Below are 287,872 nucleotides of genomic sequence, written 5' to 3' on the forward strand. Positions count from 1 at the left end.
TTATTAGAATGACTAAAGTAAAAAAGAAGTTGGAGTAATTATCATATACACAATATAAACTTCCACTTTGCAATGGCATACCCACATGTGCATTTTCCTTAATGCTGATAAAATTGTATTTTACTTTATTCAAAACATTACAGAGTTCTCCAACACTGTAGCTTACAGAGGATACGTATTTTCCATGTATGTTTAGCAACACCTATCTGGATACACACAGTAATAGCAGAATAATGAAATCCTTTTGGAGAGATAGAAGATACATAAATATCAGTGATTTAGACAAACAAGCTTCCAGCTTTTAGAAGAATTTGTCCAGTAGGCCTTTAACTAGTGAAGTATTTATCTGTGGATGCAACTCTAAGCACATGGTAACTCTCTTTCAAATTGACAGAATTATTGATAAGATTTAATTTTATTAATGTACTATAACATTTTGCTAATTTAGGATGTGAAAAATATTCCATCCCAAACAATTAAGTGGCTAGTATAGGTGATGACGAGTAAAGCAAAACACATCTTTATATTCAGTTACGAATTTGTTTTCTCACTGAACTTATGTTACCTGAAGGGGTAAAAAACAAAGATTTAGAATCAGTCAAGTCCTGATGCCAGACTTATCACTGGTGAAATCCACAATGGTTTCAATTAAATATATCTTGATTTTATAGATCAAGCTTGGAAGAACTAGAAATGTCACAGAAGTAAAATGCTCAGCTCAACAGAAAACAAGAATTCCATACCACTTTATACTGACTTACTTTTAGGATAAGAAAGAACTGAAACTAGTTTTCCTTTATCATAACGGGATAAACCAGTGCAAATTGAAATGGTAGGGCATGTGGCAACAAAATGGGAAAAAAGGAGAGGTAGAGCTAGAAGAAGAGCTTGATAAATCAGCAAGAGAAAAATGCTCCAAACAGAAAAAAATTGTGGAGAAGAAAAACCTATCAGGGAACATCTGGTTTGAAAAGAAACAGCTAGTTCCTTTAGCTCACACTGAGCCAAATAATTTAAATTAGCATTTGAGTAAATATAATCTCACTGATAACATACAGCCTAATATTTCAGCTTTTCTACATGTCAATGTTTTTAATCAGTCCATTCTACCAAGGATTATTATCAAGATGAAAGGATGAATACCCTAAGTGAATTGAAGTGGGTAATACTGGATCCACCATTATTTTTTTTGCTAGTGCTTATTATTATTAGGGAAACATCTGCAAGAGAGCCCTGAAAGTGTGTTGATAATCTTTTTCCCACCAAAAGCATGCATATAGAAGCACACAGTCTGCTTTATGCATAATTCATTTCTGAGGTTTAGCAATACCAGACTCACTGATGAGCTATTGTGATGTATTACCTTTATTCTCCTTGGACACCTGAATGTAATAGCAGTAACTAAGTACACACCTCCACATAAAAATCTAGAAATTCATCAAGTAATTTACAAAACAAATCATTCTGTATATAATAAGGTCATGACTGACATTTAGTGTTTCCTGCATGTGACCAGCTGAATCAAAGCTGAAATCATGTAATTAGTAATTTGATCACAAACATAATACACTAGAGAATAGAGAAGTCACCATTATCATTTCATTTTGCAGCCTGTTAAGGGTGTAGCAATGCTGATGCTTAAGAACTCCTTAATAAAGTGGGATTACATGACTATAATGCAGAACTGGTTCTATTGGTAACCTGGAACTCCTGATCCATATTGAGCTGACTAATGCCAGTTCTTATTTTCATCATTAATATCCTTTTGCATATCACAACATGAGCACTAGTCAACTCTTAGCACAATGAACGTCATGGCTGAAATGAGCCAGTGAAATAACATCTCACACAGAAGATTTTTAAACACAGGTTTTAGATTGAAAAGCATTTGCAATTGCTCAGCTAGGTATCTTTTGCTAGCACTAGATTTACAATTTATTGTTCTCCTATTGTCTGGCACAGTACAGTGGAGCCTTCTCCAGTAATAATTCAGTTTGCTAGGAACAGATCTTTTGATTTGTCAGTACTCCTGTGATTTTGGGAGTTTTTATGGCAGCAGTTATCATGAATGTGAAGTATTTCACACGTTATGGTGAATGTTATGAAAATATTTTATTAATTACTGCAACAAGAAGGGCAGCAACTAAACATTACACTCAGACTTTACATGAAGTATAAAACGTGAAGGTACAATCTTTTTAGTTTAGGTGTTTCCATATTACATGCTGTTAAGGTGGTGCCTATTCCATAGATACAAATCTCATAGAGTAATGAAAGCTTCAAATACTGGGAAAACACGCATTCAGGAACATATGCGTCTCCAAAAGGTAATGAACAGGTTCCAACATAAATAGGTTTAATTTGACTTGTAAAAAAGAGGCGATAAAATGACAAAAACCACGAATCCCCTTTCTCCCTCCTCCATTGCATTAGTTTCTATAGTAAGCCATTCAACAGGGAAAATTGGTATTTAGCAGAATGTTTATCAGTATTCCCATGCATAAACTCTACTCTAGTCTTAATCAGTATGGAACACAGAAAGAGACGGAAAATTATTTCTCCTCACTTTTTGTACAACATTTTTCCACTATGAAAATTGTAGCTAGCAGTTATTCAGATTTTCATTGAAGAAATATTTAATAAAAGAACCTGTGTAATTACAAGAACCAGAATTTTCAAGCGTAGTTTACATGACATTTTAAAAAAACACCGCACAATTTTCTCCTACCATGACAACTACAGAGTTTTCCACTTTATTAATGTATTTAAGCATCACTTTTGCTACAAGTTTTTTTAAAAAAAAGTAATTTCCAGAGCAAATTAAACCATGGAAAAATTCCTTCCATTAAATCATTATGACAGTTAAATTCTTTAGTTGTCTGGTTTTTAATTTTTAAAACCAGCATTTAAGATTCTGTAAATTTTGCCTTAGGGAATTAGTTTCCAGCATCTTAACTCTCATTCAAAAATTATCAACTCAAAAGGTCTTGATGTTATAACACTGATCCTGGTAGTAAATACATTTCTGTGAGTTTCCTCCACAGTTCCTAGCCTCAAGAATAATACTTTCCTAGAAATACTGGAAAGCAAGAAACAAGTTGGAGATAAGCCAAAAATAATCATTGCTGCTATATAAATAAGAATGCCAGGTTCCAAAAGAATGTATCATCTAATGTGCTATCTCCAAATTACTCAATTGCTTAATTTAACGTCAACAGTCTTAAGCATCTAAGCAGGCTTATTCACATAAAAAACGGGGATAAACGCTTGCAAGACTACAACATGTCTAGATTACATTCAGAAATAAAAGACATGAGAAAAGCAGGTTTTAATGTTATATATTTATTTCCTCACTTTGTTTCTTCATTTACTTGTTAGTTTTTGCTTAGTGGTTGGATGTACATATTCTGCTTTTAGGGTTCTGGCTTGCCTGCTGTCCTTACCAGCATTTACTGTTTCAATTTTTCACTTTTTTTTTTTTTTTTTTTTTTTTAAAATCATTAAACCAATATTCAGGATGAGATATAGTTTTAATCAGTCAACTTAGCTAGAGTGAAGGGACACTAAGCAACACAGGCATAGATAAAAACAGAGCATATCGGAATATATGTTTTTACAGTGTACAGGAACAATGCAATGTGTTCAAAGGTCAGGTAACTACAATGACAACCACCTGCATGACTATATATGGAAATTAGTCTTCAAGTAATCATACAATCAGGTGTTATTACACCAACCATGCAAACGATAAACCATAAGCACACCTTGATATTACATGAAATTACTTAGTACAGTTCAGAGGACCTCCCCACAAAATCTTGGCTGCATTTCCTCCGACCACCAGATCAGTCTGTATAATGTTCATATTTCACAGTTCATGACGGCATCAAGGAATACACACGTGCATTTAAATGTCTTAGTATAATCACTTGTGTCTACCTGCAAGAGACAGCTGAGGTTTCATTCGAGTCACACTAACCACACAGGGGAACATCTCACATATATCCACAGAGCAGATGAGCCTTAAGAAGAACAGTAATTCTACCTCAGAATTAAGAAACAACAAAGAGAATAAAAGCACAGTCAACATGCTCTTGTGCCCCAGGACCTGCTGGTCCAAGGCAAAGTTACTCAGTGTCTTAAAACAATTACGTTAACCTGCAGAGGTGTGTGGTAAAGAAGCAATGAAGGCCAAAGAAGATAGTCCAGGGTGTGGAAGATAATGCAAGAGGACTGCCCAAACAGGGAAAAGAAAAAAAAGAAAAAAGGTGACATCAGCTTCAGCAGAAATCTTGGTAGTGCCACATACACTGGATTTGATAATTAGCTCTACCTGTCTACATGAACCTTCCCCTGAGCTCTACAAGCTATGAACATTTAAGATTTATTTCACCAATACGAATGCTGGATTGGAGGAGAAAATACAGAACAGTCTCAAGGCACAATATTTTCATTAGTAATTAGTCACTCTCTGCAGCTAGATAATACACCTGCTCCTCCTCCTGATGGTCAAGAGACATAGAAGTGTAAAATAATGGGATAAAGAAGAAATAAGAATATGAATTAAGAGTTTATTGAGCTGCTTATCATGTGTTCGTGAACAGCAAGAAACAAAGTCAGGTGTTTCACTTGGCGTTTCTTTAAAGGGTTTGGGGACTGCTAGGTTTTGTAAGTGGCCATAAAAATGTTTTTATGGGGAGCATCTAGAAGACTTCTTACATCCTTGCAGCACAGTGAAGTTGTTATTATGGACAGTCTTATGTAGAGTCTTATAAGATCACGTTAGTAAGAAGAACTTGATGTGGTCAGATAGCAGTAGACGTGGCTTTGCAACCAGGAAGGGAAAAAAGTCTCCTAACTTCACTTCCAGTGAAGAATGGGGAGCAGCAGATGTCTCTTTAGTGAATTGCTACAATTACTTAAAAAAAAAAGAAAAAGTCTGAATTACATGCTTGGGAAATGCTTAAAGAGAAAGCACCACAGATTTATACAGCATTCTACCTATGACAAATAAAAGCACTTCTACAATACATCTATAAATATGATCACACTGTTGACTCAGGAGACTTCGAGGCAAAAGCACTTTCTTTCATTAAGCACATTGTGTGCCCCACTTATGCTTTCCCATCAAAGAATCACCCTGTGATTCAATGAACTTATATTTCTTAGAACTGAAAGCTACAGAACAATACAACTGGCTCAAACTCTCCTAAAATCTCAACAGGTATCTTGATATTCTTAAGTTTCAGGGATGACACAGGAATTTTAACTCTGCATCAAATTAGCAAGTAATGCAATTTACACCTTTCTTGGTGTGACTGTTGGCCCAGGCTTGCAAGTTTACACTCAGAATGTTGTTTTCACAATAAATAGTTTTTTAAAAATTTAAATTGTGTACAAAACTGTGTTCAAAACCACCACTGATAACAAAACCCAGATGTAATTGGTCTTCCTGGACCATTAAAATTCTACTTAACAAAACATGCAAAGCTATACGGTTTCTGCTTTCTCTCTTGGAACGACTTTTTATAAAGTCAGCTTTCAAAAAACATTGCAATGTGTTGAAAAGCAAACTAAGATAAAACCCAGTTATGTTCTGTAGAGTTTCTGAAAGTATTTCAGGTCCTTCCCATATTACCAATCTTTGAAAGGTCAACAGCATTTTTAATAAAATTGCATACATATATTTTGTGGGACAAAAATAACCATCTATGAATGAAAAATTAGTAGCAGGTTCCCCAAAAGCATCCATCTGAAGCGAATCAGTAATTACAATACGCATATGCACACACTGTTTTACATGCAATAGACAGAGCCCTAGCACAGTGGAAACAAGCAACAGAATTAGAAGCCTCAGAGAGGATTTTATTTCAGCCCAGAAACAACGCAAAGTTCACAAGCATAAGGAAAGAGCTGCGCCTCCTAATCCGCAACACCAAGCTCAAACTTCAATTCCCCTCACATACTCTCCCTTCCACTCCTACATAAACATAATCCCCCTTACTTTATCCTTTTACACTCTGAAGTCCTGCGGACTTGCTACATGAGCAGGGCCCACGCGTGGGTCGCCGCGCACCGCTAACACACACACACACCACCCCCCCGCCCGCGTAACGCGGCACCGAACTCTCCACACAGAGTACGGTGCCTAAATAGCCTGTCGGGGTTTTTTCCCCTCAAAACCTTTCGTACTTTATGCATTTAAACACGCTCACTCCCTCAAAAGAACACAGAAAGCAACATACAATAAAGTAAGTAAGTAAATAAATAAATAACAGCAATGTTTTAGGAGCTGTTTAAGTAACCCCCTCACCGCTACCAGCAGCGCGGAGCGTTAAGCCAGTGGTCACCAAACTCCCCCACCCCTGCCAGCACACGCCCTCCCACCAGCGGAGCGAGTGGCACTCGCCCCCGCCGTCCCGGGTCGGGAAGAACCGAGCCCCGCCGCTCCGCCCGCCCGGTACTTGCCCGCCCGCCGCGGCTGCCGCCTCCCGCAGTGCCGCGCCACCCACCGGGGCCCGCCGCCACCTGCCGCCGGCGGGGCGGGGCGAGCGGATGGGCAGCGCCAGCGGCCAATGGCAGGGCGGCCACTGGAAGGGGCGGGCAGAGACGGGGGCCGGTCTCTGCGGTCTCACAGCGGGCGGAGGCGGCGGCTGCAGCGTGTCTGAGGGCTGGTGGGCCCCCGAGGAGGGCCGCTATCGCTGGCCCGGTGGGTGGACAGCGTTCTGCCACGGATTTCTCGGCTAGCATTCAAGTTTCCTTCTCGCCACCCCTCAGACCTTGGCCGCTCCACCCTCATTTTAAACCATTCTCAAGCCTTGTGCACCTTCCACCCCCACTGTGCGCCGCGGTCCCTGCTCCACCGAGGCGCCCGTGGTGGCCGGGCTCCGGCTGGCCTTGCCGGCAACCCCTCCGCGCCCGTCCCGGGAAACGGCCGCGGCTTGGCAGGTTGCGCTCGGTCTGTGCGGTGCACCTCGGTGAAAAGCCTCTGGCTGGGGCAGCGCGGGCCTCCTGGGAGGCCATTCGGAACCGACCCCAGAGCCGCCGTGCCCGCACTCTCCTCTGGTGACGAGGCAGGAAGCGTCAGCGGCGCCACCGGGGAGCGCAGTCGCCGTTCGACAACGGAGCAGTTTTGGCTCCTGCCGGGCGCCGTCGCGCCGTTCCCGCCCCGGCGGTGCGCGGCCTGTTTCAAAGCGGGAGCCATGGCCGAGCAGGGCCTGGAGATGGCCTCCATGATACCGGCGCTGCGGGAGCTGGCCAGGTAGGACGGACCCAGCCTCCGCCTCGGAGGGCGGCGACTGAGCTGCGCCGCGGGAAGCGCTCCCGGCCTAGCTGTGTGGCGGGGGGGGGTGTGGAAAATGAGAGTCCTTCCCCGCTGCTGTGTGAGCTTTCCTGGGGCCGGCCCTGCGCTCCCCCCTCATCCTGGCCGCCTTCTCCTCCCGCCACCAGCCTGAACTGTCTCCCCTCACGGGTGGTCCTGGTAGAATTTAATGGGGGAGTTCTCTTGGTCTGCATAGCACCCAGTGTCCCGGGGGCTTCCGTTGTGTTTCTAGTGTGGTTTCACTAAGACTAAAACGACATTGAAAATATTTGTCTAATGGCAACATCAAGACTGCAGCTTTGTTTTGTGGTAGGTAGGTAGCTGGCGTGGAGGTACAATTGTATGTAGAAGATTTAACTTTACAAAGAGCTACCTGCCCTCCTAGTCACCTCAGCAGTTGCTATTGATACCTTTTACTCAGAGTAATCAGATCAATAATTTTGGTTAATTCCAAAAGTGAAACGAGTTCTTTATTTTTTTTTTTTTCCCTGCACCAAAGGCGGCTTGTTGCTTGGTAGTAGCATGTGAATAAATCCCTTAGTCTGCCAGATGTGGACTTAATATATATCAAACGTAACTGTGGAACAAAATTAAGTGATCTTTAACAATTCATGAAACTTAGTACTTCTGAAGAATAAGAAGAAAGAGGAAGAGACGATGCACTGGTCACTAAAATGAGAAATCAATCTGTGTTTCTTTTTGCAGTCTTCTAGAAGAAAAAAAGTCAGTGATTAACATTGTGTTGTTGACTGTTGTAGTTTAAACCTAGTTGACAACCAAATGCCACACAGCCGCTGTCTCAGTCTCCCATTTCCCCAGGGAATGGGGGAGACAGTTGGAGGGGTAAGAAGACTTGTGGGTTGGGATAAAAACAATTTAATAATTGAAATAAAATTAAAATAATAATAATGATTATAGTAATAGTAGAAAATACAAATGGGTAATGCACAATGTGATTGCTCACCATCTGCTGACCAATGCCCAGCCCATTCCCAGCTAGTGATCACAAAGGAGAGCAAATCCTGAAACCACCATCCCAAAAACCCGAGTGGAGCTTCTTGATCAGCCCTTATATACTGAGCATGATGTTCTATGATACAGAATATTCCATTGGCCAATTGGAGTCCATTGTTTTGTCAGTGCTTCCCCCCCCCCCCCCCCCCCCCCCCCCCCCCCCCCCCCCCCCCCCCCCCCCCCCCCCCCCCCCCCCCCCCCCCCCCCCCCCCCCCCCCCCCCCCCCCCCCCCCCCCCCCCCCCCCCCCCCCCAGCTGCTTGTTTGCCTGTGCACTAGCAGGACAGGAGAAGTTGAAAGGTCCTTGGTTTGCTAGCAACAACTAAAACCATAAGTAGATCATCAACATTCTTCTTGTATCAAATCCTGTACTGAATGTAAACCACAGCACTGTTCTAGCTACTAAGAAGGAAGGAAGAAACCAAACTATTAGCGCTATCCCAGCTGATACAGACATTGAGATGGACATCAAATAATTATTTTGTATTTTAAAATGGATGTCAACATAATGTTTTACTTTTAATTTTAGTGCTAGTCCAGAAGAATACAATACAGTTGTACAGAAACCAAGACAAATACTCTGCCAGTTTATTGACAGAATTCTTACAGATGTAGATGTTGGTAAGTATTACATCCTTATATTCTAAAATTATTTCTGCTTTATACCTTAAGTAATTCCTGCTAAAAAAAAAGTATTACAACTCATTTCAACAAAGATTTAGTAGTTGAAGGCAGTACCATTTCTGCTGTATTATTTAATAACTCCATGATGAAGTATTTGCTATTATGTTGTGAAGTAAGTTAAAAAGGGAGGGGGAGAGGGGGGAATGCAGTGCAGGGTTGTATGAATATAATGCTTACAACACGGATAATCAGGAGTATCATGTAACGTGATTTTTCATTGAGTAATATAGCTTGCAAGTCTTAGTACTCAGAGTCTTTCAGAATTTAAATACTTGGATGTAAACAACTTTAATTTTAGAATTTTAACAAAGCCCTATTTTAGTATACCTTAAGGTTCCAATTATTACAGTACTTCAACAACACTTTGGTAATTATGAAATACATGTACTACAAAATTACCATTTGTAGCTATCTGTACATTTGCATCAAGGAAAATCACAGTAAGGGTAACTTACTGTTTCCGAGGTATATTTTCATGTAGCTGTCTTGGTAAGACTGATATTTTGTCTAGTGAATTGATCAACTCAAGTATCATACCTGTTACTCTGTAGATGATGTGTATGTTAATTCTCTTACAGTCCTAAGAGGGAAGGGTATAAAAATAAAAGCAAAAAGCTGATCTGCTTTAGATACTGCTTTTGAATACTTAAGTGTTGTATTTTATCATTACCATGTAACTTCTCTGGTCAATTGCTATCTGAATCTGAGATAGTTTCCTTCTTGTGCTAACTAAACGTGTGGTATTTGGATAAATCTGATGTGATTGATACCTGTTTCAATGGATCTATACAGCAGCATTAGGTATGTTTAGTATTTTGCTAAACTTTCTGGTTCAGTAAGATACCATAAAAATTTCTATTTCTTGGAGATTTAAACAATTCTTAGAGTTTTTTTTCTACCAAGATCACAAACCTAGCAAAAATTGTGTGATTAAAAATTTAAATGGTAACTATTTGCTGTTCTTTACTCATCATACAGTTGGATATAATACTAAGTAAATCTTAATGCATGTAGTGTTAGTGAATAATTTTTAAGAGGAGTAATTTATATTTTCTTCATACAGTTTGGTGTCACATAGAGGGTTTACGTTATGCACAGAATCATCTTCATGGATTAATAAAACACACTCCCAATTGATAATTATACAGGTCTAATACCATGTCACAGTATTTTATATAAAAAAAAATATTCTTTCTCATTAAGTGTTAACAAAATTTGTGATTGCAATGCTAACTCAGAAATGTGTCTTTTTTTTATTTTTAAGTTGCTTTGGAACTGATTAAGAAATCGGATTCACAACCAAGTTCTGTGATGTTGCTTGATTTTATTCAACATATCATGAAATCTTCCCCACTTATGTTTGTAAATTTAGATGGAAATCAGGAGGAAACCAAACGCAGTTGCATTGGTGAGTTGTTTGAAAATGTTTATGCTGAAGCCTGATATTTTCAGAATTTAAATTTTCTGACATTGAGATCATACAAAAGAATAAAAATGGGGAAAAGGCAGATTTGTAAGGTTGGCATTACATATTTATAAGTAAGTGAATATTATGATAGACTTGTAATATTTTGAATTTATGTGAACTTTTGATAATGGAAATTTATCAGGACAGTTTGACCTTATTCTTTACCATTGCTCAGTGATATTACCTGGTTCATGTTGATGAGGTACCCTATACGCCTATTCATTGCCTGAAGGTTCTTTTGACAGAGGAAAATGTCTGACTTACCCACCACCCTGCCGCCCCCCACATGCACACAGACCCCCATTTTTCTCTTTTTCAATAAGATCAGCTGGAAAAAATGTCTCAGTGAAGGCTCTCTATTCAGTAAGCCTACATGCATTTATCTCAAGGAATTTTCTTTTCTTTACTGATGAGCAAACTGCTTTCAAGGAGGTGCTCAAAATAGATGGTTTGGGTTTTTATCTTAATAATTTTATATTCGCTGTTTCTTTTTTATTGTCCTAGAATTTAGTAACTGGATCATAACAAGGCTTCTCCGAATTGCTGCAACTCCAAACTGCAACACGTTGCACAAGAATATTTGTGATGTCATTTGCTCTTTACTTTTTCTGTTTAAAATGAAGAGTTGTTCCATTTTTGAAGTACTAACAAAAGACTTGCTGCAGCTTTTCCAAGACTTAATCTTTCTACGTGAAAGAGATGCACAGAAGCATCTCTGTGGAGATGAACTGTTCTGGCCAGTGACTGTAAAGAGGTTTTCAAGCAATACTAGTGACACTGTGGGATATTTAAGATTAGCACCGTTACAGCTGATGAGTATGCCCAATGTAGAATGTTTGGAAGTTATATTAATGTCTATTCTGACAGATATTGTTGCAGATGTATTTTATGTAAGACAAGATATTATTCTCTGGGGGATAGGCTGTTCCCTGTTGGAGTATGGCAGTCCAAAAGTTAAAGCTTTGGCAGTGAAGTTTTTAGTAAAACTAATTCATTTAGGAGGACCTCCAGGTCAGCTGGCCAGTGTTTTCTTCACAGTTTTTTGGAATTCTACAGTCAGCACTTGAAATGGATACTGAAGAGTCAGAACTCTTTGGAGAACCACTCTTACTGTTGGTGAGGACATTGTTGCCTTTTGAAGCAGATTCGTACAAAAATATTGAACCTGTCTACTTAAATATGCTGCTAGAGAAGCTCTGCGCACTGTTTGAAGGTGATGTGTTTAGGTGTCTTCAGTCTGAAAAGCTGAAAGCTGCTTTATGCCATATACTGCAATATTTTCTGGAGTTTGTTCCAACTGGCTATGAATCTGCCTTACAAGTAAGAAAAGTCCATATCAGTAGCATATGTGGAATTTTTGTCAATGTGCTTGGAACTCAGGAAGAACAAGAGGTAGGTTCATTTTAAAAACTGTGTTTATTGTGTGAATCATCATGTACAAAAACCTACTTCTGGGCAAAGAGGAAAATCTAGGAAATGCTATTTTTAGTTGTGTAATTAGATTGATACTCTTTGTTTCTCAATTGTTTTATGTATTTCTGCAGGTCAGAGTTTTTTAGTTACACATGGCTGGCCCCTGTGTTTTTCAGATGTGTTAATCTATTGAGAACCTATGCAGGCACAAGGGTCTGTCTGTAATCATAGTATAAAATGGGGGTGAGGGACAGAGTACTCTCATATAAGGGCAGCTTCACAACTAATTTCCCTTCATCTGAGCTGGTCTTACTTTCTAACTGTATGCTTTTAGTCATATTTGTTGGGGACAAATTAAAATAGAATCATAGAATAGTTTGGGTTGGAAGAGACCTTTAAAGGTCATCTAGTCCACTCCTCCTGCAGTGAGCTGCGACATCTTCAGCTAGATGAGGTTTCTCACAGCCACATCCAAATTGACCTTGAATGTTTGCAGGGATGGGGCATCCACCATCTCTCTGGAGAACCTGTTCCAGTGTGTGTCACCAACCTCATCTAAATCTGCCTTCTTTTATTTTAAAACCATAATGAGGTGTTGCTAATGCTAAGTGTTCCCACTGCTCAACACACCCACATGCTTATTGTATCTATTGTCTCTTAAATTTACTGTGTCTCTCTTGATGGCGTTGGGAGAGCAAGGTATTATGGCAAGAACTGGGAAACAGATGTACAAGCTAAATTTTCTCTGTTAGGAACATGGGAAACTTCACTGCTTATGAGAGTTTTCATCTTGTAACTAAAATTTTTGAAATATTTTAAGAACTTGTTACTGTAATATTTTGAAACGTTATTTTTTAAGTCAGAAACAATAATATCATGTCTTTGAGAAGTAAGGCATAGCATATATCATGGTATCTCTGTTGTTTGTCCATCCCAGTATCTGGTGAGTCCACTTTATACAACATTAAAAACACAAACAGAAGAAATCTTTCAGGAGCTTCATCAGAACCAGCTAGATAATTCTGATACTGATGGGTGGAGCAGCAGCAGTGATGAAGTTCCAGAGAAAAGACGACGACTAAACCTACCAACAAAGCATCCAAAGAAATCACCTACACCAGTAATGTACGACAAGTACTCAATAACTACTTCTATAGTAATTTGGCTAGTAAAAAATAACAAATGACAACTTTTTTGAGGTGGTTTCTTCATAACAGTCACATGGAAAGGTCTAAATGATGTTTTGAAGGATCAGAATCCTTCCTGAATCCAGATTGAAGGATCAGATTATTTTTAATCCAAACTTTAGTTAAAGACACTGTATTTTTAGTATGTTCAATGCAAATGATTTTAAATTTTACATACTGAAAACAGCGAAGCTGAGAGAACGTGTACGGAATGACAGAATCATGTATGTGGCTAGGCTGTTGCACTGGACATGTGTAAAGCAGGTCTAGTTAAGTCGAGTTGTTCTCAGATGAACAAAGCCAGTTCTTTCAGCCTCTGCTTGTGCTTGTGCTTCAGCTCTGTGATTATCTTGGACTTGTTCCAGCATGTTGGTCTTTCTTGTATTTGAGCACTCAGGGCTGGCTCCAGCATGCTGTACTCCATTTGTGGGCTTATAATCAGCCTTCACTCTTGATAATACAGCCGAGTATGTAGTTGACCTTCTTTGCAACAAGGTCACACTGCTCTTATATTCAAGTTTTCTACAAGTCCATCAGGTCATTTTCTCCAGAGCTACTTGCTAACCAGTCAGCCCTCAGCCTGTTCTGTTGCACAGGGTTTTTTTGTGACAGTTGCGGGACTTTTCATATGTCGCTATTGACCTTCATGACATTCTTATCAGCCTAGTTTTCCAGCCAGTTGAGGTCCTCTGAGTAAGCGGCTCTCCTTTTATCCACAGACCTACCTGTCTCATTGTATAAAGGAGTCAGGTTAGTCTTGCATGATTTACCCTTGGTGCTGGCTGTTCCCCAACACTTTCTTGTCCTTTATGTGGCTGGAAATGAGTTCAAAGAACACTTTTTTTTTCCATAACCTTGTCGGGAACCAAGGTTAGGCTTGCTGGCCTGTAGTTCCTTGGATCCTCTTTTTTTTCCTTTCTTGAAGATAGGTGTAACGTTTGCCTTGTTATAATCATCAGCAACCACCCTGGTCACCATGACCTTACAAGGATTGCAGTGTTATACCTTTATAGCCTTTCAGATAAGTCTGATTTTCATTATACTTAATTTCAGAGTTAGTATCTTGTTCTCCCAAAGGGCATGTTTAAGCTAAAGCTTCATTTCATATTTTCCTAATCCTGTATCCAAAGCGGATTAGCTCTGGTTTTGCTATGATGATGTATTTATTTCTGGAAAAAAAAACCAAAAAAACAAAAAAACAAAAAACATGTTAGAAAGTAATTCATATGGTCAAATTACAGACTTAGTCCTGTAAACATGAAATTGAAAAGCACTCTCTGGAATGCCATCACAAAGAAAGCTGCATCCTTAATATTTATCCTTGAGAAAGAAATTGTGACGGCGGACATTCTTCAGACTGTAGAAGGGATTGCTGTAATTCTGCGACTAGCTGCTTTGTGCATAGTTCATTGTTCTCCCCCGCAAAATTCTACCAGGTAAGGTACCAAGGTGAAACTGTGAGATCAGTAGTTTCTTGTAACTGTTATTATGATTTGTGTAGATTACTTTAATGCTTGTCCATGTATTAGGACAAGTATTGGGTAAGTCCTCTGTGTTTTGAAGTAGGACGTTTTTATAGTAACTTTGCTTACAATCAATACAATATTAAATGACTATAAAATTATAGTCTGTTGTGTTGATCATATGATTTCTGTTTTAACAGTATAGATCATAAAGTACCTCATCCGTGTAGTTCTGATCCATGTAAGAATACTCCAAGCTCCTCAGATTCAGTGGTGAATATGCAGTTCACATGGATTTCCTCTGATTTTATCACAAGAGTAGTGAAAGTCTGCAGAAATCTGTTAGAGGCTGCTACGCAGATTGTTAACCTAGAACAACTAATTGACAGAATAGTGAAAATCTTTGATGCTTTGCTGTATGCACAAGGTGAGAAATCCTTTAAACTGTCATGTTTTTTACTGGATTTGTAAATCAGGAATGCATCTGACTGAATTGCTCTGTTGTGGTAGAGGTACTGAAATTATAGATCTTGTTAGAACTCTACTTCTTGTACAAAAAAGGTGAAAGAGTGGTGTGCTCTGTTCAGAGCGCTACATTTGCATTCCTTCTTTAACATGATTTACTAGTGTTTGTACTTCTATTGATTTTTATCTGAACAAGAGACTGTATTGGGATAGTGAATAGGTGTAGGAAAGAAACTAATTTTTAGCAGTTTTCTTTTTCAAAAACATAGAGTCAGCTTGCCTTACTATTTGTTTCATTCAGATTTCAAAGCTTCTGACCAGCTTCAGCAAATGTGGCATGCAGGAAGTGTACCAAAAATATTAAGTACTTGTGTGATTTTTTTTAAAAGTAGCTGGTAAGATGGAGGACAGACTCTACGACTGAAGTGTTTTATGAGTTCAGCTTCCTAGCCATCCCAAAGTCCACCTGAGAGGCTTCATACAAATCCAGAAATACCAAAGTTGTATTCATTCTGCTGCTCATGTATTACATGTTGTCAACTGTTTGATGAATTTTTTAGATTATCTTGGTATAGCACTAGATAATTTATTATTATATGTCTAAAATGTAAAATAGCAACATGTGGGAATAGTGATACTAATTTTTGTTGATAGAAAAAATAACACTTTGTAACAAATTAAGAACATAAAGTGTGCATCTATTTTACAGCTCTATATAGTTCACAAAAGTATGAAATTTTTTGTTGTTTTGTTTTGCTTCTTCTCCTCCCTAGTGAAAATTTCACTGAGTGATCAAATTCTTGATAGCTTATGTGCATTGCTGTCTCTGCCCTGGATTTACAGCCATCCTGATGATTCTTTTTTTAAGCCATCTGCTTTTGGGTTTGATCCTCTAGTTTTGAGTCAAAAAACTGCACAGAGTTTCTGTAAGTATGTTAAAGTATATAAAACTTGATATCCCTCTAGAATTATTGTTCTAAAGTAAAATTATTTTCTTTGCCCTCTTATGATGATTGATGATGTTAAAAGTTTAAATCAAGTAATGATCTGCCGCATTTTGTTTTTTCTCTTTAGCACCCCAAACTCAGTCACGCTGTGTGTTCCTTCTGTCTCTCTTCCCAAGAAACATTTGTCTGGATTGGAGAAAATGCATTTATCATTGGGCACTACAAAGTCCCCATGAATCAATTCGGGCTGCTTGTGTTAAAGGATTCTCTCTTCTGCTTCATCCACCAAGTGTGCAGTCCTGCAATATGATTCCCAAAGCTCTTCTGTATGTATTAATGCTGCTTTTCTGTTTTCATGCAAGAAAAACTGACAGATAAGAAACATAGTATAGGCACAAAAATAAATATTTATTTCTATTTCATCCAAAATTTGTTAGATCTCAATTTCAGAAGTCATAAGATATCAACAGGTTAGGTGTAAGTGATGATGTCTGCATGATAGTGTACACTTACCATGTTAGTATACAAGTTACTTCCCTAGTTGAAACCCCATTTCTAATTAACAAATTTAAACGGAGGAGGGGAAAGGAGATACCTTCGTCAGTTAAATATATGTGATATTTGTCTATATGCCTCTTAGAATGTTTTCATTTTCTCTGCCTTTTGTATATATGTCTTGGTGTCTTCTTTCCTATTGTATATCGTCTTCAGTTTCTTTATAACATGCCAGACTCAACCATGCCCAGTGCTACTTCAACACTTTTCAGATTACCCTCAAGTTCTATTAAATGAAAAAGAGAATTGGTGAGACAGATCCTTAAATTGTCCTAATAGTACTTTCAGTGTAGTTAGAGAATTCAGACAGTGTAGAAATACAAATTTTTAGGTAAATAATCTATTAAAATGGTTTCATTTTTGTTTCTATTTCAGAAATCAAATCAAAGATGAGTCTGAGCTAGTCAAGGAGGCTTGTGCTGCTATAGTTGGGAAATTATCTTGCTGTCTTTCTGGTACATTCAGCATACAACCTTCCTTAGCAGACTCTGCTATTAAGCGTGTTACTTACGATATATTATGTAGCAGCCTTACTGTGACTTCTGCTCACGGAAAAACTTGTTCTGTGCAAGCCTGTCTTTTCAAGCCATTTCTTGTTCTACTCGAGAACAAAGTATCCAGTTCAGTAAAGCTAGGTAAGTGACTTTGCTTTTATTAACATTTTCTACTTCTGTATGAGGTACTAAGTCACTATTTCTGTGCCTTTCTCTATTTGTTTTTTTCTATTTTTTTTTTTTTAATAGCTATAATGAGGCTTGAAATGCGTGTTTCAGTTGATACTATTGCTAATGTTTGATGCTGTCATTGACACTCTTTTTAAACTACCATGGCTTAATTTTGGTCTATGGCTATATCTAGAAATGCAATACTTGATAAAATCTGAATTTTAATTAGCTTGTCTGATTTGACAATATTTACTCTTTTGATAAAAAAATGTAGTGTGCTTTATGGCTTACTTGGATTGTTGTTCTGTGTACTTCAATAGATTATTTTTTTAAACAAGCATTAATAATATATTTTTCTTTCCTCCTCCAACCATGCCACCCAGCATTTATAGAAAATATACCTCATCTTTGCAAACATCTGGATTTTAACACTGATGAGTCCAGTGTGAAGATTCTTGTTGGGTCTTTATTAAATCTAATGGAAGATCCAGACAAAGATGTGAGAGTGGCTTTCAGTGACTGCATAAAGAACATTCTAGAAACCTTAGACTCTGAAGAAGGATTCATAAAAGAGGTGAATTAATATTTAATTTTGGTTGTTTTTTGTAACTTACTATGGTTTTTGTTCTATTAATGTTGCTCAAAAATTATTTTTTTGTTTTGTTCTCATGTGTTCCAGCTGTTTGTTTCAAGAATGAAAGAAGCCTATACAAATGCCAAAATATCAAGAAATAATGACCTTAAAGATACCTTGATCCTTACAACAGGAGATATTGGAAGGTACTTTTGATAGTATCTTGAAAATCACAAAGTAGTGTCAGTTTGTGATGCTAAGTAACTCTTTTGTTCAATTGTAAATGTAAGATTAAATTATTTATTTCAAGATCAGCCTTTGTTCAGAGTCTTTTGCAACTGTACTAAGCTGTTGATTCATACAGAATATTTCTCATTTTCTTCTGCCCTATCATAGGAAATACAGATAAGCTATGCAAATACAATGACGAGTCATTTTGCATTATAATAACTGTATATTCTTAAGTAATTTTATTAATACAACGATTCTTTTTTCCTTTTTAATTGTTTTTCTTCTGCTTACTTTGTAAGGGCATCAAAAGGAGAATTGGTACCATTTGCCCTCTTACATTTATTACACTGTTTGTTGTCCAAGTCAGCCTCTGTGGCTGGAGCAGCATACACAGAAATTCGATCTCTAGCAGCAGCAAAGTCTGTAAAACTCCAAGCTTTCTTCAGTCAGTACAAGAAACCTATCTGTCAGGTAAAAAGAAAATAACTGGTGGTTTGGAAAGGCATATGTTTAGGTTCTTTTTGTGTATTTTGAAAACAGTATAAAACATAAGAATTACAGTATTTTACAAGGTGAAATCTTGTAGGACAAGAAAGAAATTATTTAAAAAACAAAATAAAACCTCCACAAACATTCAGGATGGAATGAGAAACCTTTGGCTTTGTCATGATCTTTTTCCCTCAACAGTATTGCTTTTTTATTCCCTACGTGCTGTCATCCTGAAATAGAGGAACTATATCGTTTCTTGCATTGTGTGGTACCGTTGATACAAGAAGCTATGTTTCAAAATTGGAATTGAAGTCAGTGTTTTACATGCATAATACTAATGTGGTTGATTTGTTCTTTTGTTGTATCCATTACCTAAAGACAGAAGTTGTGTTTAAAAGAAAATTATCAAAACCAGACTTTTCTAATTTTGAATATTTTTTTAATAATGCAGTGTCTGAATCTCGGGGTTGAAAAATTAAATGCAGTTATTAAGTAGATGATAACCCAGTTCTGTAGCAAAGTATCGTAGATCTATGAGCAGTAAATGAGAAAGAAAAACAGATTCATAGAAAGAGGAGTGCAACTCCTTTGTTTTTAGGGAGCGAAGAAAGGGAAAATAATACTAAATAGGCATTTCTTCATCGTTAGTTTCTAGTGGAATCCCTGCACTCCAGCCAAATGGCAGTATTGAGTGCTCCATGCCAGGGTAATGAACTACGGAAACAAACAGCTGCTCACCAGAGAGAAATGGCTCTGGACATGTTATCAGAGATCGCCAATGTATTTGATTTTCCAGATCTAAATCGCTTTCTCTCAGTAAGTTGATCAGTCCGTTTTACTTTCGATTGGTTGGTTGAGATTTTGTGTGTGTGTATGTGTGTACGTGCGCTTGTGGATTTCTATTTTAGTCCACAATTTTTCTGTGAATGTCACAGATTTTAATTATTTTTATTCTCTAGTTGCTTTTGTTTGTTATCATATAGAATACTTTGGGATTGCGGCAAATGGAAGCTCAAATACAGGGGAACAGTTTTATCAAGGAGTTACAGTGATGGTTACAGAACTAATTCAAGTATAACAGATAATGAACTAAGGTCTAGAGTAATCATTGAGTATATCTGTATTAATGATTTAGTGCACGTGGAAGGTTTCTTTGTAAGGCATGATTTTTGCATGGTGTCTGCTGTCTTGTTTCAACTGAAGAACGCTATTGTTCTGTGGATAAACCTTTTGATCTGGTTGGATATCTGTCCTAAAGCCTAGGTAGCTTCATACTCATATTTTACTTGTTGGTAGATGGGAAATGCACAACCATGATGTAAGTAGTGTTCTAGATGGCTGGTAGGTTGGGTGGTTGTTGCTGTGTGAGGATATGGTATTTTTCCTGGGCTTTTTGGTGATTTTTTTTAAGATTTCCTTTTCTGAAGAATCTGGATGGACACAAAAAATAATAGCTCACTTTTTGTTTGCGTGTTTCTCAGTATTGATTAGATGAAGCACCTCCTGAAGTAATTATTTTAATTTTATCTGCATTTTTATTAGATAATTCTGTCTTACCAAAGTTCTTTATTCATATCTGTGGTCATACATATGACCAGAGATGAGTGGTGTTGTACTGACACAAATGGAACAAAGCTGAACCCTGCATTTTTGGAGGAGGTGTTGTTTGTTTGTTTGTTTTTCTCCATTATGTGTTGTTCTTAATTTACCAGCGGACCCTACAAGTTTTGCTTCCTGACCTTGCAGCCAAGGCTAGTCCTGCAGCCTCTACACTTATTCGAACCATAGCAAAACAGTTGAATGTAAGCCGAAGAGAGATTTTAATCAATAACTTCAAATACATCTTCTCTCACTTGGTCTGTTCCTGCTCCAAGGATGAGCTTGAGCGGGCACTTCATTACCTCAAGGTAAATTGACATTCGCTCTATTATACATGTGGATTAGGAGCAACAGTTGATGAATAGTGAGCTTTCTGCTTTATTTAAGTTAGGGTATTGTAAAACACAGGTGGGGAATCTGTATATGCAGAAATTTTGTTGTTCATGTTACAATTTGTTCCGTTGGCAGTGAGGAACTATTGTAAGATATTTGATTTCTATGGTAAATCAACCAGAGTCCAATGCCTCCTGTCTCTCAGCATGCTAGTTCCATTGTGATGAAATGAAGACTTGGCTTCTGCTTGCTATTTGATTATAGAATGAGACCGAGATAGAACTGGGCAGCTTGCTGAGACAGGACTACCAGGGACTGCACAATGAATTATTGCTGCGTATGGGAGAACACTATCAACAAGTCTTCAATGGTTTGTCAATATTGGCTTCATTCGCATCTCATGATGATCCCTATCAGGGACCTAGAGAAATAACATCACCTGAGAAAATGGTAAGGACGTCAAAACATTCATATTCAGTTTTGTTGAATAATTTTTTTTCTTCAGTCTGAGAGTGAGGACAATTTCACATTCTCTGAACCATTCCTTATTTGAGGCAAGTAGAGGAAAGGCTAGCATTTCATATGAAGTGTTTCTATAACATGGAGATACATACCAAGTATGCATGAAAAAAAAAAAAAAACCCAAAAAACAAGCAAGCAAATGACACCCCCTCACACACACACCCCCACACAAACCCCTAAATCGTACCAAAACAAAAAAAACACAGTCTAATGGGGTTGTCTTTCATTAGCACTGATATTTCTTGAGGAGTAGTGCATGTATCTGATATTCTTCTAATTTTTCTTTTAGAGTTAGCATTTCATACTTGCTTTTTAATTTCTTAAGCTTAGGAATGTGTTAATAGTGAGATTATTTGTAGGGGTCTTGTTGTGTCTTTTCTTTTCCCTCCACAGGCTGATTATCTGCAACCTAAATTGCTTGGCATCCTGGCTTTTTTAACATGCAGTTACTGAGTTCCAGTGTTGGCATTGAGGATAAAAAAATGGTGCGTAAACTTAGTTTTGAATATTAAAACAAGGATAAGCAAGAGCTGTTTCAGTATTCCAGACTGACTCGTGATCATGCAACTGTCATTGAAGTCTCAAAGATACTAAGGTTCCGACATGATTGTTGAAAACTGGTGGTCTCATTGTGGGTAGGACTTATGTGTAAGCTCAAAATTTTTTGTTCTGTAATTATAGAGGAGGAATCCAAATGTGTGTTTTATATGTGTGAAAGTGGAGAGTGAGGGAGTATGGGTGACAACTGGAGTTACTGCAGAGAACAGGGTTGTAAGGGCACCAAAGGACAAAGCTAAAGAAAATAAGATACAAATCCAAGAGAAACTGGGCTTTATTGGTTTTGCTTCTCACAGAACAGCTCCTTTCAGATATACCGTAGAGAGCATTTAAAGGAATTAGAGCTCGTAACTTGAGACAAAGTCTGAAAATTATGCCCTGCGGAGGCAGTACTTCTAACCACAAGACAGGCCTTTTAGCCACTTCACAGAGGTAGTGGAGATGATTTCTGTAAGGAATTTTTCAGTGCTAGAATGTATGTAATGTTTACATTGATGTACTGCATTTTCTCTGGTGTTCTTTCAAACTTCTTGCTTCTCAGATATTCTCGAGATGCTCTCATTTTCATAGCCCCATGTCTTCATGCTTTCTGAATTTCTTCATTTGTATAGCATTTCTTCTGTTGCATCTGCTGTTGTTTCTACCTTTTCTTGTTCTGTTTTTTGTTCTTGGTGACTCTCCCCTTCCATGACCTTTCCTCAAGCTCAGATTTCTTCCTGTGTTACTGATCTGTCATACTGGACGTTGTACTACCTTGTTTGGTACAGTGTTACTGTGACTGAAGTATCTCCTGCTTTTTCTGAACCTCATTATTTCTCTTCTGTCTTTTGTCAGTCACTTCTAAAACTTTGGATATATAGTCAACCATTTCTTATAGCAGACTCTTAGAACCATTAACTCCTTTGGTGTCCACAGTTCTTCCCTCATCAATCTGTCAACAGTGTAAATAATGACATTTTTGTTACAATACTGTCATTAGAGATTCCCTTTCATTCTCTTTTCCTCTAACCCTCAAATCCTTTATTGAAACATGAAACTGAATTTAATGTCTTACAGAGTATGATTTCTTAAGCCAGAGTAGCCTGATTTTATTCGAAAATATGGCTTGTATATGTTTTACTGAGGATCTAATACACTAAAATGACTTTTCTCTATGTCTAGGCTTTAAACAGTCTTATGTCTTTAATGAAGCTTATGGGTCCCAAACACATCAGTTCGGTAAGAGTAAAGATGATGACTACACTGAGAACAGCTCTAAGATACAAGGATGACTTTCCAGAATTGTGTTGCAGGTGAATTGATAGTGTACCCCAAACAGCAACATACCTACTATTTCTGCCCTTGAATACACTGTTTTGTTTTTTTCTAGACAATAATATAAACCACAGAGCTGAAATAACTTAAAATGCTTCTCATGATTTGCCTAAAATGTCCTTATGCAGAGAAGAATCATTGATTACTATTGTTTTGTTGTCTTTTCTTGTTTAGAGCCTGGGATTGTTTTGTTCGAAGTCTGGACCATTCATACCTTGGTTCCTTGCTTAGTCATGTGATAGTAGCGTTATTACCCCTTATACATATCCAGCCAAAGGAAACTACAGCAGTATTTTTCTTTCTCATAGTTGAGAACAGGTACTGTACAAAATATTTTGAGTTATATGGATCAAACTCTGTAATAGGAATGAGGATAACCCTAAATTAAAGTTGTCCAGCACTGAAATGAGACAACTTGTTTTTCTGCAAAACAGTATGTTGTTCTATAGAATTCCCACTTTCCTAAATTGCAATGAGATTTTTGAAATTTGACAAGTGATAGACTCATCTGGAGAGGTATTTTTATATTTTCCTTATAAAAATATGTGATAAAACTGTGGCCAAGTTACACCCCATTCAAACACTTACCCTAGCCAGATTTTCTAATTCTCTGTTTTTTCTGCTGGTATGGAAAATTACTTTCCTCTACAGGTCACACAGGTGTAATAACTGATTGCTAACATTTGGTCTAAGCTAGGGAGAAGTGTAAGGAGTTGGAAACAAGGAGGAAATTAAGTCTTCATTTGTTTCCTTAAATAATTAGAGCTGTAATTATGAAGTACACAGAAATTAATGTTGAGTAAGATGTCATGCATCCTCTTCACAAGTACCACATCAACTGAAAATAAAATCAAACTCTGATAGAGTGAATAGGTAAAGTCATGACTACCTTTTTGAAGACAATGTTGAGTCTTTATTATTTTTCATTTTAGATTCTGTAGCTTAATATTATGACTTTTTTTTTTTTTTTTACGGTGATAGTTGATATCTTGATTACTTTTGTTCGGTTTTCATTTTTCTTGCACTGTACCATACCAACAGTATTCAAAACAATAGGTGACAGGAATAATAAGGATCTTGTAGAAGCCCATAGTAGCAAAATTGAAAGAGATTCCTTCGAGTTAGGAACACAGAATTCTTTTTTTGATTGTGTGGGGTTATTTCTTATGTGGAAAACTGGAACTGGATTCACACCAAGTGGGATTATTCTTACTCTTTGTCCAGTGTCCAAAATAAGGAGAGCCAATCCTGGTAGAGAGAAATGGCAACTTTGAAAGCTTTGAAAATAATTGTTTTTAAAAGAGAAAGTAATTTAAAGCATAGAGGAGAAATACCTGTGGTTTAGCTGAGTAACAAGAGAAACAAATTGTATAATATTTATACTTAATTAGATGAAAAAAGTAAATTTTTGTGTGTGTGTGCGCTTTTCAGGCTTTTGTTCTTCTAGTTATTACATTTCATTGCTTTCTTTTGATGGGTTTTTAAGTTTTTTCTGATCCAACTAATGTTTGCTATGTTCTTTGCAATATTTTCTTTGTAACTACTAGGGATGCAGTACGAGATTTTTTACATGAAATATATTTTCTGCCTGATCTTCCAGAACTCAAAGAAATTCAGGTTGTCCTTCAGGAATACAGAAAGGTACGATTTCTTTTACTTTTTGATTTATTTTTAGTGCATCAAATGACTTCGCGACAAGGGAGGAAAACATGTCAAGATCATTGTTAAGGGGAAATGGTATTTATTTGCCTCCACAATAAAACAGAACTTGTGTATCGCAAGAATGCTTTGAAGCAGGTTCTGATTCTTCTTTAGGAGTAAATAAAATATGCTCATGTTTAACATGCTCGTTTCTGTAGCATCTCCTGAACACAGGCAATTCATCTTTTTGAGACTGAAGAGACTTATAAGGTTAGAAGTCCGCAGTATTAGCTATGGCAATGATTATGTTACAAGAGAAGCTACTTGTAATTTGATCCCTCTTCCGTATTCTCTTTAAAGGTAACAAAGCTTGTCTACTGTTAGGAGTACTCTGTGGTTCATTTCTTTTGCTTGCCCTCAGAATGGTTAGGCTGCCCCCAGATGGGAAGTAGCAATTATTTAGTGGGAATTAGGTAACAAAAGTAAAAATTAGTTTTATTTTAGGTAATGAGGTGCCCAAAGCAAAGCATTTTCTTCTGATTTAATCATTGTTATTTACACTGTTACAGAAGTGTCAGTATAGCAACTTTTTGAGGAAAACACTTGAAAAAATAAACAGGAAGACTAGTATATGGATATAGGTGAGAATGTAGGCAGAAAGTTAGTTTTTAGTAGGTGTTCTCAGTTGTGTTCCTTGAGATGCTGCTTGACTGTGTTCCTGTTACACTTGAACTTCTTACGTCATTTCTTGTTCAGGAATCCTCCAAAAGCACTGACTTGCAGACAACACTTCAGCTGTCTATGAGAGCTATTCAGCATGAGAATGTGGATGTTCGTATTCATGCACTTACCAGCCTGAAAGAAACATTATATAGAAATCAGGTATAGAAAACTTCCTTCAACAGAATTGAAAATAAATCAAAGTAGCACCTGGATCAACAATTGGAAAATCCTTACTGTTACTGGGCGTTCGTATGAACAGTGGTATTTTCCTCAATTTATTAAGCTAGCTGGTTCTTAATATAGTGGGGAGTAGGGATTGTTTTTCATCGTGTCTCCTAGGAAGAAGACCTTAAAATTCTCCAAATCTGTGTGATGCTGATTCAGCAAGGCTAGTGGTACATTTCTTACCTTTTTTTCAACTCTGAGGAAAGATGTATCTAAGATGTCTGTTTCAGCAATCTGTTGTGTGGGCTTGTTCTCTGTTAGAACGTGTATGGCTTTTGCATCAGGAGGCTAATACATGGAAGCCAGCGATTTTTGTGTGCAAGTGTAATATCTGAAAGAATTAACATGTGTGTGACTACCTCACATCTTTTAGTGGTTTTTTTTTCTCTTCTTTCTTTGCCTTCCACCCTCAAAAATTTGAATCCATTGATAATATTCAAATAAATTTCATAAGTTTGTTTAAGTTGAGGATGCTGCTTTACAAATCTGTGTGGTTATTAGTCAAGGGCAGTGTATGTGGCCTATTTTAAAAAAAGAAGAAAATCTGTCACCTTAGTAGCTATAAGATTCTGGGACACTCTTCAATCAGAAATAAAAAAAATATCCTAGCTAAAACAACAAACAATCATTGCATACATTCCTGCTCAAGCATTAATTCTTGCACATCAGGTTGGGAAAATCCTGCCATGTCTTGCTTAGTTAGAAGTATAGCAAAACAACTGAGGGAAATCGAACTTAATTAGTTCTACAGCTTGTGGAACTATTGGCTCTCTTACGTTGGCTGTGGTTTCAGTTTTCATTAAACATAACAATGGCAAACATTTTCACATTATTAAAACAATTTTTTTTTTTTCCTGTGTTTGGACTAAATGTGGAACTGGGGAATAAAAGCTGGGCTGAAATGAAGGCGAAAGGTCATCTGATTAAAATGATAGGCATTGAATGAAAGATTTGAAACCCTGGGCTTTGTAGGACTGAGAGTGAAGAAATAGCCAACAAATGGGAAATCATAAGGATACATATGTCAGTGAAACCAGAAGGTATGACAACAGCTGCATGAAAGAAATTGAGAGGAAGTACTAGAATGCATGAAGAGAGAAAACAGGTGAAAAAGATAATGTAGAAAAGAAGAGAGGTTCTTGATCAGACAACATGAAGTTAGTAGAGAGGTGTATGATAATGAAATACGATATTGGCCATGACAGTATTATTAATTAAACTATCATTTATTTAGTCCTTCTTGGGGTAACAAGCAATTTAGGGCAATTGGGCTATAGTTAAAAAATAACGATATTTGAATCAGTAACCTGAAGTAATGGGTAAATGAAATACAAACTAAGAGTGAGTTACAGATGGAAAATCTCTAAGATGATTTACCATAAACATGGTTGTAGAATAATTCATCTTTATTTTTCAACTTCCTAGGAAAAGTTGATAAAGTACGTAACAGACAGTGAAACTGTGGAGCCAGTCATCTCCCAGTTGGTAACTGTACTTCTAATCGGCTGCCAAGATGCAAATTCTCAAGCCCGACTACTCTGTGGAGAATGTTTAGGTGAACTGGGAGCCATAGATCCTGGAAGGCTTGATTTTTCAACAAGTGAAACTCAAGGGAAGCATTTTACATTTGTGGTAAGAAGTGCTGCTGTAGTGTTTTGTTTAACATTAAGGGTTTTTTAAAAGTACTTGGGAGTATGGAACCTCTCATCTTTAGACCCTTTGAAAATCTATATTTGCTTTCTCATCTGAAATGATTTAGAGTCAGGCTTCAAAGTGATTATTCAGAGATTAAAGATACAGCTATTACTCCATTTTAATAAAACTGGCATTATGTTTGTGATTGAGGCTGGTGTGGAGGATCCAAATTTTGCCTATGGATTATTAATGGAACTGACCAGAGCATTCCTTGCTTATGCTGATAATGTCCGTGCTCAGGATTCTGCAGCATATGCGATTCAGGTAAGATACGTGGTTAGATCCTATTTTTACTTCACAGATTATTTCCTATCACACTGAACTTAAAATTATGCAATATAAATGTACATTGTGAAGTACATATTTACGTATATGAAACTTCATCCTATATATCTTTAAATTACAAGGTTATTCAGGGTAGTGATTTTTTATTTTTTGAACTCCTCAGTGCTCGCTTAGAATTCTGGGGACTTGTCAAGGTTGTTGTTTCCTTCTGTGTCATGATATTTTAGGAGACGTCTGATGTTTCAGAGGTAACTAACAATTCATACATAGGGATTCAAGGAATAATCCTGAGACTGATTTAGAAATGGTGCAGGTTCCATAGGCAGAAGTAAAAAGCAGTGAGTATTCCAAAGAGTTTAACACTTACACTTTTAAGAAGCAGCTGAAAGGGAGCCTACCCTTATTTTCAGACTCTGTTCTTCTGGGCTACTTTGCCAACTCCAAGCTGATTTGGTGGTTGGGGTCTTTTTCTGTTTTGGTTTGCTTGGGATTTTTATTTTTTTGTTGTTGTTTAATATCTTTGTGAGAACTTCAGGACAGTTCTTTGCTCCAGGAGAAAATAAGTTGCCCCGTGTAGTTAGTGGAATGCGAAGATTGCATTAGTTTATGCACAAGGAGGAATCAGACTAACAGTCCTGGTTTATTGACTGATACAAGATAATGTGGTCCAAACACCAACTGGAGAATCTGGGCAATCAATACTTCCTTGAAATCAAAACTGCATAGTAATAGGGGATTAACAATATTGGATGAAAATGTTGCAGTTAAAATTTTGGAATTAAGCATGCTGTAACTTCTATCTCATTACTTATGTATATACACCAGTTTTTGTTACTACTGTGGTCATGAAATATTTTCAGTGCTAACTTGGTGATGTGAACCATGCCTTTTTAGGAGTTACTGTCTATCTATGACTGTAGAGAGACAAACACTGACTGCCCAGGCTCCAGGCTTTGGAGGAGGTTTCCTGAGCATGTGCAGGAGATCTTGGAACCTCACTTAAATACACGGTATATGACAACTTAAGCTATTTATCTTCTTAACAGCTTTAAAAACTTTGTTTTTTTCCAGGCAGGCAATAACTTCATTTGGTTTTGTGATTATTGCTCTCCTGTGAAGAGTGATACGTGTATATGCAAAATTTAGATAAGGTCTTTATATGTAAAGCTGAATTTCCACTTCTTTAATATAATCCGCTGTAAATCGAACAAGTAAAATTCTAAGCTCATACTTGAAAATTTACTTGAGTACAAACTCAAACCCATTGATATCCCTTTACTGCTATGCTTTACAGAAGTAGGAGGAGCTTACTGGATTTTAATTGGACTTTTCATTATGTTGAATTAATGATTAAAAATAATGTGAAGAAAACTTCAAATTATGTATGCACCTTAATTGGAAATAATCAACATTTTCCTTTCCATCTCCTCATGAAGACACTCATGGTCATCTCTGATAAGTTTTACCTTCTTAGAAAAAAAAAAATTTTGGATTTTCTTGGCTTTCATATATGTGCGGGGTTTTGTCTGTCAAAAACATAGTACTCAAATATTTATCCAACTGCATTTCTTACAACTGATTTGAACACCACTTTGAAGTATTGAAAAATTCTGGTAACATGTTAGGTTGTTTGTATTTCATGTTTCATTTTAAGAAGCTCTAGGAAAAAGATGTTGGGCATTGAAATACTTTCTTAATTCTTTTTTAAAATATTCAGAGGATGAAACCTAATATAACTCCAGGTAGGGAACTTCATAATTAATGATGTGCTATTGTTTTAGACTATATTAAATAAAAAAGTTAATTTCATTAAATGGATGTTTTTAAATTACAGGTACAAGAGTTATCAAAAGGCTGTAAATTGGTCTAAAGTGAAGAAGCCAATTTACTTAAGCAAATTAGGCGATAACTTTGCAGAATGGTCGGCAACTTGGGCAGGTTATCTTATAACAAAGGTAGGAGAGTAAGTCTGCTCTCTATATTGGTATGCACAAGACAGTTCTTGAACCACATTTTGGTTTCTGAAAGTCAGGGCTGGATGGGGCAGTATGTCTATTCACTGTAGGCCTGTTGAAGCACATACTTCTTGCATCATCAAGGTAACCATGCACCTTCCCTTGCCCAGCATTGTTGATTCTTAGCCAGGCTTCACAGGTAGCATGAAAGCCAAAAGTCTAAGAAGTTTGCCCTTATCCAAAGACTCTTGTATAGCTAGCTGAAGGCATTGACAAGTGCTACTGAAAAGTATCTGAAATGCTTCTGGGAAGCCTCAAATTTACTTTCTCGGTTTCTGAAAGATTTCTTTCATTTCCCCATAGCTCCACAGTCCTAGCACAGAAAAAGTACTTGCCTCTTTCTTCCTTTCTTTTCCCCTTTCCAACATGTAAGTGACCCACTGAAAATTTTACATCTAAATCAACCACTTCAAGAAGTTAATTTAATCACAGTAGCTCAGTAGCTACACTGTCCTCTTCCTATTTCAGATAGAGAAGAATTTCAAGTCTTCATAATTTCCTACATTTTACAGGCTTTTAAGAGCAGAAGAGAGGCTGAGTGCAGTAGTAGACTCTTGGACTTAAGGTTGTTTTTATTTTTATGGCCAGTGCAAATTCACAATGGTGTAGAAAACATGGAAAATTGGAACATGTAAGAAATAATTCCCTGCGTTTTTGTGGTATCAGCACAAAATATATCATTGCTTTGTGTATCAGATATTGATACATGTAATAGCAGCTGCCATTTGGCATCCCTGTTGCAGGTTTAAGTCTGATGAACCTTCTGTAGTAGACAGGTATCTTACAAATTCTATTCCATCACATAATTTTATTTGTTAACAAAAAGGAAACCTATTAGTTGTTAAGGCATTTGCACTTCTGTAATGATGCTTTTCCTGGAAATAGGTACGACATGATCTTGCCAGAAAAGTTTTCGATTGCTGTAGTATTATGATGAAGAATGACTATAAAGTGACAATTTATCTGCTTCCACACATCCTTGTCTATGTTTTGTTGGGATGCAGTCAAGAGGATCAACAAGAGGTGAGATGTGTAAGATGTTATGTTCTCTACTAGGAATGTTCAGGAGCTGTTCTTCGTAAGAGCTGTTCAGCTCTGCAGAGTTACTGTAGATTTACACGAACAAATTCTATAGGTGTTAAACTCCTCCTCCTTTTCCTATATTAATAATATGTATTTTCTTTTAGGGTTTTGGATATACTCATACAGGTTTGTAGAACTTCTTTTCCATGGATTTCCATCTATTTCTTCAGTAGGGCCTAGGATGAGATATTGTGCAGTTAATTATGACTGCAGTAACATCAAGAGCTGGAGTGGTACAAAGAGGAAGAGAGTGCAACACAAACAGGGAATAAATTAAACTTGTATACTTCCAAGAATTCAAACACATAATTTTTTCTCTCCCTTTCATACACTTACAATTTAAGTGGAAAAACTATTTAGCTACCAGGTTCATGCAGAGCAGGATTCATAGATGTCTTGTAGCAAAGCAGGGATAGGAGCAAAAAGATTATCTAGTCTGCTTTCCTTCAGTTTGCTTTAGCAGAAGTTGAAGAGACTCAAAATATAACTTACTTTATATTAAATTGAAATACGACAGCTAAGATATCTGTATTTTAAAATTGTGGGGGTGTAGAGGTGTGTGATGATTTTCCGTGTGTGAACAAGTACATCCACAATAAGCATTTGTTATGTATGTTAACTCATATTCTATTGACTAAAACAAACAGGAAACAGGTCTTTCAGCATGGTATTTTAGTAAATACAAGCAAAAGTAGATCTGTGATCTGATAGCCAGTAGATAACTTGACTTTTATCAAACCCTGAAGTATTGTATTTGCAGCCTAAGTGTAGTAGCATTCACTGTGTCTTGAAACCTAAAATTCCAGTAATTGTGATAGTTATTCTGAATCCAAGGGTTTGCTTTTCAAAAACTTTCTCCCTGTATGGGATCTCCTGACAACAACTGCTACTTTGCCATTTCTTCCTCTCAAGATTGTAAGCCTAGAATTATTAACATATACAATTAAAATATCTAGTCTTTTAGTTCGATTTTTGTGTTAATTGCCATTTCCTACTGTTTTGATGCCTGTTTGGCACTTCTGACTTTTATCATATTAATGTTTGTGTAGGTTTATATGGAGATTATGGCTGTTCTGAAACACGATGACCAGTCTACCAGGAGACTTGAAGACAGTGCATCTGATCTATGTCAGCTGAGCACACAGACAGTGTTCTCCATGCTTGATCATCTCACTCAGTGGGCTAGACATAAGTTTCAAATACTCATTGCTGAGAAAAGTACTGGCAAGTCTAGCAAAGACAGAGGTGATCTAAAACGTGAGTGATGCTCATTTTATTTAAAGTAGCATTTACATTCAAATAAGTATTTAAGTTTGTCACTTCACATTATGACCATTTAAAAATGCAATATTACTCTAATGTTAGTCTGCTTTATGATTTTGTACAATTGTATTGGGATTTACACCCCCTTCCACCCTAAAGCAATTGTTTTGAATGCCAGTAGTAAGAAATGTAGATTCAAAATTAATGAATGAAATGTTAATTTCTTGGTGTTTTTTAAAGATTCTAAAGGTATGGAATAACATATTCCATGCTGTCTTGCAAGATGTATGTTCACCAGGGTTGTTTTACATAAATTTTTGTTGATAGAAGAGAAAAATGAGTCCTTAAATTAATCACATTATCTCACTGCATTGTGAAATGAATTAACTGAGTTTTGATGCTTAAGGTAGTTCTTATAAATAAAACCTCAGTGGACAGATTTCTTAAAATGTCTTTTTTCTATAGCATCAAGTGAGGACCATGGAGAATATCAAAATGTGACACGTTTTCTCGACCTCATACCTCAGGATACACTAGCTGTGGCTTCGTTTCGCTCTAAGGCTTACACAAGGGCTGTGATGCATTTTGAGTCATTCATCACAGAGAAGAAACAAAATATTCAGGAGCATCTTGGATTTCTTCAGGTTCTGAAGTTCTTTTTGGTTTTTACTTGTTTTAAAATGAAAATAGACATATGAATAAAGCTTTGTCAATTTTTCTTTGAAATGGAAAAAAAAAAAGATATAGTCAGGCTCTTGCTGTTGGATATGAGTGTTCAGTAACTTGTATTTAGCAAATACAAGTTTAATCTGTCTTTCAGCAAGATTTAGTACTTCCCCTTGCTTGGCATGCTCCTTATATGAAAAGGAAGGAGTTGCTTTCTAGTGTCTAATAAAAGATTGTAGAATCCTGAAAATAGTTAAACATATCTTTGTTGTAAGTATAGCATTTATTGCTTTTAGTTAACTCCATGCCTTTTGTCAGAGATAACACAGCCAACTATAACGACAACAACAAAAAAGCCAAAACACATTTGAAGGAAAGCTAAGTGGCTTATTCAAAAGTAGAAAAATTGCTAATGCTCAAGGTGTTGAAAATTATTTACATTCTTTCCAATAAGTATTTTGAACTGTAGAATAAGCCTGTTTGTAGTTCCTTATGGTATATATTCCCCAGTGATGTTTCAAATTTTAATAACCTAGTAAGTTGCTTTTCCACTTCCTGTAATCTACAGCTTTATTTTATACAATTTTATCCTATAATAATAGGATATATATTATGCTCTTCATACAGATTGTTTCAGGTAACTTGATGTGTTATTCTTTCTTTCTATAGCATATCATGAGTATGCTAAGCAAAAGTAGGGCTTAACTTTGGAAGTAGCCCAGCAAAACTGACGTCTTCCATGAAAGTTTAATGACAATAAGTCCTACAGAGTAGTTTGCTCTCCATTTTCAAGAAGATGCATGACTCTGAGCATGTTATATATGAAATATCTTCTTTTGTTGTCTTAGAGTTGGTTTTAATGTCTATTTCCAATTCTGTTTGAATAAAGAAATTGTATGCAGCTATGCATGAGCCAGATGGAGTGGCTGGAGTGAGTGCAATTCGGAAAGCAGAACCATCCCTCAAAGAACAAATCCTTGAACATGAAAGTATTGGCTTGTTAAGAGATGCGACAGCCTGTTACGATAGGGCTATTCAACTGGAACCTGATCAGGTAAATACAAGACAAAGTCTTTATTTTTTTTGAAAAAATATGTATATGTTTATATAATTATTTTTTTTAAAATTTTTTAACTGGCACAAGATTAAGCCAAAATTACCTCTTCAGAACATTTATGTAAAATGAGAATGTAAGAGTTTACTGTGGCAGTTGCTGAATAATGGTTGTTATCGGAAGTGCCTTATGAACTGAAATGAATCTCTTACTGGGTTTTTACAGTAATTTGCAGGCTTGGGTTCGTATGAGGATTCTTATGCCCAGGGTTTTGTTAGAACACTTTACCAACTAAAGTTCAGTTTTTTATTGAGAAGGCCTGAAACTGGATTGCTTCAGTATCAATCAGTACTGGTACATGCCAGGAAAACTCTTAAAGCAAGTTACTACGGGTTTTATTCAAAATAGTTCTGATTTACAATTTTTCATTATTGACAGCCAGGGAAAATGTTCATAATGTAAGAGCAAATGGAAATAGATTAAAGAAAACCTACAATTATTTGTCTTCCATTCCCCTTCCCTTCCTTTATTTGGAACATAAAAGTATAAGGTACTGTAAAGCGGAGCAGTACTGGAAAACCATCATTCTTTTCATATGCCCAAGTGAATATCCAGAGATGTGATGATAAATGCAAAAAGGAAGTTGAAGACTTGTATTACCGTTTCTATATTTGAAATACTCTTCTAATGGAAATTGGTAAAAAGTTTCCTAGGCTAAGGTATCCCTGTGGTTTCTTGCACTTCCCTATGAAGCAGAGCTTGATTAGCACAGCTAATAACAGGTATAGTAAATAGAGAGTTTTGATGTTTCATTACCAGAGTATGGAAAACGTTTTTAGGAAGAGTGAAATTGCTTTGGGTTTTGGGGATATTTCATTCCCGTGACATTTTTCTTGTTGTTGTTCATTCCTTTAAATCAAATTTTATTCACAACTCTGATGTGGGTATTAGTAAATGAACATCAAACTATATTCGAGGTGAAGTGCTTTTCAAAAATTGCAAATGGTGATTTAAGTTATTTGGTAATTATACATGGTTTTGAATTTTGAATGTTTATTTAGCTTATGGTGCAATTGGTTATGTCATTTCATATTATAAAAAACATGCAAATGGATGCATTTCTTCCTTCAGACTGCCATGAATTTCATTCCTGTATGTGTGTGGTTTTTTTCATTTGCTTGTTGGTTTGTTTGTTTTTTTTCCCCTATTTCTAGATTATTCATTACCATGGTGTAGTGAAATCCATGTTAGGCCTTGGTCAGTTATCTACTGTAATCACTCAGGTCAATGGAGTTCTTGCAAACAGGTATTGTAAGCATCTAATACAATCTTTATTTGAGTGATATGAAGCTCTTGTTTTATACGTGTGCCTCAGTAGCTATTTTTGTGCATTATTGAGCATTTGAGGCTTATCAAGCATATCCAATTAGCAATGCAAAGCTAGAAAACTGTAAGTGCTTTGTCTATAAATTATTTATTTCAAGACTTCCAGAAATGTTAGTGCTTCTTGTCTGCACTGTGTGCAGTGTTGATATGTGCTTTAATTTGTTAGACGGAATCTTTCATTGTCTTGCATGTTCCCAGTTCCATAGCTATTCTGTAGCCTAATAGGATACATGGATTGGAAGATGTAATTTCTAAGATGTACTATAGAACTTAAGTACACTACTTGGAAATTGAATTTGTGGGATTGTGTTGTATAGCTATTATTTTTTCATCATTGTATATCCTTTGGTTTTATTGACTTTTGTTAGAAGCAAGCTTAATTTCTTTACATGAAACTTCTCTTACTTGAAAAGAATATTTGCTAATATGATGTAGAACTAACATACTGATGGGGGAAAGGAAAAAATAATTAGTTCAGCACCAGCTTTTATTGTCTTCATTTTCTTTTAATAGGTCTGAATGGATCTCTGAGTTGAACACTTACAGAGTGGAAGCAGCCTGGAAACTGTCACAATGGGATTTACTGGAAAATTATTTGGCTTCAGGTAAGTTATCATGATGACAAAATATGAATACATCCTTGCATTTCTGAACGAGTGTATGTTTTAGTCTAATCATCTTGAATCAATGGGCAGCTACTGTAATTTTTTGGTCTTGGGTTTTACTGGGAGGAGGGTTGGTTCTGACAGCCTTCCAGATTTTGTAAATGTATTTGACTGTAAACTGTGTAGTCTTTAGTTAGAAATTTCAAGTGAGCATAAGGCCAAATTTCTGGGTTTGATTGGAGGGGTGGACTGTCAGGTGGAAATACACAGTATTTCTAAAATTCAGTTAATTAGTTCTGAGAAGAACTTATTTTTCCAGTAGTATGTTAAGACAGCTTAGCATGTTCAGACTACATGTTCAGAAACAGAGTTTGAGAGGCTTTTTTTTTCTCCCCAAAGATGTGAAGTCCACTACTTGGAGTGTCAGACTAGGACATTTATTATTATCAGCCAAGAAGAAAAATGAAGCAGCTTTTTATGAAACACTCAAGGTTGTTCGAGCAGAACAGATTGTACCCCTTTCAGCAGCAAGTTTTGAAAGAGGATCTTATCAGCGAGGATATGAACACATTATCAGGTTTTGGATTTCTATGTCAGTATTTTCAAATTCAGAAATCACATGGTCAAGTATGCAGCAGCAAGAATTTTTCATTTTCATGATAAACAGTAGTGATGTGCCTCTTCTGTCACCTCTTTTTTTTTTTCTTCTTTTTTCTTTTATACTCAGCCAACTGGAAACCTTTGATTAGTTGGGAGCTTATACTTATCCCCCATGAAAAGTATTCACAATAAAATTGTTAAGTATAGTCTTTCAAAATCAGCAAGCAAGTTTATGTAAATATCAGGTAATAAAAAATCAACAATTTAAATCCATGCTTAAAGTAGTACATATAGGCCAGTAACTCCATTAACCTAACTCCACTAACTAAAGAGAATTGCTTTTAATCTATATGGTGGTCTAAAAGCACCCCTTTATTTATCAACAAAGAGCGGTAAGAATTGAAACCCCATCCCTTTCAGTAGTTTTACTTTTTAAATAAAATTTGAAGTTCGCTGTAGTAGACTAACAAGTGAGTAGCCTATTTATAATGAAAAAGGCTTAATACTTCCTCTGCACTGTGAACGCATCCTTATGGCAAGATATTGCATGAAATGACCCAGTGGAGGTATGTATTTCTTAATAACTTCTTAATTCTATTTTGTGCTGGTAATTTTTGCAGTGTTATTTTATTTAGGAAATAGAGTTTGAGTATTGAGACAGAAATGTTTCAAAATAGTTTTAGCTGCTGATCTGGGCTACTTGGAAGCCTTCAAATAGTCACTGTTTCTCTGACAAATATACCCACTACACCTAAACTCTGCCAGTGGGAACTTAGGCGTTTACAAGCTCTCAACTTTGCAACTTTCCAAGGATAGCTAATAATAATATTTTTAAATGAATGGAATAACTTCATTGTAAAGGAGGTGTTTAAGTCACAGGTAGTATATTGCCTCTAAAATGGTATTTGTTCAAAATATCAGACTTTCTGAAGAATTATTGCTAAAAGTAATGGACAGAAATACTCTTTCTAAAGATTGACTTCCTCTCCAAGTGCTCTTCATTGTCTCTGTGTTCAGCAGCTTGACAAAGGAATCACCTTTGACTAATCACCTTACAAATCCTTGATTCTGTGCGTGGTTTTGCTGCAGTTTTGCTTTTAAAAGAAGCCCTATTTGAAAGTGTTTACATGGCAAGCTTTTAGGAAGAAAATGGCAAAAGCTTTGTAAACCTGTCATATATCTCAAACAGCAAGCAATTTTCAACAATTTTTTGCCTTTCTTCTGCTAACACAGGTTGCATATGCTGTGTGAGTTGGAACATAGTATTGGACCAGTATTTCAGCAGCCAGATGGTGACCATCGTAGAGATTCCCTGAATTGGTGTGCTCGTATTGAAATGACCCAGAACTCTTACAGAGCAAAAGAACCCATCTTAGCACTGAGGAGGGCTTTGCTTAGTCTCAGTAAAAGGTGAGAACATGGCAATTTGTCTGTTTATGTTGTATTCTCTGTAATATTCTGGTTTTCCAAATGTGTGTTAGAAGATAAAAATTGGAAATTTATGTTGTAGACAAAAGCAGTCCTCTCCAATATTATGTACCTTCAAAACAGAAGAGAGAAGTGGAGTCTATAGGGAGAAAGAGGGGGAAGGAGTATTTGTTTCTAGGCCTAAATGTGAAAAAGCTTAAACGGATGTATTAGCAATCATTTAAAATGATTTGTATGTAGTATATACCTTACTGAGAAATTTTGTGTTTCAACACGTTGTGGTATTTACTTCAAATTGTAACGTACCATTCATGACTGAAATGTTTCATTTGCTGTGAAAATATCTCTGCAGCCAGGATGACAGTGAGTTCGTTGGTCAGTGTTGGCTCCAGAGTGCTAGAGTTGCGAGAAAAGCTGGTCATCACCAGACTGCGTATAATGCTCTTCTGAATGCTGGGGAATCTACACTCTCAGAACTTTATGTAGAAAGAGCAAAGTGGCTCTGGTCCAAGGTAAAGAAAATAAAAATCAAACTTACATTTTTACGTGCAAGAAAATAATCTTTAGTTTTCTTCAGGGAAAAAAGGCACACAATCAGTACATGTAAAACAGAATGGGTCAGCTGGGACTCGCATCTCGTTCTGATTGCATTTGAGCCACTGGAAGTTTCTACCTCCAACTGCTAAGTCAGCCCTTTTCTTATCCATTGACCGTTCTGGGAGCTAGGTCTACAACGAGTGGATTACCTGCCTCTGTAGAGGCAGCCCAGGCAAATTAAAATTATTTTTATAGTAAACCTTTCCTTAATTTGTTTTGTTTTAACTAATAGAGGTAGATAGCAAACATGGGAGCAATTATTGTGGTAAACCTAAAGGGACAACAAAGCTGAGATAACAACCGAATAGAAGAAGGATTTGAAGTTGGTAATAGTCAGTTACCACAGCCAGAAGGGTCTAGAACACACTCAGGGACATAGCTTTATAACCTAATAACTGTAAGATGGGAGGTTTATATCTGTATTACTTAAAGTAAATGAAATGTTTTCCTCTTTCCCTTAGGGTGAGGTTCATCAAGCACTCATTGTACTCCAGAAGGGGGTTGAGTTATGTTTCCCTGAAAATAAAGCACCGTGCAGTAGCAAAAATCAGCTCATCCATGGTCGGGCAATGCTGCTAGTGGGCAGATTTATGGAAGAAACTGCTAACTTTGAAAGCAATGCAGTTATGAAAAAGTATAAGGTAATTTGATATACTAGTGTTAACAAGACAGTAGTTTTGAATAATAGTAATACAAGCAAGCTACTGTTACGCTCCTGATGATGTCAACTGAGGATAACCAAGTGGGATTAAAAGGTGTATCAGTGTGTAGGAGGGAAGTAATTGTTCTAAAAGATTTAACTATCTGAATTAGCTCCCACTGTTGGGCACTGTAGCTAAGAATACCTAATATAACTCTTTTAAAGTAAAAAAAAAATTACAGGAGCACGACTTCTTTCTTATGCATGCACAAACTAGAATTCCTTGTGAAAATGTGGGCTACTCTAGATAGTGAAGTAACTTAATGGCACATCGCATTACTCCTCAGTGTTACTTCTCTCTGGTAGTGACTTGCAACATGCTTTAAATAAGCTTTCAATCTCTAAATGACTAGGAAAAGGGGCCACTGGTATCTTTTTCTTCAACAGCACAGCACTGTACTGCTTCATCTTTCTATGCCAGGGAAATACTCTTTTGGCATCGATTAGTATTGCCTACTAAACCAATAGTAGATACAGATTTTTATGCTTCCTTAAAAGCAGTATGTCTCCTATTCAAGTTTTGGCATTAATGCTGTCTTATTAATTAAAGTACGTCTGTAACAGTCATTTTAGAGAAAAATCAAACAGATGTATTAAATCAAAAGTAGATTGGAATCATGGAAACTAATGAAATTTCTGTGGATTATATTAAAACACTAATATTTAGAATTTCCTACTGTCTAAATATTGGTACAGGAAAAAAGCCAGAGTTACTAGCGAACAGATTGGCCACTTGCTAAGTTACTTACTTTCTCATATATATCACACAATTTTTTTTGTTCTTTTTTTTTTTTTTTTCTGAAATACTATTATTTAGAAGGAAAACAGAAATGTAGAAAACATAGAATCACAAAATCATTTAGGTTGGAAAGGACCTTTAAGGTCATGAAGTCCAACCGTTAACATCCTGCTGTTTCACTTTTCAAAAAAATGAAAAGAAACTCAATATTGAGCTTATCAGGAACTCGATTTATAATATTTTTAATTAAACTATAATCTTTTCTAGTTGAAGAATCCTATATCATCCTGTCTTGAATTGTCTTGCTGTCTCCAAACCCAAAAGATATTTTAAAAACAGACTTCTAATTTGTACACACATTTATCTTGGAGCAAAATTACAATTTTTTGGAGTTACAAAGTTACAATTGATACTTTTTTGCATGTACTTTGCCCAAAGGTAATTAATACAAGATTCTTGTTTCTTAAGAATCTTTTTTTTAATTATCGCTTTATTTTTTTATTTTAAATCTAGCATCTTCTCAGAAGTATTCATCTCTCTTTGGTTTTGTTGCAGGATGTTACGGTTTTCTTGCCAGAGTGGGAAGATGGACATTTTTATCTGGCTAAATACTATGATAAGTTAATGCCGATGGTAACTGACAACAAGATGGAAAAACAAGGAGATCTGATTAGATACATAGTTCATCATTTTGGGAGGTTAGACCCTCGGGGAACTTTGCTTAGTTTCTGTAGAAGGATGGCTATTATACTAAAAAAACATTTTATAGGAATATATTGCCTTTCAATAATTCAGACTGACTGAAATTTTTGTGCAGTATTGTAAAACAAAATACTGCATGCTTCATTTCTGTTTTCATACCCAATTAATTTTAATTCTGCTTTCTGACTAAGCAACTGTCTTGTATAAGACAGTTAATTATTTAATCTGCAGTTTTTATTAATAAAAAAGAAAACCTTTGTATATAAGTAAACTTTCAGTTGTTGCAAACACATTAAAATACTGAACATAAATTTCTAAAGTCCAGAATGGAATGTGAAACAATTAATGATATAAAATTTGTAATGTTTCTAATATGTATCACTGACATGCTGTGATTTAAACCTGTAATCACAGATCTCTACAGTATGGAAACCAATTCATCTATCAGTCAATGCCAAGAATGCTATCTTTATGGCTGGACTTCGGAGCAAAAGCATATGAATGTGATAAAGGTAGAACGTTTTTTCTCAATATATACTTCCTGTGTCATACTTCTGAATATATGATTGAAAGGGCAGTATACTTACAGTTGCTTGTTTAGACTTTTTGCCTGAGATTAAATGGAAACAAGAAGGTACTATTAGTCTTTTAAATTACATGATGTTAATATGCAGGGGAGTATTCATTATTCTAATTAAACTCTCCAGAACTTTTTTAAAATATATAATGAGATAGGATTGTTCCTCAGGTAACTTAACTTGATAAACGGATTTATGGAGAATCCTGGCATGTCACCTGTCACTTCTAAGTTGCCTAATGAGTTATGAGTATTGGGTTTGTATACACTTGCTACAGTCAAGTGCTAGGCTTTGAGGATTTTTTTCCAACTTGTCTTGTATTCAGTTGTTGGAATTTTACTGAAATTTAAATGGGGGGAACAGGGCGCAGGGTTGAAACCTGTTGGCAGCATCAAGGCATGTGAAACTACTACTGTAGATGTGTTTTGGGTGGAATATTTTTGTACAGATGAAAAATGCAAACGTTGCCTGCAGGGTTGGAGTGAAGCAGAGAGCTGTGGATCCTTGATCTTGACCTGGTTCTATACACTTAGGTCGGCTGAGCTTGGCTGCAGGCACAGCAGATGCTGCTTTGAGTTGTTGATGTGCTACTCAGCATGAGTCCTCAGGGGCATGGGTGGAGATATGAGCAGATGTGCTAATTTCATCTCTTGTAAAGACTCTTCATTTCCTCTCCACTGAAAAGCATTGGAATCCTTTTACTGGAGAAATACATGGAGATTTTTTGGTTTGTTCTATGCCATTGCATCAACTGAGAGGAGTAATAGATATTTTATTTTAAGAGTGCAAGTAGAGCTTTTCTGATACGGTTTGTTTCATGTTCCTGTTGTCTGTGCTTGTTTCTTTCCTGTTCTGGTTAGTTCAATAGCATATGTATTAAGCCATTGTATGCTATATTATAAAGACCTTTACACTATGAGCTTTTAATTTTCCTTGAGATTTTTTGGCTTATGAAAATTACCAACAGAATATGTTTCTGTAAGCTTGTTTTAAAGGACTTTACATTTCCTATGAGAAAAAAAGAAACATAATCTTGTCCTCTTGTGTTTTTCAGCTAGTCGTTCAGAACGTGTTCAAATGAAAAATGATTTAGCTAAAATAAATAAGGTGATTACAGAGCACACAAATCACCTGGCACCTTACCAGTTTCTGACAGCTTTTTCTCAGTTAATCTCCCGAATCTGCCATTCTCATGATGAAGTCTTTGCAGTTCTGATGGTGATTGTTGCTAAAGTGTTTTTAGCCTATCCACAGCAAGCAATGTGGATGATGACTGCTGTGTCCAAGGTACCTTGATAAGTATGGCTACACCTTTATTAAGTTTGTAAAACTCTTTTCATCAGAAAGAAATGTGAATATAACCTATTTTACTTTAAGATGATAAGAAGGAATTGAGTTTCAGTTGCTGTGATAGTGTTGTAGAACATGGTATCAATGCTATCACTGCAAAAGATTTTATTGCAGTCTACCGTTCAGATATCACAGTTTAAGAATGCTAACGTGCATGCTGATTTGTATGATGTATTAGGAAAGGAAATTTGAATAACAAAGAACTGATTAATTGGGTAGTTATGAACAACTGATTTCATTGGTTTTAGTAATTGTGATATTACTTCCAGTTTTATAATCAAATAATCAACTCTGTGCCTTGATTAAAATGAGATTAAGATACCACTTAGTCTTAATACTTACAGGGTAGTAAGAGTGTTCCAAAGCAAATTGGAAAGCATGATGCATGCTATTTCTGTAAGTCTGGTGAAATAACGGTCAGGATACACTGGCATTTTCTTGAATGTTAGCCTTTATGTAGTGGGACTCCCAAGAATGGTTTCAGAAAGTAATAACCACACACACCCCCACACCCCCCCCCCGCAGACGTACCACTTCAGTAGTCGTTCAGGTACCAAATCTCAGTTGGAAAACATCCTTCTCTAGATATGAAATATAACAAACAATAAGTAGAGAAAAGAGTATATTAATTACTGTGGGGTTTTTTTTTTAGGATTCTTTAATTGATTTGCCTGTTGTCTAATAAATTTTAACTTTTCTCTTTTTACAGTCCTCTTACCCTATGCGCGTCAATAGATGTAAGGAAATTCTAAACAAAGCTATTCACATGAAGGAATCTTTAGGAAAATTTATTGGAGATGCAACACGCCTTACGGATAAGCTATTAGAACTATGCAACAAACCGGTACTTAAAAAAATAAACAAATTAATGCATGAAATAGGATTATTCAAAAATGTTATATAAAAGCTTCTGACAGCTTTCATCAGCCAATTCATTACATTACTGCAATGTAACAGAAACTACACTAATTTATAAAAGGCTTTTTTTTACCTTTTCTTAATAAAAATATTGTTTAAAAGTAGAAAATAGCTTTGCATTGAGCACACTGTAAAATATTTCAGCACATAATGGTATATTTCACAGCACATGGGCTTTACATTGTTTTGTGCTTTCATGTGTGACTTTTGCCCAGTAACTTTCACATAGTTTTACTACAAAAATAGGCTTGTTGTGTTTTCATTAACAAATTAACCTGATAATAAAGGTAAAACTAAATTAATTGTTTCATTATTTTTTATTTACAAAATTGTGAAAAATACTTGTGCCATAAGGGCCAGATATATTTGACCGATCCCATTTAATTTTATATGTAATTTGCCATTTTTCTTGTTACCACAATAATTTATTATTTTGTTTATTAGTTAATGTGAAATAGCAGTGATGTTTTAAGTGTTTATTGTTAACTTTTGAACAACTTTTTTTCAAGGTTGATGGAAACAGCTCAACATTAAACATGAATATTCATTTCAGAACGCTTAAGAGATTAGTAGAAGAGCAGACATTTAGTGAAATTCTCATTCCCTTACAATCTGTAATGATACCAACTCTTCCTTCAATTCCTGGTACACATGCTAACCATGACCCTTTTCCTGGATGCTGGGCCTACATTGCAGGCTTTGATGATACGGTAAGCCTCTAGTTGGCACCTCATTTTAAACTTCATGTTAAACAAATGTATCCTAGTATCTTAGTTCCCTAGAAATGGAGGAGTGACTAGGGAACTTAATAATTTTGTGGAAACTGAGTGCCTTCTGTCATAAGAACCTGAGACAGATACAGCTTCTTGCTACTTAGATAAAGTTTTGGCTTGAGGTTGATATGCTGTAGCACCACGGAAGTGCTAACATGATTGGTTGCAGTGGTTTATAACAATTGGAGACTTTATTTTGTATGATCTGATAAAGATGATAATAAAATAATACAATTTTTTCCTTAGGTGGAAATTCTTGCCTCACTTCAAAAGCCAAAAAAGATCACCTTAAAAGGTTCAGATGGGAAATCTTACATTATGATGTGTAAGCCAAAAGATGATCTAAGAAAAGACTGTCGGCTCATGGAGTTCAACTCCCTTATTAATAAGGTTTGATGAGTTAGATAATCAGATGCATTGTACTTATTGACCAGAACAAAATGCTGAACTATCTAACAAAAAAACAATTTACTTTGAGATAAAGCTTATCAGAAGAAAAGTAAGCTGTTGCAAAATAGCTAATTTCAGCAAAAATCAATAGCAATTAATACTGTGTAACTTCTTATGGACCTGTGAAAATGGTTATAAAATATAACATTTTGCAAAAATAATTGCTTATTCCAGAAAAAATATACAGGAAAGGTTATTTACAGTAAATAAATAACATCAAACTTCCTGCTGTCATGCTTCATATTTCTTACTTCAGATTTTCTAATATTTTTGATGAGAAATAAGTAAATTCATCTTTTCATACTAAAAGTGTTGCTATACTTCTTTAGTTATACTTCGCTTCTCAGTGATATGCTTGAGGTTTTCAGTGAGGTTAACACAAATGATAGCTTCTCAGGAACATTAAAACAGTTATTTCAAATTCTGCTTTTAAGGGATTTAAGCCATGTACAAGTTAGGTAGTTTGATTATTTTGTAGTGAAGTTCTCTTTTTTTAATTGACTTTGGAGAACAGATGAGTATTTTTCTTGCATTTGGACTGCTGCAGACAGTGAAGCTTAGAATTTAAACTTATAGATCATGTGATTGGAAAATAGAATGCTTAATGTTATTGGTACATTTTGATCCTATCTGTTAATCTCATTTTTCTTTTGTGAATAGTGCTTAAGAAAAGATGCAGAGTCACGCAGGCGAGAACTCCATATTCGAACCTATGCAGTTATTCCATTAAATGATGAATGTGGCATAATTGAATGGGTGAACAATACTGCTGGTTTAAGAAATATCCTTATAAAACTTTATAAGGAGAAAGGTAAATAAATATATTAGACTATAGCGATATTTTATTTTTTTTACGGACTCATATCTTAATTAGTAAATGAGACAACAGGTATCACTAAATTCTAGGAAGATGCAATCATGTATTTTTAACTCCCTGCAATATATTGTTATTGACATGTGCGGTAGACTTTTACTCTTAAATGGAAGAGAACTGGTGCTTGCAATAAACAAGCTCCCTACAAGAACTGATAACACAATCATCTTAATACATTCTTTTATACAATGATGTAAATAATTTCAGCACCAGTGCCAGCAGCATGGGAATGTATGTGCAGCACTGAAGAATAGCAAAGGCTGTGGACATTTTCTTTAGATTTGATCTATTTTTAATTTCTGTTACATTTGTGTGAGATCATTAAAATAATTTATAACTGAGTCAAGGTTGAGGGTCCAGCAACTGTCCAGGGAAAATATCAGATTTCTTTTTAACAAAGCAACTTTCCGGTCAGTGCAGTAAAATTTGTGGGGAATATTTCACACATTGTAGGTATGCACACATCTGGGAGTTTGGAACTCCAAACATCTCAGTTGAATATAACGAATGGCTTTGTGAGGGTCGTGGGTTTTTTGTGTGTGTGTTTCCCCCCCTCCCTGCACCCCATTGTAATTGGTAAAATTGGTGACTTGTTTGCCAGGTCTTCTCTTTCAGTTAACACTGTGAGTTTTTTATTTATTTTCCAGTATACCTTCCCTTTCCACAACACCTCACTCCCCCCCCGATATTCTATGGTTTGTTTTCCATTTGTTCATACTCCATAAACAGTATTTTTGTTTTATGGAGATGTTTATCTTCTCTAAAATACCACACTGTAATACAGTAATAGTATATATAAGGCGTTATATTTGGAGATTTCTTTTGTCTAATGGAGGAGGTCTATTACAGGCATCTACATGACTGGAAAAGAATTGCGACAGCATATGCTTCCAAAGTCAGCACCTTTGGCTGAAAAGCTGAAAATGTTCAAAGAAGTCCTTCTGCCTCGTCACCCTCCTCTCTTTCATGAATGGTTTCTTAGAACTTTTCCTGATCCTACTTCATGGTGAGTGACTGGCATTGGGCTAGCTCAAGAATATCTACTTTGTGTGTCTCACTAAACATTAATGATACTACTGAATAAAGACAGGTAACCCAGGGAAGTGACTTAGACATATCTGTTTCTTATTTCTGCAGGTACAATAGTAGGTCAGCCTATTGTCGTTCTGTTGCAGTTATGTCAATGGTGGGTTACATACTTGGTCTAGGAGACCGTCATGGTGAAAACATCCTCTTTGATTCTTTGACTGGTGAATGTGTGCATGTAGATTTCAACTGCCTTTTCAATAAGGTGAGAAATATCACTTGCTGAACTTGCTTTTTATTTTACATGCATGTAAGTTATAAACATCTGCTGTCTTGGTTTTTTTCCACATTTTCTTACTTTAACATTACTGTTGTGTTATCTCTCTCACTTTGTGTTGTATTTATACCCAACAGTCTGGGATATGTAAGGAGTATGATTGTTCTCTATACTGCATTAATGCAAGCCAGCTTTTTGATTTGGCTGATATCAGATGAACAGGTGTGGATACACTGAAATAGCCCAAATTTTGAGTGTTTGTATTTTGTGGCTCTCCTCTCTCCACTATCACTCTCCAAATAAATCCGTAATTGCTACATTCAGAATTCTGCTGCTGTGAAGTTTCTTTGCTTTTCGCACACAAATTCAGCACAAAAACTCTAGTGGCTCTGTAAAAATAAACAGCAAAAACTATCACCAGAGTGAGATTTGTGTTTTTAGTGTTTCTGTAGAAAGATGCTTTTGGTGTGGGACATGTGCCCTTTTTAAATAAGATAAAGAGGTAGAGATATCGTTAGTTTATTTCTCCTACTTCCTTTTTTAGTAAATCTAAATTGTCCTGCATAGCTGTTGATTTAAAAAAAAAATGTTTTTGAGCTAACTTGCATATGATAAGAGTTTTGCATGAGACTACAGAGCAGTGATATATATTTAGAACAAAATGTTATATACCCTGTACTAGTCTATTAAAACAGCGAAAAGGAGAATATTTGTACATTGGTATCATTTATTCACCCACATTTTCCTTTAACTGCTGAGAAGGACCGTGATCTGAGCAAATCTTGTCAGGTAGGAAACTCTCACTGACAAAGATGGGGGAAAAAACCTTCAAACCAATGCAAATGTTATGCTTTATTTTAATAATGCTTAAAATGCTTAAGGCATACTCTTTTTTTTATCAATGTAAAGGGAGAAACTTTTGAAGTTCCGGAAATTGTTCCTTTTCGTCTCACTCACAACATGGTTAATGGAATGGGTCCAATGGGAACGGAAGGTCTCTTCCGAAGAGCTTGTGAAGTCACAATGAGGCTTATGCGTGATCAAAGGGAGCCTCTAATGAGGTATGGCAACTGTTTTGCTACAAACTCTGAAAAAGCCATAGTCTAAACATCTGAAACAGTAACTGCTATCATGCACCTTGGTCTTACTAAGACATGCAGTTAAATATAAAACAATATAAATATTCGGTGCTAACTTTAGACTCCTGTGAGTGTTCTTGTTTTGATAATTAAATGTATTATACATGTCCTTTTTTATTTTTAATGTATTTAGTGTCTTAAAGACTTTTCTCCATGATCCTCTGGTGGAATGGAGCAAGCCTGTTAAAGGGAATACAAAAGCCCAGGTGAACGAAACTGGAGAAGTTGTCAATGAAAAGGTTAGTTTAAAACAAGCGTAGCATAATGTATTAAAATGTCTAAAGTCCATTATGGTTGCAAGTTACATTTTCTAATTGAAACCTTAACTGTCTTGTTTTTTCTTTCACTTAAAAATTCCTCTGGTTGTTTCTTCTTGATAATCTCTGTGTTCATAATTTTTATCCATAGAGAGACTGTTTTTATTGATAGAACATATAATTTTTCTACTAAAGAGCCAAACAAAATAGAGCCGCTCATTCTCTTACTAGTGTTACTAACTCAAGGACAACATCAGCAGAAGCAACAGGATAGGTGAGGCTCTTGCTACCCGTCACTCTGACTGTTGCACAGTCCCCCACATTTACAGTGATGGTAATATTTGGAGTCCTTTCCATGCATATTTTTGTGCTTTTCATGAGTGGATGTTTATTATTGAATAAATATGTGCCTTGTTACATGTCAAGCAATACTTGGTTACATTTAGGATTTCATGTGTACTGTTTCTTTTGTAGCTGCTGCTAAGTACTATATTGTTCATCCAAAATATAGCTTGCACAACCTGTAATATTTATTCTCTTTCCCTTTTGCAAAAATTCTGATTTGTCTTTTTTTTTGCTTTAAAAGGAACGTGTAGTGAAAGTAAATGTGTAATAGCAAATAAAACTTAGGGACCACTGATACACACAGCAACTAAGATAAGGACAAACTGCAATACTGAAGGTATATTACAACAAAGAACTAAACTGAGCTATTTGAGCACAGAAAATCAGCTGGTTTTCAAACAATTACTAACAAGGCTGTGTCTACATAATCTTTTTTAGTCACATAACCACACATATAGTTGTATATTTTATTTTTTTTCTGGATAGGTGCCAATGTTGTGCTTGAGCTTTAAAAGAAAATGTGTGACTATAATTGGTATGAACTAGCTACTTTAGTGGGCCTCAGAACAGCTCATTTTGAGTTGCTCAGCACAACTAGACTTCTTCATTTTCAATTGCTTGTAATTTTGGCCTAAATTTTCCAGACTAGATAACTTACTTAATTTCATCCAGAATTCCAGGAAAAAGGCTGTGAAATTTTTGCATTTGTTTCAAAGCAATTGCATGAAATAAAGCATTCTCACATTTTCAAATACATCTGCATAGCTTTTTCTGTCTTCTCTGGTAAATTTTATCTGTAAAAATGCAAGGCAGAAGTTATAACTTGACCAATAACCTATCCATTTTAAAGAATGATTTTGAAAAGTGAGTATCCTTTATTTTCAAAGTTAACTGGTGTAGACATCTGAGTTTTGTATTACATTAGCATACTGATTTCAAACGTATCCTAATAAATACTTTTTTATTTTAAGAAGTGGATGTTCATGGATAGTAGCAAGATTTTTTTTCCTTTGTTTCCAGGCCAAAACCCACGTCCTTGATATAGAACAACGCCTGCAAGGTGTCATCAAGACTAGAAACAGAATAAAAGGATTACCCTTATCTATTGAAGGGCATGTTCATTACCTTATTCAAGAAGCAAGTGATGACAACCTGCTCTGTCAGATGTATATGGGCTGGGCTCCATATATGTGAAATTTGCTCACTTTGGAAAGATCCCATTCGCAAGTGATATAGCTCTAATATTCTTGAGAAGGTATTAAATCAGTGATAACTGGTTAACTCTGTTACTGTTCTGCTGCTTACAATCAGAAATCATTATAATCAATCTGAAATCTATGTAAAATATACAATACACTTGCAAATATGTTATGAACACACTTGCACATGTATAAGGTGGTATATTTTGTATACCTATAAAGGCAGTACATAGGAACTGCTTAAAAATGAGACTGTAAGTCTGCAGGTTTCTTTGTATGAAAAATTTTCACAATGTTGAAAGAATGTATTGTTTTATAAAGTACTGTATAATTTTGTAAAGACTTTTCTCGTTCAGCTTACTTGTAGATTAGAAAATATGACATTAAAGTTTTATACTGATATGGTGTAAAGCAGTTCTTTCAATCTTTTCTAATCACAGTGCAGAAGGGCTTTCTAAAAATAATTAGTATTTCTTTTCAGCATTAGGCCTTGAATTTTGGTTTCCTTTAATTTTCTTCCATAGGGCCTGGCTATATCTAGAAAAGCATTTGGGATCTTAAATTTTATCATGAGGAAACTGATAAAGTGTTCCAATGTTCTGAAACTGTTTCTTTAGCCCTTGCCTGCTGTGCTAAGCAACCCTTGTGAGAGAAGTAACACGAAGCTGTGCACTAGAGGACACTGGCACTATGGCTGTGCCAGCAGTGCCGCAGGTGCGGTGTGCTGTGACTTCAACATCCTTACAGGCTCCTGAGAGTTTTGGACAGACCCTCTCTTCCTTGTAAAAAGCATGGCTGCAGTGAGTGCTTTTCAGACTCCGTCTGACATGGACAAGAGTAGACTAACTAAATAGGTTCACAAGCCACATACTAAGTTACAGTGACGCTTCTCTAGGCATCTGAACTGTAGAGAAATGAAGAGGTAGACAAGTAAAAATTATAGTCGCTTTACCTTACAGCAAGGTATCGTTAGAATTGTTGTACAGTATTTTTGTTTCTGCTGAGTGATGAACAATGCCATTGGCTTTTGTTCACAACGATACCACGTTCTGAGACGGAGTTTTGGTGCAGCTGAACTCCAGCCACCTTGGAGACGGAATTTGAATAACAGGTTTACAAGGGGTTTTGGTTCTCTGGGAAAGTAGTGTGTTATGTTCAGAAGGTGTTGTTACTGGCCCGTAGCTCTGCAGATTTTTCCAAGTAAGATCTTTGGCACTTAATACGACCTTTTCCCTTGGGGGGGGTGGGTGAGCGCTGGCGTTACGTTGCTCTTCCCGGACTACGGTCACAGCACCGCGGGAGGCGGGAGGGCCGCGGCCCTCAGTGCGGTAGGCGGCGGCTCCGCCAGGGGGCGCTGCTGCCGGGAGGGAGCCAGGCCCCGCCCCACCCCGCTCTCTATGGCCGGCGCGCGGCGCTCGGTGTCGCGGGCGGCCCGGCTGTCAGCACGGCGCGCCGGAAGGGAGGCGGAGCGCAGCCCGCGGCTGGTGGGGTCCGGCGGGGCTGTGCGGGCGGCGGGGGGCTGTGGCCATGGGGGTCCCTAAGTTCTACCGGTGGATCTCGGAGCGGTACCCTTGCCTCAGCCAGGTGCTGAAGGAGCATCAGGTAAGCCGGGACCGGAGCGTCGCCGCCTGCCACGGGCCCGTCCCCGCGCCGGGACGGAGCAGGGGGGTCCTGACTGGCCCCTCGGCGGGGCGAGGGAGCGGGCCCGGTCCCCGGCCGAGCTTGCCTGGGCTGGGCCTGCGGGGCCGGGTCGCTGAGAGGCGATCGGGCGGCTGCTCCCGCGGCCGCGCCTCGGCGGGACTCGCGGCTCGAAGCGGCCAAAAGTCGGAGGCTGGCGGCTGCGCCGGCGCTGGGACGCGGGCGAGGCTTTTCGGGGGCCCCCCGAAACCCTGAATGTCCAGTCGGAGGTCGCCGTTAGCCTACAGCAGTGCGGTCAGCCCGGTACCGCCAGCGCCGCAGACACTCGCACTCCTCCTCCCGTGCGAGTGCTGTTTGCAGAAGCAGCCGGCCCGAAGCCGCGCAGTTTCTCGAGGAGGTGCGCGGCCCGGAGCGGGCCCCCGCAGCGCGGCGGTGTCCCGCTCCCTGCGGCCGGGCTCCCGCCTTTCGCTTTTGTTTCCCCGCGGCTGGGGTCCCCCCCGCGCCCGTCCGAGGCGCCGCCGAGCTCCCCGGCACCGGCACCGGGCGGGCCCGCGGCGTTCGCTCCTCACGGGGCTCAGGGCCGAGGCTGCTGCTGGCGGCCGGGGGCACGGCAGCGACGAGGGACAGGTTCTGCAGCTTTGCCGCCATTCCTTGTTGTCACACGCGTCGGATAGTTGGTGTTAGTAGCAAAACCGAAAAGTATGTTAAAGCCTGAAAAAAAGCAAGCCGCAAATAATGCTTTTACAGTCAGGCAACAAAGTCTTGTTTTCACAGAAGTCGTGTTTGGTACCTGTTAGACCCAAGCTCTTAACTTTTCATTATCGTTTTCAACTGGCGTTACGGATGTGGTTTTATAGTCTGAATACAGATGTTCTGAGATGAGTTGGGTGATTGAGAGCATGTTTGAGTGTTAATACGTTTTTCTTAAACAGAGTTTTAAAAGATTAAATAGTTATCAATGTATCTGAGATGCCCTGCTCAAGTGATTCTAAGCCTGGATGTCTGACTCTTCCTTCTGGTTTCAAAGCAGTCTTCAAAGCTTTGATCTTTGCTTATGATTTGTTGATTTTCACTATAGTGTCTTATAGTGCCCGGGTAGCAAGGCAGCAGCAGCGTATGCTGGCTTCTCAGCTGTTTTGTTAAAAGCCTGGGCTACTCACTGAACTTGGTGGCAGCTTTACACTTCTGCTGAAGAACTGTGAACTCTGGTAAACTGAGAGGTCAGCATGTGTCTGCTCTAACCATGGGGATAGCAGCAGCGGGTAGTACTCATGAGACTTTCTGAAAGAGGCTGTTAGAGCTCTTAAGATAAAGACAAAGCACAACCCTTAAGTATGCTAATGTTATTCTCTAGTTAGTCTTTCTAAAGACTAGATAATGGTGTTATGTGGAATATTTGCTTTGTGTAAAAGAGAAAAGAAACTGTCTAGATTGCTATTTGTGATATTAAGCTTCAACAGTAACATGTATTCCCATTTTTCCTTTTCTTTGCCATACCGCTTGAATGTACAGACTGACACTTACTAGCATCTAGATTCAGATTTTTGTTTGTTACTACAGAAAACAACCTACCCAGAATAAAAGTCCATTCCTGTGTAAAACACATCATTATTTTTAAATCCTATTATAGCTGTGCTTCTTCAAAGGTCATCTGTTTTCCATATATACATTGCTTCCATAGAAAAGCTTTAGTTTTCATCTCTTTAGAATGCTGCCTGTGCGAGGCCCCACTCCCATCTGAAAGTGGTGCCTGTGTGGATGATGTGGTGTTTGAGCATCTTGAGAGCACTTTGATTACCAAATTTAACTGTACTGAAGTTACATTACTTCTGTTGTTATGCACAACAGAAGACTAGGTATTTCAGGTGGCTGGAGATCCTTCCCAATCGTGCCTCTTGTTTCTTCTCTTCATCATTCTTCTTTCTGAAACAGAGTTATGTTTCTCTTGCATCTGGATGATAAATACAAGTCCAACAACATCCCTTTCAAAATTATGCAAAGATATGTCAGCAGTAATACTACAGAAAATCACAAAAAGTTAGCAGTGCCTTTTTCCAATTGTAATGACAGGAAGATTTTTATGAACAATTATATTGGTGGATTAAAGAATTAGGTTTTTTATTGCAAATTGCTCTTGTGAATGTTTGGTGTGTTTAAGTAACAAAAAGGTAGATAATGTTCCCTTTGCTTCATATGTTTAACAGTGTTTGTGCTCTATATGTTGCTTGTGTACATTTGGAGGAGAGCTTTTTCCTTTAAAAGAAAGTTGGACTGCTACAGATAAGGCTGGTAGAAGAACAGGGAACTACACAGAAGAAAAAAAAAAAAAAACAAACAAAACCACACAACATGTTTGGAAAGCATGGGAAAGAAATTGAAGTTGTCAATAACTTTGCTGCTTTTGGTGGGAATTGTCAGTCTACTAACAGGTGGCTCTTTGCGCAGCTAAAGAGGAGCATGCAGCGGTCATGGGAGGAACTAGTTAACAGCAGGAGAGCCCTAAAGCTGCTCAAAATGGCTTTGCTTTTGAATTATTGTTGGAAACTGCATAGTCAGTTTTGTAGGTTTTATTGTTTATAGTGCATCTATGCTAGATTGAATCAGTGAAATGTGTGGGGCTATTAAAAAAAAAAAAAGTAATCACTTCCTGAAAAGTGTGATTTTTTTTTTTTTTTAATTTTTTTTTTTTTTTTTTTTAATTTGTTTTTCCCTTACACAATGTAGAAGATTGGCCGAGCACACGTGACAGAAGTCCTGAGGTAACAGAAACAGTCAGGATAGGATAGGAATCTGTTCAGCTGACTTCACTGGGAAAATCATAATAATGGATTGCAAGTGCAGACAAACCTGGAACCAGTGTTTTGCCAATTGACGGGGTTAACACAAAGGACACAGACACCAAGCTAAAGAAATAGGCTTATTTTACTTTAGTTTAAAGCAGCAGAAAGAATAAGCAAGGTAATGCACCTAATCATTACTACCTAAAGCTAGCTATAGTGGTTAAGAAAGATACATCACCAGTTGCCCTCATACTTTACCATCACCCCAACCCGTGCATCAGCTGGGGAGCCCCGTCACAGCGAAGGGTCGGAGAGCCTGTCCCGGCAGCTGGGAAGTCCCACGCAGGGCGTCCGCTCGTAGGTGAGGTCTCCGTCTGTGCTGTGAGAGGGTCTGGCTTTTATACCGTTTAACAAACAAATCTATACAAAATGCACGGGAGATAGCTGGTAGATTGACATGCCTCACTCAGGCGTGTCTGGATCTGGCCAGGATCCAGGCACGTCTGAGGAGTTTTCTGTTTTTCTTTACATTTGGGATTTATAGTTACTTCCTGTTGTTTACTTACAATTTTCAGGGATGGTTCCCATGGTTGCATTTCATGCTGGTAAGATGCTGGTTGCTTCTGGTTGCTCGTCGGGGAATTCACTCAGAAGTCAACTTTGGTTTGAGGCCTATTGTTTGGGCCTTTTTTGTTTCAAACGGGTCAAGATATTCTTTGCCCATTGGTGTGCAGTAGGTTCCAGGGAGGTCTTCCCACTTCAGCTCCTTTCCAGAGTTACTCTAGGGCAGTGGTTGCATTGCTTCAGCTGTCCCCAGATGGGTACTAATTGTGGGTTTTCTAGATTCCAGAATTTGACAACTTATACCTGGACATGAATGGCATTATACATCAATGTTCACATCCAAATGACGATGATGTTCACTTCAGAATCTCAGAAGATAAGATTTTTGCTGATATTTTTCACTATTTAGAAGTACTGTTTCGCATTATTAAACCAAGGAAGGTTTTCTTCATGGCAGTTGATGGAGTAGCTCCAAGAGCAAAAATGAATCAGCAGCGTGGGAGACGTTTTAGGTGAGAATATTTGTTCTTTCTCTGTCTTTAAGATAGCAAACACTTTAAAAAAAAAAAAAATTACTTAAATGTGTACCATGAAGAGTAAAATATGAGCGGTTGTGCCCTTGACAGTAGCTTTAATTTTTAGTTAAATGAGGGTAACTGCATGTAAAATGTTAATACTGAAAATCAGGATTCCAAAAAGGAAAGTTCACTTGTTGCTTAGGGTTTTTTCTGTGTATGCAGGACCTGGGGGTGGAGGGAACTTTTTTTCCTGTGAAATTTTCTGTGAAATAACTGCAGTGGAGCTTTTACAGATGTCTCCAATGGCTTCACAACCTGTAAGAATCTTTGGTATTTGTGAATGCTAATTCTAGATATGCTGTTTTGGTAACTATAACGGAATGTTCTTTGACAGTCATAGAGGAAATTAAGTTTCTCATGAAACTGATTTTGTGTTGATAGCAGTTAGCAACCTAGCTCAAATACAGAGCTGCAAGTAGATTTCACGATGTTAAGAATTATATTAATGTTTTGGGAGATGTGGAAACATCTTTGGCGATTGCTGTAAGGAAAGAAAGCCAGTGGTCACACACTGCAGGGGTGGTGAGTGAAATGTGGTAGAAATGAACTGGGAGACAGGGACAAGAGGAAAAGTTACTGGATTTTTTTTGTGGTTTTGGGTTTTGGGTGTTTTTTTTGTTATGATTTTTTTTTTTTTTTAAAGGAAAAAATGAGGTTGAGAGGAAGAAGAGATTAAGAAAGAGTTCTAAATAGAAAATTGGAGTGGAATTGAGAGAAGGACAAAAATCTAAGATGGTGGCTTCTCTTTTTCTGTTTCAAAAGTGTTTTTGAAATCCTTGGCCAAGAAAGGCTAAGATTGTATTTGTTTGTTTGTTTCTCCATTACTAGTGATGATAAATGGTTAATTCACCCCTCCTACCTCAGTGGTATTCTGAACTTGCTTCTTTCTTTAACTACATTACCATTATTGGTCTGGGAGAGCATTTTCAGATTAGATCCTGAGTATTCCTACTGTTTCAGTTGTGATTCATTGTGATCAGCCATTGAATGATCATCTTGGTAATCTAAATACTAACAGTATCTGAGTAATGACACATCATCATCACTAGGGGAAAAAAAAAAACCACACTTTTTTTAAGCCTTCCAGTTGTATCAGAAACAAGTTCAAACTCAATTCAGGAGTTAAATTTCTCTTCTCCCTGGTTTTGTTTTGTTTTGTTTTTTTGTGGTTTTTTTTGAACGCTTTTTAAAAACCAACTATATGTGTTTTGTCAGTAAAGCTGTACTTAGGATATTAACATTTGAATATGATGATTCCTTCTCTACTCACTCTGTCTTCAACCTTGTTTTGTTTTAGGTCAGCAAAAGAGGCAGAGGACAAAATAAAAAAGGCATTAGAAAAGGGAGAAACTCTCCCTACAGAAGCCAGATTTGACTCCAATTGTATTACACCAGGTAAGATAATTTGTTGATTACTTAAGTGTTTAGATTTATGTTTTTGCATCTATATTTTGGTAGTATTTTCCTGTCCTAAGGCTTTTCTTTTTTTTTTTTTTAATTAGAGGACAGAATCAATAAAGGCTCGGTTAAGTTGGTAACACAAGATTTAATAACTTTTACGAGGGTTGGAATGGAATACTATCTGATTCTAAAAATTTTTTTAGATTACTATGGAAAAAATTAAACCTCTTGCGGAAAAAAAACAGCTGTCCTCTTTGTCTCTTGCAAAATTTTCACTTGTTGCTTTTTTCATTAATAGTTTTAATATGTGTTTGCAATTTTGAATGACTAATGAAAAGCTTTGTGTTTAACTTAGATTTCTGTTTTCAGGAACTGAATTCATGGCCAGACTGCATGAGCATCTTAAATATTTTGTAAATATGAAGATTTCCACAGACAAATCCTGGCAAGGAGTAACAGTCTACTTATCAGGCCATGAGGTCATTGTATTTTGTTGATATTTTAAGTAGATTTATATTTTATAGAAAAATACTTACTGATGAATTTGGGGTGTTTTTGTTCAGACTCCGGGGGAAGGTGAGCATAAAATTATGGAGTTCATCAGATCAGAAAAAGCAAAGCCCCATCATGATCCAAACACAAGACATTGTCTCTATGGCTTAGATGCTGACTTGGTAAGTGCAATTAAAATAATACAAACAGCAGAAGTTTATAAAGTGTGTATGTCTTTGATGCCTTACTAAGCGTATTAGCTTCTAAACTGTTATTAAACAAGCATGTTGTTTTGTATTCTTGCAAACTTTTGAGTTTGTAATGAAACAGAACTGCAAAATTTCTGTGTACTGCTTGAATCTTGAATAACAGATTTTAAAAATGAAGTAAGACATATCTAATATCTCTTTGTAATAGATTATGCTGGGATTAACAAGTCATGAGGCGCACTTTGCGCTCTTAAGAGAAGAAGTCAGATTTGGTGGTAAAAAATCTCAAAGGTGAGCTTATTTAACTTTACTGTTATTTTATATAAGATTACATTAAATCCAAAATACACTGGGTCACTAAAACAGGGGGGTTAAAGTGGCTGACTGGATGCTCTTATTCCAGATTTGCCCATTTGAATTAATTTGTGGGCTGTAATCAGTCAGAAAAAGGTGGTCTGTTCCAGAACTGCGCATGTACATGAAGCTGTTCTGATGTAATATAAAAAGTAATTTTATAACTGTTACTGTGGCTAGGTTTCTTCTTTGAAGGACCTTAAGCATATGTTTGGTGGATATAGGGAAAAGGTCAGAGAGACAAATACTTTTTTGATACAGAAAGGATTTTGGATAATACAGTGATGAGCCATATAAATGTTTAGATAAATGAGTTGGTTTTGCTAATAAATATTTATATTACCAAGAATAATATGATAAACATCAGAAATAAGTATTCTTTTCATAGTCTTAATCAGTTAAATTTTCACTAATACTCATTCTGTTGATAGTGTTGGCATATAATATTGTAATGTTTTTAAAAGACCTTAAGTCTAATCAAAGAAAAATGTCTGTTTTGCCTTTTTTTTTTAATAGAATAATATGAAAGTGTGATGACCTTTTGAGGGATTAATTAAATAAAGTATAAAATCAAAAGGCAAGGGGCCATTATATTTTTATTCCCTCAAGCATTGTTCCATATTTAGTTCCTGTTGTAATTTCTGGATAATATTGTTCATTACAGGAATTTACTTCTGGAAGTTACAGGAATTGCATTCTGTCAATATTGTCACTTTTATGAGTATTTACAGTTGGAAATTTGAAAATATAAAGAAAATTACTATCTGTAAGCCATTTCTTGATTGAGATAAATTTGTTTTATCAGGATTTTTAAGTCTAGTGTAATGAAGAATAAGGGAGAAAATGTTTCTAGAATCTAGAAGCATCAACCTGGATTTTCCAATATGAAAGTTAAATTTAAGAAGTGACAGAATTGGGTATGAAATTCTGTGCAGCCAAATGTAGCTTAGAGCTTGTTTTAGTAGTCTTCACGTAAGCTAGTGTATCACACCCATCTTCCTCAGAGGATTTTGGCCAAAATCTAATGTGTATGTGTGAATACCCAGGTGTTTATGTTGGTTTGTCGTGGAAGGTGGTCCCAGCTAGTTACAGTATCTACAAGGTGAAATAGTCCTTTATGAATTTAAAATATATCAGTCTTCAGCTTGTTAATCTTTTGATGTAGTTAGGCCAAAATTAGTTAACAACATCAGTTTAGGTATTAAGTAATTTTAGTGAAGAGAGGAAAGGAAGGCAGAATATATGTTGACTAATTTATGCCATAAACAAACAGTAGGTTTGTCTTTTTTTTTGGTACTGTGTTGAAGCCACTAGATAATATGGAGCATATTTTCAAGCTGAGCATATTATTTTCTTACAAGAAGCATTTTAAATGACTGAAAATGTAACCCAGACAGTTTAGACATGAAGCTGTGTACTCTGTAGGTACTCAGACTAGTTCTAAAATACTTTTAAATTTATTGGGTTTGGTGCAAAGTTAGGTTAGATTGTCCCTTTTTTGGACAGTGGGTTAATTACTTGGGAAATAGTTAATGCAATATGGAACTCTACAAAGCTGCCCTTCTTTCTCTAAGCTCACTGTTTTCCGTACATCTGCTGTTTAGAAGATTCTACTGCAAAATTTTATAGACTCAATCTAGATGAATCCTAAACCGGATCCAAATAAATGTTAATACATTATTTCTTCTGCAAAGATACAAACTTTGTAAGATTTACTTGGTTTTAGGTAACTTTAGACTTAGTCACGTTGGAAGTGTGTTTATAAATAATTGTTTTGAAAAATTTACAGAGCATGTGCACCAGAGGAAACCACATTTCATTTACTGCACTTATCACTGATGAGAGAATATATTGATTATGAATTTTCACCAGTAAAAGTAAGTTCCAATGGAGTTATGATTGAAAAAATATGAGGTCTTTTTTATGCAAACACGATAATAAAAATTATACTCCTGTGGTTTTTTGCTTTTTTTCCTTTTTTTTTTTTTTTCCCCTTCCCCCGCAGGACAAGATTTCCTTTGAGTATGATATTGAAAGGATAATAGATGATTGGATCTTAATGGGTTTCCTTGTTGGAAATGATTTTATTCCTCATCTACCTCATTTACACATTAATCATGATGCACTGCCACTACTTTATAGAACATACATGGCTATCTTGCCAGAACTGGGAGGTAAGAACACTGAGTTCAGTTGTGTGAAGTAGAAACATTAAGATTCCTGCATTAATATTGATTCACTTTTTTTAGCCGTATTAGAATGTTTAGCCAGCAAGCTTTAGACAACCAGCAAGACTGCATTCTATTATCTGTTGGGCATTTAAATTTAAATTTTTAAGTTTTTAAATTGTAAATTTAAAAAACATACTTTATTTTCCCAATAGGTTACATAAATGAGAATGGACATCTGAATTTAAAACGCTTTGAGAAATATCTCACAAGATTGTCAGATGTAAGTAACTTCAAAATTGCACTGCATGGAATTGCACTGCATAGAATGGTGCAGTCTGACCATAACCATAATACAGTGCCCTAAAATATACCATGATGTAGGTTTAATGAACTATTAAATGACTGTTGTACAAGTGGTTCAATCAGCTGTTTTATCATTTAACTGTTGGGTTCCAATCAGTTGTTGTTTAATCTTATCAGAACATAAGAGGAAAAGGGTTGAATCATTCGATCTATGCCTTAGCCACCATGTTTTAGTACTGCAAGTCAAATGAGGATTCATCAGTAGAATTATGGTCCTTGATTCTCAATGAATAATGAGTGGCAGTACTGGGCCAAGTGTGCTGCAGGCAGCGATATACTTTGCTTCCCTTACTGGTCAGTTTCTTGTAGGGTAAGTTATGTCTGAAAATCTAGGAGAGCAATATTTTATGCAAATTTTTCATGAAGATGACTGGTAAAGAGCATTGAAGCACTAATATCTCTGAGGCAGGCATCAACATTCTTCATGAACTAACTGGCATACAGGATGCAGTCCTGTTAAGTTCCATTGCAGTAATCCGTCCGAGAGATGAGAAAAGGTATAGGCCATATAGAAGTGGAGAGGTCTCAGCCTTCTGCTGAACTTGGAAGGAGGAAGTTCATCTGCTGTCCCTGCTTCAGCCCTGTCTTCTGATTTTTGGGTGGAGCTATGAAAGTGTTGGTTGTGTGGCACATATTACCCAGACCCTATATACGTCTACTACTTCAGAGGTGATAGTGAAGTGTGAAAGTTATTTAACTGTTTTTGTTACCTGTTGCTTCCTTACTGAAAGAAAACAAAATATGGCTTAGTTATATGTTACATACTGCTAAGAAAAAAGTTTTTTTTAATATTGATCTATTAGTTTAGTTGTAGCTCTAGGGCAAAATGTTTATGTAGGAATGATTCTAGATATAATGCGCATACTAAAAAGACATTGTTAATTTACCACTCTAAATTTGGCATCCCTCAAATATTTCTAAACTTACTTTATTCTCTCTGCACAGTTTGATCGTGAACACTTCAGTGAGGTCTTTGTAGACCTAAAATGGTTTGAAAGTAAAGTAGGCAATAAATACCTCAATGAGGCAGCTGGTATTGCAGCAGAAGAAGCCAGAAAAAATAAACAAAAGAAACAGAAGGTTAGTTTTTTACATGCATAATTTTGGAAATAAGAATGTTAATTCTTGCAAGTCAGTAATTTGATCTTAGACAAATTAAATGGCATAAGCATCTGTTTTGAGGTTTTTTTGAGATCAGAAAAGATAGTAAAATGTACATTTGAGGAACTGCCTGCATGTATTGCTGGTTGTAAGTGATGAAATGGTTAAGTCAGGGTCAGGTTCTCATGATTTTTGAAATCTTGTAAATCTGTAACATAATGCTTTATGTGAGGTTATCTGTTCCTCAGCAGCAGCAAAACTTCTGGGTGAGTTATGGTCAAACTTACCATGCTTTATAATTTTACTATTCAGTACATAGCCTGCTGGAAGTTTTATACATTTCAGATATACTGATAGATCATCCAGGCATGTCTTGATATTGGTCAACTATTTGACAATGAATAGATAAATAGTAATTTAATCGGTGTGAGCTATCTCAGATTGGTTATTACTCTAGATATAACTAACAAGGAATAGCACCTTTCTCTGTGTCTTGACTCTGCCACACTGTCATGTTCCCCACCACCACCTCTATTGGCTATACTTCAATATAAGCCTTCAGCAGTGTATAGAGTAGTGGCAGGAAATTCCTTTAAATTTAATCTATCGCTCTATATCGTTACCTTGTTCTTCCTGCAGTTTGTGGTTTGTAAGATCAAGATGTTGGCTCTTGCTTTAATAAAGTATGCTTTATTTGTGGTTGTTTTCATATATGCCACAGAAGTTTGGGGCAGCTGTATAGTATTAGCTGCCCATCTTGACTGATCGTTGGAATGGGAATGGCAGAGTCAGTCAGGAGCTTGCATATCTCAGATACAGAGGAAGAGGGCCAACTTAATGATACTGATTAATGAAAGCTACTCAGTGCTTTACACAAAAGACAGTGTGTAGTGTGAGAATGAAGTGACTATATGGCTTGTTTGAAGTGACTATATGTCTGTAAGGTCTCTGAAACACAATTTCTTGTATCCTTACCACAAAAGTGATTTAAATTCTTAAAAATTTACTGATGAAAAATTTGACTGCATACTGGTGCCGTAGCACAATGCATGATGTAGGTAAAAATGCTTAAATGTGTACTGCACAGTTTTGGAAATAGTGGTAATTTGGAAAACAAGTATTCATATATTTTTTTAAAGGCAGCTGATATTTTATTTGAGACTGCTCCTTTCTCTGATTTATATGGATAAAATAATTTTCCCTAGGCAATTACAAGAGAAGGAAATGTAGTGGGTTTTGTACTAAATAATAATAATATTTATACATCTTGTTATAGCAGTTTGAGTTGCAGATTATATGGTTGTGAAAGAGGTATGTGCATATTATTCTGTATTTTCACTTTATCTCAAATATTAATTTAATAGGCTCAGGAAAATTCTATATGTTTGGCTGCTTTAGAAAAAAATGAAGGTGAAGTGACCCCTAAAAGTAAGTGCAAATAATTTTTCCATGTAACAAAAATCTTGTTAATTTCTGTGTACATTTGGAAGATCTGTAAGGTCAACTCTGACATGAAATTCTTAATCTAAATGAAAAGTTTATGTAGTCAGCTATTGGAACTGCACAGCACGGGCTTATGGTAAGAGGGAGTGGGGCTAAAGCTTTTGAACAGCTTATTACTTGACCAGTATTTCTGTGATGAATTCATGAAATGAGTGAGCAAATCTTCAACAACATGTTTTTGATAATTGTATGCCTCAGTATTTTGTTATATAGGTGGGGACAAATTAACAGATTTTTGTATGGCTTTGGGGTTTTTGGTTGTGTTGATTATGTTTTTAAACTCATTCCATTTGTAGAAAATGTATTTTGCTTGTTTTGAAATTTAATGTCAAAAATGTATAAATATTATTCTATGATATAAGATTCTGCTGCTGAAAAAAGATTACATTTTAAAATTTATTTTAATATTTTCTTAGATTATTTTCTGATTATTTATATTCTCTCTTCTTGTAGATTGGGTTGTCTGTCTTTAAAAGAAAAAAATGGGCTCTAGATTTTCTCTGGGTAAAGATTTTGTTTGTTTCATGTCACTTTCAGTGAAAGGAAGATATGAACACCTATAACCCTGAGTTGGGGAGTAAAATTAAGGCATTAAGTCAAAACTGGATGTCTTCAAAGCTTGTAGTAGAGAAGTGAATGTTGAATCCTTTTTTTAATTTTCTTTTTTCATGACTGCTTTTTCAGCTGTGTTGGAAGATGAACCAGAAGATGACGATCTGTTTGAAACGGAGTTCAGGCAATACAAAAGAACTTACTACATGACAAAAATGGGTGTAGAAGTAGTTTCTGAGTAAGCCTATGCTATTTTCTTTTAGGTTTTAGTTTTATTTTAAACACCAAAGATAAGTCTTTGCATATGTCTAATACAAGACAGAGTATGCATCCATGTCAAAAGCAGAGAATACATGGCAGTGTACTGCAGCAGTGATGCTTTTGGCTAATGCAGGAAGAGCTGCAAGTTGAGTTTTCTGTAACAAGTATTTGAGGGCCAGAGAGAAAAAATGCATTTGTATTAAATGAATCTAGAAAACCATTCTTTCATTAGGTTCCCAAAATGCTCAATCTTCAGTCCTATGTACAAAGTACTAAGTAATTTTTATATACCACTGAAAATGAGAATAACTAATAAGTATATTTCCTTTTCTTTTAAGTGACTTCTTGGCTGATCAAGCTGAATGTTATGTCCAGGCAATACAATGGATTTTGCATTATTATTACCATGGAGTTCAATCATGGAGCTGGTAAGAAAAAATTGTCACGTGATAAATTGTTTCAAGATCGAGCAATATTTCACCTTGTATGCTGGGAACATTTAATGTAGTTCTGTTTGTTTTTGATCTGTGAATGCTGCTGTGCTATAATTAGGTCAAATAATTTAAGAGGTTTTTTTCCCTGCAGGTATTATCCTTATCATTATGCACCTTATCTGTCAGATATTCGGAACATCAGCGAACTCAAAATCAAATTTGAACTGGGAAAACCTTTCATGCCATTTGAACAGCTTCTTGCTGTTCTTCCAGCAGCAAGCAAAGATCTGCTACCTAAATGCTATCAGGTAGGATTTAGCATTAAATTGTATTTATCTATCGTTTGCTGGTTGTCTGCTTTATTTTTAAGTAACTCTTCTCTTGATATTTTTGCATGTCCTCTTAGTTATATTCTACCTCTAAATTTCAGTGTATCATTAAATACTTCTTACTATTCTTAGTGTATTGTAAAGTTAGTAATAAATACAAAGTTTAGCATTTGCTAAGTTTCAGAGTAGGACAGTTAAATGGTAAATGTTGAATTCCTCTTCAGCCTTGAAGTGATTTTAATACCCGCCTTCCTTTGTATCTTCATATAATTAGTGCTAAATTGTCTCTTGGTATTGTTTTCCTAGCATTTGATGACTAGTCAAGACTCTCCAATTATAGAATATTATCCACTGGATTTTAAAACTGACCTAAATGGAAAACAGCAAGAATGGGAAGCTGTAGTATTAATTCCGTTTATTGATGAGGTAAGTTCGTTCAGCATCTGCTGTATATAAAAGCTTCATAACAAATCTGCTAAACTCCTTAATTAATCAACAATTAGACATGCAAGTAAATGGAAGTTTAAAAGACCACAGAAATATATAAATGTTTGCTCCCTGAAGAGTAAGGGTAGATTAAGTTACCACAAGCAAAGTCAGCTTCAAGTGGCAGAAGTCTTAATTAAGGCATGTGGACTTCTGGGGTTTTATAGAAAATTAACACATTAACCAGGAAAGTGCAGGTATCCACTTTCCCAATGTAGATGTTTCCACGCTAACGTTTGTTGTCAGTTTCACATATGGTAATTTCTCTAAAAATCAGAAACGACTGCTGCAGGCCATGGAATCCTGTAATAAGTGCCTAAAAGAAGAAGAGAAAGGAAGAAATACTCACAGTGCTTGCTTAATGTACTGGTATGACAAAGATGCAGAGTTCCAGTACCTGTCACCGTGGCCAGAGAAATTCCCTGCAATAGAAAGGTGTCATACAAGGTAACACTGGCATAACTATTTTAGACTAGACTAAGAGTATTTAGAATACTTTTACTGTTGTTTTAACCAAAGCTTGTATATGCCAATATATACACTCAAAAACGTAAAATGTTGAATTCAGTGTTACTTGCTGTGGATGGCATGGTGAAAGTAATAGTCCCTTTTCTTCAAATGTTACTTTGCAAAACACTTGAATCGATGCTAAGTCAGCAAGAACACTCTAGAGAATTACTAAACTGTGTGGCACAGAGGATGAAAGACTGGTACAACTATCTGATAATAGTGATAGTTTATCAGCACACTAATTCCAGATCATTTGTAAAAAAATGTAAGCATTTGTATCCTGTGCAGAGTTGAACACAAGTGTGTTTTTCACTTTCCTCTGACTGAAAGTAGCCAGATTTATTTCACACAGGCTGAGGTTTCAAGGTTAAATGGGAACATAACCTTAATAGCAGTGAAACTTAAAGTAAAATAGAGGAGGAATGCCTGTTGCAGGACTACACTTGGACAAGAATGAATACTGAATACTTGTGAAGATGAATGATACCATGTGGAACAATTTCTAGTTTAGAATTTTACAGTAGCAATTAATTAAAATAGTGAGATTGGGATATACGGTGGCTTGAAGTTTTGTCTTTTTCTTAATGAGTAGTTTCTTTGCAGGCATAGCATGGGGTTTTATAGTCCTTTGTCTAGATTCCAAGTGGCTTCAGTTAATTGCCACCTTCTAGGGAAGTCAAAGGGTTTGTCAATTAAAGAGTGCTTGAATGAGTGTTTGAATGAGTAATAAGTTTCTAGAGCCGAAGGTCAATCTGTACAAGCAAACATTGTGCAACTTGTTTTTTAGGTATAAAACAATACCTTTGGATGCATGGCACGTAGAAATAACCCACAATAAGATAACTAAAATTAACAAGAGTGCACTATATTTTTGTGGATTTCCTACTTTAAAGCACATTAAACATAAGGTAAAAGAGTTCTCCCTTCTGACATTTTCAATTGTATTGAATATTGGACCTATGTAAGGGTTCAAGTACGTTTTATGTGCTGTTTTGTTTTTACTCAGTTCTATCTTAGAAAAAGTGGTGTACAGGTGTTTCAGCAAAGCAGCCATGGAGAGAACATGATGTTAGAAATCACAGCTGATGAGAGCTCAAAAGAACAGGTAAGCATTCAGCTCCTAACAAAACAAAAAAGAACAAAAAACTAGACAAAAAAGCTTGTCATAAAAAGACTGAATTTGTTAAATGGTCAGATGTGAAATGTTGGTTATATCTTATCAGTAGTGTATTACAGGAGAGAAATATTTATAGAGTAGTACTGTAAAAGTTAAAAAAAAAAAATTAAAACCCAAGCATTTGTTAAAAAATAGTTAAATATAATTAATAGTTAATTTAAAAGAATATATTTAGATTGTTTTAAAACTTTATTTAACTAGTAATGCTTGTTTCTAAAATGAGCTTTATGTATAAATTGTTAGGATTGAGTTAATAGGAAGGTGAAATCTGCCTGCATGCTCAAGGCCATAGAATTAATTGCTGTAGTAAGAACTCTGAAGTTCTTAGTTCCCAGCCCAAAGTTCAGACCATTAAGTGGTAGAATTCTCAGTATGTATTTTGAAAACATCAGCTGAATCTGTTCACTGAAAACATCGACAGTATTAGTTCACACTAAAAGCATTTGTTAACTACTGAAGGTAATCGTTAAAAAAATAAAGTTTGTTAGGATTAAAATGCTAAATTTGTGTGAGGAACAGTCGAGAATTTTGGGAATCTGCTGAAAGATCTAAATTTGTCCTGACTTCAGAATATTAAATGTCAGTCTCCTTAGTAGAGTTTCTGGCATTTCTGTAGTAGCCATCTGATGTTCTCAGGTAAGGAGTTGGTGAGACTCACTCCTGACTAATTAATAGCTGGAAATGGCATAAATGCAAGGAAGCAGAGTCTTCAGACCAGTGCTTCTTGTCTTTTGTGTAGCTGAGTATATAGACGTTTTTTCTTTTTTGATCAGTCCCCTTTCATCAACAAATCAGAGTTACACCTTTCACTTAAATGACACTGTTTGATAGAGGAAATAGAGGAAGGAGCAAAATATTTTTTCTAAATAGTTTAAAAGCCAACTCTGTTTTGTAATCAAAAATATTAGGTAGCATAAGACAAATGCAGGGAAGAAAAAAGTTTCAGAGTTAAATAAATAAATAAAACCAGGAAAGGAGGGATGAGGAAAACAAGATAGGATTTTGTATTAGAGATAGGCAGAGTGAATATCCAAGATGTGTGGCAAAGAGAATTAAATAAGCCAAAACAATACTTTAGCTAAATAGCAGAAACTCATTGGAAAAAGAGAACATAATGTGAGACTAAAATTACAGATGTTACCTAAGTCCTGGACATAAGTGCTGTTTATTTCCGTGAGATATAAAAATAAAATCCATGGTACAAAATATTTCACTAATCTCAAAATGTCCGTCTGATTATTGTGTCCCAGAGACAAATAGTTCTAAGTGATTTAACAAAAAAATATATAGCCTATACCAGCAATGTAAATCAACTCAGGTCTTACAGCTAACATATGCTACATTTAATGAGCTGCACTTGAAATATGATACTTCGTCCTAAAAAATGAAATATGATTCTCTATTTCTAATCAGAGATTAGCTAATATGTATCAAAATTTAATTTAATACGCTAAAATGAGCTGTTAATTCTGCAAGAAAACCTGTTCTTTAACTAGAGTTATAGAAAACAATTGAAAACATTTCAACAAAAATCTTTTAATACCTTAAACCGTTAGTAACGTCTGTGTTTTTTTTCAGATAGTAGAAAATGTTGCCAGTTTGGTACTTGGAAAGCGTGTTTTTGTTAACTGGCCACACCTTGAAGAAGCCAGAGTTGTTGCTGTGTCAGATGGAGAAACTAAGTAAGAGGCATTTCATATGCAGTTGTTTGTCATCTTTATTGTTTTGTTCAAAATCAGTTCCTTAAGCTGTACAAAAGTTTTGTTTTTATTGTAATACTTTCTAACAGCAAATTAGTCCAGATTTATCAAAGGCTGCTTGGTGGAAGAACCTTTGTTTCACATTGTTGTGAGGTTTGATTAGCTCTGTAGAAGTCTAGTCCTTCAGTATTTTGCTGTAGGTGTAGAAGTTTGGGAGAGCTCATTCTTAACTTTGAGGGAAAAACATGTGCACAGAAATCCACACAGAATAATGTAAAAGAGAACATTTCTGTACAATCTTATTTTAAGCACATATACTGGTATTTTTTATAAAAAATATGCTGTATGGCCTGTTGTGTAAGGAGTAGAGAAAAAGATACTGCAAGTTTTCCATGTCCTTAACAAGCAATTTCTAACTACTTCAAGTTTTGCTCACAATTGGTTATGTCTAGATTAATCGGTTAAATTTGTACCTGTTATGGTATTCTCAAGGTTTTATTTGGAAGAACCACATGGCACACAGAAGCTTTACATGGGAAATGCAGTGCCCCCAACTAAAGTGGCGTACGTTGGAGATAAGGAGCAAACCATATGGTTAAAAGAAGTTCAAGGCATTTCAGAACAGTAAGTAACTTTGAAAATTAAAGTGTATCAGCATTTTATAGCTTAGCTATGTTTTGATGCTGTGATACAGACTTGGTTAGCAGAGAAGAGCTGCTGCATACTTAATAAAAGTTAATGAGTCTGATGGAATTAAAAAAAACAACGTAAAAAAGCTTATGGTGAAATTTCAGAGGATAAGGAGTTAATCCCTAGGTATTTAAAGTTAGATGCTGTTACAAAAGAATTTTCAAATGAGTGAGTTTCGGTATTTGCTCTCCTACTCAATTTTCTGTTCTGGTTTTAGTAATCCTCATTTGTAGGAAATATACAGAATAGTCATACAGTATCAAGTTACAACGTCAGTAGTTTAGCATTAGTAAATTTGAATACAGCTCATGTTCTTCTAGATTACAGGTGCCCAGTGGAACACAACTGAGTTACAGTAGCTTGCCATTTTATTACCTGTCATTTAAGTTAACTGACTTAATTACTCCTAACCCTTCACACCGTAAAGGTAAAATGTGTTTGGACTGACACACTTAGCTACGTAGTGATGTCTGTGCAACAATGGGTAAGCATTTCATTAAGCTGTTTATTCTGGGTATTTTTTATAAGACAGGAAGCAGACCATTAGAATCCTTTTGTTAAGAACTTTTTGTTATTTTGTTTTGGTTTTTTTCAATAAATTAATTCCACTCTCTTGGTTCAGTTCTGTTTATTGTAATCAAACTAAATGTTCTGCTTTGATTTCAGCTACCAGAGAAGAAAAGGAATAATTATCCATGACACATTAATAGTTGTATATGCTCAGTTACTCACTGGTAATAGATATCAACTAAACCAAAATGGGGAAGTTTATTTGGAGAAGCAGTGGTCAAAACAAGTTCTTCCTTTCGTTTACCAAACTGTTGTCAAGGTAAATATACAAGTTTAGTATCTTCTTGCACATAGTTTCTTACTCCGTTGGGGTGGGGGTGCATGCAAAGGAGTGTGTGCTCCTTTAAAGCAAAAGAATTAATAAAAATAAGCATCATAAATTAATGTAATTTACCGCACAAATAAATATAATGTGCTTAGGCAAGTATTTTGTCCCAAAATTTGGGACCCTCTTGCACAGTTAAGAGATCTTACTGGAAAAATGTGCTTTTGTCATCTTTTTACTGATGATATTTTGAATGAGGTACAGTAGTGGTGCTCTATGAGGTAGCATAGTTGCTTGTGTAACAGCATTTATAACATAGCATTAATGTCTTTGTTTTTGATTAATTATTTCAGACTGAGATAGTTTTTTAGAATAAATATCTATTTATATGAACTTTTAAATTATTCTACCGGAACTGAATGATATTTAATATTATCAATTTTGTCTTTTCATGTAGGATATCAAAGCCTTTGACTCTCGTTTTTCAAACATCAAGACATTGGATGACTTGTTTCCTCCTGGAAGTACAGCCTTTATGCTGGGATCTCCTTACTATGGCTGCATGGGAGAAGTTAGTTCCAATAGTTTAATATTTTTTTCTCCTAGATTTCTTTATTTGCAAGCCTAAAATAATCTAAGATGTTGTGTGGCAGTAGTGGTCATCTGCTAGCTAAAATTTTAAATCAAAGATTCCCCGATTGTTTTGTCAGAGGAGGGAGGTGGTTCTGCTTTCCCTATCACTGTTGCTGGCTTAGCTGGAAAAAGGTAGCACACCTTGAATGCATGATTATTTTTATTAATTATTGGGGGTAATTTGCAATACATGGAGTTACAATTTTGGACCGTTTTTAGTCATGGATTCCTTTGATTTAATGCTGTTTGCCTCTATGAGGAAGCAGTGTACGGATCAAGGCAAGATGATGAATCCTAAAACATCTCTGGCTACTGCAGCACAATTGTTGGTAGACTATGAGATCTAGTATCCAAAGACTGCTGGTTTTTAATAACATTTTTAATATGCTGTGTTTTTTTCCAAGGTTCAAGATTCACGTGATGTGATCACAGAAGGTAGAATTCGTGTAGTTTTCAATATTCCATGTGAACCCCAGCTTGATCCTTTAATACAGAACCAGCATGTAAGTGCTTCTGGTTTTCTAGTAAAAGCTTAAACAATGTGTCAGATGTATTTTGCAATGTTAAATGTCTTTAAGGGATTTTTCCATATTATCCATTTGCCCTTTATATAAAAATCCTTATAATTTGGGAATTGCCAATATTTTTTGTTTGTTTGTTTTAAAGAAATATTCTGTGAAATACAATCCTGCATATATTTTGGCCAGCCGTCTTGGAGTAAGTGGATATCTTGTCTCCAGATTTACAGGGAGTATCTTTATTGGAAGAGGATCAAAGAAAAAGTAAGTTCTCTCTGTGAATTCTGACTGTAGTGAAGCTTCCAGATTCTAATAGAACTCTACAGAAATTCTGCTATGTTTAAGTGCTGTTCTTATAACTGTTTTGTGACTTGAAGCTTTTTTGAAAGGATATTTGCTGTAAACTAAATTCAAATACAGTGTTTTTCTCTCCATGAAACAGAAATTAAAAAGTTTGTGGTAGTAGAATTGTTCTGTTGGTTTTACTGTTGTAGAAATACATAAATTGACTTTCCTGGTTAGCTATTTGCACAACTGAAGCAGGAGTTCGAACTGGTTTTGCCACACTGAGAATAACAAGTGAATTGTGATCTAATCTCGCTGTTTTTATCATTACTGCTAGTATAAAGGGATAATAATTGTACCTATAATTTTTTTTTGAGAACTAGTTAAGACTAAAACTGCTTAAAATATGTAAGGGAGATAATCCCTATAGTTCTCTAAATGTCAGAATTGTGATTTCTTAGGACGGTTCACTAAAGTGGTTGATGCACGAGCATCTTCTTGTGATTTAACATGTACATTTGTTCACAAATGATTGTTCATGGACATCCTGCTACATCTTGCTAAATGCCAGGTGTATTGTGGTTGATTAGATCTCAATTAAGGAAGAAGGGTCAAATATTCCTTACACTCCTTTGCAGTAAGGTGTGGACATGCATGTGGACAGCTACTGTAGCGCAACTTATGTCCTGTAACATTTACATGTGTCATGATGCTAACAGGTAAACGGTGCAATTAATTTAATTTTTCTGTGATTTACGGCTGGGGGTGTATGTTTATGTGGGTTTTAATGTATGTACACACATACATTATTGCAAGTTAAACTGTTTTTCATTTCCAGTCCTCATGGAGATCACAAAGCAAACGTGGGGCTAAACCTGAAGTTCAATAAGAAAAATGAAGAAGTTCCTGGCTACACTAAGAAGGTTGGAAATGAATGGATGTATTCTTCTGCAGTAGAACAACTACTGGCTGAGTATTTAGAAAGGTAAATATATTGGCTACAAATTTCATCCAAATTATCAGCCTTCATATCAGTCTTTGGATTTTGTCATCTGAACACAGATCTTGTAAGAACTGAAGAGTTTACTTTTGGGGTTTACTTGATGGAATTTCTTTTATTCTAATATTCTCTTCTTCCAACTATCTCTCCTTCCAAGGAGAAGCGTGTTTTGGGATAGAGTAGTTTTATCAGCATCTTACCCTTGACAAATTAACAATATGACACTAAATTAAGTGAAAAATAATCTCTCTGGGCTCCAGAAATCTTGAAGCCTGTAAAAGCTTGTTTTGATGAGGCTATTTCTGTAGTTTGTGCTGATGTGGATCTAAGTTTGTCTTCCATTTATTTATTTTGTAGGGTCCCTGAACTATTTAATTATATAGCCAAGAACAGCCAGGAAGATATCTTCTATGAAGATGACATTTGGCCTGGAGAGGATGAGAATGGGTAAGCCATCTTTTTCCTTTTTTTTTTCTACCCTGTCACAGTTGGACATGGTTGGTCGGATGCAAGCATAATTTACTGAATACATTTACATAATTCCTTTTTTTTTTTTTTTTTTGAGACAAAACCTCAGGTTGTAGTTTTGAAACAGTATGGCATGATTAAGTTAGATTTTTTTAACCCCTATTGTAAACTCATACAGAACACTTCAATTCTGTTACTTTGTTAATGTATACAAGCATTGTACCTATATTATAATACTTGACTGATTAAATCAGCAGACGTGGTGAAATGCTTAGTTTATGTAGTTAAAAGTTTTAATTCATGTTGGTTTTTATTTAGTGCTGAGAAAGTTCAAGAAATTGTTGTCTGGTTAAAGGCACATCCGGTGTCTGCTTTGTCTCGCTCATCTTGTGACTTGCAAATTCTGGATGCAGCCATTGTTGAGAAAATTGAAGAAGAAATAGAGAAATGCAAGGTATGCAGCTTGGTATCATTGTGAGCAGGGGTGACCCAAAAAGCAGCTGCTCATTATTGTCCAAGTTCTTTAATTAGAATAAGATGATTGAAAATTACTTGTCATTCCAAAGAAAAATAATACAGAATGTAATTTAAGATCTGAATTTGTAATGTGAATTGTCCCAGAAATTCAGAAGAGCTCATTATTTATCTTTTTAATTGACTCACTCTTTTTGAAGCAGTACAGCAGCATTAGGCCATACTCTGAAGTCTGCCTTTTGGTGAGTTTATAAAGGAGCAAGTGTTGTCACTATGTATTCTGAACTACTGAAATGCTGTTTCTAAGTGCACTCACAGCTGTTCTTCCCTTGCAGTTTCTCTTTGGTCTGAGGAAAACTAGAAAGTTGCTTTCTGAAGGCCACAGATTAAAAAAGGGGCCAAGGAAATTACTAAAGCAAAAGCTAAAGTCAAAGCCACATGAAATAATGGGTTGATTTCTTTGAAATTACTTGCAAGGACATGTTAATAAAATTGATGTGGATTCTCGAATTAGTCAAACAATGCAAAAGCTTTGGTAAGGAATCAGCCATGTTTTAAAAATTGGACTTAATCATCCTGAAGACTCCATGAAAGCTGTAAACCTTTATCTAAAAGAAACAAAACAATCCTACGTTGTCTTTTAAATTGTTTTGTTGTACATGAAATCCAGTGTTGGCATCCTACACTAGTTTGTAGTAACTTTCTGTTCCTTTCCTTTAGCAGAGAAAGAGCAACAAGAAGGTGCGAGTAACTGTGAAACCCCATTTGCTGTACAGAGTAAGTGATGTGGAAAGGTTTTTTTGAAGTTAGGTTCTTGAGATAATATTTATTTAACCTAAGCTCACCAATTTTCAGAATGGAATTTTATGACTGTATTGATGGAAGAAAAAGTTTTATGATGCCTTCTAGAAAATCAATTTGAGAACAGTAGTCTGTCTCTAAAAGGAGAAAATTTCTACTAACTACAAAGTCCATCATGTGTTATACTGACTTTCAGTTCTTTTCTACCTTTTGTCCTTCATGCTCCTACAGTTCTTATTGGCCGTATAATTAAGGAAAAATAAAATCTACTTCCCATTTGTCTCTTCTTACCAGTCTTGCTTTTTGTTCAGTTCTTGAAATAGGGCCAGCTGCTCATCTTGCCTGATATTTCACAGATACCCATGATACTGACAGTCAGGTTACACTCGATGGTTTTATTTTGTCTAAACTGATCCCCTTGATCTGCCTTGGATCATGTACAACAGGGCTGTTTCTCAGGCAGAAGCAGTGAGAGATTTTCAAGAAAAAAGATCAAAGTTTGCGTTGTGTCTGCGGAAGGAAGATTCTGTGTTCTAAAACAATTATTTTTTTCAAAAAGTTTGCTTTATAGTATGTTTTAGATACTATCATAAATGCATTTTGATTGTAATCCCTATTTTTTTACAAACATTAACACAGTCTTTTGGTTGTTCTCAGCCATTAGAACAACAGAATGGGGTCGTTCCAGATCGAGATGCAGAGTACAGGCTGTTTGACCGTGTTGTCAATGTGAGAGAGAACTTTTCTGTTCCAGTTGGTCTCCGAGGTACCATTATAGGAATTAAAGGAGGTAATATTTTCTTCATAATTGTAGCATTATAGCTATATCACAGCTCAGCTAGTGATACGAAAGCAGGCTTCTGAAAAGTGTTTTGTTGTATAATGATGATTGTTAATGCACAGAAATTTCTCACCTGTGAAGCATATGCAACTTGAAGCCACTAATAACATAGTTACTGTTTTGAATTAAACCTACAGGTATTCTATTTTAATTTCATGTGTTATGCAGCTGTACTTTGAGTAAGAATTTACTTACCTTTTGTTCGTTCCTAATATGAAGAAGGCAGAGAGATTAAAGAGAGAGAATACCAGCTGCAAAAAAGGAACAAAATGAAGTTACGGGAAGATATGGGCAAAGTTAAGAGAAGCAGAGATAAAAACAAGCCTTAATACTTACATTGAACATAAAATTTTACCAGATATGGTTTGTTTTAAACTGTTGTATTTGGAATTTGGTTTGTACTCTGTGATACTCGATTTCTGTTAAATGGTATGTGATACTCGATTTCTGTTAAATGGTATGGATTTGCACCTTCTTTGAGAAGATTATCCATAAATCTGTTTCAGGTAAACAGAAGTTTACTGAATCCCATTGGGTGTAGCAGTTTGAGATCTAGTAATAGAGATTGTTTTCTTACCTGGCATTTAGGTAGTTGCTTTCTCATTCACTTTGCATCCAACAGATTCTTAAATAGACTAGACTTGAGTGCAGCTTTGCGAAAGAGGTATTCTTTTCTCCGTAATGATTATATACTCTTATAACTTTAAAGGAGTGTTAGTCTATCATTATGCAAGAAGGTAATGTTAAAGCTTGTGGTTTCTGACTGCCTGCATGGAAAGATGGCTTGCATCTCCTCTGGCAGTTTCTGACTTCTGTAACATACTGCTATAAATTGCAGTTCTATTAATATAGGTTGACAGGTTGTTACGTGTGGTACATTTATTTTGAAAGTATATCTAAAAGGGCAGACATATATGACTGAGAAGCATTTTTGAGTTGCTGTTAATGAAATTACTCATTTAAGGAATAAGCATTTTTTTGTTGCTGATTACTTCTTGGTCTTTTCATTATTTATTGCGTAACTAGTATAGATATTTACATAATTTAGATTAAAACAGCTACTATTACATATATAGGATGACATTTTACTTTATTTTCTATAGCCAGCAGAGAAACAGATGTGCTCTTCGAAGTTTTGTTTGATGAAGAATTCCTTGGAGGCCTAACTATAAGGTTTGTGCAGGGGCTTTCATAGTCATTTCATGCTGTTGGTACTGCTGTCATGGATTTGTTGCCTTTGGTTTGGTTGAGTATTTTTAATGCCTCTTTTTAAAACTTTGTTTCTCAACAGTGTTGGTTGTCTCTTATTATTTTTGTGTTTCTTCTTTCTCTTTGAGTAAGGATAATTTTTATGAAGCATATTATATTTTGGAAATGCTCTTTAGGCTTTTTTGCATATTTAGAAGCTTCTGATTTGTAGAAAGCAACTACAAACCAGAACATTAAAGTACTAGATCCAGTTGTCTATCTAAAACAAATACGTAGAATAACAGGTCACAGGTTACAGTATGTCTGTAACATATGGATTAAAAAATAGTCACTAATCATCTGTTCCTCTGGAGGAGGGACTCTGAACTATCAGCAACTGATACTTAGACAAGAAATTCTAACCACCATTAAAAACCTAAACTGGTTTTCAGGAGGTGGAGGCATGGTTAATGCTTTCGTTTTAAAAAGTACCGTAATTCTTCAGTATTTAAGTAAGCAGGTAAACCTCTAAGTGCACTAATTTGCCTAGCATCCTTAATTTTACTGTTTTTCGTAGATAAATTAAGTTTTTTATGAAAGAAATTAGAGGAGAATCTTACCTGTTCCCTGTGTGCAGCAAGCATAACACAATTCTCTCTCTTGCAAGAGCATGTCCTGTAAAACAGATAATCTTCAGTGTTCAGAATCATTAAAAAAAATATCAAACTGGCTAAATACTACTTCATTTTATAATTCTTCTACTGGCTTCAGTTTTCATCTTGGAAAAATAAAATATTGTTTCTGATCGATAATTTTTTACAGAAATATTTACTATAGAACTATGCTATAACAATTCACTCGTCTTTAAAATTTCTTTGAGCTCAGCACTGAAAGGTACAATATAAACTCAGAGTAGTAGTAATTACTGTTGTTTTATTGTTTTGATAGCTAGAGACTAAAGGGGAGCACAATGGGATTAACATAGTGTGTAATGGTTCTAGATTTCGGTGTTGGATACAGTTTTCAGCCTCTGCTGTTTAAACTTGAGTCATTATCTTTTGGCAAAGAGGCAACAGTGTTGTTAAATCAGATATATTGAAATGTCAACAACTAAACTACATGTAATTTGCATTTCTTAAGGTGCTCACCTGCCAGAGGTTATCGTCTGCCATCAAGTGCCTTAATTAACCTGTCTCATGGTAGTCGGTCAGAAATGGGAAATCAAAAACTGACAGCCATAGTTAAACCTCAGCCAGCTGTGAATCACTACAATTCATATACATGTGATCTGTCATCTGTATGCTCTCAAAAAGTTCACCTGGGAGGCCTCAACCATTCTCCTCGCTCCCTCTTTGTTCCTACTCAAGTAAGACTTCTCTTTCATTTGTACAAAAATATTTTTCCCTAGAAGCTGAATTATGACTATAGTTGATATCTTCATTGGTACAAACAAAATTTAATTTTTATGTCAGTACATTAGAAGTACGATATTATTTTTCTTGGAGAAATTAGTTAATCCAGTAATAAAAGGGACCAGAAGGTCCTTATTGACAGTTGTTTTGCTTTGAGTAGCTCCAGTTGTTTCCAGGAGACAGGTATTTAGTTCAGAGCAGTGACAGCACGTTTGGTGTCAATAAATAGTTTGTTGAGGCAGAGATGTAAATATTTCTTTAAAGCTCTGTTCCAAGTAATGCTTCCTGTAGGTCAAGTGTGTCCATGCTCAGAAACAGAAGACATGATTTCTTGTCAATTTTGCTTCTTGGCTCTGATTTACTTTGAAAATACAGTAACGGAGGAAAAATAACAAATGAATTGGGGTTCTCATTGGTTTAATTAAACTTTATTTTTTCAGTAAGTGACTTCTTTAAAGAAAATTATCTGAATGGGTACCTTCATATTGCTATGGGTGTGTTTCAGAAGAATTGTCTCATGTTTTCTAAGTCTATATGAGGAAAAACTACTTTCCAAAAGAAAATCGAAGGCAATGAAACACTTCTGATTTTTTTTCTTCTCCCCCCCTCAATGATTTAGCAACTGAATGGAAGACAGCATTACAATCTCAGGGCTGAAAATCAGGGCAACTCCAACTCACCCCAGAAAGGATCGTTTCTGAGTGGCAATCAGAAAAATAAAGTGAGTGTTCAGATTAATTTAGTATCAAACACAAAAGTCTCAGTATTTATTTTGGCCCCCTATTTAGAGTGGGTATTGTTTTCTGATTATTAACAGATAGCTTTCTTTTAGTACATCAGATGTTTTAGTCTGGATCTAGACTGGGGCTGAACTTGTCGCAGTTCTTAAATATCCTGTGTTATCCTTCTTTAGATTCTGGATTTTCAAAAGTGTTTTTTACATAGCTGGGCTTCAGGTCTGTGGTAACATACCTGTAATGTTATGAAACAATTGAGCCTGATTGATAAGGTCTTACAAAATAAAGCATTAATAATAAAATTTAAAAATACTACCACTATGAGAGCATGCTTTTGAAACCATTTTGAATTACTATCTGAGTTTAATTCTACTCGGTGATCTTTCCTATGTTCATAACTTCAGTTAATAACAAAACAAAAACAATCTCAAAACAAATTAAGATCATTTCAGTTTAACAGTGATTCTTAGGAAAAGTTGTTGTATAAATACAACTCACCACACTAAATACCTGCAAGTTTTTCTAGCGTCAATATGAAAGTTTCTGTTGTCTGACCACTGTTAAACTTGGACCTTGCAGTTTTCAGTATGTCTTGGTAGATGAATAGCTGTTCAGAAGTAGAGTTTATAGCTGCTGAGTTACTTGGGGGGGTTGCTTCTTATTTTGTCAGGCACAGAGTAAGCAAGATGATGAATTCTGCAGCATATGGCAATCATTGCAGAGTTCTGGGAAGTCTCACCACAATCAGCAAAACATGCCTGAGAAGGTTAGTATATAAACTTTAATCAGATCCCTGGGTTCAAAATATGAAGGTACTTAATTTTATATGTCAGTTCATTACATCTGAATACTTTCCAGTTAATGGTATAAATAAATCCTCTGGGTGAAAGTATTGTTACATAGGGTGTGCATGGCTGTGGAAAGAGGTAATCATACGGGACTGCTATGTAGATGATAGATACATGGTTTTCTGGTTAAGGTTTGGTGTTTGAAATCCTAGGGTGCAGTTCTACCTCAGGAGATCAAGCTGGCAACTGGTAATCAGTTCTATAAGCCAGGATTCAATGACAGCAGCTTTAAAGGTCAGCAAAGAAAACAGGACCCCTATAAAAAATGTAAGTACTACAATTACTTTGTTTAGGAAAACCACTTGCTTTATCTGATCTTCATTGAAATGCCTATTGAGTTTTTTGTAATCATCAATAGAAAATAGTTTATTATAGTTATATAAACACTGTGTTGCACTTCTTACTGTCAATTAGTGTCCCTGGTGTGCATATTATGTTATTCCACACTTAATCCTGAACCTTTTAATCACACTGTTCTGCATTATGTTGACTTTTCACCTGTCTGATATAAAGAGAAAAAAGCCCCACAACTTGTTTTTGAAACTTTGCTTGTGATCATATTTGTAGAATATAAAATTAGATATGTTATTGCATATACTTAATTTTATTCTACAAAAAAAGCATACAGCAAACAACCTATAAAGTATAAATTAAACATTTGATGCAACCATTCAAATTAATGCAACTATGTGTACTCATATGGAGTTACTATTTTTTTGAGTCTTGATTATTATTACAGTTTTTAAGAGCATTTCAAAAGAGTGCATTCTTTTGTAGTTAAAGAAGATTCCAAAGTTACAAGAGGTGAAAGTCAGCCACACAATAAAATATCAAACAAACAGGTAATTTCTTCTGTGCTGAGTAAAGGTATTGTTGTCTTTTTGTTTTACTCTCATCTGATTCATCATTTTACGTATTTCTTTTAACTGGCATCTTAGTAGATTCTTTTACAAGGTAAATTTTGTTTTGGGGATTTTGTTTTCCTCTAAAGACTTTATAGGCAGAAAATGAAAGAAAGTGTGCAAGATGTATAATGGCGATACCAAATGATTTTCCTATTCCACTCAGACTCTAAAAGCTATGCTGTAAGGGGAAAACAAATGCTAGGTTTTCAGTAAGATGAAATCCTCTAAGAGTATTAGCCTGTGCAAACTATTTGCAGATGCATTTCTAATATGATTGTGTTATAATGAGTAAGGGAGTATTAGTAGTCAATAATAAATGCTGCAGTTTATTTCAGAATTTTGCAGGTGTGAATAAGTACAATGTCAAACTTTTGAAGAGGAATGAAAGTCCCAACATGCCTGTAAATCAGAAGGCTGCAGTTGATGGTCCTTGTACAGGTGGAAAGGTAGGATCTAGATGATTGTCTTGTACTCTTTGAATAACTTCAGTTTCCAGTCCATTTTACTCCAATTATTCCCGGTCACTTGTGTGCGACATCATGTTTATAACAGATACAAGACAAACCTGTATAACTTCGATTGTTCCTTAAATCAAATCTCTGTGGGTGAATACTTTCATCTTTTTAGTATGCAAAACTTGACCTAGTCTCTGGATATCTGTTCATGATCTGAGCAGATATGACTGTCATCTGCCCAAGCTAAGAGAAAAAAATCCTGAATGAGCATAAAATTAATCTCAAACTAATACACCCTTCTTCTTGCATGTGCGTGTTATATACTAAGTTGATGTACCTTTTTTCTTTTGTTTTAAGAAGGACAATGAACTTGAAAGTCTCCTAGCTTCTTTGAAAATTCCCAAGGAAAATGAAGTACAGACTTATTCCAAGGAAGGAAGAGCTACGAATGAAGAACATCTGTCACCACAATCATTTGCTATGGTCTGTATACTGCAGGAATCATTACATTGCAATTTAGCGTCTGCTATCTTAGCATCAATGCTTCTATTTAAAGAAACTCCATGAAACCTCATACTGCCTTTTTAAACACATTGATGAGCTTTTAATTAGCTATTATCAAAGAAAATTAACAAACATATTTGTTCATGCTAAGGAGCTGTTATCTGTGCTTTGATAAAATATAACTGATAGGAAAACAAAAATTCAGATTTTGTTACCTGTTATGATATAGAGTTAAGTAAGAAGGTAGTGTTATCTGAATGCTATCATGTCCCTGAATGGTTTATTTTATTTTTAAAGAAAGGAACACAGATGCTCAAAGAGATTTTGAAGATAGATGGCTCTGACCTGGAAACAAGGAATGAAGTGAAATCCCAAGTTAATGACATTCCTGCTCCTGCTAGTAGACAAGATTGCCATGGACCTGCCTTGCAATATAGACAAACAAAAAAAATTGGTATGTTTAGACATCAGCTCATAGTTCAGAGCTTCACCTTGTAGTGACATTTTAGAACATAGCTAACAGTATAGTACTGATTTCAAAATACAGTAATAAAATGTCCATCTTTTTCAGTTCTACTTTATTATTCTGATCTAAAAATCTCTTTATATATAGCCACCCGTTTTTCGCTAATCAGATATGAAAATACCAGGAAAAAAAATGCTTTTTTTTTTCTGCTAATAATAAAGATGCTATCATTTCAGTGCATGAAGTGTTTGTGATAAAACTTTATCTTTTTTTTTTTTTTTTTTTCTTTTGTCAGCTGCTTATATGAACAAGCCTCATAGCACTGGAGGCCCTCAGAACACACCAGCACTGGAAACTGGAGGTCACCCTTTTGCTTGTCCACAGCCTTCACTGTCTACTGTTTCTGAACTTTCTCGTATTTGTTCACTTGTTGGAATGCCACAACCAGATTTCTCTTTCCTAAAAACACCACAGGTAAAAAGCTTTTTCTGCAAAAATTGATGTTCTCAACTTTGTTTCAACAGTCCTGTATTTTTAAACATTTGGACTGAGCTCTGAAATCCATCTAAAAATAGACTTTAGCTCTTTTTGTTGCCTTTTTTCAAATCAAACAAATCCTCTGTTTCTATCTCACATTTTATTAGCAATACAGATTTCCTCAAAAATCTTATCTTATTTTTCTAGACCATGACAGTTTGTCACATAAAATTATCAAATGGTTTGTTGGTTCATGGACCACAGTGTCATTCTGAAGCTGAAGCAAAGGAGAAAGCTGCACTTTTTGCTTTACAGCGTTTGGTGAGGATGCAAAGAATCTTTTAAAATCTTTGTCTCGATTGCATTGCATCTGTTTGTAATCCTCCATTTCCTTCTTCATAGAGTTCTATCGGAGTAAACTTCCCTTTGCCTCCACCTCCGCCTCCACCAGTGTTTCCAAATTATCAACCACTAGGAGTTCCTGTACCACATGGATCTATTTCTCCAGTATTTGCACAACCCCCTGGCAAGTATTTGACTAGTACACATTTCAAATATTGTCATGTTGTCCTGTAATTGTAACAGTTCTTTATATGAAAATGAATGTCTTCCAGAAAGCACCATTTTTGGTCTTTGTGTACATAGTTGTATGTCTGAACTGCTTTGACAACAGTTCATGAAACTCTTCTCATCAATTTGCAAATTAATTCAATACAAAGAATTGCATCTCTCCCAATTACTTCTTTTCCTCAAGGATGTATTTGTCCATTCAGTCCAACTTGTCGTTTTGTTTTGTTTTTTCCTTCATTGTAATAGTAATTAGTTTGAAGCTGATAGCCCCAGTTCAGAATTCATAAGAAATCTTTTCCTTGATTTTTCTACATGTTTTTTTTTTTACCCCCCAGAATTAGTGTTTTTATTTGTTTATAACCAACTTTCACTCAAGTGCTGCATTATAATTCTGTTGTACACTGCCGAACATTAGCATGGTAAGTAACCCCCAAAAAATTGCTAAAAATCCTGGTGCTGTTTCTGGGTCCCATCTATTTTGTATTCTACTAAAGCTCACATTCACAGCTCATAATAAGTCAGCACTATTGTAGCATCCTAGCAACCCATACAGCAGCTGCTACCTGTCTTTTTCTCCAGGGTTTCTAATTGTTGATTTGTTTCAAAAGGATGGCCTAAACTTGCAGCCTTCTACTAATACAGTTCACTCAGCTAAGGATGCAAAGATCCTAAGTTATGTGCACTCTGAATGGCAGATGCTGTGACTCAGTGCTCTTAACTGTGCTGTCATCCAGGTGTAGTTCTGTAAAAGCAGAACTGTTTGCTTGGGACTTTTTTGATAACAAATAAATACTTACCTATTTTCAAGTAAATACGAAGAATATGAGGCTTTATTGGAAGGAGAAATGACATGCAGAAAAATGCAGTTGGAGTACTTTTGGGGTCTTGGGGAGATAGTATCCTCTTTTTGATAAGAGTGCTAAAAGTTACTTATTTTCACAGCTAATATAATGCCTCCATCATCTCACATTTTTGGTCCAGTGCCCTGGGGAGCTCCAGTGCCTAAGCATTATTATCCTGGCTCCTATCCAGGAAATGTGTCTCTTGCAGGATCTATACCAGTTGGTTCTCACAACCAGTTTATACCTCTGCAGGTAAGATTGACAGGTTTGTCTTAATATTCTAGTTTTGTAAAAAAATGTGCCTACATGATGAATGCAACACCCCTACTGTGAAGCACTATTTAGTATTAGAAAATTATTGTAAAAATTATATGCATGTTTTCTGAAAGTGGAATATTTGCAGTTTTTTGAGAATGCATTCTTTTAAATAATATTTATTTAATTTAAAGGTAACTAAAAAAAGGGCTGCTAGCAAGAAAAACTTTGAGTTCAAGGAGTTTCAGAGTTCCCCTCAAGCTGCACCACTAAAGAATGAACAGCCAGTGTCTTCTGACCACATTCAGCAAGATAGTTCTTCAGCTCCTTTAAAATCTCCTCAAGCTGCTCAATCCACTGTTTCATTTCAAGACAATATGGCTACTCCAAGCGTTCCTCATAACAAATCAACGCCAAACACTTCCAGCAAGCGAAAGCCAAGAAAGCTGGCTGTCAATTTTGGCGCACCAAAATCTTCAGAATAAATATGGTAGCTAGGTGTATTTTACCTTTAACTCTTCCCCCACTGTTATGTTCTATCATTTAAAAAAATCAGAAAGCTCTATTAAAAAGACCAGCCACTTTAAGTATAATACAGAATGAATTACATTTTATCTGCTATGATTTTTCAGGTTGTTACAAAAACTATAAAAATTATGTTAAAACATAATTATTTTTACTTAAATTAGCAAAAGCCAGGAAATGCTGAGTTAAGGTTACCATGCCATCTATTGTGCCTATGTTTTTAAACAGTGGCTTACAGACTATATCGGGTAAGCAGCAATAACAGTGGCAACCTTAATTCAGAATTGCCATGCTTTTGGGAAGGGATATGGAGCGGTAATAAGTTGGGCATCTAACACTGCTTAGTATGACATTTTGTATTCTAGCTTATTTTTAAATAGTGTTATAAGACAGAAAGGAAAAATTATTTAAATGCAGCTTTTATATTGGCTCTCCAGGTCCTTCTGAGTTGAATCAGTGTGACTAAAATCTAACTCCAATGGAACTGCCAACTTTGCTTTAACTGTGAACTAGGTTTTATACCAGAGGGCAACAACTTTACAACTTTCAAAATGTAGGTATTATTGTATCTATAGTATTAGAGTGGCAGAAAGTGTTTGCTGATGCAGAATCTGTTGCAGGAGATTAATTTATAGAATGTATTGAATAAAAAAATTTGCTAAGTAGAGACCTCTTTGATAAAGTCCATTTATTTTTTTTTAAATCTAGCAGCATTATTAATTTTATTGTTCATGATAAAATAACATAGATAGCTACTTCGGATCTGCATAGCCTCCTAAAATGCTAGTGACAACCTGATTTTTTCTAAATTGTAAAAGTGGCCAGAGTTTAAAGATGTCCATTTGTGTAGTATGGCTGTCAAAGTTATGTTTATGTAGAGTCCATTTCTACTTCTAATAGTCTGTGCTCTGAAACCTCTATGTTAGGTTATTTTTTGTTGCTATTGACTTCTAATATTTATTTTTTAGTTTTGTGATAGAGGTTCTGTGTAGCAAAATTAAATTATCAGAAATGGTTACTGTTGGTTCCATAGGAATATTCACACAAGAAGCTGGCTTGTATTTTTGGAGTGAGCTATGTTGCAGAAGAAGTAACTCCATCATTCTGAGTTCATATAGGTAGTAACAAAGAAGGCTCAGAGGTCCCTGCGGGATTTTTAACCCACATGTATCATTCTTAGTGATAGTAATAAGAAATCTTCAGTCTGGGAGAAAGTTTGAAGCCTCAGCTGGTACTGTTTACTGATGTTGATTAATGTTCATTTTTCTTCTGTATTCTAATCTGTTCCAGAAAAAGATATTTTTCCTCTAAGGCCTGGAAAGCTTAGAAGTAAAACATGCTTTAGCAATTAATTTTGTTGCCTCTAGACAGGTTTTGTGTTGGATCTGCAAGTCTGTAGACTTTCTTTCAGTTCACCTACCTTGTTCTTTGCCTCCATTTGGTGGTGTAGTACCAAGTTTCACATTGCTCCTATGTTATAGGATTTTTTTATATTGATTTCTCCAAAACAGTTGTTGCCTCATCAGTATTTGTAGAATAGCAGCAAGCCCTATAAAAAAGGATCACAGAGGTACAAACAAGGTTAAGAAATTTATTACATCTTACTCAGTATCACAAAGCTTGTAGAATAGTCTGTATACAGTCTTAAAATACATCAGTTTTATTGTTCTCCTTATAGCCATCTAGTCTCGAGAGGGTTTGAAGTAATTCTGTGAAGGGAAAGTTGTATGTTTTGGTGATTTATTGTCATTAGCAACACAACACTGACACACCAATATTTTAGAAGTGTTACATGAAATTTAGTTATGAGACACAGATGTTAGTCCCCCGTATCCAATATGAATTATCTGATGATCAGAGAAAAGATCTGTGTAGAAATTCCTGTGATAAAGATGAGACTATGTTAGATTCTTGCATCACAGAGTTTTGATAGATCTGGATAGACAATTACACAGATTTTTTAGAAACAAAGTTATGAAGGACACTATGTTCTTAGCACCGGTAAACACAGCAATTTTTATTATTCATTAGTTCAGGCTAAGACCCTCTCCCTCTTCAAGTAGAATTGCTATATTTAGTATATATAGCTGGTTAAACACTTCATTCTGTAGCTGCTGCATATTGTATTAATCCCTGGTTTTTAGTTTATATATTCTATGATACTGACTGCCTGGTGCCCAGTTAATTACAGTTTTACATGTCCTAGTAGATGTGACATATGCATTGACCTATGCCATGTCCCCTATGATTTCAGTTTTATAATTTAACAAGGTGATTATGTTTCATTCATACAGATATAAATTTAAGCATTTGTTTTTCTCATAGATATAAAGTATTTTGTAAGCACTGGAGTTTTTCATTAGATCTTATACAGAGCAGTATTTTACTAAAAATCCAAAAGGGAAGACTTTTATGTGCGCATTTTTGTAGTTTCTGGTTTTTTTAAAATAACTTTTCATTGTTTACCTGCCAAGTGAAATGTTTTAAATTTGCATATGAATGGATACAGAATGTATTTTTTGTGCTGTTTAGTGTTAAGTGTGCATTTGCAGATTTTTAGCATGTATTTGCACAAAGGACTGTGCAAAGATATTTTAAAATATGAATATATGATACACTGAAAGAAAAACATTCATAAAAGTTAAATGCTATATAAAACTTTAATGCAATAGAATAATTTTATAAATTGTGTCTGTGTCTGCTTGGATTAAATATTGAAACAAGAAACTTTACTTATTTTCACTGTTTTATTTCCAAATACTATATGGGATCTTCTGTATGCTCCAAACCAAAATTTTAAGATATAAATTACATCTCATGAAGCCCAATTTCTGTGATTCTCAGAAGCAGCAACTGCCCACCTCTGAGTAGTTTTTGATGGCTTTCAACTACTACAGTTAAAGATACGAAGTTTTTTAAAAAGGCTCTTTGTCGCTTTGCAATTAAAAGCATTTAATTAGATACTGATCTTCCAAAAATTTTCTTTGGCCTCTGTCACACATTAGATTTACTTTAAAAATAAAAAAAGCTGCAGAAAAGGCAGTAAGATTAGTTTCCAGCAAGTTCTGTCCTAGTGGTTCTTAACAAGGTGCAAAATCAGCTGATGGCTGAAAAACAGGAGCCATGGGTACCTTGGACACCCTTTTTCTGTACCTGGAGCAAAACACTGTGCTGAGATTTTTGCTAGAGTAGAGTAAGAATAGTTACCTCATTTGTAAAAAGGCTTCTAAATGAAGCTACACTAAAACCAGTGTAATGTGTTTGAATTTCTTTAAGAAAAAAATGACCAGTTATATACTTAGATTTCCTCATCCTGAATAATAGCAGGTTTTTTTAAATTCAGAATTGCCAAAATAACATTACTAGATTTTACACTTACCACAGAGAGAGTAAATAAGCTTCCTCACCTTTGTATTGTGTATATATACCATGTGCTGAGTTTTGTTCTCTTTGACCAATTATCTCTATAATTATGTTCAAACTCTACTTGTTGTTCACTTTAAAAGCATAATGAACACTGTAGTCATGCCAGTTAATTCTTAGTATCTTTGGTTGTGAGTTACGAACTTTGTTGGGATCTGTCTTTTGCCAACTGCTGCACCGGCTTTTCATGGAGAGAGATGTTATTTTCCTTTTCATAGATTATTGTGTCAATTAGTTTGTTTAAAGAAACTAGCATAAAGAATTGAGTACACTCTTAACATGACCAGCTGCTGCAACTTTGTGTAACGATATTCTGTATAGAACAACAGTCTGGGTATATACATTCAGGTCATATTACTCAACATGAAGATACCAAGATACAATCTTGCATTTTTTTAAGCTGTCTTGAAATCATTAGTCTGTGGACTTTTAAGTACTGTAGTTATCCTGCATAGCAAGTTCTGCCTTGTTACTTTTCCCATGTCAATATATAGCACTAAAGGAAATTAAACCAAATTGATTAAAGGGATAACTTTAAAATATATCAGTTTGCACATAATAAATCTTGCATCGACACTCCCATTCAAAAAAATAAGTGACTTTTTTTCAATTTAGTTAATCTGAAATACTATATAGATAACCCCGGGCAGTGAGTAATCTCAAAGAAGGAATGGTTAATTAAAGTAGGGGTTTTCTGAATTCTTTTATTTGAGATGTGATCTCCGTATGTATTCCATAATCAGCCTTCCTTACTACTGAGAGACAGTTATGTTCTTCTCTTTCTGTCTCTGGAAAGGGGACACAGTGACACCAAGGGCATAAGGGCAGTCTGAATACACACTCTTGGCCAAAAGAACCCAAATTCAGGTGCGTGAGGACCCATGAATATTGAGACTGTAACTGATATATGTTTCGAAGAATCTGATACCATGAGGTAAGTAGCTGTTGTTTATTAACAAAAGAATCCACAGTTCCAACAACAGTTCCTTATTGCTGTCAATATTTGACAGGGCATTTATTCTTATTTTTCTGTAATTTACAAATTTCCCGTTTCGTTTCTGCTTTGAAAAACAATATGAATCAAAGAGAGCAGAAGGGGCTGCAGTGCCATCAAATGCAAACAGTAAACTTGATTCCTGTTATTTGAAAAAACAGAGAAAGCATTTTTCATTAAAACATATTATTTTTTTTTGGTAAAACTTGGTCAATAAGTGTTACTGCATCAGCATTGTTTTATGAAAGTTGATAATCACCCTTAGTCCCGCATTTTGTGTAATTGCAAGACAGACAAAGGCTGGCAATCAAAAGCCAAAATGTAATTTCTGCGCAAATAACAGTAGCAATAAAATTCTAAGTTGGCAACTTTTAGCATGTTGAGGGTATGAGGTGAACTGTGATTCTAGTGCAGTAAGTGATTTATTTTGGAGTAACCTATGCATGCTTTAGATTTAGCACTAATTTAGGATAGAATATGAAATTTACTATTAGCTCCTGATGTTTTTTCCAGTACATATTTATTTGAAACACATTAAATGCTTTGTCAGTCATTGAAACCTAACTCAGCAGGATAAATGGAAAGCAGTGTACACTGCTGGAACCTTTTGAGTTTACTGAGCCTGTATTGAAATGGTGTGTTCTAGATTTTTCTGTATTTATTTTTTTTTTCCTTTTCCTCCCCCTTGCTTTCTTTTTTAATTACTTTTTTTTTTTTAAGTGGCTACGTGTTATTGAAACAACAGTACTTCAGTGCTTTTTCATCCCTTTAGCGTCTAGTATAGTATATCCATTCTCTTGTTCTTCTACTTAAGCTTTGCTGATGGCCATTTTCCTCTCTCTATTTTTAGATTTTTTCCCTGTGAATTTCCAGACTTTGAAATCAATGTTCTTTTAAAGAGGTGTTCATCCCTGGATTCTGTAGGTACAAATGACCATTCATCAAATGCATATACACAGGCATATATATATATCTATATACACGCACACAGATATGGGACTCAATCTCTTATTTTATCAAAGCTGTTCCTAGTTCTATCATTTTTAGTCCACATCATAATTCCTTAAGAGACATCTAGAGGATGATGGACATATATATATACATTGCACATCTCCAAATGTAGATATTACTTAGGATGGGTTAAAAGCATGGGCAAATAATGAAATACTAACAGAATCAGTATACTAGTTTTCACTGCATTTGCTTTGGTACATAAATTCTTGGCTTAAAACTTGATTGTCCTAAAGTCCACCTTATTCTCTGTCAAAGATTACTTCTGTTGCAGAGCCGGCATACAGGAAGGACTGCTTGTGCCTCAGGCACAATGCAGAACCTCACGTGTATGGGCACAGTTTTGATGTGCAATTCTCCAGTGAAAATTCTGGTTTAACCAGTCTCTTACTTGTTCCCACTGGATTGTGCCAAACTGTTTGTATCACCACATTATGAACCATATCAAGGAATTAATCTGATTGAAACTCTTTCCCCCATGTTATTTTTCAGCCTGATAGTTCGCCGCGGAGCCCCAAGAACAGCTGTGTTGGTACAACAGTTCGCACTGTGAGGGCAGGATGATTTAGCAAGAGTGGAACTGCTTAAGAAACATCCCATCGCTGCCTAAAACTCACATCACCCATGAAGCTAACATGCTAGATTAACTGATGTCTTGTATGTGGTTCTGTCTCTTGACTTCAAGGAAAGTGGTAAATTCTGACAGGAGTATGGGAGGAACTGCTGAAAATGGTCATACGGTGAATTACTGCAGCAAAAGTTGCCAAAATGTCATCGCTTTCATTTTGGGCCTTCTGTTCCCAGGCAAGACTTAAGTGATGTGTGTGGGCTGCACCAACCAATGGAGCAGCAGGAATTAGTGGGCTCTTTCTTATTTAAAGGCAAACTGACTAAGGACTGTGATGTCAAAGCTTTCATAATGTTAAAACTTGTTAAAAGGGTAGAGCTAGAGAAGCGGGTAAAATGGTAAATAAGAGTTGGATGAGGCAGCAGAAAGGTAGATGTGTCTTGACAAAATACAGCTAAGGAAGGGAAGTTAAAAAAACATGCATTACAAGGTTTGGGTTTTGTTCACCTAGATTCTAGTAGCTGGAATTCTTTTAGCCCTGCCAGTGGCAAGTTTGATTCATACTAGAAACCTGGGATGAGCAGAGTCTCCTGTGCATTAGTCACACAACCGAAATGCACCTGAGAATACCTTTATTTACAAGAAAACATAAGTTCGCTATTCCAAATACAGTTTATTTAATAATTTGGAAATTTTAGTTAATAAACTGGTCCTAGAAAATGTCAATATCATGTTTTTTTTCTAGTAATTAGGTCTACTGGATCTGTAGCACTCCTATCTCTCAAGGCCTATTTTAACCTGGATAACCGGGGCAAACCCCTCTTGCTTGGCATCCTCTAAAGCATACCTGTTGCTGACTGAAACATGCTGAGCATATTGACAGTGATTACAAATGTTCAATATAAACTACTCATGGTGGGGGTTTTGCCATTGCTGCCAGCAATGGAGGATCTTCTTGTCCCTGATGTTCTGCCTTTTGGTTGGTTTCACTTAATAACTCTTTCCTTTGCTACAGCACTGGACAGTCCCTGGAGTGCTGCCACTCCTTCATTTGGTTTCATATTCCAGTAAAAGATAACACCAGTCACGCTTCCCAGAGACCAGAGAAGCTGAGGATTTCAGCTGAGAAGATGCAGATGTATGGGACACAGCTGCTGCGGTAATTGGTCTGTGACCCCAGGTGTGTGAATTCTCTGCTTTCTGAACAGGGCAAGTGGCACCTGCATGCTCTCGCTCGCCCAGGAAGACCAGGGTGGTAGTTGAAGTTATGCAGGCTTGTTTTCAGCGCTGCAGTGCAGTGTAAGAGGAAGGTGTCTGTACATCTTCACTTCAAATTGAATGCTAAGATGAACTTGGGGCTTATACCCCTGTTAGCAGTAAGATTTTTCTCCGAGGGCGACAGAGATTTTGGATAGACAAAGAGTGCCTGTGTGGGAGTTGTATTATTTGTGACAAAATAACGTAAGCTGATGCTGTATAAGTAATGTATGGACAAGCTATGCATGTCTGAAAATTCATTGCCTCCTTTATTGCATTGTTTTTATCACATTGCAAGCAGAACAGTAATACAAAATCTGTATTTCATAAGCCTTTCATAAATTGAGCAATTCTAATACATGCTACACAACTGAGATTATGTACAAACTGCAACTGTACAAGTTGGTTCATGTTATCTTTTTCCAGCATATATATGGTGTTTTTTTTCCAAGATACATCTAAATTCTTATTAACATACTAAACAGTTCAAGATTTGCATGAAGAAATAAGCTTATGGTCACTTCTATGCAATACAGTGCATCGCAGGGGGTATGTATTTGTTACATTAAGAGCTTGCAAAAGAAAAAAGTAACCTGCATCTTCATTTTCTTTTTGATGTTTTGTTTCATCTTGCAGTGAGGCAGGCCTCACTTGGTATTGTAAAAACATGAAGGATGCCTAAATGTTTTCTCCCAGTTTTTCTTAGTTTTTTGAATGTTTGGAGAGGATTTAACCTTTTATACCAGTGGCACATGTTGAATTTTATTTAGGGAGATTTCTTCAGGAGTTCTAAATATTTACCAAAACTAACAGAATAATTTAAATAGTTTGAAGAAAAAGTCTTGATCAGATGTGAAGTACTTTGATACCTTTTCTCTGACATACAGCTATGTATGTCAAGAGATTATAATTTGTCAAGGTATAGCCAAAGAGAATGTAAAAGCCAGAAATGACTTTTTAATGAGTCCTTCCTTAAGGAGGAGAGGTAAAGCAGCCATTTCTTAGCTTTCCCTTTCACATGCCCTCAGTTCCCCATGATCCAAACCTTCGTCCTGGTGACCCCTGTAGCTGCCCGGGTGAGGTGGAGTGCCACTTCCTGTGTGGCTTTCACTGTCCTTAGTATTCCTGCCCTAAAGATCTAATAACATCAGACTGTTATCCCACATAATATCCTTCTCTTGTTCATAGTGCTACTTTTTGTAAGAAGGGCCAAACCGAAGTGCAGGGGGAAAATGTTTTCTATGTGTTTCTTGCTTTTGATTGTCCTGCTCTAATTAAATGAGTTAAAACTGATTGACTAATTACTCTAAGCGAAATTGGAGTTAAAACTACATTCTTCTGACAGTATCTTGGGGTTGAGCAGCCCGAATTTGCATAACTATTTCTGGTTGCTGCTGTTTAAAAACCACCGCCCCATCTAAGGGCAGTACAGGAACCTGTCGCTCAGTTCCAACAGTAATTTTACACGTGGTTCCTTCTGCGAAGGGAAGTGATGGCACAAGAGAACTGGTGCAGGTGAAGACTTTGTATAATTGCATGTCCTTTGTCCACTGATGCTCACTACCTTCAGTGGCAAAGCCCCGGAGTGACTGTAACCGCGTTGTTTACCGAACCACTTGTGCTACGGCTGTGAGGGGGGCTCAGTCATTCTGTTCAGCATTAGCACCGGGAGGAAATATTCCCGGGGCGCTTGCTGAACTCTGTCCCTTAGAAACCCTTTATTATTTGGTGTTTAATTAAAAACCTTCTACGTGCGTTTGGTAAACTTGTAGAGAAGTGTGGGGTTGTTTCTGCGGGCGTGTGGGGTGCCGCTGCCGAGGGCTTGGCCACGCTGAGAAGGCGCCCTCGTTGACGTGAAACCAACCGTCCCGTCCCCCCTCCGCTCCGCCCCGTGAGGGAACGGGCGCGCAGGTGCCCTCGTTCCCCCCCGCCCCGGCAGCAGGGCCCTGCCTCCCCGCCGCCAGGGCCCAGCGCTGGTCTGTGCTCCGGGGCCGCGGCCTGCGCGGGCCGTGCTCGCACCGCCTCCCGCCGCGCTCCCCGCGCCCATAGGCCGGCCGGGTGTCCGCCCCGCCCCGCCCCGCGGTTTTCTGTCCGGCGGGCCGTCCGCCGCGCTCCCTGCGCGCCTTGCTCCGCGCTCTCTGCGCGCCGGGCCATGCTGTGCGGGCAGCAGGAGAGCGGCGGCGACGGCGCCGCCCCCGCGCGGTACGTGTTGGGGGTGGACGTGGGCAGCACGGTGGTGAAGTGCCACGTCTATGACCGGGCGGCCGCGGTCAGAGGCTCCAGCTGCAGGAAGGTGAATTCGGGGGTGGCGGGGCGGGGGGGAGCTGCGGGGCGGTGCCCTCACCTCACCACCGCGGCGAGAGCGGCCCGAGGCGGCGTTACCCTCAGCAGCTGCCGCCGGTGGTTTTGACCCGCGGGTCTCCGCCAGGTGCCGGGGCTCGCCCAGCTCGGTGCGCGGGCAGCCCCCGGGCCGCCGCGGGTGGGGACGGCTTCCCCAGGGCCCTTAAACCACCCGCCTGGGTGGAAGGAAACAAACGCCCAGCCTGGCTGGCAGCCCCACGGGGACACCGCCATTGCGCGCTCCTCGTTACTTCTCGGCGTTTGCTCCCGCCCACCTTCCCGTTACTTTTGCTTTAGTGGCTTATCGACCTAACCCTGCTCCGAACAAAACGACTTTTGCTAGTAGGACATAGCGTTTATACATTTCCCATTATGTAACAACGCTGTGTAAAAGAAGTGTTAACTTTGAAACAGAAATTGCAGGCTGCTGTTGGCTTGTATGGCTCGTGATTTGGGGATCAAGACGATCTCCAGAATTAACCTTTTTATTGTTAGCTATTGCAATTGAAAGATTGCAGCATGGAGAAGTGTAAGAAATCTGGTGGACTTTGAGAGCTAGAAGGGGATGTTCTCAGTGGAGCTGACCCTCCCTCTTGCTGGAAGCCCATTTGGGGGGTGATCCCTGGCCCACTGCATTGCTAGTGAGCTGCTCAGCAGCATCAACATCCAAGTTCAGCAGTGGAGCCAAAAGGCTCTCTGAGAAACCTGGTTTCCAATTTGGAGCCCTGAAAGCAGTTTACAGGCTCCCCAGTTCTGGGGGGTTTGGGCTCCTTTATCTCTTCTGAGCAGAGGAGGTCTTTGAGAGGTTACAGACCCATTTTTAACCATATTTTAAAAGTGACAAACACTGTTGTTTCGTTTCTTGTAATAGATTCAGAAAGCTAAGAACAAAAAGAAAAAACAAATGTATTTGCACAAACTTTCTCAAGAATGATGGTTTCTGTGAACTAGGGATCGTAACAAACCTGTGTGTCTTCCATGAACAGGCAGAATCACTTTATCCTCATCCTGGCTGGGTTGAATTAGATCCTGAAGTGCTATGGAGTCACTTTGTTGGTGTAATAAAAGAGGCTGTACAAGGTAATGGCTTATAAAGTTTGACATGTTAATTATTTATCAAAATTGGTAAAGTTAGTTAATTTGATAATAAGTTTCTCTTTATTCTTTACAAGTACTGAAAATTCATCACTGAGCACAGGTCAGTAGCATGCTTTAAGGCCTATTCAATCATTATGTAAAATAGGATGCTTCAATTATCTTTTTTTCTTTCAGTGGGGCCCAATTAGGATTGAAGTAGAACCAGAGCAGCACGCATACTCGATTTACATGTCAGTTTGTTGCTCCAGCTTTTTGTCTATGTATACTTCCTGGTGTCTGTTTTCCTTCCTCCAGATGCCTCTGTGTACAAACAGAGTAGGCTTGTTTCCCCTTCTGACTCCCTGTTATTCTGCTGCCACTTTGTGTGTGCAAATGTCAGTGTATGAGAGAATGAAAGCAGAGTGCTGCGTAATTCTTGCTTGATTACAACCCAATATTCCTGCGTTTCCCATTCAAACTGCAAACAGTTTGTACCATCGATTTCTATATTATTGTTATTTTCTGTTTGTACTTGAGCCTAAAATTTCCTAGTACTCCATGTGCTAAACACACACAACTCCCTTTTTTGCCAAACTTCGGATATTTTTTTTTCTCCCTTTTCTGGATACTGGTCTAAACGTGCGTTCACTCCCTACAACTCCCACAGCTTTCCCACTATACCAGCTCTGGTATTTGGTGATCCTGTGCCATGCTGATGCTGTGTGCCTGTCAGCTGCACTCCAGCTCGCTTTCTCACCGGGCCTCAGCCTCCTTGTCATGTGTGTGTGCATCATACTCTTCCATTCAGTGCCTAAAGTTCCTTCTTGCAATTTGGTCTCCAAGTGTTGCTCTGCTTCCAAGCCTGCCTCAAGACAAAACTGCTCGTCTCTTCCTTTGGAAGGCAGCGTAGGGAACAGGGGAAGTAACCATTACTAGGTGTAAGCTGCAGCTGATTATTTTGGGCTCTTGGTCTGTTTTCTCAGCACTTGCAACTGTTCCATCACAAGAACAACAGTGCCACCTCTGACCCTTAAGACCTTTCTAGCTTCCTCCACTCCCATTCTGTGGGGCAAATCAGGAAGCAAGACTTTTCAGCTAGTGTTGAAAGTGGAAGCTTTTCTTGTGGCCAAGCTGTGCACACTGTTGGCAAGTCATTTTTAAGTGGTTGTGTAATGTAAGTGATCGTAAGTCCACACTGCTATCAAAAGCAGCAGTCCCACCCTCCTTTTTACAGTGGTGTTTCAAGTCCAGAGCAGTTCCCTGAGTCAGATCACTGTGCAGTTGTTTATGCCAACAGAGCTTCACCACTGTTTGTGCTGGTGCAAGAGAGGGTGTGGTAGCAGGGGCCTGTCTGGAAGCAGAAAGAAGGCGTAGGAGCACTTCAGTTTACAGGGCATGATGAGCTAAAACATGTGGTTCCATATGCAGGTGGATGAGCTGATGTAATTCAGTACTACCTAAAGGTGGAAACTACTGGCTGCAGGGTCTCATCCCTCTCTCTCACTCTGGTACTGATTCAACCCTTCCAGGAGACAGCTTAGCTGAAAAATGTCTGTGTGTGTCTTCTGTTTTGTTTTTCTCTTCAATGGAAGTTAGCCCTGCTCATGTAGGGGTCTAGATAGCATGCTAGTTGACATGGAAAGTAGTGGGAGCATGCAAGTTGTGGAGATGGGGAGGAGTAACACATGCCACTAAACCGTAGCATGCTGCGGTAGTATTGGTATGCCTTTGCCTTCAGTTTAGACCCAGCTGCTACTGAAAAAGAAATAGTGCTCTTCTCAAGCCACCCCTTCCCAGCTGCTTCCCCCGTACGCTCCTGCTACCCACAGCACTTGTGCAGGCAGTTGGAGCAGGTAGCCTTGTGCCAGCACTGATTTAATTTTCAGCTTATCGAGGGCTTTGATACCACTGCCTGCATGAACGCAAGGATGGGTATAAGGGAAGGTGCAGAAGCACACGTAGAGGTTGGCAGAGCAAGACGTGCCCTTTCTCTATGAAACCCTCTCTGTAATTGTCACTCATGCTTACACAAATGAGTGATTTTGCACATGAAAGTTAATATAAGAACATATATGAGCAGGACATACTTAACCTCCGATTTGTTCAAGTAGCAGCATTGAGAGCCCTTCAGTGTAACAGTACTTTGGATGAAATAGTCTGTCATTTAAGTGGAACTTCTTAATGTATATTTTGTTCACATAATTTTGCTTTTGGAAGTATGCATGGAGGGGCTTGGGAAGCTGACCAGAGCTGCTTTGAAAATAGCTGTGGATAAATTCAGTTATTTACAGTTACGTATATTAGAAAAAAATGTTCTGTAACAGTTATTTGGAGATAAGGTGTAACATCAAAATTGGTGTATACCCAAATGTACATTTTTATAGTTCTGAATTTGAACTATACAGTGTTGCATTCAGTGATGCATGGTTTAAGCAAATGTCTTACAAATTTTGAAAGATTGCTTAAGGAGAGAAATGTCATCATCAAAGTAATGCAAAAAATCATGGCATGTTGACATTAATCTCTTTCCTGCCAACAGAATCAAATCAATCAAGTTTTGTTTCTTTATGGAATTTATTTCCATAAGTTTGTAAAGGTGGTACTTCTGTTTGTGCCTTCATTGACATTCATCCACGTGAAATTCACATTTTAATTATTATATGGACATATGTAAACTGTCTGCTTGTCTCTGGGATTATTCAAGTAAAGTATCAACATGTCTTTCAGAAGGTGGAAAGGGTCAGTGTGCCACAACTGCTTCTGGAAAATACATAGATTTATCTACCTGCTTTGGAATCAGTTGTCTGACTCAGGATTTCTCTAATATTTCACTGTTTGACCTAATTGGGCAGTGTATAGAGATTTATATTCTCTGAAATTACTAATTTCTTAAGTATTCCATTGATTTTATAGTTATATTGGAAAAGTTGTATTTTTGTTTGTTTCTTCAAATAAATGTGGGGGGTTTTGGTGTGGTTTGTTTTTGTTTTTTTTAGCTGCGGGACTTCACATGAGGCAAATTGCTGGTCTTGGCATCTCAACACAGAGAGGAACTTTCATTACATGGCACAAGTATGTATATTGTGTGTTGTTTAAAATGAATTTGTTTTCATTGATATACAGAGGCTGGATGGAAGCAGACTGTAGAAATGTTGAACTTGGTCAAGTCACAACCTGAAAGCAACAAATGTTAGTTATTCATGTTCCCTTGTGTTTGCACAGCCACACCCTAGAGCAGTTCAGAATATAAGTGTACGTCCTTTTTGTTTTGTTCTTAGTACTTCAGAGGAGATGAATACATATGAATTTAGTTTTGGTGAGAAGTCTCACTCTCAGAATGCCTGCATGCCTATTACTAATTCCTCAAATCCACCAGGAGGAGATGCACTTATTTGAGGAGTTGACCTGGTGTTAAGTGTCCTGACTGGAAATGGTGAATGATGTTGAATTTTTGGGGTGGTTTGTGTACTGTAGCTTTAAATGGGAATGTTCAAATACTGTTTTTCAGGAGGACAGGGAAACCTTTTCACAATTTCATAAGTTGGCAAGACTTAAGAAGTGCTGAACTTGTGAATTCCTGGAATAAGTCCCTTCTGCTGAAGGTAAAACTTTGCTAAGCTAAATACTGCTTGGACATATTAGAGCTGTTATTTTTATGAAGAGTAAGGGCAATACAGGAAATACTGCAATTGTCCTGTTAACATGTTAATACAATGTGCTGTGGGCTAAAAACATTTAACTGAGCAAGATTTGCATGAAAAATAGAATCAAGAAAATATGCAGTACTGATAGCCTGAAGGTAATTAATGATGGGAAAAGATGTCTGTAGGTCTAGCATTAATTCTGTTACTTTTTAGTCTCTTTGTTATATTAAAATGTTGCATATTAACACTATTACAGCATAATTTTTGGCTGTATGTCGTTCTTGATTGGCAGTGTTTTGGACTTCTTTTGTTTCTTTTTTAATGTACTCTTTGCTCACATTATCTATAGAAGGTACATTTTATTCTGCTCATGGCTTTTGCTTCATACCATTAGAAGAGAAGGATTTGCTGTAAGTGGAAACACTGAAGTTACTTTTCCTGTAAGTGGAAACTAACTGGCACACTCAGGACAAGAAGTTACATGTTTGGTTTTGACACTGATTTCTTTTGTGAATTAAAACTTGGTGAATGCTTAAATTTTGGTTAATCTATTAAAACATGATTGAGCCTGTCTACTGTAGGAGAATTTTCACTGGGATAACAGTATGTAGCGCTGTCAACCACGTCATGCATTGTACTCTTAGAGGTGGCCTGTCTTCATAACGCAGAGCCATCTCTATCAGCGTGCCACGGAAGCCAGTAAAACAGATGTGCTTAGTACAGCTGATTTTTCCTCTCGTATTTGTTGTGGGAAGGCTATCTGTTGAAATCCTATGTAAGGATTCTCTAACAGGATATTAGCTTTCTGAGTCTAATCTCCTGTCAGCAGCTTTCATCTGTGTTGTCATCCTTTAAAGATAGTTGATCAGAAACCTTTAAATGGAGAGATTAAAAATTAAGTAACTTTTCTTTTGAAACAGGTAATCCATGTTATTTTTACAGTGCTTCATTTCTTGACTGGGAATGATCGATATTTGGCACCAAGTTTTCTTACTTTTTCAACACAACAGACTTCTATGAAGTTGTCGTGGGTTTTTAAAAACATACATGAGGTAAGCTGGAAAGGGAAAAATAATAGCTTTCTTAAGTTATAATAATGGCTAGTGACTTTAGGTTGATTGTAACTTCTTCAGTTTTGTCTTGCTTGTTCTTTTTCTCAGAAGAACCAGAATTAAATACTTTTATCTGTGTTAATTTTCAAAGCTTGTCTACCTAAATGTCTACTCATGTTGATACAACTTTTTCCTCTGATTACAGAAATGTGTAGTAGCAAAAAGTTTTTGTGATGCATAAGAAACATGATCAAATCACCTGATTTCACTTGATATAGTTAAACGATTAGTAATAGTACTTTGGTTTAAGTTGTTTACACTCTAGTTTTGCATTATAATTGTATTTGTTTTCAGCTGTTACTCTTACCTTTCCACTCTGCATTATTCCAGTGTTCACAGTTTCACAAACAATATCATACTGGACAACCAAATACTGCAATTTATTTTGCATTTTGTCCTTCTGTAAATTGGAAAATACACATAAAATAAGTTGTGCTGGAATAATCTAATGAACTAATGAGCACTGAGCTATTTGTTGCTGTATTCTTTGCTCTAATCCTTACCGTTTTCCTTGTTTCTTCCTACTGTATTTATAACTTTAGTCATCTTCTTTTCTATGTTAATTTTCAAGTTATTTTTGAAGAAAATGTTAATCATCAATTTTCTACCCTTTGTAAAGAAACCCTGGAATTTTTTGAGTTTTGTCTGGTATTCTCGGTCACGAAACTAACTATGGAGAGGGTCAAGTATAATTTTTTACTGTCATGTTTTTGGTTGGACCTGTTGAAACTGTGAGGTGTGAATTTGGAGGATTATAGAATTGAAGGTTATACAGCTGCTGACTTTTCAGTTTGAGATGAATGTTCTCCCATATTTTGTCAAGTATCAGTGGATACTTAAAATATGTAACTATCAAACCAAGAAGCTCAAAAATTCCTGGCTCTTAATTACAGAGAATCATGTATTCAGTCACGTTTTGAGCGGATTAGTTTGTATGTTCTGTTCATGAATTCTGTAGTTGTACACGTCAGTTAGTAGAAATTAGATGAAACCTAAATTTCCTATTTTAAAGGGGAAAAAAATCCCAAGGAAAATAACATTTTGCAAACTCTTTACAGACATCATAAACCAGAAAACAGTGGCTCTGTCTTTGTTGTTGTCAAGCACATACTTTAAAACACACTTATTTATTCTGTTTCTGTTAATTTTTTAAGTGCTGGACCTTGTTTTCTTTATTCACCGCTCCTTCACCACTGTTAGAATTGTGACTATAAAGTTTCCCTTCTTAAGGCTCTGATGCCACTACAGTGGAAGATTAATTGCATTTCATAAGAGCACTTGTAAGAAACTGTGCTTATTCTCTGTTAGGAACACAAACTGTAGGATAGTACTACTTCCATAACCATCTTGCCCTTTTTAGAAGAAAAATTGGCATTCAGACACTTATTTTCTAGGGACAATATCATTAACCACAAAGAAAATGAGAAAAGGAATGAGGAAACATTTTCCTCTATTGTATCCAGTTGTAAAATTTTTTCTTTTTTTTTTTGTATATGTATTTGTTCCCAGGCTGAAGAAGCTGCCAAAAAAAATAACTGCTGCTTTGGAACTGTTGACACATGGTTACTGTATAGATTGACTAAAGGTGAATGTTACAGTTCCTCTTAAATATTAATAAAATGTACTGGATTGTAAGTAATAATGTTCATGACTGTCACTGATATATCCTAGAAATCAAATACTTTTTTGTCAACTTACGCTTTTTTTTAAAATAATTGATGAATATTGTAATAGATGTAGTTTTTTTAAAAAATAGATTCTGTATTAGTTATTCCTTGGGCCTGCCAGGAAGGGTAGTCAGAAAGGGAGATAATTATTCAGTGTAATCAATCTTTTAAGCATTTAAGATTTAAAGAGGACTACCAGAACTGATTGGCCTTACTTGAAGAAAGCTACCTGTGAAAGCAGAAGAACAAAGAATTGTTACAGATGCGGAAGAATTACAAGTTTCTGTCCTGAGGGCTAATGCCTGAGCAGTTGGACAGATTATGATAGACAGTGATGCAGTCAGTGTGATACATGTTAAAAGTACTGGCTCTCTTCTTGCCAGTTTCATGAGGGTAAAATAAGGTAATTATTATGTTCATATTATAGTGAATGGCAGGTGAAGTTTGTGTGTTCATTGTGTCATTATCTAGGTATAAGCCTTTGCCTAGAGACACTCAGTTTATATTTCATGGGAGCCACTGAGATGTTTAAAGAAAAGGTATGTTTAAAACAACCTTTAAATATTTGGATGTCTAAAATCTTACTTTGTTCTTATTTTTTTTTTTTTTTACGGTAGGTTCTGTGTATGCTACAGATTACTCAAATGCCAGTGCTACAGGCATTTTTGAACCCTTTACGGTATGTGCTGTTCAGAAAAAAATGTTGTTATTTATTTTGCTTTTGAGAGTTCCTGATGTTTTTCCTTTCTCTGTATTATTTCAGAAATGTTGGAATCCCACTTTGTCTAATTTACTTTCTATTCCAATGTCTATTTATCCACCAGTGAAAGACACAAGGTAACTATGAAGGCATATTCAAAAGAACGTGAAAGAATATTTTAAATTAATTGCCTTTAGAAAAATACTATATAATCTGCACAGGTGAAGTAATATATAGCTAAAAAAAATATATATATACTTTATATGCAGATGCACTTTTCCAGTACTACAGCCAAAACTTTACTACCAGTATTTCTTAGAGTGATAGTTTTAATCCTTTCTTTAAAATTAATTGGTAGCCTTACCCTTCATATGTAATGCAAACCCAGGTCTTATATATATATATATATATAGATTTCATTTTAACAAAAGCATCCATTTAGTGTAGTGATGTTTTTCCATAACATTTGTTTTAAGCTTCAACTTCGGGTCAGCTGACTCTGAAATATTTGGGGTACCTATTCCAATAATGGCAATGGTGAGTGAAAATGTTTTCTTACTTAAATCTGTATATTTGTACCTGTATTATTTTTATCTAACTTTGATTTAATACTTGTTTAGTAAGTATTCCCTATTCCTTCTCTGTGACTTAACTGCAGCAGAATTGGTTGTTTAAATTTTCTCCAAGAATGCAGTTTATGACCTTAGGGGAAAAGGAGGAGAGAGGAATGGGAAGGGATTTCTAGAGGTTGAGGTTCATTAAGGTTAGATTAGGCACCAAATGTAGGACTTAACAGATCTGGGTTCTGCTCTAAACTCTGGTAATGTGTCTCTGGCTGAAAATCAGTTGTTGTATGTAAAGTTGTGCTATGGGATCCATTGTGGCTTGACTTCAGTAAGACTCCACAAATATATTTGTTAATAGATTCACTTGTGGTACCTTTTATTTATTTTTTTCACTAAAAATAAGTGGTGAATAACATGTTCTTGCTTCAGTAATTAGGATTTGGATAAGGAAAATCCATTGGTTTTTGTAAAGTGATGACTTACAGAAAAATCTGCTTGAATTGAGCTAAATGGAAAAAATGTCACCTAGCTAACGTGAATTTCTCCTGCTATTTCTAAAGAACTGTAGACTCAATTTATCTGCAAATTTACTATTTCACCAAGGCACAAACATAAGCAAATACATTTAATAACCATCGTTGTTGAAAAATTGAGCATGGAATAATTTGGTACAGGGAGGATAGCAGGGAAAAAGGAAGGTGAGACCTCAAAACTTCAAGCTACTCCATTTTGTTCCCTGGGATTGCAAATACCCCATTATCCTTGTCAAATACTAAAACATAAAATATTTGTTTTCTTGCCATAACATATTTTTCATTGTTACAAGCAATACTACAGGCATTCACATTGTGTCCAGACCTGGTATTTGATTCTAGTGATAAATCTGACTGTTGAAATGGCCTACAAATACTTAAGAAATTCTGTATGAGTCCTCTCTTAATGCTCAGTTTCTTTCTGAATGGGTATTTGTATTCAGAACTCTGAATTGTTTGCAATGAAGCTTTAAAATCCAGCAGCATTGTAAGTTGGTAGCTAACTTCTTGTAATGTTTTTGTTCGGACTGCAGGTAGCTGATCAGCAGTCAGCTATGTTTGGAGAATGCTGCTTTCACCCAGGAGATGTTAAACTGACAATGGGAACAGGTGGTTTCTGGAACGTGAATACGGGAGAACATCTCTTTGCATCATGGAGAGGTAAGATAGTGAAATTTTGGATTTAGAGTATTTCATTTTACTTCACAGCTGTTAATGGTGAGGGTATGAAAAGGGATAAAACAGCTATGCTTTTCCTTCTGTCTTTCACTGTAGAAAAGCAGCTTGAAAGTGTGTTAAGAACAGAAGACTGTGGAAATTTGTAATTAGAAATTTAGGTCTTGGTTATCTTGAAATGCTTCTCAAGAAGAGAATTTAAGTAACATCACTAGTAATTACGTCTGCTACTTGCATCCTTCCATATTTTTTTTTTTTTTTTCCTCATCGTCGCTTGTTCTCCTTGATAGCACTGTTACACAGTACAGGAATAGAGAAAAAGGAGATTGGTCCTCTGGCATCTCACATCAGAATGTTCCAGTGGATCGCTCTAAGTTCCTCCTGTTGAGCCCTTATGCTTTGTGAAGTACCTGCAGTGAGGTAATGCAGGATTAGCAATTACTAATTTTCTTTTAAAATGCTGGAAATGGGCTCCCCAGTGTGTTTCTAGTGTTTACAACTTTGTTTTCTGAACAGTTGTGGTCTGTCAAGCATGTTAATTTGTTGTAGGTGGCTGTTTGTCAGGAGAGTAGCAGACAATACCGAAGTAAATTTGCCTGCACAGTCTCTGTCTGTCATATTTTTAGAGTTACTAATTTTGGGAAGCCTAGGATTTGAAATGGGAGGGGTGCAGCTAGGGAGGACAGCAGCATGCTGAGGAGACTTTTACCAGCTAAAGTCTGTAACGCCCTTGGCTAATACATGAGATGTGTCAGAACTGAATAGCATAGACAGTGAATTACCTATTGAATGCAAATGCTTTTTAAGCTAAATAACGATGTCATTATGATGATACTTTTATTTAGGAAATCATATGTATGTAGTCTGTGAAAATGTAATAGCAGAAACAGGCTGTAAGGTTTTTCCATTTTGTTTTCTTTTAACAAAATATTTAGCTATTGTGATGTGATAGGAGTTGACATCTTTAAGGCAGTGCTATGAAACTTCTACTGCTGTAGGCTGCTATTTGCGTTAAAATTATTTTCTCTGTGTTCTTTGGCTGTTGTGTGGTATGGTTAATAGGACAAGTTAAGTACCTGGCTTTCTCAGGGCCTTGGACATGAAACGTAATATGTTCAGTCTTTAAAGTTGACATGTATTTAAGACTGCAAGATTAATCCCTACAGCATCCTTGTGCAAGCTATTCATTAGCTGCTGTTCTAATTTCTGGTCTACACTTAGTTGCTGTATATGACAGTTTTAAAAAAAAAAAATAAAATAGTTCCTTCAAGAATAGCACTTCTCACAATTAAGTAATGTAAACCTGCTGTATAGATTTAAAATACCTCTTTGGCAGTCTGATAGTTCTTAGTAACTCTGGTGCTGCCAAGTGTTGTATTAATCTATTCCCTAGGGGTAGATTATTTTACACTAATGGAGACTGATGTGAACATCTTTAGGAGGGCCACGCAGCGGGCTTCTCTGTCCCTAATTAGCTGTCCTCCTCTAGGGCTTTTGCCTCAGTGAATTGTTTGGTCCTGCTTCTTTGCAGCTTTACCTTTGGTAGAAAACAAAGATTGTAAAGGAGACCTGCACCAGCGATCTGAAGATATGTATATCACTTTGTTTTCCTTCCAAAAGACAAATACAGGCTTTAATCTAAATAGGTGCTGCTGGTTGTTTTCCATTGTAAGCACCAGAGTGCCTCCAGCACTAACCAAGTTTCTGCAATTGCACTAGTACTACCATACTGTGGTTTTGGACGCAGGCAGGCAAACTGGAAATGATTTTATGAGGCACACTTGTATATCAGCAAAGTCACCTTGAGAAAGCAGAGGAAATCCTTAGATCCTTCTGCTGCTTTTCTGGTCCTTTAGTTATTGAGACTCATTTACTTTTGTTGCATTACCCATGATCTGAGTCCTGAGCAGGGTCCCATAAAATCTGAGTTCTTTCTTCACTCTGACAGTTACCATACTTGGGTTGGGTGAAGTTTTTATTGTAGTGGCCACTGAATGCTTCGGTTCTTATTAAGTGACCTGAAAAACAGTTTGTCCAGCTGCAGTGCTGGAGAACATGTACTGTTCACCTAGATAACAAAGTATTTTTGCTCTAGCATTAAAAGCAGAACTCTGCAGAACTTCTGTGCTATGTTCTTGCTAATGCAGATATCAAACAAGAAGGTCTTTGTGCTCGCACTGTCTGTTTTAAGTAGTATGTCTCTCTTGTCTTTGTTAAGGTTTCAACATAATTGTGGGGGAGCAAAGGCAAGAACAAATAGTCAGTTTAACTCCATTATTGGCTGCTTATTTCTAATGTAATAGTACCTTCAAGCAGACAGCTCTTTGAAAGATACTGTACTGTGTTTTCAAATAAACTAACAGTGTTTGCCTTATGTATTTCTGTCTGTTTTCTGAGAGAAAAGGAAGAAAAAAATTTAAGTAATTGGATTTTTTTTTGAGTCATTGCAAAACTATTTGGTGGAAATCAAAACTTCCTGCAAATCCCATCATGTGAACCACAGAAATGCTTATCTTTTGTATTTATAGACAAAATATGTCACCAAACATTTTTAGTGAGTTTGGCTCTTTGGTTGTTTACATTAGTCAAACATACAGGTAACATGCTATAGTTAACTGGCAGTAACCTTTGTTGGGGACAACGATGGGCAAATTGTGAAACTTCCTTTCTTTTTTGCTTTCTGTGTGAGGAAACATTGCATATTGAAAAAAGGAATTTTCGTCCTTTTCTATGACTTAAGATCTAGGTTCTAAGTTTGTGTTGCCTTTTTTTGTGTATGTCTGGTTTAGGGTTTGTACTTCCAATCTGAAAGCCCAGCTTTCATGTTTTATGTTGTGGGGAAGTAAATTCTGACTTTTTAGAAACTACTGGGGAAAATCAAATGGATTTAAAACAAATAAGAAAACATTGATAAATTTGTAAGTATATACAATCTCCAATCATTAAAAAAAAAAAGTGCAAATAGCTCTTCTGTTTAGCTTAAAGAGGGTTTTGTCTTGAAATTTCATGGTGACTTTATTTTTTTAAAGTTAACTTCAGTTTAAGAAACTGTTGTTTGAGTTGCTCATAATTCCATCACTAAAGTTATAAACACTACATTTAACCTCTATCAGTGATGTTTTTTTTTTAGCTTGAATTCTGCAAAGGAATTGGATACACTTTTTTTTTTTTTTTTTAGTTGGGTTTATTGTGGGGGGTGCTTGTTTATGGTTTTCTGGAAACATTTAATTTAACTCAGTGTTTTGTTTTATGGAAAATAATTAAGGTCTGTATCCACTGATTGGTTGGAAGATTGGGGAAGAAGTTGTTTACTTAACTGAAGGCTGTATGTCCGACATTGGCACTGCAATAAAATGGGCTCAGGATATAAGTAAGTAGTTCTTTAATTTTATAGAGGGTAAAATATATGACTACTTAAACTGTTTTATGTGGGGTTATAGTTATGTTACTGAGCTTGGTTTTATTATCCATAATTGAAGAAACTAGCCTACATGTTTTGGACAGTGGAAGATGCACGGTCTCAGTAGTAGGTTCTCTGCTGAGTGTGTTTACTACAGGGAGTTTGCTTTGCACAGTCGTCGTCTCTTCAGACTGCCTCTCGGACCCTCTGACCTACGTAGGCTTTTATTTTCCTGCAACATTTTACTCCTTATTTGCTTTCTCTTGATCTTGACAAACTTCCTGATGCCTTCTTTTGTTTTTTTAACCTGGTATCCAGACTTGAATAGAAATGGTGTAAAGGAGGCCAGTCTAAAGTTAGATGTGTGCTGTTTTAAGGTATTCGGACTTGAATTCTTAGCTGGGGAGAAGCACAGAAATTGACTACTGATTACATCTAGGTAGCATGATTGTAAATGCAGTGTTCTACAAACATTTGCTGTAATGTTTTCTAGAGATCTCTAGTTGTACATCTAAGAATTAATAATGGGTTTGAATTACGTGAAAATAACATGAACGACTTTATTTTTTAAAGTAATGGTGTTGTGTAGATTGCTTCACATGGAGGTACTGTGCCTTTTTTGCTGTGACTGTTATGTAATGAAAAGATTTGCATTCCAGTTCAATAAAAGACTAAGGAGAATACTAGCTCTGTAGTAGTTGATGTTCAAAACCTCTGTTTATAGGACAACCGTTCTGAGTGTTTTAATAAACAGAATGTGGGTTTTATGGGTGACTTCAACTACCCAGACATTTGTTGGAAGAACAATAGAGCAGCTTACATGTCATCCATCAAGTTCCTTGAACGTGTAAAGGACTGCTGTCTCATACAAATGATAGATATGCCAACCAGGAATGAGACACTGTTGGACTTGCTACACAAACCAAGAAAGCCTGCTTTATAGTGTCTTGGTTTGTGATAGCCTTGGCTACAGTGATCACAATATTGTGGAGTTTGGGATCCTGCTGAGCACACTGACAATTAGTACTAAGATAAAAGGTTTATATTTTAGAAGAGAAAACTTGAGCTAACTCAGAGCTCAACTGAGAAGGATTCAGTGAGAAGCTTCCATGGATAAAGGAACTAGCAAGTGCTGGGAGTTTTTCAAGAACGCTCTCCTGGAAGCTCAAAAACAGTTGAAGTGCAACCACTTTCTTGATTTATGAGTAGCAAGTCCAACAGTGCCTCATTCCTGGTTGGCATATCTATCATTTGTATGAGGAAGCGGAAAGAAGGAAGTTCTTGAAGTGCAGCAAGGACAAATGTAAGACCTTTCATTTGGGAAAACATAATCCAGGAGTACAGCCCAGCCTGGGATCTGCTCCGGTGGGAAGCAGCTCTGTGGAAAGGAACCTGGGGGTCCTGGTGAACAACAAGCTCAATAGAAGTGATGAGTGTGCTGCAGCAGCAAAGCAAGCCAGCAAGATGCTGGGTTGCATCAACAAGGATATCACCAGTAGAGATTAAGTCATTACCCCACTCTGCTCAGCGCTTGTCAGGCCACACCTGCAATACTGTGTTTAATTTTGGTTCCCACTATGCAAAAATGGTGTGGGCAGGTTGGAGAAGGGTCCAGAGGAGGGCCACAAGGATAATCAAAGGACTGGGAAGCCTGTCATAGGAGGAAAAGCTGAGAGAATTGGGTTTGTTCAGCCTTGAGAAGGCTTAAGGGAGACCTTATCGCCATGTTCCAGTATTTAAAGAGTGGCTATGAAGAAGATGGAGACTCCCTTTTTACAAGGAGTCACATGGAAAAGACCAGGAGTAATGGGTACAAGTTACTCCTGGGGAGATTGTGACTGGGCACAAGAGGCAAATTTTTCACAATGAGAACAATCAGCCGTTGGAATAATCTCTCCAGGGAAGTGGTGGATTCCCCAACATTGGACACTTTTCAGATTCAGCTGGACAAGGTGCTGGTCCAGCTTGTTTAGATTGTGCTTTTGCTAAGAAAGGTTGGAGCCAGTGATCCTTGAGGTCCCTTTCAACTTGTTATTCTATGACAAACTATTTACTTGATTTACTTTGAAATTTAGTACATCTTTACTAGGATGCAAAAAAGGAGTTAGTGTCTCAAACTTTGGGTTATCTGGGAAAGGTTTTCATGAAGTGTAACTTACCACAAAATTCCACATTTCTTCAAGTTGTCAACTTCTGGTGCATGTGTGCATATACATGCCCAGGTATGTGCCCCTGAGGATTAAGTATGACTCAGATTGGTCCTCAGGCCTTCATCGTTCAGCATTTGACTAAGCCTAGAGAATAATGACTAGTCTTTTGAGGAAATTACTCAATTCAGTACAGTTCAGTGCTGCAGACACAAGTATCAGTGGTACATATATAAGGTTGCTGCTTCAGATTCCATACTTACAGTGGGTACTTACCCATGTGCAACTTATCCATACTTAAAATTGATATTATTGGTATACGTAGAGCAAGACTACAAAGGATTTCTTGTTAGCCAGTAGTGAAATGGACATGACCTATAGGTGCTACCTGTGGTAGCAAAAACTGGGGAAGCTTTAGAGGGAGATTAAAGAATAGGCATGCTGCTTTAAACTCTCTAACAAGTAAGACCTTTATTTCCTGGAAATATGATTGCAGAGAAGCAGAATTCAGAAACTTTTATCACCTTTATGAATAAAGAGAAGGGTGTAAGTTTTGCTCTACAGAAGGAATTGAGCCAAAACACAAGTTAAGCTAATGGCCTCGGTAAGGATGGTAAGGCTCAACAGGGATGAAGATGAGACATATAATAGTAGTAAAGGTTTGGAAATAGGAATTTATGCAGAAAGACAAATCTAGTTTAATGGTCTTTTAGTGGAATCAGATCACTTCTAAGAATTTTGAAAAAGTAGTATGTGGAATTTCAAGGTAAAGTCAATCTTCATTAATTTCTTAATTTTCTGTCCTGACATAGAGGTACTATACATAGTTCAGTAATGGTAAATACGACAAGAAGATGATATGGTTTAGGCTTATTGTCTGGGCACAGTAGAATCCAAAGCTTTCAAACAAGTTTATGAAAGTTACAAAGATAAATTGAAACTCTTGGTAAGTTACCAGGATGGGTTTTTCAAAGATAAATTGAGCTACTTTAACCTAATTTAACCTAATTTATATTTGATAGGAGAATTTACTTTTTAGACAAGAAAAAACAATAGCTCTTTTACAGGAGACCTCTAGTCTTCTGTAAAAACATGTTATGTGGCCACATAAAAACATTATATCAGATTGAGCAATCTGATTTAGTGAAAGGTGTCACTGTCCATGAAGTTGGGTTGGAACTAGATGATCTTTAAGGTCCTTCCCATCCCAAACCATTCTATGATTATTAGGTAAAACCACAGAAGATGGGTGATAGTACAAGAATTGCATGTGGGTGAAGAACAAGCTGAAGAGGGATGTGTATAGAGTTGTGAAAGGAGACATCTGGCTAGACAGAGAACAAAAGTAGTGTCTATCAAAGAGGTGATGTTAGGACCTACCTTATTTATATGTCAGTCACTTGTAAGAGTATTAAGGGTGCTGATAAAATATAGGTATTAAGACTTTCTCTGTAGTCATTTGGTGCTTGGGCTGATAATAACATCTTTGGGGGGAAAAACATGGTTTAGGTTTTGCAAATCCAGATTTTTAGCATAGTTGGGTGCCTAACTATGTTAGCATTCTCAATTCCCATTTATGTCTGTTGGAAAGCTAATGACCTCTTACAGGATGTGAAGATTAAAAGGCTGTAGCATAAGAAATATGAGAGGATCATTTTGAGTTTGGTCTTCAACTGAATAAGTTGGGGTCTTTTTTAATGTGACTGATAGACCTGGAACACAAGAGAAGTGATCGTTTCTGGTAAAAGGTGCAGTTCCAGAATATTAGAGAAGGAAATAGTCTAACTCTAGATTTTTGTCTCTTAGTAATATATGAAGAAATTGAAGTAAATAATAAAAGCATATGACTTATGTGTCTTTACAGATCTTTTCACCAATGTAGATGAAACAGCAAAAATGGCACGGAGTATTGTTGATTCTCAAGGTGTTTGTTTTGTTCCAGGCTTTCAGGTAAAATTAATATTATTAATATAATTGAGATTATATTTTTAATAACCCAGTTAAAATTTTAACTTTTACATGTTTAAATGTAGTAATTTACATCTTGTCACAGTATTTATTCTGTACTACTCAGGTTCTTATTTTCTGTCCTTCACCACAACGTATGAAGGTTGTTGTCACACCAGAATGCTTAAACACCACCTCCCCATAAGAAAAACCCTATGAAATAGGAAAATTACTTCCATTTTGCAGGTGGAGACTTGAGGGACAGATACACTAAATGACTTGCCCATAGGAAGTCAGGCAGTGCTTGCAGAGACAGAAACCAATCCCATAGCTTTTCTGCCTCCTGCAGTGCCTTCACTAAGACAGTACTCCTAAGCAGCATTCAGTGCTTCTTTTCAAGATGTAGGTTGCAATTCATCAGAATATTTAAACATACTTGAATATGAGCAAGATTGCAAGTCCTGGTGTTACAAAAAGCAAAAGTAATGTTTAGACACTTCTCCTGGGAATGACCAAACCGAATATGGTAGACTTTTCTCTTAGAAGTCTTAGTAATTCTTTGGTTTGAATGTATACCAGCACACCTGTGTGTTTCTGAACGTTCTTTTTGTTTGGTTGTTTTTTTGGGGGTTGTTTTTTTTTTTTTTGTTAATCTTCATTGGTCTACCATACTCAGTTTGGTCATTCCCGGGATGAGTGTTTTTTCCTAAAGAAACTTAACATCTTTAACCTTACCTTTGTGCGAGTCCTGTATGTTAATGGAACAAGACAAAGAAAAATTTCTTCTACAGGTATCCCAGTTACATTCTCTCAAACAGCTGTCCTAGTTATTAGATTTATTTTTAGGGGTACAGAGCTCGATTGTGCTAAGATGCTTCCGTTTAGCATTTACCATGAGTAATTGTGCTGTGAATAAGCAAGTGTTGAGCCATGCCAAATTCCAATATTTGCAGGCAGGAATCCTGAAGCAGACAAATGTTAGTCTGAAACTTTAATTCTATTAATACTCAAGTTCTAGAGATGTTGGTAGGACTTATTTTTTGTTTATTTGGCTTTTGATTTGCTTTGCGGGTTTTTTCCCCCTTGCTTTCTTGACACTGTCTCCCAGAAGGAAGCCCAGCTAGCTTCTTGGTAAACATTGATTCAGTCCCTTTTTCCCTAATTCTAATATTCCCAGTCCCAATTTAGAAGCTGTACTTAGAAAACTGAATGGATTTCTCTTTGACTGTGACATCTAGTAACCACTAATAGTATCCACCAATGTGGATTTTAAAAGCCCTGCTTATTCCCGCAGACCATGTTTAGCTAGTAGACTCACAGTAACAGAATCTGTATCAGTTTAGAAACTGAGCTGATTAAATGGTATGAAAAGGGACATAAACAGAGCTGAACAATTCTGGGACTATAATGTGTCTGTTTAGCTTCACTGGCTAGATGCTAACACAGATTGGTTCAGTTATACTGCTTCACAGACCTCAGAATGATAGCAGTTAGGGAGGGTTCTTACGAAGCTTGTATGTTCATTTCCTACACAAAGTAAAATGTTTCTCTGTTCTTCCATATTAAGGCAGTAAGAACTGCATTCTACTGCTGTGGTGCAGCATGCTGAGAGGAGCATCATTGTGAAAGTGCGTTTGAAATGGAGTGAATATGTGTATTAGTCATTTTTCCTTTTAATCATTCTGCTAGAAACTGGGGTTTCCGGGCTTAATTTGCTGGGGTTAATAGTAATAGCAAAAACTTAGGAGTCCTCACTGGAGTGTATGCATATATATGCACTACTACTTTCTTCTTTTTTTTAATGATTGATTCTTTCAAGATATTCACCTTTATGTAGAATACAAGTCTGTGCTTTTTAGTTTATTATCTTGTATGTGAACATCTGTAAACTTGGAAGCCATGACTCCTTATGCTAGTGGGCTGAACAAGTGATTCCATTTTTAGAATGGGAAGGGTACTTGTATATGAAAAAAAAAAAAAAAAGAGTATTTTCTTTGACTTCAATAAAGAAGTTTCTTCTATTTAGGAACTTCTGCGGAAATGCCGGTTTTCCTTTTGTTTTGTGTATGTATCCATACAGGGGTTTTTTGGTGTTTTGTTTTTGTTTGGGTTTTTGTTTGGTTTTTGTTTGTTTGTGTTTTGATTGTTTGTTTGTTTGGGGTTTTTGTTTTGGGGGGTTTTTTTGTTTGTTTGGTTTAAAAATATGATAGCATTTTCTTAACTTACTTTATAGATACATGTGTATGTATTTTATAAGCATAAAATTCAAACTTCTGGTAAATCTTGTCATAATATTTAACACAATACTACTGGAAAGGATTGTTTCAATTTAAAAATTGCTGTCTACAGTGAAAATAAGATTTATCATTATCACAAATCAGGTATGAACCGGCAAACTAGTATTTTGTGATAAAGAGCATCAGCTTAGTAGAGAGGTGGAGAGGAGATTCATCAATTGATCCTCTAGTTCTCCTGAAAAAAAAAAAAAGACAACTTTAGTGACCATTAGAATTTTAGTTGGGCTATGTTTATCAATGTCACTGAAAACAGGCTGTAGTATAAACTAACAAAAAGTATTACCTTTCTATTCAGTGTTACTTTTAAAAATCAGTTCATCTTGTGTTAAAAAAGGTGTGTGTGAAATCTTGCTAGAGAACATCAATATCAGTGTGCCTTGTCCTGGACACTTACAGTGTACACTGTATGTATTTTAAAGAGAAGTCATACAGATTAGTATTATTTAGTATATAAAATTTGGAAGAAGTCACTTGAACCTGTTGTTGTTGAAAGAAGCTGTTTAAACTGTTCACAGAGTTAGCTAAAATAACAGTATATACCTCTTACATATTGTTTTCAATTTTCTTCTTTCACTATGCTGCCTGTAATTGTCGTAAGTTATTTTTTTTCTTATTATTTGACTGCTTCCTCAAAAGCCTGCAAAAGCCCACTGAAGTCATGGTGAAATCTTTTCTGTAGGTTTCTGTGAATGATCCGTATTTATGTGCCTCTTTCATGGGGCTGAAACCTTCCACTACCAGAAACCATCTTGTACGAGCTATATTGGAATCTGTAGCTTTCAGGTAGTGTTTGCTTAATTATCTGTCTTATATTTCCTTATGTTTGCTTTTGCTTTGATCAGCACTATTAAATGGATACATGAGTTCTGCAGTTTGTAAAAATATAAATGGTAGTCTATTGCTGTTACACTGAAAGGAGTTTTAGCAGATTACCTTCTTTTTCATTAACACTTTACAATTAAACTCATGTATATTTATTAGTTGAGAGTTTTTGTTATTAAGTAACCATATAGAGATTCTTGAACTATATTGTTTTCTACATGTTCTAAGAATCTTTTCTGCTTAAAGTTTGTCCTTGCTCTCCTGACAGTGTTTTGACAAAAGCTGTAGCCCGCCCTGGCTGGGTTTAAAGTATCCCTGAAGCTGGAGGTTTTATATTAGCTCTTCAGCTAAAGTTTGAAATCTTGGTGCTCCTGTACTGTAGGCAATTAGGGACCACTGACATGATTCCTTCCATCTAGTTACCAGCTCTGCTTTGAGCATAATAACCTCCTGCAAAGAGGCAAAAATGATGTCTGGAGGAAGGTAACATTATGAATACTGGCAGCTGTTTCTAATGCATTTTGTTTTCATGCACTGTAAGAGGAACATGAGATGCAATAATTCCTGAACTATGGTTCTCTTGAAAAAAGGGATGTTGAAGAATCTCATCTCATTCAAATACTTAACTAGAAAAGGGTGGAGATCCTTTGTGTTTAGAATTTCTCTTATTAAATGAAATGGTTTCAGAACAAGTCATACTTGCAGTCTTCAGATGCTCCCTTTAAAGGACAGCTGGATAAACTCCAATTAACACTGTCAGCCTGCTTTCCTCACTCTAAACCACTTGTTACATCTTGTCTGTAGAAACCTATCAGCAATTTCAGGTGGAAAAAATGTACCTGCTACAGTGACTTGCTATAGAATGGGCCATGATTTAGTCATACTTGTGCCTTCATAATAATGTATAACAAAGACCAGTTTCAGCCTTGGTTTTTTTTTTTATTTCCTTCTTTTTTTCTATTTATACATTCTGGAAACTTGTTAGCTATTGCAGCAGTTCTGACCCAACTGAGGCATTTTTGCCTTGTATTTTATTTTCTGACTATGTAGATACTGGAAACACTTTATGGAATATATAATGCTTAATTCAACTAAATATTTTTTTAAAGAAACAAACAGCTTTATGATATCATTGTGAAGAAGGTACGCATTCCTCTTCAAACAATTCGGTAAGTTCTGTGTAAGTTTTAGATTTGATGTATGGAAGTTTGATTTTAAATAGCTGTGAAGGTTAGTATGCAATTTTATCTTACTGTAAAACTTCTGCTGCTGAGAAATACATTATTACCAAGTCAAGTCTTAATGTAACTTAAGTGACAGTAGAGTTTACCCACAGAAGAGATGGTTCAATTAAACTACTGTCATTGGGGATTGTCGGTAGATGAGCAATAAACTGCTCTAATTATTTAAAAAACAAAACAAAACAAATTCATCTTTTCAGGTAGTACTAGAGTACCTATAGCAATGCCAACCACAAAGGTCATTCTACTCTTTATTATCATTCTTTCATACTGAAAGTTTTTGTGCTGGGCTGCTTACAGACTGAATGTTTCTTGAAGATGTTCCTAAAACTGGATCTATTTGTGAGGGAAAGAGGGAGAATATTTGTACAATTCAATTAAGACACTGGTTTTGCTTCAGTCTTTGAAGAAGCAAATCAAATTTAGTGAGGTAACTGTGATCCCTAGTATATGCTTTTCACAATGTCTTGGAAAAATTTAGCTGAATTATATATTGCTGGAGAACTACGCTGCAGGCTTCGGTAGGTACTTGCTTTGAACGCGCTAGTTGTCTCAGAGCCTCAAGCCCTCTCAGGCTGAGAAAGCTTTCTAAAATTTCTCCTTCTAGCAGCCAGGGGTCATCGTAATACCACATTCAAGAAGAGAGTGGAAACAGTTCCTGTCCCTTTTGTGGCTTTTTTTCCTGGTACCTATGCAAAGGAAGAAATAGATTGGCAGGCATGTAGATAGTTGAGAAATCGGACTTCCGAGTAGTGGAAGAAAAGTGAAAGTACAAAGTAGGAGGAGGTAAAAGTTTCTGTCTTCCATCACATACTGGGACAGAATAGGCAAAGATGAAGGAACAACCAGGCTTGGGGTTTTAATGGAGAGGAAAATATGACAAGTGTTGGAATTTTTTTATTCCTTAGGATGCTTTTTTACACTGAAAGGAGTAAAAAATATTGCATCCAGAAAATTGCATCCAGAATTTGAGAACTTGTATTAAGACTGAACTGAAAAATGGGAACTGTGGAAGTACTGACTAGGGAACATTAGAATTCTGATCTCATTTACACTTTAATGTGAAGTTTCAATTGTATGATCATGTTCTATTTTATTCATTAATATAAAATTACTGTTTCATATAGCGACTGTAATAGTTAACTACAATCAGTAAGAATTCAGTTTGTGGATTAAGCATTAGAAGATAATGAGATACACTTAACGGGTTTTTCAGGAGGCTTGTAAACCGCTCTCCCATCCTTTTGTCCACATATCTTTAGGATCTATCCATTACATTTGTTTTTCAGTTGTTGTTGGTTTTATCCCATAAATATGTTACTTCCCTTTTTAGCTATTGTCCTGTATCCCTCATTCTTTCCCAGTCTCTGGCTCCTACAAGCTCCTACAAAGTCATTGTTTTCATTAGTCCTCTATGTTCCTGTTACGTCTCTCTGCTTCTGTCAACACCATCAAGGAAAGCACAGAGAAGGAACCCTCAGTTTTTGTCCTCATGTCTCGTGTTGTAGTGGTCTGTGGCAGCCTTTACAAGAATGATCCTGGTAGTCCCTCCTGGAGTCCTGGAATGTCACGCATTTACTGTTCTGTGAAATAGCACATCCCCAGTCAAATGGCATGTAGGAACTTTGAGCCAGAAGATACACTGTACAGATTGATTCTTCTAAGTATCTAGCAGCAAAATGTAGCTAAATGTAAAGCTGAGTATTTGGAAATACGTTTTTTTTTTTCCCCCTTGTAATTTGACTCAAATGGATGTCTTTTGCAGAAGAAGGAAGATGCATGTTACTGGCATTAAGAAAGTGATTGCCAGTTAAAGGTTTTTATGCCATAGTGTAGTGGTGATAACCCTGCTTAACTGTACGTACAGACAAGCAAAACCCTGAGCATCACCAATCAGGCAGTGTCTCCTGATTTTACTTCCAGAAACAGCCAAAACATTTGTGCAAAAGTTTTCTGAGACATCACATAGTATATAGAAGATTTCAGCTGGTATATTTGAATCGAAGATTTCTAAGCAACTGTTAAGTTTTTATTATCCAACACTTTCTATAAAAATAAACAGCAGATGTCTTTACTGCACCACATTTGATAGAACAGCTCCATACCTGGCTGGTATTGGAGTCCGACAGCATAAGGAGCCAGTCTATGACAATTCAAAGATTGCTTTTTGTTATTGTTACTTCTTGTATGCAAGAGTGATTACTTTGCACCGCTAGTAATCAGTCTCAGGTGACTAAAGATCAGCATTTATAAATTCTAGTTTACTTCATTAAAAGGGTCTCTGACATGCTGCATTAAGGAAAATAGCTAGATGGAAGCCTCATTCTCATCTTCCTCATAAAAAGAATCACCTATGAAGGCCTTTAAGCTAACTAGTACAAAGATTTGGTAGTAATGAAAAATGTACTCTTCCAGATCTGCGAACACTTGAAAGTGTTTGTTTAATGTAATGGTTTTGACTGTTGTTATGTTGTGGTGATAACTGTGTAAAGGTTCTGTTACAAACCCTAACATTTCAACCAGGATGATGTATAGTCTTAGAAACAGAGCTTTCAGAGCTTTTGATAATGTGTCCCTGTCTGTTTACCATTCCACCTTCAGTTCACAGGCATTCTTTAATAGGCACCTTGTGCTGGTCTCTAAATTTGCCTGTAAAATAGAAATGCATTTTTTGCATGAGTGACAGAAAGATTTATGCATAGATGTGAAACCCCAGACAATGTTTTCTGAAATGTTGACAATAAGCATTTAAACTAAAGCATTTTTTTTTACCTTCTTCTTCCCCTTTCCCTATAGAGCTGATGGAGGTGTCAGTAATAATAGTTTTGTTATGCAGATGACTTCAGATTTAATTAATAAGAAAATAGAAAAGCCTGCAAATGCAGACATGTCTAGTCTTGGTGCAGCTTTTCTAGCAGGCCTTGCTTCAGGTATGTATACATTTGAAGGGGCTTTGTTTTTCCCTTAATGCATGTTTGTAAATACGGAGGAAAAAAACTCTGGAAAAACAAAGGGCATAACTTCCAAGTAATTTTAAAAACTACCCAAAGGATTACTTCAGCCATTTTTGTGGGAGTCCAAGGTAAGTAGTGCTTATATTTCTCTGTGTAGTGCTTTGTACCCATGTCCTTGTATTAGATGGACCAAAGAAACAGATGAGAATGTCATTAGGTCATAAACCAAATCATGGACCTTATTTGTGTCTCTAAGACAGTGTCCCAGTTTGCTGAGCAGCTGTATGCTTGTTTAGTTTTACATAAATGAATAGTGACAGTGAGTTTAATGTGAAAGATACCTGCGTATATGTTTGTAAGATTCATTTACGTTTAGAAGTATATACTACTGGAGAAGAAAGAGGTGAACCCTGTCTTTGCTGCCCCCCTCTTTCTGGACCCGGGCTCTCCGCATCCCTCCCCACACTGGTGGAGTCTGGCGCGGGGCGCGGTGGGGATGGATCACGTGGCGAGGAAGCTGCCACACTTACGTGCAGCTGTGTCAGCCCTGCTGGAGCTGTGTCCTGTCATCTGTGAACTGAGTCTTTATTCTTTAAGGTTTTCACAGAAATAAGCGCAGTGGAAGTACAAAATAAATTATTAACAGGGAGGAAAAAACCAAAACAAAACAAACAGCTCTCTTTACACGGAATTGTTGTATATAATTAACCAGACTTAAAACTACACACTATCAATGCTTTTGCTTAATATCCACCTACAAAATCATTTCCATTAACTTCATTAAATTGCTTTGATATGTAAATAACACAACTGGAAGATAAAAACTATATGTTCAGGTAAGACTTATTTAGCAACTAAAACTGTAAGAAAGCTGCAACCCTTGGCAGACAAGAATGGCTCAATAACATAAATTCATCTGAATACATAACACCAGCTGTTCTCTGCCATTTATGCAATTTTGAAGACAGTAGGAAAGCAACTAGTGCTAAGTCTCTGTTTCTGTGGCCCTTCTTCATTGAGAGGGACCTGCAGCTGAAAGCACAGCGTGGATGAAACCTAAGGGAACTTCAGTGTACCAGAGCTGTTCCTTGGAAACTGTCCCAGTTAAGCAGATGTGCTGTTGTCAGGATTCCAAACAAGTGGATGCTCTTGGAAAGGATTTTCACAATGTTAAAAATATGCTTCCCTCTGAGAAAGTTGTTGATTGAGTAAAGAAAAGCTGGCATGATTTCTTACTGTGTTTCTGCTTTGGATCTCTTGAAAATAAATTGGAACAACTCAAAAATAACATATTTACAGTTGAGCTTGAGAATGAACTTTCTGTTTATAGGATTTTGGACTGACAAAGAACAACTAAAGAAACTAAGGCAAATAGAAGCCGTTTTTGAGCCCCGGAAGGACTCAGAGGAATACAGACCTGCTATGGATACCTGGCTGCAAGCAATGAAACACTCCCTGCACTGGTAGAAATTGGCATTTTAATGAAGGAAGAATTAAAATGTTTTCATTCATATTTATAAAATCTTGACATTAACAGGACACTAAAAACATAACTGAAATTTGTGATGGTATATATATAAAGTTATACAGTCCTTCAGTACCCCCTTCTGCTAGATTACTTGCCATAATGAACCTTCATGTCATCCCTGTAGCAGCTGTAGTCCAGCTGCAGTATTTGTGTCCCTTCAGTGACCTCCTTCGGGTGGCCCAGCTGCTTGAATCTTACTGTGTACTAGAGATGGGGAGTTTTTTCCTATGATGGGTTTTCTACTGAGGAACTCGCCTCCCTTTGTATCTGTAAAATCTTTGGTATGTTAATCATCAAGGAGGGGTGAAAGGCACATACACTTCCCTAGGCATTTCTAAGAAATGTAAAATGATTGTTGGGGGGTGGGTTGGAATGAACTTGATTGTGTACAAAGATATTTTCTTATTAGTAGCCTGTTACCAGCTTTTCGTTGACTTTCTATGGAAGCATTTGACCCAACTATCTGATGACATTTTTATGCACTAAATTAAGATTAAATACAGGGGCAAATAGGCTTTCAGTACTCCATTTAAAAAAAAAAAAATCTCCAGGATTTTTGTAGCTGATGGATCCTATCTAGCTTTTAGCTAATTTAAAAAAAAAAAATATTGGCTAATACAAATACATTAAAAGTAGTTACAGGTATGCTAACTTGGAAAAATCTGTAACATTAGTATTTTCAATCACATTGTTAAATCCTATTATTACTAGCTGAAAGAGTGTCAAAAGTCTATTTTTGAAGCTCTGAATGGCTTCTATATTTTTTTAAAGAAGTTATAATTACATGCATAGTTATTATGTATTTGTTTATCACTAATCTTAAATTACAATTTTCTCAGGAGTATATGTAAATCAGTTTCAAAAATGTAAATTGATTAAACATTTTCATTATAGAATAATACCAGATTCAAGCTGTGGGTGATTGTGTTCCACAGACACTGGAGACAATAAATGTTTATAGATTTAACATTATTGAAGAGGGCCAAAGGACTATCATTGAATTCTTCTCATGCTTAACCACAGAAGGTCAAATCATACACCATTCCCTCGGTTTCTTTCAGTCACCTACCATGAGTTGGAGTATCTACTGCAGCTGTTCTTCAAGCTAGATCTTATTTGCCTGTCACGCTTAGCTTAACATACTATTTTTCTTACTCTTCTGTCCTTCAACCTGTGCTACATGTTGGCACTTTTTTTTTCCTGTGGGTATCCTTGAAGTTGCAGAGATACCAATCTCTCCTGAACCAATTTTAATGGGAATCCTGAACTGAAGTCCAGAAACAGCTCTGTTTGCTGATTTCTAGTAATATGGCAAAGTACATGATCTATATGATTGATAACTGTATAGATACTTCATTAGGTTTTTTGACCATAACATATGGCTTTCCAGGTGCCAAGACTAATATAAAGGGAACCTCATAAATGGTAAGAACCTGTAGTTAAAGGATATGTGGAACATTTGCTTTGGTTTAGCACCCATATTTAGCTTGTGTTTTTCCTCTGTCATCTCAACCTTACTGCTAAAGAAAATACTCCTTGGCAAGAAGGTTCTACTAAGCCAAACAGAACGGCTTTCAGTCTGGCATTTTGAGCAGAAGTTTGTACCTCAGTCGCTGGTATTCTACATCTTGTTCTCACTGAAGGAGTTCAGTTTCATCAAAGTCTGCCTAGGGATAATGTCCACCTATTATCCTCTTGCTGAAGGCTACTTGACTTACACTCACATAATAGCTTTGTGGTTTTGCTGGACTTGACTAGGGTTCCCGCAGTGTTCCCAGATGGAAGTCTCATGGGACCTGAATCGAGTTCTGTTCCGATCCCTTCACTAAAGGTAGCTCAGCTAGCTGTGTGCCTTACACTGCACTTTTACACAGTGGTGGCTTTCATCCTGGCCATAGTACAGCTGGAAAGGTAGAAGATAGTCAAGACATTACGTAATCATCTCGCTCTAGATAGTGTCTAGAGAACCTATTCTGGATAACTCTTTATCAGTGTCACTGTTTAATTTGAAGCAGGAAATTTAACCTGTTTTGCTTTCACTGGCCTCAAGTTTACAAGAGAGAAACTTCACTGCAAATTAAGGATACAAAAAGGGCTTAACTATATTCACCACCTGAGCCTTACAGATGATCTGCATAGTTGGGTGTTCAGTTACAGAGAGATTCAAACTAGTGAGTAAGTCTGACACAAACAGGGTGTCTTTAAGTCTACCAAGATGGAGCAGCCTTTGGAGGTTAGAGCATCTACCAGAGCTTGTGATGCATAGTTTCCCAAAGACTGAACAGGGTAATAGACATCTTCAAGAAATTCAGTTACCGATCGCTAAGCCTCTTTTGCTTATTTGTTACAAGAAAAAATCATTTTATCTTTCCAGGAAATTTTTAATGTATTGGAATCTTAAAAGTGGTACCTGTTAATTGATAATTATTTTGAAATGAGCTTTAGGCAATTCAGTACACTTTTACAGGCACTTCTGCTACACAGAAGGGCATTAAGACCACTGTAGATCCTCACTCATACTAACATTTATTTAAAATATAACAACTTTTACTGCTGTTCTTTTTACTTATTTTGAGATTTTTACCTCGGGGGTGGCTTTCACCAGTTTGGAAAAGCATACACAATTTTACATTTCTTGTCAGCTGAGTTTCGTAGTAGAGGTAACAATACAAAAAGTATAAATAGTAACTAGTTTGTAGTTTTAAGGGATACAGCATGTTGAGACTGTGAATGATTTATTTGGGATTGCGTAGTAAGGTACCTCATCAGGCATGTGAAGATTGGGAAATTCAGTTCAGAGATGTGTTAATGATCTCTGGGCATCCTGCCTTCATGGATACACATGGTGCTGATGGTAGATAATTTCATCCTAGTTTGGCGGTTTAATCATTCATAATGACATACAGTCCTATTATATAGGTTGGAACTACATGGCATGAAAAATCTCTCTAATGTTGGAGGGATCTCGCTACTGTTGGATTAATTATTACATGTCAAGAGGAAGAGCAGATAAAGTAGTCTTAAGATAGTTGAAAATACTGAGCAGACATTGTATGAGTTTTCTTACATAACTAAGAATTGTCAGCTATGTTTAAAATCTCACTGTAATGAACCTTGCAAAGATTTTTGAGTACTGTTTTCTTTTAAGCAGTGTTTTCTTCTCTCCTGTAACAGCTAATTTTATGTAAAATTAATTCAGTTGCTCTCATCTATTTTTGACAAGAGCATTTATACTTGCTCTCCTGTCAGGAGAAAGTGAAAAAGGAAAACACTGAGTTGCTCTTTGAGCCTGCTAGCATCTTTTTGGTATAATCTCTGTAGCAAGATTCTTCAACTAGTCTCACTATTGCTAGGATCAGGACTCAGCACAGAGGCTCAGCAGTTGAACAGCAGCCTTATGGAAAGAGGTAACAACCATTTCTTGCCAGTCAGTGGGCCATAGAACAGAGGTGGGGTTGTGCTCTTAATGGTCCAAGCCAAAAACTACAGACAAAGTTGTGGTTCCTTCTTCAAAAAAACGGGTATGTCAGTACTGCAGGTTGAGTCAGGAAATAGGGTAGTGCTCTAACCCAGAAGTTGGGCAGCATTTTAGTTTTAAGGTTTTACAGGGAGTGGGGGTAAATTTATCAGGAGAGAGGAGGTGTCTGGGGGGCTGTTTTGGGTTATGATTGGTTTATTGTACAGGCTATCACAGGAAGGGTTGTGGGATGGCAACAGTGAAACTAGCAAATGTTGAAAAGTAGTGTGTTGTGAGAGGGGTAGGTGCGGGATCTGACCAGCCAGAGGGAGCAAGATGCTGTTCTAAGGCTGGGAGACCACTGACCGTTTCTGAAGGGAGATGTGGGAACTACCCCCTGGCCAGGCTTTAAGTAGCTGCTAACCCTATGCCTTAGCATGATGAAAAAAAAAACACTTTCAAGACGTTTTTCAGTGCAGCCCTCATTCCAGGATAAAGTTTGGCATTTGTGTAAGTTCTGAAAGACTAAGTATTGGTTTAGAATGCTACAGCAGTAGCATACTTATCCTCATGAAAACTGATCATTGTTTCAACAGCTTCAGACTCAATAGTCATCTCATTCTGCAGTTTGCTGTTGAAAGCAAATGCAGACTACAGCAGTGACCTTTCTTCTGTTTCTCTACTTTCCTTAATAGTTAAAATGCCTATTTTTCATGTTCCTACTCAGTTCATCGGTGTTCTTGCAGAAAAGCCGATAAACCATTGAACTAAAAAGAGAGATTTGAAGCAGAAGTGTCTTAATTGAGGCTGGGTTTTGAGTTCAAGTATTTGTTTAGCTCAGGCAACTTACTGAATAGTGGAGTGAGCAAGCCAACCTGGTTTGCTTCTGTTTTGCTTCCTTTTCTAAAGCAGTGCATGCCTCCTGTGCTTCTGTCGGGGGCATGTTTCAGTTGCCTTTGTTAGCTGTTGTGATTGTTGTACCTGTTAGAGGTGTCTCCAAGTGAATACACAATAGTTTGCAATTTTTTTTAATGTTTTCATGAAGTTGTCTTGCACAACACTGCAAATATTGATGCAAGTCTTGTTGCATATGATGAAAGTATTTCATAGAGGATGAAGAGAAACTAAAACCACAAAGTCAGCAAATTCCTGGGCACACGCTAGATTTTCAGTTGTGAACTATCCCACTGAAGTAAACATAGGGTTCTTGCTTGCTAATGTTTTCCTTTGTCCTTCCTTTAAGAACTATATTTTATTGGCTGAACATCTGTTTTTTGATGCTTCCCGTTTTAGTAAAGGGGATAAGATCAAGTAGTCTTTCTAGAGCATTTAATGTCTGTAAAGGAAGGAAAACATGTTTGGTCTACTCTGTGTGTGGTCTAGAGTTTTCCAAAACAGTGTTTGTGCATCCACCTAAACCTTGTGCTCAGCTTGCTCAGTGCCATTAAGGTGAGTTTGTGTTATAGAAATTTGAAAAATGGGTTACTGCATGCCTTGGATGCGTGCCTAGCTGCACAAGGGAAAGACTTCAGCAAACATTGCATCGTTACTTTGAATTGAATGAGTGCCGACTTCGGTTTTTTTATTCCCAGTAGTGTTTCCTATTCGTATTCCCTGTAAGACTACTTAATCCTACTTTGTTGAAATCAATCTTTTAAGAAGGTTGAAAGCAAACACTTAAAGCTTTAACAGCGGCCCCTACACCTCCAGGCAGGCATCGGTGTGGCGGGGCTGCGCCCTGTGCCCCGCGGGGCTGCCGGAGCGAAGCGCGCCCTGCGCCCTCGCTGCTCATCGGGAACACCAGCCCTTTGTTTGCCGGGAGATCCTTTGTTTCACAGGAAGGAAATTACGGCGCTGTCGCAGGGCACGTTCAAAGGAAGAAACCGTGGCCCAGAGGTGCCGCAGGCGGCGCCGGTGCCCCTCGGCTCGCCCCCGGGGCCGGTTGCGCGCTCACCGGGGGCGCCCAAACCAGCGGCCGGGCTGAACATCGCATCCGCAGCGCCCGCCCGCGCCTCTTCCACGGGCGGGATGGAGCGCGGCGCCGTGCTGCGTCTGTCAACACAAGCGAAGGCGCTTCCTCGGGACCGGCAGCGCCTCGCCGCAGGCCCGCGGCGGCCCTGAGGGCGGGCCGGGTCGGGCCGGGCCGGCGGAGCTGCCTGCCGCGGCCCCGGGGAGCGGCGGCCGCGGGTCTCCGCTGGCCCCGCCCTTCCGCCCCGCCCCTCCTCTCCGTCGCGCCGTGGATTGGCGGGCGGCGTGTGTACACACACGGGACGGAGCCAATGGCGGGAGGGAAGGTGACTGACCTCACGCGGCGCGGCGGCCAATGGGTGCACCCGGTTGCCAGACGCCGCCAAGCTTGTGCGGGGGAGAAGGAGCCGGGGCAGCGCGCGGCGACGGCGGCGGCGGCGCGAGGCGGCGAGTGGGGCCGCGCGCGGGGCCGCGCGCGGGGAGGGGCGGGCGGCGGCGGCCGCCGAGCTGGAGGCGCTGCGAGCGCTCGCGCCGCCACGCGCCGGGGGCTCGCGGACTGGCCCTGGTGGGCTCCCGTCTCCGGGGCCTCCTCGCGAGCGGCGGGCGCGCGGCGGCGGCCCGGCCGAGAGGCGGCGGCGGCGCGCGGGGCGGGCGGCGCGGCTGGCTCCCTGCCGCGGCGGCGGCTCAGCCACCCTCGCCGTCTCGCCGCCCTCAGCGCCGCTGTCTAGGCCCGGCCCGCGCTGCCGCCTTCCCTCCCCCTCTTCCCTCGCCGCTGCTGGGACTGCGGGTGAGCGGGGACCGGGGCGGGGGGGGTGAGGGGTGGGGGGGGGGAACGCCTTTCTTCCCGGCGGGCCGGGGCGCCGCTTCCCGCTCCCCGCGGCGTTTAACGGCCGCCGCTCTCTCCCGCCCCGCGCCGTCTGGCAGCTCGGTCCCGTCGCTTTCCCTCCCTTCCGCTCTCGGCAGGGCGGGCGCCGCGCCGGTGCCTGACACCTGCGGGCGGCCGCGGGGCGGCGGCGGGTGACAGCCCCGCGCGGGGCCGGGCCGGCCTCGCCTCCATTGCGGGGCGGCCCCGGCCGGCGGCCGCACCGGCCCCCGCCTGCCTCAGCCCCTGGTCTGAGGGGGACCGGCGAAGCCTGCGGCCGCGCCGAGCACAGCCTGAACTTCATAGCGTGTCGGGTCTGACTCATGGGGAGGGGTAGTCCGACAACAACAACAACAAAACTTAATTGACCCCTTCTTCCTGCGCCCTTTGAGTTACAGGCCTTTCCCTGGCTTGCAGCCGTGAAGGGCTTGACTGCAGAGGTGAATCCAAATAGAAATACTCTTTCGGGATCGAGAATACAAACAATAGAGAAAAATACGGAATAAGCAAACTTCCTCAAAACGTGGAAGAAAACGTTATCTGAAAGCATGCTTCCGCGCTGAGTGAGGGGATGATGCTGAGCTCTGTAGCAGAGCTTGTCTTGTTTTCCTCTTTAGAAAGGACTTTGGGTTTCATTTGCTCTGTAAATTTTTGAATTGACAGAGAAAGTAAATAGTTTAAATTGATGTGATTTAACATAGAGTGTGAAAATGACAAAAAAATATTACTTGGTCAGTTACAATAATTTGGAAATCAGTTAAATTATTTTCATGACTTCATTAATACATGATAGACTTATTTTTTTTTCCAACTACTATCACTGACATAGCTTAATTTTGCTGACAAAGCAGCAAAACACTGGAGGTTGTGTGATGTTGTAACTAATTGCACCTTGATCTGATCTTTGATTAAAAAATAATTTTATGCTGGTATAAATTGATGCTATTAGAAGAGAAATTAATAAACTTTTCTCCATTTCTTTACCCTTCCCAAATTAACTTCAGTTCATTTGATTATATCATGTCTTATACAGGAAATGTATGATTTGTATACATGGGGTAAAGACTCGTGACAGATGACCAGTGTTACAGAACAAATGTGGAACTGTATTTCGCAGCCCATATTTGTGCCAATGCTATGTGTACTCAGAGATGTTTTGTACACAGTGAAGTGCTGAATTTCAGGAACTTCTGTTCAGAATAGTGTATGGGGTGCTAACTACAGCACTTTGAAGAAACATGGAAGAGTAAAGAGAAGTTTACGTTACAGCAAAGACTTGACATGAGAGGTTGTCTAAGTGGAAAAAAAGGACTGTTTCTTTGAAAACTTTTTGTGAAGTGAGTCTACTGCCTCTAAAAGAGGAAGGAGTAGTAGGTCAAATGATTTAGTTCTATACTAAGGAAAAAAACTGAGAATTATTAAATATTAGCGAGATTGTCTCATGGGTGAGTTTTAGTGATCTTATTTCACTGCCAAATTATTGGACTTTGTTTTAACTACTTCCTGTTTCTACAGAAATCACTATTGTAACACAGTAAAAAGAAACCATTTGACTTGTACTGTATCGATGTAATTAACTTTACAGAAAACATACAGCACTGATAGGAATGCTCTTTGCTGCAGAGGGTTCTGACTGGCAACCTCACTTTACAAAGTGGTAAGGTACAATTTTCAATAGAGCATCTTGACAGCAGCTATCCCGTGTAAAGGGGATAGGCCAAACAATTCAGCTGGGCAAAAGCACAGTGCTGTTTTGTAAGGGATGCCCATATTACGGGAGAATTCTTTTTGTCGGCTCTTGTGTATGTTGGACACTACTGTAGGGGCCTCCTGTGCATCTGGATATACTTCCTGGACATTTGTGAACACCCTCACAGTGAAGATATTTCAGCGCATTTGGCTAAAAGTCTTGTTATGGGTTTAGCAAAAAAATAGGAATCAAAATTCCAACTTTCCATCCCCTTCAAGAATTTATGTTATTCATTTTTTGGTGTAATGATTAAGAATTCCTCCTTTACCTTTCCGATTACATTTGCAGGACGACTCCTAATGAATCAACAGTGAATCTTAAAATAGGGAAAATAAACTGTCTAGGCCAGTGCAAGGAAATACACGTGTGGAGTTCTTGTTTGCAAAGGCAAGAAGCCACTGAAATCAGACAGATTTATCATAAAATTTAAGGCATTCAGCAGAAAACAATCCGCATGTCTCAGTGTGGTGATAGCACATATACTGCATCAAAGCTGACAGTATAAATGCCCATTGTGGGATCTGAACAACTAGGTATATGCTAGGAAATACCGTAAGAAAGTGCAGGTGTGGTAGGGAGTGACAGTTTTGTAAGAGCTTCCTGGTTTGATTCTTCATGTGGTTTTTGTAACATCCAGTATTAGAATGAAACTAATTATTTTTTTTCTTCCCACTGCTTGATTTGTAGACTACAGCTCTTTTGCAAGAAGGTGAGGCAGTAGTAAATAATCTTATAGTTTCATTAAAGGGACAGTTTTGCTACCTTGTTGGATTTCCTCCGTGCAATGGTAATTTCCAATAAAGGTCTTCACAGACTGTTCGAGTTTACTATTGTACTTTGCAATATTAATTCAGTATAAGCAGATCAAACTGTATACCTATGATAGTTGAGTTTGCAAGACTACTATATACTAATACGTATACTAATATATCATAATAGATGCATTAGTAGAATCTGCAACAAAAGCACAGCTTTCTAGAATATCATATTTCTAGTGAAATATCGAATAGTAATTAAATGAAAAGGAATGATATTTAAAAATAACTTCTGGTTCTGGTTGCTCAGCACTGTTGAAGAAACTTTGTCTTTCAGAACAGAGTTTGCAAAATCTGAAGCCTGCTGAAGCCACTTTTGAGAATATTTGTCATTACTGAAACCTATAGAATTTTTTAGTTTTTTTGCAGCACTAACTTGATGATAAAATAATGCTTCATCCACCTCACATTTAGTACTGACTGTCACAATAGAGGCTGAAACTAAGCTGGAAAAAGATCAGCGTTTGTTTTTGTTAGTATACTTGGTTGTGAACTGCAGCAATTCAGGTGCTGACACGGTTATAGTCTTTCTGACTTGATGATAATGTTTAAGAGACAGGTAGAGGGCAACTTGATACTGTTAACTTCCCAAATCACTTAAACATGAATTGCAGAGGGGCATCCTTTAGACCTATCTTTGAAGGCACTTTCCAGAATCCTCATGGCACTGTGATCTTCCTGGTTTACAGTCCTTAGGATATTTGATAGACACAAACAGCCAAGTTTTGTGAAAAACTTCTAACTATTGGTTCACATAGATTTTAGAAATAATTCCATTTATAAAGGTGATGTTCCTTGGTTTTACATTATTTCAATCAGTGAGGCATGCCCTGACCATCAGGTTTTACACAAACAGTGGTAAGAGGAAGCAGTGATGGTAGTTGAGATTATGCTTCTCCTATTCCTAGATAGCTGATTCTTTCAGTGAATGCAGTGCCTGTGTCCTGAAAGTGAAATTTTTGTTAACTTTTACAGATTGAAGTCCATTTGTGAATGCAGTTCTGGTCATGCAGCTTAATTTATTTTTTTTTCCTGTGGAAGTTAGGGCACGCTCCTGTTTGGCAAGTCAGGTTTCTCCTGTTTCATCAGATTGCTGTTGCTGCCAGGTTTGTCTCGGTTTGGGTGGGAATAGCAAATCATTCAGTTCTGTTTTACAACCTCTTTAGTTCTGTTCAACGGAGTCCCTTACTAATTTCTGTGAGGTGACTGTATCATCTGGCAGGGTGCATGGAAAGGTTGCTTTGATAGGAACTCATAATCCATTTTCCCATGGTAGGAGTTAGCAGGTGTGTTCTGCGTGAATGAGAGACCATTTAAATTCACTTTTTGTCATTGGGAATTTCAGCACAAGATATAAGTGGAAGAAATCATGAAAAATAACATCATATACTCAGAATGAAATTGGCAGGTTGCTGCAGCTACACACTCTCTTTAAGGCTATGAACTTTTAGTGAAGGTACATAGGTGAATTCTTCAAGTTGGTAGCAGCTACTATAATAATGTTTGCAGCAATTAAAGTCTTAAAGCAAATATATCAGTATTTGCTCATTAAGGCTTGTGAATGCCAGTGCATTAACATATTAAAAGTCACTTGTGAACTGTAATGGTCATCCAAGTATTAAACCTTTCCCATATGAACAATAGTTGTAATTACCAGAATAACTGTAATTGACCTGTAATAGACATTATGGTGGTAACATGACCAATAATTATGAATTAGATTAGGAACTGCAAGTGAAAGTGAGTTTTTGTCCCCAGAGTGAAATCGAAAACCTTTGAGGGCATGGGCTCTCCATTTATTGTAAGGAAAGAGTTAGGTAATTTTTCCCATCGGTATAAACTTGACCTGAGACTTGAAAAACTTGAGAAATATATTTCTGTTCTCTTATATGTGCAATACAATTGTTGTAAGCTTCAGTTTAATTAAAATTCAACTTATAATTGCAAATACATTTAAACATTTTTTTAAAATCAATAACTTCATACATACAACTGATAAAATTTCAAGCTGTGTATTGATTCTGTAAAACAGCAGGCTTACGCTGTCTGTCAAAAGCAAATTGTTCATCCTGCTTCTTGCTATATAAGGAATTGGGAAAACTATGATCTGAAGACAAAACATCCCACTTCTTCTTACTGGATTTTTGAAGGTTGCACACACTCCAGCGAACTCTTCAAAAGCATGGAGTAGTCTTCATACAAACAAACCATATCGAGCCTTTTGTTACATTTCAACCCATAGGTAAATTTTCAGGAGATCATAAAAGTGCCTTTATTTATTTTTTTTTTCATCCCCAGAGACAGAGTCGTGAGGTTGTTCTGCAAACCAGACTGAACTGATCAAACACCTTGCTAAATCTGAAAGGTTAGTCCTGTCCTGTACACAGGCCTAGATGGTCATCTGAGCTGTCAGTGGGTTGTAGCATATGGACAACTTTCTTCTTTCCCTTTTGGCCCCATTGTTGCTATTCAGGCAGTATTAGAACTATATTGTCTCACTGAGGCGGTCAGGTAGAAACGGGAGTTGTTGAGAGCATGTAGCATGGGAAAGGAATGGAAAGTGAAAGAAAGAGGGAAATGTGGAAGATCCCTTTGAGCAACGATAGCAGGGGTAGGATCTTATATCAGTGCAACTTGTTTCATGGAATTGTACCCTTTAGGTAATTTTGTGTGCTGTAATCAGTATTAGAGAGCTTGTGCACCACTAGAAAAATTCCTTTTTACCTTTGTACTGAACTATAACTAAAAAAGTATGAATTTTTTTGTAACCTTTACCCTTCAGAGAATACTGCCATAATCTTCAATCCATGCAGTTAATAATGGCTTTAAATTAGAATAGAGTTTCTAGCGAATTATAAGGAAAATGTAAGAAATAGTTACGAAGTCTCCCTCCATCATCAAGTTCTTTATCCCTATATAACTTGGTGATCTTTTAGTAATGCAAATGTAAAATTATCTTCAGTTCATTGGATGTTAAGATCCATTCAGCTGTGGTGTGTAGACAAAAGTATATCTTAACAGGATGGTTAAACTGTTCCATGTATTTGTCAATGTTCTGATAACTCTGGAGATTTTAAAATCTTAAAATTAAAACTCATTACAAGACCAGATTAATATCTAGAGCATTCTCTGATGTATCATACAGTATATGAGCTGGTGGTAGCAAGAAGCTTGTTTGAAGTCACGGCAGTCAAAAGATGCTTTTTTCAGCTGAGCTTAATTGAAAGAGGAGCTAATGTATTATTGGCAATGCACAAAGACTGTTTTACCAAGGTATTTTACAGTCATTCATATAGATCTCTAAACTTTTTTCAAATGTCAATCCATTGCTAAAATTAAATTTCTTAAGGCAAAAATATGTTTATGAAAATACAGTGTGCTCTTTACTCTGAAATGTAGTTGTACCTGCCCCTTTCCACTGAAGCAGTAGACTCCCAAATGTTGTGCTCTGTATAGTAGTCAGTTATGGAAAAAACCTTGGGCTAGAAACCTAGTTAGAGAACAAAAGATGAATTTATAGAATAGATTATCTATTTAAAAGAACTCCAGCTAAATTTCTGTTAATCCCAAATGTATCTGTGCATATCTGTGCTGATAAAAGTTGTCTGTAAAACTTCAAAATAAATTTTAGAACATCTTACTTTTTTAAGTGCTGCATGAATGTTATCAACTGGTCAGTTGTCAAGCCCTACATACTTTATCTGGAATGACAATAAGCTGGTTTGGGGAATTAAAAGAGCCTTCAAGGGTTCAAGTACTTGGGAATTATTCCACATGTTCAGTGTAACATTATACTTATTTGAGCAATAAGGGACATGCTTCACTTCATTGGTTTTGAAATACGTCATGAGTGCTGCTCCTGTTCTTAGACATACAGTTAGTTCACCACTAGTACTTGCATGTCATTGGGCATGTCTAAGAGCATGCATAAGAAACTGAATCCCTTGAAGGAAGCAAAATCTAGTTCCAGGTTGACAGGATTTGGGTCTCGGCGCTGTCAGGACTGGACAAGCAGCACAACTTGGGGCTCAGCAGTGCAGTTAAGTGCATGGAGACTTTGGGCACTTTCATCTAGGGGAAAGTTTGATTGCAGTTTAGGATTTTATTCCTGTGTTGTATGTTTTTGTCACTTGTACATCCACTCAGACCTGTTTTCATCAGCCCCCATCAACAGTGCTTCTGCTAGTCATGTTGTAGTATGTACAACAGTGAGAGTAAATATAGCAAGCAGTGGAAGTAATGGGGATCTAGGGTTTGGAATCAAGTTGGAGAGTCGTTGCCTCAATATATGCTACATTAGTTTCTTAAAGGGACATTTCCCCTGATGTGCTTTCAGCAAACCACACCAAATGTTCGTTGGTTGTTATATACCTTAAGTGCTACAGTTAATACTCATTGAAATTTCATGTAGGCCTTGTCTGGTTTTGCAGGTTCTTTGTACTGTGTAAACTTGAGACATGATTACTGCTATTATAAGGAGGTGTCCGTTAATTTGTTCTGATGATATGTTGGCATTTTGCTCAATCATAGCAATTTAGGAGAACCTGGTCAATTGTAGGTAGTTTTTTGGCTTTGTTTCTTCTGATTTCTTGTGTGTCTCCTGGTTCCCCCAAACTACAAGATGAAATCTTCACTTTCAGATTAGGTTCAGATAGTTACGTCTTCTGTTTGCATTTTGGTTTAAAGCAGTCGTGCTCATTTCGGTTTTGTGTCATATAGTAGTGAAAAATTCTGTTTGGATTCATAGGTTGCTGTCTTTTAAGTCACATAAAAATTATTAAACTGTGAAGCTTTTAAACTTGCTACTCTTCTCCAGTTATTATATTTTGTTAAAAATTCCTAATACCATTTAGCAGTCAAGTCAGAATTCCTTTGTTCAGTCTCTAATCACCTTGTCTGTTATCTACTAGGGCTTTTTTGAAGGCATACAGTTGCTCACAGTAAAAGCTGGAAAAATCAGTTGTACCTGCAAAACCATCATGTACATCATGGTGGAAGTTCCTTTCACATGCTTTCTAAGAGCTACTTTCTACTATCATTTTAAAAATAAAAATCACTGTGTGATAACTAAAGGTGCTGACTTATTTCCCACTCTGTGTGTGCAACTTGTTGAATACACCCTTTGGTTGGCTTTTCAAAGTTCTTAATGAAGTGACAAGCTGGATATTATATGGACATGGGTATTGCTGCCTTTTGCAGTTTATAGGCCAAGTTTATTTCTTGTGTACATAAATAAAGGATAAAACTGGGACTAAGTCATTGGAAGAGGTCTCAGGGGGGAAAAAGAGTTGACAAATAAAGGGAATCTTCTTAAAGTTGATAAAAAACTTGTATTTCTGTTTCTTGAAATACCAAGAAATTCATGTGACTACTACATACAGATATTTTCACTAAAATTGGTCCTTTTTTATCTCAGTTGCTTCAGAAAGGAGTTGCATATTGAAATGTTTTTTTAGGAACAAAACAGGGAAACACCTCCTGGGAGCAGGTGAATTTCTGATAAGTACTTCATAATTTTGAAATGTTACTGGTCCAAAACCAGGCACAATGAAGCAACATATGTGTAACAGGTGGTCTAATCCATGTAAATGCTGCGCATATATTAGTGGTTTAAAACTGAGCTTGTACTGATTAATAAGGAATCTTTTTGTTACTGCTGTCTTCTGAAATAAGCTTTGTAGGACTGTAGCTTGAAAATTAGTACTATGGAGAGGGGTGTGAAGAATATAAACTAATTTCTAGTGGAAAGGCTGGCATTATACAAGTTCCTTTTTCTTGACACTGATGACACTTTCTTTCCTCTTAGCTGACCCAGTCACTTGAAATAATTTTCACTTTGCAATACTCCTGATCAAGTAAATGAAAAAGCACTCCTTGGTGATGGTATCATTCTAGTATACTAAAATACCTCTACAATTTTTTCTGTGTTCCTTTAAGACTTTTCATAGTAACAATTTAGGTAACTGTCCAATAGTTGTCTTAATTTGCATATGTTTAATACTGATGTAATACTTACATAAATGGCACTTCCTGTTGTGAAGTGGAAGTGACTTCTGGGACTAGGGAGAATCTTTGTGTGGTGCTGGTCTACCTGAAGGTGTGATGTGTGAAGTACTGACAAGAATTTGAGAAAGCTAAAGAAAACCAGGGTAAGTTTGGTAAAGCTTTATTTTCAGGGTCAGAAAATACACTGTTATAGTAATGTGCTTTATTCTTTTCTGATATTAATTTTTATCCAGTATGCATATCTTAAAGGGATAATTTAAAAATAAGACTTTGGACCATAGAAAATAAACCTATAAAGGAACAGAATATTTTTCTGCAGATAACTATTTTCTGTTTTGTATTGTTCCTTGTACTGGGATTCAGCTTTAGTATAACCGAAACTTCATAATAGATTTGGCTTTTAACGTGTAATGAGAATAGGTACTGATAAACTCTTGTACTGTTTTGTTGAAACTAGAGCTTGATTATCTGGGCTATTGTAAATTTAATGCCCAAACTGGCTTTTAAATGTCATTGGCATAAGTGATTAGGTGACATATGTTCTAGAAGAAACAACAACTCAAAGTTTACAAAGTCGGAAATTTAATTTGGCTCACTCTACTGTACGTTATTTGACCAAAAGGCAAAGTGATGGGAGTGGATTATAAACCAAGGGTTAAATTATGGAGGAACAACCTTAGTTCAAATAAAGAAATCTTTGTGTCTCGTGCTTTGGGCTCTAAACCTGTCTTTATGCAGCTTCATTTCAGTAGAAACCAGCTAAAGAACAAAAAGGTTGAGTTTTATGTTTCTCTATCTGTGTGGTGCAAGCTGTCAAACAGCAACTGGGAATGAAGAGAATCTCCATTTTGAGGCCATCTGTGTAGGTTCTTTTGTCTGAACCTGACAAGAGGTCATGGCAGATGGTGGGGTCACAAAGTCTGGCTTCCCGAGCTTGACAAAATGTGTTCATAAAGCTGGAAGAATACCAACTGTTCTTACTGGCTGAAGAGCATTGTGGCAAAGGACTGTAATAGTTTATGGACAATACCTTCTGGATCACTAAGCTTGACAGCAAATAACTTGTCAGAGATGAAACTAGTTTGCTTAGCTGTAGATGGGTTAAAATTGCTTAGCAAATGTGTTCTTAACTACATTTTATTTGCGTAAATGACTTGTAGAGCCTCTTAAAACAAGTGAGGGAGGTCAAGCTGCATTGTGAATTTTGGCCGGAGCTCCAGGTGATGTATTTGGAGAGTTTGTGTGGAAGGAGGAAGGTGGAAAAAAGAAATGCACATGGATTCTCATTTTTAGATGCTATGCAAAGATTCAGTTATGTGCTCTTTGCCATGACCACTATACCTTTATGGCTTTTCTGTGGTTCTTCTTCACACAGATCCAGTAGCCCCTTTCCCCAGGGTGTGAACAGGTATCTCTCTGTAGTGTCTTCACTGAAGGCAGAGAAAAATGCCTTTTATTTTCTTGGATGTCTTGCCGTGAAACTAAAACTTACAAGTTTTCATGGGAGAACGTCTTAGTGGACATAATTGTGTGGTGTTCACATACTGGAGTAACTTCTTAATTATGGCTGCAATAAATCAAGGCACTAAGGAAGATAAATACAACTTGTTCAACAGGAAATGGAGGACACCTCTAAGTTGAATAAAATGTTTTTCCACTAACTCTAGTAACAATTTAATTGGTAAGATATCTGAATAAACCAGAAAATAAATATATAGAAACACCCTAGAATTTACAGTTCTTCTGGATTGTCCAAAGCCACTAATGCAGTGGTGGCAGAGTTCCCCCTTAGCTATGCACGCTACTGAAACAATGTTTGGCACTTTTCTAGAGGGGAAGTGAAGACACTGGCCATTCTCAAACTTTGCGCAGGTTAAAATACAGAGGAAATAGCATGAATTGCACCTTGCTTTTGTAGCTGGTGAATTTGGCTGTAAAGGGTAGTGACTCATGTTTGGTAAATAGTTTAGACATCTTCCAAAAGATTTTGCTGAATTGATTCCATACTTGAAAGGGTGAAAAGTTCTCCCTCTCTTACATGTTGCAGTACAATTCAGGTGTCTTTTATAGTCCATTTTTTAACAACAAGTAATACTTAGGAATTATTTTTTAAGTACTTAAACACTTTGTCAGGTTAATTCTATCTTTAAAATGGCTTGTGCTGCCAGCATGGATTTGTAACTTGTTTTCTTCTGTTTTCTGTAAGACTTCTGGAAGCTTTGATTTTAAAAAATAAGTCACTTTCAGTATTTTTAATATAACAAAATCTTTGTCTTTTCCTGGAATTCTAATATTAATTCTAATTACACAGAGTTAATAAAAAAGCCTGAAAATATTAAAAATATTATTTTGAACTGGAATGTTTTTTCTTGGGTGTTTCCTAAAAATACTTAATGTTTGCTGTGTATGTACGTTTCATAGTATTTCCTACTTTCTATCAAGACCTTTGGATGTCTGCAGTGATGGAATTAGAAACTCTCTGTTGTTGGAGGCTAAAGACATGATGGAGAGAATTAATTCACTTCCAGTTTTTAGAGTCAGTGTGCATTAGATGCAAATGATTGTATGGTTGTAATTACAGGACTTTAGTAATGGTATGACATGCTTTGCTAGCGCATTAATATTAGTTAGGCCTCTCTGTAAATTGGGCCTTTATATATAAAATTACATCTCTGCCTATTCCCAGCAATGTAGGTTTCTAGTATCTGTGCAGAACCTGACTATTGTGGTGAATGATTTTATCAAAAAGTAAAAAAAAAAAAAAAAAAAAAAAAATCCTCTGGAGATGCAGGGTTTCAGCTAGAGAGGTAACTCAAAATATATGTTAACTAGGATATTTTATTAACTTTCTTACAGGATGCTCATTTTAAGGATTCGGTGAAGATGAAAAGGGATATCTTATGGTTTTACGGAATATAAAGCAATATTGTCTGACATGACGGCAAAAAATGTAAGTATAATTCTACAGCGTATTACTTTTTATATTGGCATGCTGCCAGTCACTTCTGGCCTTCAGAATTTGAAGGTTTTTGTGTTTGATTTCTTGTATTTGTCCATACAAACACTTCTACAAAAAAATCTTCTACAATTTTTGTATAACACAAATGTGTACCCCATCATTTTCTGCAGTATTTTCATAAATTTAAATTGGTTAGAAGCTCTTGAAAGATGTGGAGTTTACTCAACTATAGTCAGGTTGATAACTGGTGTAATGCTTTCTGCTGTTTCCTTAATGATTGTTATGGATCCCTTCCATCCTGAGATATTCTCTAATTCCTCTAACATTGCTCAAAACTTACCAGAGAGCTTCCCATTTTTTTCAAGCATCTCACCTTTGCACCAGAGTAAAACCTTTCTACTGAGTCTGAGTCTCAAAACTCAGGAAAGGACAGAAAGGCGGCTTATTTCTTTACTAATGTTGGTACACTCTTAGTTTCTAGAAGACTAAGGGTCTTCCTGTTTCTTTGTGTGCCCAGCAGAGTGGTGTCACGAGGCTCTATATTCGACTCCCCTATCCTGAGTTCGGAGGAAGCTTATGAAATGTCTAATCCTGACTTTAATTTTTTGTCTAATTAGCTATGCTTCCTGAGGTACACAATTTGTATAGAGAACAGTTTTGATTAAGCTTGGTGGTCACTGAGTTGAGTATGACTTTGGGCCCTCAAAAATTTATGGGTTGGCTGCCTTTGATAGGGCATCCTGCTGCCTAATTAAATCTGAACAAGTTTAGGAACCAACATGACTAAAGTAATACAGTAAAACTGCAGGTAACCCTAGGATGGCTCTCTGTTCAGTAACTGCAAAACCCTTTGTGCATATTTGATTAGATTGATGCCAAGGGCATAGTTTGGTTAAATTAATTCTCAAGTCTCAGAAATTTCTTTTCTTTTGCCTTTATTAAAAGTTTCATTTGGTATGTAGTTCCAGATAAGGCTTTCAAATGTCTTATGTCTGACTGATTGAAGCTGGCCAAGCCAGAAAATAAATCGATGTGTATATGCAAAACACTTTGACTTACTTATTTCATAGGCCATATTCAACTGTAGTATACATAGGTAATTCTACTGTTGTGTGTGGAACAGCTGCACAAATCCAAATCATTTGTGGTTTTGACCTTTTGTTCAATGCAGTCAAAGGATAAATACCAATGCCACTAAAATCCATGGAGTGTTCTGTGATAGCATCATAGTGACATAGATTGTAAGGGATCTTAGGAGGCCATCTACTCTGGTGCTTTGTGTAAAGCTCTTTGACACTTGAATTCAGAAGCCAGTTGCTTGGTACTTTGTTCACGGCCGCTCAGGGCTTCAGGTTTTGAAAACCTCTGAGGACAGACATACGACATTCAGTCTGGGCAACCTACTCATGTGCTAAATATAGAAATACGAGTTTATTGTTTACTTTAACAGAATGCTATAGTTATTTTATAGAATAAATATTTTATTGGTACGAATGCTTTTAGATTTTGTATATTAAACTATGCAAACCTAGTTATTTAGCTAATGTTTATGGGCTTATTTTAAAAAAATCAGTTACTGTGCTGCAGATAAAAGTAGAACTCAGTTTTCATGTTTGTTAAGTATACCTGTTCAACAGATTTGCAAAAGAAATAACAGTGGAAAAACAAGGGTGGTCATAGGCTTTCTGTCCTTATTTGTAGCACTAATTTCCCAACGTTAGTTACTTGGAATTGCACACTCAGAGCAATAGTGTCAGCCCTAGTGTTTTCTATTGCTGTTAGAAGGCCCAAGAGTACTTCTGAATTTGTAGAGTTACATGGTTTAACATATGTCTGTGGGTTTCTGTAGTCCAAAACCTATTTCAAATGTAAGGTTAGTGTTTGTTATACTGTCTGAAATATTTTGATGATTTGAGTTGAGGGAGAGAGTTTCTCTGCAGAATTCTTTCCATCTTTTGTTTTCTTTCTGTTGAAGCATCAAGGAAAGGCAACCACAAAGTATGGGAATTTGGACAGCTTCTGGGAAGCTCTTAAAGGACACATACCTTTCACCAAACATGTACATATCAGGAAGCTGTCACCTCTATGTTCAAAATCACTACCCCTCAACTGGGACACAGCTGTCTAGGGATGTTTGTGCTCCTAATTGAGCTGAGGCTAAAATGTCTGCATCTCACGTGCATAAGCTGTATTGAGCAACCTTGTCTCCAAAGAAACTTGTGCTTCAAGCACATGGAAAAATGTTTCCATAGATTGAATGTGTATGTAAGATGAATGACATTCCCCATCACTGGTTTTCCTTGCTATGACAGAAGAATTGTCAAGACTGGGCTCCCTGCTCACTTTCTTTAAGTGCAGGACACTTTCTAGTATCTGCTTATGGAACATTGCTTATGGGTAATTTGACCTTCCTTAGAAAACAAATCCAACCAAAACAGCTATGGATATTAAAATGTTGAATAAATGTTACAGATTCTCTTGGAGATGAGATGCTTATGTGCTTACTATACACATTGTACCACCTAGATGTAATTTAGGTCGACTTGTCATAATGGGTTCATTAATTGCCTATATCATAAAATGCATTTTTCTTGCCTGTTTTGTACTTCCATTCCCATCTGTCTTTCAGGTAAGAAGGCACTAAAAAGGTATTGAGAAATGGGGAAAAAAATGAGCAAATACTCATGGTAAACGACAAAATAAATAATATGACTCAAGCAGATTATTTGACTAAGACTGTTAGTTTTGATTGTCTGATCTGATTTTCTGTCCATGTGCTTGTAAAGTTATTTGTCACTGCTTCTCAAGGGGTGGTTGTCTTGTCATAGGTGAGGTCAGTTAAATGGCTGTAATAGTTCTCTTTTCACATGTCAATATGAAAGAAAGCAAGTTAGTTTAACTGCTGAAGTTGGTCAAGAGGGCCTTGGACAAGCCTTAACACTTGTCTTATGCAGGAGTGTAAAGGACACTAGTTGTTCTGCATTGATAGTCCATACAGGTTTCTTTTAGTTTATAGTGAGAGTGCCCTTCTTAGGTCCTGCCTGAGTTGTTTCTGTAAGTGATACTACTACAGTATGTCTACTGATGAGTCTGTTGGGGCTTACAGGTGTAAGAAAACAGCCAGTTAATGGATTCCCAAGTCCTTTACAACTTCTACATGCTATAATCTGGATTAGTTCTAGGCCAGAGAGGACAAAAACTTTTAAGGTTAATGGGAAAGTTAATTTCTGTAAGGAAAGTGAAGGATTGCAGGCAGAGACTTGCTACCTGAACTGTATGTCAATCAGTGGAGAAGGCTGATACGCTACAAGGGCAGCTCATGACAGTTTGTTCCATCCAAGACTCTGGTTGTGATTCCTTTTTTCTTTCCTCTCACTCCATTTGGAAACTTCTTAGTCACCTACTAGGAAAGGGGAAAAAAACTTGAATAAATTATTTAATAGGATACAAAGGCCTGCCAAGTGCTTAAATCATCTTACTTCATGGCTGGATTCATCTTGCTGCAGATGGACAGAAGCAGGAGTCCAGCTCCTGCCATACCCAGTAATCCAGACACTCTGGCACAGTGTTATACAGAAGAAATGTCACGCAAGCTATACAAAAAATAATAAATGATACCTATGTAAGCATTGGATTGTTTGCTGGTTTCAGTTTAGGTATGGTTAAATGACAAGATTCCCAGAAGCAGTGGGTGGTACAGTCTCTGGATAACAACATGGCCTGAGACCTCTCTGACATCAAAATGGAATACTATAAAGTTCTCATTCTGCTGCAGTATTGTAATATGGCATCACACTTTGCTTTTTTCTGAGGGCTTAGTTGTAATAATTCTTCTGTAAGAGAAACACATTTTAGATCTGCCACACTTCTCATTTAAGTTCTCATGAAATTCAAGTTTGTTTTCAAGCTCTTCTAAACTTAGATACAATGATTATAAAATTGAGTAGTGTTCCTGTTCATTGGATGCTCTTTATAAATGTGTTACTAGGACCATCATCATGAAAATACATATTCCTATGCAAACCAAAATTCTGCTGTAATTTTGTGTCATTTGGATCACTGAAGTACAAAATACACTGAAAAAAAAGACTCAAGTAATTTGTTTTATTTCCTTAAATACCGAATTAGTTAAATAATCTAAATCTTTCAGAGAATTAAATGTAAATGTTTGAATTGTCCTAACGGCTGGAGGGTCATCATGGGCTGACAGTGCATATGTATATCTTCAGTGTTTAATTGAAGCACCAGTATGAATCAATAGGGAAATATACAGTTGTAAATCTAGAGCTGAAGGTTCATTCAATTTTGAACAAATCGCAGTGCTGTCTTTGAAGATGTTCATGGGAATCGTAATTCTTTTCCTTTCTCTTGGAATGAGTTGAGGCCCTTATATCTAACACTTGATATTTATCCCTGTGGCTCCTGTTTCTTTTCTGAATTAAAATTTTCTCCTATTTGTGCTTTTATACTTCTTTCAGAGGAAGGGGTCCTAGGGAGAAGCTGATACTGTTATTTATTGTGCAAAGGCAGCAGTAGTATGATCCAAGAGTGCTGGCTCTTCATCTTGCCTTTGCAGTTGTAATGCCCTTTCAATGCTATCTCCTCAAGAATACATTTTCAGTGTAAGGAATCACGGTGACCTCTTACCCCATGAGCTTTCCTTGCCGCCCAAGCACCCGAGGGGAAGAATACTAGAATGCTTCTGTTTTCCATATGGACCTGCTACCAAAATGTTTTGCGTTTGTTTTTCTGTCTCCCTACTCTTTCCCTGCTCAAACCCAGGCGTTCCTGTTCACATCCTCCCCAGCCCTGCTGCATTGCCTCAGCACCGCTGCCACCTGGTGGGAGACAGAAGGGAAAACGGAGAGGAAAAAAACGAGACGGACTTGTTCTGTTTCAAAACCAATTTCTGGTGATACCATAGTCTGCAACAACCAAAGCACCTGGTTGCCCACTGGAAATAGTATATGACTGTTTAGTTGGGTGGGACAGGAAAGAGCAAGTCTGATACAGACAACGTTTGAGATAAATTGATAAACAATATTAAGCATCTCTAAAGGCTTGTTTACAGAAGCACATAACTTAGCTCATTTAGGCAGTATTTTATGATCAGGGTAGTGCAGCACCAGTTAATGTTTATGTGTTGCTCCTGATGGTGAAAAAATCTTAATAGAAGTAGTTTCAGAAGAGTATGTCACAGTGCTGTGTTTGCAGATTTTCCCCTTCGAAACTTACTTACCGAATACAAATTATCTAGAGGAACTGAGTGACTGAATGCTTGTAGTAGTTTTTTTTTGTTCTTGTGTAGTTTATTTTAGTGTTGTGTTACTACTGTTTAATTTGTCTTCAATTAAATGATTCTCTATTTTGACATTATTAAAATTCTACAAGCAGCCTTAGCATATGTTCCATTATTATTACATACATCCATAATATAAAGCAAATATTTGACCCTTGATTGTATGATTGGTTTGTCTTAACTTAGATACTGGAACCTTTTGTCCCAATTATCTACAAAAGTATTCATACTTTATATTTTAAAAAGAGATGTTGTAGTATTCAGTTTAATTGCCTGCTGCTCCAACAGAGCTCAATCCCTCAGTGTTTATCACAGCTTCTGTCTTGGAAGCAAACCAGATTGTTTTGTTGAACAGAGGTTACTAAGGTGGTGCAAGCATACTGCTCTGAAACTGCAGAATGCCTTACCATGACTTGCTGTTGCTGGGCCCATCCCTTGTTAGCTGGGATCAGAGGGACTTTTCATCTCTTCCCTCTGTTATCCAGGAACAGTGATCTTGCATTTTTCTATACAAACTCCACCTTTCTGTGTTTTGTGTACATGCCAAATCTGAGATGCACCATTCTGTATATAATTTCTCCATGTGTCTGGTAATTTATTCTCAAGGTAAATCATTTTATATCTGAAGACTAAGGAATGTATTTAAAATGCATTCATAGTCACATCTCCTCAGACCTGTAGAGCATGCAGCTTAGTACTGAGAATACTGGACAGCAGGCAGATTTCTGCTGTTATTGGTGGCAGCTGCTCTGTTTGACTTTGAGGGGACAGTGACTTATACTATAATAGCCAGGATGTGCTGCTTGGGTCATGTATAGTACAGTATCTGAATATTTAGGGGTTTTCTTAGGTAACAACTTAGTTAAAATCAGAGTTTGTCTTTATATATATACAATAAAAGTCTTGGATCCTTTGCTTTGAATCTCATGCCCTTGTTAGACTACTATCCATAGGGTTATGATGTTTCAGAAATGCAGAGCAGATTGCTTTCATAATACTGTTAGTTGCATATTAGAAAACAGGGAAAGGTTTATAATATTTAAAGACTTCAAAAATGTTTTGTTCAGGTTGGTGTGACTTCCACAAATGGAGACTTGAAAGGATTTATAGATCAGAACCAGAGTCCAACAAAAGGTAAGAGAATTCTATTTGTATACGTAGAAAAGAAGCATACATTAAGACTTATTTCTCTCTTACGTTTACTAAATTAGTAATATTGCTGATTTCACTGCATATGGTTGGTTCGGTTTTGAGAGACTCAGAATTTAAATGTTCAAAATGTATTTCATGCATCCATGCGGGTAAATGTTTTATTACTGACATGCAAGTGCCAGTAGCAGATTTGGAAGATCTTCAGGTTTTCAGAGGGGGAAAGACAGTGCAGTAAAAATAATTGGAGGATAAAATAAGCCCTTTTTTTTTGTTTCCTTGATGGTGAGTAATGTGCTAAATTTCCTGGTTTCCACCCTACCCTTTAAGTTCCCAGACTCTGTTGTAGTCCAAATGGGAGAGAAGGTTAATAACTTCAGCGATATCTTGTTGTACTTCTATAAGTGTTCTGGACAATTTACAATAATATTTTGTCCTATCCTGTTTCATTTTACCATTGCTAGATTAATCACTTTTAATCTAAACCAGTGTGTTGGCAGTCAGAACAGCTATAGGATTCCAGTAAAATAAAACTGCAACCCCTTATCAATATTAGAAAACTTGAGGATTTACAGTTCAGGAAACGCTTCAGTCAACCTTTCTGAGTAAATACTGGTTTGCTGTTATTCACTGCAATAAACAAATGCATGTACTAGCTGGAAGAAAGGTTTTTGGCTCATCACAACAGCTTAGGTGCATCAGACTTTGGAGTCTGAAAGAATGAGTCTAAACAGAAAATGTCTAGAGCTACAGTATCTTCCTAGTTTCCTAAACTATGCAGAACATTACAGACTGCGTTTAGGCCTTTGAGAATTAAATTATTGCACACTGGTGGGATAGTTGCCCTTCGCATTTCGTTATTTTGTGATTATTGTGTCATGATACTAGGGAAGAAGACTAAAATAAGTCCAACATTTTCAAATAATTTATGTGAGACAAGCAATTGATTTGTTCAGAAAATAACTGAACTGAATAACTTTATAAAGTGTAGGACATTACTGTTAGTAGTACCAATTCAGTGATCCTTATCCCAGTCTTTATTAAATTTTTTTTTCAGGATGATAGATGTATTATTTACCTCCATTCTTCTCTATTTTCTAAAATTTTATACTTTAATGATTTTTTTTTTTTTTAACCTTGAGGTATAATTAAAAATCAATGACATTTCTGTAGAAATACAGCATCTTGCTCATGCTGGCTTATTCTTCTTGGAGAATCAAATATTCCATAAAAGCTAGAAAAAATTTCATGCCAGTATTTAAGCTGTCTCTTACTTTCAGTCTGAAGTATCCTTTACTTCTTCTGGCATGTCCACTGTCGAAATTAAGGAGGGGGGAAGGAACTCCAAACAGGCATTCAGATCCACTGTCTCTTAATAGGGCTTTGTGAACTTTCTGATGAATACAGTTTTTATTGGTTTATCCATTAGTTAACTTATTTGCTATAGTAAAAAGAAAGGCAATTTATTGCTACGTATCTGGGCCTGTTCATAATGTGCCTTCACAGTGTTCTCAGACTGAAGCATGATGGATTTATGATATCTTCAAGAGCAAATGAGAGAGGCTCAAATAAGGATCTTGAAAGCATCAGATTTCAAGTGCTAGAAATTTTTCTTTACAAAAGTTGTATTTATTTTTTTTTTCTTTCCAAAAAGATAATTATTTGTGGTGTGTGTTTATTTGTTGTTTGCCTCTAGCACAAACATACTAACTTAGTACGAATACTGCATTAAAGGAACACTTCAGATTCCAGTGCTGAGCCATTAGCACATAGAAAATTCCTTGCAAATTTTGTCTTCCTTTTTTTTATGAACTCTGATATTTTATCGTACTATGAAATCTATTTTGTAATCCTGGTTTTACTGGGTTTAATTTTGAAAAATGCTGGACTGTTGTAAGCAAACCTACTGCTCTACCACTTTGCCTAGTAACAGTAGACTGCATCCTGACTCTTTGAGGATGCTGTTTCAATCTACAGGAGAATGTCTTGAAAGACTTACCAAATCAGCTGTTGTTCTTTCTGTACTCGTATAGCTGCAGTCTCATTCTGTAGCACTGGCACCACTAGATACAGTTATGATGGGGAAATTTTCTGGCTTTTTCTCACTAAAAATGCATAATCAAAATAGCTAATCACTTGACCCTTGTGCTCTAAAATTACTTTCTCTGCTTTTTTTCCATTCACAGGCTTAACTTTCAAAATCTCTTTTCTCCCTGAGTTTTTCCCCTGAACCATCTGAAGCAGTTACTCTGTTGCTGCTGTTCCAGTGTGTTTGATCAGGCTTCATTTATCTTTCCCACCATGACCTGTAGTGTCCATGCACAACTTCTGGCTATTTCCCAGGTTTATTTTGCTAGAGGAGATGTTAATGCTTACAGACTGCTTAGGTTTTGCAATCTAATCTGTAAGTCTTAAAGTACTGCTGTGTCACTTCTACTGATTTTCAAATCTGAATTGCTGTTCCTAAACAGGTTGACAGGTTGTTGGTTTATTTGGGGGTTCAGTTTTCTTATTGCTTGCTTGCTTCCTGTGCTTGTTAGTAAATACTGAGGTCTTGCTGTAGTTTTTTTGATTCAAGCTTTTTAGGATACTTTCATTATTTTTTTATTCATTGTATAGAAGATGTCTGGAAAAAAGAAGCAGTTCTACTACTTAAATGTAATATGGTATCTAAATGTATTACAGTTTTACTAAGGAATTTGATGTTTTAAATGTGATAAATGCAGACTCAAAGCACATACATCCCAATTTGTAATCCATAAAAAGACTTACTGCTTAATTCTGAAGAGAACTAGATTTTTCTTTCTAGGTGTTGCCTAGAAGAAATATCACAGTGCTCAGCAGAGCATTAACTTGCAATGTTGTTCACTTTGTTTAGTGAACAATTCCTGTTCAACAAACAATTTACTTTCCTCCATTTGCTGCCATTAACTCATAGGCAACAAACTTTTTTGGCTAAAGGATCTCCACTTGCAGCTTGTTTTTTCCTCTGCTTGAAATGAACACTCTTTGGATCTGAGAGGGAATGCCACAAACAGATGGGTCTTCACTAATGGCCAGGGTACTCTCCTAATGCCAGGGGCCGCTCATTGCAGGGACCATCATTGGATAAAATACTCTATGTATCACAGTCTGGATATCTCCTTTCCAAAAGCCATTTTCACTCAGTCTTTGATATAGTAGATTCTTACTGTTACACTCAAAATTGTTCAGCTATCACAAGCTGGGCTGACTATGCTTAATTTCCTCATCTGAAAGAACCTGGCAGACTAGTGAATAAAATTATCCCTGTCAGAGACGTTCATTTTAATTCTCCCAGGCAGGAAAAATTGGCCCTGGTTCTCATTCTTCAGTGAATGAATACTTGTGGGTTACTGAATGCCAAAGCGATGCTTCCTCTCACATTCTGGAGAAGAGAGATGATTGTTGCTGTTTTTAGCCTTGGGGACACATCTGTACTTATGCGTTAGGTATTCTTCTGGTGTTTTTGTCATGGATTGCACCCCTTGGGAGAAATTCCTGGTACACTCCATGTGAACAAGGCTGACACACTCCTGAGTGTAGGCAGAATTTTGGTGCCCAGTGAAGCTAATTGACAACAACTAAGGCGCTCCATCATTTGGGGAAATCCTGGTTTAAATGGCAAGATGGCTTTCTGGAGTTGGCCCATTCTGTTAAAATTATTAAGTATAATAGTTCAAGTTAGTTCTTAAACAGGTATAATGAGGTTTGTGAATGAGTTAGATAGTGACAGTTTCATTTTGGGGAGATTGTTTCAAGCTGTGGATTAGTTAAATCAGGCATACTGTAGAGTTCACGTTGAAAAGTTGCATGTGTAACCAGGAGAATTTAAAATTTCATCTGTTTGGGAGACATTCCAAGTCAGTAAGTTAAACACTTCCAGTTCTGTAATCCTGTTCATATATATTATAAAAATGGAAAATTGAATCTTTTCCCACCAATTCCAAACAGAGGGCACGTCTGTACCACCACTTGGTTGCTTGTCCCATAAAGCCGCCTCGCCTGCCCTCTGTGCATCCACGTTGATGTCCCTGGCTTTTAGGGCTCTGTTCTAGTTTAAACAGTAGTCCCAAGGCTACCTGATCTGCTGAGTAATCATTAGAGTTGTGTAGGTACGAAGCCCTGTAATAAAATCAAGGTTTGCAATCAGCTATTACTTGCAAAATCATTTTAGTAGTCAATGAAGCTGCTGCTTCTCAGCTGTAGATTCAGTGAGATGTGGTGCCATCAGGTGAGTGCTCTTCATTCAACACACCTGGAATGAGTTAATTTGTTACCTTCTGCAGTGACAGGTGTCCTGAAGATTCCTTTAAACAAAACAAGATATGCAGAGAACTCCAAAATTGAAAGCAACTCCAGATTTAAAAGATTTCTGCTTGGTCTGTGCAGCTCTGCAGAACCAGCTGAGGTGAGGTGGGCTGGGGCAGAGGCTGCCCACCAAGGAGGGCAGAACGGGACCCGTTGCCACAGCTCCTGCTCTGGCAAAGCGCCCCGTCCATGTCACAAACCACCGTTGGCTGCTGTGGGTTTTGTGTCTTTGCTTCGCTCCTACGAGATACCGGCGTGCCCTGCCTCGAGATGCTGGAGCCTCAGCAAAAACATTTTCAACGCCTTCTCTTTCCCGGCGCTGCTACCGTGGCCGTGCTGCTGCGCGGGACTGGCTGGATTAACACTGTTTTGTTTAAATTGCGGGATATCCGCGGGAGTGGCGGTGCTGGCGCGGCACACGCGGGACAGGCTCGGCTCCGCGGGTGGGGGGGGGCGGTGGAGGGGCGGCGAGGCCGGGCCGCCGCCGCGTGCTGCGCCGCGGCTGGCTCGGCGCGCGATTGCTCCTGCCTGGCCCCGCCGCACCGCGCCCCCGGGGAACAAAGGCGGGCGGGGGCCGCCATCGCCCTCAGCCCGCCCGGGCCCACCCGGGGACCCCCCAGCTCTGCCTTGCCTGGTTATAACTGCGGGCGGCGGCCCTTGGCGGGGCGGGAGCGGCGGTGTGAGCGCTCTGAAGCGTCGCGGAGGGACGAGCGGAGGGCGAGCTCCTGCCAGACCCCGGGTAGCGGGAGCGGAGAGCTCCGCCAGCGCTCTGGGGAACGAGCGCTTGAAATGCCCCGAGTGTGCGTGGTGGGGCGGAGGGGTGCGCTGCCGTTCCAGGGGAACCCCGGCAGGCTGGAGAAATTAATCACGGCGGGGGAACGGCCCCTGCACCAGTACGGGCTCTGCAGGAAGGGACTCGGGGTGCCCGTGGGGAGCAGTGGGCCCTTGCCGCGAGGAAGGGTGAGGGTATCCTGGGCTGCGTGGGGAGGAGTGTTGGCAGCAGGGCGAGGGAGGTGACCCATCCCCTCCACTCAGCACTGGCGAGGCCGCTGTTGGGGTCTTGGGACCAGTTGCAGGGTTCCCCAGTGAGAGATACAGACACAGCAGGGAGAGTCCAGGCAAGTCCGTTCAGATCATGAAGAGTGTGGACCGTCTCTCACATAAAGAAAGGCTGAGAGAGCTGGGACTGTAGTCTGGAGAAGAGAAGGCTCAGGGGAGAACTTACTAATGTATATAAATACCTGAAGGGAGGGTGCATGGAGGATGGAGCCAGAGTCTTCTCAGTGGTGCCCAGTGACGGGACCAGAGGCGTGGGCACAGACACAGGAGGTTTTCTGTGAGCATCAGGATCCACTTTTTTTACTGTGAGGGTGACCGAGCACTGACGCAGGTTGCCCAGAGAGGCTGTGGAGCCTCCATCCTTGGAGATATTCAGAAGCCGTCTGGACGTGGTCCTGGGCAGCCTGCTCTGGCTGACCCAGTTTGAGCGGGAGGGCTGAACAAGATGACCTCCAGAGGTCCCTCCCAACTGCTCTGTGATTCTGTCTTCAGGTTCTTGTAACTTTGCTTGTTAAGTACATATTTTAGCAAGAATAGTTAGTTTATGTTTGGGGGAGATATAGATCTGAGTTAATGTTTTCATAAGAAGTTGGGGGGGTTGATCAAACTATTACAGTTAAAAACAGCAACATCAGTAGAAAGGATCAGGAATGCTTGTTTTGAGGAAAAAAAAAATCTTACTGGGCTTTGAGCTAGGAAACTCCCAATGAGAATTCATTTCTAAAAAAATCAAGATGTCTCCTGTAACAAGGTTTTTTCATTCAGAGCTCACAGCTGCTGGTAGGAATGAAGAGGTAATACATCTGATATAAATGGAAAAAAGTCTAGTAAGGATTAACTTGTATTTGATAGTTGCATTTTTAATTATACTGTTTTCAAGGTCATGTTTTGGCATACTTTTAGTTTATTTTAAAAATATGTGACATACATGACCTGCAAGTAAGGGATATTCTGAAAAGTAAATCACGTCACTTAAATACACAGAGAAGTCACCTAGGGCACAAGCTTAATTTTCAATAGATAATGACCTGAAAATTTAAAGAGCTCTAGATTTGTAAATGCCTGTAAAAAAAAAAGCCATAAAAGTCACTGAAACCATATTTTATCCTTCATGGGGAAATCCTCTTCCAAATAAAAAATGAGTTTATTTCATAGGGTAACCATTCTGTTTGCCTCCTAAACAAAATCTGTTGGCTGACTCAGTGTGTATGTATCCAAATGAAGACACTGGGTACTGATCCATTTTTGTCTACAGTGAGTTGGTAGCCATTAGTTAATCAGGTGTGGAAGAAAGAAGCGACTATTTTCAGCTGGTTGACTGTGAGTGATATATTTGATTCTTATCTTAAAATGTATAAGGTAGACTAACAGTAGTTTTAGTGAATCATACTGTCCTTAGTTAATGTTTTTTTATTACTATATTCTTAAATTCTATGAATTTACATGGTGTTCTCTGTTTATTGCTGTGGAGGGAAAAGGAAGAGTCCAGCTCTAGACCACCAGTCTTGCAACAGGCTCCATGAGGGAGGATCCCTTAATCAGATCAAATTGCAATCCAGATTGCTTTAGGTGGGAATCTTCACTTATAATACAACTTCACAATGAACTGTGTTTCAATATGTCTTCTTTTTATGAAGTACCTAATTTTTACTAAATCCTGATAGGGCTGGTGTTTTAGAAACTTCTCAGTGCACAGGAGTGTCATATGTCTATGCTACTGTAGAGTAAGCAGTGAGGCAGGTGTCTCTTTTTTTCCTTTTTTTTTTTTTTTTTGTATTTAATATGTTTACTATTTTCTGCCTCTCCTTGTGATGTAATCTTTTGTTTGCTTTGATAGACATCTTCTCTGGCAAGAGTGCCAGTTAAGTTGGCTCTGGTTGCCTCACAGCTGCTTTTAAACATTTTCCTTTTGCTTAGTGCCAGCATAGCTGTGCAGGTGGCTGAGCAGTTCACTGGACCTGGGAACAGATTCAGCTGAAAAATAACCATTGTTCCCCCTTGCCAAAGGAAAAGAAGGCAAGTTCACTGCATAGCCATAGCTGTGGCTGCTCTGGCTTGCGGGCAGGAATGAGCATTGGTGATGAGGCCTGAATAAATGAATTTTAGTGGCAGCGTGCTGAATATCTGACCAGGGCTTTAGGGGGTTCCAACTCAAGACCTGAAGAGTGCTGGGAGTTCATTGTGTGCTTAAAGAGATGTGCTAAAATGATAAAGATGGCAGATTTGGTTCTTTGGTGCTTTGAGATTCATACAATTGTTAACTCCTACAAATTTGTCTTCAGTTGAACAGTAAAAGACTGAAAATGCACTGGTCAGTGTAAGCCTGAAGTAGACTGAAATATTGTCTGCCCCGTTTTGTTTTTTTCTTTTCTACAGATCTCTGATTTGATGTATTTCTAGATATGTATGTGCTTCTACAGACTATGGAATTTTTAAAGTTAGGTTTATAGCCTAGTAAGTTTGTGCAATAAACAAATGAAGAAATGTACCAAGAAAATACATGCATACTCATATCATTTTAATATTTTTTTTCTATATGCTTTTATAATACTGTGTCGTGGTCTTGGAGTTAATCTACGTTTTAGTGCAATAGAGGACCCTGAGGACACATCACATGTTATTGCAAAATATCCTGATGGACTTCCAGTGTTTCACAACTGAACTGGTTTTTTTTGCCATTACTGTCAAGTCATAGGCTGTATTATTTAAAATGGCTGTTCACTGATACACTTTAAGAGATGTGGACGTTTGTTTCAGACCTCTGAATATGAAATCCAGACTACCAATACTTCCCTGGCATTTTGTCTAAAAATTCAAAGACTTTTTTTGTTGGTGTACGCATTGTGTGTGAACCAGCTGGTTGGTCTGTGCTTCCCATCAGCTATGGTTTCCTTCAAACTGGCTGTGACAGATTCTATAGATTATCAGGTTGACATTGTTTCTGATTATCTTTGCAACTAAGCTGCAGACCTGACAGATTTAGTTATATGGGGGAAAAAAATCACTGAAACCTCTTTAGCTTCATATTTGTACAGGAGTCCGTGTGGTTTGTATGAAGTTAAGATGTTTAGGATACCACATAACAATTTAAAGTTCATCTTGTGGGATGGTTAGTTAGTGTGTGCATGTGAGTATACATGTACATATAAACATGAATAACTTTGTTGTGTGATTGCTTGAAGCCAAAGATCATTTAAATTGAATTTTTCTTTGTGCGTGCAAGTAAAAATATTTATCAAATGCCAGGAAGAATAATAGTTACTTAGTGATAATGTGTTTCTAAATATGAAAGAATAATAACACTGTTTTTTCTCTGTGAGAAACAACCATAGTGGTGGCCGAGGGATGGAAGGATAATTTATATAGAAGCTAAATGCTTTTTTTTCTGAGAACCATATGTCCACTGACAGATTGTTATTTTGAATGTGCATTGGTGACGAACATGCTCAGTTTGTGGTAGTTTATATATATTGCAGTTAAAACCTCTCTATGAGAGTTTTAAGTGGGTTTCTTTCCCATGTGCTCAGTTTTCCATAGGTAAAATGGGACTAATGACAGTGACCTCCTTTGTGCTTTGAAAGTACTGCCAAGAAACATTATATAAGAATTGAGTAGTATTATACAAGTCATTCTAGTTTGATCCATCTCTGCTGACCTCTTTCATCCACGCAGAAAGATTAGCGTGACTAGGAGGCTAATGGGTCTCATTGTGTTCAGCTTATCACTGTACGCAGTGCTGTTTTTCAGTGGAACATAAATCAATGTAATCTTTTTTTGCCCCCAAATGATGGCTGCTATTAAGAGCTGGTATTAATTTGGAATTCTATTGTGTTTAAAGCCTTTGCAGTTGCTGTGTGATCAAGTATATATAATAGGTTTGATGATATTTCTGCTTTAAGTTGAATACAGAAATCTGTTGAATAATTTTTAGGTGATCTACAGTGTGACAACTACTTCCTCTTTCTACTTTTTCAATGCTGTTTTATAAATAAGACTTGAAGGGATTATTCCTGTTGATGCTTCCTGTTTTGTGATACTACCCTACCTTCAAAACTTCAGAAATTAACAACTCTTCAGCAAACAGAGGTGCACTAACCTCAAAAATTTGGTGTAAAATACAGCTAGTCATCTTAGCAAGCTCCTGCTCTTTGAGCTGGTTATACTTGTTTTGGCAGTTTCCAGCTTGTGGTGATGTTCTTGTTGTGCTGGGACTGGTCCTGGTCAGCTCCAGGTCTTTCAGTGGCAGCTGTGTCCCTTGGGCCTGGGCTGCCGCTGCGTGAGGGCAGGATGGGATGCTCTTGGAAATCAGATTTCTCTTTGTTTAGAGAATAGTAGTGGCGCTGGTGATGCTGACTGCAAAATCTGTCTCTTCAGGTTGGGGTGCTGATGTGATCTGTTTGGAAACGCATTAACTTTTTGCAGCAGCTGAACCAACTGTCATGTTTGCTGTGGAGAGAGATGGGAAGGTGGTGCTTCCACCATTAAATATTCAGAGCACTTGAGGTCACATGAGTATCTGTACTATGACACTATTTGGGGGGAAAAAAAAAAACAAAAAAAAAACCAAAAAACAAATCAGGAGGGAGGGAATATTTTAGTTGTAAGTGATAAAACTTTTTGTTTACTGCTTTTTAAACTGCTGACAAACACACAGAATTACCTCTTTTTGTGAAGAATTTGGTTGCCCTTTCCTTCTGTCCATGGTGGATGAGAGAGCCTTCACTCATAAAAAGAAACTGGTCCCTTTCCATCCTATCTGCGTTTAAAGTCTACACATTCATGTATTTATATTTACTTATAAAGAAATTTTAAAAGAAGGACAAGGTCAGGGAAACATTTATTCAAAAACTTGATCAACTCTCAAGATCATTTTGGTACTGCTACTGCCAAACGGGGATTTTGAATTAAAAGGTAAAGCTCTTTCTTACTGACAGTAACTCTAGCCAAAAAGACTTTTAAACATATGGCATATGTAAGTGACTGTCTTTTTTAAATCAAGATCAAGTAATTTGAACAACCCGTGTATTTGCTAAAGTTGCCCTAATGGTCACATTATACGTTTATCTAAGTAGCCTTGTAAATGAAGGCACGGTGCAGCAGTAGCTCTTAATTAGTGATTTTTCCAGGGCTGCTACAGTAAATCTGGTGGTTGTGTGTGGCTTTGGCCACGGGTATTGTATTTTTAAGCTACAGTGTTCAGAGAGTCTGCATGTGTGTGCGAGGGGAGGTATATACAGACATATGTTAAAAACTATTGCCAGTGCAAACAGATTACAATCTACGTGCCGAATGCTGAGAAAGAAACAAATCGTGTGCAGCAGTTGATGTGGGGCAGTGGGTAGGTGTGTGGATGTGACTGCACACCAGCAGTGCTAATTGTGCAGTACAGCAAGTCTGACATGGCTCAATCTTACACTGTGAAACATGATGTAATGGTGCCTCTTGCAGGCTGGGAAGTGTTGCTGGAGATGACTGTGGTGTAGGCCTGTTGTAAGAGAACTGTAAGCCAAAGCTGACATTTCAGAATTTTACTGTACTTTGCCATGTGACATTATGTTGTGGGCACCAGAGGAGGTAATTTGTTTCTTTTCCCTGGTAAGAAAAGGGACAAGTAGAAGTAGCATGAGAGCTGACATGGGAGAAAAAGGGGTCAAAAGTTTCAGCTGCAGCAGAAAAGAGGAAAATTTCTGCAGTGGTCCTGGGAAGTGACAGGCACGTCACTGATGAAAAAACTGCCTGCAGCGAGGGGGGAGACGAGGTTTTAATGAGAATATGTTAGCACAGCTCAGGAAATCCTGGGCAAAATCCTGTAGCAAAGGTGAAATTGACAACCAGCCAGTTTAGAAAACTATTTTGAGCTCAAAATGGGAATGCAGTGTATGTAAACCATGAATTACTGTTGTCTTGTGTACTCTGATACTACCTCACAAATGGTGTTTCATAATAGAGCAAGGATTTACTGTGGGGCTGGGTTTGTGAGTATGTGGGTTTTATAAGTTGGGGGGTTTTAGGTGACTGAATAAATTGTTGATTTATTGAATAGAAAAGCAGCAAGCTGCTTCTGAAGATTTTCTCTGATACAGATCTGCCTTTTGGAAAATCAATATTTAGTAGTAGTGTTACTCCAGATGTCAAAGGAATTTACACAGAATATTAGGACATCATTGTCTCAAATTGTAAATATTTCTTATACCTCTGCTCATTTTTTATAAAGGTGATACTTTGTGTATGTCTACATCTTTCCTACTTCTGTGCTGTAGCTACAGAAAGTCCTTTTTTAAGCATTCTTTTTCTCTCAATTGTGTTGCTTCTGCTTCATATTACAGAGAAGTTACACTGTTGAATTTATGATTTTTCCAGACACCTCATGGCAGAACACAGGTCTACTAAAATAAATAAAATAAAATTTAAAAAAAAGACCATGGTTCAGGACTAAGAGAGAAGAGACAAGTGGGCAGTGGAGAAGAGCAGGTTGTATGAGAAAAGACCAGGGAACAGAGATGTCAAACAGCACTGAGTTGGCTTGGGACCATCTGGGCTAAGCTGAATGTTGACCAGCTCCTGTGGAAGGGGCGCAGGGCAGGGCAGGGGTGAGGGCTGGTGTCTGCGCTATCCCGAAGGAACGTGTTGCCTCGGGTCTGTCAGCCCCTGTCTGACAAACACCCGAGGGCGTAAGTAGCTCTTCGGGGGCCAGTCCTTGTCCTTATGGCTCATGAACCCTGGTAGACCCAAGCTGAGTCTGGATGACGAGGCACTGGCAGCTCTTCCTTGTGTTTGATTTTTGCCTCCAGACCCACCACTGGCATTCCCCATTTTGAATAGGCTGTGTGTAAGAGTGGGGGGAGGTATGTGATTGATCCATTCCCAGCTCTCTTGCTTTGAAACTGTCATAGGGACAGGAGCTACTGCTGCCACTATGCCAATGGATAAATAAGTGTGTTCACTGCTTTGAGTGCCTTGTGTACAACAGTTTGAACACTCATGAGCTAATGGTAGTGCTGCATGACAGTTTTGATTAAGACATTAAGTCTGAATAATCAAGATTGTAAGATATGATTTGGAATAGAGGAGGAGCAGCAGCATCTGTGAGGCTCTCGGCATAGAGCTGTGCTTCTGTGTGTGAGGGCAGGATGAGTTAGATCCCTAAATAGTCCGGGATCACAAAAATGATAAATGTCTTGGGATGAGAACACACAGGGTTAGAGATGGCATGCTTGGCTGGACACCCAGCTGCCTGCTCCGTTACCGTAGGTAGGTTGTAAAGGCATCATTTACTACAGCGATAGGCTGTGACAGGCTTACTGATCTTTATAGAATACGTTAGTATAGTCAGATGAGCAATGGTTAAGGCTATGAAGATACACGGATACATATTTTGTATGCTGACTTACTAATTTTAACTTCTAATGCTGAGGTATGGCAGGCCGTGTGCTCTTTGTCTTAAACAATGAGAAATTGTTTCTGGAAATAAAATACTAAAATGTAATTTTAAAGGCAAAATAGTGAAGGTGTAGTTTTATGAGGTGTCCTTGTGATATCTGCTAAAAGGTCCGGAGGCTGTTGTTTGAGGGTGTGTTTGCAGTTTATGAGACAAAAAAGCTAACCTGATTCCAAAACGTTAAAATTATGTGAGGATTTGCCAAAGTATTATTCAGAGGTTAATAAGGAAGTAATTTAAAACTCTCTTTTCACTGCTCTTTTTAGGTAATATTTCAATAATCACATTACCAGTTCCCAGCACCAATTCCCCAACTAAGATTTTGCCAAAAACCTTAGGACCAATCAATGTGAATGTTGGACCCCAAATGGTAAGTTTTGCAACTCCGGTAATGCTAACTTGTGTAACTAGCTGCGTGACTTCCTGCCGGTGTAATATGGAAACATAAAAACCAAAGATGTGAACAGTGCTAGGAACTTGCTGCTTCCTGCCTCAGCTGCAAAGGCAGAAGTGCCCCACCTGGGTGGAAAGGGGATGCTGTGAGGGTGAACGAGCCTGGCATGCCAGAACTGCCACTCCCAACAGTGATCTTGTACCTGATCTTAGGGGATACCCACCTTCATGGCTTTGAACAGACATTGAAACACCTTCACCAGTTGGCATTTTAACTATTACTCAAAAATGTATTAAAAAGAGTTATATATATTAAGAATGTTACTGATACTCTTTGAATATTTTGAGTCATGTTCTTACCAGTAAATCTTCGTCATTGTCAAAGACTAAATGTCTCAGATGTGTCACTAGAGATTTAACTTGTTGAAACTATTTTCTTAAAACTGTCTTTTTCTGCCAATGATAACTGTATATAAGTGTATATTGCTGTTTCAGGGATTTTGGATCTGGTTTTGAGAAAAACTTCTTTTTCTGGTGGCCAAATAACTAAATGGACAATACAGTGAACTGTTTCTAGTAGCCTGATGCCTGCTTGCCAAGCACTTAGCCTGAGTACAAGAACTATTTGATGTGTTTTATAAATAATTGTGGTGGTTTTTTTCACATCAGCAGTTATTACCATTCTTCAGTACTGGCATTACAGCCAGTGCCCCGGGCTGCATCCCCGCTGTGCAGAGCTCTCTGTCGGAGGTACTGGCCACCGACTGTCTGCCAGTGAGCAGTGTTCCTCAGTGCCTGGGTACTGATGCAAGTATCACTGGACCATGTAGCATTTCTACTACAAAAAACGCGTTTTGTGAGTGCGATAAATAATAGCCAAAAACAGGGGAGAGCAGTCAGTTAATGCAGTTTCCTACTCTTACAAGTGACTTCTCAAGGCCCTGCTTTTGGTTTAAGTGAACCCTAGTTACAGTTTAGGTTCTGTAGCAGGTGGAGGTTGCAAAAGCTACTGCCATGGTGTGACACACATCATGTCTTCTTTTAATTTAATTTTTTTTAATTATTATTTTATTCTGCTGCTTTGCAAGCATAGATCTATATTCAGAAAAATTAACACAGGCCTCCTAAGACAACCAGTGTACAGCGGTGTTGTGTCCCAGACCACTTACAAGAGAATGTCGGGTTCTTAACAGTGGGAAGGTTGGCACTCCTTTGGCATCTCACCCATGTTAGGAACATCCTGCTGCCACGAGGGGTTTTTGGCTTTATTTAATCACTGTAGGTTACAGCCCTTGCGGCTGCTCCAGGTCCCTCAAACCAGCAGGCACCCGCAGGATCAGCGGAGTGGGCTGCTGGCTGAATGGTGACTCTTGGCCCGAGTCCCTTAGGGTACAGCTGTGCAAACAAAGGAATCGGCACAATCTGCAGGCTGGATTCTTGTGCATGGGTGTTTGTTACATTTCCTTGAGATTCAGTCTGTAGGTGTAAATTTAACAGCAGAAGTATTATTGACAAAATGTTAGTGCTTAATTTCAGGGATTTAAAACACCCTACAGATGCTCTCTTTGCTAAATCAAGGTAAGGTTTTCTTTTTCTGTTTTATGGTTGTGCAGTGAATTTATGTGATTACTTGAGGCACGCTGGAAAAATGTTTGCTGTTAAGAGAAGATGGAATTAGTCCTCTGAAAATATTCAGTGTAGTGTTTTTGTGAAAGCAAACAATCAATAGTAAATTTAGAAGGGACACTGACATAACACTGATTTGCATACCTGTGACGTCTGTGTCCAAGAACTTGCAGTTTTAGCCCTGAGCTGCAGCCAGGAGGGTTCCGGTGCCAGTGCTGGGCAGGGCGGCCTGGCCGTGGGCAGGGGCTCCGGGGCGCCGGGCGGCCCCTCCCCCGGCTGGCACCAAGGGACGGAGACGAGACATGGCACCGGTCGGGCCTGGAAACGCCCCAGAGAGATTTTGCCACCTCAGTTTAGTATAGCGGGTGTCACAAGAAAATGATAAGGAGAGTGGACAGCAAATGCTCCTTTATGACACATTTGAGCTGTGATTTACACGGCATCAGGAGAGCCGTGTGAAATCTCAGCGAGGGCGGAATGCAGTGAAATGCATTTCAGTATACAAAATAGTTCACATCTTTTCTCCCTGGCATATGTCAGCTGTATGCTGGCAGAACCATATGCTTACTGCAAATAAACGTTATTTATAGTGTTGCAAGAAATTGATATAAAAAGTTACTGAATTGGATTGGCGTTTAATTGAAATACTGCATTACTGATTCTCACTTTAGCACTGGTGTAACACCAGTGCTAAACTTAAGCAAGCTTTTAAATCTTAATCATTCTATCACAAAATGTTTCTGACTTTAAGCCAATGTAGCAGTAAGTTGGTACCGCTCCTGTACCTGCAGGCAGCGTGTAAAGCCACCAGCCAGGGATCTTTTCTTCTCCAGGGTCAACCAGTAAATATCTAACTTCCACCTGTGTTTTGGTTTTCCTAAATTTCTGTTTTCACTTATTTTTGTCAAGCTATCCACTTGCAAAAATAAGTTAAGTTTATGTCTTTAAGATAAAAAAAATACATACATGTCATCATGGTGTTGTCTCAGGAGGGATGTGATGTAATGCTCAGTGAGCTGAGGAAATGGGAAATTCTTCAGATACCATTTTCTTCTACTTGTTTAAACAATATCGTTGGATATCAAACAAAGCATCCTATGTGGGTGTTGGGTAAGCTAGGTAGTAAAGGAAACTACAAAGTTTAATACAGTAGGTACTCAAAATGTCATTAACAAATGGAATAAAGTAAACTTTATGGAAGCAATATAAGATATATGAATAAAAAGCACTGTCCAAGAAGCTATGGCATGAATCTTAACGTACTGAAATAAAAATTTAACATGTTTTATTTTAAAGACTAATTAATACTGTTTCATTTTTAAATACTATCTAAATTCTTATGGTGACCTGCATTAAAGAATGAACTTAGATGTGATTTAAAAATGAGACCAGCTGTCTTAGTGGTAACAACCACTGTACAGGCAATTTCACCAGGTTTGAATAAATGTAAATTCTATTTATACTGTGCAGATTCTACATTTAATTCCACAGGTAGTGTTGTGCTATTAGCTCGGTGGATGCTATGATGTGCTATGGTGCTGTGATGTTGTGAACGCTAGCAACTGCAGGGAATACTTTGCCTGCAGCTCAGATTGTCTTTGGTTCTACCAAAGACAGAGAATTGCAAGAGACAAATCCATTGGGAAGGAGGCTTTATTGGTTACAGTGATCAAGAAGTTGCCTAGATGTAATCTCAAAGAAACAACTAGTTGTATTTAAGTACAGATCCTATCTGCCATACTTAGAACTTATTTCTATTTGTCTAGATCTTGCCCTTATGAATACAGTAATATGGTACAATTAGTAGATGACTAGATCAGTAGATGAGTAGATTAGTACTTTTATGTGTGAAGATCTTCTGATGACATCTCTTTGTATATTTTGACTGCAGCTTGCATCTGGTACAGAATTGCTATTTTTTTCTTAGTACAATGCTTCGTATGAATTTTGGGTAGTAACCTCTGTTTTCTTATTTGTGGTAATCTCTGTTTTCTTAAGACATCTGGTTTTTATTTCTAAATTTCATAGATCATAAGCACATCGCAAAGACTGACCAATTCAGGGAGTGTTCTGATTGGGGGTCCATACAACCCAGCTCCAACAATGGTCACACAGACACACATAACGGAAGCTTCTGGCTGGGTCCCAGGGTAAGATCTTTGTTTTATTTAAAGGTGTTTGAGGATCTGTTCTGATTTTTTTCCTTTATTCATACTGTTGCATCTACATGTTGGCTTACAGCTTCTAGTTCTTGCATAACTAGAAGGAGTATGCACTTCAACCTATTATGCACTTTTGATGTCTGGAGCATGTGAATATGGAAGTACAAGCACTGTGCACTTCACTGTTTTGGTTTGTGGCAGTGTCTGTTTTTTGTGAAAATGGTGAGTCACAAATTCCTGAGTCCTGTTAAAAGAAGTCTTGACTTTTTTTGTAAGTTCATGGTATATCCAAGTAGCTTTGCTGTTGAGCTTACCAGCAGGTGCCAGCAGTGGGAGAGAGGCATTTAACAATAAAGCTCTAATGGAAAATTTCTAGTGTAATCAATGTTGTATTTTTATTACTATTTTACAGTAGCAACAAGTTTTCATGGGGCTCTGAGGTAGTCCGGAGTAACATGATTATCTATTCTAAGGAAATATGGACTTTATAGTATTTAATGATTTTTTTTTTTTTTTTTTTTTTTTTTTTTAGTACCAGTACTGCTGATCTTATTTGTCTCAAGACAGATGTAGTGCTTTGCGTCTGAAAATTAAGAAGTAATTTATCTCTGTATCTGGGTTAATTTGTGTAAACAGGTGATGAATGTCTGTAGTATCTTTCCAGCTTTAGAGGTGGGAAAATTGAGCATCTAGGAAACAGCAGGAATGAGAGTATAATGTTTGTATCTTGACTTTCTTCATTCTGTGCTGTACGCAAGGACTGTCACAGGCTTGTACTTCCCTGTTGCCATATTCCCACCATAGAGTCAATAAACCGCATGCCTGGCTGAGCAGTTTTTAAGCTTGATCCTTTTTTGCTGTGTATGTGTGTATCTCCTCAAATACCTTTTGAATCCACTTTGGTTTTCATTTTTATTTGAAAAAGAAGTTATCAAAGATTACTTTGTTTCTGCGAATTTTGTGAAATGTGGCAGTCAGGCAGAAGTTTTTTCAGTACCCATGGGAGGGATAAGCTACAGTGTCTGTTCACAGCTTGCTAAACCAGAGAATCAACACCCGGTAGCTGTCTGAAGCTTTATCCAAACCGGGTGATGGAGATTCCCAGAGAGAAACCTAATTGCAGTGCATCAACCACCACCACCAAGGAGAAGCACCATCCTTCTCTTGGTATACTGCCAATATCTAGACACAGGATTTCTAATGATCCTAACTATTGTTTTGCCAATAAAAAGGAGCAAGATGTTTTTCAGACTGGCCGATCAGTGTTGATCCCTGCAAAAGTCCATACAATAGGTCATATTTTTGTCTGAAGAACAGAGGTGAGGAAGGCTCTGTGGTATTGCCGACTTATGCGATGAGCCCTTCTTGAAGGCAGTTCCAAAATATTGCAAGTCCAGACTCCTTGCTTTACCCGTTGTTTATTCCTCTTTGCAGATTGCAAATTGTTTCCAAAATCAAATGAGACAAGAGCATATCCGTTCTCAGGGCTCCACACAGCCTCTGGCAGCCTGGCGTACAGACCAGGGCACAGCTCTCCTTCCACTGCCGCTCCGGGTCGCGGTGCCCAAGGGCGAGCAGCAGCCCCGGCCTCCTTCCGCCCTGCTCAGGCGCGGTGTGAACGGTTAAGCACCATGGACAGGGGCTGCCAAGGCCGGGAGGGGATGGGGCCTGGATCACCCAACCGAACGCATGCAGGCCTCGTGGCACAGATCTTCAAAGTCATTATATTTGTCAGCTCCCTTCATAACATTGATAGGTTTTTAGCTGTCTGAGTATCTGCTGTGAGCCCTGGTTTTGAAACGGCAGGGTAACAACATGAAGTAATTTATCGATAGTTCTCAAGCAATGTGCATTATATCAGTTGCAAGAATAAAAGACAAGTTTGGAATACAACTTCTGAAGTCTGCTTGCCACAGCTAATAAACTGAGCGATGATGAAAGATGACTGCTACTCCTATGCAAAATTCATCTCGGCTGCTTCTTCAGAGTATCTCTCTTCAGCTCTGTATGCATCTGCTCTAATATGCATATGTTCAGTGGTTTATCTTGTTTTTTCTTTAAAGATACCAAAACATCCAATGTCCTGAAAATATAGAATATATCTTATGTGATGTTTAAAGGCCTTTTTCTTCCCCATGGAGGAATTTTAAATGGGAATTTTCAAAGGACCCCAGCTTCTCCTTTTTGATGGGATTTGGTTATCTAGCTCACATCAGTACTTCCTATAGCTCCAGATGAAGGGGCTTCCCTGAAATCCTATGGGCAGTGCACACTGAAACTGGGAATAGAACTCGTCTGGCAGTGAGCTCAGACAACCACCAAAGTCCTAACCTCCTTATCTCAAATTTTGTCGAGCTTTGTGTGTGCTGTTTTCCCTTTTCAGTAAACATGTAACAGCGAACAGTAGTACCTAGCTAGGTCCCAAATACATTGATTTTGTTGGTCTAAATATATAATGTTATTTTCATTAAGTTTGAATTGTCATTTCTTAGGGACAGAAAACGGACTCGAGAATTTATAGAATCAGATTTTTCAGAAAGGTGAGTATTATTGCACATGCATTTTATGTATACAGTCATGCCTGTTTTACTTCATCAGATCTGCCCTTCAGAGAGATGGGTGTCCAGCTCCCACTTACAGTGGTTATCACTCCTCAGTGTAAAAGCTATGTTGTATGCTTTTCCTTGTAGTTATAATTCATTACTCTTTGCTTTATCACTCCTGATAAATATATTTGCTGTTACAGGTGATACTGGGAGTTGTGAAAAACAAACACACCGCATCTTCAGAAACAGGATTGTTCTAGTTTTCAGTGTGACAAATACTTGTAAACAGATGATCTTCTTTGCTTCTGAAACTTCTTTGAGTGCATTCAAAGTAGTTTTATTCGTTTAGCTATCAGGGGCTACTTGAGTTCTCAAATTGAGTAACAGCATAAGGATTAGGAGCGTTGGTTTTTTAAAATCTTCTGGTGCTCCTTTCCACTCTTCTTTTTCTTCTGTATTTCTTTCCAGTGGTCTGTTTACTTAAATACATTCAAAATTTTGAAAAGCGTTCTTGTATTTTAATGTTTTCCTTGGCTTGTTACTGTTTACAGAACTAGGCCTTTTTCTGTAAAATAACAGATCTTCCAGAAACATATCATCAAACTAACTTGTAAAACTGTAATTAAAAAACAAAACAAAACAAAAAAAAACACAAACAAACAAAAAAACCCCACAGCTGAGCTTTTTAAAGGTTTCTGTTGAAATATTCATCCAAATCTAGCTTGTGTGATAAAACCAATTGCTCCTGTTTTTGTCAGTATCTAAGTTCTTGTGTTTCTGGAGGAAGGAAGTGAATAGAAAATAACCCTAACAGTTGCCAGTTACTGATTTGGCACCATAAAACCCAGTGAATATGTACTTAATCTCCACAAAAGAGATTTTTGTATCTTGGTCTTAACTGATGGCATGGATATTAAAGATGGTCATTAGAAGAATAAGGTGTCTTCTGCTGTATGGTAAATAGGGATGTCTAAGCCTTTCTATTTTAAGCACAAACACGAGTATTCCTTGTAAATCTGGCTTCCAGGCACATAAACACCCTGTGAGGTTTTCCACCTTCTTTTGGATGTTCTTTTGTGAAGCTACCTGGAGATGAATTACAAATCCAGTTTTTTAAACATCTGCCCAGCACCATGTTTTCAAATACTATCAATGTAGAAATCACTGAGAAGGGGAAGGGGCTCCCAGTGTACTTTTTTGCCAACTTGTAAGAAACAAGAAACTGATTCAAAAAAGCAGAACAGTTTTATTTTTCATTTAGGTAGTACATAATGTCAGGAGTCCTGATTTCCTGTTGCAACAGGTAGAGCTTTTGCTGTGTAACAAAGTATCTTATTAACATTCTATGAATAAAAATAACTATTTTTCTCTTCCAGTAAGAGAAGCAGAAAAGGAGATAAAAATGGGAAGGGTCTGAGGCATTTTTCAATGAAAGTATGTGAAAAAGTTCAACGTAAAGGAACAACTTCATACAATGAAGTTGCTGATGAGCTGGTATCAGAATTCACAAATTCTAACAGCCACCTAGCTACAGATTCGGTAAGCAAATACGTCTTGAAATTTATTACAAATTTTGTCTGGTTTATCATGGAATTCTGTTCCTTCTGTTTCTGCACTGTCCTGCCACACTCTATACTTTCCTTTGCCTAACCATTTCCCAAATATAAAGACTTACCCTCTGAAATTTAAAAATACAGAAATAAAATGAAGAACTGAACTCCCTCTAAATTATAAACAAAATAGGGAAGTCCACCAAAAGTATTACCCTTTAAAAAAGGCTACTGTTGTACCCACCATGTGTGGTGGTGTCAGGCTTTTCAACTGTAACAGACTTGCCATGATGGGAATTTGCTGCATAGAGGCTTCAAGCAGGTGTGAAGCTTCCATTTGTAACCAAAAGTGCTCATGAGGTATCCAGGTAGTAGCACAGGTGAAGGCATCGTATTTTAATACCACTCTGGTGTGAACTGCCATTTTGGCTTTTTATCTTCTCTACCTATCTATGAAGGATGAGTTTAATTTTTTTTTTTCCCTTGTGGAATTCTTTTGTTGTAATAAATGCTGCATTGTTTTCTTAGCAGGCTTATGATCAGAAAAATATTAGACGGAGAGTTTATGATGCCCTTAATGTCCTGATGGCAATGAATATAATTTCAAAGGAGAAGAAGGAAATCAGATGGATCGGCCTTCCTACAAATTCAGCTCAGGAATGTCAGAATCTAGAGGTAAAGTGAGGTAGATGGGAAGTTCTGTACAGGTCACAAGTTGTGATAATGGAGCTCCTCTACTTTAGAAGAGGGGTTTTTTTTCAGTTTGAACCTGACTGGTTTTGATACTTCCATGCTATGAAAATACAACTTCTGATATTTGAATAAACTGAAAAGCTGTGTTTATGTATGCTTAGTTCAGGTTTATTTAGTATACATTGTATAAAGTTAAAAAAAAATAAAACAAAACAAACACATCTTTACCTTACAAAAGTGGACATTGATAAATCAGGGATTACTTTTAAGATTGAAGTCTGTAGTAGTTTGAATTACCAGAAGAAAGTCAAAAGAATTTATGGGTTAGTTATACTTACAAAATGGTATACATTTGAAAGGAGACGAGTTTTCTATTAATGCCTGTACTTAGGAATGCCATTCAGAGGAAATTACATGGGAAAGTAATTGCTGCTAAGATGTCAAATACTAGTTTTGAACTGGCAGGGGGGAAAAAAAAAAGTTTACTTATTTATTATTTCCATTATTTTTTCAGCAGGCTGAGAGTTACCATGTTTTTGCAGGGATGCCAGAATTTATATGCACAAATGTTGCTTGTCCTTCAGGACTAATGCTCCAGAAATAAAAAGCACAAGTTGCTGTATTTACTGCAGAGTGCTGTAATGACTGTCTGTAAATACATCTTAATATGTATTGTATTTGTGATACCTGTGATGTTAAATATCTTAAAGGTGGGTGGGGTGCCTCTCTAGTACAGAACAACTTTTTTTTTTGTGCAGATTCATTTGCATCAATTGACTTTCTAAATGGGATAAGAAAAAAGCTTTTACTATACTTGTCCATTACAGCAACTTGGAAGATACGCCCACCCCAGGAGTATGCACATGCTCAATCATTATACTCCAGGATTCTTTTTTTTTTAAGTTATGGATAAATCTACATTTTACATGCATTCATGTGAATGCATTCTCTTCAGTATAAGTTATTGTTACAAAGATAGAACTTCAATTTCATTGTGTTATCTACAGTGATCATATGCTATTTGCTGTTTCAGGCTCTAATTACATATGCACAAAATGGAAGCTAGGCATATTTTCTTAAAAGGTTGCTTCCTATGACATAATAGAAAACAATAGAAAATAAAACTGCATTTTTATGGTGTGAAAATCAGAATTAATTTTGCTTTTAAAGCTGTATAAAGTGCCAACTCTTCTTAGAGTGTAATTTCATAAGAAGATTACCAGCACAAAAGTGAGAAATTGGTACAAAAAAGCATGTTATGTAGAAACCGTATCTACATGAGATCTGTACTGTTTATGGGACTTAAGGGTTATAGATTTGTCCCAGCAAAGAAAGTAATCTACCCTGCTCTGAAGGAAGCCTTTTAAAAGCTAGGGTGTGTGTAAACCACCACAAAGGAACATTGTAAATAAACTAGGGTGGTTTAGGGCAGCTGAGTTTTAAAAGACTGCATCATTTAATTTCAGTGGTTGAATGAAAAGGTAACGTATGAGTTTCATATTTTTGGGAGCAGTGGTACAGTGCTGGCACCAACAGGATGATGAGGAGAAATACCTTGTAAACATGATGACTCCTGTTCAATTTTTCAGTGTTGCCCCAGGGCACTATTTAAAATGCCGTCCCTTGTACCTGCAGTGTCAGTAGGCATCCAGTCCTGCTGACCCAAGCCCTCCATGCTTGGGCTGAAGATTGCTCTGCCCAGTGAACTGGCACTAACAAAACTGTTGCAAGAAATGGATCCTGTGCTCATGTAAAAAATGTTACCTCTACTCCCTTTTTGTTGTTGAAACCTTGTTAGTTTAACCATCTCAAATGAGTAGTCTAAACAAAAAGTGGAGGTCACTGGAACGGTGCAGGTGATGATCCTGAGCCCAGGCTCCACACGTTTATGTCTAGTAGCTTGCAGCTAGGAGAACATTGGAAGGGAAGTGCACGCTTCTGGGAGTGGAAGGCAGGAAGGAAAAAACCACAACCTGAAGCACCTCCTCAAGCAAGTGTTTAGTTTGGTGCTAATTGGCACTTGGTGCACAACACAAAAGAGGAGGACTGGGTGGGGAAATAATATACAGTCTCTTGTAATAATTCTTCACTGCAGTTAAAATTGTTGACAAAGAAATTAGTTTGTCAGACATGTTCTATGGAGAAACCCATGTGACTATGCAATTATTCTGTTTGAAAAAGAAAATATATGGCAAATGGGTAGGGCCAAAAAGACTTGTGTGATTTACCACATTATGGAATTCATCACCATTTACAAAGAAAGTATGGATTTTTGTAATGGTGCTAGCTCTGAGGTGCGCTAGCTCTAAAGCCTGTTCTGTCTGGCACAATGGAACAGACAAGGTAACTAAGTAATTATCTTGATGTGTTTATATTTTAAGATAGAAAAGCAGAAGCGAATTGAAAGGATAAAACAGAAGCGAGCCCAACTACAAGAACTGCTGCTGCAGGTATACTTAACTTTTTTTCTATAAATGAAATTATCAAGTGCAAATCCAGCATGTTAGAACTTCCTAAGTTCTTTCTATATTTATGTAGCAGTTATGATATAGTAGGGAGAAAAGTTTCATGCTTGTGACCTTTCTGGATTGTAGTAGGGGGACCTCTTAGTCCCGCTTTCTGGTTTATTTTTACCTGTTGTAAAACAGTGTGCTGCATCCATGTGCCACAAGCTTCCGTAAGTGTTCTGCTGAGACTTTCTTTGTCGATGTTGGCAGGAATGGGAGCAACTCACAAGTCCCCTTTGACTCCAAGGCCCCCCAGAGTTACCCTCGCTGAGTAATTCTTACTGGAAAATTCCTCTTCGATTCTAAGCAATTAAATTAAAGCTAAACTTGTGTAAATGTGTACAGAGTTGTTGGGGGGGAGACAGATGTTTCTGGATCCTAAGAGTGGAAGGCTGGCAAATCCGGCTTTCTTACATTCTGACACGCACCTTTGGGACAACTTGAATTTTGGCTTTGCTGAAATGCAGTTCAAATGTATCTCTGCTTATAAAGTAACATTTTATAAGTACAGTTATGAGGATTCTTAAGTGTGTTGGTCTGTGTAGACTTTCAGTAATTTTAACACAAACAAACTCTTTTTATGAGGTTACAGGCAATAAGGCTGCATTTTTTTTCCTGGTGCAACTATATTGATACAATTTTAGTGTAATTAGATATACACTGAAACTTTTAAATATCTGATGCTTATCCTTTTTTCATCACCAAAAAATGCTTCTCTACTTAGGGCACAATTCTGATTCTATCTGTCTGACCTAATAAATTAGCAGCTTCTCTAAGAGTAACATGAAATTATCATGGTGAAAATAAGACAACTCAGGCCCTCTTAAAATTAGAGTTGTACTCCCTTACTATCTACAACTGGCATTATTTCCTTGATTATGTTCATTGTCAAGTGCTTTACCAGTCCTCTGGGCTTCTGTCTATCCATCTTCCCCTTAAGTGGAATAACAAATGCCTCAGAATGGGTAAGTACACTGGCTTCCAATCCCTCAAATAACATTTCCTAAAAACACATTTTCATACATACGCAGTCAGATACAAGAATTCAGTAGAGAGCGAGTGGTGTGACAAACATCACCTGTTTAAAAGCTTTCAGAGAATTTCAGAACTCGTCAGAGAGAAAAGAGGATGATGGATGAGAAAGAGGATATGGATCATGGGAAGTGGGGGAATGCTGTTATTCCTGTTAACTGTTGTTTCAGTGTAACTAGTTCCTAGTCTGAGGTGTAATTATGCATGTAACAGAGAAGACCTCTGACTCCAGTGCCTATTCAAAAGGAATGGGGGAACCGTACTTCATCAAGCTTTATTGCTCCTTTCCTGCTGCTTCTTCAGGGATTGTGAGGGGGGCATAACCATCAGGATATGTGTGAAAAATTTGTCTTTAAATTCTGTTCCTGGTGGAAACACTGATCTTTCTTTTATTGTCAGTGATTTTTTCTTTTCTTTCTTTCTACAGCAAATAGCATTCAAAAACTTGGTGCAAAGAAATCAGCAAAACGAACAACAAAATCAAGGCCCCCCAGCTTTGAACTCAACGATACAGCTGCCTTTCCTAATAGTCAACACTAGCAAAAGAACTGTTATAGACTGCAGCATATCAAGTGATAAGTAAGTGTTAATGGAATCAATTTTTAGAATTTTATTTTCTTTGTGGACTGGAATTTTTCTCTGAACAAATGAGAGGAATTTTTCTAGTTTACTAAAAGCAATTATGTATTTAAATTTGCTACTGTCACTTCAGGGGATGTTATGGTTTGGGGTGGTTTTTTTTTTGTTTGTTTGTTTTTTTTTGTTTTGTTTTTTTTTGTTTAATGCAATCACAGTAGTAATAGGAATAAGTTTATCAACATTGCTTTACAACCAGAATGTAAAACAGGCTGACTTTCACTGTTGTAAAAGGCACTTCAGATTGACATTTCAAAGAGTGTTCACTGCACAAGAAAAATAACTGAATGAAATTATATATTACGATAGCACTAGCTTTTAATGAAGCCATGTGGCAGTGCTTCTGAATTCTTCATTCCTAATATGCCATAAATGTATTTAGTCAGAAACACAAGGTGATCCATGTAACACAAAAGTAACATCCTAGAGGTGGTAACCACAACTTTGAAAATTTCTTTTAATAGCAAAAAGGTTGCACCTAGCTCTCTGAAGGAAGAAAAGGAAGGAAATTATATAGAAATTTGAAATAGTGTCTTTGTAAGCAAAGGACTGTAGTTGCACTCTTACATTAATCTGAAAAATCTTCCACTTAAATACTTCTGGGTACTTATGCTTTTCATCCTGTGAAAATATGGCTGAAAGTATGAGGTGCTGTTATGTTAACTATTAATCAGATCAAAACTAGTTTGTTAGCTGAAAATAGCAGGCTTTGCTTTAATACTGTAGATCACAGATTGCTCTCTGTGGTATAGAAATCCTGTACGGAATTTCAAGTCAATTAGCGTACAGCAAAGACAGTTTCTAGTAACCTAAGCACCAGCATGCAAAAAAGCAATACTATTGAAAGTTGAATTTTTGTAGAAAATTGGACTGCAGTCAGATACATTCTGTGACAAAACTTTTGGAACACTCCCATCTGCACAGCAGTTCATCAAGTTGGGAATTTTAGGATCAATGTTGATTTAGCTTAACTATACCCTTATTTTATAGGCATGCTATACAGTTACTGCACTTTTAAGCAGTGCTCTATATTTAGGTTTGAAGTCATTGAAAAGTTGAGTGATTTCATACTGAAACTTCAGAACTGCTGCTTTGAAGTTGCTGGAGATTAAGCTGGCATTTGGGATCTAGAGAAGTATACCACGCTTCTACAATCTCAAACTGTAAGAAAACAGTACTAAAAATGAGCACACAAAAATTAAGTTGTTGATATCTCAGTTTATATAACCCAGCTTCAATATTACTGTCATCTGGAAATCATTAAGTGTACAACCCAAATTAAACAAGCTTTCCACTGTGGGTTTTATTTATGCAACTGATTAGTGGCAGCAGCAGTATGTAGATAAACAGTGCCAGAAACTTCTAGTGTTTAAACCACTATTACATCGATCTGCTAAATAAGGCAGTTGGCAAAAGTGGTCACTCAGTTTGGAGAATTCAAATTCTGTACTTTATTGGAGAGTATTTGTGCTGCCTAGCCACATTACTGGACAGCTTGAGTGCTTGCCCTTCGACTGGTTTCAGCCTCAGTTAATAACCCACTGTTGTAATGGGCTTCCATTTGCCTTTCTGCTCCCAAGTAACATTTTTATAAAGCACTGGTTGGTCGTTATTTATGATGCAACAGCAGGTGATGTTAGAAAGTCCAGTGAACAGATAAGCTCACAGCACTAGCTACTCAAAATTGTATTTACAGAGGATCTTAGAAAAGAAAGTAACTGCATGGGCAAATGGTACATATTAGGGGGATTTAGCATCATGAGGAACGTAGGCTTGTGTCTTGTCAAGTTTTTTCCTACGCAAGAACAGGCTTTATCTAGCCAAACCAGAATGAAATGTCTCACGTGTAAAACAAAGAGGGTATTGGGCAAGTTTTGTTTAGTTTGAGAAGGCAGTTGGGTGCCAAGCAGCATACTGGGAATGATGTTTCCAACGTTGGAGTAAAGAAACGTAGAGTCTTCAGATAAAAAGGAAGTTGTTAAAAATTATGTTGAAAAGATGAGGCACCTGAACAGGAAAAATGTATTTAGTATATACAGTGTTTTATATAAATGCTGTAGGTATTACAAGAAAGGGAAAAGAAAGGAACCAGAATACCTAGTTTTAATCAAGCATTCAGACACAATAGCTGTGTCAGAAACTTGGAAAACTAGAACATCTTTATTCTGATAGGAAATGCAGATGATTTTGCCATTGGAGATACAATGCTATACATTAGAGAAAACGTGTAGGAAGTAGGCTTTTGTACCCTTAGAGAAATAATTGCTGGCAAAAGCAGAAAATCCAGATTAAATTCATCGTTGATCAAATTTGCACTTATGGGAAAGGGACAGGAGCCGTACCCAAACTTTGCATACACAGAATTGGCCCCTGGACCTGGCTTTTAGCACTGAATAATCAGATAGCAGCCCAGCAGATCATTCTGTGAGAACACAAGTTTCTCAATAATGGCCAAAATAATGCTGGGAATTATTAGGAAAACCAGTACGAAATACAGTGTAAAACTAGGTACATACAGTGCTTTTATATCTGGAATACTATATGCTGTCTTGTTCTTGGGAAGAGTATAGCATAACCAGGAGAGATGCAGGAGGGCATCAAAACTGCCCAAAGCTATGGAGAGGCTTTCACAGAAGGAACAGATGGACTCTTTGGCCTAGAAGAGAGAGGACAGTGAATCCACAGGTGTCTATAAAATCATGGGTGACATGAGGAGTGTGCATAGAGAACAGATGAACACAGTTGCTTATTAAAGTTGAGACATTAAGGGAAGACATGAGGTGACAGGTTTCAGACAAAAAGAATGCAAGTGGTTTTGTAACAGTCAGTCTATGCATATCATGGCGTTTGATGTTGTTCATGCCAAAAATTTACGTAAGTTCAAAAAGAGTTCATGTCAAGTCCCTGGATGAAAATCTTTTCCTCAAATAGCTCTTGCCAACTAAGGTAAAAGTGTAAGGACTTCATATATCAGAGGCTGCAGGTTGCTAGAAACTATACTGCCGAAGCATTACTTAAGTTTCTTTGTTTGGAAATTTGGAGGGGGGGAAAAAGGAGTTATGCTCCTTTCTAGCATCCAGTATTTTACCACAACATATGGGAGGAGAAATGTAGAGTTAGCAATAAATACAGCCTTGAATCTGGTGCCGTAAAAGCTGAATTCGGTTATTGCTTAGTTAACTACCCAGCTTGTGAGTAGCAACTTGGTATGACACGGGTCTCCCACCCCCTGCTTGTGTAAACATAGTTATGTGACTTCAGCTGCGCCACTAGGTAGCAGGGATGAACTGTACCAATTCAAGCTGTGGTGACAGCACTTATTATCCCTTTTAATGTGGTTACACTTAAAAAAAATATAGCTGCATAAAGAATAGGTTTTACAAGTAATATCATATGAGTCACAAAAGAAATGATTCCTGTAACTGGCAATTACACTTAGTACAAAGCATGTAGATGTCTAGGTGAAAATTTTGTGTATAGGCACAAAAAGATGTAACTCTTCCAAACTTACTGGATCAGGTATAAGAAAATGAGCATTAAAAAAACCTATTAAGAAAATCCATGTGACGAGCTTGGAGAGCTAATGGAAGACCTACCAGTGAGTTGTATTTTTAAAGATAATATGTCATGGACAGGTTGCTTTGCCAGTCATAAGGGGTTCCTCAGCAGAAAATGAGGTACTGGGAACTAGCCTTACATTGTGATCCCTGGCCCAGTGCTGTCTGGGGTTTTAATAGCCTGTGATCATAGCATAAGGTCAGTCTAGATGCCTCTGCTTTTCTTAAACCTCTTATTAACTTTATATCACTATTTCCACTTCTATATGCAATGAAAAACATTTTGAGAGTCCTGCAGCAGAAATACTGGGTTGTGAACATACACAGGACTCCGAACAGACTGCTTTGCTAGCTGCATCCAAATGCATCCAAAAAAGCAAAGTTATACCAAGGTAAATAGGTCGGTTCACAGGAGGAGTGTTGCACATTAGAACAGAAAGTGAAATATAGAAGAAGCAAAAAGAAAATAGTTATTTTGGTGACAGGGCTGCAGGTGACCTTTAAAAGTACTGGATTTACTACAGGTGAAGGTTCATGTTTAGTACGGCCTCCCTCTTCCCCTTTGAGTCTGTTTAATGAGGTAGAAAATTTAGACTCTCTTCCTGCAGTGGGGAAGTTCCTTTAGTTGCGAAAGGGCCTTTTAAAACCCTGTAGGCATGCCAGTCACAGAAGCAGAAGAGAAAAAGCATTTGCTGCATTTTTTTTTCCCCTTAAGAACCCTTTACAGATAATGAAGAATCCAGACACTTACCTCAGTGCATACCAACGAAAAAGGAAAAATAGGCAAAAAGGCATAACTGTGCTCTTTTCAAAACCATCTCACTTTGACTTTTTACATGCAGATTCGAGTATCTCTTTAATTTCGATAACACTTTTGAGATTCATGACGACAGTGAGGTGCTGAAGAGAATGGGAATGTCCTTTGGGCTTGAGGCAGGCAAATGCTCTGCTGAGGACCTAAGAACTGCAAAATCCCTGGTGCCAAAAGCTTTAGAAGGCTACATCACAGGTAAGTTAGATAAAACGTCTAAATATTGTTCCTGATCAAAATCATAACTGAAGCAAATTGAATGACATTAACCTACATAGGTATGTAACATCTGAAATTGTGTGGGAGCTCATGTAGGGTCAGTACATAAATGAGGTTTTTTACAGTTAATTTTGCAAGGTTTATCATAGTTGTCCTGTAAACTTAATTCACACTGATTTATAACAACCACCTTCTGAGTGAGCTGCCTTATGAAGAAATTATTTCTGAAGTAACAAAATTGACACCAAAGAGAGTTTTTCACGGGTTAATATTAATTTTGAATAACTGGATGTGTGGAGGAACAAACTGGAAGGCAGCTCTTCCCAAGTTGAGGAGGAAAAGGAAAGAGAAAGAGCATCTTCAGCTGGTGGAGCGTAATCTGTATGTGACCTGGCTGCATTTGCACTTTACTTTGCCCAAGGCAGGTGAGCTCTGCTGGGAATTCTCTGTATGTGTCTGTGTGAATGTGCTCAGTGTACTCAGTACATGAATGGTAGGCTCTCCCATGTCCAGTCATTTGCACACTTCCTTAACATAGAAATTAGCAATCCTTGGATAAAACGTGTGGCCAGCAAGTGCCATCTGAGAACTGAGCTTCTCTAAATAAAGCAAGAAGCTCCAAAGAGTTCCAGGGCGAGTGTCCCGTGGAACAGGAACAGACTGTTTGAACAGGTCACACTTAAATAGCCTCAAACATAGGTCTGCAGTGCTGCATCTGGACTAGCGCTGCTAAGGTCAGTAATCACTTCCTTTAGTTAGTCAGACTACATTCCTCTTGATCCACCTAAAGCTTAAATTTAGCCCAACATTTTTTCGAGTTTCTACAGACCTTCCTTTTTGAGGAAAGGGGGAACAGAACTATTGCCCAGGCTTCTCTACTAACTAGGCTTTGGTCTTGTTTAAATTACAGTAGTGTGAAACTGTGTCTTTCACACAGGGAGGTTGGAAACTTCAAACATTTGACTTTTAATTTTTGTACAACTTTACTAAAGTTGATTCCCTTGTGTTGGCAACATTTAATCTTCATGTCAGAATCTTTTAAATGCAGGCTTTATAGTAAAAATGCTATTCTGTTTTGTTAAGAAAAATACAGTTAAGTAGTCAGGAAGCTCAATACGTGTTTTTGTATTCTTGATTTTACCATGTGAGAAAATTAAGAATTAAACAGTTTCTTAAAATTTGTAATGTCAAAACTGCTGGATATAGATTAGAATTCAGTTACATTCACTAAAATTAGTACATTTTAAATGAGTTAATGTTTCAAACTACATCAAATGTACTTACGTTTATCAACACTTGGTTGTGTTTTCATGCTCCTCTTGCCCTGTGGCTTTTAAAACAAAGATTTCATATTTTAATTTCGGTCAATTTTGAAATTACACACTAAGTCTCGGTAAGGCTGCACTGGTGCCAAAAAGAGAATTTGAAAAAAATCTTGGTTTGCTCCTTGCAGGTTCATTCAACTAAAAATTACCCACCATGTGATTTACCACCAAGATAAAAAGGGGGAAAGGAGCAGAACCCACATCTTTTATTAGTCTTGCAGTCTTCAACTTAACTGCTCCCATGTATTGAGGAGCAAACTAGAATTTCTATTTAATTTTAAACCCGCATTATCTTCAGAGAGTAGGGGTTCTTTACATTTGGAAAAAACCCTGTGTCATTACACTATTTACTGAGTAAAACCAGCTTTTAAAGATTAAGCAATAAAACTACATGTCTAAACTAGTGATTAGCAGTTCATTTTAGTTTCTTTTGAAAAAATTTCAGTCACACCAATGTACTGCTGGTGGGGTTTTTTATTGAAAGCATTAAAGGCAAAACAACCGTGATGTTCCTGTGCAAGTGAGAAACAAGTAATACTCTGTTTCAGTGAAACTAAACAGAAAAAAACAGATCCTAAGATTGAATATTCTTGAAGAATGTTGTGCTTAGGGTTTTTTCCCTACTAGCAGACCAGCAGCCAGAAACCTATCTCGAATTTTAATCACAAGAAATATATTGATTTTACTTTTTATTCAGAATAATAATACCCTCTTCAAATGTGGGTTACATTCAGCTGTTTCAGCCTCTGAAAAAATTAGTCCAGAAGTGTTGTTACTAGAGTATGTACAATTATTTTAAAGGTTTCTTCTATCTGTTGCTTGCTACTTACTTACACAACACAGATCTACAATTAAGGAGGTTTCTAATGGCAGTAACTGACAAATAAGGGAAACTGATTTAAACGTTTTGCACAATACTTGAAAAGCCAGCATTTACCCAATTACATATTTTCGGTTAAGCTTAACCTTCCATTTTAACCCTGGCAGTCTTTAGATGCTGCTTCTTACAGTACAACAGTATTGAAAAGGAAGGCTCATCACTAGTTTTTAGAATTCATAGTTACTTCCATAGCTGTCATGATGGTACTTAGAAGTACACTGGCCTCAGTGACTGCTATACAAAAAAAACAAATCAAGGTTTCTTATTTATTCACTGACTAAATTCATTACAATCAAGATTAAACTTCTCCCATACTAGCCAACCCCATGAGCTCAACTGCTGTAGAAACCAGTCCTGTTCTAGTATGTCGAAGTAGTGAAGTCATTGCCCATACAATGTTAGTTTGACCTTAGCCAGATCATCTGGTTTTTTTTCCAGGAAAAGTATGACTCCAAACACTATCAATAGTTTGTACTGTAATGCTTGCTAATAGGAATGGAGAAAGAAGTCTAAACTGGTTCAATTAAATTTAAAATTGACAAAAAAACTTGGACCATCTCAGCTTTAAAAAAAAGTAACTTCTAGTTGCATTAAACACGTCAAATAATTTGCTTGGAAGTGCTGAACTGATTCCATTCAGCAACTGATAGCCATTCTTCAAGTGCCCTAATTTGATAAACACAGTGTTTTCCAGGTTTCCTGATGTTTTAGCAAAAAGATGAGGGGTTTTTAATACATATTGGAAGTACTTACATATTGGAGGTACTTACATTGGTATGATCTTGAAGTGTCTGACTCCCATTGAAATCAGCAGAGGCTAAGGCATATCCACACCATAAAGAAAAATATTATGTGTATCTTCAATGATGTTTGTAACACATTTTTCTGCCGCTTGCTTGTCATAACTAATGCAGATTTCTAAAACTGGCGTGATTTGACCTTACATTTGCTTGTTTCCCAAGAGGGAGCGAGAGTAGACGATACAGCAGCTTAACCATAATTTACAGTAACAGTTAGCATTGAAGTGTTACTTTAGCAGAGTCGATAATCCAGAAAAAGGGATGGACAGACACCAGACTGCACGACAAGCGCAGTACCTGCCAGCTGCTTATTGTGGAAGGAGCAATGTTATTTCTAACACGGCAGCCCAGGGCCACAATCCTAGTTACACATTGCTGTCCATTTCTTCATTTTGACACAATTACTTTCCTCTGCCCTCTTCATGAGCTGGTTCAGGGTACTAAACTGCAGGGTTTTTATCTGGTAGAGGAGTTTCTGACAATTCAGCATGTGGAACTGTCTAGCTAAGGGTTCAAACCAGAACAGTTGAAGTGTAAAGGAGGGAATGAGATTGCTGGATGAACAGAAATATGCCAGTGACTGAGCCAAGCATAAATTCTTGTAGAACCATATGCAGAGTGCCATCCTGTGCCCTTTAAACCATGTGTATACTACAGGCAGGAAATGCAAACCCAAGTGTCCTTTGACAGTTGAGTCTTCACTCCTAGAATGGAGACTACAGATAAAACAAGCAGGAAATAAAGATTCTGAGGCACTAATAGTTGTAACACTATCCCACTTGTATGTATCCCACTAAAGTGGCGGGCAGAGAAAGTGGTGCAGTTTAGGACCTCTAGATTACAACACTTCTTTATTCTTCCCTGCATGACATGCTCTCTGATCTACCTGCATACCAAGCCTTGACTGGAAAACAGGCTGGAGCTGAAGAGAGAGGAGTACCCATTGAATGACCAAGCTTGTTCAGCTATCAACAGTAATCCTGTGCAGCACTTTCACTTTTGCAGTAACCACTAAGGGCTATGGAGGGTTCTCCTTTAGAGCCTTCTCAGGGAAAGTACACAGTTCTACCAAGTCTACCTCCTCCCAGATATGCCTAGTTCATAATAAGCATGCCACTCTTAGATTGGACAATACCATCTTGGGAAGTTTTCTCCAAGCTACTTTCCCTGGTTCATAAGTGTCACTATTAGTAATTTATCTACTCTGCTACAAGTGCTAAGTCTTCTCACTGCAGGCAGACTTATGTTTTGACACTCCTTTCCAGACAGAAAATGGCTTCTTAAACTTCTAATTTTTCACAAACTTCCTCTTTTTCTTGGCACCCCAGAGCCCACTGGGAAATAGAATTTAGAAATATAAGGCAATGAAAGTACAAGACAGGTATACGCGTCTATGAACCTTTTTTCTGCCTTATGTGTAAAATCCATACTTTACCTTGTTCTTTAAAAAGAAAAGCTAACTAGCTATTATACCAAATTGTTAATAAGAAGCAAGATTACTAGCAGTGACTTGTTATTCTTCTGGAATATTAAGCATGTACACACAGGTATATCTCCTCCAAAGACCAGGAAACAACACTGATGCATCACTAATCCACTCCAATAATCTAAATACAATGCAGTCATTCCACATGGTTCAGCCTCCTCCTGCAAAGACAGGAGGAGACTGTCAGAACATGTTCTCTATAAAATCAAAGCTGCATTTAGGGCAATCTTAATGAAAGCCACCCAGCTATGGCCATACTCAACTATTCTCATCTATTCTGTCTTCATAGGTCACCCTAAAGCTGCCACTTAATGTTTTCTGTCATGTTCCAAAGACTGCTGGCAGAAACATCAACTGTGCTAGCCTTGCTTTGTAACATGTCATGTCAATACTGTGCTGCTAACGAGTCTCCACAGCACAAAACAAGGTAGGCTGTGGATCCCAGTGGATGGTGAGCCAAGTTATGTGGCTGGGACAACCTGCTTAAAACAGTCCCTGGGGTAGGCAGTGCAGCGTCAAACCTCAGCGAGGCAAAGCTTAACAGGAAGACAGAAGGAGACGTGAGAAAGTGTATGTAACACACACAGTTAGTTATTCCTCTTATCTGCTATTATAGACCAATTCTAGGTTAAGATATGAATAATACAATCCCATTTTACTGCCATTGTGCTGTACAAAACAGAGGTTTGGTTAGGCACAAAAAACAGTAAGGCCTGTAACTCCTGGTTTAACGCACCCAGCTGGAACCATATGCAAGCACCATGAAAAAGAACTAGACAGTCCTGATAACTTGATTTTCACTTTGTGTTGAGATAGAATTTGGGTAGGTCAATAGAAACACCTTATCTGAGAAACAAATTTAAACCACCCATAAATGTAATTGGGTCAATTGACTTGTTTTGCTGATTTTCTTGGCAGAAATGCACATAACTGGAAACAAGTGACAGGCATTACTTGTTAGGAAATTGGAAAACAAGTACTATGAGGGTTTTAAGTAACGCATTCACATCTCTCAGAGGGCTTTTAACAAATTACCTCAAGGAATTCAGCATTATTGAAAGACTATTTAAATCCTAAAATCTCCTATCCCTAGGGAGGAGACTTACACATCACACATGCAGCATACAACAGGCTCTCTCTTGCGTACTCTTGGTGCAAGCCCTTTGACACGGTCTGTCCGTGCCCACAGCTGACTGCCATCTCTGTGCAGTGTCAGAATGGATTAGGAGGCTCAACCTGTAGCAGTAAGTTTCCATGAAGGACTCCAATACTCTTATTTCAGGTACTTGTGACTGCATACGGCTACTAGCCGAGGTCATCTATGGTGTGAATTCTCTTCAGACAGAGGGAAAAGCTTCATAGAAATAACAACAGTTCCGAGTGTGAGGGACTGCACAGCTGGAGTGCATCCACAAACACTGGGGTATATATATATATAATTTCATCTTGATTAAGCAGGACACATCTACAATATAGAATCAACTCAAGCTACTGCTACCTTCTCTTCTAAACTAAGGAATCCTAACTGCAAAGAGAATGCAAAGCTTAAAACTGTAAAAGGAAGAAAAAAATTATGTAACTAGCATAATAATTATGCCTTCTTCTAGATATGTCTGCAGGATTTTCATGGATAAACCAAGGGTTACTTTCAAGTTCAGCACAAGCAGTTTCACATTTAGAGGTAGCAGGAGGCACTTCTGATGCTAAATCAAGGTAAATAAAATCATTTTTTATTCTGGGATAGTAACACGTTTGTGGTACTTTCAGTAACCGCCCTATTTCATACCTTTTATATGCAGGAAACTAGATGTTTTCTATCATGGTTGATTTATTGATTGTGAAAAAGTCTCTTACTCTGTCTTCCTTGATAATCATATTTGAAAGGTCAACTCAACATATTTTGAACATACTAGCAATTTTGCATTTATGTTTCAAAAGAACAGAATAATTTCCAAACCCTTATAATAAGGACAGAGATTTCCTGATTAACCTTAAATTCCTGCCTGGGCATGGACTACAAATAGGTAATTACATGTAGAGAAAAGCCTAATAATACTTCTGAAGAATACAAAAGAATGTTTTCTGTCTAAATGCACGGCTGCTTAAGCTCTCATGAAAGAAGTTTAGTCCACACAGTCTAATCATAATTTTAAATTAAAAAACAAATAAAAACAAAAAACAAAACCAACAAAAACCCAATCCAAACAACATCTCAACAACCATACTTTACCTGGAGGTTACCTGTACTTTAAAAAATGGAAGGAGGGATTATTCTGGAACAGATTCTTCCTCAGGGCATTTATTAGCTTAATTTCATATTGCAAACATTTCTATATATTGACAAAACTGTGATGGATTTATTCTTCTTTAAGCTTTCTTCAGCTTGAGCAATTTTACTAATTGGTTATGGAAAAAGAAGCCACGCAATATTTTTTTTTTATGCAACTTTCCAGTATTTTAGCAGTTTTCATAACTATTAGCTGTGTTAAATTTAAAGATTTTGGATTTTTCCTTGTTGGTAGCATTTCTTTAACTAAAGGAAAGCAGAGACCAAAAAGAAAGCTTCAAACTTCATGAGAAATTCTCTGAACTTCACCATTTCTGTTGTTTTGATAGTGAGAAGCCAGGGTTGTGTTTGGATGCTGAAGTGGCCTTAGCAACCGGGCAGTTTCTTGCCCCTAGCAGTCAACAGTCCAGCAGTGCAACATCGCGCTACTCCGAATCACGGGGAGAAACTCCATGCTCATTCAATGATGAAGATGAAGAGGATGAAGATGACGACTCTTCCTCCCCAGAATAAGGACAGTAGAAAATGGAATATATGAAATGCTGCTCATAAATATTCTTAATTGGGAGCTCCTGTTTGGATTTTACTTAACTTTCTTGCCTTGGTTTGCACTGTGTTCAGTGAAGCAAAATGGAAGCTTCAAAACAAATTCATCCACAGCTGAAATTGAAAACTTTTTGTAACTGAGCAGAGTGACATGCAGACACAAAGCGAAGTGGTTTTTATCAACTATAACCAAGGAAAAGAACAAAGTCCCTGGAGATTTAGCAAAATAAACATCAAGTTCATATTTTCCATTTTGAGACATTCTGTCACAAGTCTGTCTTCCCCTTATCTTTACCAGATGGAGAAGAAAACAGTCAGTCAACAAATGCCAATTCTTGCATTGCCTCTTGGCTGTGCTACCTTTAGAAAAAGGGGGAGAGAGAGCACGCGCAAACGCGCTAAAATAGCTATTTAAAACTATCTTATATGAAAATTGTTCTAGGGAAAAGGGGCTGTTAGAATGTTTGCTTTTTTCTGTTCAACTTGCTGTATAGAAGATTCTTAAAGTAATATAAATTGCAAGTGATTAAATGAATCTTGAAATAGTTTAAATCCATTTTAGATACTCCAAAAGTAACAATGTCTCTTTTGAAGGTTCATATGTTCATTTATACTGCAGACCTAATTTATTATAAATAAGTGATTATTCTTAGACATTATTAAACAGTCAGCAGTATTCTCTGCACCAACTGTTTTCAAGGAAAAAGAAGTTTTAAAATTGTATTTCTAGATTATAGTGTATCAAGTATAGCTTCTCTTTTACTGTTCTAACTTTATAATCCCTTTAATTTTATAGCATGTGTTGGTTTGGGTTTTGTTTTGTTTTGTTTTGTTTTTTCCAAAAAGGCCTCTATGTTAAGGCAGCATGTTTTCAAATTCAGGGTGGGCAGGTCACATAACTTTTAAAGTCAGAGGTTGAAGTTCTTAGGGAAAAAAAAAAAAAAAAAAAAACACACAACACATTTCAACAATACATCATTTAATGTTTTACCTTCTAGTCAGCCTGGACTTTCTTAGAGTGAAATTCTGTTGCACTCACCTTGATGCGCCTTTGAAAAAGAGCGGTATAGAGCCACTTCTTAAGATAATTTGTGGCTAAAATTACACAACATGACTCCCCTTTTAACTATTAGACTTGCAACAGGAGGCTCTGTGTTCTATAGTTAACATCACACCCAATCACAAAGACCTTTTTAAAAAAAAAAAAAAAAACTCAAATAACAGTGCGAAATACACTGTAGATGTACTTTTCCCACGGTGTTGTAACATCCAGTATTTTAATTAGTCTCAAAGTTAACTTTTTAATTAGGTAAATCAAATTTAAAACAGTGTCACTTCTTTTTTGTTTTTATACTGTATGTAAATAGTTGAGCTGTTTCTAAGTACCAGTGTTACTAGCTGTCTGAGCCTAATGATGTTGGCTCTGTTATTTGGTTACGAGATCCAGCAGCTTGTGAGTCCGTTCTTTGCTGGCGCAGCAGCAGCAGGCTGCATCCCTTGGCTGCCATGGCCACTGCCCTACCACCCGGGGGGGTATCTCCACATGATCTTTTACAGACAAACCTACACCCAAGCCAGCAAGATCCAAAAGCACCAAGGCTGAGCTAGTGAGATAAACTGAGGCTCCAGCTAAAAAAGCTCCTTGGCTGTTGGGCAGAAGTCAACACACAACTGGCTACATACAGGACAGGTAAAACTGCCAGGAGTATTACAAGCACACCTGCATGTTTGCATTACAAATTTAGAAACTTTTCACAGATAGTCAAAACTCCTGCATCTGAAGTACAGTTAGGGCAGCACCATTACTTAAGTGTAGCTCTTGACTGAGTAAGTAGAGATACCTAGCTTACACAAATGAGTTGCAAGTGCACAAATTAAAAGAATTCTTATATGTCTACCATGTCACTCATGCTCTGGGCAAGACTGTTAAGACTGTCCTGTGCTCATGGCTCACAGGCAACAGCAGACTGAGGGATTCACACCACCTCACTTCAACCAAATCTGTACCACTACCTCTGTATGAAGAAAAGCTTTACAAATACAAAATAATATCCTTGCTGAGGGAGTCAGTGCACTTGATTCAAGTGGCTCACTTTTGAAATAAGAGAAGGTAACAGATACTCCAAGCATATTACTATGGAATTGCCAGCTTCATGAATGACATTTAATTTAAACAGTTGCTTTTATTATTAAAAGAACATTGTTTTTTGTGGCTTTTTAAAAAGCAAAACCAAAACTGTCCTGTCAGTCAGCTGTCATTGGAGAGGGCTGACCAAAGATACCCAATATATGTAGGATCCTAAGGAACTCCTAAAGAGGCGAACATTTTCTAAAGTTATTATTCATTATTCCCCCATCCCTAATACATTAGGGGCACATTTAACTTTACACTTTCTTCACATTTCCCACTCAAGATCTGTGTAAAAAGAAAAAACAGCAAAACACTAAAACAACTGCTAAAGAGGAGCACTTTGAACTATAAGAACCTGGCAAAAAAAGGCTCTGTACCCAGAAATGGAATGCATTTTATTAGCAGTCAGCATGCTTTCTGCTTTAGAGGAGGAAGATCTTCACTGATACCTTCCTTCCATTGATGTCTATGTCCTTCAAAGCAGCAGACTGCGCAACTACTTGCTTTCTGGCAAACTTCAAGCTATCAACTTTTTTAAAAAAATATAAAAATCTAGGAGCAGATAACATTTGTTTAGACAGTTGAACCTAATAGTTATTTTTCCTGAATTAGTTGAATACAAGAGACAAAACAAGTTAGAACATCTAGAAGAGACTTCAGAAGAAAATTCTTTCCTTGGGATTCTTTGTGCCAAGTTCCAGTTGAGGATGAAGTTCAACTAAAGCACTGTGGTCTTGTGGTTACACTGAAGTCTGGGAACTAGGAGAATTTTGGGCCTTATCCAGCCATAGTCACTCCTGTCTGATCTCAGGCAAGCCTTCTAATCATTCTTGTTGATCTTAGCTGACTTTAAAAACCACAAAAAAAAAAACAAAATCAGGTAAATGCAGGACCTCACAAAATGCCACGGTTGCATCTGAATTGAGCTCTGAGCAATTATGAGAAACAAGGGAGACTGAGAATATTAAGCAACCACACAGCTCCCACTACGGTAATGGCCATAGCTGTGCTCAGTCACTTCAACATGCAGGCCTTCCCTCCCTCCCAAAGCCAGCAGCAGACACCTTCCAGAACAAAATGGTCATTTGCAAGATTGGTTTTCCCATTTTCTGTTCAGTTAACATCATCCTCTCCTGTCTCGTGCAATACTCTTGACATTTATTGGTATGAAACAAGTCTGGTACTAGATGCTATTTCTTATAAAACAAAGTTAACATGTAAATTTTCATGTGTGACATGTTTCTGTGTCTTGGAACACTATTTGTTGGTGATACACCCAGAGGCACTTGGCTGCAAGCAACGTAATTCTGTGTGTAAATCATTTTTTAATATATTGCAGTAAACAGCTTTATTTCTACACTTACTTTATGGTGCTTGAAAAAAAAAAAAATCCAAATTTGACTAAGAAAAACTTGTCAGCACCACAAATTAGATGAGTAGAAGACAGCTTTTTTCTATTATGGAGAAAGCTGACATAATGTTTGTGGAGTCTTCCTTTTAAATCAGATTAAGGTGTGCCAGTCTTCTCGTTTCAACACTGGAATTACCAGCAACAAGCCACCTAATCTAAGTGTGTATATTTGCGTAAAGACTAAAGCAAATGATACCAGTTTAACTGAAGGTATGAGTTTAACTAACTTCATTAAACCTAGTACAAGCCACACTGTAGATATTTCCATTTTGGTTAAAGGTTTTGTTTAGTTTTTTTTTTTTATATATATACTATAGCTTGCAAATACTCCTAATCCTTTTGAGCTGCTGGAAGTTGCTAATTACACAGAATACCCACAGAAGGACCTGTGCTGATCAACTAAGTAATATTATATAAACAGACTTAACCAAATTTTAATCCTTTTTTTTTTTTCTTATAAGAAAAACAGAACCTTCAAATTCATGCATAACAATGATGCCTGAATTTAAAATTCCACAGTTAAGGTTTTAAATGTCAAGTGCTCTTTCTTCTGACCATATCCACCATTTTAATTCAAGAGCAATGCTGAAACTTAATCACATCTGAACACTGGGCAATACTAATTTTTATAATTAAATGGCTCTTGTCAGCTGAAAATAATCCAAGCAGTTTATCAAGACGACTTTCTTTTTAGTGATCTTAAGATGTTTGGGGTTTGGATTAATTTAAAAACAAAGCTAGTAGCCACAGGGTGTAGTATATAGTAAACAAACCAAAACAAGTTATCTTCCAGCTGGCCCAGCTCACTTATAGCTTTTCATTACAAGAGTCTCTCAGGAACAAGTATTTTAAATAACCAGATATAATGAAGCTGGGAAAAGACTATATGAGCTTTTTAAATTTTTGATGTAAAAAATTCTAGTAATAGTCATGCTTTGAGGTTACATCCTTCTGCCTACTACAAGCTCAATTAATTTTAAAGACAGAAATGCTGCAGCTGAGTTGCTCTAAGGCCTGGTATATTTTACAGCTGAAGGTGTCTCAACCTTCAGCACTGGGAAATGGTGCCTCTTACAGCATTACTGATGAACAAAGAAGCAGTTAAGGACTGTCAGCCTGTTCACTGAGTTTTCAGGTTTTAAAATACGCCATTTCTCCAATTCTGACCTGTGTCTAGAAGTACTATGCCAATAAATCATTCGTAATGTCTGATTATCACACGCCTATCCTTGCAAGCATATTAATGGCTCTAAATACTTAATTTTCTGCTGGAAGGTGTTCACATAACCAAATCCTGATACCATGAAACTTCCTGACACTCTCATTCCTTAGACTTAACCAAGTTCCCAAAGAGGATTCTCTCCTATTTAGCTGTTAGAATTCAGTCTGGTGAGTGTTTTTAAGAGGCTCTGAGCAACTGTTCTCCCTGCACCAAGGTATACTACCAGAAAATCCCCACAACCAACATTACTCCCAGTTGTTCATTCCCTCTGCTAAATACTACCATCAAGTCACTGCCAGGCCGCTCATACCAGTCCTTCCTCGCTTGTTCCATCTCATTACCTGAGCTCGCATCCACGGATCGCTGACCCCACTGGTGCTGGCAGCTGGGTGAGGGACTGCACATAAAAGCAATCCGACAGTAACAACTGAAGGGGCTGTTTAGTGCAGCTGTTTAGAGAGTGCATATTCATTCTACATCTTTAATACTCCTACCTTGCTTGGCCTACCCCAAAGATCAGCCAAAACAAAAATGTTTTCTTGCTGCTTACATCTCTTTGACAGTACCCAAGAATCCAACATTTAGGATAGTCGCCTAACCTGCAGGACACCAAAAATCCTTGCTCAAAATTGGGCAAAAGAAACATCTGAGATCTAACCATCCAAATCCAGGAGAAAGCCTCCTGCTTTGGAACAACATGCAACAAGTGAATTGCTTAATTTTTCCTTTCTCTAGTAAGAAAAGCAGGCTGACCAGGGTCAGATCAGTGACTAGAAGGGCCGTGGTAATTCCAAGCAGATACAGGAACCTCCCAGTTGCCCAGACTTGCATCTCTTCTTGGTATTGGCTAGAGTAAGTGGCAACCACTTAATCTTGACTTCTCTAAATGCTGTTTTTAAATACTTAACACTCTCCAGGCATAGGCACTTTAGATATATTAACACCATGGGATAGAAGGATACAGCTATATAAAATTTAAATCCAGTTGTAGATGTCAATCAAACTCGTCTATCTATGCAGTATATAGGAAACTTTCTCCAAGACAAAATGAATCTTTAACAGTGACTTGTATTTAGTCTATTCTTATCCAGGCTGAGTGAAACAGAGAAATTAATCTCTGTCACTGTCTGGTTCTTGTGCCTTCAACAAAGCAGGAATGGCACATCCATCAGACCAAAGCAGTCAAAGAGGAAAAAAACCAAACACATATCCATAGTGCTTCCCACTGACAATTATACTGAACAGCCACAAAAGTTAAAACATTGACCGGAGAAGGTTAAGTCCACAAAATCAGTCTCCTGCTTTTTTGGCGGGTTTGTTAAATCTCTAATGTAACTTTAACAATTAGTAGATTTGGTTGCACTAGTGCAGGGATTAAGTGGGCCTCCCAGAATTTCCCTAGGAAAACACCAGCTGAATCACAACCCATCATACAAGTTTCTCACACATTCCCTCATCTCTGAAGCCAGGCTGTATATATGAAAAGTACTTCAGAGAAGTACATGCAAATGTTATGACACTGTATCTCACAAGTACCTACTGTGAAAGAATTTCTCCTACTTTGAACGAACCTGTAAGATCTAGGATCCGAATTCATCCTCATTCCTCAGGTCCTGACTAAATAATGCCCTGGGACCAAGGCCCCAACCTTTGTATCTGCACAGCCTACACTGCGTCAGGAGTAACTAGACAGCAAGTACAGGCACAGTTTTTACAACGGTACGTGTCTGGGGGCACTTTTGAGATGATCTGGCAACAGATCAATCCCTTGTCAGTGAGTTAATGCTGACATACACACCGACACGTGTTACGGAGCCGCTGCAACATGCAGGAAGAGGTAAAAGAGGCAGGGCCATCCGACCCCCCCATTACAGTAGCACTTTTTAACATCTACTATATTCTGCATGGAAGCAAGTTGTAGAGACACTTCCTTTTTATGTGTAAAATGCAGAAACCACTTGAAAGTCCATTAACTTTTAAATTAAGACTTTTTTTTTTCTTGTTTTTCTTCTTTTTAAGAACAAAGCTGTTTTATGACTTCTTTCAATGCTGAACTCAAAGAAGGGTTTGTAAACATGGTGGGTGGGAAAAAAAAAACACTGACAAATCCAGTTTATAAGGATGCTAACTATATGGGATTTTAAGTTTTAATTAAATTTTTAATCCACTTGTCTTATTCTCTCCCTCCCCCAACATATGTACCGGCATAAAGTGTCACACAAACACTTTGGCAGAAATTTTTCTCCCTTTTCTTGTGCTAAACTCCTGTGTCTTCATGAAAGTCCAAATTGCCCATTCATCTTTTAAATAATTTGCTGCATATTTTTGAATTATCCCTATATTTCCTCCTTTCCAAGTAACTTTAAATTATAATCTAAATTTTTATTTTTGCAGGAAGACTGCTATTAAGCTATGTTGATTTTTTTGTCCTTATCAAATAGTGTTAATTTCTACTACCACATTGTACATGGCTAGAAGTAGTGTAAAAAATAATGTGGTAGTATTATATGTCCTTTAAACACTGACAAAGATATAAAGAAAAATGCATATACAAAGTTTTACTTTCCTAATAGGAACACTGGCATTAGCAAATAGTATATTTCAACCAATAGGAAATATTACTTTGTAGTAGCAAATACTTTGTAAATAAAGACTTGTTATTTTTTTAATGGAAATTTTATAGAAGAAGCTATTTCTCTATACTCGATCCCATGTTTACTGAAATTGCTGCAAGTGGGAACTGTACATTGCAAAATGGGGGTGGGGAGCAGACAAGTCTGACTGAAGGGAGAACTACGTTCACTTTGGAGAAAAACATCCAGTTGTCTGTGAACTAGATCATAAAGCTTAACTGTAGAAGAACCGAATAAAAGAATTTCATGGCAACAGGATTAGGCTTGTTTTTGAGAAAAAACATTGTGGAAAAAACGTTGCTCAAGGTTGGCAGTATATGTACCTCATTTTAATTAAAAAACAAAACTATTTTACAATGCAGTGTCCAAGAAAAATTGTATCCTTTGGTGTTTTGAAAATAAATATAAAATTAGCAATTGTGGCCTCATTCATTAGTTCACCATTCAGAGGAATTTAATATGTCATTACCCAGGAAAAGATGCCGGACTTCTGAAACTATCACATTTTGACACAGTAACTCACAAAATGTTTAGGAATATTATTGTTCCTATCTAATCAAGACACCCACCCAATCTGTACCTAAGAGGCAGCCCTGGAAACAGCTAAACAATTTCCACATCAAATTGAATGCACGTTTCACACAGACTTTTTCACTCCATTTTCTTAAAAGTATTTGGTCTTTCTACTTAACAGTCAAGTCTGCTAGGAAGGAATTCACAGTGTTCTCATCAGCACTCTGTATGCCAGTACTCTGTGTGCTACCCTTGTGTTTTATGCTAAATCCTCTATTCTGTGGACACCCTCCAAACATTTATAGGCTCTGAACATACATCCTTACCCCGATTTTGGTAGCAAGAATACAAAAGGTAGGAATTTAGGGATCATTAAATACAGTCCCTCTTCATAATCTGTGTTGGTTTTCCAACTCCACCAAGTAATTTCACAGCGCCTGTTCTACCCCATGTGCACACAAGACCCATGCCTCACTCTTTTTTAATCTCAAACCTGTTGAAAGTAAAAGTTAAAAGACAATAGGAAAAGACTTGCAAAACTGTAAATTCATTATTGTGTAATAAACAGAAACTCTAGCACAGACCCCTTTCATTTAAAATACTTTGACATATGTGGGAAGGCATTTTCATGAATAGATTTGGCAGATTCCAGTTAGCCCCAAATAACTAGCTAAAAACTCTTGGTTTTGTGTTTTTTATGGTCAGAAATAGCAACTGAAAAAAAATAGAAGGTAGAGTCTTTATCTCAGTAATAAAGATATTGCTTATTAAGAAAAAAAAAAATGTTAAAATCTGTACCTCCTTTTGTGTCAGTGCTACATAAATTGCTACCAGAAAGATTCTGGAACATTAAACTAATAGTGACGCTGGTTGGAATAAATACTCTCCTCTAAGGAATCTAAAAGGACAAGGTTTTGTTGTAAGCTACTTTATTTCTTTGTGCCATATTTTCACCTGGGGATCTCCCTCCCAAGAAACCCAACATAAGAGACAGAAAATCTTGAAGCATAAAAGCCCTTTGATTCCTCTAAGAAAGAAATACTCAGCATGGTTCTCTAAGAATGGAGAAGTCTGCAAATAGCTCTCTGAAATTACAAATGCTTTTGGTTACAATTTCTTTGACTGTCCAGTAAGACAGCATCATACAAACTGATTTATATTTTTCTTTTAAAAGAGGAATCAAGCAGTAACTGCTGCAGCATTAAGGTGGTCTGTGCTAACACTAACAACAGAAACATTAAGACAACAAATCTTTTCCTTGGTGTAAAAAAAAAAAAAAAGTCTTTAAAATTGTGTTTTGCTGAATTACACACATTCTGTGAGAAAACAAAAAGATCTCAAAACATTCAGGAAAATCAGAAAAAGAAAACCACCAAATCTGTGTAGGTTTATTATTCGTTAAACTTTGTCTCAACCCTAAGTGTAGGATAGGAGATAACCCTGAACAATACTTCATTGTGGAAGTCCACTGTCACGAGTAATGTCCCTGACTTCGTGTGATTCGTGTAGGTTGCTCCTGAACAGGGCTCAGCTTTACTGCAGTGCGCCCGTCCTTCGCCTGCCTGAATAACGACGTGTCTTTGCTTTTGGGGTCCTACTTAATACCAATTCCTATTCCATTGCTCCTACTGTAGATCATTTAAGAGGTTCAAAAACCTAGTGTCACTGGGAATGTCCCTCTGCTGAAACCACTGCTCAAGGGTAACAAAACACAAGAAACCATTCCTTTGCATTTCACAAGATAAACAGTACTACTCATCTGTCACAATGGTTAAAACAAGCCTATCATACTGAAAAAAAACACTAGTTGTTGAAGGGTTTGCATTCCTGTCTATTGGTTATTACAGCTGCCACCCAGACAACCAATTGTGGGCTTTATTTTGTTACATTTCAAGAATCCCTCAACAGCCATCCAGAGAACTCACAGATCCACAAACTGTAACTGCAGACCGTTGTCCCAGGCACTGCTGAGCAGGAAGTGACATACAGGCCTGCAACAATGAGATGACATCAAGAGAAATATGTACTGGCAAACAGAAGGGTTTGTGTTCTTCCAGCATAAGGCAGCAAACAATTACAAAGCAGCAAAATTACCTAAGCACCCTTGTTTTACAATCCATGAAACCCTGAAACCAACACTCTCCTTTGGTTCAAATGACCTGTGCTAACCCAGGTTTTCATCATCTTGACATTAAAGTCCAGGTTATGCAGCAATGACAATATACAAACATTACAATCTATCACCAATAACTGAACATTATTTTTCAAATATTACATAACAAAAATCCTGTTTAATACCGTATTATGTGAAAAGCAGCAGACTACATTTTTACAGCAGCTGCTGGCATAAACAAGACAGTTTTAATAAATAAGCACCACGAGGACATAAATTTCTTGGCACATTTTGGAGTCAAAAACCATTTAAAATGAGTAAACCACACAGACGATGGGAAAATATCCTAGCATTTACCTCTGCACAATTTAAGCCTTCAGAATGAAACTAAACAGCATTCAGAGCTCTCAGCAACAGGACTAGGTTGAGGGCATGGACAAGAACAAGTTACTGCAAGGTAAGGAAGGGTCTGAACTCACCACAGATAGCTCACACACTGTAATTGCCCATGTTGCAGCCACAGAAAACTTCTCTGTGGTAAAGGTAAGATTTTTTTTAAAGAAAAAAAAAAAAAAAAAAAGTAGAGCTTCCACAGTTGCCAACATATTTTAAGGCCACACCTTTGTTGAACATCAGGAACAGAGGTTCGCATGGTCACGTCTTTGAAGAGACAGTTCTTGTGCTTTACTGTTGCACAACAGCAACTTATGACCAAACCAGCAATATTATTCTCCTTTTCAAAAAACTATATCCCTCTCTTTGGGCTATACCCTGTATCTGCCAAGTTCCCCCGTTTGCCTCTGTCAGTTTGGCTGCTGTTTCAGTGATACTGGAACACACGCTCAGCAGCTCGGCCTGCTGTTGCACAAGCGGATGCCGAGCTGCGGCACCGGCGGGCGGGCAGCTCTGCCCCGGCACAGCGCGCTGCCAGCGCGGCCGGGGCAGACGGACCGTGGCCCTAAGGAAACACAAAGGCCTGACCAGCTGTTCACCTGAAGGCAGGACAGCCGCATCCTGCGCCGAGCACGCAGTGCAACGCCACGCCGCCTGACACTGCCTCAGCGCTTCCCGTGTTGTTTTTGCACGCGTTTCCCAGAAGGGCAAAGTTGCGTGCTGAGTTTTCACGCCCGCAGGATCACCTAGCTATCCTTATTTTGCACATCCCCCTCCCACACCTGCAGAGAAGGAGGTGGAAACGCCCCGCACCGCCTGGAACGCTGCCTCCCCTCTGCAGCTCCACCAGACACACAGGCTCGGGCCCGCTCGCCCCGACCGCGGCGGCCTGCAGCCCTCCCTCCCGCCCGCCCGGTCTGAGGCGCCGGCCCGGCCCGGGCAGCTGCTCCGTCGCCTCCCCCACCGCCCTCCCCCGTTACCGGCGCTTTCCCCGGCCGGCCGGCCGGCCGGCCGGCCGGCAGCGGCGGCCCCTCAGAGGCCCCCCGCCCCTCCCCCAGCGGCTAACGGCCGCCGCGCGCGCCCGTGCCGCCCTCCAACCGCCCAGGCGGCTGGGGCACGCGACGGTCTCTTTAATACGTATATATGTATACACACATATATATGTATTATTTTTTTTCCCCCCCACATGTTTTGAAGTGCAATTTAATTTCTGTTAAAAATCAACACAAACGAGGAAGTGGAGGCGGCCACAGCAGGTCTCTTGCCTCCCCCCCGTCCCGGTGAGGCCGGCTGGGGCAGCACCTGCGCTGCCACTGCCCTGCACAACGTTGAGTTTTGCAGTAAAAGAAAAAAAGTCTTACTTGCACGGAACTGTCCTTGCATAGGATTCTGACTCAGATGCAGACGGCAAACAAAAGCTAAATCAACCTTTTTATAAACACTCTTGATTTTTGAAGAGTTTGACTGGAAACCCTTCCCCACCTAACTGAACCTCTCAGAACCACGAGCTCACCAGTCTGGAAGATGAATCAACACCTGAGTTTTTCACCAGGTGATTTGGGCTGCAACGGACTGGGTGAGGAGAACCCCCTCCTGCCAGAGGAGCCCCCTCCCTCAGGGCCTACAGCTGCACCTGGCCGCCATGATCCACACTCAACACACGCCCCATCACAAGCGTCCATTACAATTATTTTAGGAATCTTATAGGAATTCCAGTGCCTGAAGCATGCTGTAGGTCAGCAGTGTGCAGCTGTCAGAATTGGAGAGTCTGTTTTTATTAAAAAATAATTAAGAAAAACTTGGCAAAACCCAACAGTTTCTGATAGGTGCTTTAGCCTATTCCCCTTTTAAAGCTTTCCACAGCAAGTGCCTGGGACTTCTCCAACTTGTTAGTCCTTGTATGGACTCCCTGACAGGGTTTATGAATTTCAGGGAGCCACTTCCATAGAAAGCGGCCACTCACCATGAGGAAGAAAGATTGTTACTTCAAAATTCTGAACACACAAGCAGAGTAATAGAGAATAATCATGAGAGGGAGAATACATTCATACACAGTATGTGAAATCTATATGGTATTAATTGGAGAAAAAATAAGTGATTCAACTAAACACATCTAATAGGTGGTGAATCTCTGAAGATGAAAAACCTTAACTGCTTTAAATTGGAGAGTTGAAAAATACAAACAGCTCTGGAGAGTCTACAGACAAAAACTTCAAGATGGAAAAAGATCCAGTGCTTACAAAACACCATTTGAGGGAGAACACTTTTTTTTTTTAGTTATCATAATCTTAACACTAAGATAACACTTTCACATTACAATCACAGACTATTATTAATAGTCAATTAACCAAACTGTAGAAGCAGCTGTATACCTATTGCTAATAAGATAACTTTCTACAACATGTAAATTAAACCAGCTGTTGGCCCTTTGCTGTCAGGCTAGCAATTCTGATTCAAGCCCACGATTGTTATTACTTTTGAACCTTCTCACCTTTGCTATTTTCTCATCACCTCATTAGCATGGCTAAAGCCAGGTTGGAAACATTCCAGGCTTACAAACTTTATAGGCTGGACAGCACTTTGAGCAACCTGGGCTGGTGGAAGGTGTCCCTGCCTGTGGCAGGGGGGTTGGAACTAGACCATCTTTAAGGTTCCTTCCAACCCAAACCATTCTGTAATTTCATGATTCTATAATTCATGTTCTGCCAAGCTCCAGTTTTCTGGCATCAGGTAAATATATTACGATTACTAAATTAAGATTTAATATGATAGGTCTGTTCTGTCTAGGGTCCATTGCCAAATGACTGACAACTGTATTAGAGCATTTATCAGATCACTGTTTGTTGGCCTTTGAGGAACAGATGAGGGGCAGAAGCTTTTGCACTGGCAGAGACCTGATCAGGTTTGTACATTAACTGAGGACCCTTCTAGCCCATGTATTTCAAGCCTTTGGAAAAATGGATCCATCAAATCGTATATTTTATGACTAATAAACCATTCAGTTAAAACAAATATACTGCACTAAAAGATAACTGCAGCCAAATACACCCCACTCTGATTACTAATGGATCTAATCCTTCAAACTGGGAGGTTTTTCCTTGTTTCTATTCATCTAGTTAAACTTGTATTAGAAAAAGATTATATGAAAATATCAGTAGTAAGAAGGAAAAACAAACAAAAAAACCCCCATAAAACAGAATAGTGCCCTTACCAGTGGTCAGACTCTTAAAAGATACAAAACCTGAAGGTAAGTGGCCCATGCAATGTTCTCAATGCTGCCCGAAGTAGTAAAGAAGTGCAAGGTCACAGAAACAGAGTGGGCCAACAGACACTGCTAACCAAGTGAGTCTGGTTTCATGCATACGGGATGTACACACACCATAAAAACCATGCACACTGATAAGCTTTTGAAGGTGATACTTCCTATTTCCAGAATTATTTTTTTCCTTCTCCATTTACACATTTGTGTACCTCTATAAAGAAGGTAAAACACTACATAAATTGGATACCTAGGTATGTATTCCCCGCTCTGTGCTGCAGCTATGAATGTGTGCTTCAAAAGAGGGAAAACACAAGCAGTGTTCTCTGCTGTGTGCTCACCAGGCACATTAGTGTTAAACGTAACAGCAGTAGCTGCTCCCGTGTGCAGAAACTGCAAAGATTTTTGCACTTATCTCCACAAACTCCCATTGGTCAGTACTAATCACCAGTAACTGTTCGGTCAGTGGAAGAGCTAGTATAGATTCTTAACGTTACATGAATTTCACTGTGCTATGTATGTTTGTTCCTAAGAGGAGCTTGGTAAGCAGGGAAATCCAGAATACTTCTTTTGTGATGCAGAATGAGTTAAGGAGCCTCGTGGCTGAGCTCCCTGCAGACAAGAACAATGTGAAACCTCTGACAAGCCAGGCAGGCAACTCTGGCTCAGCAGATAACAGGAACATGAACTCAAGGGGCAAAGACATTTCACAATTCCAACAGCCATTCACATCCTAGGGAGATTTCAGAGAGCTCTCTTGTCATGTTTTAAGTCATGGCTGCATTTCTGTTTGTCAGAGTGCATTTGCTAGTTGCACTGCAGAGTTTTTATATGCAAGTCAGCCTACAGCAGTTTCCAGGAATGGCATCTTATGCAATTTTTGACCTACTTTAACACATTGGGGCACTTGGAAACACAAGATCCACTGCAGCAGCTTTCTACTTGACTGTGTTACTCGGCAGCAGGAAGCAAGTCTTTAGATAAATACATTAATCCACTAAAGTACAGGTGACAAAAGAAAAATTTACTTTAATTTTCAAGGTATTTGTCAAACCATTAGGAGCATCCAGATCAATCATCATACCTATTATTTTCAGCTAGAGACTGTACACATTATTTCAAAAATAGCAAATGGTCAAAAATCAGTAGGTTGTTACCTACACATTGACCTGTGTGCGCTTGTTCCTTCCTAGGCTGCAGTTCCCTGAAGAACACCTTAAATCAGGGCTTGTGTTAAGATAAAACAATACAGGGTTATCAATACGTAGACCTTTTCCTTTGCCCCACCAGACTGCTATGTTGGAAAAGCAAGCTGTCTTCTAGACATCCTCCTGAACTCTAACAATAAATGGAAGATCTTTGAGGAACTAAAGGTCTTATCAAAGAGGATTTCTGATACTCTTGTATTACCTATTCCACTACCAAATGTGAACAGCTGGGGAGCTAAACACAACTACTAAAGGAAAGAGAGCAAATAGAAGTATTCCCGCTATTAATCAGAACTGATCTTTGAACAGGAGGGAAAGTAGCAAGAAAAAAAAATGGGGATGACTACCCCTTTATCTTCTTTCTCCCACGTGAGAAACAGGACTCCAATACAGTGATTTTAAATGCTACGAGACACATGCCACAGTGTGTACATTTAAAATTTGTAAACCGATTCATGTGTCTGATTACAGTTATTTGAGTGGGCTCACAGACACTTGTCACTGAGAACTATATTAAAGTTCAAGATATACAGAGCACTTTTTTTTTCTAAACAATCTTGGAAAGGTTTGTTTGGGGATTTTTGTCCTCCCCCAGTTCTGTAACCAAGACATCAGGAGAGCTTTAAACATGGCTGAAGCAAACAGAACACACACCATCATCTGACTTGTACCTACTTAGATCTACGTCTGTATTGTGTCAGTGCTCACAGTAAGTCCCTATTCTGACCTAGTGGTTTTACTGCCTCCTGTATCTCCTTTGGTCATTCTATACCTTACATTAATGGAATAATGCTCTTTCACCTTAAAAATCTATAAAGATTTAGATATAATTTTGACATTGAAGTCTCATGCACTTGATACCATACCATCTTGATAACTGATCACTAGTTTAACCCTATAATTATTTTGTCTGCATGGGAAAATTGCTAAATCCAAACAACATCCAGTATGATTCATTATTTTACCTTGTTTATTTAATATATAGTTATCACTGTTGCTCTGCCATTCCAGTATAATAACCTTACTACTGCAGTCCCTCTATTGATCTTTCTTTTACTGATTTTCTTAAATGCCTCAGCTTTCAGTGAGGATGTTACTACTATAGGTAAACCCTTAAAATTACAAGCATTTTGGTATATTCTTGATTTGGGGTCAATTACTTCTCTGTCACATTAAAGGGGTTTTATGTAATAAAGGTTGTTCTTCACTGTGTTCTGGTTTTGTAGCCTTTAAGATAATTAAAGAAATTAAGAGGTTTCAGACTTCACCTGCAGGTTAATACATCACCTTGAACCTCAGCACAAACCTTTCTATGTCTATCAGCCTCACTTTTATCTTTCAACTGAAAATTGTTTAAGTGTTAGAAATCTAGATATGTTTTGTTCTAGCTGGAATTTACACTGGGAAAATATATTCCTTTCGTCCTGTAAGTTGTCCCCAGTTTTCCTAAATTTAACCTTTTTTCTATATAATTTTATAAACTATGTGGTACATGACATGAAAAGGCTACTAAAAGGTCTAATATTTGATTGTACAGCTCTCTCCAAAAACCCCCAGAAAACAACAGATTGTATTTTACCTCTAATTTTTCTCCTATCCACAATGCTGACAGTTTACATATAATTCACTTCAGACCTTCCTAACAATCTCTTAACAGCTTCAAGAAGCTTCCTTATATCCAACAAAGAAGTTACTATTCAATCCACAGAAGCATTACAAACATTCTCTGTCCCGTGCCTGACACCCCCCCCAGTTCCCAACCAGTCCACATTACATCCTCCTTATCTTAACAGTTATTGTGTTACTTTTGGGAAAAGTCTGCTCAATGTGCAATCATACACAGCTATCAATCTAGACCGAGGGAACCACCCATAGGAACATTTCCCCTCTTAAAACTTACATCCTCCTGACACACAACCTCCTTTCTCTTCCATAGCACAAGGTTGTAAGCCTGAAGATGGGACTGCACTACAGTAAGCACAAACTCCAGTTCAAGCTGTACAGCTGGCCTCAGGAGACAGTACTTGCTCTTGCCAGGCAGTGTGTATCCATGCACCATCCACTGAAAAGACATATATATAAAACATCAAGTGAAGTAACCAAGATGCTCCCAACCACCTGGAGAAATTTATCTGAATCCAACTTTACTTTTTCAGAGGTGGATTTATTTTCTCTTGTTTTCTTACAAAGTCATGAATCGGATTCAGATCAAGAATCCCATTTCACTTTCTTTAGCAGCTAATTCTCTGTACTTTATTGGCTCAGAATGCTGGGCTTTAGTCACTTGAAATGCTAAGGGTGGGGGACCAGGGGAAAAGTCTCAGAAAGCTCCTAATTTTACACCTGTAGCTAAAGCTGGCCTTAAGTATATAGCTCAATGAATTACTGAGCAGTTTACTTAAGGATTTAGTAGGGGAATAAGAGGACATAATAATGAGCTGCTATTACACCTACCACCTCAAAAGAAGGCAGAGCCACTCATGCAACTTCTCCTAAAAGTAGATTAAGATTTGTAATCTTATCTGTGGATTTGTTTTAAACTAACATTTAAACCAGTCAGGATGAAATTTACTGACATTTATAAGTAGTGTTTAAATTAAGCAATTTCTAAACCCAAACAAATGTATAAAGGAATTTACAGAATTACAGATGCTGTGCAAATTCTATGGTAACTTCTCCTTAAACTTAAAAGGCGAAAGAAGCAAAAACAAGTCAGTTAACCAAAACCCTTTCCTTACTCTAAAACTCACCCAATCTCTGATGCATTATGCTTTTTCCTATTCACAAGAACACTTTAATTGTTCAGACAACTTGGTACTAAGTAACAGCCATTAAAATATTTAAAGTGTTAAGTAAGTGCACCTGTCCCATTTGTAATTAAGTGTGAAGTGGCAGTTTCTGAAGTTAGAAGCTACAGCCACAGCAGGTTTAAGAGAGGCCTTGTTAGGACAAAAAAATCCTGGCAGAGTTATCACTGTAGGAACTCTCTTGTGTGAGTAAAAGAGAAATAGAATTAATATGCTCACAAGTCACATAATATTTCAGTACTGAAAGGACACATCTTTACTGCATACAACTGTAAAGCAAATTCAAGATTATAATCCTCTCTAGCACATAATATATGCAGCTAAATATATTTTCTAAAATAAAGTATGGGATTACATTTTTTGTTTGAAATACATTGATATCTAATCAGCCCTCTTAAGGAATTGCTGCCAATTCCCTTCAGTTAATGTAAAATCAAAATGAGACACTGCTTCCACAGCTACATGCAATACTCACTGTTTAGAGTTGCACCACATAAAAAGATTTAAGTACATGCTAGTGAACATAACTTTGAAATTTCCTTTATTGGCTTCTTTAGGTGCTTGCCTGAGATTTAAAGAGACAAAAAAGACTTACTTTTAGTCATGAATTATTGAGCTATTTGATCCAAACAACACAGTGACATGCAAGCTTCTGATAATACCCATGTTGCACTGATTTTACGTTAAGAATCACAGTCACCAAATTAACAGACTGCAATAACCTGAATTTTCAGCTTAGCTTTTCTCTTATTCTCTTTCCTGCCATTTAGACAGGAAGAAAAAAAAACTGCAGAAAGTATCCTACAGAGGAACTCAGATTTTTTTTTGTATTAAAATCCTTCTGCTAACAAGACCATGACAGTTACTGTATGTATTTTAACTGAAGGGCAACTGAGACTCCTGTAAAATCAAGCCTCTATGATGGCATCTTTGTCTACAGCAACACTGACTTCAGTCAGGTAACTTCTAAGGTAAAAAAAAGGAATCACATTTTTCATGTGTAGCTCAACACCTGTATCCAAACAAGCATCAGGACAAAGATTGATGATGTGGAACAGCTGAGGTTAAGAGTTACTTCAAGTATTCATCCCGCCAGCACAGTTAATGAAAGTAAAGCTTCCAATACAAAAGGAATATTCTTCAAAAGTAAAAGGGAAGGAAACCCCACATTTATTCTTACCTAAGAGAAAAAAATAAATACCAAAACAGAACAACAAGTCAGTACTGATGCAGAGGGTGAGCTGAACTAAATAATTATATTCCCCTAGCATACAGCACAGGTGGAAAGCAAAGGGAGACCAGAGTTCTGCCTGTTGCAGGTGAAGTTTCTACTACTCCCAACAGGCACAGTGCTAGATCTGATCTATAGGCAAAACTGAACAGTTGTTTCTGAACACATTTATCCCTTGACTATTCTATTAATACAATTCCAAAAAAAATAATGTCTAAATTAAAGATTTCTCATGGTAGATGGTATTAGCAGAATTACTTATTCTACAAGAAAAAGTCCTAGTTTTCAGGTATACTGACTACAAACGTATTAACATAAAAATAAATTAATTAAAAGGTTTCAGTAATTTGACAGTAGATCTAGCATGAATGCTGACATGTTTTAACAAAGTCCCTAACTAGCAAGATGAATGTTTTACTAGCAAGGAAGTCAAAGCTGTGAATAATTGCAAAAAGATAAATTTAAGATTGAAGCTTCAAGCATTCGTATGTTTGGAAATCCATACTCAGAGCTGCCCACATACTCTTAGTACCTAAATCTTCTATTTTTCAGTTAAGCCTTAAATTATGCATTTAAGACATTTTCCTCCATCACCAGAGACCCCTCTCATTTTGTAAGAACACTAAAGTGTACTCTCTGAATGTGTAATTACGCAAAACTTCATATTCAGCTTCAAGCTCTGTTTGACTCACATCATCCAAAAGTTAACATGAATAACCTTCACAGAGAGGTAGAAAAAAATCTGAAATAGGGAAAATCTAGGTTTAGTGCCAGATTCCTGAGAATACTGCATTTAAATCATTGTAGGAAATCAAGCAGCAGGGCTTGGTGCAGAGAAACATACTTTTCCTTTCCAAATCTCCTACTGAGAGAGAGGCAGGGCTCAGGGGATTACAAAACCAAAAAACAACATACCACCAACTCATTTTTGTCTCTATACTGATTCACAACTGCTTTCATCTACAACTTCTATTCTTCATTTGCATCCAGATTTTTTCTCTTTCTCTCTACTGCTTGGAACTATACTCAAGGAGACATTTCAATACAAAAGCAAAGTGTATCTTTGTTTTTGTTACTAGTGTCCTAGAAGCAGCACCATCCCCAGTAGGCAGCAATTGCAGGTCACTGCTAAATGTCATCTGTCCTCAAGGGATCATCTTATCTACTGCATGATCAATGTAAATAAAACCTTCAGCTAATTTTGTCTCTTAACAATCTCTTCAGCTTCCCCTTTAACCCTGCCTGTGCATGTTCAAGCCGTGGGGTGGCAGGGGAGGGGAGCACGGCAAAGAGAAGAAGGTACCTCAATGGAACTGGACATAAGTTGTTTTTTCATCGTGGTATAAAACAGCATCTGCAACAACTGGTAATTTCACAATGTTTAGAAGTCCTTGTTTCAGACTCAAAGGTACTAAAAGTTACTCTTTAAGACAAATAAGTATTTACCAGTATAAACACTTCAGGTTTCTAGTAACAAGGTAGGAAATGTAAATCTTTAATCATAATTTAAATTAAGTCCAAGGAACCTTTACTGTAAATTTTACATGAAGAAAAGTACTAATTTTATCGTGTCCTAACAGTCCATACACCTGTTTAAAAATAAATGCTAGATCATTTACTTACTCAAATTCTTAAGACACAGAAATAAATTAAGGAAATAGTTCGGTTTAATGAAATAGTTTAACATTAGACTCATTACCTACATACATTTTACATGCTAATTTTGATAGCTGAATCCTTTCAAAAGCTTTTTCTTTCTCCCCCTCCCCCCAACTGATAATCCTTATGTGATGAAATAAAAATAAAAAACAAACAAACAAACAACACTTCTACAAAATCTAGGGAGAACAGGAGTTTATTAAGTTCTACCCATCTGAAAAGTGCTGGTGAAGAGTTGCCATTTCATGCTTTGTCTATATAGAGAAGTCAAAAGAGAAATTGTTGCAAAAATCATCTCATTTGAAAACTGAGTGTTTCACCAGAACTTCTTACCATTCCTCAGTGAACACAAATGTGAATTTTTTTTTACATGAAGCTAGACCTTTTCATTTTCAGATGCAACATCCACACTTTCAAGTTCCCTCATGACTATTAAAATACTTTCAGGCAGTATTAATATACAGAGAAGCAATTAGTCATACCTTCAAGAACTCGCGTATCCCACCTCTAAAAGTGCATGATTTAAAACATTAGTAATGGCATATTTTGAAAGAACATTCTTATTCAGTATTAATGCATGCTATTATTACAAAAGTACCCATTGCATATTGTAGGAACAATTTTGTAGACAACAAAAAAGCATGCTGAATGGTATCAGATCAATACAAATCTGGTTTTAATGAGGTTCAAGACACTGTTCAAGTCCCATTAAGAGCAGCTTCCTCCAACCGTGCCCCAGTGTAGCTTGCACAGGTGTTAAAAAAAGTTTTGCACTAATGCGGCTTAGACTGGCCTCAGATATTTTCAAAGGAGGGCTTTAAGACTGGACCTTGAATTCTAATAATCATTCACTTAAGGTGTTTAAATAAAATATTAAAAACCACTAGAAGAATTAGGCATAAAAGCATGTTAAGTAACAAATTTAGGCCTAACTAGCAGAGCATACAGGTATTTACACAAATGCTGATTTGTTGTGGTCTTTAATATTGAAAAGACATCAGAATGTGAACCATGTGCTCAAAAAAAAAAAACCAAAAAACAAACAAGACCAAACCAAACAAACAAAAACCCTGGAGAAGAGTAATATATAAATCCCATGTCAGCACAAGTGCAGAAGTTATAACCCAATATAATGGGTCCGCTTGGTTTAATGTGAAGAGCAGTCACAAATAAACCAGTCTATCTGTAGTAATTTTATCAACTGGATTAATAAAAATATTTAAGTTAAACTGCAAGTAATCCACTCCAAGTCAATAGGACATTTCTATAAAGCAGTTGATGACACCAATTTTCTAAATGGATAATGAAATACACAGAAAATCCAAGATGAAAGAGCAGATGAAGACATGAAGCACGTTAAAATGATGCAACGAAACAGAGTATATAAATTAAACAGGAATGTTTAATCAAGACAATCCTTTTTTTTCTTTTTTTTTAAACAGAGGTTCTTCAGGAAATATTTTAATTGGAAAAGGAAAGCCTATTCCCACAACAGTGAGGCCATTTCTTTCAAGCAGCTCTGTTGTACAACTGTTACCAGGACCCTAAACAATTTAAGTTGTTGTATATTGATAATTCTGAACTAAAAATTTTTAAAGTATTGTATAGATTTGTGCTCCACATATCGCAAGCAATTAACAACACAAAGAGAGATTCAATTCCTCAGCTAGAATACCAAACTCTATACCAAGTATTACATGTACACAATACTTGCACAGTGACAAGCACAAGAAAGTACTAGTTAAGCACTTACCAACTCTTAAAACCCATTTCAATTCTCCCACACCACCCAGTCCACAATTTAAGGCATCTCCACACAGCTGTCCATCCACCCACCCACCCACTCCCATACACACAATTTATGTTGGAGGCGTTTACTCTTACAAAAAAATCACTATGTCAATCAGGTACCATTTATTATTTTTCCCTATAACTGTGTCAGCATTGAGATATGACAGTTAAACCAGTGTTAAATCAATACAATATTTACATAGCACAGCACATTAAGCTTGAGACACTCACTTGGGGGATAAAACCACATTTTAGAACAGGACAAAGGTCACCATTATTATATGTTTGAAAACAGCTATTTACAGGTCCCTATGACATAACTATAGTCTGTACACTGTTCCAATGGGGCAGGCAGAAGCAGGATAGGCATTTATTTTGAGGGATTTTAAACATACGATTTGGAAGCATATTATTATGCTACCCTGAACGCCATAAACCACCTTAACATTCTCCAAGGTGGTCTCATATCCTAGAATGGCATGTCCAGCTGATACAAAACAGAAAACAATGTTTACTTTGTGGAGAATTTTTTACTCCAGCTATTCAGTCATCTGAACTTTGAAGGCAATGCGTCCCAGAAACTTGTCACGGTCATCTTCATTTTTTAAATTAGGTGAGCCCAGGATCTTACACTCAATTGCTATTTCTTCTTTGGTACTGTTGGAGTTAATTGCTAGTTGAACAGCCACTAGAGGCTGTAAATAGTGAGCCTAGTAAACAGAAAGATGGGGAAAATATTTGAGATACCAGAGTAAATTAGCATTTAAATTAACATTTAATCCATCAGAACAGTTAAGAAAAAAGCTAATGAAGAACCCAACTTTTCAAAGTCCAATCTGACTCAGTTTAGACTTTTTTCCCCAAAAATCAGACAGTCAGATACACATTCTTCATACTATTTCTTAAATAATACATTCAACATAGTTTAAGTCACAGACAATATCTTCAAGAGGCACATGACTTTACCCCTTTCTATTGCATTGGGTCCAATTGTTCTAGTAACCTCTACCTCAAACAGCCTCTGAAATTATAGTCTTCCTTCCTATCCATTCCATTGTCTCTTCTGTTTGTTTCGGGTTTGAGTTGTTTGTTTGTTTGTTTTGGTTTTTGTTTGTTTGGTTGGTTTTGTTTGTTTGATTATTGTGAGTTTGTTTTGTTTTGTTTTTTGTTTTGTTTTGTTTGTTTGTTTGTTTTTGGTTGTTTTTTTTTTTTAATCTGCTATAGAATATAACTTTTCTAGCACAGTTTTAAGTGGTTTTTGCCAAAAGCATAATTCAACAAATACTAGTAAACTAGCTTCCCTTCCATCCTATCGCATTTATTTCATTTATTTCTTCAGCAACAATCCATTCTAAAATGTGTTATCTGATTGATAGCTTTACACAGAAACCTTTCCTTGAATATTCTGACAGTATCCTGGTCAATCATATTTGGTGGAACAATTACAATTGTTGACTCCATTCCCTATAACAAAAATTAAAATTTACGAATGAATGCAAAATTTTTTTTTTTTGTCAACCCAGTATTATTTCTCATGTCTGATTCAATTAGGAAAACTTGAATTCCCTTGTAGAATGCCTATGAATTAAATAAGAGCGTATTTATTATACATTGTTATAGCAGTATTTCATCCAATATTCATAAAGTATTTCCATAATTTATTTGTATTTTTAGGTCAATACTGCTGACTGCTGATTAAGCCAGTGGACTGAATATGACACTACAGTATCATACAAATATAAGCCTTAAATTTTGATCAAACAAAATTTTGTGTTAAGATTTCCCCCCCCTCGTTAATTTAAGAGACTCCTTAATACCTTTGTGTTGGTTTTAGGTTATCTTTTTTACATCTCTACCAACCAAAGCACTACAGAATACGCAAAGTCTCATTTACAAAGAATGATGGGATGGAAGCTGATGTACTAAAATCTTTAATGTTAAGTACTAGAAGTAGACTGAAATAACTGCTTTCCTTGGATGGTGATTTTACTAGATCATAAATTTTCCTGTGCTCTTATAAACTTCACACTGGGAGGGGGAAATGAAGCTAGGCAAGGCTGACTCAAAATTCTCGGGTTTTAACGGTGATACCACACTCAAGGTACTGAGTTTTCTAAAAATCAGAAATAAAATTCCTGTGTTTCCTCAGAGAAGTCTTCTCATCACCAAGATTTTTCAAATAGGTACACAAATTTCTATGATGTTTTGAAGACAGCTGATAACAGAATGGACTTTTACTCAATATAAAATTTTGGGGGAGGAGGGAAGAGAATCAGCATCCTTATTAAGCACTACAGATCATCTAAAAAAATTAACATCCCCTAGGATCAGGGAGTTGGGCTCATTGTGCTGAGCAGCAAAAGGCAAATAACCATTCTGGACCACAAAACTGTAGATATTAGTACTTTTATGGCTCCTACCGTAGCACAAGAGCAGCAAGATTTTTTGAATCATAACTGCTTTACAGAATAAATTCAACAATTACATATTGATATAATATAAAAATTCTGTTGCATAGCCAAGAAATCGAGCCAGTCTCTTGAAACTTAGTTAAATACCTCAACCTCTTACAACTCTTCTTTTTCACAGTATGCTGTTATGAGAATTGAGCCTCACATAAGCAAAAATTCCTCAAACCACAGCCCCTATCCCACATATCAAAATGATCACGAGAGAACACTGAACCAAAAACTATTAAAAATTTTTTAATCAAAAAAAAAAAAAAGTAAAGCTTTTTCTTAATCACTTCAAGCAAGGAATAGCATTGAGTGTTGCCTGACTTCATTAGTCTGCTTTCATAATCTTTCCTTTCCCATCAGTACAGCAGCAAGACAGGAATTTTGTCAGGAAAGTTCTTCATCCCGTCTTTGGTACAAACTACCTCCTGACATCTCAAGACCCACTGATGCTGTGTTTTGCGTTTCTTAGGGAATCAGTGCTCTCTTTCCCTATTCTGTCATTCCAAGAAGGGGACAGAGTATGGGATTGAGAAGGGAATAGGAGATTCTGCCTGTTGGAAGCACAGGTTGACAGTCTTTCTCTAATCTTGTGTGTCTAAGAAAATGGATGGTTTACTAATTCAAAAAGTCTGGCAACAAAATGGAAAACACAGAACTACCCATAAGTAACATGAAAGCAAATGTTGAAGAAACACACACTTCTTCCTCATTAGTAAAAGCCATGTGAGGATAAAAAAAGGTTATGTGAAGTGCTACAAGTAAATATAGAGTACACTGGAAAAATAACTGATAAAGGAATAATTTAGTACACAAGTCACTTTGGGGAAATTACAAACAACCACCATGGTATACTATGGATCTGTGTTTAAAAAGTACTTATATCTTCAGTGGTGAACAGTGAAGACATTTATTAGATTAAATAACTTGGACAATGAGAGGCAATATATTTGACAGAAGGTACAGATTTTCTGTATGCAGTTATCACAAACTGAAAAGAAAAAAACCTCAAGTTTGAAAAGAAATTGGGAGTTTTAACTATGTCTTCTGTGTCTAAAAAGTAGTGAGCTTTGGGGTTTTTTAAAATGTAAGTGTTCTTCAGTTAGATAAATAAAATTTATGTCAGAATACAATAAGGATAGATGGAGCAAGCAAAAAAAAAAGGTAAGAAAATTTTTTAAAAGATAAAAATAAAATAAAAAAAATATAAATCTATCTACTACCTTCAAGTGCATCTTCATAAAGCAGAGCAAATAGAAAACATGACCAGAGAGCCACAAAGAAATATAATCAACAATAACATAATGAATTATAAACTTAATATCCTATATATAAACTCCAAGGATTAATTATTAGAAACTGTATTGTAATCCAAAGAACCAGTTTATTTTTCCTGCATTTCCCTGCATTCAAAAAGATTCCAAAAGATACCAGTGACCAAAAAGTGTAAGATGCCCTTAATACTGCTAGTATATAGCCTCTTCTCCATTAGGACAATGCCCAGTTTATTTCCTTATGTCTGCTAGAGCATCAAGCACTGTGGAATTTCTGCATATGTAATATTCTTTATGGATACCTCATTACAAAGTTCAAACTTCAGAATCAATCTGATATTAATAATTGTAAATGTAAACAGAAACAAAACATATACAAAATGAAGACCACAATTAAGGCATACTTACGTGTAAGCTTTTCCCATAGTATGGAAAGTACATTAAGTCAATCAAGCCTTCAGGAGGAAAATAATTTATCTCAACCATGCCTTCTTCCTGTGATTAGAGATAGCAACAAAATTAAAAGTTAACATCTGCTTGCGTAAAAATGAATACAAATTTATAATTATAACCCAACGATAAAGTGCAAGATCCCTAAGAAGAGGCAACTGAGCTACAGACTCTTAGAATAACTTCCAAAATAGATTTTTGGCAAACAGTTACATGCTCCACACATCTGCTACAGTAAGGATTATGAACAGTAGTATTTAAATTAGTAATCAAGTCAAGACAGCTTGCATTCATGTTTCCCTTATGAGTCAAAAAAAAGGGGAGGGTAGGAAGAGGATATTAATTGCAATGAATAATTTAACAACAACCAAAAAAACCCATATATAAGCTAAAATCCCAAGTATCCCTAAGCAAGCCTGTGTATTTTGATGAAGCAAGAGCACATCTGTAATTAAGGTAAAGATGAATTTCTGCTTAAAGGCAGGTTTTTAAGCCTCTCAATTTGGAACAATACAACCCTTCACAAAGAACTATAGCCCCCTCCCTGCAATGGTGTATTATTCCTAACATTTGTTCAGCTAGTCTTCGAGTACAGGCTACCTAAAAGGAAACTCAACTCTAAAATGGTGATGTTATTACAGCTTCTGTGTCTCATCACCATCTTAGAGGAACAATATACACATGCATGCTTTATCATTAGACCTTCCCCTATAATCCCAAATCTTGTAAAATAAGAAGCAGCTATCTACAAAGTTGCTGACTAATTTCTGACTAGGGAGTCACCCAATCTGTGAGATACACAAAATATGTACATATGATTGAGCTGTCCCAGACACAGGTTATCAGTATTGTGATACAAAGACACATCTTCCTATATACAGTATTCCCCAGTACTGTGTATCCTGACAGAATGTCAAACTCCCACAAGCTCAAATGACAAAGAAATACCCACATCTAATGTGACTTTCTATAAAAAGGTGAACGTATTACCATGATAAAGGGAAACACCACTAAAACAACACCCCCCCCAAATTCTAAATGTATCTTCAGAACATCACTGCTTGTTCAGTGTAATTCACAAATTGAAAGTGCATTAGTAACTTTCATTGTTTTTTCTATACTACCATATGCAACAGCTGCAATTTTAAAAAGATACACTACAAAGTTCAGAAGACAACTGCAGTAATAGAACTAAGCAAAAGAGGAACAACAAATATAAAAAAAAATAGTAAAGAATAAACCACAGTTCAAGAATACCTCCTCTTCCTCCAAAGAACATACAGTATGGTGTTTAGGATATGGCCACATTCTTGTTCGTTTGCAGTCTAAATTATTGCAATTCTTCAATATATGTTTATTAAGTGTTTTGGACCCTAAGCTAGCAAATATAATTACTAAGTAGAAATACATTGATTTTCACCATTATTCCTTATTTTATGTAAAGCTCATGCAGCTGAAAATACTAATTTTTCAAATCTATTTCTGAAATAATGGTTAAAAAGTTCAGAATACAGAATAACAAAGATAAATAGGAGAAGAACTTTCTGGAGCAGCTAAACACAAGGCATGCATGCAGTCATAAATATATACGCATTAGGCTATCAATGCAATAGCAGCGAGTTTCTGGGACATGCAACTGTCTGTCTCATGCAACTGCTTTGGGGTTTGGGGTTTTCTGTAATAATTAATCAATCCTAATTAATATCCCTACACAATTTTAAAAAACCCCAACACCTAAACAAGCTGCATTCCCTGAGAGCCTCAAGAATCAGTCCTTTAGTGAGTGTCACTTTTTCTGCTTACCATTTACAATTTCCACATGTTCCAGGCAGCCAGCAATTCTAAAAATCAGACCACTTAAGCTGGACAGATAGACTTCCACCTCACTTACTGGGTCTATTAAGACTGTGTCTTAGAATAATTTTGCAGATGTTAAAATAATGTACAAAGACTTAAGGAAAGAACTTGGGCAAGACTGGTCTGTAATCATTTGAGAAGAAACGGTATCATTACACAAGAAAAGAAGAAGTATCCATTAGTAGAAACTGTAAAACATCTAAGATTTCTGTCACAAAAAACAAGGTAATTCAGATGCTGAATATGTTGACAATAGCAAGGCACAGTGTCATTCATACAGCCAGTTTACAAGAAATTCCTTCTTGTAAACTAGAAAGCGATACCTAATACAAAGTCAAGATGGTCACTAAATAGAAGCAATATATATCTTTTGGAATTAAGGCAATTCTTATTTTCTGTAATTAAAAAAAAAATATATCATGCATCAAAGCTACAAATTTTCAGTAAAGGTAGTTTTATCTTGAAAGAATACTGCTGCAAGATGTTCCAGTGCACATGAAATTGCGCACCGCCAGCCCCAAACTAAGGACTTAAAATGCTGATCTTCAAACTTCTTGGAAACACAATCCTTTTTTGGCTTGTTTCTCTTTGTGGAGATCCTCAAGACTACAGCAGCTCAGTTATTCCAGAGTGCAGGAGGAAGAACTAGCTGTAATTAGTGTCTGACACTGCACTCCTCCAATCTACTGAAATTACAGTGATGACAGCTACCACTATGTGGGGTCAGAGGGAGAAGAATTCCCAACTATCAAGTGTGCTGACTTTGAAATCACAGATCTATCTAAAATTTTTGTATTTTAAAAAAATCCCATATGAGAAGTGCAAGGAAAAGAAAGAAAAATCGCCTCAGAGGAGAATGCATGAAGAACATAAATTTCAAAGTGACAAAGACTGGCAGGATGTGCAGACAGAGCTGTTAGCCTTATTTTGTATTTGAGAGACTTGTCCATTAAAAAACAATAACAAATAAAAAACTTTTAAAGTCAGATTATGTTAAATCCAGGCAGACACTTCTCCAGATTGCTCTCAATATATGTAAAGCTAACTATAAAGAACAAGAAATATTTAAAAACACAGATAAAGAGGAAAGAAATTGGTAAACAGAAAATCTACAGGGTAAAAAAGATTCTGCTCTGTAATGGAGAGAACATGACAGTAGGATTTCCGCTCTGCTCAATTAAATCGCCTCTTAAGCAAAATCCATCTTTGTCACTCAGATGTGAAATTTAAAATTACTAGTAAGTTGCATTTGTTCTATGAACTGCACAAATATGCTCATACATTCCATGAAGCTAATATCCAGCAGAGGGTTTATGTTGAGAAACATGTGTTTGAAAAATAATAGAAGAATTTTGCTTTTGCTAAAAGTAATTAAACAATTACTTGTTTAATTGTTTAAAAAGGGGGGAACTGATCTGAGGAAACACCAACCCAACAGCCCCCCCCCCCCCCCCCCCCCCCTTCTTGGGATGCTCACCAGATGGTCCATATCAAAGGGCGGTAACTCCTTTGCAATGGAATGAGAAAGAACAGAATGGGCCATCCCTGGTATCTCTTGTCCTTGACATAGGCTAAGCCTTAAAGACAAAGGAGCTGAAAATTAGCCCAAACTTGAAGGACAAGGTGTTTGTGACCACAGGACTGAGTTTGCACAGAAGTAAGGGTCAGCTAGCGAACACAATGAAGAAGACTACGAGCCTTCATCTGAAGGCCCCTGTCCACAACCACCAGGGAGCACTGCCCAAGCGCGACGGGAGGAATTTGGGGTGGGGGGATATGTTAATGATTTCACAGAACTAATTGTAATATTCCCTCCCTATCCTTGGAGTAGTGATGCATATGTATTAGAGTAGATGAATATGTAACCTTTTATACAATAAAAGGGAGCCCCTCTGGCTCCAGGGCGCGCCATTGCACCCAGCACTGTATTCTTTGCTCCACTAACTTTGTCCCCAATAAAACTTTTTTTATATATACGTGGGCTTGTTTCTCACGTCATCTGGATTAAACTTTGTAGTACACTCTGAATTCTTTTAATCCACATTTGCTGACAGCAACACAGAGAGAGAAAAAAAAACACAAAAAAACAAAACGCCACAACAGAACATATCAGTTACTTATAGGCTAGGTAAACACCCTGAATAAGAGAAGCAATAGAGAAGTACATATGATCACTACACTTCAACTTCTGTTATGAGCCAGTATTTAGGGAACATTCAAATACAGTGGCAGATCCAAGGCAGTTATAAATTTGTCTGCAAAATGCACAAAATCCTACTGGCTATCCTTCTCCACCTTTCCAGTGTGCACACAAGAGGGTCACAATTCACATCCTTGAATCAACAAGATCCAGAAGAGCCACAAGATATTATTTCTAGGTAAGCATTCACGTTATCCGCTACAGAAGAGGAAGAGACCATTACACAGTTCATATTCTAAAGAGTCAAAGAAATAAAAATGGAATTGGAAACAAAGCCTCATAAATTGATTCAAAGAACGGCATAATCCTTTAAATTTAAAGTAAGAGTTTCAGTAAGCAACGTGCATAACAGGAAGAAAGATAAATTCTGTAAAAATGAAGCACAGACAGAAGGAGAAAATGAAAGTTGTTGATGCTGCTTCTTTGTTGTCTAAAGAAAAAGATGAATTGTAACCAATACTTAAGCTTTTCTAAACAGGTAAATCATCATGAGCTAGGGCAAGAATAGGATAATTAAAGATTAAATAGATGCATTCAAAGTGGGAAAGCCTGACAAGTATCTTCCCTAGAAGTCACTCAAGAACTAATAAGATTAGTAATCTTAAAATGTAAAACCACCACAGCTGTGTAGATCAGAGAAATTCTAACTGGGTATGGTAAAAAGCAGTACTTCGTACTGCAAGGAAGAGGATGCAAGAAAGTACATACCATAACATACAATGCAATTTATTTGTAGTATCTCAAAAGGTAAAAAAACAGCAAAAAAACCCACCATGATCAACCAAGTTGTTATCAAACTCGTTCTTTTGCTAGTGAAATCAGCTGAGAGGATAAGAAAAAGTACTGCCTACAATTTTCTCAGTATAGCTTTTACTACTGTAGAAGGAACTTAGTTGCTTTATTCTAAAGAAACAAATAATTCCTCTAACAGAACAACATTTTTTAAGAATGTACACAAATCAGTCTCAAATAAGAGAAGGAACCACCCTTACTTGCAACAAACTGTCATGGGGAGATCAAAACTTTCAAAGACTACACAAAAACAAGTATTAAAATCTTTGCCTACCACAGGTACCTAGGATGAAGGCAGGAACACTTCCAGTATTTGTCTCATTAACTACTGAAATTTCCCAGCCTACATTTTATCAGTCACCTCAAGGGAAAAGCCATGACTCCAGCCCTTGCTCAAGCCACTAACTTACCACAGTTTTCACCGCTCCCCAAGCAGTCTAGGAAAAATATCCAGATGTCAAAGTAATTATTATAGTTGCCATAAAACATTATGTGTAAATCCACTGGTACACAACAAATTTTTATAGATTAGTCATTATTAGAAGTAGTTTATACTTGATTTGAAGGCAAGTTTTACTTGAACAGTAACATTAGTTTCCACACTGTGTCTTACCCATCATTTATAAATTGTCTAAGGTGCACTTGCAGCATGGAGAAAAAATAAAAATATAGGTTATGAAATGGGAAAACAAAATACAATGCACAATAAATAAATAAGTATGACAACAAATAACATGGATGCACTCTAAAGCAAGTCAAGTAGCTCAAATACATCTAAAGATGAAAAGACAACAAAAAGGATTTTTGTAAGTACACTGAAGAAAATACACAACTAAACTAGACATACAGTAAGATGAAAACAAGAAAAAAAAAGTAAAAAGCCTAACAAGAAAAGAAGAGTGAAATCAATGTTCTGACACAGTATATGACTTCACTTTTCATCCTAATCACAAGGAAAATTAACCACACGCTTATTTCTTATATTCAGAACTGACCTTAGATGTACAGTGTATACGTGGTTCTCCTTCAGGCTTCAATCCAATTATCTAAAGGAGAGAAAGTTAAAATATTTATAGCCTTTATTCCCCTTTCCAGTTTTACAGAATGAATTTGAACTTTTCCTCACTTAATATGACAGAGTTCATAGAGGGAGAAAATCTATCTAGTGTCATTTTTATATGAAGCACAATTTTAGACTAGGACTAAGATTTAAAGCATTGTTAAGTTATAGTTCAAGTAGTTACAGTGACCACAGAAAGGAGTATTTTCTTTCTTGACATTCAGCATGTAACAATAATGGCTCAAACCAATTAGCAGTTCAAGTAACGTATAGCATCACTGAAAAGTCAAATACCTATTCACTCAGAAAATTTTTCATCACCTTACATAGTTTAGAAGTTACAGAATGCATTACATTCTAATTACATTTCTAGAATGCAGACATGAAGTAAAACACACTTTACCTGCTCAGCAGTTCAGAATTTGTTACATAGAACAGTAAGAACCACCAAAGAGCACTGTACTCCTTAAAACATGGGTTTCAGATATTTTGACACAAGTAATCAAAGCCAATACTTCTAAGTATTAGAATGCTCAAAAAGCTCACTTCATTTTGCTTCCTGAAACACATGAATTGCTAGACATTTCAGTAAATTACACTATTCCAGAAATGCCAATACCTTGTGAAGCAAACTGAACATGTATTTCAGTGGTTTTATACAGTAATTTTTTATACAGTGGTAGTTGGGAGCACTTGTACTAAGAAAAATAAGTAGGTACTTACTCTGTTCATTTTCACAAGCACACAGGGAGTTCCTTTAGAGTAGCCAAAAGTCTTATCCTCCTTTCCAGAGCATTGTCCAAGCTCAGAGAGGTTAAATCGACATGCCTTTTTAACAGCGATATCATTCTGATCAAAAATCCTTCCTGGTGTACAGTTTATGTTTTGGGATTGCTTTGAATCATCATATGCTACGAAACAAAATTAGTTTGTAAATCAGTGGTATAAAACATACAAGTAGCCAAAAATTGAAGAAGCCTAAATAAACATCTATTTTACAGGTGTTATTTGTCTAGGCATTTTCTCAAAGGACTATTTTTGCATCACTGTCTCTTACATCCATCTTAACAATCACTTTTTCAAAGCCTATCAAGAAGTGGCACTGTACTTGAATGAAAGAATAAAAAGAGTATTACAAAAGAAATAATGCTGTCCTGCTTTTTGAGTTGTATTAATAATAACTTAATTTCTGTACACAAACTAATTCTAAACTAATTATGTATTCCAAACTAGTAATGTATTAAAATATAAACAATTAACTTTTTACCTGGAAACCAAGCCAGTTTTCCCTTTGCACGTTTCTTTTATAAACACACAGGAAAACTTCAAGTATTTCAATGACTAATATTAAATTGCCTCTACATTTACATCAGGAAGTATAACTGATGTTATACTAACATCCCAAGTTGTTTCTTACTTTTTTGTGTTTCAGAAGTACACAGATCACATTGTCGCAAATGCTCATCTATTCACATTTAACGTTTTGTGGTTTTGTACCCCATCCTTAATCCCCACCCCCAGCTAAGCATAAACAAAGTAAAATGAAAAAAAGGGAAGTTCATCTGCAGTGCAAGGGTCCAAAGCCCACTGAATTGCAGGAGAGGCATGTAACCATGAAATACATGCATTCCTCCCAGGAACCCCCGGCAGAGGTCTGAAAGAAAAGCCTACTCATAGAAGCTTTTAGTAGGCATCAAAGCTACAAAGCAACTCATGCACATAAGTGAGATTTTACAGCACTTCCTCAATTATGACTTACAACTTTTGAGGGGTTAAATTTACTAATATTTTAAATTTATTTTTGTATTGTGAGATTAAGTGTACATACAGGCACATATATAAAATAATGTACAACAAACTAGTGATTTTACCATGCTTCAGTCTTGTCCCGTGTAACTTTTTCTCCATGCTTTAAGTTCAATGTTTTAATATTTCTGCTCATATATACTGTGTTATGAGGGTGAAAATGAATAAATTCCAATTAATTTAATCCTCATTTTTTGAACAGGCAAACACACAAGTTCTGAAGACTAAACGATTCTTACTCAGTTAAAAAGCCATTTAGATGAAGTCTGATCAGTTAAGTCTTGATAAACTTTTCCTCCAAATACATGACCTATGTAATTTTACACTGAATTCTTTTGGCATGTGTCATTTCTACATCTTTTTAATAACACACATGTCTAGAGTAAACCTGAACTTGCATCAGTCTTCATTAGCAATTCATAACTACAAGCAAAAAAGGAAACCTATGTACTCAACATTAAGACCCCTGAATTACTTAGACAGTTGTGAGCAACTTACTTACATTCAAGGAATTTTCTAAGTGTAGAAACATATTCTGCATATGACTGGGCATCACTCTTGTTAAAGTAAAATTCCAACGCAGTGTCTGGCTTTGGTGAAATCATAAGTCCTTAAAAAGAAAAAGTGCAAGTAAAGAACTGAACAACTTCCCTTTCCTACACCACTCTAACCTACTCAAAAATCATATCCATAATTTGGAAAATACCTATCTGTAAAGAAACATCAATGTTACCCCTATATTCCAGAGTACTGAAAGGTAGTTTGTGTTTGAAGCCAGTTATCAAAATCAACATCACATGAATTCTTAAATTCAACCCAATGTATAAATGCAATTCACAAACCAAACCCAATTGATTAGGAATAGCAAAATCACCAACTTAATCACTTTCAATCAAATTGATTCATTTCCCACTTTCCATATTCAGCAAATTAAGCTTAAAAAATAATTGAAAAAATACCCCAAACCACACCCAGAAAACCTCCAGTTAAAGCCATGCTTCAAAGCTTTAGACAACATAGACTGAAGCTCCAATTGCATTAATCTCATAGAAACCCACAAGAAACAAAGTATTTTTTTACACTTTATAATGCATAAAGGTGTCTTGAAAGATTTCCCAGTCAAAACAGACAAGCCAAGTTAGTTGTTAGTCCTTTCCTCAAACAGAAAGTTTAGATGTAATCTGTTTCACAGAGGACACAAGAAACTTTATTAAACCACTGCATGCCCATCACTTGAAAGGGTACGCCTTAGCCAGGCGGGGGTAACTACCACCACTCTCGAGGTGCCTCCCAGGCTGCTAGCACCGGGCACTGCAGCAGTCGGGGTTCCCCGCTTGCTGCAGGGGGGCCTAGGCTGGCTTCAGTCAGCTGCTGGCCAGGGGTGCTGGAACAGGAACAATCGACAGCCAGGGAGCCAGGACCGGCAGGACAAACAGGGACACGGATTACCGAATGCTGAAGTCCAGCTTTGTGTTGAAGGATGAAAAAGGCAGACACTGAGATGGAGTTTGGGCCCTTGGCAGAGGTGAACTGTCCTTCTTCCCAGGATATGGGTAAAGAAAGGTGCAGAGTTAAATCTTAGGGATTTTTTTGTAGCAGGTGAAAGCAAAAGGCACACTCCACTCTCTGCTAATACTTACAGCTCTGTACCATCAGGAGTTGTCACTAACACAGGTACCTAATGCTACTATTATTCATCACAGCTTCAGTAGCAGATGAAATAGCACTACACCACCAGATACTGCAGAAGAGATTAAATCTGTTCAAAAAAGGGCGTATGATTGATTGCTTTATTCACACTACCTTAAGGTAACTCTTATTTAATAGAAATAATTAGAACACATGAAAACCCTGCAGTTGTGATTAACAGATGAGTGTCCATGCATCTGTCTCTTCAAGTATAGCTGAGAACTGATATTGCAGTTTCACAAAAACAAACCATCCAACCACAAAACAGAACAACCTATTTTTTAGCACATTAGTTTTCTTCTAAGTTAGAATATTAAAATGGACCGATCAACATCAAATTTCGCATAAGGGAAGAATTTGCAGTTATAGCAGCAACTAGTTGTATCAGCTTAGGATGCTTATCCTCTAGGAAAACCAATTAAAACTAGATTCCCAGATGAATAAAATTTAAGGCAGAAACCAAAACTTATCTCCCAAAATTAAAAAATAAAAATAAAATCAGGCCTTCTTTATACAAAATAAACATTTAAGAAGGTGAGACTACAGTGGGAAGATAAAGTTGGATAAGTTGTTTTAATGTTGGATTTTTAATACGTTAATCACAGTAAGCTTTTGGAAAGCATATAAAAAGTGCAACTAAGCGGACCAGGTCTATTAAGGATTCACCTATAGAAATGACCAAATTTCTCATCTGAAGGCAGAAATTATTACAAATACTTTAAATTGGGAAATAATAAAGGTATATACTAGAAACTTACACAGACAGGCATCTTTCAGATTCTAAAAAAACCCAGATATAATTTAATGCTTTTTTACTCTACCTTTTTTGTAGGATTTCCAATAAATCATAAATTCTCCTTTCTGCATTAGCAGCAGTTAAATTATTTCCAGGCAAGCCACAACTACATGCCTTAACGACTAACAGTCCATATAAAACTACAAATACCATTTTTGACTGCAAATTACTTTGCACCATTAGTCATCTTCCGGCCTCCACACTGAACTGGGATTCAACAAAATACAAGATAATTAGTAACAGGGCTGAAAAATCGCTGAAAGGGTTTTACACACTATGGGATTTTGGGGGATGAGAAACTGTTATTACCTATAGAATTATACTGTAAATGAAGGACTTAGATGCTGTTTTTCAAAGCGAATATGACAACGTAATTAAACTAGTAATCAATGAATGAAACAATAATTTGAATAGATTTATTGCTTCAGGGGAACTTCAAAAACATTCTAAAATGAAGGACTGCTCCAGTTCCAGTGGATCACAGTCTGCCTAGAGACTGTGGTATAAATTCTACAGAAAAAGCTATTTGAAGGACTGATGCATAGACTGTAAAGATGCAGGATTCAGGCTCTTCTAGAGGAACAAAATTAGCAGCCTCACCATAAGATCACATCTAGGATTGTAACAGAGATTACATTACCCTACAATTCCAAGAGGGATTTTTAAAAAAAAAGTTTAATCATCTGGATTTGATTGATACTATTATATCCCAATGTACAATGAAAGTCAAGTATAAATTATAAAATAAATCAACTGTGAGATTTCCAAGTATGTTTAACACAAGAGTAAAACCTTTGACCTACGCCATCCAGGTTTTGTGTGTAGAATTTTTTTTATAATTTAAAGTTTTACAGCCAGGAACATGACATGTTTCACTGCAAGTGAAAAATGACAGAGTTAAAGAGAAACATTAAAACAGAAATAAGCAATTTTATTAACTTTTATGTATGAGTAATTAAAGACATTGTTAATACAAAAATTTAATTCAGAAATGTTATAGGAATTCTTAAATTAAAAACTAATTGTGGCATACTTTTTTAAACAAACATCCCTTATGACTTACTTTAAAACAAAGGAAAATTAATACCCTGAACTGCAAGAGGTACAAAAAAAAAAGTCACTCAAGTCCAGTATTGAGTCACAGCTACCCACAGCTTCATCCACTATGAGGGTTCTGACTACCACAAAGGAAATGGGGAGAAATGGTCAACTAACTCACCTTTTTTTTTTTTTTTTAATTAAATAGGTCTATTGTTATTATTATGATTTCCAGCATTTAGCTCATTCTTAGCTTGAAAAACAGCACAAATCCTCAAGAATCCCTTATAAGAAGAGGACACTTGTTAGAGAAGGCCTGAACACTACATCAGAACAAGTTCTGTTCAGAATCCAGAGACATTCATCATGTTGGCCCAACTGCAACTTGCTCACACAAAGAGTACTGTACCATGTGTTGATGCAGCTGCAAGATGCTGATTAATTTTGAATTTGGAATTCAAAAAAAAGGAAAAAGTACTTTAAAAAATAATGTCATTAACTTCCAACAAAATATTAATGCTGCACAGTCATTTAGTTTTGTTGTGTTTTAAACATAAATTTGGTCCCTAAGCCAAGTCATTATAAAATTTTAGATATTTTATCAAATTTTCAGGTGGCCTAGTCATTTAAGTTGCATATACAAACCAAATACTCAGGCAATCTCCAGAAATAGTAATTGGAGAACACTGATCTTTCTGGTGTAGTTAAGGTATGCAGAAGCATACTTTAAATCTTTCAGAGTGAAAATCCTTACTTTTTTTTTTCTAGTATGCAGATACACCAAAATAGAGCCTTTAACAACAGATTTCTGTGATATATTTAAAACAATTAAAAAAAAAAAAGTAAAAACAGAAGGAAAAATATAAAGAAAAAAGACAACCACCTTATTATTCATTTTTATTTGTGCAGGGTATTTTTTCTGTCACAAACAGCTCCTTGAACCAGTCAACAATAAGACTTGGATGGGCATGTACACAAAGGAAGAAGTAGTTCCAGGAAGAAAGACACCACTTTTAATGGCAGCTACGTGTTACGTGGACTTAGCTTTATCATAAAACAGGACCCTCTCTCTTCAGTGGATCCCTACATAATAGGTCAACAGCCCCTGGAATCCACAAACTTTCCATGCTGTTTGAAAGCTAACTAATACTATAATGAAAACTCTGGAAATGCCTTTGTATCATAGTCCTTACACGCTCTTGAGGAGACTACCCCCACAGTACAGCCTTCCTGTACTTCAGAGTATGAAATACTAATCACAGGTGGCCTTCCATCTGATCCAATAGAACTAGCTTATAGTATCTTTAAAGCAATTTGATTAAATGATAAACACACTTCTACAACATGTTGTGTGGATGTACAGATAAAATTATGGTCTACTTACATTACAAATTCAACTGAGAAGAACTTAGAGAAAAAAGCAGCAAAAGTTAGCACTTATACACAAAAAGCTACTGACTGAATTTATGCTATAAATGTATATAGCTTGCCTCACACCAAGTTTAACCTTTGAAACCTCTAAGTAACTAATAATCTCAGTTTCCCATAGGCAGATCATACTTCAAACTCACTCTCAAATGAAACTCAGCTGTTAAACCAACAGAGGTTTATGAAAAAATAAATACACTGTTACCTGGACTAGAAATCCGGTCACGGTATTTTGGTATATCACTGCTCAGTGTCTGAAGCATAACCCACATTGTGAATGTGAAGAGTGCTGCTAGGAAGCCATAAAATACCAGATAGAATAGTAAGATCAAACCTGTGAAGAAAAAGATAAAATTACTATTTTTGTTTCAACTAATTCCATTACCTATTTTGAAAATCAAAACAGGAAAGAAACAATGCAACATTTGATTTTGTTTATGCCTCTAGCATACATATGTATTGCACAGTGCAGAATAATGCATGAAAAACCATTTTCTTCATACTTTCTGGCTCTAAAAATTTACAAGGCATTTTAGCATCTCTATTTTTAAGAAAGAAGCATTAAAAACCACCCTTTGGGCTATACAGGAAAGCTAGCAAGGATGACTAAGCACTCCACTGGAAAAAAGTTTCACTTGTTTAAGGGAATTACAGCTTTTTATCTGGAAAGGAACAGGTCATAGCAAAGATGAAAGAACTGAGTGAAAAGGTAAAATTATTACGCTGGATCCAGAAGAGGTAGGAGGCGATTGGTGCTCTAATAACTTAGTAGATACCTGAGAGAACTCCAGACAGAGCATTCATTCACAGGTATGTCATGTTACAAGAGATTACTCAATGTGAAAATGTTTTCTTCTGCATGTTTTTGAAAAACAAACCAAGCCTTCTATTCAGACTTATCAAGTCTTGGCCTAACACATCCGCCTGCTTTACCAAACTACCTTGGGGACGCAGCAACGTTCCTGGAATTCACCAGTTACACAGACATTACTAGCTACAACCTGACAGCTGCTTAAAGAAGAGCTCCTCAAAATCTGAGGAAACAGCCTAGTATGACGCTGTACCTCTCCATCACTTAGCTACAACAAATCACTAAGTGAGAACACTACTTGGGAAAACAGCTTAAAAACTTACTGTGATTAAGTGATTTTATTTTATTCCCTGTTCTTTTTTTGTTTTATTAATTGAGTATACAATACTAATCTAAAAAAAGAGCATGTGATTCTGCTTTAAGACTGAACGCTTGAGACTTAAGGACACATGCATAGACATTGTCAAAAAGAATGGGAGCCATACAAGTAACGAAGAATTCATATGCTTGCACAGCCAGCCATCTTCAAAACCCTCAAAAACATAAGCAAATGATTACACAAATTCAACTTTTATGAAATATCCTAGCTATAAGGCCCCGATCAGGAAGCCAGAGATATGACTCAGGTAGTGAAAAGCACATCAAAACCATTATGCAACATTCTACCACTGACACTTTATTATACAAGAGAATCAAGTGCAGCATTTTTCACCCTTACATTGAAAAGGAAAAATCAAAAGCAACTATACCCCAGTGAATGTGTATTGTCTACTGGAAGATGACAGAAGGAAGCCTAACCCCTGACTCCTGACCCAGAAACTATGACTGCATTTTGCACTGAAATATTTTCTAGTGTACTACAGCCCCCCAGTAATCCATGACTGCTAAAATGCAAGTAAGTAGCTGTATTACTGCTCCTGAAAGAATTCAGTGTACTTATATTAAAATAATGAGGTGGTTCCCAAAGTATCCTTACTGTAACATAAGTTCCCTGCAGAAACTAGCTGAATGTTACAGAATTTTGGTTTGGTTGTAGTTTTCAATTTCACAAGTTGAGAAAGTTACTTACCAATCTGCAATACCTGAAAGCAATCAGCTATGTAAAATAGTTGGGAACCACTAAGATGTAAAATACAATGCAGTGATTAGAATTTAAGTAGCAAAGTACATGAACACAAGACCAGGCTTACTCTGTAAAGAACAAGACAGCTAGACATCTATTATAAACTATTTCTAAGGCTATTTAGAAGCTGAAAAGAGCATATAAAAACAAACAGTGGAAATCCTAATCAACAAAATTCATTCCAGAAGTTCCATCTGTATTTGACACACCACCAATCTGCTTTACCTGTAAGCTTACAACTGCTTTCACTGGATCCAAAACAGAACAATAATCTTCTGATTAATAACCAATATATTTTGGGTATCACAAAACAAACTCACTCCCTTACAAAACCTTTGGTCAGCTCTCATGTTGATCCATACACATTAATCAATTATTGAATACACTTTCATCAAGCTGTCTAAAAAGTACACTTTCCATCAAGTGACCAAGACATTCATCAATCAGTTCCAATAAAATAGAAGCTTGACACTTAAGACAAGACAAGCACCTTCTGTGTCAATTAGCATAAAAGCAAGGAAAGTCGGAGAAATCTTTTTCATTGAGCTATTTCAGAATACACCTGTATTTTAATTTTCAAAAGATAATGCCTAACTTCACTGGGTAAAAAACAAATTTAAAAAATCCCTGTCCACTTGTTTATTAGTGATGGGCATAAGAGCACCACAGTGGTGCACTTCTCAGCAGATACAGCCCTAAGTATAGTACTGCTTTGGGCCAATGCTACTGTAACATCTGCAATACTGGCCTTGCACCTCGTTTTGAAGCACCCTGAGGAGCTGACCCAAGCCTGCTGCAGCTCTCTTGCTTTGCTCCCCCAGTCGAGGCGATGCTGCCTACGCACCCACAGCCTCTGCTCCAGCAGGGAAGAGGGCTGCCGGGGTCCCGCTCCCCTGCCAAGAGCTGCAACAGGGCAGGACTGTGTATGTAGGCAGCCCCTGGGGAGCCCTCCTGCCCACAGAGGGAGTGCCAGTGCTAGGGAAAACGAGAGGGATCCCAATGCCTAAACCAGTGATGGACTCTGCATAGAGACTGCAGTGTGAACAGTCCCTTACGGAGTCCTTGTCTCTCAGCAACACTGTATCCACCGGGGCTGCAGCAGTAACAAGGCTAGAAAGACTTCCCATTCACAGCCCCAAAACTCCACTAACCTCCTGCAGTCCATCAAAGCACGCGTGCACACACACACACACACAGATTATTTTTAATCTTTATTTTAATGCAGCCTGTAATTGCACTGCAGAACACTGACCATGAGACTAAACTGCCCCATTTATGCTACTTTGCCACAATAGAAAGAGGGGGAAAAAACAAACAACGAAAAAGCCCTCTCCAACTTCCAACAGCCCCAAACTGAGTAAACTGCTCTTTGTGAGCCTATTAGTATTAATTATCCTAAGCTAATCACAGTGAGCAAGCCATAACCTGTCAAGAAGCTCTGCCAAAATAACTTTACATAACACTGGATTCCTTGTCAGGAAACAATATGTACCCAAGTTACAGTGGAAAGCTATCCTCCGCATTTACTCCAAGGAAAGTACAGCTACCACATCTAACACAAAACTCAATTCAATTGTTGCAGAACATCTTCCTACACCAAACCCTTTGAGACTCTCGGTTTTCAACACGAAAACTATCAGAAGTTACACACAGACAACTGCCAAAACCAAAATTCTGCATTACAATTTACATTATGTACTGGTTTTGGTTTTTTTTTTTTTTGGGGGGGGGGTGGGGTGGGGTGGGATGGGAGGGGGGCATGTGTTTGGTTTTTCTTTTTGCAGGGCATCACAGTACCAAAATCCCTTCATATCCTAACCACATGGATAAGCAACAGTCAAATCTGGAGAACTGCTACTTATGAACCAACATATTGGTGCCATGATTAATTGGAGTCCATTTGCAGGGATCACAACACTTCTCCGCTGAGAAAATTAGAATTTCTGACTCTGGTGAACGCAATATACCACATTCCTGGCCATCATTTCCATGATGAATACAAGCTCACCAAATGCAGCGCAGAAGCACTAAACAGCATGTCAGTATAAACACTCTCACAACAGACATGGAAGCAACTATTCAACACTACCTGCCACAAGGAAAATGAAACGCTGGTTTTACGGTTTGTTGGATTCCATGAGGCACTGATCCTATCACCTGCATGATCGTTCTTCAGTATCTTTAACGAGTGGGATTTAAATATCTAAGTAATGTTACTGGTGACTACCACCAACTCCAGCAACACCAAGAAGGACTTTTAGTCCACCTGCAGACAGATTTCCTTGCTTAAACTAACATAACTATACATATTAGATAAGCACTAATTTATTCCCTTGACACCCTTTAAAACTACTGTTTTCCAAATTCTGGGGATGGTAAGGGGAGGAATAAAGAGGGAAGGAAGAATTCAGAAAGAAAGAAAACCTCAGTCCTGTGTTACAGTTTATTTCACAGTAAGCCAGGGCTCCACATATAACATGGCTAAATGCTTCAGGAGACAATAAAAATTGTCAAGTGCAACACTTGCAAAGAATCAGAAAAGCCAGTCCTTAATGTAACGATTAAGCATTTACAACACAAAAAACCCCCAAGCCCCCAAAATACCCTCACTATAGCACCAGGGCTTACTGGTATCTGCAACAAGAGAAGGTAAACTGCCTTTCTTCAAAGTGATCTGTGTCGTGGAAAACAAAATATTCTACTGATTTCTCAAATACTCATTTATTACGATAGGCAGTATCATGGAAAAGTTTAGTAACGATTTTGACTGCAGTCATATTCCTGGCTGTGCAGGAATTTTTGCATGAAGTGTTCATCTGCCAAAACACAAAAAAAGAGCACCGTGTCTCTCTCCAGTTCACAACTTGGATGTGTAAGTACTTCTACTGCAATGGCAGTCACACCAGAATGTTTAATATTACACTACCTGTGAAGAAAGCTAAACCACAGCAAAACCCTGCTCAAAACACTGATAAAGAACACAGGAGAATCAAGTCAGAAAAGGAGTTAAAAGTTTAACAGCATCCTGTGTCCCAGCAAGAACTCAGTGAAGACTAAATAGAAGCAAAATTGGATCTTTTGTTATGGTGATTGACAAGACAGTATATCCATTGACATGTCAGAAAGCTTTCCTAAGAATAAGGTGTTCGATTTTGTTGGGGTTTTTTGTTTTGTTTTGGGGGTTTTTGTGTTTTTTTTTTTTTTTTTTAATTTCAAGCACATATTTGTGCATCGAAGGATACAGCTAAGCATCCAAAAAAATAATCACTTGGTCTGAATTTCTTTGTACTTCAAGACAATGGCACCTTTACCTTTACCTTGACACAATTACCTTTACAGAAGGGCTTAAATAGGCTTGACATGACATTTAGTGTGACCATAAATTAAGTATTGCTAGATTCTATGTTGCCTATTTTTTTTTCTTAGCACAAATTATTTTTCTGTAATCTTGTGTAAAAGGAGTTTCCTGTCTATATTTTAATATTATGTACACATTTGAGTGTGTAGTGAGCATGCCATTACAATACTTTCATGATGATCTCACTCTGTTCTTGCTATAATGCTAGGCGGGCACAGCACCTTGCCATTACAGGCAGAGCCAGATGCTGATCTTCCTTCTACTTACAGGAAGACCCCACATGGCAGTCTTCCAAGTTGTCCTTCCTCTGCCCTACTTAATCACACCCTGTGTGGATCCTCAAGACCCATCCTCCTTCCCTTCACCTCTGCGAGGACTATCAGCGCCCCTTATGCCTCGTTGCTGAGAACACCACCAACTCAAGTCATCAACAGTTTTTTCCAGTATTTTCTGTCTCTTTAATACAACAAATGATTATGCCAGATAATAAAAAATGTGTTTTGGTGGGGTTTTTTATGCTAGATTTGGATACTGATTTGTGATTCAGATTGAACTATCCCTCAAATCGGCAAAAATCTCTTATTTTTTACAGCAAGAGGGAACAGTACAGGGGTTTTACCAAACTCAGAGGCAACTCTTCACCAAACTCTAAAAGGCAACATATCTCTGTTACACGACAAATGAGTATAGGAGCTGCCTGTGTTTGATCTCTTCACAAACCCTGGTGTAGAAATGGCAGATGAAAATGCGTACTCCAATGCCATAGTACTCAGATTCACAGAGAATCACTGCCTTGAAGTTACAATTTACATAAGCCCCCAGGACTGCCTCAGACTAAGGCAAAACGTGAACATACTGTGAGGAATTATTTAACAGTTTTTCTAGTGTTTCTGTTTTATTTCTGTGAGGAAGCTGTCTTAAGACAAGAGAAATACGCATGGAAGAATCAGAGCCAAGTGAATTCTTAAGATGCTGCCCCTGGAAACACCACAGCCCAACAGACTGGCAACTAGAGCTCTCCTCTCCTACCTCCCCGCTGCCTTTCAGGGGGGAGACCAGCAACAGAAAATGAACAATGGTCAGGGAGACTGCTCTAAGCTCACATCAGTACTGCAAAGGCAGAAGTGAGACCAAACCCTGCTAATTTTTCTGTGACAATGGAGCCACTTAATGAGTGTTCTGCAATTAAAAATTAAAAACGAAACAGAAAGTCACACACCACCACCACCCCCCAACAGTCGAAGACTGTAACTTACTTAATATATACAATTACATTAAATAAGCACAATATGTTAATCACAAAACATCAGGACAAATAAATATTGATGAAAAAATACACTGACAATTCAATGTTGCTGAACCTCTTAATGTCCAAGCTAAGGAAAAGGAATATAGCACCAATCAGGTACCAATCACCTAAACCATTTAAGAAAACTTACCAATGAAGTAAAATTATTCAAACTGCTAAGCCTATACAGTTTCTCAATATGGAAAAACATCTTTTATCAAGGGAGCTGGTTGTAGAAATTTAATTACCAACCAAGTCATATCAATTGACCTTGGACTAGCACAGACTAGTAACATTGTAAGAGACTTATCCTACTACATAGATTTAAACAGAGAAGGTTGTTTCAACTTCACTTTTTTAATAGAAGTTACAATCTATTTCTAATGTGCCCACAGTCTTTGCGCTCCTCAGACTCATGACACAAACTCTTGCAATCCATACACCCATGCATCCAGCCCACACACTTGAGGAAACCTGCCTGTACAGAAAGATCACCAGAAAACAGCATAGTGGAAATTTCCTCTCCTTTGCTATTCAACTGGCAGAGTAGCTGCAAGCTCTTATTTCCATCTGAATGGAGGAGAACTCATGTCAGAGCTAGGGCCCTCTTTTGATAGACAGGAGACATTGGCACCGCAAAGAACGCACACCCCATGCACAGTCTGCTTAAGGCTCCTCCTCACTATTTCAACATTAGTATTCATTGAGATTGTGTCAAGGCCAAGGATGTATTGGCCTGTTCCTTTACACCACGCTGAGATTCTTGTTGGTTTTGTAAGCACAACTATTAAGTATCCCAACTACATCCAAGTTTTGGGAGGAGACACAGCATTTTCTGAAGTCAGTAAATATGTCCCATGAGGACTGAAGAAACATCCTAATATTAAGCGTTTATACAACAGTTTAATATGAGAAAACATACTCTGAAAATCCAAATATTTTTATTTGAAACAGCAAGATTATGATAACATGCTTTCCAGCTCAGAGGAACGCAATGGGAAGACTACCTGAAAACAGGAAAACAAACACTGCCTTCACAAGCTTTACTGGAGAGTGTTCATTTAAAAGCCTCATTTACGAAAAATAAAAGGCTCAGAAGTCCTACGCTAGAACAAATTTAGCACAGTGACGCACGATGACACACAAAGATCACTCTTTTTTAGACTATCAGGAATTAGGATTCATAAACTTTTGGGTTGGGGTTTTGATTTTTTTTTTTTCGCCTTCCCTCTCCGATCCGCAGCTCCCGTCCAACAGTACAAAGGCGATTCGCGCTCATTCATTCCCGGTTTCCTGCGCTGCTGAGAGCGGGGGGGGGGGCGGCGAGGAATGGATGGAGAGGAGCAGCAGCATCGAGCTGCAGGCCGGCTGCCGGCAACCGGGAGCGGTACGCGCGGGGCGGGAGCCGGCCCCACACCTCCATGGCGGAAGCCCGTCACGACCGCACCGAGCGGCCCCCGGAGTCCCCCCGTCCCCCCACCCCCCCCGTCCCTCCGCGGAGCAGGCGGAGGAGGAGCCTGCGGGCCCGCTTTGCTGCATTTGCGTACTGAAGCGGGAGGGTGAGTCAGCTCGGGACGCGCTCCCAGAAACTCCTCTTCCTCCCCCGGCCCCCACCTGCTCCGGGAGGCGCCCCCGCCCCCCCCAACCCCCTCTCCCCGCTGTCACGGCCGGAGCTATTTTTAGACCGGCGGGCGGCAGCAACCCCGGTAACGGTTACCGGGGCGCGCGCGCCGCGGCCTCGCGGGCCGCCTCACCTGGGCGCCGCGGACCCCGCGGGGGCCCCCCCGGCCGCCCCTCGCCTCCACGGGCGGTTCGCCCGCCGCCCCGAGGACAGCCCTTACCCCAGCTCTTCGCCGTGCGCCCCAGGAACTCGCCGCTATTGGGGTTGTAGACGAACTGCCGCCACTCGGCCATGCTCTGGCGGAAGGGCTTCTTCGCTTCCTTCGACATGGCGAAGCGAGAAGCGGCTGCGTCGCGCACCCCGGCGGCAGAACCTCCCCGGCAGAAAAAGCCGCAGCGAGCCCCTGCTCCCAACCGCTAAGTAACTGCCGCCGCGGCGCCCGGCGGGAGAGCGGGCGGGGGCCCCGTCACGCAGGGACCTGCCCTCCCCACCTCCGCGGCGGGGCGGGACCCGCCGCCACACCATTCCGCCCGCGCCAGCCAATCGCGGCCCGCCGCGCGCCCGCCCCCTAGCGGCCAGCGGCGGCCCGGCCCTTGCCTGGCGCACGCTGCGGCTCCGCGCGCCCGCCGGCCTCACTCCCCGCCGCGGCGGGGGGGGGGGTGAGGGCGGTGTGTGTTTTGATGGGGGGGATGGCGGCTCTGGCGCCTCAGCGGCGGCTGTGAGGTGCTGCGGGCTGGCTGCGGGCGGCCGCAGCGAGACCTCGCCGGCTGTGGGGAGACAGGCGCGGCGGTGCGGATAGCGACTGAAACGGCACCTGCGTGCACCACTCCCCCCCCCTCCCCACCACCCCATTTCGCGTTCCGCCGCCCGGGGTCTGGGCTGAGGCGCCTGGCGGGCGCGCGTGGGGGAGCCTCGCGGGGCGCCGCTGCCCGCCCCGCCGGGCAGCCCCCGGCTGCCGCCCCGAGCCCGCTCGGTCCCTGCAAGGGTTGGGTTGTCACAGCACTGAACGGGTACCTGGCGGTCTGGGAGTGCCTGCGGAGGGTGAGAAATGCTGCACCGCAGGAGCTGCAGCTGAAGCACGGTTAGAGTCGAAAAATACCAGAAGACGGAAGAAAGGTTAGCAAGTGTAATCCCCGTCTCGGAACTCCCTTCGGTTGTGCCACCATCCTGAAACGCCTGGTAAAAGAACACGTACGTGCAAAAATGCTGTAGAAGGGGTAATGATAATAGGACTTCTGTGAGCATAAGGCCTCAGAAACGCATTTGCTATCACACTCCTAAAGGTCAATGTAAAAATATCACCAAAAAAAAAAAAATTTTCCATCTCGGCTGACAGCAGAGCAACAGACCATTTACTCTCTGGTGTGGATCAAGAGCTTACCTCCTTACATTCCCACTTTCCCCAATACTAAACGGAGCAGTGCCAGCCACCGCACACCACCGGCCCCATCACTCAGTCTTGTGGGGCAGCTCTAATGTATTCTCCCTCATATATTGCTGAGCCAGTGTAAATAATGGACCGTTAATTAGGGACTTTGCAGAAATCAAGTGTAACAGGAGAGCTACTACATCAAAGCAGTTCTTAAAATAGTCAATAAGCCAGAGATCAAACTCGAGTGAAAAGCTAAGACAGACTACATCTTAAAAATGTAAGAGCGACAATATGAGATGTCTTAAATAAGAAGAATTAACTATTTATCAGCATGGTTAGTTTAAATCTTTATGATGGTTGCAGTATTATTCATGCCAGAAAGCAGTAAATGTGAGGCACAAAATAGAATAAACCTATTTGCCTCCTGAACGTCTGATGACAGTATTCTCTTCTGTTACAGGACAGCATCTAAATCATTCTATTTGCTGTAAAACAACAGCAGAAAATAACCTATCAATCACTAATTACTGTCACACTGATCAGCTAATATATTCCATTTCAAGCCAAAAAAAAAGCCATCTCCATTTTTTTCTTCTAAATGTCACCAAGCAGAAGACTGAATGTCATTCCATTCTAACAACTGCTTTGCTGAATTATTTTTCTCAGTTTATTCAGATAGGCATCCTGCATGCTTAAGAAATAATATGTCAGCAAAATGTGGATGGGGCACCATATTGATTCAATAACATTAACATTTACTAGATGCAAAGACTGGGGGAGTTAACACAGATTGGAAAATCAGATTGCCTCTAAGGAATGACCGTGCCCTACATTACGCAATGAAATTTCAACATTTAAGTATATTAATATTTTAAAAACATTAAAGAGAATGTAAACCAAAGTATTAGAGGAACTAGTATTATCCAGCAACCCCTGAAACTCTTCAGTCTGATCATCATAAGACATAGGAATCTTCTTGTGCTTTGCTCCAGTGAGTTCAGAGGCTCAGTTTAACTGTAATAACCATTAGACTCATTTTCAAAATCAGCTGTCTCATGAAGCCCAGCCTGACTTGGATGGAGTGGTATATCCTCATCCCCCCTGAAAATCAAACTGTTTCTGAGAAGCAAAAGGGTAAATGTTTTGACTCATGGACATACAAGTCCATTAGCTAGACTCTAATCTCAGGTAAAATAATAGAAACGTCCATCCGTATTCCAGTTAATAAAAAGTAATCAATGGCAACAGCATGATCTGCTATACAGTTAGCTGCAATCACAGTGCCGTGTTTGATAGCCTACATCCCAACCTACATTACCTTTTATGCAAGATGGCATCAGGGTGCAGTGCATGGGGACCGAGGGCCACAGGGGACAGTGTGCATAAAATCTCGTATTCTAGAAAGATCCCTGTGCACACATTAGTGAAGAAACACTACAAAAAAAACCCAGCACCCACTTCTGATCTTTACACTAGCAGGAAAATAGAAATATTAGTGATAGTTCAAAGGGTACTGAAGAATGATCAAGGGAGCAGAAAACAAGCTTCCACATTTCAGCTTATTCAGCTTCTGCAAGAAAAAACCTTACAAGGGACTGGACTACTTTGAATAGGTACTTAAATATAGAAAAGAGGTCCTGATAGTTTGACCTTTACAACCTCGCTGACAAAGGCAATGGTATTTATTTACTGGAAACTATAGTTAGACAAACCTAATGTTGAGATTTCCTGCCTATGAGGGCAATTAAATATTTAATTTATAATCAGGAGAAATAGTGGATACACCTTTGTTTAAGTTTTAAACGTTAGATTATACATATGTTTTAAACATAGGTTTTAATTCAGTTTTGGAAGAAATCCAGTTGTGTGTGGATAGGCTGTAAGACTTTGCTTACTGTCAAGTAACATTGCAATGAAATGTTCTAGGTGAGAAGCAGTATCCTCTACTTGCAGACACTGTCCAGAAAGCAAGACCAATTGTCTCTGCTGTCCACAGGGATTTTGCCCATGTTTGGTCAGATGGTTACTGAAATATATGGTTGGTTTCCACAGGGAGAAATGAATGAGTGACACTGGAGGTTCTGAATATGGATGTCTGATGATTGTCAGGCTTGGGCTCATCACCTCACAGACCATTCAGCACTAGGAATGGTCCTCAGTTTACAATTTCTCCTTTATTTGGAAAGGCACTTTTATCTGCATGGCTGATCTTTGTAATGGTGTAATTAGCAATGTGTGTTTTCCAAATTACAACAGGAAGAAAACTACCTTGACTCACTATCAAGGAAATAATGGATGATGATGATGAAAGAGTAAACCATACAACACAAAAAGTTCCAAACTTTAAAAATATTAATGGCATAAAGGTACCTGTTAAGTTCTTTTTAAAAATTGTCACACAGGGAAAAAATAAAATACGGTGGGAAGCAAGATTGCTGTACTTTACAGTACAAAAATTCTAGAGAAGGCAGTTCTTTAGCACAAGCTATATTTTTTTGGTGTGGCTACAAGAAATTTCTCTTTGGCCCACTGGAGGATTCCTGAAGACTAGAAAGCCTCCCCTCTTCTTTTCTAGTGTAGGTCTAGGGTGGACAGACACAGTTTTGACACTGCTTGGATAGTTCCTTGGGGCTGCTGTAACTTCCATGGGGGTCTGATCAGTCTAGTTTCAAAGCAGCTTTTGAATTGCAAGAGATGTATGCAAAAGTTAGACCCAAATCTGCTTCTTTATTCTCAGCTAAATTTTAAACTGGAATTAGGAGATACATGATAAGCCCATGAAGGGCCAACTTCAAAAATATTATGACTGAGAAATAATCTTTACTTCATTGTACAAAATACCAAAAAACGTAAGACACACATTTTCATGAGGAAAAAAAAGAATACAGAAGACTTCCCACTAAAAATGAAAAAATGTCTCTCATTGTGGGAGTAGAAAGACTACAGAAACAGTTCTTGTGTTTGGTAGTTTGCCAATGAATCAGAAAGGGCTGGTAAAAATGCATTCATTGTGCAGAGCCCCCTCACTCTTGAAAAAACTCCTTTATTCACAGAGACAAGATTCTGCTCTCATATATAGCATGACAACTCCTCTTAAGTCAATGGGAGTTGACTTGCATTACACAGAGGAGACTTTTGCCCAGATATTCAGCATTTGTTTACAGTAGGAAAAAGAGCTTCTAACTATTATTGAAAGTTATTCCACTGCTTCGTTTTAATACAGAGGGCTTGAAGTGAGGAAAGCTCAATTTGTAGGAATTTTACTTAAAATTCTTCAGGTTTTTATCCATTTTATAACACATGCTTAAGTTAAGCATGTTAAGTTTCAGATTTTTTTTCATGGACAAGAGCTTCTTAATCAAAGCTGGTTTGAAAAGAATTTATAAAATAAGGTATCAGTCTTAATTGCTGAAGCATTTATCTCTCATTTTGAGCTAATAGTTTGTAAACAGCAATTGAGTGAAGGACCATAGGTGCTCTTATTGAGAAGGTCTGTCTACAAGAGACCACTGAAATACAAGGACTGAGGCAGAAAAAGGAGTTGAGCAAGACAACTGGTATTAGCTGATGGATAACTCTGGGATGGGAGCAGAAAGGGCAGGGGGAAATGGGAAGCCATTAGGAAAAGGGGCTAAAGAAGGAAGCTGAAGAACAGGAAAGGCAGGGTGAGGAGTCTGAGGCTGAAAATGAAGTTCAATGATGAAACTCACGTTAATTGTGAAGTGCTTCTGAAAGAGATGGTCCCTCATCTCCCTAGTCCACTGTCCCTTCTAACCCTGGCTGGGATTTTTAGCATTGCTGTTCGTTTTACCCCATGGTGACCTGATTCAGAGAGCTGAATTGAAAGAAAATCAATCATGCAAGTTTAGTTCCCTGACTCGGCTCACAAGGGAGATGAGGGCAGACAGTAGGAGGAATGGGACTACCCCTTTCAGTAGCAGCCCACAATTAGGTTGGCAGAACCACATCCTGAGTTCAGCAGGGCACTTGGGCAGCAAGCCATGGAGCAAGCCAGTACTGGCTAGGCCAGGAGACTGAGGCTGAAATTAAGAGTCTGTGAAGACAGAAAACTTGCAAAATTGATGTTGGAGGTAATGAAACAAGTGACAGTGGAGGTAATGGACAAGTGAGGTAGGGTTTGGAAGGAAGAAGAGGGTAGAAAGCAACTGCAGGAGTCTGGCCTTGCTCGAGCACCATGGCATGCCCCCGAAACTACATTAGAAAATGCTAAATTTCACTATTCCTTTACCGCCAAATTTTGTGGTGCCAGTTATGAGTCAATGTGCATGCATATGTCATTCATTGCCTTCTGTTATCATAGAAGATGAGAACTTGTTACTCTTATCAGTAATCAATGCATGCAACAGGCAAAAGTCTTGCAGTAATCAAATCTTATTGATAAAAGCAGTGGTATCATACCAACATTATGGTCTCATGATAGTACTAACATGCCTCTAGGTTGTTAAAAAATGGAAGAAGAAAAAGATAATTAAGCAAAAAGAACAATAACAAAGAAAAAAAAGACAAAGCAACTTTGAACACCTCTAAATGAGAAAAATCACAGAATTACAATTCATATAGGTTGGTTAATAAATAACTAAAGACAAGCAAGAAGGAGCCAAAATTTCCCCCTAAAAGTGATACCTACAAAACCACAAAGCTTCGGAAGACAAATTTTCATTTAAATTTTCCTGTTCTTTATCTGGTATGTCCGTTTAGATATCTATCACATGGAAGCGGTATTTTTTTTTTTTTTTCATTTGGTTTTTCTTTTGCATTTACATTTCCCTACTGATGTAAATTTAGTCTATACAATGCTTGTAGTTTGTGCAGATGACTCTGAAATACAATAGGTTGCCCCTCTAATTTACTTAAGTGCTACTGAGAAATTGTTCCACGATGGGAACTAGTATTTTCAGTTTTCCCAGTCCAACATTCTTCTCCCGGTCAAGTCACTGATTCCCTTAGTGATCTTGAACAAATCATTTGATTTAATTGTACCCATACCAAGCCAGCTGGATAACTAAAGTAAAAAGCAGCTCTTCATTGAAAACCAAATGCTATGCCTAAGCTGTGCCTTCTTGAGTAAACAAACACGGGTGAGACTAACACATCTTCCCTTGGGACCATCATGAGGGAGTCAAGCATTCCAAATGCATTTCAAAACCTAGAAGATGGATTCAAGTTTGGTCTTGAAAGACATTTTCGCTAATCCAGTAATTAACATGCTGGTTTTGCACAGAATAAAGGATCTTAAATATTTAGAAGCATATTATCATAGTGTTTTGAAAAGAGTCACTATTTTTTAAAACATATTAATTTACTTGTTCACTTCAAACAGATTAGATCTCAACTGTTATGTTTGTAAAACTCTGGTGGCTTGCTTAATGAATGCTTGTGACTCATAAGGCCTATTATTAGTCCTTCTGAGCATACATTAGCTAAAAAAATTACAGCAAGCTAGCTTTTATGTACTGTTTAGCAGAAAGTTCACTGTATTATATAAACCACTGCCATGCACTTCTCCTTTAACTATTTAAAAAAATATATTGTAACATACTTGTTTTGGGTATACTTCATTTTACTTCCTAATCCAAACAGTTTGTATTACATGCCTACACCTTGGTGATGGTAGCATCAAACTGAAATAATAAAGACATTTAACTAGCTGGTATATAGGAACAGCTCCTGACTAATGTATTCATCTGAGGTTATTTACTAACTCTTTGTGAATATTTCTGCCACTCCATGAGAGCTAGTTTTGTTAAAACACTAACCACCATCTCTCAGTAACCACAAATAATATTGAAGTTGCTCAGTGTTTTTTTCAGTGAAGTCCTACATCCATCTGTTCTTGATAGATTAATTTGTAGGGAGTATCCCTATAGTAAGTACAATTGTGGAATGCCCACAAAAAGTCACAAGACTTGCAAATTGAGATAATGTTAACTTCTTATGTTATGCAGTCAATCTGTTTATTTATATGATTTTGAAAGAGGAAGTTGGAAAAAAAGAGAACTTTTGAAAATGGAAAATGACAGTCAGCATTTTTTTCTAGTTAGAATGTGTGGGAATTCCACCATTACTCTATTTTTGGTCTGACTTTTTAAGAGCATTTTTTTAAGATTATACAACCCTTACAGCAAATAATTATATAATTATAAACAAAATTATAATCTCTTTGCAACTGATCTGTGTTGATGTTTAACTATCTGTGGTTTTGAAAGAGCAGTAGATACATTTTGTAGCCTATCCTAAAGTTTTATAAACAAATACTATAGGAATAATGTAAAAGAGGATCAGAGCTACATAGGCCCCATATGCCCATTTCTTTTGATGCTGTAGGCTCCTGCCGGTTTCATTCCCAATGGCACATTTTCCCAAAAGTACCACCAATAAAGATTTTAAATTATTTTGAAATTGTATTTTTCAATTTCTCTCACATTCAAGCAAGCATATACAACCACCCCCTTTCCGTTGCTCACTAATCATAACACAGTCTAAAAAAGGTAATTCTGCCTCCTACTGCCAGATGCAATCCTTTCAAGGAAAACTGTACTTATATTTAAACCAGTACATTTAACTGATCTATATACTTTAAGGGCAACAGTGGTTACTACCAGAAGATGGGAACATACAAGTTTCTAAATACAGTGACTTGGGGAAAGTTTGTTTCAGATTTGTAATGCAGATAAAACCAACAAAAATCCACTCAAGTGCTCACATAATAAGTAAAACTGCCATGTCTTCTCCCCATGCTGTTCCCCTGTGCAGGGGGAGATACTACCCATACAGGAATGAAGTATTTGAGTAGGAAGAGCAGGATTTAGTCCACTGAAAGCATGAAAGAAAACCATATTATAATCAGAGCTTGTGAGGAAAATCTTAAACTATAAGGCACCCCCAAGTATTAAAATAATAGACTGAAATGTTCTACATCCTTTTTATTGCATTCTCTGCTGCTGTAATTGCAATGGGTACTTTGCTGTTATAATACCATCAATCTTCATTTTTTATTTATTTACTAAATTGTTTGCTAACAGAAGGGAATTTATAATAGAAGCTCATCTGTGTAGATTTGCACAATCATAATTGCATATTCTAACATTGAGTCCAAAGACATATTGATTATATCTAAGAGATATATTTGTTAACAAATTTGGGGCCACAGAAGTGGATTTTTTAAAAGTAATTCCATAATATGAATAAAACAAAATACTTACAGTCATTCTAAGGAGCAAATCTGGTTGTGATTTCTGGCAGAAATCACAGTGCAGTTTCCCTGTGTGGAAGATGATTTATAAAGCTGATGAAGGAACTGTACTTCCTATGTGCTATAAAGACCAGTGCTGTGTTCTCAGCATTTAAACACATACTAAGCATAGTTAGTCACTGCACTGAAGACACCCACAGTGTTAAGGCTGTTGTAAAGCTACTATCCTTGCACTTCATGTCAAGTTGGACTACCGAAATTTGGCACACAGAAAAAGGTTAAGCAAGTTATTGGAGGTTATTAACCAATACTTGAGAGGAATGACTGCTGTCACCCCATGTAACTATAGCAGAAATAAACAGAATGAATCACATTTTAAACACTAAAGTCACTGAAAATGAAATGGTTATTTGCATAGGCTGTTTCAGAGGACAGCAGGCAATGAATTCATATTCTTGACACAATGTATGCTATACAGCAGATTTCGCAAATCCATTATATATTGCCCAAAACAGTGTTCAAATAAATACTACACTAGGAAATACTAAACATCTGCCTTAAGTTTGACATGAAATAGTTATACCTGTTCCCTCCCCTTTGGTAACTGTGAAATGGTTGAAATGATCTCAATGAGAGCATTTTTTTTTATTAGTATCCAGAGTCATTACGTCAATAACCTGAGTGAAGTCTAGGTAGGGCAGCTATTATATATGCCTTCTAAATATGCAATGTGTATTTTAAAACATGATGACAATTTCAATTTTTTATATTAAATTAGGCCTCTTAATCATTAAAAATTCTAATTACCAAGATACAAACCTAATTCATCTTATCTACTTATATATACCCTTGAGTAAATTGTGAAACAAGTAAGCCACAAATTGGAAACTCTGTATATAGGTGGGAGGAGGAACTGTTCATGCAGCATAAAGAAGTCAGTAATTATTATTAAACAGTGTTCTTGAACACAGACCTAACAAATTGTGGATTTAGGGAAGCCTGTGGGGATTCAGGTTTTGCCATTAGTGCCATTTCTATAGTGGAAAGACACAAAACCTCATTTGCAGTTTAGCTCCCTGCATTGCATTTATTTACAAAGCTGTGAGTATTCTACTATTTTTATCATCGTCAGCTTCCCATTTTAATTATATTTGGGACAGATTTCTTATCCTGTGATTAACATGCAGGTGGAAGAATAACACTAAAGGCTCAATGATGGGACTAAGGTTGTATTTCTTTTACTGATTTGTTTCTGGCTTATGCTTAGATTCTATGTGTGCTTCTCATCCAAATGGTGTAGAGAGCAGAGCGGTAGGCTACCCTTTCCCTTGCTCTGGTCGCAGCCTTCTGCGGAGGAGGAGCTTCCCCGGGGAAGTACTGACCTTGCAGGAGCAGGAGCTCTGGAGCCAGGGTGGGCAGGGCAGCACAAGCAGGGATGAGCGGGCCGGAAAGCAGAAACCAACCGCAGGGTTGGCTGCCAGCAGAGAAAAGACTCAGGCCCAGACCTGGAAAGCAGGGTGTTTCTGTAGGAACCTAACAGGGAGCTGTGTGAATTGCGTACAGGTGAGGACGCTGCTGGAGGTTGCCCGCCTGGAAGGCAGAACTGAGTAGAGGGATTCATCCCGTAAAGCAAACTGGGCAAGTGGTTGTTGGCAGATGTTTTAATCAGACTCCATTGCTAAGCCTCAGTTTTCTCTGTAAAGAACTCTCTTGCTCTTGTTTGCTATTTTGTGTGCTAATGCCATCTCAACCTAGCAATAGGAAGCTTTTGATTTCATCATGTTCACTTTAAAAAAAGACTGAGTAGGTCTACTTTAAAGACTTTGGTGACTTAGGGGTCTGTCAGCTAAAAGTGATAAATATATGTATGAATACAACAATCAGATTAAAATTATACATGAGATCTATTGTGACATATATTCCTGACAAGAGTAAATTTAATTCCTGAAATTAATTTAGCCATAATTCTTCAGCTGCATTTTTTTCTTTTCTATTTTAATATCTTTTCTAGTTTAGTATATTGTTATATTTGACTTATTCTTCAACAGCAGCTTAGTAGCAGGAAAAATGCAGCAAGGCTCATTTAAAAACTAAACCCAGGAGGTCAATTCCTGACAACAGATGTCTTGAATAGTCAAGCATGATTTCCATCACTAATCATATATAAACTTTACCTGTTTTTAATGCTAGAACTGTCAACTCTGAAAAAAAAAAAAAAGAGTATCTTATTTTCTAACTTGCTTTCTGTAACACCAACAAAGATAAAATCCCATTGTGACATACATACTCTGCTGTTTCCTAGACATAAGATTTCCACTTATTTTGGGTCAAATCATACATAATAAATAAGTTCCTAGAGACAATGAGCTGATTAAGATCCGTATTAATTTAAAAATTCCTTCTTTCACGTTACTTTCCTATGTTTGTGTCAAGTAGTTCTGGGTTCAGTACACTTATTTTTAAACAACTTATTTCAGAATAATTCCTTTCAGAATCTGGAAATACGAAGCATTCTTTCACTAGAGCTCATGGCTGTTGCCCAAATAAGAAAAGAGGGACTATGTTTTTTCATAAGGGTATAGGCAATCCCGGAGACATTTCCTACCATATAGTTAAAAATATATTTTTCTAACTTTCATAAGACTTTTCCCTGCTCTAAAAAGGGTTGACATTTAGCACAAAGTAAATAAAATCACTGCTGTTTGAACTTGAAGCAGCCGAATAGCCTACAAAAAATCCTTAGCATATCACTTAGGAATTACACAGATAATCATCTGTGGCCGCAGAGACTCTTGTAATAAAAAGATTTCTTAATTGAAATCTACTGAGCACATATACTGTGCTCTCAAGCTGTTCCAGCACCTCCTCCTGTGTCTCCCTCCCCATTGCTTTGCTTCTTTAATGAAATAAAAGCCCTTTAAGTTGACAAAACCATTTATGTTTTCACTAAACCCAGAAAAATATACAAAGAGCTATGCAGTAATCTTTAAATCATACACTAAGCAACTGAGAAATTGGTAGGTAAACCATCCCTCTAGAGATGCATACACAAAACTTCGTTCCAGTTAGCTTAGTATGCATGGTTAAGTTAGATGGCGTAGTTATAGGTTGATGGCTGTAGGCTACATTAAATGTTTTTCACCTTTTTTTGGAAAATAAATCAATTTCTTCTAAACAGTCCAAATATTTTTATATCAACTAGGTGACCCAAAGATATATGTCAGTCTGAAACATTATTTCTTCATTCTCTTATTTATCAGTTCTGCTGGTAGAAGCATTAATTGTAGTCTGATAGCGATATAAAGGAAAAAACAAAGTAATAGAGGATTGTTCACTTGGTTTACTATAAATTAGAATGTATTTGCAAGGAAAAAAAAAGATTCAGACAGCATTTCCTTTCTTGCTATTGTAAAAAAAAAAAAATAAAAAATCATTGTTCATTTAAAATAATAGCTTTTACAGAATTAGTCTATTTTTTTTTCCTTACCGGAAGATTGCAGGAACAAAACACAATTAATGCATTTGCTACCATCACTGATTAAAAAGAAGATTTAAAGCCCTGTATATCCTGCCTTAAACTGATTTTAAAATGTTTACTTTTAAGATAATGTCAAGATCATGGTAATTTCAGAACAACAGTTTACAGTCTGGAGCAGTGGCTGTTCCATGAATCTCAGAATAACAAGTTCTCCCTGTCTCCATCCAGACAAAAACTAGAAGATGTTTGCTAATACAGCTCGCTAATTACAACTTCCTCCCCGCAAAAGTAATGATTTCCATTATTGTTTTGTCATTCTCAGATAAGAAACTCTTGCTCTTTTTCAGTTCTAAACTAAGGACTTGGTACCTGCAGCTGATTAATCCCTCAATTAATTGGCTTTTCATAAATATGATTGGGGCAAAATGCTTAAGGGGTGCACAGGATTTACGCTCTGTTGATACACAGAAGTTAATTTCATCATATGGGTCTTGTTCTTGGGTTTATTAGCATAATAAAATTTAAAACCTTGTATGGTACCCATGGCCAGCCTTTGAATTCAGACTTTACCAAACATCACCATCATCTCCTTCTCACTGAAAAAAAGATATGTAAAATATCTGTGAACTTGGGCTCCACATGTGCTTGGAGATTGTTCTGAAATCACTAGTAAAACCACTAAGGATATGGTGTAAACTGCATCATAACTAACTCGCCAGTTTTGAGGAAGGCCAAGTTTCAGAACTGATGCATTCAGTTCACTTCAAAGGAGTTCAGTTTCTTAAATCTGGTAAATCTCAACTTTTTATTAAAAAAAAAAAAAACCAATATATGGAATCCTGAAAATCAGGGGCATATTTTATTCAATAGCAAAGGCAGTTAATTTTTGTGCAGTAGGTGATCAACATTTGCAAAGCCAGCAACTTTCATGTCCTTTGAGAAAAAAAAAAAAAAAAAGTAAAATTTGGTTAGGAACCATCTGAGGACATCCCACACCTGGAACTGTGTGTTTTCTGGTCCATACCTAAATTTGAATGTGAATCAGTCCCAGTGTTAACTAGAGCAGATTCTTACAGCACTGCCATTCCGCAGAGCCTGCTTTCTCCACTGCTGTTAGTTTTGCAGATGAAAAGGAGCTGTTTAAAGTGAGGAAACTGTTTTGTTGGCAGCAAAATAACCCAGCTTGTTAAGAGATCAGGAGGTTTCAATCTCTTGGCACGAAATCAGTTTCCTTCCTTCCTTTGTTTAAAACACTTGATCCACTATTCTCTGTACAAGGCATATGGAAAATTCTGAAGAGATTATCCATTTCTTTATTCCTTTCCCTGCCTGGAACCGGTGTAACGTAAGAGTCTTCAGAAGGACTGAATATAAAAGTACATACTTGGGGTTTTGGTTCTCACAGGTAGTAAATCCTGGATTAGGATTATGAATTCATGAAATACAGGATTTTTCATCTAGCTTCCGTCACCACATTTTCATTCACATCAAAAAAGAATATAACGTTTTGATTTACTATTGACACAGAAAAATGGGGAGAGAAGCAGAAACGTGAGCTGCAGAAGTTAGAAAAATCACCTTGGGGGGAAATTCAGGAAAACCAGTATTTGAACATTTATCCATTGCTTGATTTATCAGAAAAGAATTGTCATTATGAGATGTTTTATACTAAGACGAAAGCATGAGAAACTACTCATTCTTAAATTGTATCAGACAATGTATCAATATCAGATTATTTTAAGAAGTGTACAAAGTATCCCTACTATTTATAGTATAGAGCATATTTTCTCATTTCTCCCTCTGTATAGGATGAAAAGATGCAGTTGTGCAATACAGCTATAGAAAACAGCTGCCCACATTTCTTAAGAAAGCGTTGAGAATATTGCTGCTTTTACTACTTATTAAATAAAACCACATCTGAGTATCAATAGATGCATAAATATCTAATCATTACACATTTTCACAGCCTCTCAGAGTTCATACTTTTTAATGCAATATCTTATTTTTTTTATGCAAGTGTGCTCTGACAGCTCATTAGTTTGATGCTAGGCTTCAGATTTCAGCACTATATTTCTCACTTTCAGTATGTTAGCATGCATGGGAAACCAAAAGTTTACATACTGGTACATAATGCTGTCAGCACAGCTGAACTGTCTTAATCAAAAATCCAGAATTAAGTCTTTGCCTTCACTCTGTGCAGCAAGTTATTTAAATTGGTCTTCCCAAACCTCACTTAATATTAGGATGAATATTTATTTCTTGTGGATGCTGCTTCAAATATACTGCACTAGTGATAGCTTATTTACAGACATGTACAGTAATTGTACTAAGGAACTGATGTGAGTTAAAACCAGGCCCTCTTTGCTTAAGAAAATATTCCTAAACTATAGACTAATTTTCAATGTATGTTGATTTCATATTTCTCATCTTTTCAGACACCAATTCATTGCTGATCTCTCATTCTATTTTCAAGGTAGCTCTGTTTTTACCAACTCCATCATGGTTTTGCAGTGAAAAATAGTCTCATCTGTTTGCAGAAATGCATTAATATATCACGTCCTAATGGGGGATAGTATAGAAGTCAGTCTGGAGGAAGGAAGGAAACAGATACCTTGAAAAGAACAAGAAGAAAAATTTCCTGCATTCATCAGAATAAACTTCTTTGCCTAATAACTGTTTTAAAATCAGCATCACAATTGTTGCATAATTAGGATAGAATAAAACAGATTTACAAGCCAGATACCATATTTGAGATGACTATTCTGTCAAACCTCCTTCTGTTCAAGTGCAACAGAGAGTTTCCTGCTGTTGTTCACGATATCCTGTTGGTATTATGTTTTGGGAATAGAAGCAAAATTCTTTTGGGCTTAATTGTAAATCAGGCATCTCTCTCCACTTTATTACATCGGAACAGGCTAAATGGGTAATTGGTACTAGTGGTATGATTGTGATGTTATTACTACCGATAATGATAATGTTATCCATACTTCATACTATGAATTTAAGTCTTTCATACAAGGAACTGCACAAACAGGAGTGCTTTAGAGGCCTCCCTGTGTGGTATTGAGGCAGACGCTATCTCTCTGGTTCCACTAATCATCACTTTCTACCAAGAAATACCTCTACTGTCATTTGATCTAGAGAAGCAGTTCCTAACAGTTTGACTAAACTGACTCAACGTATCATGTGACATGACTTCTTTTTCTCTGGTTTCATATTAGTAAAGCCACTTCTGAATTACATGCTGATGATGTCAGAGCAGGCTCAAGCCCTCAGAAGCAACCACTACAGCAACACGCTCTGTTCTACGTCCTCCTGAGAAGCCCAGGATATCGGAACAATTTATCTCTTTGTAGTTCCATTAATGTATTTCCTTAGACTGACATGTAACCAAGCACTGCAGACTAGCAATGTAGTTAAAAAAAGCTTTCACTGCTGTTCAAAAGGTGTTCGGTCAGAATAGTATACATTACTGTAGGAATGCTTGCAGACAGGACTAATCAACAACAAATCTGATCTTACTTGCAGTAGACCTTTTACCCCAGCAATTCAGAAGTCACAAGACATGTCTAGCACATCCCATGTCATGCTTGCATGAAGTCCTGTGAAACAAACATAACTGAACATTCCTGTACAATAGCTGTTTTTTTAAACAGTTACTTGACTATTGTTAACTGAACTACAAGTTATGACAACTGATATATCCATAGTCATCCCTTTGGCATTCTTTATAAAAACATGAATCACAGAAACATTCATCGTGAGGAACTCCCATCAAAAGGACGTGTATGCTGTGTGTCGTTCAGCCTAGCTGTATCTTTCCACTCTGTAAAATGTAACTGTCAGAACAACTGGAATGAATCATATAGGCCAACATGTAGGCTTGGTAAAGAACTCATCTGATAAAACACATGTCAAAATTAATTAGTTACGTTTAGCTTCAAGTGACCCTTGTGTACAAAAGAAAAATGAAAATTTTCTTTCTTCATAAGTCATTCTACCAAACATTGCAATCGTACCATGTTGGTGTATGTTAATCAGAAAACAAAACACTTGAAAGAAATTGGCCTACTAACGAAGCTCAGACATTGAAAAGCATGGATAAAGAGCATAAACAGGATAAAATAACTACTAAACCAGATTGTGCTTGCACTTAGTCAACGGGAAAGGGAGGAATTAACCACTGCACCTGTCGCAAAGTTGTCAGAGGAAAAAGGAATAGATCTAGATCCAGAAGCCCTTTCAAAACGACTCATGTTTTTTTTCCCCATGTTCCCCCCACAAAGCCTTTCACCACTTCGAGTAACGTTTGACTGAAATGGTGTTGACAGCTATTCTTTATGGCATCTTTTGTCTGTCCAAGCTGCAGAATTAAATTCCCCTGAAAGTTAAAGTGGCTCTGTTCAGAATTGTGCCAGCTCTCTGGAGATCACAGAAGAGGGTACAGATGCGGGATAAATGTGAGAAGAATATGTATGTCATATAAAGGAAATGAACTCAGGAGCATGGTGTGAATGGTGCTACCTACAGCTGTCACCTGCTGTATTTTCCTATGTATGTAGGTACTTGCATTACAAGAGACACAGTGACACCCCCCTGTGTTCTTTCTCTTCCTCTTTTTCAGGCAAGAGATACCTAAAAGAATTCCACTCCCTTACAAACACTAAGTATTTATTCACACTTCTGCAAAGGCAGAGGGCTAACTGGTAAGAATTTTATACTAGCTCTGCTCAGGTTCAGACAGTTATATAAATGAAAGTCGGAGAAATACCAAGCAATGGTTTCCTAATAAACAGTACTGGTTTTTTTCTAAATCTAGTATTTAAAGAATAGAGTTACTTCCTGTAATAATTCAATGTCTAATTATAAAAAAGTAATGTGCTTAATTGAGTTTGTTTTCAGTTTCTATCCACACATTAATTGTGTCTATGAAGCTCCCTAAGGCTATCATAATGCAATGTTTCAAATGTACGCCCTAAGCCACAATGATCAGGGGTGACCTTTACCCATAACATTTCAAGTGATAGGTCTCACACCATAAAAAGCCAGTAATTTCTGCTATCCATAGATTTCAAAATTGATGTGTGTTTCACTTGGGAAGAATGTCTGTTTTGCTTTTAGCAGAAGTCTCAGAACTGGTAGGATTTTCAGTGCTTCTGTGGTGCTGTAAGACATAGTTGCTAAGATCTTAGTTCTTAATTTAAATCCTATTATGGCGAAAAAACACTCTGCATAACTAAAATATTTTTTTACAATTCCTTACTGCATAAATAAAGGAATGTAAATATTTTGGTATCAAAAATCTAGTGATAAAAAGATACAAATGATTATCATAGCGTAAAAGAAACAATTTATACATTTTAAGGTAAATAACATGAGTATACGTAATCACAGATGTGGATATTCAGATCAGCAAGTTGTTACATACATATAAAAGCTGTAAAAGCAACATTAAGTACAGCATTATGAGCACTGTATTTCTAAAAATGCTGATATTACTTGCTATCTACACTGCACAATTATAGGCATCTGCTCTAACTGGACATCTCATCATAGTTCTATTTTGCTTTCTGTATTGATGTTTCTGATTGAAGAAATAATTACCTCGAGTATTATGTTTGCTAATAGGCTCTTAACTTAAAGTTGCCTTCCCTAATACGGATGCAACTCGATAGCCTGGAAATTCCACACAGGTTCCAATTACTAAATCTATTCCATACTGGAATAGAAAAGTGAACTACTTGCTGCAACACACAGTGTTTATTGACTAACCAAGCCTTTGCCATGATACAAGTGAAGGTACACAGCTAGAGCGTTATTGACACTGACAAACAACCTCTGTGAACAATGATTTTATCAGGTTAATACTAAGCCTCATTTTGTCTCTCTGTGCTCAGTGAAATTGTTGGAGTAAAGGGTAACAGGGATGGTACCAAAGAAAATCTGAACTTGAGATAAAACGGAAAGCTTTTCCTTTTATACCTTCTCAGTGCCAGCAGTGCTTCCTCAGTGTTGTCCAGGGTACTTTAAATCACGTTCTTGTAAGAATAAATTTCAAGCCATTATGAATCTCACATTTCAGCCTTCTTCAGTTAAAATTATCTAGTAGTTCTAATAGCAGTATTAACTAAAGCAGGGCAGGAAAGACAGCACTGTTAGTACAATCACTGCAGAGTTGCCAGGGCACTCAGTAACCTTTTACAGATGGAATTTAATGCAGTAAAGTTCACAATTTAGTTTTTTAGATTAGATTAACATTTGAATGCATCTTATCTGTCTGAAAAGGAGGCAGGCAAGTGAGTCGCCACAAAGCTGGCAAAGGAGGAAAAAGAGAGACATCTAGAACAAAAAAATAGCAGTTTCAAATTACATCATTTTCTTTTGCCACAAGAACTTAAGTATCCCACAATGACAAGGTTATTTTCATCCCATAACTTATTCCCTCATTTTCTATCATAAACATCCAATGATTTGGTCAATACTTTTGACTTGGGCCCTGATCTTGCCCACCTGCATATACATTTAAGTTTACTCACATGAGTAACATCACTGGCTGCAGTAAGACAATTCATCAAACGTGTAAATCTTTTAGGATCGCTGGCTTTGTTTTGTTAAGGTGAAAAAGGATGTTAAAATAACTTTGTTCCTGGAAGTTTAATAAGGAACTTTACAGTGGTAGGAAGAAGAGAACCAAGCATTTCATATATTCCCTAAAAGAAGTTGAAATTAGTTTTTAGAAGACGCACTTGAAAATACTAACAGAAATACAGAAATAATGTCTGCTCTGCTCTCTCTCTTCATAGTGCAAACAGAAGTTATCTACGTTCTGAAATAGAGAATTTTAGAAAATTAAAATGCCTAATTTCAAACTAACACATTCTTCTCTGTCATACATTGTGCCAAAGTGTGCATTACCAGACTTCCGATGTGCTGCTTTAAATGATTCATGGAACACTTAACATTACAATATCTCACTGATATACATCCTGCTGGGATTTATTGACACTATAACATTTCTAAAACTAAATAATCTAATATTATGGCGATATGTCCCAAATTCACAAATCTCAGTATTGAAATACATTTTGAAAAACCCAGACTTGCAACACATGGTATCATAGGGGATATATGATTCTAACATGACATGAAATTCTGGTTCTGTCTACACATAACTTCTTCCATACGGAAACATGTATATACTGAAAAATCAGTTATTCACTAGAAAATGTACAGTCATTTCAGAGTATTGTTTTATCGCTCTGGAGGATTTGTGAAATGACATTTCTACGGATTTAAGGTGTGCCAGTTCAGGACAAAAGTTTGATGCCACTAGCACTAACAGGTCTCTCCTAGCTAAAATAAGGTGTGGGGGAGGTGTTTGTAGTTTTTTATGGGTCTTTTGTTTGTTTTTTTAAATGTGTATTTAATAAAGTTTTCTGTCTTTCTTAAATTTATTAGCCTAATACCACTCTGTGAGAGCTTTCTACAGATGGGAGCAACAAGAAATAAAATCACTGGATGTCAGCAGTGGAAGCACTCTTAAATCTGTGACAGAAACACATGACTGACTGCTTTCAACCTCCTCTGCTTTTCACAGTCCAAGAAGGGATCACCTTTCCCAATTAGAAGCCCAAGTCAGAATTCAGCTTATATTGTTCTAAACTATTTGACAGAAAGTCTCCCCTCAAAAGGCAGACAATTAAATGCTCATAATTCATGAACAGAATTACCCACTAATCCTAAATAACACTGTTCTTCATTATTTTCACTTGAAAATTGAGTATATAAAGCACTGGAAAACCAAATTTAGAAGGAAAAAAAAGGAACAATTATTTTTCTACTTAGAAACAACACAATGTATTACCAATGTACTACTTAGCTGTGACTAAATTGCTTAAAGTATTTAAAACTAAAGGTTTTTTGATAACTGCAATGTTTGGGATGAGCTCTTAGATTATATATAAATACTAATGTGTTGCACACAATAGACCCGACTATAGAAGACATTATATCTATTGGTTTTTTTCTCTTTTAAAACAGATATATGCATTCGATCCCAGTATCTATATAAAAGAAATCTGTGAGTTCAGTGGGAGGTTTGTTCTACGAAAAACGGGAAATGGGGTATTAGCAACCTCCAGAACTCCTGGGAATGGAGCAGTTCCAACTTCCACTTTAGTCAGTGGAAATTATGGCTAGATAGATAACCATAAACAGCATACAGAATCAGTTTTAAACGTTGTTGCAAATAACTACCATCTATTTTCTTACCATAGAAAATCAGCAGGATGCATCTCATGAGTAATACACTTCAGTAGCAGCAAGTATTTGCAGAAATGCTTTCAACTAATTCAATTCAGGTTGTCATAAAATTGAAAAATAAAACACATCAACATTTGCATGAGAATCAATGAACATCTCAAGATAGTGTCAATTTGCACACATAACCTTTTTACCATTACAGCGCTTAATGCATTTCACAACTACTGAATTAAAATTTATATTGCACTGAAGTAAATGTCTTGTAAAAAGCCGGTTTCAAATAGATTTGGTCTATTTGTAGATTATCACCAAAATACAGAAAAATTATTAGGAACCCTGATAAAAGTTTAAAATTGGCTGTTAAAAAGAATCTGTATTTACTGATAAATTCATTTTCTTTGTATATGGTATTATCACTTAAAAGAATACACTTAACAATAACAAATAAATGCTTTATTCAATTAAATTGGTGCGATCTAACTTTGTTAAAATAATCTTTGAAAAGTTTGAACCTGTTGGTCCTATTTCCTAGTGATATGTAGAGCCTTCTTTTACATATTATGACAATTTGAACAATTACAATCAAACCATCCAAAAACTAACAGAAATTAAGAAAAACAACAGACTGGCTAACCAATAAGATTCCAAGTTTGACATGGTATATGAGCTCCACTGTCAAAAAAAATCTTTCCTGAAAACTGTAGAACAAAGAGGAAATGTTAGTAGAAATAACAAGAAAATAGAAAGAAAACCAACAAATTACTGTATTCAAAATAGTAGTCAGTCATTTTCAAAAGGTGTTGCCTCTTCACTCTATTATTGCTTTTTGTATTTCAGAATTTCTACCATTCTAAGTGAGAAATACAGTTCTTCATCTGGATAAATCGTCAATAAACCAAAAGTATTACCTCCTTTGTTAGAGTAAAGGAAAATAATATAGTCTATACAGCTGTTGGTCCTACATAGCCTGTCAATGTCATATTACGCTGATTAGTTCTTATTAAACAGATGCACTGAGTTTCTGAGTGTCAGAATATGGAAAGTTCTGAGGTGGTTTCTATTCTTTTTGTTACTGATGTGATATTTAAAACAACAAACAAACTCCTGACTTAGCTTCACCTCCATTTGTATAACCCCTGGAATCTACTCTGTTAGGATCATTTAGTTCTTCAAACAGTCCTGTTTCTATAATTTCTTCCTGCCAGGCTAGAGGGACAGCACCTGTTGCAAACTTTTTGAAGAACTTCTTATCTTTGTCATCAAACTCAATTCCTCGTATTTCAGAGAAGTCAGCAATGTCTGAAATATCTCTGGCATAGACAACTGATGGATCTGGCACAAATGGAGGGTCAACAAGGTTTGCCTCTAGCCTGTGGAAATTTATTGTTTTGAAGAAACTATGTTTTCTTGGGTCATCATCTTCATTTCTGCAATAAAGCAAAAGTTTGTTAATCAGTATGATGTTTTGCTCTCAGATAGATACAGGTATGTCTCTGTTGTATACATAAGAGTGTTTTAAAGTTGGGGGTAGGGGAGGGAGAGAAAGAAAGAAAGAAAGAGAGAGAGAGATCATGCAATGCAATTCCTTTTTTCATAACCAAAGAATGCTGCATTGCACAATATAAGCAAAGCTGAGCAGCAGAAAACATCCTGATCCCATTATTCATTACTCTACATCTACAGGGTAGATCAGTCCAGGCAAGGTGCCATGCAAGTGTTGCAGTGCTGCTTCTGGCAGCACACTGAGATACCCATATCCAAAGATAGACTTTAACCAGAACTGAAGATACAGCAGGCTGAGGAGGGGGAGAATGGACAATGGAAGTCCAATGGTCAGCTCTGTTGTCTAGGGTAAGAACGTCTATTAAATTCTAGACTGGGGTACATTGGGTTAATACATTTAGGGACCGACTCTGAGGAACAACAGTGAACAGGAAAATGGTGTCAAATGACATTTCTGGTTTTATCTTAATTCAAAGCAGCTATGCATTTACATATAAAATTCAGCTATGTCACTCCAATAAACGTGCCCAGTTTTAGTGAGTGTTCATTCAAATTAACTACGCATAAATTAACAAAGATTTTAAGCAAGAGATTAACAAATCATGAGATTAGCAAAAGTATATGCATCACTGTCACAAACACAATCCTTTATTAATATTACTGAAGCCCAATAATAAATCCCAAGAACTAAAATAATTGTAAATACGTATTTTAAGTACATCTTAAGAAAAACAACTGATGACCTCAGGGAGACCTTTTGCTGTAAAAGAAACAGCGAATGGTTTCATTGTAGACCCATAGAGATATGTAAGATATTCTGCTGACAAAATTAATCTGAGTCTCAAATGAGTGCTTGTTAAAGCATGACCAGGGACCACAGCTTTTGAACTGCGCCTCTATTGTCAAGCCACACAAGATTTAAATTTTGAATTCTAGTGAAAGGAGGAGCAGAGAGGACCACTATTTTCTACACCTGTGTGTTCTTTTTTCATGTATTTATGGATGCACTGGTCTTGAAAATGGTAATGTAGGAGAACCAAATTGGTCTGTTTTTTGGGCTCAGAAAACGGTAGTTGCTAACATGTTGCTTTTTTATTTTCCCACTTTCTTACAAAATTCTCTACTTAGCAAAGTATAAGCCCTCATGTATTTCTAGACAATGTTCTGTGAACAAAATGTAATGCAAACCTTTGGCAATTCTTTTTAACTTTGAAAACAGGTAGAAGCACCATACAGAAGTAGCAGATTTGTGTGACTATAGGAACTCTTCATTTTCTAAGACCTTATACGACATATGCAGAACAGCTCCTCAAATTTGCCACTACTGCTAGTTCCTTATACACTGCCCTACCATACTTCTAGCCTGCCTTGGTGCTATCCAGGCCCAGCTGAGATGAAACTACCAGCTGCCCTTTTCAACTCCCTTGTTAGAAAATTGTTATTTTGCACCTCTGCTGCCTGATTCTTCTGAGTGGGTCATCACCAGCCACTAAACACTGTATACCATCCATGACCAGGATGATAAATCACAGCCTGAAGAACGATAGATGCTGCCATCTGAGCACCTTGGGCAATGAAATAACAATGTCTGCAACCCAAAGGAGCCATATGAACACAATTATGAATTTATAGATTAAGCCAACAGGGATCATGACCTCTGCATATACAGAGTTTTGCAAAATAATCTCCTAACTCAACTAGCTAGTGATAATCAAGTACTTGAGCAGCTCTTGAGCCCGATGAGATTTATTTACATTCACTGTTAGCTTGAAATGCATTAGAGTTGCTGTTCAAATTAACTCGTGTCCTGGGATACACTAGATGCACTCACAAAAATTTCAGTTCATTTTGTTTTTCATTTCTGTAACACAAACCAAAAAGTACTAGAAGCTGGTGAAGGCTCCAGAATGGATTGATGCAGTGCTTCTCACCCGATGTGTTCTCTGACACCATCAAAACCATAAAGTTTAAAAACATAAAGCTACAGGAACGCCATCTACTGGAACCAACTGAGGCATCTTCCAACAAACTGGAAATGAACTTGAGCTCTTCCTGGGTGAACTGCACATTTACATAACTTAAATAGAAAGAGCAGATGAACTGATTTAAACCCTATGAATTTTGTATTCCTCCATTTAAGAAGAAAAAAAAAATCACTTTATAGATTTGGGATTTAAGATGTCAATCCCAAAAAGTGTGAGTGGAGAAAAAGGGTTATAGCTTTCCTGAGTTAAGCAGTGACATTGAGTTTTCAGTAAGAATGAAGTAATTTAAAAGGTCAGGTGTACAAAGTAGAGCTGTCTGTCCTTGAGCAGCTTTAACTTATGCAACAGGCACTTATGTAGATAACCTAAGGTCTTGTTGTCCTTCACAGAATTACAGTACTAATCTTTACATAAGGATGAGCTGTCCTGAATAGTATCACCCTGTTTAAGAGGTACATATAGGCTTTTATTCTGTATCATGCCCAGCTATGGTATACATCTTATTGTTTTCCTTCTCTAAATACGGCACATAAGAGTATCTTAAATAGCAGAAAACTGAAAATAATCTGTGCAATTACCTTTCTGTGTACATTTCTCTCATTGCTGAGAAATAATGTAACAGTAAGCAGACAGAATGATGGTAAATTATTCCCTCATCAAGGGGAATGTGGTTACAGTAAGTGAATAGTCTGTTGCTGCTTTTGCTTCAGACTTGCTGAATGAACTTGACCAAGTAGCTCAAAATCTCTAAATTTCATTTTCTCCTACTCTGAAATTTGTTTACTTCACAAAATGCTGTAAGACTAAATGTCTGCAAAGAATGCTGACTTCTAAAGAGAAACACTCTAAATGTCGTTTGTATTAAATTTATTTTTAAAATAAGCTTTTTAAACATCTTAAAAATAACACAGATTTTGTATCAAACATACTCTATGTGCTGTTCAAAATTATTTTTTTTCTGCACCCCTACAGAGTTGTTGGGAAAATCATCAGGCACAAAGAGTAGTTGTCTTCATTTAGCACTGGAATAATAAGAATATGTATATTAACTACATCTTATCTTTCATTAAAGTTAATTCTTTCAGGCAAATGCGTGACTACTATTTTGCAAATTTGTTCCACACTGTTATGAAATATAAATTTAGAAGACTATCTGTGCATGTGCATTAAGTCCCTGTATCTATTCCACCTTGAGACTGGAAAAGCACCTGATAGATATATTTGTATTCATAGATTATTCAAATCATGGTATATTCTAAAGACAGGCATTATCAGTTTCCTATTAGATTTTTACATTTTTACTATATTTCTTTTATTTTGCCTATATTGCAAATGTAGACCCCCAATCTGTCTCGTTAGAAATGCACTAAAGGATTTTTTTATATACATACACACCCTCACATATCAGAGGGATCAGAGACATTACAAGTTAAATATTACAATACTTAGCCTTCTCATTTTCTTCTTATTGAACAGTTACTTGAAATTGATAAGTCAGGGACACATCCATTAGCCTTCATCAACCCAAAGCTACCTCTGAAGTCCCAAGAAATGTTTTGCTTTATAAGAATTCATGCACAATATTATTTTCCTTCCCTTTAGTCCCTGAGATGAGTCAGAAAAAACAGAACGTCTACAAGATGTTTTTTTTAAAGCACTTGAGTAAAGCAGAGGGGTTAAGGTCTCTTCAGTAAGAAGCCAATTGCGCAGCCTTGCATCTATCTGCAGGGAAGAGAATCCACACTGCAGATTTGGATTTTTGCCCACATCATGCCAGTAAGTGATACAGCCTAAGATTCTGCATTCAGTCTGCATTAACATAGATGCAGTTATCTACTTGAATATCCTTTACCTTTAGGAAAGAAAATGCAAGAGAAATGGGCTGCTCCCGTCCTCCAAAACTGTATAGAGTCTAACCCCACAAAACACCAAGCAAGGACCTCCTATGAGTAGTCTGGGGTGAGGATGGATAATCACACTACTGCAACAAAATTCCCTATTTCCATCTTATCTTCAAAACTTTCCACCTCTCTCTTCTGAGAAGTGAAAAGGAAAATTCATTACTCTGTAGAAAGTCAAGATCTGACCTAATTTTATGTAATACTTAAATAAATATATTGTTTGCATCTTTAATCTGGCTTTTACTGAGTTTGAGAAGAAAGGCATACCTGCTTCCTAAACGATTTTCTGCTTTCTTAGCCAAAAACAGTTGGCAAATATCTTTTGCTTCCTCTGTAAAGTTGGCATGTTCAAATTTCACCTCATCTTCCAGAGTTCTTCTTTTAACCTCATCTTTGCCAACCTTTTCTTTGAAATCCTTGAATGGTGTTCGCCCAGCAACCATCTCATAAATACTACACCCCATAGCAAACCAGTCCACAGGATAGCTGTATTCTTCTTCCTTCAGGATTTCCGGAGCCATATATCCATTTGTCCCAGCCTATTGCAAACATACGGACAGATTTACTATATGATGTCAGTAAAGAAATACATACAACTAAACAGACTGGACTATAATTCTTCCAAAATATTAATAATACAATTGATATATTTCATATCTAGAAACTCTGTACAAATTGGTATGTTTTCTTACCTAGAAACTCTGAGGTATAACTCTTTTAGCACATGGACTGTATTTGTTTTTAAACATCTTAGCATATGAGAAAAGTGTCTTAAATATGCTCTTGAAAGGTGAAATGTCTGCAATTTCTACCTAACAGTGGTTTCTTTTTAACTTAAGGGTTTAGCTTGCTTTCTTCTTCCATATTATTTTTTTTTTCTGTTGATGATAGTGTGAGCTTTGTCCTGTAAACACAACTAGCCGTCAGTTTGAAAAGATCAAAAAAAAGACAAGAATCAGACAAACAATCACCAATTCCCTCCCCATTCAGTGGTTATAGCTGATCCAGCACAGGAGTCTGATGCCAATGAGAAAATTCTCATTGAGCCAGTAGCTGAGCTGCATGAGGAAGTTCTCACCCGCACTCCCTGTTGGTTTCTGGAAGGAAGTACTACCATCAAGGGCCAAGAAAAACTCTTGTAACCACCGTAAGAAAGTAAACCTATGACAACTATAATTAGTAAATTACATGCATTCAGGTGAAAGAACAAGTTAATATTTCCAACTGAAAAAAGCTCGCTGGATAAAGACTGCTACTATATACAGCACTGATAGACCCTCCTCCAAGAGAAGTGGCCACTCTGAGAGGGGAATCTGACTGCTCCCTTCCCAGATCAGGCCTGGCATGCTTCCCATGGGGGACAGACTGCACAGTGTTCAAAATAGCTCCTGTTGCCTCTCTCCGGGGAGCTGATTCACCTGGGAGGGAAGAGAGGAGGGCAACCGCTATATATGCTTTCTGCTGCACTGTTACATGAGTGAGGATGTGAGATTTCAATTGAAGCAGCATTCTCTCAGCTGACCCAAAACTTCCTGCCGTATCTGATGCTGTATCTTATTTGATATATCTACCAGATTCAGCTAGCAGTAATAACTATGTCACAAGTTGCTTGAACCTCTTTTATATCTTTTTGAAATAGTGGGACTGATATGTCAGTAGTATTACAATTTTAAATGAACAATTACGATGATGCAAGATCCCACTAAAGATTATTTAAGATGGTCATTACTACTGCTACCAGAACACAAGTGGTGACAGAGATTGACTCCAAAGCAAAACAGCTAGAAAAAGGTAACTAAAACTAGAGCTCATTTGGGCGAATTATATTTATAAAAAGCACAGCTCAACAGATTAATTTTATTTTATGGGGTTTAGGTAACTCCTCTAATTTTTGCAACATTAGGCACAGTATTTCTGAGTTAGGTCTCCCTGTAAACTTTAGCTCATGCCACTACACATTATGGCATATATTCTACTGTAAACTATGTGTGCAAGAGAGAATATTTTAGCATCAATTACAACATAAGACTAATGAACAGAAAATTAAATCCAGTTTGTTTTCCCTCTATTTTTTTTTTCCACTTCTAGGGATAAAGAACATAATCCTCCATTTGGGTGAAAACCAGAAATGAGATGAGAATAACAAAAATATCAGCCAGGTTTAAAGCAAAGGAAAAGGTTAAAAGTGAACTGTTGCCTCCCTCACTAAAACCACAAAAGTATAGAGGAGCAGTATGGGCATTGCAGCAGCTGATATGATTCCACAGGTAAATTGTACTGGTTACAGTGAATTTCTCTAAGTAAAAGCTAGTATTGAGACACACCCTGGCAGGATTACATTTTTATGTACAGTAACTGTTTCATTCATAAAGGGGGACAAGTGCTCAAATATGGACCACAGAACTCAGATCCATCTGGCCTCAGAAGATCATGAAACCTGGAAGGGAGAGGAAGGGTTGAAAGGAGTAGACAAAGTTTGGTACAGAAGGATGTACACAGAGCTCATTGAGGGTTAGTGAACACAGATACAAAATGGGCTTCTACAGTATTTTTTGTCTTTTTTTTTTTTTTTTTTTTTTGCCTTCTGGGAAGCAATAAACATTTTTAGTGATATGATGTTGGGGCACTAATGCCTTGAAGAATTGATGAGTCATATCACCATCAAAATATACTCTGACAGCATAGGCTGGTCTTTCTGATAAGACATTACTTTGCTGTAATTTACCATCATCATACGGGAACTGGATAAAACTGACATGAAAAAGTCAGAATTCTGTGATCATAAATGTCTCCAGACAGCTCCTTTCAGACTGCCTCTCATTCCTTCCACTTGGGTTATTTCTTCCATAGTTGTTTTTTCAAAAGAAATAGTCACCAAGTAACTTCAGCCTCTTCCATATGCATTTTCCATAACCTTCAATAAGTCATACCATACAGAAGAACACCCTGCTTTGACATGATACTTATGTTTCTCAAGAACAGAGAAAGCAAGACCACAGCTGCCTACCGAAAAGACTGCACAACCACAATTTAATAGAAAATAGAGATGGGCCAACAACAGATTCCCTTCAGACTGAAGTGGAAGACTGTGGATGGGGTTACTGCGAAAAAGAATTAACTTAAAAATTCTAAATTAGTCGCATTTAAATCTTTTGAGCTGTTTTTGAGCTGATCCAGCCCAGTCTGAGAGAAGTCTAGAAACATATACTGTTCCTCTGATATATCAAAACATCACAATTCAGAATTCTGAGAGCTGTTCTTCTCATGGAATTTCATCAAAACTTAAACCCAGTCTTAAAACAAATCTCTCCCAATCCTGAAAATTTCCTATGATTCATAATGAAGGAACAGGCTGAGAAGCAGGAATCTAAACCTAATCTCATAGCCCCTGAAACTCAAACCCACTTTACCATTTTACAGCAGAAATACACACATTTCACAAGCAGTCAGCAGTGATGTTTAAGGGGGAAGAAGCACATAAACAAGCAGGGGGAATAAATACATAAAGCTCTGTAATCTTTATCAAAACAGGAATTTGAAGAAAGAAAAGAGCTTACATTTTAGTCTTTTCCACCTATTTCTACACATGTGGAGCTTTGGCAAAATCATTTGGGAAGCAAGGTGATCATTTGGGAAGCAACAAGATCACTTAGGAAGCAACATGATCAAGACATAAGAATTTGCTATATTAGGAAACACAAAAAAAATAATTATTCAACCCTCAGAACTAAAAGAACACACATCTGTCAAATGAAGATTTAATTCTATCTTTGGGCAGCAGATAGCATTAAAGGGAAGCTAAAACTTAACATCCCTGCACTAATCATTATGAAGAACAAGATGTCAAAAATCAGATCATATTTCAAGGAAAACAGATCCTGTGGCAACATGAAAGGCAGCCTCAGTGACTCAGGGGATGTTTATTTAAGCAGGTAAAACAGAAGCTTAGTGAAGGGAGTTTTTAAACTGTACAACTGTGTAGCAGTTGTGAGATCTGAGCAGCAAAAACAGTGTATTAGGTGGAAAATGTATCCACCAATTCCCAAAACAAAAGTGAATCAGAGTAATGAGTTAAGTTACTCTCAGCAGTTCAAGGAGAAAATAAATATGCTGTAAATTATACTCAAATGGAAAAATGAAAAAAAAAAAAAAAAGACAGAAAGCAAAGGAATTAAAAGATATCACAAAAAAAAAGATAAATTTACTTTTCAGAAGAACTTTATTTTCCATGGGCTGGTACTGAATATTTAATTAATTTAGAATTATCTGATCGTGACTCAGAATGGGTACCTCTAAGTAAAGGTTACTGGTATGTCTATCACTAAAAGTCATTAAGTTTTTACGATTTTGTAGTTCTCACTCAGTACAATTTATAAGTACATTCAGAAGTTGTGTATTATCTGAAAAACATGTTTTCTTACTAGATCTTATTTTACATGGATAAATTTCACTCTTAATGGAAACAGGGAAAATAAAATAAAAGAAAAACACCACCTCAGAAAGTTGGACTTGTTTGTTGTCATCTCTACACTACCAGGATATGCATTGGGTTTTGACTGAGACTAACACCAAGCACATTATTCTCTTCTTTCCTGTAGGATTCCTGATAAGCCCAGGATCCATTTGAACATATGTGTTGACTGATCATGTAATCTTATACAGACACAGAAACACATGGAATTATATCTTCACTGACCTGGAAGCATCTAATGGGACCCAATTAAAAAAATATCACAAAGGAGCCACAGAATGTTTTATTATCCCAGCTTTTTTACAGAAGGCAGAAATCATATACCATTGCACAGACAGAAAACTTTTTGAAGTATAGTCAATGCAACACTAGCTACTTTTTAATTGCTCTCCATCTAATACTGTCTTTTGTGATGATGAGAAGGATGTCTTACTTGCATATGCTGTCTGAAATATATAGTCATTACACGTCAGTCAAATTTAACCCTTTTCAAAAGCAAGTCAAGTAAACAGATCTACTTCTCCTTTTATTTCTCTATCTTGAGAACAACCCAAAATACAATTTTTCAATAGTCCTCTAAAATGCAATGACCAAATGTTGTCCTTGGATACATGAGTGAAGAAGTTCTGTTAAGTGAAATTGTTGCTTTGAGTGTGGTCTGACAGGGCAGAGCAGAAATGATTCATCTGAAAGTATACAAATGTTTCTTTTGTGAAATGTGATCCTGCATAAATTTTTAAAAGGTCAGATAATTATAAGCTTTTAATAATACAAGATGTGATCCTGAGAAGCACTAAGTGCACTCAGTTCCCAGTACAGTCAACAGGTACTTGGCACACCACAACTCTGAGCAGAACGAGGCCCACAGTGTAAGTACGTGCATACATCCTATTCATATTGTTGTTCTGAGAAGGGAAAGTCCCTTGAACACTGCCGTTATCCCAGCTTCTAGCAGATGCAGAGGAGAAAGAAAGAGAAGTCTCTGGAGCTTTCACCAGCACAGCAACAGGCAAATGAGGAGTAATGGGACTTAAATCTCTACCTTTTCCCACAGATCTCTGCAAAACAAACTCAATTGATATCACAAACTAAACAGTAAAGCAAATCAGAACGTCTATCTTTTGTTTGCCATGGCACAAGAACTGTTGAACAGAGGAAAAAAAACAAGCTGAGTTTAGCTCTATCAGCTGTTTCCTGGGGCTCAGTCCTTCCTTCCTCCAAGGGGTGCCACTGCCTGCTTTGTTCTCTTGTCCAGCTGTTCCTCCACTCCTTCAGGAATGGCCTTAACAGACCCTGCAGGAATGCAGGAACAGACCACAGAAAACCATTCTCTGCACACGAACTAATAGGCCCTAGAAGTAGAGAACAAGTGATCTGACTCTGTCATTTGACAATCTTCATTTTTCTCCCAAGAGCCACTGTGAGGAGGAATGGAGCGCAATTTAAATGAGTCACACAGAATTGCAGTTCCTCCACACTTTCTCGCCACGTGTTCATACAGCAACAAAAAGTCAGTTGATCACATGAATAGGCATCTGTCTTTTAAAAGATGAAATAAAATCTAATTAAGACAAAAGGCACCCTTGAAAAGTCTCACAGAACAAAGATTTTGTCATATTGTTAATGCTTAGCAAAGGGAAGGACCTTATGATGGCATGGCCCATCATAAATTGATGGGCTACTGATGCAGAAGAACACAAGTATGACTGTTCAAGAGTATCAGGAAAAGATAAGGAAAAAGACTATAGGAGCTTAGGGACTACTGAATCCCACATGCTTACACAAAATTCAAGACCAAAGGTTTTTTCATTTTCACACAGGCACATCATTTGAACAGGGAAAGCTGTCTGCCTCAAAAAAAAACCCACAGAAAAACACAATAGAGCCAAAGCAAATTTCTGCTATATTAGAAAATAAAGGAAATGAAATTGCCTCTGGGTTCAAAGTCACTAACTGCAGTAGTAAAAAAAATCCAACACTGGTTTTCACTCTTTTAAGCTCGGACATCAGTAGTCATTGAAATCAAGGAAATTGCACAAATGAAAGAGAAGGCCAATTCTGTGACAGTAAGGGCGGGCTGCCTCTGCTCACGCTTGGAAAGAGAAATAGACACAGTCAGAGCATGTTTTCCAGTTTAGATTCTCTCTATATGAAAATCAAAGGCAAAAATGGCTTGAGGAAGGACAGTCCAATAACTGGGCACCAATTTTAACTCTGAACTCTAGAGCATCTCCTCACTTTCTTCCTGTGTGATCACATGTAAATCACTACCTTGCCCTTAGATCCTTACTAGAGATAGGACCTGCCAACATTCCCACCTTGCTGAAATGTCATCAGAAGTAATATGCATTCATAGAAAGTGAAGCAATGAGACATTATAGGGATGGAGCATATAGGACAAGCAGAACACTTGGTACAGACTCATAACCACACACTCAGAACTGAAAAACTATCTGGGTTCTCCAATCTTCCTGTAACAAGATTTTCCCATTACTTTCCCTTTAGCTTTCTCCTGACCATTTCCCATCTATAATGTGGGAATAATAATAGTTCACTTCAGAGATGTTTATGGTTTTATTATTTAATGACCAAAGAATATTCCATAAACAAAATTATTAAGGGAGAAAATTTTCCATCTACTTAGGTCTCTATATATTTTATGAAGCTCTTCATAATGAATGTAAATACAGTACCATAGGACAATGCATAGGTGGCTTTCTCAAAAAGGGCACATCAAAGAGAAATTCTGTGTTCAGTGCCCACGTGGCTGAGCAAACAGGACTGCAAGGTGCCCCAAGAAGAGTACTGGCACTCCCATGTAGGGACAGCCCCTGTAGGTTAAGCAGCGTGAATGACGATGTGGGCTGGATGGTTACTGTTTATCACTGATATCCACTAGATTTCATCCACATCATCTTTCAGGATTATGACTGATGTTGGAGGTACAATTCTTTTACTTGTAAATCCAGGAAGATGGGTACTGGCTGCATCAGACCAAAGGCCCATATGGCCAGTTTACTGTCTGTGAATTGGCCAAAAAATGGATGCATAAGGAAGACTGTAATAACTTGGTGTGTACATTAATACTTCTCTAATAATCTCCTAGACTACAACTGTTTGCAGTTCAAGGGCTTCCAGAGACAGAATCGGTTTCTCTCAACCAAGTTGTTTCAATTTTCCACTCTCCCCCTGAACCTAGATAAATTCTTAGACCCAACAAGATCTTTTGCAAGAGTCCTGCAGCTTAGCTACATGTGTTAAGAACCACCTCCACATAATTTTGAACCCGCTACCTTTCACTAGCAGATTTTAAACTTGAACAATGAGCAAAACCAAACCCAGTTTTCCCTTGCTTGTGTCTAATTTTCAGGATTTTATGTTGTCTTCATAAAAAAAGTCATTATAAGTTTGTAAACTGAAACTACTCATCACAGTAAGTGAAATGTCACATGTAGTCCAATAAGAACAGAAGTACTCCATTCCTCACCATTCCATAGCTTACAGTTCCTACAATACTGCTTCTGGTCAAGGCTGTCAAATTAACAGTTCAAAGAATTACATTGTCAGCCAAATGTTCTATTTCTTACACAATAACATAAAAACATCTTTGAAATGTTGAACCAGCAAGTGGCCCACTATATGATTTACCAAAGAGATCATTCCAGAATGTATATTATTTTCCATAATAAATAATGAGCCTCAAGAGACAAAATGGACTAACCAGTAGTATTTAGCACTTAGATAGCATCTTTCATATTCCAAGAACTTAATTAAGCTTCCTACCAGCTCTAGGAACTTGATAAGGAATCTTATCTCTTGCTTTTTTTTATAGAACATGCTATATCTTATATTAACTATCAGATTAAACTGAATGAAGAATAAGGTTAAAAGTCATGCAAAGAGACTTGATGTGGGTGGCATGCCCTGTGTAGGAAAAACATTTGATGGGACACACTGCATGCTCATAATTTTAGATGACTACAGTATCCATTCTGCCATCTTCAAAACTGCAGGAGGCAGAATGGTCCCACAAAATCATTTTTGCTTCCTTTACTCTCACAATCATGGTATTTATAGTGGATAAGGTTCCATTCTGTAAACTGTACGTTTCAGAGATTAAAAAAAATCTGAAATACCTGTCATGATGATGCCTTTCGTAACAACTAGGATTATAATTTTTTTTAAGAACAAAGTTCTATTAGTAAAACAATCCATTTTACATGTCATACTTTAAAACAGCATAAGCAGAATGCTGGCTTTGAAACTGTAAAATAGCAGTAGGTCACTCTATTCCCAAGCAAACGAAGGGCTGTCATTTATCAAAATGCAAAGGAAGAATAATTTTTTACAGAATCTTAACCAGTAAGAATGACATGTGATAACGACCAAAGGTCAGCTGTAGAATAGTTTGCTGAGTTATTTTTTTATTTCACAAGTCTAAACCCTCCTCCTGCTTCTCAACTGCCTTGAAATTAAACTGCAAGTTTCAGGAACATCTAAATAGATTTCCTTCTGTTTTCCTAAGAAATAGGATCTTACAATAAACAAACATACAGGAGGGCAAAAGGACATTTTGAGTAAGATTTTAACCAAAACATACTTTTCCTATAAAAATATTATGATGTCCTTCAAATATATAAAACATAGCACAGGAAAACTGTGAAGAAGCCTGAAACCTCTGAAGATATGAATGCACTTTTATAAATACTACACAGATAAATTTGTCTTATTTTTCACAGTTGTTATGTCAATATTTAAGCTCTCTGGCTCACATGAACCTGCACAAAAATACTTCACAATTTACGTGTAACAGTTGCTTTGCACAAAAGCCATACCCAGAGTAAGGGCAGAAAGTTCTTCCTGAAATAAACAGCAAATATGCACTGACTTCTGGAAAAGCAAATTAAGTCCTCTAGATTTTGATATGCGGAGGATATGAGGGTACTAAACAGAAGAACATGATCACTTTCCTCACAATCATTCTCAGGAAATTAAGTAGTATTACTCTTTTGATTAAGGGCAGGAGCATTTGATTCATATATGACTGTAAATTCACTTGTATGAGAAAAAGTTGCAAAGAGTTCAAGAAAAAGGGTGCCAGGTGTTGTGGTTTGGGCCTGATCAGCAACCAACCCCCGCAGCTAATCACCCTCCCTTCCCCCTCCCCACCTGGGAATGGGGGAGGGGATTAGAGGGGTGAAGGGAGACTCACAGGCTGAGATAAGAACAGTTTAATAATGGCAATAAAACGAGAACAATAACGATGATAGGGGGAAAACAAAAAGAAATATATAAACAGGCAATGTACAGCATAATTGCTCACCACCCGCTAACCAATACCCAGCCCATTCCCGGCCAGCGACCCCGAGATACCAAGATCCCACAACCGCAATCCCAGAAGCGAGAGCGCTCCTTCCCAACCACCCCTCCTTTATATAGTGAGCATGACGTTCCATGATATGGAATATTTCATTGGCCAATTTGGGTCTGGTGCTCTGTCCATGCTCCCTCCCTGTTTCTTGTGCACGGGCAGGACATGGAGAGTCGGAGAGTCCTTGAAGTCTAGGTAGCAGCTGAAAACATCAGTGTGCTGTCAGTATTTTTCCCATACCAAACCCAAAGCTAAATCCAAAACACAGCACTCATCTAGTCCCTGAAAAGGAATATTAACTCTATTTCAGCCCAAACCAAGACACCAGGTCAAAGTGTTCAAGTGGAGAAACCTGGGATGGAGGCTCCTCATTTCTGTCATATGCAAAAAGAACTAGTTCCAGAATCAATCAAGTGAGTGCAGAACGAGACAAAACATTTTGCCTGTCCAAAAGCCATCTTTGCAGGATCTCGGTTTCTCCTTGTTGCCAATTTCAATTATATAAATCAAAGAGAACATCAACATTTAAAGAGGTGTACTTTTAAGATACAATCTAGTTTATGCACAGTATGATCAACACATCAGAACAGATGCCACTGGTACATTTCAATGAAAAGTCATAATGGTATTTCCTGAAGTCCTGAATAATTATGTGATCACTGGCAAAGAGTTTATTTCTGTTTTCAGTGATGTCAGTAAAAACTCTGCCTAAGTAAGTATGCATATACACATTTCTAGGTAGATTGCACAGGTACATGTAAGTATCACAAGATCCCATATAACCCATGTTTGTTTCCTGAAGAAAAAATATATTTTAAGTAGCTTTCATTTGCCTTCTAATTTTATTTCCAAGACTGTTATTGTTCAACTTTGCAGTTTTGTTTTGGTTTGGTTTTTTTTTGTGACTTCTCCATTCTAAAGACAGCTAGCAATTCACAAATACAAATCAGCATACATTAGTGAAATTAAGTTTTCTAAACTCTGTAATTATTACTGTACCAATCACTTATAACAGTCTATATATGTTCAAAGTAACATTCACACGGAAAGCCAGGTGTTTCTCCTGCTGCTTTAGCAATTGGAAAGAAAGGGAAAAAACTAAGGCTCTTTCTAGACCTTTGTAAGGAGCATTGTTTCTGAAAGTAGGATATTTTTATTTATAATAGCTGCAGACAGTTGGTATGGAGCATGCAAATATTTCTCAAATGGAGTATATGTAATGACAATACTTAAAGGTATCAATGCCAATTCTTCAGTTACGTAAGTATTAAATCATCAGCTGCACAATTATTTTTCTATAGCATAAAGAGGCATTACTTTGTAAGACCACATTAAAGTCACCCATCTAAAATTCAAAAACACTTTCCACTCATAAAGAAAATAATCTTTGGCTGGTAAACAGAACATAAACATTATCACTTCATAAGAAATTTTCACCAAAAACTTGGAAATGTCTGAAACAAGAACCTGCTAGCTAGTTTATCGCTTGTGCCATGTGATAACCTAATCACCTAACAAGATTTACAGAAGGGATTTATGGATCCTCCCACTGATGTATGGCTGATGTGCATTTATTCATACATGAGGGGCTAGGAATTTTTCTGATGCTTTCAAAGCAAGTTTATCTTTAATGGCTTGTACATTCATGAGGGGTATACAAAACTGTCAGAATGCATCAAAATTTTGTATACTATTCAACCCTGTATAAGAAATGATAAAAGTCATCACATGATGTTTCTACTTCATAATATATAACAAAAGTAGACATAGAAAAAAAAGCAGAAAACTGCTGCTTTGTTTCACTATCTATGATGTATTAAGAGACACATTCATACCAGCACAGTTACAGTCAAACACATGGAGATGAACACTTTTTAAGCAGGTGCCTAAGCTCAGATGTCTACTCCACATTTGTTTACTCGGGTCCTCCTGATATATAAGAGGTATGGAAGACTTTTCTGTTTTATTTTGCTTATTCATAAGGAAGATCCACTTAATATCTGAAGAACTAAAGACTTTGTGAAAAGATTAGCACTCAGGAAGAAAAAATTAAATCACAGAGATTTTTAGACAGACTGAAAAAACTTTAATTATTTTACTTCAGCATCTGTTTAGTTCACACCTGCAGAAAACAATTTAGAGGAAAGTGGTCTATTTTAAGTCAGGCACCATTCTGCTTCTTCATTTAAGAGTATGAGACTAAAACAGGATCTCTATACTCAGAATGAATACAGTCTCGCAATGAAAGTATCTTTACTAAATACAAGGGTAGCTTGCATTGGAGAAATCTGTTCAGTGTAAGTAAGCTGTTAAAATGTGACTCAAAAAAGCATATTACTTTTTTTCCTCTGAAACAGTACTTCAGCAAAACAAGGAATTAAACAGTTGCTGCTACTGGTACTTCTACAATGAAAAACAAGAAATAAAATGAAAGATCAAACAACTCAAGTTCACTCAAGCTTCCAATTTCATTAGACAGCAGAAAAAAAATCCAAGGTGGTGTTTTTTTTTTTTTATATATATATAAACTTACAGAAAGGCCACAATAGATGCAATTTTAAAAAAATTTTCTACCTTACATTTAACAAATAAGATATCTTAATTCTTCAGAATATATGTAAGGCTAGCTAAGTAAAATTTCTCTTAATAGATGATATAAATGACCATTATTTGTACCAGGCAGTTAAACCATGGTTTCACATTTGGTACTAGGGTTATTAGTTAATTACTTTCAGACAGTAGAATGACTCATTAATATGATTAAAGCAAAAAGTTAGGCATTATTCTCACAGTGCAATAGAACAGTATTTTAAGTATGATATTGAGGAACCAGGTCATAAGAGAGTTACAAGGCTTTAAAGTCAGAACTGCTGGATATATGAATGAAGTTCAAATTACAACATTCATCAAAACACAAGGATTGTTTGCAAATAGATAAATAAATTGAAATGAAAAGGTTTTATGTTATAGATAGTTTTTTCCCTGTAATTAATGACTGAAAACTGTAAGCCTTTAAATATTCAGTTCAGACCTTCATCCAAAATCTAGAAACAGATTTTTTTATGTTAGGCACTTTACTCAGACACACAGTACAATATAGATTTGGCCTGGAAGAATGTATTTTCTGCTTTACCTTATAAAACTGTGTCCACAAAATAGTGGAACTGATTAAATTTAATTCAATCTTTTTGGATGAAAAAACCCCAAACCGATACAAATATCTTCTCTCAAGTCTTTTTTTAAAGTGATAAAAATTTGGTAGTCAAACTCAAAAAGCATGCTATGATACAAACTTTCTGCCAGTTTTAAATTGCAATCTAACTGATTAGTAAACAAAAATTAATTTAACAGCATCATTTTATTACAGAGGCATATGGTGATGCTTAATGCAACAAGTTTTGCAAAGGTGCTTCTAGGTCTTCCTGTGTACAACATTACTATAAATAGCACAATCTAGCTCTTAAATAGTGATTTTAGTAGTAGCTTTCAAATTACTAAGATAGGGTTAGTTTACAGAAATGCAAAATAATACTGGGAATTAATATTCCTCTAAATCCCTTATAGTTATGATACAGAAAAAAGAAGTTAAATCTTTCTTCCCTCTCCTATTTCTGTTTCCTGTAAGAATAAAACTGCTTTTAACAGGAATTCCTTATAACACACTACAATAGCGTAGTATTTTATTCACTGAAGTTTTTGCTCTAATAAATGCAGCCACATAATGGTGAACAGTGCTTTTAAAACCAGTGAACAATAACAGAAGAAAAATTGTTATAACTTCATGACTATCATAGAAACTGAGGAAGAACAGCCTTGTTCACTACTGCTTTGAGGTTCTACCCTAACAACAACAGAAGTGGTTAGACATTTCTAAATACACTTTTTTTTTTTTCCTTCTGTCAAACCCCACATATTCACAAGTAGGAAAAACTGACCTTGGACAAAATTATTTTTTCTGATCGTAACAACTGCATGCATCTATAACTTGCAAAGCACAGTAAGGTTTACAGCTTTGGGTTCACTGATCAAAATGCCATCTTCACAAATAAAACAACATTCCCATTTCACCTAAGGTCTTTTTAAAGACCTGCCTTAGCTTTCACAGAAATGGTATTTTCATATTTTCTTTCACTGAGAACTAAAAACACTCATAATACAAACTTCTTAGGAGTCAGGAAAAAAAAATTATGTCAAACTACAAAATACTGTATTAAGTAACAATGTCAAAAGGTATGTGCACTTCAAGCATGATACAAAAGATTACTAGCAGGTCCATTCTACTGAATTTCTACAGAGTAACTTGAAAGACTTGGGGAGTTTAACGGAAGGCCGTGGTTTATTGTGCAGCACCATGAACACCTGCAACACAATCAGTAGCATTACCTTAGAGTAATCTGGAAGAACTTGTATTCTTCTAGGAGCAAAAACTGAATACACGAGTCATACCTTTGCCACTCACTAAAACAAGTAACTGGTTAAATCGATGACTATGCACTGTTACTCAAGGCACAAGGCATCTGTGTTAGTCTCTAAAATGGTTCAAGAGTTCATCTTAACAGAAGCAACAGGTCAAGCCGATTCCATTGTTTCTGTGTAAGAGAAGTTATTTTACTACATATAGCATCTAGATAGTTAATTAACCAAATCTTCTTACCACCTGTCTCTTAGAATGAAATAAACACGTAAGGTCTTTAGCAAAGAACAAATCTGGGGGAATTAAGTCTTGGACTCATAATGCATTAGAAATAGAACAGCTTCCCTTCCCACTGCCCACATTCAATGAATTCGTACTCACCCTCTGAGTGATGGCTTTTCCCTCTTTGACTTTCACTGCCAATCCAAGATCAGACAGTCTGCAGTTGCCGTTATCATCCAGGAGGACATTTTCTGGTTTCATGTCACGGTACACAATCTTGATGGAATGGAGATGCAGAATCCCACAGGTGATCTGAGCTGAGTAATAGATGACCCTGTTCATTGCCAAACCCCTTTCTCCAACATTGTAGATGTGATACTTCAGATCCCCTCCATTCATGAGGCTCATGACAAGACACAGATGGCTTTTGCTCTCATAGGCATAAGCTAGTGTGACTATGAAAGGGCTGGTGACCTTCTCCAGAATCTCTTTCTCCAGTAGTGCCATCTTCTCTCCACCTTTCTTTTTCAACCTTTTTTTATCCAGTTTCTTGCAAGCATACATCTTACCAGTATTTTTCACTTGGATGGCACAAACCTAAAGAAGCAAGGTGCACGAGGAAAGGTAGTCAAGGAATTTTACACGGACAGTGGAATACCAAGGGCAGTAACAGCCAAGAACTGGGGAATCACAGATGCCTATTAGTAGCTGCTGATGTTAACTTCTGTGTCAGACTGATTTAGCAGAGAAAATAAGGAAAAAAACAAGCAGTCTGTTCTGTTCCAGACCAGTATATGGTGGACCTTATGCAAAGTTCCTGAGGCCACCATTAGTAGACATGTATTAGCAAATAAACAGAACCCCTTCTCTGACTATAAGTGGCATATACAGCTTGGATCTGTGTAGCTAAACCCTCTTCCATCTCAAAAAAAGGTATCCTCATTCATAGTGTGTTTTGAGAACAGATCCCAATCTGTGCTATTCCCTACACTGCACCTAGGAATTATCTGGGAGTGTGTGAGAGCACAGGCTAAAAAAAAGTGCCAAGAAGCAGACTAATAATTAACTACATGGACAGCCATGCGAGCTTTTGTGAAGAAGCCCATTTTTTTACTAGCGTAGATACAGAATATAAAAAATTTTAGAGTAACTCTTCTCTAACAGGCATCTGGAGCCTATACCATAGTACAGATAAGAAACCCAGCCTAATTTCTGGGAAATGAGCAATCTGAAGGATTAAATTTTGCAAAACTTTAGACATTTCTTAATCTATTGCCAGGTTCCTCTTTACAAATCCACCTGCTGGTCTTGAAAGGGGAGGGATGACCCACAACCTTAAAAGTACAGCTCTTACCTCTCCAAAGCCACCTTTGCCCAGCACTCGGTACTCATAAAAGTATTTTTCAGTTATCGTCTGCTTCTCAAAAACTTTCCACTGGATAAATTTGTCAAAGAAAGGGCTGGTCTGGAAGTCCTGGAAGGGCTTGTCTTGAAGGAAGAGCTTGCTTTCCTCCTTGGCCAGCTGCATGACATTCTCATAGTCTTCCACAGTAGCTGCCTCACATTTGCTGGCCAATTCAGAGCTCATGAAAGCCAGATAGTTTTTGGAGCCTGCCTTAAGAAAACTGGTGACCATATTCTCCATGGTACTGCTCTTGACATCGTCCTCTGCCAACTCCCACTTTGATACCTCATCCAGGAAGTCCCTAGCCACCAAATGCTCTGGCACTGTCTCTAAAAACTCTCTGAATAATTTCTTGCCAATGGGCTGCTGCTCACAGATGCTATCATAATCAGCAATAACAGACTGTCTAACATCACTGCATTGATCCATCCTGGGAAGTGAGAGGCTCTTACGTCTCTTTTGCATCTCCTTGGTGTCTCCATCTGCACTCTTCCTTGCCTGCAGATAGGCTGTGTTGGCAATCAGGTTGTCCAGCCCCCCCATGTCATACATGCTGGCAAGCTCTTGGGGTGGCAGAGCCTGGTTGAGACAAAATGAGTAACTGTCTCAAGTGCTGTGCTGTAGCTGTCCTGCACTTCTCCCTGGCAGTGGTGTGTGGGGGGGCTTCTGAAAAACACCAGAGAGACTAACTGCTTTTGCATTAAATACCTCTCAAGGATTTTCACTAAGTACCTTTAGGTATACGCACCATTTGTGGAAAGTGACTGGTAAGAGGTTTCTCTGTAAGGAGCTTTGAGGTCGCTATGTATAGCTGAGGTATGACATCCTAGGCAAACCTTCTCACTTGCAGCACCAAATGCAAGCAGTTCAGCTGGTGGTTTTCAGAATGGGCCCTGATAACCTTTAAATGTACCAATATTTCATCTATATGCACTGTCCCCGGCTGCTGAGAATATGCAGAGATTCCTGCCTGCAATACATGCACGCTCCAAACTCAGTGGCACTCTGGCCACACTTAATAGGGCAGCCTCATATCTCCCCGGCTCAACACAGAGAACACCAATGTAATAAGAATTACATAAGTTGGGATCTAGTTTTATAAAAAGCTTTTCTCACAAATCTGACATGCCTGAAACACAAGTTGACGTAGACTGATATGAGTCATTGAGCTTTCAATTATCCCCCAAGTCAGTGGTTTGAGCATCCAAACTTCCAAAACTCAAGTTATACTCAACGTTAGTGACTCTGAGCTCCACAGATGCTTTGTGCAAACCTTGATGTGGCTCTGTCTGAGTGCGTTACATGCAAAGGCTAAGACCTGCTGCTGGTCTAAAAATAATAATCCCTGTATATGAAACAACATATAGCTCTGACTTCATCTCCTACCCACAGAGAAAGGAAAAACACTTCAAATGACCAAACACATCTTGCCAAGACACTTCCATATGTTACTGTGGCCTCAGTTTATTTTTCCTGCTGAGCTTTATGACAGTAAGTGGCAGGATGAGAAGGTGGCAACAGCATATGGCTGAGGTGGCATCAGCAAAGGGACAAAGCTGATTATAATCAAGTGAAGGCAAATCCCACCTGACTTCAGTGACTGGCTGCCTACCAGGAAGTCTGTGCCCCATTTTTTTTTTCCCAGAAGAATAAAAATCATGTGGCACTTACTAGGCTGAGCCCCATTCTGCTGTGGAGTCATGTGATTTGGCTGCTAAAACTTTTAAGGTATTAGGGAAACAGGAAAAGCAGTTCCATGTTTCTTCCAGTAGCATGGGGTCAAGCTGTACCCTTGAGGTTAGGGTCAAATTTCCTTTTTTTCCCACTCAGAGCAAGCTGAAGAGCTGAATCACAAGCACTAAAGATCAGGAGTAACCACAGTAACCTCTCAGACTCCCTACACTAAGTGCTAAGGTCTTCTTGGCTGCTTTTTGTTACTCTTACTACGTAGTATTGTTTTTACATGCTTAATCCTGTCTGCATTGAATCCATTTGACAAATAATTCATCCTTATACTCTACAAAACTACATTAGAAGAGTGTTTTTCTAGTTGTGACTGAAAGGGCCATCCATCACAAACTGCTATGTGTACACGAGAACATGGTGTCCTCTAAAGCAGAGTATTTGAAAGCCTTGCCTGTACAGCAATCACTAATTCTGACAGGTGAATGCAGACACAGGGCAGGAGAAGGTTACATGAAGAGCTAAATAATGCAGCCAGCAGAGCATGCAAAACTGAAAAAAGTTAAAAGAAATACAGAATTCTGCTGGTGGCTTTCCTGAAAATGGTGCCCACAGCAACACAGTTGTGTAATATCCTGGGTACAGACAGGCAAGAAAGGAGGTAATAAAAAGCTTTAGTTTCAGGTCCTAAAATTCAGCAGGGTCTTTTTCAACATTTAGCAAGAATGCCACCACAGCTCAAACGGAAGCAGTATGAATGACTGGTAGTTGGGAACCTAAGGGTGAACTCCAGCTTACACCAGTTATTGATATATTTATTTCTAAGCAAACCAAGAAAAATACCTAATGTTTATGGTATCTGCATAAGACCGACACATTCACAGCTCCAAAAATCATTCTGCTCTGTTAATTAGAATCTTTCCTGATTTCTACAGAACATAAACTTAATCTAAAAGAAAGTAACTTCATAAAGAGTAAAGTGAAAAAATATGATCTTTGGGCACATACTCATAACTCCAGTCACTTCTGAGAGAAGACTCCAAGTAGATTTGCTGAATTATCCACATCTGCCCAGCATTTATTAATCAGTGGAGAACAGTAGATCAGCATTAATCTATTAGTCAATAATGGCCATTTAAGTTAGTGTTACCTACTCATAAAACAGTATGTTTGGGTGAGAAGCCAAACTGATTTATTTTGCATGTACAAGAGGTGAGCAAATTCAGACTAAAAATGGGTACTTATTAAGAACTATGCTAATGGAATATCAGGGTATGATGTGGAACAGAAGAAAGTTTCTCCGGTGCAAAGCTCATAAAAAGACTGGGACTTAAGCTAATCTCTAAGTCACAGAGAAAATATGCAGGACTGAAAATTCATTCCCTTATATTCTACGTGACCCCCTAATTAATGGTCTACAAGGTACTTATAACACACAAATAGATATCCACAAATATCAGCTACTTCGATTTCAACATTAACTTTCGTAATACCTCATTTGTGTCAACACGTGTTTGAGCCTTCCTACCTTCTCTACAATTACAATTCTCAGCTACTCTTGTCATGCACATGATGTGAACCGAAAGCAGGGTGAAAATTACTTTGGTACTTCCCATATTCACCTATAAACGAAAGCAATAAGAAGAAATAAGTCCTCTGATGGGACTAGATGGAAGTAATACAGGTTAGAGGATAGAGCTTGGGACCAAATTCAAGCAAAGAAAATAGGTGGTAGATAAGATATAGCTTAACTTTGACAGCTAAATATTATTTCCACATCCACCTAGATTTTCTTTTACAACCATTTTAGGAAGAATCCTTTTACAGAAATACTCCACAACAACAAAAATGTTATAGGCACTTCATTAATACTGTTAACGTATTTTATATTTGTTTTCTATTTTAAAGACAGACATCATCTGGGATAATAACAACCGACGTGATAAATTGTAACAGTGACAGAGGATTTTTTTGATCTCAGCGTGTAATGAGACAAAAGCTGTATTTAAAAAATTCAAAGCATTTTAAAAACAAGATTACAAGTATTAAACAAAAACACAGTAAATGCTGCATGTATGCTTGATGACAGAAAGATTGACACTGGAACTACTTTATACAGTGAAGATAAAACTCTTTAAATATACTTAAACAGAACTAGATAGAAATACATCTGAGAAATGCATTAATCTTAATCATTTAAGATGGTCATTTTGAAGTAAACAATTATATGCATATAATATTGCTTCAATTTCACCCATTTTATTAAGCCTGAATTTGTTACAGACTTAAAGCAGTCATTCAATGTCTTTATCACATATATTAAAAAACCCCCACAGCATATGTTCAGATTAATAGTAATTACTTTGGATATTGAATAAAACTAGAAAGTCAGAGTCAAGCACTTAAATACTTTGGGGGTGTGTGGGGGTGTGTGTTACAATTAATATAAAAAAAAGATTCCATATTGAGGATTTCCACAAAAATTAAACAATGATTTCTCACTTCCAAAACACTGTAACCAATAGAATAAAAAAGAAATTTCTATTAACTGAATTTAAATTATTAGTTTTGTTAGCTTTCTATATTAGCTAACCAGTGAGATTGTTTATGCCCCTAGCTAACTGATATCTAATACGTGTATTTGTACCAAAAGTCTGTGGATTAAAAACACGTCTGTCTCTGAACTTTAACAGAAATATAAATTAAAAAAATATTGTGGTTAAATTTTAATACTATGATTGTAGAAATTATGTATAGAATACAGTACATCAACAGACCTAAAGATACAACAAAACAAAATTTCCTGATGTCATAAACAAAAACCTAAATCAGAAATGTTTAGTATAGTGTGATGGAAAAAGCACATAGCAAATGCTTTACACACTATTTATTTTAGATTAAAAACCAGAGTATTTTCTAAAAAATTCACCAACTGTATTTCTGTATACAGTATTACTTAGAAAACAATTTCTCTACCCTGACAGTAAACTATGCAGCATATCAGACTTATAGGTGAGGTCACCCTTTCAAATTAATTTATCTATGCAAAAACATTAAATAAACTGTATTTAGGGTATAATCTGCACCACCACATTTCTATGCTCTGATAGAGTTAACACTCAAATTGTAACAGATACACTTGTTAAGGTAGTGTCTCTCTTTTTTCAGTTGTGGAAGTATCTGCAGTAAGACTGACCACTGCCTCATTGTACAGCAAAGACCATACAACAAAACCCACACTGATCTTGTAGCAGATAAATTAAATCAATCATGCCATGATTGACATGTTCCATTTTTTTGTGTGAGCATATGGCATAAGACATACACTATTTCAACAAATTCAACAGGAAAAAAAACAACTTCCAGTGTTTTTATTTGCCTATTCTCTGCACTACCCAGTCCTGTTGGCAGAGGGGACAGCGATTATTCTGTTTCACCCACAAGGACATGCAGCAATTGTGGAAGGAATGATTGCATTCTCCCCAAACCACTGAAAGAGAAGAAAGAACATGTTCCAGTCACAGTCAAGCTGTCCAATCAACACCAACAGCAAAGTCCAAAATACCATTTTCAGATGTTTATAACTACTACAAGCTTTAGTGACAAAGTGGGTTATCACTGATTTATCCACTGAGGTTGGATAATTATGGTCATTCTGATGATAATCAGTTCTTTGTGATCAAACCTTTTATTTCTTTCCAATTACAAAAGAAGAAATGCATATTCTAATCTTCTTGTATAAAGTGACAGCTTTGTGAATGTATCAACACATTTATCAGTTCTGTCCAGGAAATAATTGCAACTATCCAAGTTCTTCACTTTATCTTCCCCACTACCAAAATATAGCCGATGCACTACTGAGTATCACACAAGAGCATAGCACCAAATTCTGATCTGAAAAGCAGTGTTTACAGCATAAAACCTCAAAATGGGATCTTAAACCTGAAGTTACTCATAGGCTACAAATGTTTCAACACCACACAAAGGGTTATCTATTGTCCATCTGCTCCTGAACAGTAGTAGTTACTTTGCTTTTTTACCTTATTAGTTCACATTTTCCTTCCTGGAATACAAGGGTATCAATCAAAGGAGTGTTGTAAATTACGCTTTTTTTTTTTTTCTATCTTAAATAGGACACTTAGTGAGCCAATTAAGACATCTGGAACAGGAAATTCCTGTTCTCATTAAAATAATAATCAAAAACAACAGTGGATTAAATTTGAAACAACATAATTCAACACAGAAAGAACAAGGGCCTAAAAAAGTTTAAACCACTGGTTTAAAAGTTGACTTAAAAGTTTAAAGCAAACTCTTTGAGACGGTGTTCACTACTTCAAATTTAAATATATCAGAATTCAATGAAGATTTGCTTTTGCATACATTGGTGTGCAAATGAAAATATATTTAAACAGCATTGTAGCAAACCCAAGTGATTCCACCTTTTTGAATAAAAAGTGAACGAACGAGCAATCGCCTCCACTATGTCTGAATTAAGATTGGGAAAAATACGGCTTTCCAACCTAGACACACATTTATTTCAGAATAGAGGATTTTAATTGGTATTACCATTGTGTCTTCTGGCATCCATCTCAGAAGAAAAAAAAAGTAGCCATTTCCTACCCTCTTCAAAAGTGTACATTATAATCTCCTCAGTTATGCTCATGGTGAGAGAAACTTAAACCTCTCAGTTGTGTATGTGTTGACTGCAAATTTGAAGCTCTTTCATTCTATAGCATGTCCGAAGTGAAAACTAGTTTTATTAGTGCTCAAAAATAAAGCATAAAATATTACTGATGTAAAAAAAAAAGACACAATGTAGAACACCAGTTTACTTTTGAGCATTAATAAAATCAGTATTCCCTTCAAACTTTAAAATGCACCCTACTGAGAGAAGTTTCAATTGAAAAACAAGCGAATGAAATCACTACATACCAACACAATCTTCTTGTTTGTTTTCAGCTTGACATCTAAGACAGGCATCTAAAAGTAAACAAGAACAAGACTCAATCTGATTCTCAGGATTCCATCTTAAGAATAGGTTTGTCAGAGGAAAATATAAACTCTAAAACCACTCTACAAAGGAAAAAATCCCAAGTTTTGATGTCCAGGTTCAGCCCTTTAACATTAAATACACCCCCCTCCCTAAATTTTAAAGGGGTGCACATGACAGCAAAATATATATCTGAAAGAGAACAGAAGGACTATAAAACTGCCCAACAAGTTTTGTTTGTTTTCCATTGCTTTGGTATTTTCATAACTTCTGTTGAAAAAAACCCTTCTCCATTTTGTAGATACAACAACCAGCAGATTTGTGCCAAGGCACTCAGGCATATTAAGGCCAGAGCAAGCACAAAGCCAAACCCTAATTACAGGACTTTGTTTTTCAGATGTCAGCATCTCCTTTTAAGGAAATCATTCACAATTTTGATTTTTTTAGGCTGTACATCTCTCACCACAACCCCCACCTCCTACTACTTTTTATATAGTAGTTTTCCTTACTAAGTACCTGCATGTAATTTTCACACAAGTCACATACACATGCAAACATATCGGTCAATTCAATACTATAAATTAATACATAAACATGGAACAATATCTAATTAAAAATATTTATCATCTTTATGCACCCCAGTCTGTGGCTATAGGACTTGATGGCAGGTTCAGGACTCATTAGGATACAGAAGTGACAGCTTCCAGACTTGGTGCCGTACCACACCCATGCAGTGGAAAAATGCCTGTTTCTCCTTTGGCCCAACACGGGCTTCCCTAGATGTAACGTGCACGTGCCAGCCACAACAGAAAGCGTTCAACAGTTATGGGAAAAAACGCATCTTCATCTCCTCCAAATAAAAGGTAATAGTTTAAACAAAAGTGTCCCGCAGGTTGGACCAGGCCTACATGTCACTAGTTGGGCCATTTTATCCTAGAAGACAGAAACATAATGTGCTACAGGAATTCAGATTTGAGTATTTTTGCTCCCCCTGACAGATATGGCTGGTACTTCCATTTTAGATTCATCTGCCCAGACATTCCTCATTTTCTCAGGTAATAAAGAACAGAGGGGACAGTTCTGAAACAGTTGCTCTTTCCTCACTGAGATAAAAAACTGGCTGTAAATTAAGTCTCCTGTTGTCTGTTCCTATAATTTTTATTTCCACAGCATTTAAGGGCCAAACTGCTTCAACTTTTACCATGGTATCAAAGCAAGCTGATCTGAGGTCACTTCAACATGCAGGGCAGTAAGATGTGGCAGACCAGGAGTGACTATAAAAGCAGCTTTCCTATCCTAGCCCTAGACCTGCAGTTTCAGACAGAGAAGCAGCACAGAGAGCTGAGGACAGCCATCACTGCAAGCATACCAGGGTGAACTGTCCCCGCTCCTGCATCATAACCCTAAGGGTGTCAGTCTGAAAGGTTAAGCAAATCTAAATCAGTACTGCTATAATCCTGCTAACACCTGCATTTTTGCTCCTTTCTCTTGTGCTTCTGTGGTCCCTGAAGACCATGTTGGTTCAGTGAGTCAAACTGGTAGAAAATTAAGCCAGCTAACACTTCCCTCCCTTGAAAATAACAAACAAACTAACTTTCAACAAGTGCCAGCTTAAGTCTGGCACTGCCTCCAGCCTAAGGTTACTGCAGACGCAGTGGCTCTACAGGAGCCAGACCGGGTCTGGCAGGGTCAACACGAAATTGCTAAACTGAAGTCAGTAATGATCAAGTTTCATGTTCTAATAATGTGGTTTGCTCTCAAAAAACAGTTACCAGATTTTTCTGCTGGTTTTGGATGAGAAGTACTCCCTTGGTCTAGCTATGAACAACTGTAATTTTATTAAAAACAAAACCAAAAACCTTTTATAAAAGCTCTGAGCAAGATTTTGTTCATTTAAGACTTCTTATAGTGCCCTAAAACAGGCTAGCTAGAACATGGAAATACATTATTGAAATTATGGCTTAGGCAGCAGAATAGGTTAATTTCTTATTTCCAGGGTGGTCTCTGCTCACCATATAAAAGCAGACAATCTTCAAAACATGCTTGTGCAAAAGGTGAATTTCCCACCACTGCAGTTTGGGCTGCATCTTTCTTCTTTTGACATACCTTTTTGTCTTTTCTGTTCCACAGAACATTCTCAGTAAAAACATATATGAGAAATGACAGCACTGCGGATTTTGTCTCATTTCTGCTAAGACAAATCCTTACTGTATTTGCAGTATCATGGTTCCTGGACCTACAAAAGGTGCTCTGGAGGGAATCCTGGGTCATTTCTAATGCCAGACTACCAAACCCAACTCAGAGGACAGTTATGCCTAGGATGACTCAGCACAACAGTAAAAGTGGGATCTAGATGTACAGTAGAGGAGGAATTTAAGTAATTTTCAGAGATCCAAGATAAATACCATTCTTGCAAGAGATGTCAGAAAAAATTGATGCTAGTCAGCGATGAGGCTGCTTTCAAAAAGTCTTCAGATTTCAAAGCCAGGTAAACCAATCCCTTCCTTTTCAATAGATTTTTGGTACATTCATGTGTGTTCAACTGAACTAGTAATTAGGAGGCTTGGGTAGATGTGTTAGACACTCCGGATTAACAGATCTGGAAAATTAGTTTATATTTACATCCACAACTGCTTCAAAAAAACCCACCACACACAGCAGCACCACATATCCAGCTCTTCGGCCAACTCGGCTGTAATTCGGCCCTTGCCGAGCCTGCCAACGGACAAGAAACAGACCCCAGGGAGAAGGCGCCTTCGCCCGCGGCGGCGATAGCAGGGCAGCCGCCCGCCTCCGGGCCCTGGCACCGGCCCAGCCCGCCCGGCGAGCGCAGCTCCCCATGCCGGCAGGCACGGGGCAGCGGCCCCGCAGGCGCCCCGGCCTGCCCCTGCCGGGGGGCGGCCCGAGGCCTGGCAGCCGGCGGGGCCGGGGGAGCCGCTCCCCGTAGGGCGTGTGCAGCCCGAGGCGGCCCCGTGTGCGGCAACCCCCGGCCGCTCCGGCACAGGGACCCCGCGGGCTGCAGGGCCCTCCTCTTCTTCAGCCGAAGGCGCGGAGAGGGCGAGCCCCCCCCCCACCCCCCCCCGCTTCTGCCGGAAACCGCGTGTGTCTCCGCCGTGCGAGGGGAGGGCGGCAGGCCACGGCGGCGGGGCACCGCCGCAGCGGAGGCGGCGGCCATGGCGGCCGGGGCCTGCCGGCCGGCCGGCGCTTACCCATAACCTGCACCCGGCAAATGGCGCAGGTGTCGCACTCCACATCCCAGCTCCACATGGCCACCGCGTTCCACTTCTTCAGCGAGAACATCTTGTCGGGGGCGCCCGCCTTGGAGCCCGCAGAGCCCGGGTGCGAGTGGGGGGCGCCCGGCTCGTCCCCGTCCTCCACATCGGCCATGGCGGAGGGGCGGGGAGGCGGCGCCGGCGGCGGCGGGCGGCAGCGCGGGGCTGCAGCGCCACCCCGCGGCTCGCGCGCCCGCTCGCCCTCAGCCAGGGCCGGCGCTGCCGCTCCGCCGCAGGCCTCGGCGGGCAGGCCCGGCCCGCCGCGCTCAGCGACGGAGGAGCTGAAAAAAACCGAAACAAAACCGAAACGATTTAGTTAAAGGTGGCGATCGGCCCCCGGAGTGACACTCTCATCAGTTTGCTGCGCTCCTACGGGGCAACCGTGGGCAGGGTGCACTAAAGAAAAGGGCAATAACACGGATTCCCGCTGCCTTTTTTTTTTTTTTTTTTTTTGTGCCTCATTGGTTCACAGTGATACGATTCAAAATTTGTTAAGGGGGCATGTGTCTGCCAAGACAGGGCAGAGGGGAGGCAGCCCCTCCGCCGCCGTGCCGTTTTCACGACGTGCACAGGAGCAGTTTCCTTAACGGGCCGTGCGGGTTACAACGGCGCGAGGCTGCAGGCAAGCAACACCAGCCCCAACCATTCCCCAAACCACCAAATACCATCCCAGCCCCATCAACCCACGGCATTATTCACTAACATGTAATTGCAACCTTCCTCAACATTCAATTTCTGTATTATTTCTATTTTGCATTGATCCTACTTTCATTCCATACACACCATGAAAATTCCTCTTGAATTCCTCTCTTGGAAATACCACGAATCTTTTGCGTTCAAAGTTCTCAAAGTCTATAGTCTCTAGGTAACTAAAAGCTAAATCTTGTTATGACAGCAGTAAGCCTTCACATAACTGGTCAATTAAATGTGGTTACTTTGTAATGTCAGAGTAGGATAGTCTGAATTTACTTGCTAATTTATCAGCTGGAATTTGTGAGGGGTCCAGAAAAATAATCAGCAGAACACAGGTAAGACTTGTGAAACACTAGAGAAGTGAAAAACTAAAAGGGAATTTTAAAGTGGCTGATTACATTAAAAAATAAAATATTTACATATACAACTACATACATCTTAAGAAGCGGAGCTTCAAAGTGTGCATAAGAACAAAGTAAACAATATACATCATTATTTTAAAATATGATAGAAACTTGCATTTTTCTAATTTTTACCCAAATAGAAGTATACAAAATTGACTTTTCCAATATAGTACCTGTATCTTTAGGCCTACTTTAAGATGAGTTCATTAAATAATGTTGATATTTATGCACAAATTAAGCTTTAAAGATGCAGTGTTCTATTTAAAGTTAAGACAAATTAATGGACGCTGTAAGGAGCTAAAGTTAAAAACAGTCCACCTTTCTTTTCCTTTTCTCAAGACTTCACAGTATTTCATCTGCAGAAAAGTTCTCCTGTCACTGCCAAACAGATCAACTACATTCAGAGAACCTGACTGTGCTCAACAAGTAATCTTCCTAGCATCTTCAGATACATATGCAGCACATACTTTTGTATGTAGTCTAGGACATTTCTTTGGAGGTATATCCTAAAATATTAACATAGCCCATCATACAAATTGGATGGGAAGGATCAACAAGGAGACATTACAGATGTGCATGGACCACACTTAGCTTACCCAAAAAGCTAAAGGCAAAAGCCTTCTCTGCCCCTGGATATAACCCTTGTGAGTGCATGCACACACACCCAACCCAATTTCCAATTAGTTCACTGCAATTTCTCAAGTCTCTGACCACACTGTAGAAATCTCAGTATGTCCATATGGGTTGAACTGAAACTTTGACCATCAGTTTGCAAAGCCAAATTACTCCAATCACATCTGTATTACTGGTTGAAGTGAGATCTTAAATGTGAGTCAGTTCCCACTTCTACCATAGAAAAAAATTAGTTGACTCTTTATTCATTAACCCACTACTAGAAACATCATACCAACCAGAGTACTTATCTTCACTGTTCTATATTAGTACCGGTCCAGTTCTGAATCTACATCACATTGTGGTGCTAAAATTTAATATCAAGGCTGGATTACTGCTTACTAACTTGAGAAATTGTTTATCACTTTAAAAAAAATCTGTGCTCAGCAGAAATGCTGCCGAGTTGAAGTTTCAAAATACTAACTTCTTGTTTTTGCCAACTTTCATTCAATAACAATTGCTGCTGATTGTCACAGCTGGGTTACATATGATTATAAAGGCACAGGAATAATGATGTGTAAGAATATGGTATAAATAAGAGTACAAAGTCAAAAATGAGATATTTTGAAGGAAAGGAAGGGCAGAGACAGAAGTTGCATTTCTTAATCCCATTTTACCATTCAAAATATCATTCCACCCAGAAACATAGTTGTCATTGTAACAGAAATAACTATCATTTATCTCAATGTAATTCAGCTCTGAGATGGTAATATTGTTAAAGTAATATGTACAAAATTAGTATGAATTTTAATATTAATTTGGGAAAAAGCAATTTTGGCTAACTTGAATGTTGTGGTACCTAATCAAGCCCAGATTTTCTTCATGTTGAAGAACTAGAGAATCTTTATTTGTAGAACTCTTCATACTTTAAATTAGAATGGTTCCGACCTTCAGTTACACTGAAAATAATCAGTGTTAACACTCACACTGGTTTAATGCTCTGAACAAACGTTTTCTGCTTGCCTGGTATAGCAGAGTTAAAGCTGCTGAGGAGAGCAGCTCCAAGTCATTCTATGGACCATGTATCAACCTCAGAATGAATTACTGCTAGTGTAGAAAAGGAGTACACAGTGCATCCATCTAGCTTTACAAGTGCTGTAGAGTAATACAAAGTATGAACAAAGACTTTTCATATGTAATCACACATTTTTAAAGCCAATGAAGACTTTGTGCAAGATTTTTGAGTGCATGTATGTATTTTTAAAATGTTTTTTATGTTTAAACAGGACACCTAGCAAGTGCCAAACTAACATTTCTCATGAAGGATGTTCTCTACGTACAGACAGTATTACGACCAGTTGTAGTGCAAATTTCTCCAGCTGTGAATCACAGCTTCACCTGAATGGACTGGACTGCTTTCACAAAGGGAGAGAAGGATCAAATCCTCCTGGAATTCCAACTCTCACACGTTTCCCAAGACTGCTAACATAGGAAGCCATACACTTTGGCAGTGGCTTGCACACTGTGCACTCCTGTCAAAAACATCTGGCCTTTGGTAATAAACTAAAAAATAAAAATAGCTCAATCACTTCAACTATATTGATTTTAAAGATCTTCTGTTTCTTTATTAATCAACTATTAATTCAGAACCTATCACTTCCTCTAAAACACTACTAAACAACATGTGAATAAGGTCTTTTGCTCTTACCTCAGCTAATGCACACTTCTCTGAATCCATACTGTCCAATTCCCAAACTCGCACAAGTCGGCCATGGAAGGAACAACTGCTATCTTGATGTCACTGAGTCTCTGGTTTGGCCAGAGTTGAGAGATCTATAAACTCAGAGGGCCCATCGTATGTAGCTAGTGTGACGCTCAAGCTACTACCATCACTGTGCTAATACAGAAGTGTCTAACAGTAACATGAACTATATTGCTTGTTTTTCCTCACTGTGGATGTATCTTACCAACAGGCCTCTCAATAGGTTTTCAACAGCAGAGAAAATCTGAAAAGATCAATGACACAAAGTTCAAGTAACTACCTCCTACTGATAAATTTGTCATTAACTTTTAAAAAAAGGAGAAAAAAAGAGTGGAATTATCAAACCACTGTGGCATTTTTGAATATGAACTGCTGGAACTACATGTAATCTAGGAAAGTTTAAAATAAAAACCGCTTTTTATAAAACTTTAAAAGAAAATGTATACATAATTTTGGTAATACAATGTGTTTTTATATCTTTGGCAGAGATGTTTCAATTTTAAATATATCTATTCCTAAAGTAAACAAATTCTGAAATTTAAGCACATATAAATTTCTGCTATGTAAAATGTCAATTGCCTCTACATAGAGATTAAGAAGAAGCCTGTTCTAGGTTTTTATTTTTTAAATTCAATTTACACAATTTGCTTTGTCATTCCTTATTTTTTTTAGCAAAGATTGAAAGGAAACTGGATACAAGTTTCTTCAGTTCTAAGAACTCATAAGAACAAACTATGACACAGATGATAATTATGTTTGGATGCTGTCAAAATGTCACACATTTACTGTACACTTTGCAAATGCAAATATAAAACACACCAATTTAAAAAATTTTGCAATGCCAGTTTTAACCTGTAACCATTCCCTGAACTTACTTGTTTCATGATGCTATAAAGCAGTTTTTCCTGCACTGTGGGGAAGCAGGAAGCAAAACAAGTGGCTCAAGTATATAGGAACTGCTCTGGATGCCTATGGATAGAAAAAAGTCAGTAAAATATCAAATATGGTCATTAAAACAATTAAGACACCTTCCTTTAGCCTCTTCTCCTCATGCAAGAAGCCATCAGGCATAACCAGATCCTTTGCCAAGCTTGTCAGTTCAAATAAGATGCAGCTCTGAATTTATTCCCAAAGACCGGGGTATCCTTTGATAGAAGAGAGGTTGCCTATGTGAAACACTGTTTTCAATATTACAATGAAATAGGTATTTTGGAAACTAATTTTTTCAAAATAGAAAGGAGGTAACCTTTGATTTGCTATACCCTTGCTTGCTTTGTCTTGTCTACTCTTAAAACTTGCATTTTTAACTTGCAGTGCCAGAATTCACATTAGCAGTGAAAGTTGTAGAGCAAATATGATACAGGTATCTCTGTTCATATTGCTTATAGAAATAAAACAACAGTTTCCCAACTAATAATTATTTTATTGGCTATTTTATCTCCTAGAGAGCTGTATGAAAAAATTTAAGCCATTTTGGAGAAATACTGTCCTGGCACTCTAGAATTCATCTATTGCCTACAGAGAGACTTGACCTTAAGGAGGTTGCACATGGGAGTGGCAGAATATGATAGCTCTTTCATGAGTTCTCCTCATGTACTTTGTCACTGTTTTTAACTGTAAATAAACACTCATTATTTCAGATTGGGCAGGGGAAGACTGCATTTGCTTATCTTACTCAGACTTGACTGAAAATGTTCCAAATTGAATATCTAAATATAGCAACTAGAACCAAGTTCCTTTCAGCCCATCAAGTGACTGTTCTAGAATTATAGCTGCTCAGCCAATTGTGTGCTATAGAATGGGAAAAAACCAACTTGTTTGGCAACTGTGAATGGAGATGTACATAATAGACGGCTTCCAAATTTGGAACATTGTTTTATATAGTTTATAATCTATTAAATTTCTGCTATAATTTCACAATAAGGATGCAGTGTAATTTATCAAGGATTGATTGTGGATTCTGATTGTCTCCATGTCAAATAATACTCACTCAAAGCTCCAAACATCCTGACACCCAATTTACCTAATTGCCATAATAGCTTTCATACTCCTAAATCCCATTTCAAGCGAATATACAGATGCATCTTCACCTTGTAAAAACATATTAATTACCTATGCACCTTTTTAAACTCTGATTTTTGTACAGACAGTGGTTTGGAATCACATACACTGACTCTCCTAGATTTTCACAAGTCTCTTGAGAATGGCGATACCTGGAAATGACCTGACTTTTGTTCCTTTCCTTCTTTTTCCTCTTACAACTTTTTGAGATTTTTGTTGTCTTTTCCACAGCTTGCTTACTCTGAAACATAGAATCGAAGATTATTTTTAATAATAACAAAACTGTTATGAAAATACCAGTTTTATGATAATGCAAAGAACAGTTATGTAAGTATGCGTGTATCTTGGCCAACTAATGCACGTGATGGATTGTATTATTACACTCACTGTTTTTTCTGTCAATAGACTAACATATATCAGAACACTTAAGTACCGTGACAATTTATCTGCCAAAGAAAAGAATTCAAGCATAGTTTTGTGCCAAAACTATTTCTTAAACTCTAGATCATCTATGCCTCTCGGTGCCTTTTTAGCAATAGTCATATGCTAAACAGGGCTATTAGTGGCCAGTACTAATAATACTGTTGTGGCTATAGCCAAGACCTTGTTAAGGACAGACAGTGGTGAGAGAAAAGCGTGAAGCGGGCATCCAGAAATAAGAAACCAAACCAGGAATTAGGGAAACATACTGCATCTGTGTAATAAACTGCATACCACTTTTACCCTGGGAGGATCTCGCTGGGAGACTGGAGTGATGTAGTCACAGAAATATATTGCTACCCAGTGTAGAAAAGGAAGTTTATAGAAAGTACATCCCCACCATTTTCCATATATTGCCACATATTCATGTGATTTGGCATGAATATAAAGTCCAGGAATGAGTTCAAAGACAGAGAAGTAATGGGAATTCAGATTCTTAAATGCACTGTGCATTACTCATTAAGTCAAACAAAAGGACATCATGACACCTAATATATATAAGGGAAATCCTTCAAGAAGTTTTACCAAAGGAGTTAATGACTGTTGTATGGGAACCTCTCTGCTTTAATGGGAAAACCCTGTCTCACAAGAGACTAAATAGCTCCTGACTTTGCTGAGCTGCTTTAATTACATCTAAATCCTTGAAATGCCTCCATTCTTCATACAATACCCAGGCTCATCCATGTCTCCTGAAGCAGAGATTTAAAGCCAATGACACAGATACCCCAGACTACTTTATCATATTCTACACTAGGTTCTTGTTTGCTAATTGTTTTACTGTCTGGAGTAAAACTTAGTTATTACTATTTCCCTTGGACAGTGTGGATTTTCAAGTTAGAAGCTTGTCTCATATGCCATTTATCAATTAAAAAAAAAATAACCATGAAGACAAAATTATGCTATTTTAACCGAGGTTAGCTGTTTAAAAACGGAACTGTATTCTGAACTGAAAACAGAAAACCAAGTTATGTTGTTTTGCTGATATGAGGGGGCACCCCCTCACCTATTCTAAAATATTGACGCTTCCTATATATTTGTGAGGTAGTGCAGTTTGTCTGGTTTTAACATCCCGCTGATATTTCTATCCTGATACTAGGCAGGATCCATCCCATAAACCACTGCTAG

The 287,872-nt window shown here is 37.6% G+C and overlaps 7 protein-coding genes and 1 long non-coding RNA gene across 24 annotated transcripts; 5 read left to right on the top strand and 3 right to left on the bottom strand.

The window, feature by feature from the left end:
• Positions 1-7,116: 7,116 nt before the first annotated feature.
• LOC104361573 (serine/threonine-protein kinase ATR) lies at positions 7,117-49,793 on the top strand. Its single transcript, XM_033005492.2, is given in 49 exon segments — positions 7,117-7,261; positions 8,863-8,954; positions 10,282-10,425; positions 10,990-11,521; positions 11,523-11,877; positions 12,836-13,023; positions 14,327-14,521; positions 14,749-14,975; positions 15,787-15,939; positions 16,088-16,286; positions 16,891-17,150; positions 17,564-17,754; positions 17,860-17,960; positions 18,285-18,456; positions 19,123-19,290; positions 20,187-20,381; positions 20,671-20,856; positions 21,322-21,355; positions 21,358-21,413; positions 22,648-22,778; positions 22,975-23,118; positions 24,348-24,441; positions 25,198-25,323; positions 26,815-27,021; positions 27,235-27,348; positions 28,264-28,379; positions 29,204-29,324; positions 30,270-30,407; positions 31,517-31,724; positions 32,196-32,374; positions 33,286-33,450; positions 34,665-34,756; positions 35,350-35,441; positions 35,841-36,018; positions 37,275-37,451; positions 37,822-37,981; positions 38,528-38,707; positions 40,061-40,203; positions 40,622-40,719; positions 41,840-42,072; positions 42,845-42,979; positions 43,563-43,763; positions 44,073-44,216; positions 44,937-45,087; positions 46,000-46,156; positions 46,288-46,441; positions 47,363-47,514; positions 47,726-47,831; positions 49,215-49,793. Coding segments are annotated over 49 exon segments (7,977 nt in total). The 5' UTR covers positions 7,117-7,202; the 3' UTR covers positions 49,389-49,793.
• Positions 49,794-50,864: 1,071 nt separating this feature from the next.
• On the top strand, positions 50,865-92,271 carry XRN1 (5'-3' exoribonuclease 1). Of its 8 annotated transcripts, XR_004408937.2 has the most exons (45): positions 50,865-50,995; positions 54,655-54,887; positions 56,251-56,348; positions 56,724-56,833; positions 56,918-57,028; positions 57,264-57,346; positions 59,199-59,286; positions 59,415-59,583; positions 59,793-59,860; positions 60,889-61,023; positions 62,409-62,472; positions 63,232-63,337; positions 63,699-63,788; positions 63,946-64,102; positions 64,430-64,549; positions 64,887-65,056; positions 65,907-66,027; positions 66,126-66,224; positions 67,875-67,978; positions 68,489-68,620; positions 69,353-69,515; positions 69,979-70,092; positions 70,559-70,657; positions 70,821-70,936; positions 71,796-71,942; positions 72,315-72,404; positions 72,744-72,879; positions 73,620-73,676; positions 74,358-74,490; positions 75,645-75,714; positions 76,870-77,095; positions 77,761-77,862; positions 78,549-78,644; positions 78,879-78,993; positions 79,504-79,568; positions 79,967-80,077; positions 80,444-80,569; positions 80,888-81,044; positions 81,352-81,530; positions 81,741-81,854; positions 81,936-82,059; positions 83,046-83,197; positions 87,915-88,082; positions 88,993-89,066; positions 89,646-92,271. XR_004408937.2 is itself a non-coding variant. In XM_033005358.2 (43 exons), the coding sequence occupies exons 1-43, from the start codon at positions 50,921-50,923 to the stop codon at positions 83,683-83,685; spliced, it is 5,316 nt and encodes a 1,771-aa protein (XP_032861249.2). In that variant the 5' UTR covers positions 50,865-50,920; the 3' UTR covers positions 83,686-86,457. The 8 variants fall into 8 exon arrangements, 4 of the variants coding, with proteins under 4 accessions (XP_032861249.2, XP_032861250.2, XP_032861252.2 ...); XR_004408935.2 differs by having other exon boundaries at positions 88,993-92,271; XR_004408936.2 differs by having other exon boundaries at positions 87,915-88,015; positions 88,993-92,271.
• A 771-nt stretch (positions 92,272-93,042) lies between these two features.
• GK5 (glycerol kinase 5) lies at positions 93,043-122,667 on the top strand. The gene is made up of 16 exons (XM_033005362.2): positions 93,043-93,271; positions 94,305-94,398; positions 97,392-97,467; positions 97,904-97,997; positions 98,960-99,091; positions 100,661-100,736; positions 101,436-101,497; positions 101,582-101,655; positions 101,995-102,055; positions 103,151-103,277; positions 106,558-106,662; positions 110,704-110,789; positions 113,763-113,866; positions 115,015-115,074; positions 117,943-118,076; positions 119,431-122,667. Exons 1-16 carry the CDS (start codon positions 93,131-93,133, stop codon positions 119,565-119,567), a joined length of 1,563 nt encoding a protein of 520 aa, XP_032861253.1. The 5' UTR covers positions 93,043-93,130; the 3' UTR covers positions 119,568-122,667.
• Positions 122,668-125,700: 3,033 nt separating this feature from the next.
• TFDP2 (transcription factor Dp-2) lies at positions 125,701-189,529 on the top strand. Of its 8 annotated transcripts, none has more exons than XM_033005512.2 (13): positions 125,701-125,840; positions 137,343-137,436; positions 143,812-143,878; positions 156,986-157,089; positions 160,767-160,888; positions 163,393-163,440; positions 164,823-164,985; positions 165,525-165,671; positions 168,071-168,139; positions 169,656-169,807; positions 174,264-174,430; positions 180,550-180,655; positions 181,559-189,529. In XM_033005512.2, the coding sequence occupies exons 2-13, from the start codon at positions 137,422-137,424 to the stop codon at positions 181,740-181,742; spliced, it is 1,344 nt and encodes a 447-aa protein (XP_032861403.1). In that variant the 5' UTR covers positions 125,701-125,840; positions 137,343-137,421; the 3' UTR covers positions 181,743-189,529. The 8 variants fall into 8 exon arrangements, with proteins under 8 accessions (XP_032861403.1, XP_032861405.1, XP_032861404.1 ...); XM_033005514.2 differs by having other exon boundaries at positions 165,528-165,671; XM_033005513.2 differs by lacking the exon at positions 125,701-125,840 and adding an exon at positions 130,781-130,845.
• Positions 189,530-202,535: 13,006 nt separating this feature from the next.
• Positions 202,536-229,674, bottom strand: ATP1B3 (ATPase Na+/K+ transporting subunit beta 3). Of its 2 annotated transcripts, XM_042795389.1 has the most exons (8): positions 229,414-229,674; positions 221,198-221,326; positions 216,544-216,651; positions 214,959-215,146; positions 214,171-214,221; positions 213,586-213,612; positions 208,285-208,371; positions 202,536-204,856 (listed from the first exon to the last, which is right to left on the bottom strand). In XM_042795389.1, exons 1-8 carry the CDS (start codon positions 229,520-229,522, stop codon positions 204,686-204,688), a joined length of 870 nt encoding a protein of 289 aa, XP_042651323.1. In that variant the 5' UTR covers positions 229,523-229,674; the 3' UTR covers positions 202,536-204,685. The 2 variants fall into 2 exon arrangements, with proteins under 2 accessions (XP_042651323.1, XP_032861310.2); XM_033005419.2 differs by lacking the exon at positions 213,586-213,612.
• A 141-nt stretch (positions 229,675-229,815) lies between these two features.
• Positions 229,816-250,136, top strand: LOC122153696. The gene is made up of 2 exons (XR_006165549.1): positions 229,816-230,384; positions 248,715-250,136. It is a non-coding gene; the product is annotated as an uncharacterized LOC122153696 (long non-coding RNA).
• On the bottom strand, positions 242,089-271,414 carry GRK7 (G protein-coupled receptor kinase 7). Its single transcript, XM_009974265.3, has 6 exons — positions 270,740-271,414; positions 269,545-269,982; positions 255,175-255,446; positions 247,239-250,945; positions 244,779-244,858; positions 242,089-242,771 (listed from the first exon to the last, which is right to left on the bottom strand). Exons 1-4 carry the CDS (start codon positions 271,340-271,342, stop codon positions 250,603-250,605), a joined length of 1,656 nt encoding a protein of 551 aa, XP_009972567.2. The 5' UTR covers positions 271,343-271,414; the 3' UTR covers positions 242,089-242,771; positions 244,779-244,858; positions 247,239-250,602.
• Positions 271,415-274,342: 2,928 nt separating this feature from the next.
• RNF7 (ring finger protein 7) lies at positions 274,343-280,881 on the bottom strand. Of its 2 annotated transcripts, none has more exons than XM_033005471.2 (3): positions 280,673-280,881; positions 277,406-277,453; positions 274,343-275,963 (listed from the first exon to the last, which is right to left on the bottom strand). In XM_033005471.2, exons 1-3 carry the CDS (start codon positions 280,848-280,850, stop codon positions 275,845-275,847), a joined length of 345 nt encoding a protein of 114 aa, XP_032861362.2. In that variant the 5' UTR covers positions 280,851-280,881; the 3' UTR covers positions 274,343-275,844. The 2 variants fall into 2 exon arrangements, with proteins under 2 accessions (XP_032861362.2, XP_042651344.1); XM_042795410.1 differs by having other exon boundaries at positions 275,907-275,963; positions 280,680-280,881.
• Positions 280,882-287,872: the final 6,991 nt, after the last annotated feature.

The sequence above is a fragment of the Tyto alba genome, unplaced genomic scaffold (assembly GCF_018691265.1).
Source record: "Tyto alba isolate M040663 unplaced genomic scaffold, T.alba_DEE_v4.0 Super-Scaffold_10, whole genome shotgun sequence".
In the NCBI taxonomy this organism is placed as follows: Eukaryota; Metazoa; Chordata; class Aves; order Strigiformes; family Tytonidae; genus Tyto; species Tyto alba.

What these genes read in the sequence shown, in the direction of transcription:
- XRN1 (XM_033005358.2), top strand. Translation starts at nt 50,921, where the DNA reads ATGGGGGTCCCTAAGTTCTACCGGTGGATCTCGGAGCGGTACCCTTGC. An exon ending in TCTACTTATCAGGCCATGAG is followed by an intron (nt 56,834 to 56,917) that starts GTCATTGTATTT and finishes GTTTTTGTTCAG; the next exon opens with ACTCCGGGGGAAGGTGAGCA. An exon ending in AGTATTTGCACAACCCCCTG is followed by an intron (nt 82,060 to 83,045) that starts GCAAGTATTTGA and finishes TTATTTTCACAG; the next exon opens with CTAATATAATGCCTCCATCA.
- GK5 (XM_033005362.2), top strand. Translation starts at nt 93,131, where the DNA reads ATGCTGTGCGGGCAGCAGGAGAGCGGCGGCGACGGCGCCGCCCCCGCG. An exon ending in ACTGTATAGATTGACTAAAG is followed by an intron (nt 100,737 to 101,435) that starts GTGAATGTTACA and finishes TTTTTACGGTAG; the next exon opens with GTTCTGTGTATGCTACAGAT. An exon ending in AAAATGGGCTCAGGATATAA is followed by an intron (nt 106,663 to 110,703) that starts GTAAGTAGTTCT and finishes GTGTCTTTACAG; the next exon opens with ATCTTTTCACCAATGTAGAT.
- TFDP2 (XM_033005512.2), top strand. An exon ending in GAACCAGAGTCCAACAAAAG is followed by an intron (nt 143,879 to 156,985) that starts GTAAGAGAATTC and finishes TGCTCTTTTTAG; the next exon opens with GTAATATTTCAATAATCACA. An exon ending in AGGAATGTCAGAATCTAGAG is followed by an intron (nt 165,672 to 168,070) that starts GTAAAGTGAGGT and finishes TTATATTTTAAG; the next exon opens with ATAGAAAAGCAGAAGCGAAT.
- ATP1B3 (XM_042795389.1), bottom strand. Translation starts at nt 229,522, where the DNA reads ATGTCGAAGGAAGCGAAGAAGCCCTTCCGCCAGAGCATGGCCGAGTGG. An exon ending in TGACCGGATTTCTAGTCCAG is followed by an intron (nt 216,652 to 221,197) that starts GTAACAGTGTAT and finishes TTTCTTTTTAAG; the next exon opens with GACTTATGATTTCACCAAAG. An exon ending in ACTTAGAAAATTCCTTGAAT is followed by an intron (nt 215,147 to 216,543) that starts GTAAGTAAGTTG and finishes TTTGTTTCGTAG; the next exon opens with CATATGATGATTCAAAGCAA.
- GRK7 (XM_009974265.3), bottom strand. Translation starts at nt 271,342, where the DNA reads ATGTATGACATGGGGGGGCTGGACAACCTGATTGCCAACACAGCCTAT. An exon ending in GCAAAGGTGGCTTTGGAGAG is followed by an intron (nt 269,983 to 270,739) that starts GTAAGAGCTGTA and finishes TTGCTTCTTTAG; the next exon opens with GTTTGTGCCATCCAAGTGAA. An exon ending in GAAAATCGTTTAGGAAGCAG is followed by an intron (nt 250,946 to 255,174) that starts GTATGCCTTTCT and finishes GCTTTATTGCAG; the next exon opens with AAATGAAGATGATGACCCAA.
- RNF7 (XM_033005471.2), bottom strand. Translation starts at nt 280,850, where the DNA reads ATGGCCGATGTGGAGGACGGGGACGAGCCGGGCGCCCCCCACTCGCAC. An exon ending in TTGCCGGGTGCAGGTTATGG is followed by an intron (nt 277,454 to 280,672) that starts GTAAGCGCCGGC and finishes GTTTACTTTTAG; the next exon opens with ATGCCTGTCTTAGATGTCAA. An exon ending in CAAACAAGAAGATTGTGTTG is followed by an intron (nt 275,964 to 277,405) that starts GTATGTAGTGAT and finishes CTTCTCTTTCAG; the next exon opens with TGGTTTGGGGAGAATGCAAT.